Raw genomic sequence first — 288,358 nt, forward strand, 5'->3', positions numbered from 1 at the left:
ATTGCCTTTCGACCACTTCCTGCATAGAACCATCGAACGACATTGCAGAAACGTTCGTAGAAAATATGTAAATTTGTGCTCATAGCTCTTTGCTTGTTTACCCTTTTGCTCTCCCTTCTTCACAAAGAATCAATAAAAAGAAACGTGTTAAATCTTCCATTCATATGTTTTTTGTGCCAAGGGTACTGCCCCATGGCACCAAATGTGTTTGTAGGCAACCATAAGATTAAAATGTTGTGAATGGATCCTTTGGAGTGTGACTTGTTTATTTAATCAGCACAATTTGTGCTATGGTGAGGTGAATGATACCTAGCTAGATGTGGTAACCTGTGTGCATTGTTCGGCATAACAAATCTAACACGTTGTTGATGAATAATATATAGCACTTAGATGCGTTTGGCTCGTTTGCATAAGCATCGTTGGTGGTTTAAATAGGATTCTAGTAAGGTTCTTGTTTGTTATTTATTTCTCGTGTCATTGTAACCTCACTTGCCACCACTCATATGGCTGATTGTATTCAAGCAAATGTTGCAATGCATGTAACCCATAAAATTTGAAATTTGGTTACCTAAACCCTTTAATTATTGGTCGTAGATTTTTCATTATGGAAGACGTCATTTCTTTTTACTTTAATGAGATCAAACAAATTCATGGATAAATTTGTGTGCCTTGGTTTCTTTGTTATGCAATAGTAGGGAATGATCCTTATACAAGTACTTACTTACCCACCTATTCTTCATTCTTGGTGAAATTTGAATCCTAAATGAATGAACATAAAAAGTAAGCAAAATTTCATGAGAATTTCATATGAAAATTTTCCCTTGTCAATGTTATCGATTCATGTCAGTGGCAAGTCCTTGACTATCGTTATGAAGATCCAAATCCTCCTCTTGTTTAAACAAAAAGTTGTCCCATCTCTCGAGACGAGTTCTTCATAGTTGGAGTACAGAGTGAACAAACTGAACAGTAGATGGAGAAGTAGAAAGAAGACGTTTTACAAGATGGTCGTCATGACACGCCAAGAGTACTCTAATGGTTACAACTCCTCAACAGTCTGTTATCACCATCATCTACACACCTACTAAATTCTGTGTGGGGTAATAGGGTTATCGCCGAACAGAGGAGAATCTGTTTTACATAACCTCCTTCATGTGGTTTTTCAACATCAGATAGGTAAAATAATTGATGTCCAAATTATGGGACATGCTTTCAATCACATAGAATTGGATACAATTGAGTCCATAGATGTCATGTTGAATGCAAATATGGATCAACATTCGAAATGCTTGTTTTTTGTTGTGGAAACCAAACTTTGATCCAGTTGAAATTCTGAACTCAAGGCATTGTTTGACCCCTATTTCAATTGTTTTTCCAAGAATTCTGAGTAAGGAGTACGTGGTTGTACTTCCATCAATCGCAACAAGAATCGGCTCATGAGGAGGCCATTGATGCGAAGATTATAGGATTCCCATCTATTCATATCTTAGTTCCTTGCATGGAAAATTTACCGACTCATGTACTTTCACCATCAATCTCAAGGAATTCTATGTAGGTAATGCGTGGAAAATGTTTTTACCCTCCAAGGATTAGTGGTGGAGACCAATTGATAAAAGACATTCTTACCAAAGTGTTAAGAATTAGGTGATTAAGTTACAAGTATGGTGTTGAGCGGCAAGCTCAACTGGAGCCAAATCGGCTGAATAAGCCTGAGCCGGCAAGCGAGACAGATCGGTAAGCTGTGAGCAACCGAGCCGGCAAGCAACAAAGTCGGTGAGCTGGGGAGCCGGTTTGCCGGATCCAATCAGTAACCAGAAGCCCGACTACTAGGCAATTATAGTCTCGTAGTAAGTGTCAGATGCTCGTGGGAGCATTGAAGTACGCGGTACTTCTGTCAGTCCCACGAGGACTTGTATAAATAATGCTACTGAGCATAGTTGTAAGTACAGAGTGTTTTATATATATTTGAATATAGCTTTGAGGTTCTGCTCTCTCTGTCTCTCCCGGGTACTCTGTGTATTCCCTAATTTCTCGGTTTTTCTAACGCTTCCGCAAGTAATCTTTTACATGGTATCAAAGCGCGAGGGTTGAGAACCTCTGCAACCGACAAACGCTTGAAAGCAAATCCTAACAAGTTGTAAGAACAGCAAACAAAGAAGTGATGGATAGAGCTGGTTCGCTCCCTATGGAGAAACTCGACAGATCCAACTATGCATCTTGGTCGTATAAGATGCACCAGTACCTGCTTGGGAATGGCTACTGGAGTTTCGTCGAAGGAGCCAATGAAACAACACCTGATGCGGCACATAAGGACTTCCCAGTGTGGGAACAATTGGCAAGCAAAGTGATGTACTGCTTCGCGTCCAGTGTCGGAGACCAGTGTTGGAGACAAAGTCGTCTGTGCGGAAGATCAAGAAGCATTCGATTGCTGTTGAATACCTGCGTATGACAGTTTGGAGGTCGTTGCACAGAGAGAGAGAGAGAGAGAGAGAGAGAGGGAGAGAGAGAGAGGCACAAAAATACTTCTTATTCCATAAAGCAATAATACAACACCCAACCTTACAAAAAGGTTACAAGGTCACTATATATAGTGACCGACTTAGGGCAACTACCCTTTATGCTAATTACATAAATGGCCAAAACAGGATAGTGTGAATACGTCCATTATACACATGTATTCGACACTCCCCCGTAATGGGCGTATACATGGGTTATCTAGGATTACAGGTATAGACTTAGGTTCTCGGACATATCAGCTTTGTTCGAGTCGGCAGGGTCCGAAGGCAGAAGACCGAACTGGTCGGGTCGGAACAGTTGAAGCCGATCATTAAGGAACTGATGTCGGTTGTCGGAAACCATCCTGCGCTGTGTCCGGCTCTAACCGGACTGGTTTGTCGTTACGCCCATCTGATGCCGAAGAGACCGAAAACGGTCTGCCGAAAGACACTTGGTCATTCCATCTGCGACATTGTCGGTTGTGGATATTTTCTCTAGACCGATTTTCCCTGAGATGACGCAGTCCCGAACGAAGTGATATCGAACGTCGATATGTTTGGAGGCGTTGTGGTGAACCGGATTTTTTGACAAGGCAACAGCACCTTGACTGTCGCTGTAGACAACTGGGGCCGAGTCATGGTCGACTTGTCGAAACGTGTGAGCCAGCCGACCGAGCCACAAAGCTTCTTTTGCTGCGTCGGACGCAGCTACATATTCTGCTTCGGTCGTTGAGGTCGTTGTGCACTCCTGAAGTTTCGACTTCCACGAGATTGCTCCATTGCCGAATTTGAAGCAGTATCCGGTTGTTGATTTCCGACTGTCTATACAGCCGGCGAAATCCGAGTCGGTGTAACCGACTACGCCTGAGGTTCGGTTCGGACCGAAAAGAATGTCGTGGTCTTTTGTGCCAGCCAGATATCTGAACACATGCTTGACTGCGTTCCAATGCGATCGGCCAGGATTGTGCATAAATCTGCTAACGACTCCTACGGCGTGAGAAATATCAGGCCGTGTCGCGACCATCAGGTACATAAGGGAGCCGACTGCCGGTGCATACGGTACCGACTTCATATCTTCCCCCTCCGGACCGGATGTCGGGCAGTCTCGCTGAGAGAGCCGAAGATTCATGGGGAGCGGGGTTGAAGCAGATTTGGCTGATTGCATGTTGAAGCGTTCCAAGACACGTCCGATATAGTCGGTCTGAGACAAAAAAAGATGTCGTTTATCGCGATGCCGACTAATTTTCATGCCAAGGATGTGTCGTGCCGGACCGAGGTCCTTCATGGCAAACTTCAACCGCAGTTGCCGAATGAGATCGGCAAGTTCGCCCGCGTGGCGTCCAGAAATTAGCATGTCGTCCACGTAAATGATGAGGAAGATGGGTGATCCATCTTGAGCTGTGTTGGTAAAGAGACAATGGTCCTCATCGCTTTTTGAGAAGCCGAGCGATTGGATGAAGTCGTCGAACTTCTTGTACCATTGTCGCGGTGCCTGTTTGAGGCCGTATAGACTCTTCCTGAGTCGGCAGACTAGATGTTCTTGGCCAGTTGCCACGAAGCCTTTTGGCTGCTCCATATAAATTTCCTCCTCGAGATCACCATGGAGGAAGGCTGTTTTGACATCTAGCTGAATCAGCTCCAAGTTGTCGGCTGCCACTACGCCGAGTAGAAAACGAAGGGTTGTCATTTTCACCACTGGTGAAAAAAATCTCGTCGAAGTCGACGCCATATTCTTGTCGGAAGCCCTTCGCAACTAATCTGGCCTTGTACTTTGGGGTGGTCGAATCAGACGTCTCTTTTAGTCGATAAACCCACTTGCAAGGAAGAGCACGTCGGTTCCTAGGTAATTCGACCAGATCCCAAGTCTTGTTTGCCCGAATGGAGTGCATTTCCGACTCCATCGCCAGATGCCAGGTGGCGGAATCGACAGATGTCGATGCTTCTTCGTAAGACGTCGGTTCGCCGGCGTCGGTGAAGAAAATTCCAGGAGAATACCTCTCCGGAGGTTGCGACAGTCTCTCGGATCGTCGAGGTATGATTGGACTGGTCGCATCGGGTATCGTGGTCGGATGGTCCGAAAGCGGATTGTTCTGTTGTGCCGAGTCGGGGTTGTCCGAGCCGGTAGTGTAAGGTTCAGCTACCCGTGAAGCTGACCGTGTGTTGAGAGCGGGGCCTTCTTGAAGGGTCGGCACATCGGAAAATGTTACCCTTCGGACTTCGATCGGTTTTTCGACTGATGGATTCATAGCCGACTCGTTGAACACAACGTCCGAACTTCGAACGATTTGTCTGCGTTCGGGGTCCCAGAGTCGGTATCCCATTTCGCCGTCGGATCCATATCCGAGGAAAATGCATTTCCTGGACCGAGGTGCAAGTTTTCGGCGATCATCTTTCGGAATGAGGGCGTACGCCTCGCATCCGAAGATCCTCAGCTTGTCGTAATTCGGCTTACTGCCGATCCATAGTTCCTGAGGAATTTGAAGTCCTAGAGGTCTACTTGGCGACATATTGATTATGTGTACTGCCGTGAGTAGAGCCTCTGCCCAGAAGCCATCCGACAGTCCGGAGTGTTGGAGCATGGAAACTGTCCGTTCTTGGATTGTCCGATTCATTCGTTCTGCAATCCCGTTTTGCTCCGGACTGTGTGGTGCCGTAAGTTCACGTCGGATGCCGCGTTGTCGGCAGAATTTGACGAATTCTTCGGATTTAAACTCTCCCCCATTGTCTGTCCGAAAGCATTTCAGCTTTCGGTCGGTTTGATTTTCCACCATAGCGAGCCAATCGGTGAAGATCGAGAAGACACGATCTTTGGTGTGAATTGGATAAGCCCACACCTTTCGAGTCGAATCGTCAATAAAACTGACGAAGTAAGAGGCACCGCCAAGAGACTGATGCGGCATTGGGCCACAGACGTCCGAGTGGACCAAATCGAGAGGTCTCGTTTCTCTTGGTGCTGATGTCGGGTGTGATGCGGCTGCTTGTTTGCCATACTGGCAATGCTCGCAGAATTGATGGTCGGAGAAGGAGAGTTTAGGGATGTATCCGGCTCTAGATAGGTGCGTGATGCCGGCCTTGCTGAGGTGTCCTAATCTTCTGTGCCATAGTGATGACACAGGAATATCCACCAAAAACAGGTTACCCTCTCTGAGCGTAACATGTAACGGATACAGTGAGTGTATCTTGGGTCCTCTAGCAAGCAGGAGGTTCCCCCTGTGGAGTGTCCACCCTCCCGAAGAAAAACCGGCACGAATGCCGTCTTCATCTAGTTGTCCGACTGAGATCAATGGCCTTGAGAGCTCGGGTACATGTCGGACATTGTGGAGTACAAGTGTAGAGCCACCTGCAAGGTTGAGCTCTACTGTGCCGATTCCGATGATATCACAGTGTTGTGAGTTGCCGACCCGAACTGAGTCGGAGTGACGGATCGTATATTGCCGAAATTGGGATCGATGAGGAGTCACGTGAAATGACGCGCCCGAATCTAAGAGCCATGTGCTCGATTCTTCAGTCGTGAGCAGAACTTCTGATCCGACTGGATTTTCGATTGATAGTATATTCGGGTCGTCTGGTAGCACATCAGCTGAGAAGCTGACGTAATTGATCTCCTCATGCCGGCCACTCTTCTTGTTGTTCTTGTTCTTGAGTGCGCGGCAGTCGGCTTTGATGTGTCCGGGTTTCTTGCAATAGTTGCAGATTCGGTTATCCCGTGACTGGCTCCGTCTTCGCTGATTGTTCGGCGGCCGTGAGGAATCTCTTCCTCGTATGTTCGATCGGTCTGTCGAACCTTGTACTACATAAGCGTCGTCTGTTGAGTCTTTGGCGAAAGACTTTCTCCGAGCTGCTTCGGTCAGGATTGCGCTCGTGACTTCGGAGTATTTAACAGCCGTGGTTGACGCGTTGCACACGGTTGTGACGAAAGTTTCCCATGATGAGGGAAGGCTGCTCATGAGTATCATTGCTCTGAGTTCATCCTCGATTGCCGTCCCCTGTGACGAGATTTGGGAGCTTATGCTTTCGTACTCATTGAGGTGTGCTTGAACCGAATCGGATTCTTTCATCCGCAAGTTGTAGAGGCGCCGGATCAGAAACATCTTCGTTGCGGCGACCTTCTTTTCGTAAGTGTCCGACAGTGTTTTCCACAGTTCGAATGCTGTCGTACACGATTGCACCGTAAAGTATACCGATTCCGATAGGTGCATCCGAATCGTGGCGCGGACGATTCTGTCCAGCTTCTGCCACTCAATTGGTTTGTATCCTTCTGGAGGTTCTTCATTTTCGATGGGATCGATTTGCCCCTTGACTATGAGATAGTCCTGCATTTGCTCCTTCCAGAAGTTGAAGTTCGATCCATCGAACTTTCGTAGACTCATTTCTGACGAGCCGGATGTTGATGCCATCAAATTCGGTTTCGGTTGACGAAGCTCGGTTCGGAGTTGACTACGAACCTTGTTGGAGTGCAGCCGGTTGGCTCACCCGATATCGTTCTAGTCGGATTTGAACCCGAGTCGGTTCGGCTTCGGAACTTGCTCGAATTGACTCCGGTAACTTGAGGGACAGAACCGACTGGTCTTCCCGAATGTTGCCGAGTCGGAGTGAGCCCGGTTCGCTTCGGATATATATGCCGAATACCGATTATTGAAACCGATTATCTGGACCGATTCTGCTTCGGGTGGCTGCAGCGACGAGAGAGACAGATCCAACTGATCCTCCCGAATGTCGATCAGCCGGATGTTGTTGTCTTGAGACCGATCTGCACCGAGTGGTTACAACGAGCGGCGTTTGTTGACCTCTTCGGATGCCGTTTAACCGAGTGGAGCACGATCGTGTCAATGTTGCACAAGGGGATTTCACCTCGAGCGTTGCGATCACAGGGAACGGAGTACAACCGGCTGGCTTACCCCAAGCGAAGAGGATCTAACGCGAAGAGATGCAAGCCTCATTTTTCTTCTTCTTCTCTCTTCTTCGAATGACGCAGGAAACCGAATGCTGAGACGACGGCCGACAGCGGATTGAAGGACCGACTACTGTGCAGGCTCTGATACCAGATGTTGGAGACAAAGTCGTCTGTGCGGAAGATCAAGAAGCATTCGATTGCTGTTGAATACCTGCGTATGACAGTTTGGAGGTCGTTGCACAGAGAGAGAGAGAGAGAGAGAGAGAGAGGGAGAGAGAGAGAGAGGCACAAAAATACTTCTTATTCCATAAAGCAATAATACAACACCCAACCTTACAAAAAGGTTACAAGGTCACTATATATAGTGACCGACTTAGGGCAACTACCCTTTATGCTAATTACATAAATGGCCAAAACGGGATAGTGTGAATACGTCCATTATACACATGTATTCGACAACCAGCTGCTGAGCCACATCTGAGATGCCAAGACGCCGAAGGAGGCTTGGGGGAACCTGAAGAAGGTTTTCGCCGCGAGTACTAAAGCCCGGAAGCTGCAACTCCGACAGGTGTTGAGCAATGTCCGACAGAAGGACATGTCAGTGGCGGATTAGACAGCCCGGATCAAAGAGATCTGTGACTCGCTTGCCTCTATCAACGTTACCGTAGAGGAAGACGAGATGGTACAGGTCTGTCTTGGGGGCCTGGCGTCTAAGTTCATAGCGTTCCGAATGGCGGTGTGTACAAGGGAGAATATGCCGTCATTTTTCGACTTACAATCGATGCTCCTTGTAGAGGAGAACCACGCCGGTGCGTCAACTAGCACACCCACTGATAGCCGGATATTGTACACGGAGGCGGATCGGTCTCGTGGGCGTGGTGGACAAGGCGGGTCGGCACGCAATGGAGGCAGCCGGCAAGAGCAAGAACGAAGGCACAAAGAACGTGCCGACAGTAGTTCTGGGACTTCCACAAGTAGGGGGAGTCAAGGCGGTGCCGGAGGCCGGCAAGACAAATCTGCAACAGAATGCTAGTATTGTGGCAAAAAGGGACACAGAGAAAGCGAGTGCTGGAGAAAACGCGCTGATTGGGACAAATCTGGATACGGCAAGGCCGGCAAGGATGGCCGGCAAAGCTCGCACTACGCGATGGGATCGGGAGGATCCAAGAACGGTAACGGGCCAGCCTTGGTGATGAAGCACGAGGCGAACTCGATGAAGAAGACCACTTCCAAATCGAAGGAAGTGTGGTATGTTGATTCCGGTGCGTCAAACCACATGACGAACCACAAAGAGTGGTTCTCCTTTTTGGAGAAACCGGATCAACCATGAGTAGTCGAAACCAGAGACGACACTCCTCACCCAATTGTGCACGTCGGAGAAGTCCCTTTGAGCCACATCGGACAAAAGGGGAAGTTGATGAACGTATTACACGTTCCAACGATCACGAAGAACTTGGTGTCGGTTGGACAGATCGTTGACCAAGGGATGCAGGTGCGGTTTACGCACCTCGGGTGCTTCATCGAGGAAGAGGGCCAGATTATTGCGCAATGGCGTAGAGACAGGAGGATGTTTATCCTCAACACCAATGACGTCAGCACCGCTCTGTTTGATAAAGGACAAAAGGTCGAATCGGACATCGACCTGTGGCACAAGCGGATAGGCCACGTCAATTACCAGAGGCTTCAAGACCTACAAACGAAACAAGTTGTTTTCGGTTTGCCGAAGTTTAACGGCCAGAAGGCCCAAGTATGTGAAGTGACAGGAACTGGTCGTTCCTTATGCGCAACGCTCGGCCACAAACAAGCTTAGAATGATACACAGAAAACGGGAAATAAAACGCGACACAAAGGAGAGGAAGATACACACAGGAGGTTTACGTGGAAAACCCCAAACTAGGGGAAAAACCACGGCAGCCCACAGCTGCAAACTGTCACTATGCAAGAATGTACAAAACAGTGAGTTCACGGAAGCAACGACCTCGGACTCACGATCTTCGCCACAGGCGGCGGTTACAACAGAGGCAGTGACCTCTTTCTCTCTCTCTCTCTCTCTCTCTCTCTCTCTGTACAACGTTACGTACTCTCTCTTCTTCTTGCACCAACAAGAAAATGACAACAACTTAATATTAGTTTGCCCTAAGTCATATTTATACTAATATGACTTTTCGGCTGTTTACAAATATAGCCACGATGGGCTCTTAGAAACATATTTACGAATATCTCTCTTCCTCCGGTTCGTACCGGGTCTGCACCATCCGGCTCTCCGTAGCCGGGTACTCCTCATCTGGTTCGTACCGGGCCTGCACCATCCGGCTCTCCGTAGCCGGGTACTCCTCCTTCAGCTGCAGATACACACAGCAACAGAACGGTGTTGCCGAAAGGAAGAACCGGTCGCTTATTGATGCGGCAAGGGCAATGCTGGAGGAGAAGAGCATGCCCAAATTCTACTGGGCGGAGGCAGTCCGAACAGCTGTCTACATCCAGAACCGGATTGGTGACAAGGTGTCAACTCACGAGCTGTATTTCGGACGCAAGCCGAATTTGAGACACCTTAAGATCTTCGGTAGCATTGCATATGTGCATGTACCGGATTAGAAGCGGAGGAAGCTGGATGCAAAATCGGAAAAATGCATCCTAATCGGCTATGCTCAAGAGCAGAAGGGTTATAAGTGTTATCACCCCCGGACAAAGCAGGTCTGAGTTAGTCGAGATGTCGAGTTCAATGAATCGGCATCGTGGTACTCCTTACCGGCTCCGACTTCCGAATCCGACCCAGTGCCGGTGGATGAGGGTAGTCAGCCTGAACCGACCCAGGTAGAGGATGATGAAGCGTGGACTCAGGATGAGAGTCCGGAATCGTTCCGATTGAGCGGGCCAAACGAGAGACTGAGTCAATCTGACCAGTCCAATGAGGAACCGGCGAGTAGTGGAGACTCTGTCGTGCACTCCCCGCGCAAGGAACCGAGGTGACGATTCACGCGCAAAGAGAAGGGGAAGAAGAAGATGTCGGAATTCGAAACCGGCAACGATGAGTCGGATCAGTGTGCATCCGACTCCGGCAAGGAGAAAGGCGGATCTTCGGCAACGAAGACCGAACCAGCCAAGAAGGGCCTCAAACCGAGTAACAGTGAGTTACGTCGGTCCACCCGCCAGAAGGATCTCGTCCAGCGGTACGGGTACAATGAGTACATGGCGCATCACTATGCGTACATGACTAAGGTGGGGGAAGTGCGTGAGCTGGAGAGCTACGCAGAAGCGGCCAAGGACGCAAATTGGCGTGCCGCTATGGAAGAAGAAATGTGGGCACTTGATGTCAACAAGACATGGGACCTGGTTGACCCTCCTCGTCACTGTAAACCGATCAGATGGTTCTGTTAACCTGTATAAAGCCCGGTTAGTGGCGAAGGGATACGCGCAAACCCACGGAATCGACTACGACGAGACCTTCGCTCCAGTAGCGAAGATGACGACAGTTCGTGTGGTGCTCGCGGTTGCTGCAGCAAGGGGGTGGCATCTTCACCGGATGGATGTGAAGAATGCATTTCTTCAAGGTGATCTTGAAGAAGAAGTCTTCATGACTCAACCCCCCGGCTTTGAATCGAAGATGAACAAGTCGGCGGTATGCCGGCTGAAGAAGTCGTTGTACGGCCTGAAGCAAGCCTCTCGAGCTTGGAATGCGAAGATCACGCACCGGTTGCGTAAGATGGGGTTTGTGGCCTCCAAATCGGACTCTTCTTGTTCATCCGGCAAGGCTCAGCCAGTCCGGTATGTATACTGTTGTATGTTGATGATCTAGTCATCACCGGACCAGGAGTTCCAGAAATCAACCGCGTCAAGTCCCAGTTGTCGGACGCATTTGAGATGAAGGATCTAGGGGACCTTCATTATTTCCTAGGGATCGAGGTGATCCGAACCCCGGACGACATATTGCTCTCACAACGACCTTATGTCTTGAATATGTTGTACAAGTTCGGCATGACAGAAGGCCGACCTGTCTCCACACCCTTGGACCAGAACCAGAAGCTTCGTCCCAACTCCGGACCGGCCTGCAACGAGCAATGGTTCCGACAGATTGTCGGAAGCCTTATTTACTTGACTATCACACGACCCGACATCAGCTATCCGGTCGGAATGATAAGTCAGTTCATGCAGAAGCCGATCGTGGAGCACCTTCAGTGCGCGCAAAGGATATTGCGGTATGTCAGCAGCACGAAGGACCAGGGACTGTTATACCAACGCAATATACCCGAAGAGCTCATCGGTTACACGGATGCCGACTGGGCCGGTGATGCATCAGATCTCCAATCAACCCTCGGTTACATGTTTTCCCTAGGTAGCGCGGTTGTTGCATGGAGCAGCAAAAAGCAGCCAACAATTGCTCTGTCGAGCACTAAGGCTGAGTATCGGGGCGCTACCATTGCCACCTGTGAAGCCATCTGGCTTCGGCGACTACTGCAAGACTTACGGATCGAGGTACTGACCCCGATTCTGGTCTTCTGCGACAAAATAAGCAACATGCAACTCGCCAAGAACCCCGTATTCCATGCTCGCACAAAGCACATAGAAGTGCACTATCACTTTGTGCGTGAGCGTGTCCTAAGTGGTGAGGTTGAACTTCGGTATGTTCACACAGATCGTCAAGTTGTCGACATCTTCACCAAACCACTTGGATCGGACAAGTTGCAGCACTTCACCGAAATGCTTGGTGTTCAGCATCTCAACGTGCCACACTTGAGGGGGAGAACAAACAAAGACACTGGAACGGGCAAAGGCAAAGAGATTGTTGATTGCGCTAGTGAGGGAAGAACAGAAGGCGGCAGAGTCAAGAAGGACAGAGCCAACCGAAGGAAGAAGGCCAAGACCGGACATGGTCCGATGTGGTGAAGGGCTTGGAACCAGAAGACAAATCGGGAGCAACTGATTCGAACAAGAGCTGGAACGAATCGGAGACAGTCGATTCGGTTCAAAAGACAGATTCGGAAGAACCGGATCAATTCAAGGCCAAGCAGACACGGATGCAGCAGAAGTCGATGCCATCGTGGAGGAACCAACGGATCAGCAAACGGCGGAGTCATAGCAACGAAGGAGCTGAGAGGGGCCTATTGAGCAGACATACCGACCGAGAAGGTTGAGGTGCGCAGAACAAGAGGGGTCGCGGCAAACAAAACTAGACCGGACGAGGAGCGCGAGCAAGGCGAAGCGACACCAGGAGAAGTCGATTGGAAGAACCAACTGCCACAGAGACTGACACTAAGATCCAACCTCAAGTTGAGCTTGAGGGGGAGTGTTGAGCGGCAAGCTCAACTGGAGCCGGATCAGCTGAATAAGCCTGAGCCGGCAAGCGAGACGGATCGGTAAGCTGTGAGCAACCGAGCCGGCAAGCAACAAAGCCGGTGAGCTGGGGAGCCGGTTTACCGGATCCAATCAGTAACCAGAAGCCTAGTACTGTAGACTACTAGGCAATTATAGTCTCCAAGTAAGTGTCAGATGCTCGTGTGAGCATTGAAGTACGCGGTACTTCTGTCAGTCCCACGAGGACTTGTATAAATAATGCTACTAAGCATAGTTGTAAGTACAGAGTGTTTTATATATTTTTGAATATAGCTTTGAGGTTCTGCTCTCTCTGTCTCTCCCGGGTACTCTGTGTATTCCCTAATTTCTCTGTTTTTCTAACGCTTCCGCAAGTAATCGTTTACATATGGGTTAATAAGTACCTAATCATGTGATTAGTTTATCAACGGAAGATTAAGTGATATGTGTGTGTATGTGTGTGAGAGGAAGAGAGAGAGAGAGAGAGAGGAAGTTAACCCTTATGAACAACACAAGATGGGGGATGATTAACTCTATATTAAATTAGCATTATCATCATCAAGTTACAAAAATACCCACAATGAGGTATATATACATCTCATGTGCAAAGGTGCACATGTGTGAGTAGAATATAGGTACTAAGGTGTAAGTCCTAATTAAATGTACTTAGGAGAGGAGGATCTAGAATATCCCACTTAAGTACAAGGTCCTATTTAAGGCATTATAGTCAACACTCCTAACTAGATTCTATGTAGGTAACCACGAAGGTACATGGTTGACTAAATAACTAAACTAAGTTGAGCTTGATCTCTCAACACGCCCCCTCAAGCTCAAGTGTGAGGCGTCTGACATCCACTTTGGCTTTCATCGGCTTCGTGTGCTTCCGTCCGGCCTCCAGCTTTCTTCGTCGTGGCATTCTCAGTTCCTCCCCCTCAAGCCGATGACGAAGGCTTGTAGTGTGTGGGCGAATGTTGACTACTTCCACCCATCATGGGTTACGAGCCACTTCGATGGAGCTCTTGGGCTCTTTTTCGGCCGCTACCTCCATCACGAAGGCATAGTGACGGGCCATGTACTTGTTGTAGTCGAGTTGAGTGATGGGATTCTTCTCTCTAGAAGAGCGTCGAAGTTTTTCGCTTGCCAATGTGAGCGCCTTCTTTACTCCAGGTGTCCGCATGATGGGTACACCAAACTCACTGTCTAGTGAGGGAGCCGACACATCCAAATCACTATCGTTGGGGTGGTTGACTTCATATTCGGGCATCTTACCTTTGCCTTTGTCCAAGGTCGTACTTGGTCGTGACGTGCTTGGGTTGCGTGGGGGCTCTTGTGGCCCACTAAGCCTTGTTGTAATCAGACTTTCTTCGAACATGTGTTCGAAGCGATCTCCATCTTCTACCTCTCGTTCGGCAGATTCCGGGTCAAGCGGAATCGGAGTCGAAGTTGTCTTTGTGCATACCAAGATGCGAACTCGTCGAAGACTACGTCTTGACTTACCCGAACCGCTCAGGTAGAAGGGTTGTAGCACTTGTATGCCTTCTTCTCGGACGAGTATCCTATGAGGATACATTCCTCCGACTTCGCATCGAGCTTCTGTCGTTGTTCGTTCGGGATGCGTACATTCGCAATGCTTCCGAACACTTTGAGGTGCGACAAGATCGGCCTCCTTCTGACGAGGAGCTCATATGGAGTTAGGTCATGCATTCCATTAGTGGTGCACCGGTTCATAAGATAGACGGTTGTGGATTCCGCTTTGACCCAATAGAAGTTCGACATGTGCTTCTCATGCATCATGGCGCGTGCTACCTCAAGTATTTGCCGATTTTTCCTTTCGGCTACTCCATTTTGTTGGGGTGTGTTTCGGCATGAGAATTCTCTCCGAATGCCTTCACTTTGGAGGTTGGAGGTGAATTTATCAGAGAAGTACTCCTTTCCTCCGTTCGATTGTAGACATCGAATGTGCCGACCGGTTTGTGTTTCGACTTGGCCCTTAAGCTTTTGGAAGTGGGAGAACACTTCGCTCGCGTAGTGCGAGTAGTCGTCGATGAAGGTGACGTAGAATCCTCATCCGCCGATCATCGGCGTTTCAGCCGGTCCCCATACATCCGAATGTATGATGTCGGGGAGGCCTTTGCTCGCGTAGCTCTCCTTTAGGAATGGGAGTCGAGGTTGTTTGCCGAGTTGGCATGATTCGCATACTCGATCGACTCGAATACCGGAAGTCTGATGACGACTCCATTTGATTACATTGCTCGAAGCCGTTGAAGGTTTATGTGACCGATTCTTTTGTGCCACAACTTGATGTTTGTCTCGGTTTTGAAACGATTTCACCTCCTTCGAATCGAGGATGAACATTCGACCGTCTCTCCATCCCCTGGCTATGAGTCAGCCATCTTTCTCGATGAAACAACCTTCGTTGTTGAAGCGGACTTGCATGCCTTGCTCCACTATTTGGCCAACCGAGACCAAATTCTTCGTTATTGTGGGCACGTGCAAGACATTCTTGATGCAAGTTTGTTCGCCTTCTTTCTTGAATGGGACATTGCCGATGTGCCGAATGGGATGTGTAGTATCGTCTCCCGTCTCTATGAAGCCGGGTCAGTCCGCCGTTCGTAAGTCACGAAACCACTCTTGGTGTGACGTCCTATGATGTGAGGTGTCGGAATCGACGAACCACACATCTTCCGAATTGGAGGTGCTTGCAGAGTCGGAGGCCGACATAGAGTTCGCTCTATGCCTCATTACGAATAGTCCGTCGTAGTTGTCGTATTCGGAGTTGGTGGCGTAATTCGTGAGTTGTCGACTTGTCGAAGCCGATTCACTTCTTCTTTTTCGGCACTCCTCCTCGCGGTGGCCGATTTTTCTCAATAGTTGCAAGTCGCGGGCCTCATTTGCCAACCTTGTTCGGCATGGAAGCTCCCCCTTCTTCCGAAGGTTCTTGATGGCTACCGTCTTGTTGTCGAAGGTTTGAGTTCCCTTCGTGTGATGGGTCGAATTGGCCTCTTCTACCACCGTGACCTCCTCCGTCGTGACCTCGTCCTCGGCCACATTCCGAACTTGAGAAGAACATTTGTCCTTCCGACGTCTTCGTCTTGGTTCGGACGTGGTTCTCTTCGACCAATAACATTGATTGGAGGTCGAAGAACGAAGGAGGGTTTTCTCTCACCAAGATTATCGTCCGTAATGGATCGAATCGTTGTGTGAGGCCGCCCAAGCATACTTGAAGCATCTCGTCTTCATCGACATTTATGTTGATGGAGGCAAGCGAGTCGCAAATGCTCTTCATCTTGGTGGTGTAGTCTGACATAGACATATCTTTTTGCCGAATGTTGTTCAACTCTTGTCAAAGCTAAAGCTTTCGGGCAGTCGTGTTGGCGATGAAAATTTTCTTTAAGTTCACCCACGCTTCTTTAGGTGTCTTGGTGTCTCGAATGTGGCTAAGCATGTGGTAGTGGACACATGTTGCCAAGAAATACATGACGCGACTCGACGCTTGCTCACATGTTGCGTAGTCGGCGTTCTTTGAGTCGGGTCGATTTTCTTGTGCGCCATTGATGTAGCTCCAATACCCTTGGCTGACAAGCTATTGGGTCATCTTGTACTCCCAAGATGAATAATTGATCTGGTCTAGCTTTTCACTAGGGAGCGAGCTACCCATTTGTGTGTTCATTTTGATGTAGTGTCTTCCTTTTTCGATTTCCTTCGCCCAATCACTTACTCATGCTACGTAGCGGCACTACAGTAGCGGATAGCCGAAATTTGTCGTCGGCGTTTCGAACACACAATTATGAAGAGGCGGATGGGCTTAGTGGATGTGCTAAACCACACGCTCTGATACCATGTTAAGATTTAGGTGATTAAGTATGGGTTAATAAGTACCTAATTATGTGATTAGTTGATGAGCGGAAGATTTAGTGATATGTGTGTGTGTGAGAGAGAGAGAGAGGAAGTTAACACTTATGAACAACACAAGATGGGGGATGTTTAACTCTATATTAAATTAGCATTATCATCATCAAGATACAAAATTATCCACAATGAGGTATATATACATCTCATGTGCAAAGGTGCACATGTGTGAGTAGAATATAGGTACTAAGGTGTAAGTCCTATATTTAATGTACTTAGGAGTGGAGGATCTAAAATATCCCACTTAAGTACAAGGTCCTATTTAAGGCGTTATAGTCAACAATCCTAACTAGATTCTATCTAGGTAACTACAAAGTTACATGGTTGACCAAATAACTAAACTAAGTTGAGCTTGATCTCTCAACACAAAAAAAATACTAGAGCCTCTAAGCGCCCATGTAAGTGTAGGTCGATATGATTCCTTACAAGGATTAGATAACTCTTTATCATAGAATAATGCTCATGCATGCCAAACTAGTAATGTTCTTGTACAATCTCTTTCCAATGGAAAAGTGATTGGCTCAATAAGAGCCCTTTCATTGCCCATACAGAATAAGCAAGGTTTAAATGTGAACTTTATCCACACATTCCCGATAAGCTCTCGTGTAGAAAATAATTGTGACTTTTTAGTCATTAAATGGAATGCCAAAGATGGGTTTGAATTTTTGAATTTTTTTGGAGACATGGTAACTAATAACGATGTGGTATCGATATGAGTTCATGTTCTCTTCAAATCTATGTAATCTCTTGTAGGATTTTCGTTTCCATTTTGTGGTTATGATAAAGAATTTAAGAAATTGGGTTGCAACAGATGTATGGTTTGTTGTTACAAAACAAACACTACACTTTGTGAAACACTTTAACTGTGAGAACTTTGGGAAAGTGTTGTTAAAGGGTCTTGAGGCAACAATTGTGCATATTTTGCCATTGATCGATGTAATGGGGGCGAGACTAGTGGTTGTTTTCTTAGATTCTCGGACCCTTCCTCATTGTGGTTATACCTATATTCATGAGATGGGTTATCGGAAGGCCAAACGTTGGCTAGAGCTCATCATCAATTTAGAATTGTTCGTGAAACATTGGCCAAACATTTGCCTTGTTTGACAAGTGGAGTGAAAGATGGCATTGAATTGATGCCAGAGCCATTGACAAAAAGTAGGAAAATGGAATTGCAAGAACCTCTCTTACTTTTTTTCTCACACTTTCACTCCATCCCTTATCCCATTTGCACCCGTGTTTCCTGTTGTAAAATAAGGCCAACCACAACCGATTCACAAGTATAAATGAGAGAAGACAATAGCCAAAACAAAACAAAATTAACAGACAAGACACAGACAACGAGACAATATATTTTCATGGAAAAACCATAGGAGCTTACAGACTCCAACCAAAATCACTATATGAAGAGAGTACAAGAAACTCTAAGGCAACGACCTTGAGCTCGACTTCGTCTTACAGACCGCTACAACACTCATATACTCTCCATGCACTTTTTCAACTATTTACATACATATGATTACCCACTAATAATCCCCACTTCTTCTCAATTCTCACTTTTTGTCCTAGCTATATTTATACCCATATACATATATGACTATTTACAAATATAGCCTCGAGTCGGCTTCAATCGATTGTCGGTCGAGACCGTTATGGCAATCAATCGATTTTCAGTCTTAGCCTATCGGCCTCAACCGAGATTGCTCTTGACTGATTCGGCTTATCCATCCTTGGTCAATGCTTAGTTGGCTCCTGACGATCCAACTCTTGAATCCATCAAACTTCAAACTCTACATTATTTTCTTATCATATCCACGACATATTTGAAGGACATCAAAGGCCAAAGGACAAATAACCTTATACATCTTGATTTTTCATTATTCCACAAGAATAATGAATGTCCACCATACAAATAAATTTCATCATATATTAGAGCTAGACCATTGACGTATTTGTTATATGCCAATGAACATGATGTGATGTCCAAAAGTAGTGAAAAGCGTCCTGCATATTTAAAAAATAGATCAGACTCAACAAAAAAGAATTTGATATAACATGATTTAGAAACAATGCAAATCCCACATGTTTTTTTTTTAGATTAAGTATCCATTAACAAAAAAGATATGACTTGCTTTGGGTACGATGCATCTCCCACTAAAAGACAACTTATTTAGGTTGAGTTCACCAAAAGAGTATGTAGAAGTTGTAACTATTGACAAATATTTCCAAATTATTCTCTCATTGCCTTATCAATTCATGGTGGATCCCATAGTGCAAACGAGTAATGGTAGATATTGGAAACTATAATTACATTCTTAAAATTATGCTTAGAAGTACAAATTAACATGAGAAAATCCACCTTAACATCATTAATCGCTCAAATAAATGTCGAACACAAGTAATAAGTATCTAATATGTCAAGTAGCTATGAAATTCTCCAAACATGTAAGATATACCATTAGCGAAATTATTTAAAAAAATTTACAACTTTGAAGATATTACTCAAGACCTTTCATGTACATCTCAAAAAATTGTCACGACACAGTGACAGACATACAACCTCTCATCTACAAGATATCGTACTCAACAATCTAGATATGAGCATGTATTTATATATAATAAGGTATTGTATATTCTAGTATATTGTAAAATGCTCAAGATGTGAAATGCTCTCAAGAATAGCTCCCATTCCATTACGTTCTAAGTTACATTTTATAGACTACTCTTAGCGTGGAGGGTGTTCTCCCGCTCCAATTAGCTCTTCTAATTATGGGGCTTGGTAGGGGCCTAATTTGGGTGTGGTCCATGTGGCGGTAGGGGCCTAATTTCGGTGTGGTCCATGTGACCGCCACAGTTCCCCCTTGTAAAAAAAAGCAATTGTGTGGTCGGATTGCGACAGGGCGTGGACGACGGTTCTAGGTGGGGGGATGACACGGGCGTGGGCGTGGGCGTGGGCGTGGGCGTGGGCGTGGGCATGGGCGTGGGCAGGGGCAGGGGCAATGGTAGCTGATGGAAGGGCTTCATACGAGACTGGTGGGCAAAGGTAGAGCGGTTGTTGGAGGCGCGGCGGAGTAGATATGTAGTGTTGTGTATCTGCTTTTGAACTTCGAAGGGACCGATCCATCGGTGCATGAGCGACTCGTTGAGGCCATGACGACAGATGGGGAAATAGACGAAGACTTTGTCTCCGACGTGGTATTGATGGTCGGCGCGGCTTGCATCGTGTTGTCGTTTTTGGCGTAGCTGTGCTTGGTGCAGGTTGCTCGTGATGGCTTTGTGGAGGAGGGGTTGGAGTTATTGCAGGTGGGACCACCAGGACACTGCATCAGAGTGGAGTCGTGTGATTGGTTGCGGGACTGCCACTTCTGGGGGTAAGCGCAGGTCCCTTCCGTAAAGGGCCCGAAATGGGCTAATGCGAGTGGAGGCTTGCACAGTTGTGTTGTAGGCATGTGTAACGAAGGGCAAGATCTGGTCCCAGGTTGAGTGCAGCGGATCGATGTAGGCCGAGATTTGTTGTTTTAAGGTTCGATTGAGGCGCTCCGTCAATCCATTCGTCTGCGGATGGTAGGGTGACGTGAATAATTGTTGGATTCCTAATTGTGTAGAAACTAGGCGTAGGAGCTCGCTGTTGAACTGGGGTCCTCGATCGGACAAGATTTGGAGTGGGCAACCATGGGGGAAGATGATTTTCTCCAATAGTTTGGAGGCGATGGTCATAGCCTTGACATCTGGGATAGAGGCCGTCTCAGCCCAACACGTCAAGTACTCGGTTATGACGAGGATGAATTTGTTCCCTTCTTGTGACTCGGAAAAGGGGCCCATAATGTTCCATCCGACAATTTCAAATGGAGCTTGAACTTGTATCGGATGTAAGAGGCCTTGAGCCACTTGAGGTGATTTGATGGCCTGACATAAGTTGCATGCTTTGATGTAGGAGGCGACCTCGTGGCGTAGCCCCGGCCAATAGAATTTGCAACGGATTTTGTCTAGCACCTTAAGAAAACCCAAGTGGCCGGACAACAGGTGATCGTGGAAGAAACGAAGGTAAGATAGGCGCAGTTGCTCAAGCACGTAGACCCGGGGTTCCTTGACTACTTGGCAAAAAAGCAGGACATTATCCTAGATCATGAATTGCTTGGTGAGGGATGATGTGGGCTCAGCTCGTAGGCGGTGGCAGATGTCTTGGATTTTTTTGTCATGTTGTTGCATGTTGGCTATTTGGGACGAGGATATGGGGAAATTGATTGTGGCAGAGGCGATATGGTTCACTTGAAAGGATATGCAGGATAATCCATCGGCGACGATGTTCTGGGGACCACGGCAATAGCACAACGTGAATGTGTAATCCTGTAGCGCCAAAGCCCAACGGAGTAAGCGACCGGGTGGATGAGCCTTCTTTATGAGGGAGAGCAATGGCTTATGGTCGGTTTCGACTGATGTATTTGATCCGTGTAGGTATGGGTGGAAACGATGGAATGCCCAGACGATGGCGAGCAACTCTTTTTCGGTTGTCGAGTAATTTTGTTCGGCTTTGGTAAGTGACCGACTTATGTAGGCAATCGGGCGTAGTTGGTCGTTGTCGTCGGATTGGAGGAGGACCGCACCAAGGCCGACATTGGAGGCATCCGTCTGCAGATGGAAAGGCTTCGTGAAATCAGGGTGGGCGAGGAGGTCAAAGGCTTGGAGTGTTCGCTTGAGCTGCAGGAAACTAGATTCGGTCCATAGGAAGGGTGTGTCTTTTTGCAGGAGCGCGCGTAGTGGGGTTGACATGTCGGCTAGCCATGGGATGAAGCGAATAGAGAACGTGAGGAGGCCGAGGAAGCGTTGAAGCTGCTTGACCGTGGTGGGGCATGGGAATTTTTGGACTGCTTCTGTCTTCTCTGGGTCCATCTGTACTCCGTCGAAGGAGATGACATACCCGAGGAAGCGGAGGCACGTACTACCCCATCGACACTTCTTCCATTGCAGCTGCAATCGATAGCGTTGAACACAAGTGAGGACCTCCCGAAGGACTTGAAGGTGTTCCACCCAAGTGCTTGTATGCATCAGAATATCGTCTAGATAGACGATGACGACGCGGCGAGTGATGAGATCATCGAAGATGGCGTTAGCCATTCGCTGGAATGTGCTCCCAGCATTGGATAGGCCGAAGGGCATCCGTGTGAACTGGAAAATGCCTTTCCTAGTGCAAAATGCAGTTTTGTGGGCATCTTTAGGATTCATAGGGATCTGCCAATATCCCGAGGCCAAATCGAGGGAGGTGAAGTACTTTGATTTGCTGAGCTAGTCAAGGAGGTCATCGATACAAGGGAGAGGATATCAGTCATGGGTGGTGACATGGTTTAATTGTCGGAAGTCGACACAAAAACAGTAAGGGCCATCCCCTTTCTTTACCATGTGTGCCTCCGAGATCCACTCGCTCTTGGAAGGTGTGATAATCCCTTGTTGTAGCATAGTTTTTACAGCGTTGTCGATGCGCTCGTGGTCGAGAGGTGAGCGACGTCGAGGAGCTGTGTGGATGGGGCGGGCGTTGCTTGTAGGAATCGTGTGGTGGATCGGAAAACGGACCGAGGGAGGTTTTGCAGGTGGTGTAGACAACGAAGGAAAGGTGGCTAGGAGTTGTCAGATGTCGTGGATGCGCTCTGTCGGTGATACCATGTATTGTGTGTTGCTAATGTGGGTAGCATCTCGCGGAGTAGTGAAGAGCGCGATCGGAAGGTGATTGGGGAGGAGGAGCTGTTGTGAGGATAAAAAGAGAAAGGCTCGATTATGGAGGAACCAATCACAGCCCAGAGTGATTGGGAACAACTGGCGCGGGAGGACGTAGAAACGATGTTGGATTTGGGCGGAATTGATGGTGAGCATGCACATGACTTGCGTACATGTGAGAGGTACACCCGTTGTTGGTCGCCAAAGAGGATTTTAATGGGCGGTGCGTGGCTCGTGGGAAGTTGTAATTGGGTGACTAAATTTGCGTTGATGGAAGAGATGCTGCTACCGGAGTCGAGGAGAACTTCTTGGGTCGTGTGTTGGAGGCGGGCGATTGTGGTACAAACGGGCGAAGTTGATGACGTGGAGGCGTGGACATGCGGGGTCAGCTCGATCGTGGTATAAACAGGAGAAGTTGATGACGTGGAGGCGTGGACATACGGGGGCGGCTCGATCGTGGGAGAAACGGGAGAAGTTGATGACGTGGAGGCGTGGACTTGCGGGGGCGGCTCTCCCTGCGGCACCCCACGCATTAGTTTTCTGGGAGCTCAGAGAGGGAGGCAGCGTCGGCTAATTGGACGTTCTGCTTCTGTTGGTGATTTTGCCACTTTCGGCAGTGACGCCGAATGTGGCCATAGTTGTTGCAGTAGAAACATTTGGGGCGTCCCTGGCTATGTCATTCAGGAAATGCACGCTTAGCGCGTAATTGCGCGTTTTGGACGTTGATGTCCATGGGAGTGGCGGCTGGCATAGTGTTTGTATGATCATGACTGAGATTACCTGGTGTGTGCATGTCGTGCGCGTCTGCAGCTTCGATGCGTTGGGCGGTGAGGATGGCTTCGTGTAGTCTCGTCGGGCCTTGATCGCGTACACGGCGGCAGAGGTCATGTCGGATACGCGGCCAGAAGAAAAACAACTTCATGTCTTCCAACATGTTGGCGTCAGCTCGGCGTAGGATCTGCACAAACCGAACCACGAACTGGGTGATGGGTTTGCGTGGCTGTTGGGCAATTGACTCAAGTTGTTGTAGGGCCGTCTAGCGGGAGTCTTGATGAGCAAAATTCCGAATCATGGCTGCCCACAACAGATCCCAGTCGTTGCGTGTCTCTTCGGGTTGTTGTACGAGCCATGTTGCTGCGATATTCTCGAGGAGTGTCTTCATTTCCATTGCCTTCCGGGGGTGTGGCCACTGGTGGTAACTGGCCACCATTTCGAAATGATCCAGCCAAGAGAGGATGTCTTCCGATGGTAGGCCGGAGAATGGTTTTGGGCGAACTCAAGGGTCCAGGAGATTCTGTTGTGGCTCGGATCGTGCTGAAAGAAATGACAACATGGCTTGGTTAGTATGGTTAACTTGTAAAATAATGTTGGACAAGGCTTGAACCAGTTGGTCAATTGGCGATGTGAGTTGATGGTCTTGAATTTGTTGTTGGAGGAATTCCCGATTCATAGAGTTTGCGTTGCCGCCGTTGTTGTCGTGTTGCATCGTGGCGTGTGTTGTTGGGGTCGTGAGTTGGGGTTGCTTTGCCCGTCTTCTCCACCAAGATGTGAAATGCTCTCAAGAATAGCTCCCATTCCATTACATTCTAAGTTACATTTTATAGACTACTCTTAGCGTGGAGGGTGTTCTCCCGCTCCAATTAGCTCTTCTAATTATGGGGCTTGGTAGGGGCCTAATTTGGGTGGCCTAATTTGGGTGTGGTCCATGTGACCGCCACAATATATATAATCCAGAATATTCCGTGACAAAAACTGCATAATACAATACCTTCACACTCTGCTTTAGCATGAAACATGAACTTTTTCGAAGTTATGTTTTCTTCTTCTTCTTCTTTTTATGAAGATCCACCTTGGTATTAATGGAAAGATGCCCAAAGGCTACAACGGATTCATACAATATATTATAACCCTCATATCCACATCAACCGGCATGTCAAGTATCAAAAGCCCTCATGTAGGGTTGTTCCAAGACGAGGAGCGGAAAAAGGCATCTTGGTGGAGCATATCTCCACTTTATTCTCTCTCCAGAAGAGGTGAAGACCTCTGCCTTTTTCCAAATTTCTCGAAACTGTTGTTATTTACGAATCACAACCTCAGGCTCACCAGTTATTGCTTCATATTGACCTCTTAGAGTATGTAAGAGCATTAACCATATTTCCTTGACTAACTCAACCGCATTCTATTTTACTTTCTGAAATAAACATTTACATATAGCCTTCCACAATACCCAAACTATTAAAGAAGATATCATAGACCAAACCTTGTCCTCTTCCAAACAACGGACTATTGTAGTATAAGAGGCCTCCAATACATGTCTTCCATTGGAGAGGAGAAGAAAATCAACATCCTCCTTTTCATAGTTCTGAATTTCTTTAGCCAATCTTCCCCATATGTACACTTGCTTACCATAAATAGGATACAACATTCTCAACATTCTTTTCCAAACTACTCTAGCAATAGGACATATCCATAAAACATGGTAAACCAATTCAACGAGAAAACCACAACTATCACATTTTAAATCATGGCAATGCCCCCCATCTACGTCTTCACAAGAATGCCATAATGTGTCAACAACCATCTCGAAGTTATGTTTTCTTACATGAATGGAAATCAAACAAAGCATTGATTGTTAGCTTAAAAATCCTCGTCATGCTTTATTGTCTACCCATTATCTATTCAATGAATGAGTTCCTAATATATTCATCAATCGCGAGTTGTTGAGAGTCAATAGCATAACACTACAACAACGTTGCCAACCACACTAGGTTGTTAATAATAATTGACAATAGTTTGCTTATGTTCACGAGTCTTAAACTCAAACCATTTGAATTTTTTGAAACTGAAACTGAAACATGTAACATTTAAACCAACCTCCTTTGAGAGAGTTTCAAGTTGTTCATAATATCCACAACCCATTATGTCATTAAGCCACAATTTCACAATTTGATTGTGGCTCGAACCCTGGGCACTCTTAAGTCAAATTTCAATGTCTAAAAAGAACAAAAATCTAAAAGATACGGTTCATTGTTAAAAAATCATAATACATATTACATAATCTATGAAGTTCTAAAATCATTAATCTATTAAGTTATAGTTTGAAGCTATATAACTCAAACCTTTAAGTCTATAAAAGCTCAAAGTGAACACTTGAACACCCAAGCCAAACCGAATCATTTACAAATTTAAAACTTGAACCATGCTATTTAAATTGTAAACTATGGGTTTAGGATTCAATTACTAATTCCTAGTTCTTGGAGTTGGACTTAATGATGAATTGCTATTTTTTACACAAAGTGTATTAATTTTGAAAGTTTCTTGGAATGGTGAACATAAACCTATCTACATATAGAGACCCCACGACTATTGTTTTCACAATAGGTTCGTACAAGATAATGTTGCTTTTCAAGAGCGATTATTTGCTTGGTTTTAACTTATTGGCAACGATATTCTGAAAATCAATTGATTTGACACTATAGGTTGACGTACTCATTTCTTTCTATCCATTCAATTTTATTCTCGACGGAATAATTATTGCCAGTTGATTGACAAGATGTAGCAAACAAGAGACGTTTGCAAACTGGGATATAGGACATTATTATTGGTGAGGTAATGATAAGTTCAAAGTGCCAACGTGAGTGCAGAACTTGCAATGAACAATGATCTTTCCACATGATATACCCTTGGTTTTAATATTGTGGTGTGCATGTGTTCCTTTGTGCCACCCTTTTAGCACACCCTTTTTAGTAGGCATGTAGCTAACCCAACCCACACTTTTAGCACACCCGTTTTAGCATGCATGTAGCTAAGCCAACCCACACTTTTAGCACACCTGTTTTAGCATGCATGTAGCTAAGCCAACTCACACTTTTAGCACACCCGTTTTAGCATGCATGTAGTTAAGCCAACCCAAATGAGTACCTTTGTATGGACTATAAATTGAGCAAGAAATAAGGAGCTAAGGAGGCGAGTTTTTATCTCTTATGTGCATTTCACATCATTGGTGGAGAAGACGGGCAAAATTTTAGCCACTAACACCTCGTTCATGGCGTCCCAACTCCCTCCTATCACCTTCGAAGCCGATACCCCTATGCAGCCTGAGTTCTCGTAGCCTCATGGGCGGCCACCCCACTTCCAAATGGAGCAGCTCTTGCAAGTCCTCTCCAACGCTATGCTTCAAATCAACTCTTGAAATTGACCTCTGGGGTGTTGATGGAAGAGCCAAACCCCCACGTCCAAGTGTTTGCCTCTTTCGTTTCGTAATTATGCACCGCTCTCGCCACCATCAATCACTCCACCCACATCATCTTGTTAGACTCTGGTAGAGTATCTCTTCCATTAGCACCACCTTAGTTTGCCAGTTAGGCCACCCTCCATCCACCGCTCCCTCCATCCAAGTCCTTTTTTGGCAATCACACCACTTTTATATCTTGCACCACCAACTCTTCCCCCTCACCTTAGGTTGCGATTGGTTCCTCAAGCGTCGCACTATAATTGATCTCGTTGCCCTCCAAGTTCTAGTCCTACGAGCTCCCCCGATCCCCCTCCTATACAATAGCCCTCCTATCCCCCACCTCAGCTAAGTTTAGGTGGCCCTCAGTCCATAGGAGCGATTGATCCCTATCAGCCTATAGCCCTCATGTTCCCCACGTGTGCATATGTTCCTTTGTGCCACCCTTTTAGCACACCCTTTTTAATAAGCATGTAGCTAAGCCAACCCACACTTTTAGCACACCCGTTTTAGCACGCATGTAGTTAAGCCAACCCAAAAGGGTACCTTTGTATGGACTATAAATTGAGCAAGAAATAAGAAGCTAGGAAGGCTAGTTTTTATCTCTTATGTGCATTTCACAATATGCAAGCATTTGTTAGAGTTTGCTTTAGCCAACAACCTTGATTAACTCATTATGTGGGGTAAACAATGGCAATGGGCTTATCTAGATCCCTTGCCCTTTTGCTCGTGCACATTACCTATAGTTTCTTTTTTTATTATAAAAGATCCACCTTGGTATTAATGGAGAGATGCCCAACGGCTACAAAGAACTCATATAGGAAAACATAACCATCATACCCTCATCAACCAACATGTTAAGTAGCAAAAGCCCTCATCCATCTACCTGAACAACTGCATTTTCACCTCTAAATCGGGGTCCTTCCAAGACGGGGGGCGGAAAAAGCCATCTAGGTGAACACATTACCTATAGTTTCTCACGATTTCTCTTTTACATGAGACCAATTTGATACTTGCCTACTTCATCATCACGGAAGTTTCTTTGGTGTCTTAAATGTTAACAACCTTTCATTTAGCAAATAGAAATAAGCTTATATCTTAAGCTCTCCCAATGCACCCATGGGAATATCTCCCATTGTGTGAGATTGATATATTGCCCATAGATCATCTTTCATATTTGGTAGATTGAGTTCACACAAAAAATTTCAATAAGTTCTCATTGTCATCAAACATTCAGCAAATAGTTTCAATGCAATTGTTAACATTGCAAATGATCTTGGTGTAGATCATCTAAAAAAAGATAAGGATCGTCACACGATTGCATCAACACATTGCTAATTTGAGTTATTTATGGAAGGTGATTACATTCCATATTGCTAAATTGAGCTCTTTGCCTATATAGACAATCTTTCATATTGGAGCTAGATTTTATGCTTACATATGAATGTTACAAGTGCATTTTTATCTACCAATTGTTGACTAACCATAATGGTAATTCACAATTATGCAAATGATCGTGTGTACCCTCCCCAATCTTGTAATCAAATGTGCCAAGTTCATTGTTAATCATCTATACAAGTTGGAAACCTAAAGGGTCTCTTTCATATTACAAGCCCAGTAAACATTGACCGTTTCTACATAATAAAATAGTTCCCATACTTTACAATACCACCATTTTTCTTTTTATGCATTTGGCCTATGAAGGGTATTTTAGATTGAAACTATTAATCTTCATAAGTTTGTTAAAACCATAGTATGAAGCATACGTACCATTCGTGCATTCGCATTCGCGAACATTCTTATCATTCAAATATAAAAAACACTCTCGAAATATGGTAAATACCATACTTTTGCACTCATTATTTATTATAAGGTAAATATTTTTTTAGGGTAAGAAAGTTAAGGTAAAAGATGTAAAAAAAGGGTATTTTAGATTGAAACTATTAATCTTCATAAGTTTGTTAAAACCATAGTATGAAGCATACGTATCATTCATGCATTTGCATTCGTGAACATTCTTATCATTCGAGTATGAAAAACACTCTTGAAGTATGGTAAATGCCATACTTTTGCACTCATTATTTATTATAAGGTAAATATTTTTTTAGGGTAAGAAAGTTAAGGTAAAAAATGTAAAAAAAACACAAGAATGTTTTAATAACATACTACGGTTAAAACTGAATGGCATGAAATTATTTCTCACAATTAGTATTTAAACAATATAAATTTAATTCTCAAAATATTTGCAAATATTATAACACCTCTCATATCAAAACCAAGTACACCTCAAGTTCGAGAAATAGCATTGCATAACCATGTAATCTGAAAACGTAAAGTCATTTATCTTTTAAATGTGGTTATTAAATTTATTATTTGCATGTGAGCACATGACCATTAATGTTTGGATGCTCATCTAATATGAATTAAGGTACCACGTTGCAAATTTGATTATTACTTATCATGTTCATCGGCAAGGAGTTCAATAAATAGTATTGTGTACCTTTAGTTTGAAATGTAAAGTAGTTTTTATCATTTTTATTGTAGTTATTTAAATCATTATTGGTATATGATATTAAGTCCATTAATGCTTGGGTGCTTATCCAATACTAGTCAAGGTGTCACATTGCAATTCTGTTTGCTACTTATCTTGCACATATTGATCCTATCCGCAAGACTTGAATCATTCAATTTATAATTTATGTTGCTCATCATTTATCAATGTGTTCAAACATTCCGCAAATAGATAATGGAAGCAACTGGTGATGGTTCTAATTAACAATTGGCAACGGTTCGGTTCGGTTCAGTTCAGTTTGAGAGGGTCCAAAACGAACCGTTTAACTTTTTTGGAACCTGAACCGAACCGAACCACGAAACCGTTAAACATTTTTCAAACCGTTAAACCGTAAAAACCGTGGTTTCGTGGTTTGGTTTCGGTTTTCAACATAGGTCGAATTTTTAATTTTTAATTTTTAATTGTTTAAAATTTATAATATTTCATTTTTTAAAATGTTTAAAATTTTTAAGATGTTCCTAAAATGTGAGAATAAGGTCTAAAAATGAAAAGATTGTTTAAAAACATTTTAAAATTTTTTAAAATAATAAATAATAAACCGTTTAAAATGTGGTTTTTGACTATTGAAACCGAACCGAACCGTTGAAACCGTTAAGCTATTAAATCGTAGTTTCGCGGTTCGGTTCGGTTCAAACTGAACCGTTGCCGATTGTTAGTTCTAATTGCTAATGCCTTATTGTAGATTAGATTTCCTTCTAACCAATCATCACTTTAATTATTTTAAGAACTTTATTAAATTTACCTAACTTTTTATTTACAATGAAGGGTTAAGTAACGATATTTCAAAACTAAAACTCAAAGAAAATAAGGCATTTACGTCAAATTGTCTCCATAAGACGAGTCAGATATAAGTATACACTTAGAAGATAGATGCTTCAATGGAAAGTGTTCTCGTAAGCAACCATGGAGTAGTGTTGTGAGCAAAAAACTACTTAGTAATCCTACCATCTTATACAAGTTGAACTTTTATATGGAACATGTCTCTTGAATGTATCAATTGCAACCTAGAAGAATGTGAATAATCCTTGAAGAAATGGGGTTTTTGGTACACATAAAAAATATTATCGTATGAGGACTAATGTCAAAAGGCAAGGCAAAAATTTGTAATGTGATGGGTGTTACATTTGTACATGCACACTTAAACATATTTTATTAAGTGTAGCTTGAATACTTTGCGTAAACATGTGGGATACATGTCATGGTGCACGAAAAATACTAAATGCATGGTGGACCTCCCACTTCGGATTAAGTGTTGAAGATGTCATTTCATATTGACTAAGCAAAATAGTGTTAGTGCCTGTTCGGTTGTTGTTGTTGGTATTATGATGGAACACAAAACATGCTAAGAGATTGTGTTAGGGTGTGTTGGGTTGTTGGTGGTGATGTGGTGATGGAATACCAACCAAACCTTGCAAGCAAGTGTACCAAGAGATTTTCAACATCCATATTGATACAACATACACACCTAAGTATCCTAAAGTTCACAAACTTGCTTGTTTTTTTCATTACTTATCAATCCTAAATCCTAAGTGCATGAGTGGAGAATGCACTTATTAACTAGTTGATAGAAATGTTCTATTGAAATTTGCTATATCCTTCTTCTAAAAAAAATCTCAACTTTTGCAACGAGTAGCATTCATATTATTATTATTTATCTTAAAGATGAAATTTTGGATATACTATAAAACTGTGTTGTAATGATTTCTCCTTTCCAATAAAGGTTAGTCTTTTCAATTTCTATTATTTCATGTTTTATTATGTCTCATCTTTTGGTCTAGACTATGAATCATATTTATTCGATTCTTTGTTCATGACAATGCTCGGTTAACGCAAAAGGCATACCTTAAAGTTTTTCATTGAAGGAATTCTAGCTCAAGTGGATAACCATAATGCATGAGAATGCAGAACCAATATATTCATAAAAGCAATAATGGAGTAAATGCAGACCCGTGATGCATGTTAAATATATTAAACAAGCCATTGCTCTTTTAGATTGAGTGGTATATATTATATCATTGTATTGTGGTACACATGGACACTCCTATATTATCTTGAATGATGAAGAAATCTTTCCTATAGGTGAAAAGCCAACATATTTTTCACATGCTTTGAACTAGTTCCATTATTTTGCATGGTTGAGATCATTAATGCATTAACGAAATATTCTATGCCACCAATTCACAATCGCTTTCAATCAAAGTGATAGATGTAAATTATCATCTCCATTACTTAGATATTTATCAGAATGGTTCCATCATAAAGGGAAAAGATAGTTCACTAATCCATAATGAAATAAGTGAACCATTGAAAAGTTTTAACTCAATGCTTTTATGCGAGTTTGGAATAAAGCAATACTCCCTTAGCTTAGGCAGACAAGATGACTTATGTAGAATATCAATATTTGTTATTTTAATCATGTTATGTGCTATCCAATGTGGCCAAATCCTCGCGAGCATTTGTTTTCTTTTTTCATGAGGTATGTGCCAATAGAATTAAGGCTCATGTGCAATTCACAATATAAGCCACCTCTTACTTGCAAAATCATTGAGAAATTGTGGGTCAATTGAAGAGCTACAAACCATAAATATGACAAATTAGTAGTAAATCATCATAAAGCAAGTAATGTAAACAATTGACAAGAGAAATTTTCCATGATTATTAGATTTAAATAGAGAAATATCTAACTTGCTTAGAAAAAACAACATTTGTTAGCAAAAGGTGCATTATCTACTATCTTATCTTGAAATTCAATGCTTACGATGACTCAATCCTTAGAATGGAAATGGCATGAAACACGTCCAATATAACTAAGTCAATGGAGTATCGTTTTTCACACATATTTTAGTAGTTGAGCTCAAGAAAGTTACAAAAATATTCTCTAACTATAGTCTATTACCACCAAGTCCGTCTCCAAAAACTCAATATGCTCCTAGTGAAAGTTCCAATACAAATATTCTTTCTTCATTTCCTTATGAAGAGTTCCATTGACCTTTATTTGGGCAAATTGAGAGATTTTCTTACGAGTTTATTTTTTCTTTAAAAATAATTATTGTTCCTTTTTTCCATATCTTTCTATGCATTCGTTCATATTTATTTTGTGCTTCAGTGGATGATGTGGAATGGATGGCAACTTCAATAGAGTGATTATCCTATCATTGCTTAGAAGATGGAGCTTTGAAAGGATCCCATCACCTCTGCAAGGGTCCGATTTTGTCAAGCTATGGCTTGAGCCATGAATTGACACCCATTGCAAGAACTATAATATAGTTTAAGGGGATAAATTCTCTAATAAACTATAGCAATACAATTTCCAGAACTATACTTCTTATAGGCTTTGACATTACAATGGAAAACACTCACAAGGGGGCACAAAAGTCCACGAAAATGATTGATTATGAGTTAAGATCACCAAAGATTCTCAATCCCAATGCAAGAATCTTGGCCATGATGGCAACACTTGGTTATGAGTCATATCGTTTCTTTACAAGAAACCGTAAACATGCGAGGTGAAGACATTGGAGCACTCATTGGCCAATGCCTATGGTCTTGTAATCACCTCTTGATTCATCACATAAACCCTTGCCTCATGGGTATCAAACTACAATCCGATATCCAAGAGATGAAGCTCCTTGGGGGGGGATACTTCCAAGTTCCAATCATACACGTAAGCTAATAACAAGCATCAACTCCTTGGAGGGATGGAACTAAAAATTAGAAATTCTTAGGTTTTGCTCAAACCTAAACTGTTTAAAACGTTGAAACTTAAAACCAATGAAACCTTAACCAACCATAATAACCATTTAAGATTAGTTTTTATAAACTGGAGGTTACTGGACATTTAAAGGGATTATCAAACCTAAACCATTAAGAGCATAAAACTCTTAGCAAATAACAATGTATAGTGTCTCATGAATTCAATAATTTAAAATTCAAGAATTACAAAATAAATCTAAATTAAAGTTAAGAAAATATATGAATTTATAATGTCAAACAACCACATCAAACATTTATGTCTTTTAAACCACAAATTTAAACTTGATATTAAGTCGATATACTTTCAAACCAAAATAAACTGAACTATTAACAATGTCGGCCAAACCAATTCCGACAATTTCATTTTCTCATTTTGTAGCTTAAGCCAAATTGAAGGATCAAATCATTTTAACCATTAAGCAAGCATTTGATTTTGGCTCAAATCATGCCATCACCTATAACTAGATTGAGCACCTTTGAGGGTCTCTCTCTCTCTCTCACTCAATACATAATCAAACATATGGATTATTCATATCACAACACAAATATCATATTATGTGCATTATATATAACATACATTACATCCTCATCACAATGGAACCAAACCCATAGCACTTATCTACAAAGGGCAAGTCATGTGGTTATTCAACATGTATTTGGTCTCTCTCTCTCTCTCTCTCTCTCTCTCTCTCTCTTTCGTCTCCTTTTTCCCCTTATTGCCTAGTTTGCCTTCTTCAAGTGATGACATCCTCCTATTAATGGTGGTGGTCCAATGTGATTTCTTTTAGCCCCCATGCCTATTTATGTGCACTTCAAACTTGATGTTTAGAATTCTTTAGTCTCGGTCCAACAATCATAACATCGTCTTTCAAGTACCTTTCTCTCTTGGGGGTTACATGTGCTAATTCTCATGCTTCATTGTCTTTTACTTTGAATAGCTTTCAATGTGCTTTCACACATGCTTGCTGATTTTGGCCTTGAGATCAAAGAGTTTATGATTATCCTTGCATATGAGAACATAGAGAATAATGTTCATCCGGGAGTCACTTTCCTTTGCCTTTGCACTTCCACTCTCAACAACAAACTTGCTTATAACCATATGGTGCTCCTCTCTTCCTCCCCTCTTGTGCTTGATAATAATAGCTTCTAACAAGACTTTTATTATAAATTTATTGCTTACACCGTCAGTAGAATCTATAGAAGGAATTAGTCCTTAAACATGAATTTAGAATTTAGCCCTTCAAATTCGCGAATCTCACTCTTCTCTCTCAATATGTAATGAGCACACCTCAATCAATCAAGGTCATGCCCTTCTAATGTTGTTTCTTTAAAAAACTTGAACTTTTTTAAATCTCAAAAGTAATTGTTAAACAATAAGATATTGTAGAGTGGCAATACATGAAACAATAGATACTGTGCTTCCATTCATATGCAATTGTAGACTTTTGTTGTCAAATGAATTATTGGAGCATTCTTTTTGCGAGCAATACTTGAAGAGTTTAAGCAAGTGCCATCAACTCGTAATAGTTGGTTGAAATTGTAAATTTTGTTGACTACAAATATTTACGATGGGAACAAGGCAAAGTGGTGGTCAATAAACTATATGCGTGGTTTTCTCTCATTAATTCCTATTATTCCAGGTATGAAAAATTGAAACTTGGATAGTTAGTTAAAGAAGAGCATAACATTTGTGCGCATTGTCTAGCGAAGCATGCTCGTCCTCACCTACAAAAATCAATTTGAATGTAAGGTAGAAAAAACACAGATAAACCCTCCACATAAAAGGGAGTTTTTAGACGACGTACATTGTTGATCAATGATTCGTAATGTCCATGTTCCAAAATTTATATTATCACTATAGTAGATGAATGAAACATGTCATTAACTCAATCAACCAACGATACAATCAATCTTGTGTAAATCATTGAATCGGCTCATAGTGATTTATGGATAAAAGATGGGATCGAAAGAGGGCATTTTAATGCAATATCCCAGTAGTTATATATACCACAGATGCACGAGTGTAAAAGAGAAGCGGGGATCAAATGAAGGAATCTCATCGAACCAAGCAAGAGCCATACAAAAACCATCTATCTCACGACGCGGTGTACGAGTAGGTAGGGGCTCGAGGAAGAAGCGACTTTGGTCCGAATTGCAGCCCAGCAGTTGGACGCAGCGGACATCTCAACGAAAGCTCTCTCTCTAATAATGGCTTGGTTCTTTGGATCCTCTCTTTTTCCTTAGGTGGGAGGGGAACGGCTAGTTTTATATTTCATGTATGTATGTATGTATGTATGTATGTTACAGCATAAACTACATATAATGCCAATGGGAATCCTAAGAGAGAGTCTAGAGAGAGAGAATCGTCATTGATGAGTCAGCCAGCCAGCCAGAGGTGCGTGCCACGTCACCGGACAAAACGCAGAAAAGTGCTTTTTTGCTTTTTCTTAGCTCGTTTATTGCCCCCCCCCCCCCCCCCCCCCCCCAAATTAATTAAAAAGCCCTCCTCCTTCTCTCTCTCAGAGTCCTTATTTTCTCTGAGTAAATTTTAGGGTTTTCCTCCTTCTCCTGTCTGCTTCATCTTCTTTCCTCTTCATCTCCCTTCTTCATCTTCATCTTCATCTTCATCCTCATCTTCTTCTCCTGCCCGATTCGTCTTTCGTCTTTCGTCTTTCCACTTCAGTATCGTCTTCTTCTTCTGCCCGATTCATCTTCCATCTTTTCGCCATCGCCATCGCCATTTCCATCTTCTTCCTCATGTTTCCTACCTCCTTATCCTCCTCCTGCCGCTGATCTCCATGGCCGACCCCGTGCACTGCTCCTTCAACTCTGACGACAATAGCTTCGTGTCTCCTCCTTTCTCTGCAACTTCGCGAGCTTCTCCGTCCGTCGCTCACACGAACATGGGTCTCTGCAGGATGACTAACGAACGCAATCGTAATCTGCGAGAAAGAAATCACAAAGAGACGATTGAAACGGAACTTGACGAAGAAGAAGAAGGAACTGAAGATGATCAGAAGGAGCTTAGGTGCTTGAGATGGTGGAACCAATTCCATTGTTTCAATGTTCAAAGCTCTTCTTCTTCCTCCTCAAGCTGCTTCTACTGTAACGAACTCTCTGCAAACTTGAAGAAGCTTCTGCGTAGAATTAGGTTAAAGCTCAGGAAGCTCAAGAACATCAGAAGACCTAAAACAAACTTCCATTATGATTCTTTGAGCTATGCCATGAATTTCGACGATGGATCATATTATCATTCGAATGTCTTCTCGGCTCGCATTCCGACTCCTTCGTCTGATACAAATGCATCTTTATGTGCGAATAACATCTCTCTTTCGAAACCCGCTTCTGTGTGCCATAGTTCAGCTCTTGTCTCTGTCACTCCTTCCCTATGCCGATAAGGCAAGAAATATGTCTGTTTCTTGAAATGGCAGAGAGGAGCGTTTCATTATATCCCCCATTCGTATTGAAGGCACTTACACTAATTCCGGAAACGGCTATAGTCCCTAACAGATACAGAGGAAGTCTCTCTTTATACTGATAGGGAAAAGAGCTTGAAGAAGTTGTTTTGTCCTGGCACTGGCCACTGTCATTCTTCTTACTAGTTTTGTTATCTTTCTACTTTTGTTTTTCTTCAAGACAGGACATTGATATTTTGCTTACAATTATTTTTGTCGGAGTCTCAACTCCCATTTATCATCACAGTTTAAAGGCTATCTTGGGATCATTAACTTGAGAGTTCAATTTCATATCCGAAAAAGGGAAACATCCGAATAAACGGATTCAATCCATTTTTCTTCAATTCTTGTATGATTTATGTTATTATCACTCACATCTTTGGCAATGGAATAAAGGTTTACCAATGGACTCTGACTGGAGAATTCATCCAACATTCAAAAACTGGAGAATTCATGTAATAATTGATTATCCTTGACAAGGAATTATATTGACTGTTTGTGGATTTCATGGTGTCAGTGAAACCGGGTGTATTCATATTATCTTTATATTGATATGTTTTAGTACTACGTTCAAATTGAAGAAAAGTGTGTCGGTGTAGGAAGTAAAAGTGTGTCCGTGTATCTCCAATTCTTCATTTTCTTTGTCATTGTGAATTTCATGATGTAATGGAAGCTTGACTAGAATCATCACAATATCTTTTGTTCACAGGCTTCTCTTTGACTGCAGTGTAAGTTTCCGAAACTAACTTCACAGATCGTAACATGAGGGCTGTGTGACACTGTGAGCGATTGGAAAAACAAAAAGGGAACCGACCAAAAGATCTTAGGGCTGTCTATCGTCTGTAATATTAAAAAGAAGCCGTATAAAGGTGTTATGGTGATTTGTTTTAAAGCCAGGTGTATAGTTCTGGCATTTCTCGTGCGTATGGCAGATAGGCCATCGCATGGAAGTGCTGAACTGACCAGTCTTTCCTTCCGATTTTGGTTTCCCGCCATTGATAGAAGTCAAGCTTCTCACATTCACCTTGGACGAGATCCCCCATGTCTTCATACCCCAACGGCAACAGGAATGAAATGTAGTGTCTCCCGAATTTCTAAATGACCATATGACAGATCAAAGCTATGACATATAATCGTCACCTATGTCATACATACCTCAGAAGAAAGAAATGGTTCCGCCAGGGGTACAACACGTGTTGGTAGGGTAGAGCATCATAATTAATCATTAAGTAAGTGATTTTATATAATTAAAAGAAAGAAATGGATTAGCGTCTATCATTAACCATGAAGTAAAATATTCAATTAAAGAAGTGAAATGGATTAAGGGCATTTTTCCTCTCAATCACCCTAAGCAAAGGAATTGAGACGGAATTTAAGATCATAGGTTAGATGTAGAATTCACATAGTGCCTCGTTGCACCATATGATGTCCCTACATCGTTTTGTTTTGGTGGAGATATGTGTCTCCCCCCAATGAGGTGACTCAGTTTATGCTTGCAACCGAGGACCTCATGTCACAACATGTACTTGCCATGTGTCGTGAGAGTCATGACCTTATGTGAGTTGCCTCAATTTTCAAGTAACTTTGTTTATGAGGCTTTTCCTCAAGCATCTTTGTCTTCCAAGTTCCTGTTTTCAGATGCTTGTGTGTTAATGGCATTGCTTTTGTTTGTTTAGGTGGTCATGAAGGGCCATAATTGAACATTAACTCTAGGAACTTGAGATTCGATGAAATCTATCTTCGTCCCTAACCATATCTTCATGATATCTAGGTGGATATGCCCGATACTTGTTACATGGTAGAGTCGTGATCTTGATTCTCATTGTAAAGACGAAAAAGATGCCTCTAAAAAATGCAAGATTATTTGGTTGGAACCACCTATGGTTAGGATTATAATCTATCTTATTTGCGAACCTAATGATGAGATATTCAACAACGTATAAGATAGAGACCGAAAGAGAGAAAATAGTAGTAAGAAAGTGAATGGTGTTTGCTTTTTGTATGCACAAGCAATATATGCTTGATCCAACATATGATTTTCTTTCTATCATGATTGCCACTCTTCTTTATTGTTTACATCTAAATTGCAACAATGTAACCTTTTTACATATAAGTAGAACAACATTGATTAACTAATATGGACATAAAGAACATACCACATATGTGCATCACAGGAATGACAAGAAGAAGAAAATAAACCCTCCTTGATTTTTAAATGGGTCAGTACATTATTCAAACATTGGAATAATATATCACTCCTATTCGCAATAAATTGCATACCCATGTGTGAAATATAACCATAAGAACCAGAGATATCATGCACCTATGCCTTCACTCATTTGGGTATTGTTCAAAGCCTAATTGAAATATTGAGCGAATGAGGTTGTGGGAAATACATGTGTTCTATCAAAGGGTGATATTGTAACTCCCAAACTTGTTCAAGGAAAAATAGGCATAGTGTCAAGTTTCCTCATTTGTGCCTCAACATCCCACCTCACATTGAAGAGAATGTGAGGTAAGTCATATGGAAGCAATAATGTGGATGGCAGGCAAATAGTGGGTGTTGGCATGTAAGAAGATGATTTGTAGTTTTGGGCAATATACATGTAACCTAATATAATGTGTGAAATGTAAGCTTGCCATCTTTCCTGATTTGTGATTCATGAAAAAAAACCTCATTCATGAAAGAACATGTTAACATTTCATGAAGCAAATGTGATGCATCTCATTTTCTAAACCACTTCTTCATGTATTGCATTCATATAGAACTAACAATTTTGCTTGTATATGTCTTTTGAGTCTTTTTACTTGCTTTCTATGCGATCATTGGAATTCAACGTGAGGTTTTTTTTAACATTACGTCGTAGCATGTACTTAGTAACCATTTCCATGGCTATGATCTCAATGGGAAATGACCTGGTCTCAAGAAGAGAAAGGAAAAAGAAATATTAATGTCTTTATAGAGGCCAAAATGGCTTATAAGACCAAGGGCCAAAAAAGAGTTCACATCTTCAAATGTTGTCTTATCTTTGAGAACAAAAAACCGAATTAAGCGTAACAAAATAAAGAAGTAAATAGAAATAGAATTAAGATATAACTAAAGAATCTGATCACCTATACATGTAGATTTTCATGTTAGATATATTGTACTTTTTGTCTTGGAAAGATCTCAATCATTGGCCGATTCAGAAATGGAGAAGTTTCTAAAGCGAGGGAAGCACTTGTGATAGTGGGAGATAATGGCCTTTATTTGTCAATGCCAATGGTAGTGATATCATAGTCCACAAGACCGGGGTCTACGTGCACAACAAATTGTTATACTAATGGTGGACAAAATACAAAGCATGCATAAAAAGTGCATGTTTTTTTAGAAATCCTTTGCTTTAACAACAAGATCGAAAAAGATTTGGGTTGTCCGAGAGTATCTAACTGAGAATTGACAATTACAATAAATGAATCTTAAATCTATCTTGTTAAATAAAAATTTCAACGAAGAGGTATTCACAAGGCAACCATAAGTTTTATAGTGCCTAAATTGGAATATGATTATATGCGTATAGAAGCAAAAAGGTGGAGATAGTTTTGCAATTTAAGGCCTTGTTAATAATGAATGACCAACATGTGTCCTAATTGCGACCAACATAGGGTTCTCGAACCACTTCAAGCCATTTTGGTATCTATATATGCCTAATTACAATCAAATCAATCAGAAATTCCAACAATTAGGTTATGTTATGCATATTATCTAAGGATTAGTGTGTGCCACTTGAAGGAAATCAATGACCTCAAGCAGTATTATGAAGAGAAGTGAGAGTAAATGGAAGGGTTTGATCAATTGAACAAAATTAACTACACCCTAAACCAGTGACCCAACGTTTGCACTTTCAAGCCACACCCAATGAAGGGATTGGGTGTAGTTTGAAGGTGAAAAAGTGTGTATCCATGTAACAACTTCTAGATGATGAATCCATCATGTTACAAGCATAACCACAACTAATGAATGGTGTACTGGATTGTATTTCTCTAAACTTAAGGTTAATAGGTTTGGCTAAACTTGAAAGGAAAGAAAGGTAAGGATTTAGTCACTCCCAATCCTACATTAGGATGTAAGTTTTGAGTATTTCCTCACTTGACCACTTCTAATGAAATAGTCAAGTGTGAATAGACAAGGACCTTGGGTCGAAGCTGATAAAAGAAGGTTAGCTACCTTCAAGAAGGTTAGGAGAGTTATTATGTGGTGACTTTGTCCATGTGGCAAAGCTCTAGTTGTATATACTTGTTCTTCCTTCAAACCCAAGGTACGATCCATGTCCATACTCGGTGGCATAGGAAACATGGGACTCAAATTCCTCTCTCACCTTTACTAGGGGGTGGTCTAGCACCTTTCTTTGTTAATTCCTCCTCGAGTATATTGCTAAATGTTAATGAGTTAAATTAAATGGATGGATATTGTTTCTATAGAATATACTAATTGGGAGCAAGAAGATTCTCCTAAAACCAACTTCCCTACCTTTTCATAGCACGAGTGCATGTTTTTTAAGAGGGTTAGTATCTTACGAGCATAACAACACTTAACTCTATGGCATAATGTTCCATAATTCTCTAGACTTACGGTGTCGTGGAGAAAACTAGCCTTTGGTGGAATCACGGAATTCGACGCGTGAAACGACACTTACGCGGGTGCACTCAAACCAACACATTGTACATAACTAGGGATAGGCCGGCAGGCTGGCGAGATGTGCATATCCTAGGAAGAATATATTAATAGGCTAGTAAATCGAAGCGGATCTCTGTCCGAAGGGACAAAGAATAAAATTGATGTGACTAGGATGTAACGGTCCCTCCCTGACGGCCTATAAAAAGGAAAGGGGAGAGAAGACTGAAAAGGGGATCGCGTTTTGGCGAGGACGAGGTGTTGTTGGACTAGGAACCGAGTTCTCTCCTCTATCATTGTTTCTTGTAGGTTCTCTGAGTTGGTTGCCTCTGCTTCGAGGAAAGTCGTGTGCTTCTGGCAAAGGCTCTATTGCGTGTGTGCGTGGGTGTGTGATTGCCTGGGTTGGGTTTGTCGCCGGCTATCCGGTTGTAATCTTGTAAACACTGTAGCCTTTATTGTTATTGGAATCGAATCTCTTGTTTCCCTCTCTCTGTGTTTCTGCGAGTCTCTCTTTTACGCGAGTGTGCATCTTGTTCAGATACGCGTTAGTGGATCATTTAGCCGGCAAGCGCTGTTAGTTGCAAACGGGCCTAATCGGCCCTACGCTTGCGCTCTTCTCCCGCTCTGCCTTATTCTCTCTCTTGCACCTCGGTTCAGGGCCCCCTTGGTCCCGCCTTGTTTCTTACGCGAAAGCGGAACAACACGACATTATTTGGTGAACCCGACGTGAAACAAGGCAGTAGAGGAGTCGAAGATGATAGGATCAGAGCTTGCCGAAGCCATGGTGGCAGCAGTCAATCGGATAATAAGTGCTCCCAAGCGCACGAGCACCCTCGACACGGCCATTGAAGCAATTGTCGGCACAATAGGCCGATTCGGTGGGAAGGACGCCACGAGCTATTCCGGAGGATAGGCGTCTGGCCGGGTTCCCTCGGGTGGCGACACCGGGCATCTACGCAGAGGTGCTCGAGGTATGGGCTAGATGCCAGACCTGGGGGGAATTCGAAGCACGACTCCTCGAAAGGAACGAGCTTGACGACGCGCTTTGGTTATCGAAGCGGGACTTCATGGAGTGGGTGGAGACCCCCAGAAAGGGGAGGAACGCGTCGGCGCTCCTCTGGGAGTTCGAAGAACACTTCACACAACTCTTGGCATTGGACATGATCATGCTAGACACGAGCCATGTCCTGTTGTTTGTCAAAGCGGTGGACGTGCGGGATCGGGATCAAGTGGGTCTCCTGTTGGAGACAGATGATGGGCTGACGACCGACTGGGCCACACTCAAAAGAGTCTGTAGCCGTTTCGAAAAGCAACGTGAGTGGGGCGACGAGGGATTGTCGGCAGCGAGACCCGTCCCGGCAAGGAGGTTCGATGAGCCTTCGCTGGCACGAGAAGAGGAAACCAGGGATTGTCTTGAGACGGGCTCGACATCGACCGACACGGTCAAGGGCCCATCCGGAGGAGCGACTCTTGAAGAGCTAGTCCACAAATGGTGCGTGACCTACAGATCGCGTAGGCCCGGAGAGACAGTGGAGGGCAGCCACGCGACCGGAGGCCGTCGGTTGGACAACAGTGTATGTGGTGCGACGCGGTCGGACACAACCAGCGAGACTGCGTGGAGTTTGCCGAGGCCCTCAGAGGTAATGTGGTGTACCTGTGGAATGGACAGGTGCATGCGGGTGATACCCAGAGAGCCGTGGAGACAAATTTTGGGCGCGGCAGGATGAAGCGGTTAAAGGAAGAAGCGGAGCCGTACCATGCAGAGGCCGTCCATTATTCGGCATCAGTTGGAATACGGGTAGGAGGTAACGAAGAACGGAAAACGAAAGACTCTGGGTTCTGGCCCTTGGTGCTAGAAGGCCTCTCCGGCGCACGACTGAAGAGGGAAGAAGCAGACCGCGCGGAGTTGCCGGTCCGGGAGGTCACCGGGTGGGACGACTCGGTAGAGGAGAAGACCGGCTTCGTGTCAGGAATAGTACTAAAGCAGAGAGAGAATTAGTACTAAAGAAGAGAAGTACTATTAGTACTAAGAGGACGGGACTGCGTAAGATTCCCGAGAGAAAAGAGAGAAGAGGAGAGAGGAATAGCGAGGATGAGAGAGAGAGAGAGATGATGATAACTATTAACAACTAATATATTAAGTGAAGGATAAGTACAAAGTGGCTAAGAGGCTTAAGACTGGCGTTGAACCAATTTGGTTCAAAACAATGCCTTGTGCCTCCTTTTATAGTGCTCTCAGGAGTAGTCCTGAAGCTTCTAGAATGTTCCAGAGAAATCTGGAATATACATTAATTTCTTATAATAAAGCATAAATGAAAATAATATCCTACAAATTACAATAGATGGTGTGATGGTTAAGAGCTCGACCCATATACCATAAGGTCATGGGTTCGAATCTTGCCATATCATGACACTTTGTGGAAGTCGCGTGCTAGAACTACGAAATTCTGGTGGATGATAAGAGGGCAGGGAAGGCCAGTGGGACCACGACCCCAAATCGGTACAAGACCCGATTCGGGCCAAAGAGGAATGAAGACGGCAATCCTGGCATGGCAGACAAAGCAAGGACAAACGGACCTGCGGAAGGTCCTCGAGGAGCGGATTCTTGACAACAAGGTGGAGCTGTTGCTGAGGGAGGTGCTTGGGATCGTGGACTTGGTGAAGTGTAAACGGCTCTCGACTAGCAATGTGCCCGGTTTGGTTTTGGTTCGGTTCGGTTTTTTGGCCTTGAAACCAAACCAAACCAAACCACTTATTAAGAAAAAAAACCCAACCAAACTGTTTTAACATTTTGAAGCCATTTAAACCAAACCATTTTGAACCGAACCGTTTAAACCAAACCATTTAAGAAGTATGAGAAACCAAACCGTTTAGGAACAATTTAGACCAAACCAAAGCATTTACGAAAAAATCAAAACCAAACCGAAGCACTTACGAAAAAACCAAACCCAAATCAAACCAAACCACTTTAAGAAAATGTAAAAAAAGACATTGCAACATCTAAACCAGAACCAGAGATTCGTTAGACATAATAAACATAAGTAGAGGTTAGATAAACATAAAAACAAAACCAAAGACAAATAATAATAAACAAAACAAATTAGAGAAATAAAAAACAGAAATTTAGACATTTTAAATGTTTTTTGAAGAAGAATACCATAATAATAAGAAATTTTCTGATATTAAAGTTTTGTGGAGAATGTATAGATAATACACAAAATACTAAAAGTTTTTTGGAATGAAATCCTAGAGCTTATGACCAACAATCGATCATATAGAGTTCACATCAGCATTTAAGTGTCACGACCCAAGCTTCGAAGACAAGGTCGATTTCGAAGAAAAGAAGATAATAACAAACGAGAAGACGTTTACAAGACAAAAATACAAGAATTTCTATTACCGGAAACTGAGATTACAAGGTTGCTGAAGACTGGTGTTGAATTGGAATGGTTCAACACTAAGCAGATCTTCGACTTATATACTGTACATCAGAATGTGCATGATTGCCATTTGGCATACATGTTGTGCGCCACTTGGCGTACAGGGTGCATGCCATTTGGCGGTCATCTAATGTGTCTAGTGCTCTAGAGTTCTTGAATAATAACAATATGAAAATATATTTAATTATTAATGAAAATGAGTTGGTGCAATGGTTGAAGTGTAAGACCATTGTTTGAAGGTCACAAGTTCAAACCTTGATATTCACATTTTGTGACATCATCCCCTCCTTTGACGACGAGTTCCATGAGTCGCAATGCATGAACTAGGTTTTGGTTTATGGGGATAACGAAGATGAAACTCTTGTATAAGTTCAGAGGCATTAGTGACGTTCGTTGCAAGTTCCCATGTCTGATCCGTAGGCGTGTATCCCAGCCAATCTACTAGATAATATAACTTATTGCGGATGACCTTAGAGTCCAAAATAGCTTCTACTTCATATTCAGGTCCTTCAGCAAGTTGAACCGGAGGTGGTGGTGGGATAACCCGATTTGGAATAGAACTTGATGTCCATGGTTCTAATAATGAAACATGAAATACTGGATGAAGACGCATGTGTGAAGGTAGGTCTAGACGAAATGCAACATCGTTGACTTGATGAGAGATTACAAATGGACCTAGACGTTGGAAATCCAATTTGGCACTTGGTCGAGTAGTTTTCACATTACAACGCAATAACCAGACACGATCACCAACTTTAAACTTAGGGTCTTCAAGTGAAGAATCTAAGCGATGTTTATCCGCCACCTTCTTATACCTGGCTTGAGCATGAAGCAAATTGTGAGAAAGGTTGGTTTGAATTTCTTTGAGTTTTTCTAGACGATCTTTGATCGTGGGATTTTTTGAGACTTTTGGACATTCGAGCATCATCCATCGAGGATGATATCCTGTGTTTGCAAAGAACGGAGTGAATCCCGTAGAAGAATGGATTGAATTATTGTAAGCAAATTCTGCCATATGTAAGAAATCCATCCAATCATCTTGTTGATAGTTGATAAAGCAACGGAGATATTGTTCTAATGTTTGATTTGTGCGTTCCGTTTGCCCATCGGTTTGAGGATGGTAGCTTGAAGATAGTTTATGAGAAATTCCAAGGCTCTCAAGTAAGTGTGTCCAAAACTTTGCAATAAATTGTGGTCCACGATCACTAATGATTTCATCTGGAAGGCCATGGTGCTTGAAAACTTCTCGCATAACAAAACTTGTGAATTCTTGACTAGTAAAAGTTTTTCTACGTGGAAGAAAATGTGCCATTTTTGTAAAGCGATCCAGCATTGTAAGAATTGCATCATTGCCTTGGGAAGATGGGAGATTTGTGATGAAATCGATAGAAATGGATTTCCACAGACCATCTGGAATGGGCAATGGGTGCAACAATCCATATGGCCGATGTTGAGGCATCTTTGATTGACAACATACATCACAAGTAGAAACATAGTCTATGACAAACTGACGAACCTGAGGCCACCAATAGTTTCGGGTAACTAGCTCTAATGTTTTCAAAACTCCGAAATGTCCAGCTAGCAGTGAATCATGACAGTGATGCAAGATTTCAAGTCGAAAAGGTCCAGCGGGAATATAAGTACAATTGTTTCGAAAAAGCAACCCATCATGCCAACTGAAGTTCCCATAATCCATGCTAGAAAACTTGGAGCGTGAACAAGAAGCACGATCTGGAACAATGTGGTCTAAAATATCTTGTGCAAAATCATCTGAACCAATGCTCAAGCGAATAGAATCGAGAAATTTTGAATCCAAAGTTGTCTCAGCAACATTTGTCACCATTAATCATAGACGACTAGGGCTCAAAAGGACTTGTTCTTGATTGTTGTAAGTTGGGTCCCTCGATTTTGGTGCAAAATAAGAGCGTCTTGATAAGGCATCATCTTTACCTTGTTGTGTTCCTGGTCGATATGTTATCACAAAGTTGAACCGTGTTAGAAATTGTGCCCACCGAGCTTGTCGTCGATTTAGAACTTGAGCATTTTGAAAGTATGTGAGGTTTTTATGATTGTTAACAATAATTTGGTGGGGAGAACCTTCCAAGAAGTGATGCCATTGTTTGAAAGAATCAACAATTGCCAACAATTCTTTGTCATGGATTTCATAATTGATTTCTGCAGGTTCAAACTTTCTTGAATGAAATGCAACTGGATGTAATTTCTCATCATCCGCTACTTGCGATAGAACACTTCCTAGTGCAAAATCAGATGCATCTGCTTCTATGATAAACGGCTTTTTAAGGTCAACGTGGACCAAAATGGGAGCAGATGTAAATGCTTGCTTCAAGCTATCAAATGCATCAGCTGCGCTTGATGTCCATACAAATGGTCGGTTCTTCTGTGTTAGTTCCGTGAGGGGCAAAACAACTTTTGAGTAACTCTCGATGAACTTGTGGTAGAAATTCGCAAATCCCAAGAAACATTGCAGATCATGAATTGACACTGGTGTCTTCCAATCTAGAATTGTTTGTACTTTCTTTGGATCCATAAAAATACCTTCTGGAGAGACCATATACCCTAGAAACTCGACTTGATTGCGGTCAAAGCAACACTTCTCTAGTTTGGCATAAAGACCAAATTCCCGTAATCGTTGTAGAACTTGTCGAACATGATTATTATGCTCCTCTTGTGTCTTTGAGTAGATTAGTATGTCATCCAAGTAAATTATCGTGAAGATATCGAGGAAATCTCGAAAGATATCATTTGCCATATGTTGGAAAACTACTGGAGCATTTGTAAGCCCGAATGGCATTACTGTGTACTCAAAGTGACCATATCGTGTGCGAAAAGCAGTTTTCCATTCATCACCAGGTCGAATACGAACAAGGTTATAAGCTCCTTGTAAGTCTAGCCTTGTGAAGTATTTGGCCCCATTGAGACGTTCCAAGAGATTTGGAATCAATGGTAGAGCATATCGATTTCGAATCATAACCTTGTTCAAGCCTCGATAGTCTATGACCAAACGTAAAGAGCCATCTTTCTTCTTAACAAAAAAAATAGGAGCGCCAGCAGGAGATCGGGAATGTCGAATAAAGCCATTTGCAAGATTCTCATCAATATATTCTCGAAGAACTTTCAATTCTGACGGCGAAAGGTTGTAAATTGGTCCCCATGGTGGTTCCTTCTCAGCATGCAAATCAATGGGACAATCATATGGGCGATGATCAGGAAGTGTTGTGGCCTTTACCTTATCAAACACATCAGAAAATTCTTGATACTTTGATGGCAAATGGACCTCTGAATCTTGTGGGTTTGAGAATGGGGTTATGACCACTGCGAACACAAACATATCTTCTATTGTAGCTTCTTTATGTAATCTTTTGAGAGAGATAGTTGATATATGTCTTGGTGTTAGCTTTGAGGTTGATGTGGTGATCAGCTTTAAAGTGTTGTCTCGTGAGTCTATGATTTCCCGCTTCTTCCAATCAATCTTTGGATTATGAAGTTCAAACCATGGCAACCCAAGAACAATTGGATGTTCGGGATTGCTTATGATATTAAAAGATATTATAGTAGCTAAATTACCAAGAACTACACGAATAGGCTCTAATTCTTCAGTAGTATCTCCTGATGCAATAGAACGTCCATCAATTACTGCTACTGATGTTGGACAAGGAAACTTATAGAGTAGAATTTCTTGTGTTGTGGCAAAATCCCGATCCATGAAACATGAGTTGGCTCTTGAATCCAAGAGCGCAGATGCAAGAACTTGATGACATCTTGATGTGCTGAGTTGAACTTGTGCTGTGAAAACTTCACTGACTTGGTTCGATGAAATGGAACCTAAGCTCGGAACAAGTTCTATATGCTTTGGTTGGTCCAACCAAATGGCTCCGATTTTGCTGGACTTACTCATTTAACAACTCATCTAGTTGGCTTAGAACATCAAAACTATTGGATTGAGGGTTGTTGACAAGAGTTCTTGGTTTATTAGGTTTGATTGGAGAACATGAATCAAAATTCTCAATAGCACTTACTTGATTTAATTGTCTCTTTGGTCGATGTAGACAATGTATTGTTATATGTCCTGGACCACCACAATATAGGCAAAGTCGATTTGGTCGACGTCGTTGTTTCTCGGCTTCGGACAAAGGACCCCGACGACGTGCTGCATCAATCTCCATTGGAGTAGGTCCATTAAAAGAATTAGGATTAGGAACTTGCATTGGTCCTAAAGGTGGTGAGGCTAATGCTGAGGCATATGTTTGCTTAGATCTAAGGCGTGTCGACGTTTGTTGGCACTCAGAACGTCTTTCGAACAAACGATTGTCACATCGAACTGCACGGCTAATAGCTTCTGTCAGTGATTTGGGTTCATCATGAAATGTTAAGAGCAAGTCTTTAACATCATTACGCAAACCATGTCGAAACAAGTCCATCGTTGTTGCTTCATCCCAAGGGATATCACAAGCAAGAAGACGAAAATCAGCTGCGTAAGCTGAGGCTGGCCGATCTCCTTGGCGCAACCTACGTATCTTGTTTATTGCTGTTCTTAGATTCAGTATCACCAAAACTAGCTTGGAATTCGTTGATAAAGGTATCAAAGTTTTCTAGTATTGGGGATTTCTTCTCTAGCAATGGTGCAAACCATGCCAGTGCGGTTCCTGTCAATAATGTTCCAACTAACCCCACTCGAGTTGTGTCAGTTGGATATCGGTTGGGATGCATATGAATTATAAGGCGTACCTGATTTAAGAATCCTTGGAATTGAGACCTTGTACCATCAAATTTTGTTGGTAAACTAATTTTGGGTTCTTTCAACAAACTTTGAGAGGTTGAAACTTGTTGTCGAAGAGATAACACAATAGCTTCAAGTTGTTGGACACGTTTCGAGAGTTCCTCATGTTGTTGTGCCTTTTCAACGCTCACTTGTTGCAAGTCGCCAAGAAGTTTATGATTCTCTTGTTCCAATGCAACAAATTTTGTTGTTAGGAGGTCAAGTTCTGAGAGAATACGCATATACTCTTGCTTACTGATGGTCTCCATTGTGACGGAAAAACTTCACTAGATACTCGAGAAAAAAAAGAGTGGGATTTCGGTTCAAATTGTCACGACCCAAGCTTCGAAGACAAGGTCGATTTCGAAGAAAAGAAGATAATAACAAACGAGAAGACGTTTACAAGACAAAAATACAAGAATTTCTATTACCGGAAACCGAGATTACAAGGTTGCTGAAGACTAGTATTGAACCGGAATGGTTCAACACTAAGCAGATCTTCGACTTATATACTGTACATCAGAATGTGCATGATCGCCCTTTGGCATACATGTTGTGCGCCACTTGGCGTACAGGCCATTTGGCGGTCATCTAATGTGTCTAGTGCTCTAGAGTTCTTGAATAATAATAATATGAAAATTATTTATTAATGAAAATGAGTTGGTGTAATGGGTGGAGTGTAAGACCATTGTTTGAAGGTCATAAGTTCAAACCTTGGTATTCACATTTTGTGACATTAAGTTTGTATCCACCATTTACAACAAAGTAAAAAATATAAGAAAAATGTGAAAAACCTTTACATAAACTAATGCTCCTCTTTTAGTTTCCAAAGTTTACTTTCAGCTTGAATTACGGATTCCTGGAAGTATAAAATATGTAAAAGAAGTAATTAGTAATAAAAAATTAAAAAAATTAAAAAAATTAAAAAAAACAAATTCGTAAAAGTATGCACTAAGAAATTACAATGTCTTCGAGGATCTCCAATTGTAACTTGCATTTCATGGACTTGTGAAAAAGTATCATGATTCTTGTACCATGTACATATAAAAAACATCAAATAAGTAAAAAACTAGTAATGAAAAATAAACTTAAAGAAAGAATTAAAAGGTATGCACACCTTATCTCCCATGATTATCACGTAACATGTAATCTATTACCTCGTCTTCACCAACAAGATCATCTAGATTAAATTTTAGTTCTTCATAAGCCATGTGAAAGTTATCTGTTATTTGAACATCTGATTCTTGCAAAACTTGCATCCATGATCAAATACACATTTCGGCCTTGAATGTGCATGAATGTAGTTTGATCCTATCATCAAAGGTCATTTTTGCTGCTGAATTTGCCTCTTCAGCAAGTATTGATGATGCTGGTATAGCAAGGTAATCACATGCCATCCTATACAGTTGTGGCATTGCTGATTTATTATCATGCCACCATTGTAAAGGATCCTTGTCTATGCTAGCTAAAGGAAGTCTTATGAACTACTCAATTTTTGATCGTGAATCAGAAACAAGACTTTTATTGTGTACACCCATTAACCTCCAAATTTTAGAGTTATTATCAATAGGTTGTATTGTGGTTGAAGGTGGCTCAACACCACTCGAGAATGAGTGGTAATGGGACTCAATCATGCCTTCAACCAGCTTAATATCCAACTCTCTTTCGATATGGTCATTTGGCATAGGCAATCTATAAAGGAATGAAAAATATTATTAAACTCAAATAAAATATCAGAAAGCATGAAGACAATTGTAAAACTTAAAGGAAAGTATTACCTGGGATCAAGAAACATTGCAATGCACGATGGAATAGACTTTAACAATTCTTGATACTTAATTAAATATTGTAAGCAGTTCTCAGACGCTTTTTGAAGCACCTCTTGTGTGAATCTAGATGATCTCGGAAGTGAAGAATCTAAAAATTGATTACAATGATTAAGTAAACAATTATAAGCTAGTGATGCTAATGATAATGTAGGATATCTTGATCCTCCTAGAAAGTTAGAAACCTCTACAGGTGTTTCTAACCATTCCTCCATAGCATGTATGTGACTCCAATATTCTACGGTCAAGACATAACCATTGAAATCACTTGAAATTGTTAGATTTGAAATTGTAAAATTCAATATATCTCTCTATCCTTGATAGCTTGCCTAAACATCTCCAAAGTAGAATTCCATCTTGTAACAACATCAAGCCTTGGAGGTTCCTTTTCACGATGTTCAACCATCATAGCATACTTCCTATGAACTTCCCTTCGAACCTTGCTAGATCTAATAGTTTGGAGCATTGTTCTCAACTTTTCCGTTGAGGGTGAGATATTCTGTAATGCTCACTTGATGCCCAATTGAAAAGTGTGCACCATACACCTTTAACATGTGTGAGGGAGCTAAAATTTCCTTACCATGTTCATTTTGTAACAACATGCTCAATTCCTTTGCAGCCATTTGTGCATCACTAGCTCCATCAAAAATTGTAGCTAATAATCGACTTGAAATATTAAAAGATCCAAGTCGACAAAAGAGGGCATGTGCACAACATTTCCCTGATCCAACACCTGGAAATACAGGCACAAAATCCAATAACATGGACCTTGATCTTGTTGTCTCGTGACATGCCCAATGAAGTGTCACTGAGTAGAAGCCCTTTAGACAACTATTTGACCAACCATCAAAAGTAATAGAAAATCTTGATTGACTTTTTGATAACAAATCTATCGCTTGATGGTGCAACACCACATACATTTCTAAGATGGAACGTTTAATCGTGCGCCTTGTCTTCATCTGATATCCAGGTATAAGGTGGTGTACGAACTCTTTAAATGCATCTGATTCCACATGTGCATGGGGCAAAGTTCCCTTGACAATATACTTCGTGACGAAACAATCAATTTTCTTCTCTAAAACACGAGATACTTTAGTAGACTCTATAGAATATTGAATAATCTTCGAAATACTTGAATTTTGATTTGGTTCGTCTGATAGATGCTGCTTTTCCGTTAAATGCTTAGCTATAGTACCTGTGGATGCTCTTGAAGACCAACAAACATGACAATGATGGCATCGTCGTCGAGGTGTGCCATTATCCATATAAGATATGATGTGAGCATCTGTCCATGATGTACATTGCCTTTTTCTTGACATGCTTGTTTGCCCATGGCTAACATTAATTGATGATGAGTCCATCGTTGCAAGAGTTTGAGAAGATGATTCCATTTAATGTTCCTATAAAACATAAAAAAGAAAGCATAGTTATGTATATAATACACATATTTTGTCCATAAGATAGTAACTATCATGACTATGACTCATATATGCATGATTGCATCCTCTTATTAATTAAAATGGTCATATTGCATACACACATCTACCACATATTCTTTATCACACCCTATAAGCCATGTGCATGCATGTTCATATCAAATTGGGAAGTAGGAATAACTAACTGCCTCTTCATGAATTTGTTTAGTGCTGAAAATTGGCAACAGAACATAATAGGAATACATGGTTTAGATAATCAAAATAGACGATCTCCTTTTGCATAGGCAACCAGGACCATACTAACATAAGGCTATGCCATTAATAGCAATAGTAAACAACATTGTATGTACTGAGCAAATACAATGCAAACAAGTTAAAAAGCTCACAAAAACTATTAGATTCGAATGATCTCAAGCAAGAGAAAAGATGCACAAGTAGAGGCAACACCAATATATACAATCAAACTAGGGAATTATATACTGTATAAGCCATTTTTAAAACATTCCTAAAGAATCCATGATAAGCTTTTGGTTCTTTCAATCTTTGATTTTTGAGAAATGAAATACCACTAAAGAATATATTCCAAAAGGGCATGATAGAGTAATTCTCTTTGCTAAAGTTTTTGAGAACTATTTAATTCCAAATGTTGTATCCATCGCATGCAACTCTTCGTTGTCTTCAATGTGGTGAAAGAAATGAGATGAGAGACTTAACTGATGACTTGGGCTAAAAACTAAAATTAAAATGAAGAGAACAACCATTCTATTTTTTCTAATGCATTTGTTGGGAACCCTCAATCTGAGGAAAAAACCCACAAAACATGTTCTAATACCCGTGTAATGGTGACTATACTCGATCCTAATACCCAACACACACATTTACTAATATAATTGTATGTTTCACACGAGAGAGAGAAATCCATACAAAAGCTTGCTTTGGATTCTAGTATGAGTAGACGAGTGTGTGTTCAAATGTTAAAGTTAAGCCTATGAACTCACTTTTTTAAGTAAACCGACTCTATATCAATTCACTTAAAAGTTAGAAGTGTGGATAAATGACAGGACTGAGTATTTCTTTTTTTCAGAGGTGAAGCATGGGAATTTCCCCTTGCCTTATTCAAATATCGACCAAACAGTAAACTAAAAGAAGAATTAAGAGATTCTGTTAAAAATCAGATCCAAGTGGTTAGGTCAATCCGGCACTAATTTCTCAAAGTGAGATTACTGACAAACATAATAGTTCCCAATCAAACCCATCAAGACATTGTTGATGTGATCAAAGTCAACATTACCTTAACTATCAAGGCATTGATGGATCCATCAAGGAACCAAGCATTGGATTGATGAATTATTCAGGAACAAGCCACGAGTCCTCATTCTAGGGAACAATATAGCAAATTAAAGAAAAGGCAAAAAATCAATTCTATGTGTTCACCAAATCCATTTTTATGTCTTATAGGGTCCAAAAGCCATCCTTTTCCATTTAGTCTCCTAGATCTGGCTTTTCATTTGAAGCCTCGGGTAAGGCTTCATATTAAGATGCTTCAAATTGCATACGGACATTAAATTATTTGCAATTACTCTATAATATATATGTATATATATGTAATTAGTACTTTCTAAACATATTTTGCAACTCACTTGAAGGGCAGACTTGATTACAGATCAGAATCTCAAAGAATAGGCAATGGGGATGATAGCGAGAAAGTTTTCTTTTTTCTTTATATTGTTCAAGACAACATGGTCCAACCGTACATTGGGCTTCCATATGCTTAGACCAAGATGTTTTCTCCATTTCTTCTTGATGTAATTAAGCCTCTTATCCAACCAACAGCAAAAAGATTACCATTGTACATCAAAGAAAGACCCATGTTTGGGATGTAAATTTTAGAGGAGAATCTGTTCCTGTTATCTCAGCTTCTACTATTCCAAACATAATGAAAACTCATGTACCTACATATTTGGTTCTCGTTAAGGATGTTAATGCATATGAAATTGAAACAGAGTTCTCAGCATTTCACAAAGATAGGGCCTAACAAGCTTTCTTGAGCATTATTAGTTCTCAAAGTCTTCATCATATGAGTTATCTTCCTCTAAAAGGCACAAGGATCATGCAACTGATTTGATCTCAAGATTATGAATCTGGGAGGCAAGATAACATAGAACCTGACAATGTGAAACAATTGAGGGCCAATGGTCCTTGGTGCAAGGAGCCACAGCTTGTAGACCAATGGATCATCATATGATCAGCCCAGTTAGCATTGGATTCTATTGTGTGGAGGTGTGAATATCCAATCAAAAAAGTCGAGCCTTAGAAAGTCACTTTAGTTAGGCCCTACATAAAATTCAAGTAGAAGGTATAATTGAGTGGATAGGTTAGAAGCTAATGCATTTTTTTTAACAAGGTTACTCTTTGGTGGCATGAGAAAGACTGCCTTGTTCAAACAACATTCTCACATCTCTTTTGATGAAACTCGAAATTTGATTTTAGAGAGGAAGAGTTATGTTAAAAAGCAAAAACCCCAGGGAATCATAACTGATTTACTCTCTTTTCTGGTGTACTCATTGGAATAGTGTGGGAGCTATATGTGTATGACTTTTAGAGATGAATAAGCTTAAATTTCTCATGGGTTCAGGGCTTACTTTACATTAATTATCAATAAAAGAAATACTGAGAAGCACAAACCTTTGAAGGTCAACATGGTGTCAAATTCTTTGTGCAATAGAAATCTAGCTCTCTGGATGTGGAATTAAGTCATTAGTTAATATGAAATTGTAAGGAAATCTTTATTTAGAAAACTACACTAGTGGTGAGATAAGCACAATCAGTGTTTCATTTGTGATTTTACAGCTCTCTGAGGTTCCTTAGGCCAGGCTCAAATGAATCACATTAAACGAAATGGTTGGCATATATGTAACAAGTTAAAACCAAATCATCAATAAGTATCTAGAGAAGAATCAACTTTTGCTTAGACTAAACCATGCTCATCTCTCTATATATACCAGGAGAAAACCAAAATCTTCTTATTTGTATAATGAAAGTCTAGTATACATTCAAAACATAACCAAACCAAAATTCTCCCTCGACATATACCATGAGGAAATTCAAAGCTTCTCACTTATTAGATTGTTGAAGAGTGTCTCATACACATTCAAAACCTTAAACGAACCCAAAATAGTCGATCAATACATACATGTGTAACGTGTTATAGTAGATTGTAGACTGTAGTAGGAACTTTGAAGAGGACTAAGTAGTAAGGAGTCAGGAATCAGGAGTTAGGAGTTAGGATGAGGACTGAGGTAGCGCAGGAGAGAGTATGTATTGTAGTATGTGAAGGCGTGTAGAAGAGAGAGTCAGGAAGCAAGAGTCAATAGTTAGAATTTAGGATTGGATTATTATTTTTAAATCTAAAAACCTAAAAACCAAACCTTTAAACTGATAAGCCTTTAAACCGCTAACTCCAAAAACCGAACCGAATTGAAACCGAACGAAATCGTATACTATGAAACCAAACCAAACTAATTATTTAACTTTAAACCGATAAACCATTAAGCCACGGCTTAGCGGTTCGATTCGGTTCGAGCTGAAACTAGGCCCATTGCTACCCTCGACGGAGTCGGAGCCGGAGAAGCCAATGGAGGTGCGAACGACACACCTAGACGACGTGGACCTGGAAGACGAGTTGGCGGAGATCCACTATTCGAAGTTGCATTGGGCAAGGGCTACTACGGAAACCCCCATTCGGGTCGGCAACGTCCAAGAGCCGGTAATGGTGGTGATCAACCATAGGTCGAAGATCAACCTGATGTCTATGGACTTCTATAAGAAAGGGAAGTGGTTGATCAACACCAAGCACGGGTGGAAGATACGTGCGGCAACATGCGCCACGGAGGAGCTACACGGGGCCTGCCCGAATGTACGTGTGAAAATCGGCGATGCCGAGATTGATCAGAACTTCTTCGTGTAGGAGACATCCTCGCACCCGGTGATACTCAGCGAATCGTACATTACGACGGCACGCATGGAAACAAAGGTGTTGGATAACGGTTTAGCATACGCACGCGTGAAGAGCCAAGATGGGCGACACTCCGTCCAATTTCTGACAGTCTGACCGAACCATGAGCGTAATCATGAAACCCTCGGCGTCGACAGCCGAGGGGATTTTTAGAGAGGGCTATCAAGGTGTGGGGCCATGATAGTCTGGACACTCCGGTAGAACCCCACAAGTGTACTATAGCTAGGAAGTTTTGGGTCTCCGACAATGGAGGTTGTATGATAGCCGGCATCGGTGGCCGGGAGAAGAAGAGGGCCGAGGAACGTTGTCGTGAAGATTTATTACTGTAGTGTGAACCCGGGGTGGAATGGGCAAGTTGGTGGTGTGCAACATGTGCACATGTATAGTAGGAAACGATGTATAGAATAAGGGGGAGTATTTATCCTACATTGTAACGCCCTCCCCTCCTTGATCTATAAAACGAGGGAGGGGTCCCTTGTTAAAAGGGTTGCCTATTTTGATTGAGAGAGGTATACCACTTAGGTCGAGGGGTTCTATTCGGTTTTAGGGTTTCTTCTAGGGTTTTCTTATTGGGTTTCTTTAGGGTTTCTATGCTTCTTTGCTTACTTATCCGGTTAGGGTTTTCTTGTAGTCGTTTTGGGGTGTGGCCTATGCGGCCTTGGTTGTAATCTTTGTAAACTCTTAATATAGCATGTTGATGTTTCTTGTCTTGTGGGTGTAACTTGACTCCATCTATTCTACTCTATGTTTATGTGCTACTCTTCCTCTTCTCCTCTTGAGCTAAGCTTCCATTTTGTGTCTTATTCCTTCTCCTCTACTCCCTAGTCCAAGACCCCCGTGGTCCCGCCTGGGATCCTACACGTACTCGCAGAATATCGCGACAACGTTTCAGAGAGTGTGGAGTCCTCTGCCCCAACGAAGAAATTAGCAGCGTCGTGGAGGCGATTTCTTTCGACGACACCTTGGGGGAAACGGGAAAGGTGATCGATGAAGGTCGTAGTGAAGACCAAGTGATTCCGGTCAACTTGGTGGAGATGTACGAAGTCATAGCCGACTTCGGGGAAAGGCTCAGGTCGGATCGGACGACCTGCGTAGATACAAAATACAAGACTGTGGACCGCAAGGTGAGGCTAGTTGCGGCTCCCTTGTAGGAGGGCAGCGGGGAGCGGAGAAAAGGGGTCGTGTCGGGCCCAAGTTTACGGAATCCGTCCAGCATAGGACACCGGTTCAGCGACATAACGCTACGGGAGCTCAAGGTTGGTGGGGGTGGCTTCCTATTGCCGGTGGAGGAGGAGAGGTTTCGAAGAATGCTCGGAAGGCATGGGAAGGCCTTCGCATTCGCGCCGGGGAGATCGAGTGCGTAGACCCGACGATCGTGGAACCAATGGTGATCTTCACGGTACCGCATGTGCCGTGGAATCTCAAGTCGATTCTGGTACCCAGAGCTCACATCCCGAGGTTGATGGAGCTGTTGAAGCAGAAGGTGGAGATGGGCATCCTCAAGCTGTCGAGTGCCCCATATTCGAATTGGTGGTTTACCGTGCTGAAGAAGAACGGCATGCTGCGCTTCATTTAGGACCTGTAGCTGGTCAACAAAGTGACCATCTAGAACGCGGGTATCAGACCGACCATTCACGAATTTGCGGAGGCCTTTGCAGGAAGGTCGATCTATTCAGTCGGGGATCTGTACTCAGGGTACGATCAATTCCAACTAGCCGTGGAGAGCAGGGACATTACGACGATGCGAACTCCTCTCGGCTTAGTGCGGATGTGTACCCTGCCGCAGGGAGGGACCAACTCGGTGGCACACATGGTGAATGCAATGAATAAGGTGTTGAGGGAGTGCATCCCAGACATCACCATGCCATTCTTGGATGACATCCCGAGAAAAGGGTGCCCGGTGGAAGAGAAGGATGAGTTGGTCAGGCTAGACGGTTGCCGAAGATTCGTAGTGGACCACATCGGCGACTGCGAGAAGGTGCTTCAAACACTTGAGGACGCGTGACTCCCCTTCTCCGGAGAGAAGTCGGCTTTCGGGCAGTCGGAGATCCTAGTGGTCGGGCACTTGTGCGGGCCTTACGGCCGGAAGCCGTCTCCGGCAAAGGTAGAAGCCACCTCCGCAATGAAGGAAGAATGCAAGTCAATTATAGAGGTGTGGAGGTTCCTAAGCGTGTGCGCGTTCTACCATATCTGGATTCCACATTACGCACACGTCGCGGAGCTGCTCTACGGGTTGTTGAAGAAAGGGCGTAAATTCGAGTGGGGCGAGGAGCATGCGGAGTCGGTTCATAGACTGAAGGGGGTGCTAACCGCGGCACCAGCACTCCAGAATGTGGTTTACGACAAGGACGTCCCAGTTTACATTACGGTAGACACGAGCTTGACCAGGATAGCCTGGGTGGTCAACCAGGTGGACGAAACCGGCACAAGGTTTCCCATCCGGTTCAGAGCGAAGGTGTTGAGTGAGCGACAACGAGGATACGCCCAAGTTAAACGTGAACTCTGGGGTATTGTTTTGGCGGTCAAGGCCAATAAAGACTACTTGATCAGGACGGAGGTGATAATTGAAACGGACTACCTACCGATCCTTGGTATGGTTTCCAGATGCGCGACGCCGGACTTGGCAATGCTCAGGTGGATCACATACATTAAGTCTCTGAACCCGGAGATATGGCACATCTTCGGTAAAGACAACGCCATGGCCATTATGCTTTCTAGACCATGGTTTGACGACGAGGACGACATGGTTTCGGACGAAGAAGTCGGCGTAGACTTCTTCGAGTCGGCTTACATGACAACAAGGGCAGGAAGCACTCAGGCACTTACCGAGTTCAACGAAGGGGAGTACAACAGGGAGTGGCTCCAGATCGGCAAGTTCCTGAAAACAATGGCGCCGGACGCGGCATGGACAAGGGAAGAGGCTAGCCGGATGCGGAAGAATGCATACCATTTCTTCCTGCGGGATGGGAGCATATGGAGGCACCCGAAGAAGCGAGGCGGCGTCCCACTCCGCGTAGCGGCAGGAAAGGCAGAGCGAGAGGGGTTGCTAGCGGCGTACCACGAGAGTCCTTGGACCGGACATCGTGGGACATGGGGCACGTTCAAGAAGCTGAAGGAGAAGTATTGGTGGCTAGGGCTATACCAGGACGTGCACCGATTCGTAACAACATGTGAAAACTGTCAGATGCAGTCCGCGATCCAACATCGGGACGAGTTGCACCCAACCTACCCGCCGACCGTTCATTTCAAGTGGATGGTAGACTTAGTGACGATGCCGATGGGGGTAAGGCATATGCGGTACCTGGTGCTTGCGTGGGAGGACTTGACGAATTAGGTGGAGGGCCACACCCTACAGAACAAGACGACCACGGTCGTGTGCCGATTCCTGATCGAAGAGGTGGTATGCCGGTACGAGTGCATAGGAAAGATAGTAGCTAACCAGGGAGAGCTAGATGCACAGGAAGCCGAAGAGTTGTTCGACCGATTAGGGGTTAAGCTCTCCCTCACTACGGCGTACAACCCAGAGGCTAACGGGAAGGTAGAGCGCGGGCACAGGCTGATCGTGAAGGCATTAGTACGCGCGTGTGAAGGTCAAGCTAGGAGTTGGCCACGACTCCTACCTTACGCACTATGGGCGGACCGAACTACGCATAGTTCGATGACCGGGTTCATGCCGACGGAGGTGATGTACGAGCAGAAGCCGATCATGCCGATGGAGCGGACGATTTCCTCATGAGACGCGGTGGACTGGAGAGACGAGATGAGCCGGGAAGAGCTACTGGCAGCGTGGATTCGACAGCTCGAGCGAAGACTGGAGGACGTGGAGCAGCCAAAGGCGAAGTTGCATGCGGCAAGGGAAAGGAACAAAGGCCGGTTCGACCGAACGCACCAGCTACGACCGAAGAAGATCGAGGAAGGCGACTGGATGCTGGTTTACGACAACAACCTCGACAATCAGCACAAGGTGATGCGGAAGTTTGCGAGGAGGTGGTTCGGGCCCTACACCGTAACGAGCATAAATGACAATAGTACTTACCACCTTGTGGAGCTCGACGGGACGCGGATAGCGGTGCCGGTAGCCTAGAAGAGGATCAAGGCTTTCAAGAAGCGGCATGAAGATGAGCCAAACCCGGGAAGCGAGTACGACGATGACAACCGGTTCGGAGCGGGTGAAGTTTCGGAGAGCAACGGGTGAATACGAGCTAGGTTTCTCTAGCATTAGTCCCTCTCTAGTGCATGCCGGAGGATGCGCAGTTTGGTGGGGGTGGATGTCATGGAGAAAACCGACCTTAGGTGGAATCATGGAATTCGACACGTGAAACGGCACTTACGCGGGTGCACTCAAACCAACACACTGTACATAACTAGGGATAGGCCGGCAGGCCGGCGAGATGTGCATATCCTAGGAAGAATATATTAATAGGCTAGTAAATCGAAGCGAATCTCTGTCCGAAGGGACAAAGAATAAAAGTGATGTGACCAGGATGTAACGGTCCCTCCCCGGCGACCTATAAAAAGGAAAGGGGAGAATACTGAAAAGGGGATCGTGTTTTGACGAGGACGAGGTGCTATCGGACTAGGAACCAAGCTCTCTCCTCCTATATCGTTGTTTCCTGTAGGTTCTTTGAGTCGGTTGCCTACGCTTTGAGGAAAGTCGTGTGCTTCCGGCAAAGGCCCTACTACGTGTGTGCGTGGGTGTGTGATTGCTTGGGTTGGGTCTGTCGCCGGCTATTCGGTTGTAATCTTGCAAACACTGTATCCTTTACTGTTATTGGAATCGAATCTCTTGTTTCCCTCTCTTTGTGTTTTGTGAGTCTCTCTTTTACGCGAGTGTGCATCTTGTTCAAATACGCGTTAGTGGATCATTTAGCCGGCAAGCGTTGTTAGTTGCAAACGGGCCTAACCGGCCCTATGCCTGCGCTCTTCTCCCGCTCCGCCTTCTTCTCTCTCTTGCTCCTCGGTTCAAGGCCCCCGTGGTCCCGCCATATTTCTTACGCGAAAGTGGAACAACACGACAACGGTTTGTAGGTTTGCGCTTATTCATAAGGAATCAAGGGTCAAGATCAAGTTATTCTCAATCCTACAATGGGTGATAACTTCTAAGTATTTCATCATTGTACCACTCCTAGTAAGTGTGAATAGACAAAGACCTAGGTTTTGAGTCTATATAGGAAGGCTAACTACCTTAATGAAGCAATGGAAGTTACAACGTGAGAACTCTATCAATGTGGTAAAGCTCTAGTTGCATACATTTTTTCTTTTGTCAAAACCAAGGTATGATCCTTGTCTGCATATGGTGATATAGGACATTAGAGGGTACTCGAATATGTATCTCATTGTCTCTAAGGAGTGCTTGAGTTTTCATAGCAACATCTATAAGTACATAATTGGAATCTCACAATTTTCAAAACATATGAAATACCACTAAACATGAATACAAAAGATGGAATCATTTGATTTCACTGGTCGATATGAAAACACTTGGTACACTTGGGATTAGACCCTACAATAAAAACCAATATACCATTATTTAAATGCCAAATTCCAATGCTTCATAAGCAAATGGGGGGACCCATCTTCCCAACATCCATGAAATTTAGTGCAGTCAAGGATAGGATATTTATCGTCCATGGGCAGACTATAGGTAGTAAAGGCAATTAGAAGTTAGAACCAATTGTGTAATGATGGGGTTCAAGAGAGCGAATAAGATGTCTGAAAAAATCTTGTTCCTTTGATACAAAGCCATATACCCTTAGCTATGTCATTGATGGACTTTAATACACACACGTACAATGAATGTGTGTTCACAAATTAAAGTGTGTAATTGAGCTTGTTATCTCAAAAGATTATGCACATTGTGGCCCATCTAGTGTTTGGAACTTTGGGGATCATTGGCATCTAGTATATTTTTTGGTTTCACTGGACACTTGTCTCATTCAACCACCAACATTCAAATTTCAAGTTTTCTTCTGATAATTTTATAAGTCTTTACATGTGCACATATAGGTGAAAATATTTGAAAAATCCATCCTAATGCATCGTTCTCATTCAAAATGCAGAAGTATCAACAACCATGGAACATATCTATGAAGATCTAACACGTAGAAACACGTGTCTTCTTTCTTGAAATTGCAACCTTTCATTGCAAAATGCAAGCTTCTACATTTCTATGTCATGCTTATGTTGCCTAACAACTATAAAGACCATAAGAAATAATTTTGTTAAATTGAACGGGTGATGATTTCTTGACAATTTCGTTAATGAGTTGTAAAGGTAAGGCTCTAACAATGTGCTTTAGAATGATAAAAGGATGTTATTTTTGTTGTGGATCTCAATATCCATTGCAAATCCATTGTTGTCTATCATATTATGACACATTATCCTCTAGTTAGGTGCGATATCATCACCCGTCTCGCAGTACACAAACATGGAGACAAATTCCCGAAGAAGAAAATTGTCTTATTATTGCCAACCCAACAAAAGCAAAGTTTGGCCCTTGCTCTCAAGATGTATGTATGTATACATACATACATGCATATATATGCATGCACGAATACATACATACGTACATGCATATATACATATGCATGCACAAATACCTACCTACCTACATACATACATACATACATACATACATGCATACATACACACACAACATACATTCATATGCATGCATGAATACATACATACATACATAGTACATACATACATATGCATACATACATACATTCCTATGCATGCACGAATACCTTACCTCGTTCTAAAGGAGGATTAGGTATTATTGATCTAGTAGATCAATCAAGAGCATTGTTAAGTAAGTTGCTTGTTAGAGGATTTACGTCGGGGCAAGAGATATGTATTATTGCTTGACTGATGTTCAGATTGCTTTCCACACTTTGGTGCCCCCTGGTTGAAGGATGTAAATTGGATATTTATGGAATATTTTCGAGTACCTTCAGCCAATAGATGGGAAGATAAGTTTATTAGGAGATTATTTTCAGCATGGAAACAAGTATTACTTGGTTTGCTTCATAATAAACCTAACCCCAAACATTATGTTGAGTATCTCAGACAAAAGATAGTTTGGAACCCATTGTTTACAACATCAAATCGTTCAATGTTGGGTTCTAGACAATGGCTATCATGGGGGGAAATGACAGAAGGTCTTGCGAAAACAATTTTGACTTGGAAAGAATTTTTATCGCATTCATTGGAAGAGCAAAAAGAAATCCTATGCAATATGCATGGCGGCCAAATAATGTATCAACAAATTCAGGAAGCCATGAGTAGACTTCTCATACCACACAATAATGCTAACCATAGATGGGTTGGGGTTTTTTCAAGATTGGAAGTACTCTTGGCTGTGAAGGGGTAATCAAATGATAAGACATACCCGTTGGTTGAGGTGGAGGAAACAAACCAATTGTCTTAGTTGGGGGAAATGGTGATAGATTACCCCTATGCTATTGAGCACAAGATAAGGGTCATTGGATATGCCGAGCGTAAATGGTATATTGATCCAATGATAGAGGAAGTCTAGCTAGTATGGGAGATACTTAGTAGTACCATTGTATATCACATTTGGGAGGCTCGGTGCTCTCTCGTTTTCCATCAACTTAAAACACCACCAACTGAAGTGGTTTCGAACATTTGGTTAGACATAGTTCATACTTTGAAGGGTCAATGGGATGGTATAGTTGGAGATTCTGAGGCTAAAATTGCTCAACGGAGTGAGTTTCTTATTATCTGGACAGCTACTCCATTCATGACATCCAATTACATCACTCCTTATTGGCATTTTCAGCCGCTGAAATGGTTCTTTCCCCTGCTGATCACATAGAGGTTTAAAATCTTGTAAATTGTTTATACTAATGACAAGATATCTTTTTATAAATAAAATAAAATAAAATACCAACCTACACACACACAACAACAACATACGTACGTACATACATACATACATACATACATACACACATACATGCAAGCATACATACATACATACATACATACATACATACATACATACATACATACATATGCATACATACACACAACATACATTCATACAAATGTATACATACATACACACACATACATACATACATACATACATATGGATACATACGTACATTCATACACATCTTCTTTTCCGTGGGGTATGCATACATACACACACAACATACATTCATACATCTGCATACATACAAATGCATACACACACACATACGTACGTACGTACATTCATACACATCTTCTTTTCCGTGGGGTATGCATACATACACACACAACATACATTCATACATATGCATACATACAAATGCATACTTTCAAATGCATACATACATACATACACACATACACACACATACGTACATACGTACATACGTACATACATACATACATACATATGGAAACATACGTACATGCATACACATCATCTTCTTTTCCGTGGGGTCACGAGATGGGGATAGAAAGATCACGAGGTCCTGCGAGTGATGTACGTACATATATGTACATCTCTATTGATCTTATCATCACGTGCAGAGGAGAGAAGCACATGGTCTCGACTCTCTCCCATAAAATATCATCAATCTTCTTCATCTCACTACTGCAGAGGTAGGTAATTTAGAAGAAGATGAAAGGAAGCCCACATTAATCTTGTTACAAAGAAAACAAACCTCTCAGATGCATTTCCCTCTACTCTAACCCTACAATTGCTTCTGTGAAGCAGCAGAAGAAGAAAGAAAGAAGAAAGAAGGAAGAAGGAAGAAGGAAGAAGGAAGAAGGAAGAAGGAAGAAGAAAGAAGGAAGGAAGTTCATGGTGTATCTCTCTAACGGCAATAACAACAACAACAAACAAACACTGCATTGTTATCCCACACTTACAGTGACAAGCAAAATATGAAGCAAAGACATAACCACATGATGCTCCATGAAATGCACTCTCCTCGCCCTAATCTTCTTCCTCTCATCTCAGTACCTTCATTCCTACTCATTGTCTTCTTCATTCTCGTGACCCCACCTCAATCTGCAGTCCAAGCTTCGAGTCGACTGAACTGGGCTCTCATAACCACCGTCGTTAAAGCACCTCGTGACATCGAGAGCAGTAGAAGATGGCCTGCATTGTCGTCGGCAAGCGATGTTCAGTATGGCGTTGTCTTTGATGCCGGAAGCTCAGGTAGCAGAGTGCATGTCTATGCCTTTGATGATCAATTTGAACTTGTACCCATCGGAGATGATATGGAGCTCTTTCGCCGGGTAATACCAGAAAGACCAAAGATTAAACAAAATATAATGCACAAAGCACTGTGTGATGATGATGATGATGATGTGTTAAGAAAACAGAATTAAATAAGACAGTACATGCAAAAAGCACAGTCTAATGATGATGCGCATTGTCTCTTAAGTTTTATTTATTTCTGCTTCTATGCTCTTTTTCGAAAATGTTCTTGTTTTGTAATCAGGTTGCAAAAAGCTTGATAATTGAAATTCTGTGTTTCAGTCGATGAATAACGGGCACTTTATTGGACAGTTTCTCCTTCTGCTGCGCATTCATGTAGATAATTTCACTCTAATGGTTTATCCTTTGGGTAACATGATGTGCAGACGAGCCCAGGATTAAGTGCTTACGCTGAAAACCCAGAAGAAGCGGTGGATTCTTTGAAACCTTTGCTCAATGATGCGATAGATGCGGTACCCGAAGAAAAACGTTCAGAAACACCTCTTAGACTAGGGGTAATCTTTTTCTATGATTTCCTCACAATTCTTAATTATATTATACTTTCTCTTTTAATGTTGAAAATTTAAAGAATTGTGTAACAGTTTATTTATTTTGTTTGTTCAGGCTACTGCAGGTTTACGCTTACTTCCTGGGGATTCAGCCCAAAATATATTAGAAGCAGTACGTATAATTATCAATGTGCATCATCATGTAGATGAATATCTTCAATGCTAGATATATATATATATATATATATATATATATATATAAGGAAAGAAACGAAGGGCTAAACATGACAAATGCTCCTAACTTTTTGGGTATTCTGTTGATGTAAAAACAAAAGAAAAGGTAATCAATGTAAATGCTCAATTCTGGGTGTTTTTCGCATCAGAGATTTCTGATACTGAATGCAATATCAAGTTAGAAAGTTTGATTTCTGAGACTTCCTTTGATCATAGGTTCGCAATTTCTTCTCGGACAGTCCTTTCAAATTCCAATCAGATTGGGTCAGCATCTTGGATGGAAGTCAAGAAGGTGCATATGCATGGGTAGGTGATTATTGATATTATGTCGCATCTTCACTCAGATTCTCTTATATGCAATTGTGGAGAATATGCTTTTATTAAGTTTAAATTATCAAAATCTGTAAATAAATCAATTGCTTGTTCGGTTCTAATTAGCGTTGCTTGGTAATCTTCAAAAACCACTGAAAAATAGGAATCCATAAGGTAAGACACCGAAAATTAAGGAAAGATGATAGCTTATAATAGAGTAATCATATGAGAGATAGGTGCAAGGTATACACGAGTCTTTTCCATGGATCAGTCTTTCAACTGAGATACTAATCACTAGAATTTTTTTTTACTCACAACTTTAACAAATAGCTCTATGTACTTCTACATATAGATTTTTTTATAACCGCCAATGTTCACCTGACCTTCTCAATGTGCTGTTTTTCAGGTAGCAATCAATTATTTGCTTGGAAACATCGGAAATGACATTGGCAAAACAGGTGGTATTGTAGATCTTGGAGGGGGATCTGTCCAGATGGCATATGCTATTTCAGATGAAGCTGCCAAGAATGCTCCTGAGCCAGCCGAAGGGGAGGATGAGAATGTTAAGGAGTTAAATCTCTTTGGAAATGAGTACAATTTATATGTCCACAGGTATGTATATATATGCACTTGTTGGGAGTACATAATGCTACTACAGTATAAATGATCAAAATACCTAAACATACCTGTGTAACCAGCTATATGTCCACAGGTATGTATATATATGAACTTGTTTGGAGTACATAATGCTACTTACTATACAGTATAAATGATAAAAATACCTAAACATGTGCATTACTGGTTTTGTGGGTTTCTAACCACAAATGGAGACTTTTCTCCAGTAATTATATAATATATCACAATCAAAAACTGTCCCCACAAATGGAGACTTTTCTCCAGTAATTATATAATAAATAATATCACAATAAAAAAACTGTGTATATTGTTGTGCACACATATTGGATGAGTGAAAATGTTTTCAAGGATTCTCCATTTTTATCATGTTATGGTGACTTCTTGGTGTTAACCTCCCATTATTCTTTGCTTTTTTGCAGTTACTTGAACTATGGTTTATTAGCAGCTAGAGCTCAGGTCCTGAAACTAGTACAAGACAATGAGACGTGCCCTTGCTTAGCAAAGGGATTCAAGGGTATTAATGCAATACAGCTAGATCTAGCATTTGATATATCTAACCGACTACTAGTTACAATATTCTATATTTACATATATTAAACAGACTCTGGATTTAATCCCTTAAAATTCTTTAATTGTCACAGGGGAATATGTTTATAGCTCAGTGAACTACACAGCTGTAGGACAAGCATCAGGTGGTAATTTTGATGAATGCCAGAAGCTAATTGTGAAAGCTTTGGACAAAGACCATACATGTGATTATGCGGAATGCACATTTGGAGGAGTGTGGAATGGTGGGGGTGGTGATGGTCAGAAGAATCTTTATTTGGCATCTTTCTTCTTTGATAGGGCACTTCAGGTAGTATTTCTATCTTTATTGATGAAAGGTAAAAACACTCACAAAAATACCCATATACATACTTCTGCATACCCTAAACCCTAACAACCCTAAACCCTTAAACCCTTAAACCCTTAAACCCTAAACCCTAAACCCTTAAACCTTAAACCCTAAACCCTTAAACCTTAAACCCTAAACACAAAGGTTCAAGAATGCATGTCTCTGTACAAGTAAGATTTCGTACAACAGCATATATTCCATGAAACATTTTGAAAACTTGGATGTATTCTGCTAAATATCCAAGACTTTAGAGGTACCATGGATATATGTATTATCCTAAATTCTTCTCTTTTTTTTTTGGGGGGGGGGGGGGGGGTGGGGGGTGTATTCAAATGAATATGAGTATGCAGACAGGTATTATCAATGATACAGAGGCTGTGGAGGCCCAAGGGAAAGCAATAGATTTTGAGACATTTGGAAGGAAAATATGTCCATTGGGTGTAGATGAAATCGAAGAGCTCTATCCAAGAGTGGAAGAGGATGACCGCCCCTATCTTTGTCTCGACCTCGTGTATGAATATACACTCCTAGTAAACGGATTTGGTATACATATTTACATCCTTTCTCCTCTCTCTCTCTCTCTCTATACAATTCATTGCTTTTGCATTGATTCACTTTTCTTTTCTATTTATTGCTCATGAGACCCTTTAGTGACCCAAAAAAAATTTGGGATTTTTATTTTTTTTTCTTTTTCTTTTGCTGTGTTTGGAACAGGTGTTAACAAGACTCAAGAGGTTACATTGTTAAAGCAAGTAACATATAAGGGTTACAATGTCAATGCGGAATGGCCTCTAGGTAGTGCAATCGAACTCCTTTCGTCGTAGTGACACTGCCTTTTTCTTGAATCAATAATAAAGTTCATGGCCTTCACAAATTTGAATTTGTTAAGATCAACTGGGCCCCTTTATGTGAACCAACCAAGATGATGTATCATTAAGAAACAATGCCTTGCTTGAGTTTGTTATTAATGAACATGTTTTAAGGATTTCATAACAAGTTATGTCACAATGTTAATGATTGATGATAGCCAACAATTGTTCAATCTTCGACAATTTATCATCGATGCTAAAATAATTGGTGCAATGTCATTATTTTCATTTGCAAAGTAGTAACTCAATTTATGGTCAACCACTCAATTCACTAATATATTAGTAATTATCATAGAACTCACTTCGATTAAGTTGATTGAAATCCTATATAAAAAAGGCATTTAGTCTATTTAAAATTGAAAATCTTGGAATCTCATAAATAAGGCTGAATATGATAATTGGCTTGTAAATTTGTAATATGGGAAAAATCTAAGAATAATGATGGACTTCTAAGAAAATCCTAAAACTATTGCTATATGACACTCTGGAGCATTGTTTTTTTTAAAAAGATATCCATTCATTAATGTAAACAATTAACAAAGTTATGATTCCTAAGTGATTGACGAAGGGAACAACTACCTTGGTGGCTGAAAGTGCCAAAAATGAGTGCCATTGTTCAAGGGCATATGTGGAGTGGCTTTCCACAAAGTAAGAAGTTGATGGCATTGAGTACCAGAATCTCCAATAATACAATCTCATAGACCCTTCAAATTATGAACCAAATATTATTTACCAATTCAATTAGTGAGGCTCTAACTTGATGGAAAAAAAAAGAGCACCGAACCTTTCAAATGTAATATATAGTAGTACTACTAAATATCTCCCATAATGGTTGCACCTCCTTCCTTATCCCTAAAAACTACATAGACACTAATGGAAATACACGAAAATTTCCAAAGTTAGTGTGAAAACCATGGATCATTGTTATCAACAAGAGCACTAGAGTTGTAAATATTACAATGAATATAATCGAGGCTACTAGAGAAGTGTTGGTCGCAATACTAAACTTGAACTACCTTGGAAGCTTCAAATTGCCAATGCTAGTTTCGGATAATTGAATGTTGTTGCACATCAAAATATTTTACATTGGAGAAATCGTCCTAACACCACAAGTATTGGCTTGTGGGAGGAAGCCTAAAGAATCAATGTGGTTCAATTAGGAATTAAGGAGAACGGTAAAACTTGAACGAATTACATGCGACTAAGTTTTGCGCAGGAACCTGAACTAGCAGACAGAAGCACAAGTGCCACAAGCGCATTAATCTTTGTTGGCCATCCTACACATGGAAAGATGGAGGAAATAAATGATGAGAGAAGAGGTTGCAAGATTCTTCCTTTGATTTCTAGGGGGGCATTCCTTCGAGAGACAAGAGAAGGTGAAGATGCAATCATTTGTTTGCATGTATGAAAAACGTAGGTCTCTTCTTCACCTATCGAGCATCGATACATAATGGTTTTCATACTCACACTTCTTGCATTATGTACATTGGCTTCGAGAAGATCGATGGAAGCCGATAAACCTAGAAGGTTTCATGTCTTGGAAGAGCATAGAGAGGTGTCAGGTAGGGATGTGTGTGTGTGTGTGTGCATGTCTAAGAAAGAGTGCCCAGATGGATGTAGCTCAGTTTGGTAAGGTTGCCCAATGGAGATCAAGTGGTCATGGGTTCAACCCCTACATTCCACAGTGGCATCTAGTGAATTAAGAGATATATAAGAAGAGGAGGTGAGGAAGTTGGGTTCCGAACCCACAACGCAATGCTTGTAGTGCTAACAACTTACCACTAGGATAAGGTAATTACAATTAAAAGAGAGAGAGAGAGAGAGAGAGAGAGAGAGTGTGTGTGTGGAAAAATGGAAAATACACAAATCTCATCATGGATGGCGGAAAATCTTAAAAAGTAGTTGGTATTCTAAATTGCCACTTGTAGCAAAGGTCTTCGTTTGGAGAGTTTTGATTAGGGGATTGCCTTTGGGATTAGCTCTAAAGCATCGTGCAATTGTTTCTTTTGCAATGCTCAAATGGAAGATAGTACTCATCGTTTCATACAATGTCTGATTGCTTGTCAGATTTGGAGTTACATTTCTCAAATTTGGCAAGTTTTATTACGATGTTATTGGAGGCCTAAATAGTGGGTGTTTGCACAATTTACAAGGTTGACCCCCAAAAAAATCAGAGACGGAGATTGTTTTTTCTATTTCTGAGGTATTTTTGGGGGTTGCGTCATAATTGAGATAAATGCGCAATGCTTTTGTAATTGATGGTAAGCATGGAGTGATAGCATATCTACGAAAGTTGAAGGGAGCATGAATGTGGCAATTTTTTTTATTGGAGCAAGTGAAGTGTTTATGTTGTCTATTGGCAATTCAACATGTTCCACTACCACCCATGGAATGTAGTTAGCGGGTGACCATACTCAACTCCATTGTGACACCCATTGGAATTTGGAACTAGTGTTTTTCAGACACACATTTATTAATATAATTGTTGTGACGAAAAAATTTATTGGAGCAAGTGAAGTGTTTATGTTGTCTATTGGCAATTCAACATGTTCCACTACCCATGGAATGTAGTTAGCCGCTGACAATACTCAACTCCATTGTGACACCCATTGGAATTTGGAACTAGTGTTTTTCAGACACACATTTATTAATATAATTGTTTGTGTAGGAAAGATAAAAAAGAGAGAGCGCTTTGCCAATACTCCGTTCTGTCTGTCATTCCAGTGCTAATGGGCGATCACAGATAATGGAGTGGATGGCCGCCACAACCGTCATACTGGCGACTGGGACAATAACCGGAGATCTCCTGCATCAGGACAGGTATCCCTGAACAGAATCTTAGGAGAAAGAATCTCGGGAAAGACCTTCTGTGGGAGGGCTCTGCCAGTGGATGCATCTCGAAGAAGGGAGACAAAGAAGAATGAACCCTCATCTTTCTGCAACATGGAGAAGAAGAAGAAGAAGACGAAGTAGTAGTAGTAATGGCGGTTGTTGCTGTAGATCGACGGACCTTTGTGTCGGAGTGTTAAGGATCGTTTGTGTTTTCTTGGTTCTAATCGTCGCGGCTTCGTCCTCTGCATTATTTCTCTTCCCTCGTCTTCTCTCTGTCTTCGCATCTCATCAGCTTGACAAGGTAGCAATACATGGCTCAATGCTGGGGGTTTTCCCCCATGAAATTCTTCTAGCCTTTTCTTCATTAATCAAGGGCTCTACTTTCTTCGTATTGCATACTATAGGGAGGAATGAGCAGAGAAGAGATTTCCTCACAGCTGACCATGCTACCATCTCAAGAGGTAAACAAGGTACCGCAAACCTATATGTTGTCGTTTTCCTTCTCATGCATCTATTCAGAGAAATTTTTCGTGTGTATGTGAATAAGTATCTTGCTCGCTGTCGCTTGGTCTATGAATAAGGAACTTGCTCATATCAAGCATCCCCCCTAAATATAAGGAATATGTCTTACATTTGACATTTGATCTATATATATGTAAGGAATGTAGCCCAAATTTTGGCACTCCATATCTTGTATATACGACAATATTGCTCGCATTTGATGTTTTGTATCCTGTTTACATAACGATAATGCTCACATATGACATTTGATCGTCATATGTAGGGATCTTGCTCAAACTTGGCATTTGGTCTATTTATGAGGAAATTTACATATTTAACCTTTGATATGATCTGTATGTAAGAGTCTTTATCACATTTGACATTTCATATCTTGACATAAGGATATTCTCCTCTCATATGACATTTCATAAGGATTGCATGGACATTTGATCTTCGTATTGATTGATTGATATGATGATCTTGCTTAATTTTGACGTTTGATCTATAAATAATGATCTTGCTCACATTTGGCATTTCATATCTTGAGTATATAAGGATATTGTTCACATTTTCATTTCTTATCAGGAATATAGAAGGGTCTTGCTCACATTTGACATTTCATATCCTGTTTATTAAAGGATATTGCTCACCTTAAACATAAAGACCTGCTGTATTTCTTGTGTTGTGGACTGAATATTGCAAACATATCAATATTTTATTAAATATAATTCACTCACTAACAACACTAAGACGTAAAGGACTACACCTGCACACATTGAGATGTATTATTAAATATTAAATTCTTTTGGTCTAAATTCTGATAGCGACAACTACGAGATTATACATTCGTATATCTGTTTTCACCTAGATTAATTTGGAATTTTTGGTGAATGGTGGAGATTTAAGCTTTGGGAGCCTCCGCAAAATCAAGGATTTCAACCTTGTGTTTCTCCTGGTGAATCTTATCATGGTATCTCTCTCTGTCCCCCATTTTGACATGGACAGCAACATCCCCTTCCCAATTCACATTATCCCAGTGTTTTCTTATTCATTGTCCAATGTATTTTGATGCCCACATTCTCCAGATGTAATATGTTTTACCATTGAATGTGTAGGACTGAAAATCTCGAGGGGCTACCTGGTTGTACATGCAAATGGAGGATTGAATCAAATGAGGACAGGGGTAGGGGAGACAGTGCAAATCTAACATTACTTCACCAATGTATATGCTAAAAACATTCCATGTGTGCGCAGATTTACATTATCATATTCTAATGGTTAACAGAGAAAATTTGCAGATTTGTGACATGGTGGCTGTGGCATGGCTCATAAATGCAACTCTTGTCATTCCAGAGCTAGATAAACGATCCTACTGGCAAGATGCTAGGTGTGAAACATATTTCATATATATTAACACAGATTGATGCTAGAGTAGATTTGGTTGTAAATGTTTCCTTTGTTATAACTCTTTCATTACTTCTATTAATAAATGCAAGGGTAGGTTTTAGGGCAGGATTCTAGTTATGAAACATCTCATATGCATTAGCATAGATTGATGCAACAATAGTTTCTATCAAAAATCTTATTCTTCTTATAACTATTTCGTTACGTCCATTCAGTGTTTTCTCAGATGTGTTCGACGAAGATTATTTTATGAAGGCATTGCGAAATGATGTGAATATCATAAAGCAGCTTCCTATAGAGCTTCTATCCATCCAAAGAGCTAGGAAGCATTTTAGAAGTTGGTCAAGTGCAGAGTATTATGAACAGGAAATAACACAGCTCTGGAAAGACTACAAGGTCTTAGATGATTGATTATATAATGTTTACTTTCTTTGTTGATATCTTTTTTTAAGGGATTCCTAAGCCTATGTCCCCATCTTACCAGGTTATTCATGCAGTGAAGGCAGATTCTCGCCTCGCAAACAATAACTTACCTCCTGAAATACAGAAGTTACGATGTCGTGTACAATATGATGCTCTTCGCTTTGCCCCTTCCATTGAAAGTTTAGGAAAGGCAAGTATTGGATACGGTTTTTCACCTTACCTCATTTTTTTACCTGAAGTGGTTTAGTGAATACTTACATAGATGTTAGACTGTATACCAGATGCTCGTTGAGAGGATGAGATCAAATGGGCCCTTCATTGCTCTTCATCTGCGCTATGAAAAGGATATGCTGGCTTTTAGTGGATGTACATATGGTCTTTCTGATGCAGAGGTTCAGGAACTGACTATGATCAGGTGCAATTCATTTTTATCTTGTAGATCTGAATCTGAATCACATGTTCTTAGTTCTTTGATTTTTATGCAGGGTAAATACTCCACATTGGAGGGTAAAAGAGATCGACTCCAAAAGGCAGAGAGTTGAAGGACGCTGTCCACTTACACCAAAAGAGGTTGGAATATTTTTACAAGCTCTTGGGTACCCAACAACAACAAATATATATATTGCAGCAGGAGAGATATATAGTAACAATAGCTTAGTGGAGCTCCGAGCTCGCTATCCAAACTTGAAGTCCAAGGTACTTGCTTATCCTTAATTTTCTTTCTTTGTAAGTGGCATTGGATGTTCTGATAAATGTTTGAACAAGGAAACAATGGCGATGCCCGAGGAGCTTGAGCCATTCAACCATCACGCCTCACAAATGGCAGCACTTGATTACATTGTATCAGTTGAGAGTGATGTTTTTCTTCCATCATATTCTGGGAACATGGCACGTGCAGTGGAGGGACATCGGCGATTTTTGGGTCATCGCAAAACCATTAGTCCAGATAGGTACCATAAGCTTCAGATCTTTTAGTCCAAATTTGTTCCATCTTTCTTGAGTTTATTAATTTGTAGGAATTTGCTCGGTTCCAAATTTGTTCCATCCATCTTTCTTTTGCAACCATCGGTTCCACTCCCGTGTTTTATTTTCACTCATTTGCTCATTCACATGATCTCACTCTTTTATTCACTTAATTTTTATCCCAGGGTTGTGTTCTTATAAAGCCATGTATATCTTATTTTATCTTATGCATTGTTTGGAACATCGTGCCAATGTCAAAACGCATTTATTACATAGATCAGAATTTGAGCTGGGACATTGTTTGATTGAGACCACTATTGGCAGGAAGCAGCTGATTCAATTGTTTGACCAACTAGATGAGGGTATTCTACATGAGGGCAATGAATTCTCTTGGGTTGTGATGGAGATGCACCGCAATCGGTATTCCCGTGTTATAGTATTATGTTATGTCTCCATTTAATAGTATTATATTGTATTTCCTTGTATTCAGAATATGCTTTGTAATGTGACTTTGAATATGCTTATCCAGGCAGGGAGGACCGAGGGAAAGAAAAGGTCCAGAACCAGATAGCAGGGGTAGGGATCGTTTTAGAACAGAGGAGGCCTTCTACACAAATCCTCTTCCAGATTGCATGTGCCAGAAGCAGAAATTTGGAATGAATGGCTAAGATGCTCTTTACTAGAAAGAAACTACTCTGTTCTAGAAAGAAATTACTCTGTTCCTAGGGTCTGGCCATGTTGGAATAAGCAAGAAGGGCTTTTAATTCTTTTGATGAATACTTTTGAAATATCTACTTTTGGTCTGGGAGCATAATATGGACTGTAGTAGCCCTAGGTCATTTCCTTTCTCTTAATTGTACATGGCCAAAACATCCCTTGTCATTCATTTCCTTTCTCTTAATTAAATGTACATGGCCAGAACATCCCTTGTCATTCATTTCGTTTCTCTTAATTAAATGTACATGGCCAGAACATCCCTTGTTATAAACATAAAACCTCAGAAATCTTGTTGAATACTGTCGCCAGAGCCCAGCAATGAATCTCACTTTTGCAAATAGTAATCATATATTGTAGCTCAAATTTTTTACATTAATGTGCTATAATGGGTTCGAGAGGACATGCATCTTGTTCCATTGTCAAGGAGAAGCTTGGAGGATTGCCTTATTTTCTGCCTAATATATGGCTCATTGTTGGTTATTTGCTTATGTGCTTAGTATTTGGCAACACTTCAGTTTGAACCAAAACTTAACTATGAAACCATGGTCCACAGCTTAGATGATAACCAGTACACAAGAGAATAATGATTATGGAGATGAAGTGCATGGAGGGGTGGGAGTTTCATCCTTACCATTCCAAGTTTGAAGAATCTAGGTGTTTAATCTATGAAAGATGTTCAAACTGTAGTGAAAAAGTTGCCATAACAATTGGGGAACTTGAGTTGACAAAATAATTATAGATTGACCCATGCAAACAGAAATTAACCATCAGGGGATTAGTAATAGCCAACTTTGCTCAGTTAATCCACCAATTTTGGTCAGTTGACAAGGTGACCACCAATTTTGCTCGAGAGATTCTTATATGCAAGGCTATCCTTGTCATTTGTGATCCAATTAGATGCTACCAATCTGGATTCCAACAAGTTCCAGATTGGCCTATTGCTTTTGAAAGTAAGATTGCTTGTTACTTGTCATCCACTTAAAGGCTACCAATTTGGATCCTTACAAACGCCCTACTTTAAACTACCAATGCAAGCAAGTCCCAGATTGGCCTATTGCTTTTGAAAGTGAGATTGGGATTTATATTAGAGAGATTCTACCCATGTATGAAATAAATCAACAGTCAACATCACAAAGGGTGAAGTTATCATACTCCAAAATAAGAGAAATCCAAAACGTGCATTCCTGTATGTTTTTACCTTATATGTATTACGAGCAGAGAAAGATCTATAAGCCTTAAATGAATCCTTAAATGAATCTACCCTGAACATTCGCATCACCACAATGAATTATGACTTAGGATGGGCTATCCTGCTGATAAAGTTACAAATAAAAATTATCAAAAATTAACATGACCTCAAACAGACCAACAATCACCAATGAACTGTTCCAACAGTATCTTGCTGATGAAGTTAGACCAATAGAAATTATCAAAAGTTAACATAACCTCAAGCAGACCAACAATCTCAAATGAACTGTTCCAATGAATCTAAGAAAATAATATTTATAGACTTCCGTGCTCTTTGCCAAAGAAAGAATTTGGACAGTAGAGTCCATGAGAAATAAAAAGCCCAAAAAATAATATATTATTTCATACTGTTCCCTTCACATGGTTCCAGCACTTCCAACATTATATCAGGTACTAAAGTGTTTCATTAACCTATCAACAAGTTCAAGGTTTTACATTTATGGTCATTGCCAATAGGGCTATACCAACTTTATATTATTATCTTTAATGAAGTATATATAACGTAGCAACAAATCATGCAAATGAGCAATTGCTCCCGATAAAACCCATTAAGAAAATATTTAATACCATAATTGAATGCATTCAATGAGGTAGGGTTAGCATGTATTGTCCATATAAGCCAGCAATAGGTCCCTTACAGTTCCTCTGTCTGGCATTTTTGCTGCTGCTCCATATATTGGTGCCATGCCATCTTCAAAGCTCCGAGGATTCTCTTTTACCTGAAAATGCAATAAAGAGTTGACATTTTTTTTAAAAAGGTTAAAAATAGTATATAATGAGTCACGCAGTATTGCAACGAGCAGGGAAGACACCCTTACCAAATTCACAGCTTCTGCCAAGTCCTCAAGAAATTGTTCTATTACTGCAACGTGTTGTAGAGTTATGCACATATGTACACTGCACATAGACCAAAAAGACTCACATAAATGTGTACACAAATAAGATTTGCAATCTCTCCCTTGGACCTCAACTTCCCCGTCATACAAATTTATGTACATGAATGGACCTAACAACCTTCCTTAGCCACCTCATAAATCACCACACCAACCAAACCATTAACAAGAAGTCATCACCTACGAAAAAAAGATTAATAGTTTCCAGTATAGGCATGATAAGGTATATTATACCAAGGGTCAGCAAAGTGCTTCCTCTCATTGATCTACAAGTAACATGCCATTATCAAGTATTATACCAAGATCAGAGTGCAATCAGAAACCTCAAGGTGACAAGATTTGGATTACTAATGAACTCACTTCCTCGTTCATGTGGATAGGGAAGATGCAAAATAGACAGTCTATCACAAGTGAAGCGGTGATTAATCAGCATTGAACCGTGATTTAGTTTTTTTAAATCCTGTGGGTATTATTAGCGTGCAATTGATAAAGTACTAAATTGGTCATCCTCTTCATATCTCCTTCTCCCTCTCCTTACATGCTGTTGTAAACACTAAACATGTTGTCATTTTGTACCTGTTTGGTTTTTGCAAAGCATTGAGACTCCACCCTTTTGCGGTCATCGCATCATTGACCTTGAATATATCAACCACATTAGACCCAAATGCAACCAAGGTCATCTCAGGCTTTCCAATTATGTATAGATCTGGAATCTCTGAAATCCTGCAAGAAATAAATCAAGTGCTATGTTATGGATGGAAAGCAAGATTTTCATGTGTTCTTCACCTTTGAAATCGCACTCACCCCTTCTGGAGCTTCTCTGACGCTTCCATCAGTTCACGTACAGCATCCATATACCCTATTCAGGATAAATGTTGAGAATACTCACAAAATAGTTGCAGAGATAGAATTTTCTTTTGAAACAACTCTAGATCAAGTAGTAGCTGAGTAAGAATACTTACCATTCATTCCAAGAGACATTAAAGAAGCCCACGCCCCTGCAATTAGGGCACCAGATCGACTTCCTGCCATGCTTGGTGAAATATACAGCCCTCCTGACCATTCTGTCACTAAAAATAGCAAAATACAAAAGCAAAAGACCTATTTGTTTACATATAATCCATCATCAGCTACAATAAGATGAATCTAAATGCAGAAGATCTGTGCATAGTATAGATGAAAATCTATGCATAGAATATCATACAAAAGAGAGTATGAAGGTTTGTGACATACCAGCAACAAATTGGTGCTACAGCAACATAGATGTACAAATCATATCACAAGAGAGAATTAGTATAGGCGCAATCTAGAAGCAAAATGTAAGAAATCATAACTTGCGTAAATAAACAAACATACTTGACGAATTTCATGATTCCGATAGAGCACAACACTTGTGCCCTTCGGTCCTAGTCCATACTTATGTACATCAACAGATATAGATGTCACTCCTGGAACAGTAAAATCAAACTCTGGGATAGGGTACCTACAGTGAAAATACAGCGAGAGAAAATTGATGGTTATCAATTAAAAGTATGCTAAAACTCTGAGTGGCTTGGGTTTATCTTTAATTCCCCAAGTGACCCTAGGTATTAATTATTTTACCAAATGCCCTTCGTCAATCCTCGAAAGAAAGAAAATGCAAATAAATTTACATTATAATGCTCAAATTGTCCATATAATTCAGAGGAAGGGGATGAATTGGACAATAGAACATTAAATTATCCGTATAATTGCTCAAATAGAACATTTAATTCCTCTTTCCGTGTTTGATCGAGGAACTTTCTGTAAATATTAAAAAATCTAGGGCATTTCGAAAAATAAAGAACTTGGGTATTTAAGAATTTCTACCTAGAAAGTATGAAAAAAATAGTGAACCAAAAAGTTACCCTAGTTTTCGTGCAAATGGGAGCACAAAACCACCCAGGCAAAGATCAACATGGAAACAGATACCCTTTTTCTGTGCTAATGCGCCCAACTCCTGAACCATCAAAAAGTAGTTCAAAGTACAGCTAATAGTCTCCAATCTCATAAAACAGCCTTGTGAAGTATATAGATTTACTTACTTCTATAGGATCTATAACTCCATGGGGGAAGCCTGGTGCAGAGCCAACAATCTGCAAACGATCTTCCAATACCGTGTTACGGAAAAGTAAACCATGGTGAAGGGAGAGTTCCACAATATCCACAATATTAAGGACTTTTACCAGGATAGTGTTGGAATTGACCAAACGTCTCACACTCTTAACATCAGCTTTGTAGCCTTGATCTACAGATGCTCTCCACAACTTAATGTTGAAATATTGAGCAGCTTTGTCATATGCAGAATGTGCAGATACAGGTATGATCCTGTTACATGAAGCACTTTCTAAAACAATGATCTTAATTTAATCAATTTCATAAACTGAAATTTAACTTTTGCTCACATTTCAGGGTTTCTGATACCCTTGATTGCTCTCATATAATCTCGAGTTGATTTAACTGCCATCAAAATGCTTTCTGTTCCACCGGAGGTCATATTTCCACATATGTGCCTCCTCTGAGGTGTTTCATTAGCACCAAGCAAGGAAGCTGTCATTCCAACCACCTCTGATTCAAACTTTGATATACTTGGGAAAAGGTCTGAATGTAATGGATTTGTATGGGCAAACCTTTAAATGACATAATACACAAAACATCGAAAAAATCAGAACAAGCTTAAAATCATTTGACTTCTTATTAGCATATGATGTGATGTCCATTGAATAATGAACTGATATTTTGCTATTATGAAATAAGATGTACTTTTTATTGAATGATCAAAGAGAGTAAGGAGAGTAATGGTATTCAGATATTTGTTCATCTTAACATTCTACTGAGCACAATCCCCACTACTTCATTCAAATTAACTCACACACAAAAAGAAGCCACTTACATCATATAAGCTGCATTCAGAATGTTGAAATGTCCTTCAGTTTCACTACCCCCTATGTATCTGAAATCGAGAAAAACAATCAGCATTCGCCTCATCAGATTCTGGATTATTAAGATTTCTAGAATAGCAGTTCAACTTTTGCTGCATGCCAGTCACCAAATCAACTGTTCACCCTTTACTGTGGGCACACCATGTCATTGACATTAATTACATGGAATTTTGAGTTGTTAATCTCTAGTCTTGTTAGGAGAAGTTTTGATGACAATAGTATACCAAATACAAATTTATCTTGCATTAAATACTATGCATACTACATTACTAATACACAACATATTACAATGCATATGACCAAGTATTTCCGTTGTGTTTCATCTAACAATATTTTGGTGTTTTATTTTTTGAGCTGTGCTCAGGGGTCAAATCTTCTCTTTCTATAATTTTGACCTTAGGGATCATGGTTTGCACAATGCCCAGAAGTTCCCCCATATCATTATACACCATTAGATTGATTAAAACACACTCTCTCTCATCTCTGGCTAGTTTTAGGAGTCATACTGATGGTAGTAATGCTAGTGGTAGAGCTCTGATATAGCCATGTGACGGTACATAGAAAAATAGTGGATGATAAGTGATCACTGATGACCAGAGTGTAGTATTCCATTTGTCGCAGGTATCTACCAATGCATGAAGCGTCTATAACCAAAGCATGCCCATCAACACATCTCCACTTTTGAATATGAATCTGAAGTGTCAGGGTAATAGACTCTTAAGTAACTGGCATGTTAGCTCTACTTCAACCACATGTCCCATCTCTTCTGCACCAATGCATAACTTTGCTGCCAAAAGTGCAGCCGTAAAATTTGCCTGAGCTCCATGGTCAATAAAGGATATAGCCATATGATCCAGGCTTGTACCCTATCCTCAGCAACACCTCAGCGCTTTACTGCATGGTTCCTTAGCTACCAAATCAGGCGCTAGTGCTATTTCTCTTTACAAATGAATCATTTCCTTTATCCATAAAAGTTGTTCTTACTCGATATATTTTCCCATCAGAATTCCTTTTGGATCCTTTATGTTCACCAAAATCCTGCTGGGAGGACATTTATCGGCATAATGCTTTTTTCTTCATAATAAAACATTCCCTTTCTTTCTTCATATGTCTTCCCACTGGAATTCATATATGATCCTTTGCCTTTAGTGAAATCCTGTTTGGGGAACAATTAGAGGTATAATGCCCTGTCCCTTCACAAATATAGCATTTCTTCCCACTAGATTACTTTTAATCCTTTACCTTCACTGAAATCAATTAGAGGCATAAGGCAGTGTCCCTTAACGAATAAGATATTTCCTTCTTCCATCAAAGCTTTTTTTCTTGATGTCTTCCCATAGAATTTCTTTTTGATCCTTTACCTTCACTGAAATCCTGCTTGAATGGCTTCTTGGACATGAGTAACCTGAGAAATCTTTCTTTCCAGAAGATTGTGTGTTTAGGGACTTTGTTTGTGCCTTTAAATTTAGATGCATTTCCTTATAACAACATTGGCCATGTTCGAATTCTCTATCAAATACGTAATGTTTGTCTCATCAATCTGTACACAATAGCCCTCATTTCTTTCTATAAACAGCAACAATACATCTCGACCTGTTCAGATAGTGAAATTGTCCCAAAAGAGCTAATGCAATAAGACTTTCTGGAATCTCTTATTATATTCTTCTAGATTTAGAAGAATTTGAGTAATCAAATTGTGTCAACTTGTCATAAAATAATCTTACCCACTACTAAACAAGTTTCAAATTTCTGTGATGCACCTTCTTTCCTTATAATCCTTTAGCTTGTAAAAGTAGCACTAACACCATTTGTCATGCTAAGTTCCCCACAATATGGTCTTCTAGCAGCTAATTATTCCAGAATGATGTCCTGTAGGATTTCATAGTTTCCAAGAGGTTATATAATGCAAATGTTTACTGCCAATGTTTTTGTAATTATGATTGGCATTGACAGATAGCTATTGGTTCAAATTTTGGTCTACAACAATTGAAAAACGTAGGAAATATTTACTGTTATGCAGAAAATAAAGAATGCACAGACAAATATTCAACATTGAGAAACATTGGAGAAGACAGAGATTTATATTAGGCAGCAGAGTTAAAAAAGATAGATTGCTCTAGAGCAAGGAATTAGATACCCTGTCAATCCCAAAGGCAGATGACCCTTTCAATATTTTCTCAGGACCGAATTCTAGAAACACCTGCAGCAGTTTAAGCCTTTTTAAACTAAAACCCATATGGAAGGCTTCCAAGGTAGTTCCATTGAGGATAGTAAAAAAGAGTGCAAAACAGCCATGATTCCCACAGATTTCAGCACCCCAACTTAACTCTCCACTAGTTCTAGACAATTCGAGTTCTACGTCAAAAAGAGGTTTGTTGGATTATGGCAAGTCTCGCTCACATTGGCAAGTGTCAATTCCTCCAAAAACGTATTTTAGCCCATTCACTCACTGGTTGTAAGTGTTGTGGGGCCTAAGATAAAATGGCCTTAAAAGGCATAACTTCACAAATGAAAAAAACCAACGCTAACTGGACAAACTATAACCTGATCCCAGGGATGGCAGCTCTGGCTCCTTTTAGGAGCTATTGGCACCCTGTTCAGACTGAGCATGTGATGTGATCTTGCCTTTGAATTATTAAATAACATGATAAAAGGGCAAAAATAAAACATGATAACAAATAGGTGAAATATATGATGGTTAGCATTGATAGTATAAAACATCTACCATGCAGTGTATGGCTGAACTCATCCAAGGATATGTGTATAGCTAGATAATTAGATTAAATTTTCTCTATGTTTCCTTCATAGAAAAATGTTTGCACTATTACTTCTTTTAATGATGATAGTACCTACACTGCTCCAGAACTTTTTCCTTGCCATGCCGCATCTTTTGATTTCTCGGATTTCAAACTCTCAATAACTTTATCACCCAGCCCTTTAAGAGGCAATTCCAATAGTTTATTCCTGGACTTAATGCCACTCCTCATTTTACTTATAACCTGAAAAGCAACAATGAGTGTTCACATGTAAGTGTGAAACCAAAGTGGTATGTGATTTTAATATAGGAGGTGGGAATGGAAACAGTGATTATTGAAAGAAACCTCTTCCTTTTGCTTCTGAATTTTTTTTTTGATTCCTGGAACTTTTCTGTGGTAAACATCAGCTCAACCAATAAGGACATTTCCAAATCGTATGCTAGTCGAAAATGACCACTAAGAAGGCAGAAGAGAATAATCACAAGACTTACTGTAATATCATCATCAAAACAGATGACATATATGTCTTTAATCCTGCAAAACATATAAGTGAGACTTATCAAACGGGAAAGAAAGCTATATGTTCCGCTGATGAATTCACAGGAATCGAACAATCGATGTTTTAATACAACTAGATAACACCAAAACAAATAGACAAGAAAATGCCTTCAATCTCACAAAGTATATGAAAGAGACAACTATCAGTGGGAAAGAATTATGAACGTTGCATGGGTTTCTATGAGAAGTTTACATGACATTACCACTTTTTATGATACTACACAACGATCAATACCGAAACATGCCTTAATCCTGAAAACGATATGGAAGAAATAGTATGTACCACAAAGGAAAGACTTTATGAACAACACTATGTTCTTCCATGAGGAATTTTACAGCAATATAACCCTTTGATGCTTGGAATTTACAGTCGTACGGCACAATGATTATCAAAAATTGACTGAAAAGTTCTTCAATCATTCAAAAACAGACAAATAAGTGTGACTGTTCACCACAAAAGAAAGAGATTATGAACAGAACCGTGTGATTTTGTGAGGAGTTTAAACTAAAATAAAAATAAATTTGCCATAATCAGACGATTATGAAAAAACTGACAAAAATTGCCTTTATGAGAGGCAGAATAAAACTGTCTACCTTGAGACGAACTTACAATAATGTCACAATCCATTTGCAATACAAAATCACTAGATTTTAAATTCAAAGAAAAACCGAAATCGAGCAAATATTAAGGATTTGGACGGTGAAGAAACAGAAATAGAAATATATCAGACTGATTTGATATGTGAAAGGGAATCAAATATGCAGAAATAGAAGAAAAGCGAAGAGAACTGGAACCAACTGTGTAAACAGAGATATATATCAGAAAGTACCAACCAGATAAAAGTTCGAAGTGAAACCAAAATCGAACAGAGAAAACGGAAACCGACAACTGTATGAAAACAGTAACACCTATCAAAGGGAATACATTGATGTAATATCGAAAGAGAGAGAAACTGGAATAGAAAGAAATGAAAATACTGGAAAAAGGAAACGGGATCACACAGTGTAGGAGAACCAGAAACAGAAATAAAAAGAAATCGTGAACGAAACCAGAACAGGACTGAAACCGAAGGTGTAAAAGATCAGTCTTTGTCCATGGAATTGGAAACAGACTGTATCAGCAAAAAGTGAGGACAAATGAAAGCTTAACAGGCCAGAAACCAACTGGGTAAAAGATAATGATTTTCTACAGGGAAACTGGCAGTGCAAGAGAGGAAAAATACCAGAAGCAAAAAGGAAACAGTGACAGAGCAGAAACCAATAGTGTAAGACATATTCGTTTCTCCATAGAAACGGACCGTGTAAGAGAGATCGCACATGAGGAACAAACGGAAAACGGTAAAGGAGACGGTGACAGTACAGGGGGGGAGGAAACGGAGTGAGAAGTTCGGAGCGCACATACCTTGGTGCTGAAGCTCGTCGAGAAGCGAGATGAAGGAAGGGAGGAGGACGAAGATGAAGAGGGAAGCGAGGAAGGGGGTGAGGAGGAGGGACAGGGGCTCGTACTGAGAGAGGCGACGGTTGAGAGAGGATCGGACCTGCGAAAGGACTGCGGAAATCTCCATCGCCATCGCTGCTTCTCTGCAGAGAATCGATTGAAATTTGAGTTTACTCAATTCATGAGAGTCTCCAGATGAAGTGTGTTTGTTTTTCGTCTTTAGAGTGTTGTAGGAAACAAAATCGAAGTGAAGTAAGTAATTCGCGTTTGTTTACTATAATAGAAAAGAGGGCACCTAATTTTGGAAAATAACGAATCTGTCCTCTCGCTCTCGGTGTGGCTAAAAAAGGACTCATTTTCTTGAAAATTCCCAAAATCTTAGTATCCATTGTCCACCTACAATTCAAAGGCCATGTAATATTTGAAATATGAAAATCAAGAATGAGAGAGAGAGAGAGAGAGAGAGAGAGAGAGATTCCGAAGTTTGAAAGGAAATCTGATTTGACAGCCCTCGTGATCAAGTTCTAGAATCGCACCTTGTTCTCAAAGGAGTTGCCTTTAAATATCAACTCATCTTGAAGAAATTATGAGCTTTTTGTTTTGTCGTGTTGTTTAAAGGTAGAAACTACGAGAGAGAGAGAGAAAGAAAGAAAGAAATAGTAATGTCTTCTAAGGCCAAAGTTAGCCCATGAGATAATTGGTTTACAACAAAATAGGGTGTTTACACAATCATCATCTTTAGAGAGAGAGAGAGAGAGAGAGAGATCCTATTATCGTCTTTAGAGGTCAAATATGACACATGAGACATAAAATATTACATTTCACGTGATATATGTTCAAGAACTTAACCAATGAATGTTGCAATTGAGAGTGCACATTGTGGTTATGAGAGAAATTTGTGCAAGGATTGGGCTTGGTTTGTTTGTGTGTGTGTGTGTGTGTGAGAGAGAGAGAGATAGTTTCATTGCAAGTTAGTGTGAGTGATATTTTTCTTTCCTACTGAAAGCTACTTTTTTACGAAAAAGGGCATTGTGTGTGTGTGTGTGTGAGAGAGAGAGAGAGAGAGGATTGCTTCCTTTGTATGCTTGAAGAATGAATAGATAGATTGTTGAATAATAGTTTGTTTGACTCTAGAGGGACACCATGTAAAGCCCAACCTTGAGGAACAGATAATTGTTAAATGTGCATGATTTGTACCAAAATGAAAAAGAGTCAACGTGCAACATCGAACCCAGTTGATCCAAATATGTACCCATGAATTTATTCAATTTTAGAATTTCATTCAAGTAGCATCCTAAAACAATAGTTGATAATCTGAGTTCACATTTTCACTTCGTGCTTTAAATGTTCAAGCAATAGAAAGTGAATCACATCAACATGTTTTGCATTTGACATGCATTAACTCTAGAACTCAAAACAAATCGTCCCGATCCATTTGTTTGCCATTAACAAATGCATGAAGTATACATTTTCATTTTTACATTCAGTTTGTCTATTCATTGAAGGATGATCGAGTGTATTCAATGACAATATTGTCTTCACATTTTGAACATCTCTGACTAGCAAATGGTCAGTAAACTTTAGTGATATGATAAACTTGGTTTTCTTAGTGGTGGCTATTCAATGGGTTTTCGATGGTTGGATGTCCACGAGTGTAAACTAGAAAAATGCATACTTAATTAGGTATTAAGGTGATCTTTTAACATGAAAGGAATTAGTAGTAAAGCAACCCAAGAAATAATACATTAAAAGTTAAACAATAGCATTCACTGGGCAAATGTATTTAAGTGGTGCAATTGTGATGTGTGGCTGTTGATTGGTTAAATTTGGATCCCTCTATACTAGTATAAGAAATTGCTCTAACATTTACCTATTCTACGTCTAATTAATTTATACATAAATTTGTATCAAACTTTTATGTTAATTGTTGGTACCGTCAGACATTGTTGTTGACACATGCTTGTACTCTTCTCTGTCATTCTATGCTATACATGGAATGTGCATAAGAGTTATTAGGCAAGGGTTCAAAGTAAAAACATTTGAGCTAGAACTCTATCCAAAGTGTTATGTCCTCCTTCCGGAAAGGATATATTTACTTTAAAATGATGCCCTCAACTTGTATTTACTAATCTAACCCTCGAGTAGGATGGTGTGTTGTGCATGTTAATCGTATGCATATTACGAAGAACAAAATAACCACTAACTAGATAAATAAAATAACCAATAGACCACAACAATGATACATAATGGCCATCAACACTTGGTGGCCATGGTGAGGCTTAACCAATAGAAGTAGAAGGTTTGTGTATGCTTAAATATTGGAATGAGACAACATCTATCAACAGACTAGGTATCAACAGACTAGGTACACATGCTTCTCCACAAACAAACAACAATGTTGGGAGGGAATATTAGAGTATCTAGTTAGAGAAGAAGCATGTAATCTTAGGCAAACGTTTGAATCCCCACCTTTGGTGTGCTCAATGCTATGTTTAGCCAAATGTTCAATTGGAATTTATCTATGTAGGAGGCATACAACCCTTTTTACATAGCATGCCATCTCCTCCACAAGACATTGCCCCAACTCCTCCAATTTGAAAGAAGCAAACTTTTAAAAAAAATCTCGCATCAAGAAACCACCTTAGTACCCACTTGAACATGGCAAACTTCATCATCAAAATGCTTAATGCCATGATGAAAAGGCTTTTCTATTTGAACCACAACCAACTATTGAGCCACTTCAACATGCATGTATGGCCTCTCTCAAGGCCATCCCTCAATTGAAGCGCCAAGGTTCCACTAGGATGTGCGATTCATTATATGCCATGCAACAAAATGACATGTCACAATTTGCTGTCCAATTTGATCCCTTACAAACAAAAGGACAAGTCACATTGTATGTTTACGAACATGCACTTGAAAGCCTTAAGAACCATGCATGTCAAGCTTATGCCTTGATTAAACCTGATCAATTATACCAACTTAAGATTCTCATGCATATCATTTATGGCATTCATAATTAATTTTGTTTGACTAGATCGTGGATAACGTTTTGAAAATTTTCATCGTGATAGTTGGAGTTCTTGATCTTAATTAGATATAGGAACATCACATAGTTCATGAGGAATACAATTTCTATTCAAATCTATAGAGGTTCATAATTCAAATATGTTACAACCAAAGAATGGATATTCAAGTGTTCAAGAATGCTTTGAATGATTTGTTCTTTTATTGGATCTGGGCAAGGGGAAAAAGAAATTCCTCAGCCATTCGTTTGCTCCACTGGAACAAAAAGCCCACAAAGAAAGTAATAAGCAAAAAATATACATAACCTGAGCATTATAAAAAAACTGAGCTTGCAATTCGAAGTTAACGAATCGAAACTTGAGCGAAGAAAAATGATATCTCAATGACTCTAAAAGACCAGAATGACCTATGAGAGCATACTAAAAAAGAGGCATGATAAGTTACCTTCTCTCCGAAATACACTGAAAGGAACTTAATCGCCGGGTCACGATTGAAAGAATAAATATCATAGCCTGCTTGCTGCCTTTTCACATTCGCTTGAAAAGAAGGATCGTCTTGTGGATCTGATGACTCCAGTAAGTTCAAGTAGCTCATCACATAAGCTTTGTAGACTCTAAAGAATGATCCATCAGGAACCTATTTTGTGCAGAAAATTACCACTTCTTAATAGCTCATATATATCCTTTGATGTTCCAACAGGAAAAACATGAATACAAGTAATAAGCATAGATTTTATTATGATCCTCAATACAATACAATACAAAGGTTATGTGGATAACTTTATTATTTCCTAACAATATTCCTAACTTTCTGTTATTTCCCAAACGCCCTTAGTTAGCCTGCAAAAGAGAAATTAGACATGCTACTTTGGGGGTTAACTAAGGGCATCAGAGAAATATTGAAGTTTTGAGAGAATTTTTTGAATCATTTTCTCTTCCCCAAATATTGCAATTTTGTGCTCTTTTCTAAGACCCCCTCCAGGTTGCTATTTTGCAAGGGATGCACAGCTGTCTTGAAAACAAATACTTATATTTGTCTCGTTCTCTTTATATGTTTGTGTCTGTGTTTGCGTCAGCATCTATCTATCATTGAATATGCATCATTATGAGTGTTTGTATGTTGGTATCAAAATCAGTATTGGATTATTATGTGCATGCACATTTGCTGAAATCGATGATATGCTATGTTTTCTTCCAAAACCTATGTATATTCTCACAGAATAAATTTGTTTGTTACAAAGTGCACCTTTTTTTCATATCACAGAATCAATGAGGGTCTGGGATAAACTACATTACCTGCAATGCCGGATCGGCAGCTCCCTTATCCGAGCGGTAGAAGATCAACTCTTTTGAAAAGAACATGTCTTCATTGTAGATGTCTTTTGTCATTCTGCTGCAATATTCAGCAAACTCATTTCGAATCGGAGTCAGTTGAGATGTATACTTCTCGAGATAATCTGGGCTCTGAGAAAGTGGTTGAAAATCAACAACACACAATATTTTCTGTTTGCCAAAAGAGAGAAGATCGATCCCTAATAAAGGCAAGTCAAATCTGCACATGCAAATCACGAGCCATGTCAAGATGCTTCAAACAAATTCCTGAATGAACTCCTACAAGGGGAAACGCATACACACACTTCTATATATACATTGATAATTTTTTCCTACTAGACAAATTCAAAAGCATATAGTAACAAAATTCCTAGCATATCTGCATGTCAGTTTAGAGACATAAGCATGTCATCATGAACATAACAGACATTAAAGCCACACGTTTATGGCATGTTTCATGTCAATACAAAGTACTACACATCCCATAAAAAACAGAAACCAAGTCTATATATAACACAAGGAAATATTTGCAAAAAAGAGAGCAAATGATAGAGCCAGGTAATAAGGAAACATACCTATGATGTGGATAAAGAAGGCTGTTGAATGCTTGGGCACCATTTCCTGCGTCGAAATACGTAAACCTAATACGGTGTAACCGATCACTTGAAAGTAACCAATTATGTATCTCAGCACCATCTCGACCCTTCTGGCTCTTCTGTAACCTTAATTCTCTATCTAAAGGTTCACATTTTAATCCTGTAGCTGACGTTGATAATGCACTCCATAAGAAGTCCATATATGGTCTATAGAGAAGATGTGATTGTTTGTCTTGCGCTGCCTTCCCTAATTGCATTCCAGGTAGAAACTGCTAACGGTTTAGATCCATTTCTCTACTACAATGATCTTTTAGAGAAAATATAGTTGCTGATTTTTGTTGGATATATATATGAACACGAAATCATAGGCGAGAAAACAATTTTTTGGTAGAGTGTTAAAGTAATTATTTTCCAAAAACGATGCTTAGGAAAACCAGTGTTCAACAAAATGATAAAAACACAAATAGATTGATCACAGCTCTACTTCTGTTTCAGGATCAAGAAAAAAAAATACAGATTTAGACAATACAGATGGTGGAAGGATAACGGTGAAAAGAGAATGGAAAACACTTACTGAAGCATCCAGATGATCCAAGTGTGGGTATGCATCATTATGATGTGAAGAAGCACGAGGACGAAGGAAGTCTTTGGCGTTTTCTTTGCTATTGCGAAACACCCAGGGAGTATGAAAGGTTGCTTCCATGGCCACCATTCCTTGAAGACAAGACGAGACAGGAACGTACGCAGAAGGGATGAGCATGTGAGGAACAGAACAGACAGGAAAAGAAAGAAAGAAAATCTAATCACAAAGTTCCCGATCAAATTACAAATTTACAATTATAATTTATAATGCAAAGTTCCCCAATCACATTACAAACATGAGGGCATTTTTGTTATTTCTCAGAAATTAGGGCAAATTAATTGTCGTGGTGGCTCAACAATCTAATCTCAATTCAAGTTAGTGGTTCGAAGAACATCGATTTCCATTTCCCAAGGTTAATTATGAGGAGTGCAAGAATGGGCCACTTGCTATATGGTTTCGAGCATAAACTTTGACAAGAAAACCATCGTGAGGAAAACCATGATTGCAGTTGCATGGGCTTTACACATATGAATGAGATATATAATGTACTTTTAAAATGATTATAGACATGTATTTGTGTGTTGTTATAATGATGACTCTAAGCACGAAATATTATGCATGCCTACAAAGTACACTATGGGGTATCAAACTTAGCCTCGTGCTCTTGGATTCATGCTAGGTAGGTAGTTACCAATGTCTATCTTCAGATAAGATAGTCAATTACGGAGGGGAACACTTTCCAAGTTTTGACATATTAATGTCAACTTATGAGGCAATATGTAACCCGATTATTTAGAGGGTGGTAAACCTCTCTTCTTTTCTGGAAATTTGTTGCCTTTGCATTGCATTAAATGACCCGAGGATTATCTTTAAAGTAAAGATAATATTTTTCTCATATTTTGTCTCGAGTCAAAAGGGATTGAGCCGAGAGAAGTTGCAAACACAAAATCATTTAGTTTGTTCACTGGCTTCTATTTCAATCAAGAAAAGCTTAAAATAAATTTTTAAGTGAAAGAGGTTGGGATGGACTAACCACAGGTTCACCATAGAGACAAGCAACAAACAATTTCCTCCAAGATATAATGATTGATCTATTCTTACTATCAACAATGTCCATCTCATCAAAGTTGATATGAATGGCAATAAATTGTGATTCAATGGAGCAATAATAATACCTATCGAAATTTAATATTTGGTAGATGATACGTCGCACATAAATGTGGTATTGTCGCAACATAAGGTGAAAAAGTTCAAAGTTAGTGGGTTCATGTAGAGCTTGCTGCACATATAAATTAGGAAAAACAAATCGATACATGCTAACTATACAAAATGGCCTATGACAAAAGATGTGAACATCATTGAAGATTTTTTTGTCATAATTAACATGGCACTTATAACAAATAGCTTTATAAATTTGACATGTCACTTCTAACAGGTCTCTTAAAGCAACAAGGAAAATTATATACCCTAGATGCCTACAAAGGGTGCTCATGTTCAAGAGTAGTTTGAAATCATTTGCTACATTTAATTTTATTGTAGAGTTTGTTTGCCCTCTTTCAACATTCCCACATGGGCTTATTATTATTGCTGAAACTTAGATTAAAATTTGCACAAAAGAATAATGATTCTTATCTTAATTCCCAAGAAATAAACCAAATCTAAAATTTCTACTGCTTTGATGTGAAGACATAATGTTACACACAAGCTAACCTTAAGCAAGCATGATTAAGCCATGATTTTCAGATTCATACTTGTACCTAAATTGATGTATTATGTATCTCAAAGTAAATGTGTTGATAATTTTTTAACGATAAAACAAATGCCTTATCAAATTGTCATTGTTTGAAACAGCATATCCACATCACAAGGACACATATGTTGATAGAGCATTGTATTTAGCTTCATTTTATATTGTCATAATTGGAAAATATGTTAACCCTCATATTGATTGACTCAATGTGATGAAGAAATTCTATGCTTTCACACAAACTTCTATCAACAAAGAACACTTATACAACCTAACCTTATAAATACATTAATATGGAGGAGCTCACAATATTAGTGACGCATTGTGTACTTTAGTTACTTGATTCAATTAATGAGTTACATTTCATTAGGGTGATCAGTATCTAAATGGCAATTAAAAGAGTTGGAGTTAATCCCTCCCTAATCACAAAAAAATAAACAAAAGAATATATTATGGCCTCTTTCATTATGCCTTCCATTTTTGGGAGTACATTTGACAAGGGAGAGCATCTATTGTTCTTGATCTTCCATATGGTATCCAAATTATTTGGAAATATAAAATAGAAAAACAAAAGGATTCGCTATTCAAATTGCTATATGATACACTAATTTAGCTTTTTTTTATTCATCATACTACACAAACATAGTGTGCATGGCAATACGAAAGAGGGATGCAAGAAAGAAGTGTTTGTTTGAAGTGTAGCGGAGCGATTATTACTGAATAAGAACATTGAGAAACAAATAGAATGTGCTATTCAAACAAAACTTCCATCAATCAATGGTGTCCCATGATAAGCCATGGGTAGTCCTGAAAGTACAAGAGCTTACATGCTACGGAAAGATGCATGGAATAATGTGAGTTTTTGCAAAAATGCTTCACAAAAGAATTGTATCATTGCTCTATATGGTAACGAGAACCTTGATGTGGGCAGTGGGCGGCTGTGGGGGAAGTGGTCAGTGTTATTTACGGTATCCAACTATAGTCCTCTTTAACAAGACCAAGATCCTTCACTGTAACTAGTTAGGAAACCCAAGGTCTTGTTTGTTAATGAGATCAACGAGACAAATCACTCCCCACCCCATTTTTATTGTTTTAACTTGAGGTAGGCCATCTGAATGGCCTAACCCTTTATGATATGTGCATTTAATGTTGACAGACTATGAAGTTGCCTCTCCTGATGTTGTTCCTTTTTCAAGTTTTTGAGATAGCTGGAAGGGTAGCCAAGTTGAACTGCCTTGACCTTTCACAAAATTTTCAAAATTTTCCTCTAATGCATGCACCCTTGCTGCTATTTCCTGGCATGTTTAGCTCAAAACAAATCCCTTGACTATATGAGATATAAAGATCAAGACTCTAGCATAAAACAAAAAAGAATAAAGAAAATTCTAACCTCGAGCTCATTCTTTCTTGCCTCTTCTTTCCGAGCTTCTGATCTGGCACTTCTTTGAACTTCAAACAGTACAACAGCTGCTGCAACCTATAACATAAAAAGTGAAAAAAAACAGGCCTTTAATAAATGTTTAACATGGTCTAGCATAAAATAAAATTACTATTGACACGATAAAACTTTGTGTGTTGAGAAGCAAGTATGACTGAAGTGGAGAAAGCACCGAGAATATTAGGATCTCTCCGAGAAGATCAGAAGCTGCCTGCACTGCTTTCTCTGGGTCCAAAGGTCGGATCTCCACATTTGTCGCATGACCATATAGGCGTCTTTGTATAGTCACCGTAAACTTGTGATTTGCCTGTAAGACACATGAGTTCTTCCATCAATAAACAATCTATCTATTTATCCATCAATACATTTGTCTGATGAAATGGAAACACCTGAAACAGAATGGATGCTCCACAATTACTGTAAAGTATCTGACAAGCATCACATAGCTTGAAAAAGAAGCACACACAATTTCATATATGCAGAAACAAAGAAAGAAATATTAATTTATTTTAAACGACCATAATGGTTTGTGAGGCTAAATAAGATATTGCATCTTAAACTGTTGTGTCAATATTTGACAACAAACCAAAACAGAGATATAACTAAATTACCAACACTGCCTAGGGTATCAGATAATCTTGTTAGCTACGGACTTAACATTATAGATGAACTGAAACTTCTGCCTTCAAGAGATTGCCAACATGGGGGGATCCACAATGGAAAAGTCACCAAAGCAAGCAAATGGCTTTGGTTTGTCAATAACAGGAACTATAGGATCATGGTTAGATGTGCATGGCCTATGTGTGTGGCAGATTACTATTGCCCAATCTATTGTAGCCCCTTTCCAGTGTTGTGGTTGAGGCCCTACTTGTTACCCTTGATTGACTTGTAGCTTGAGAAGGATAGATGGAGCCAAAGAAAATTATGATGGTTCTTTGTTGACGAGGTTTTGTGGTAGTATATTGTTGTCCACCAACTTCTCTCTTGCTTTCTAACAAAAATTGACCCAATCATCATTGGTCTTCGTATTCCATTACCTTGCAACGTCGGCCAAAGCCTTGTTTAGAGAGGTAATTGTGTCTTTTTATTTCATAAAATAGGGTACAATGGAAAACAACCTAGTCCTCTTATCCCACATCCTGATTACAAGTAATGGGTTAATTCTTCAAATATTTGCATGCACATCTGCATGTCTCAACCTCAACTGACGTGAAGAGGTCTTGAGCTGCCCTATCGCACTATAGATCAGATAATATAGATGTGTGTCCAAACAGAGGGCTTGATGCTGAATACTTCCTACAATGTATGTCAAAAGAGGCCACATAATAGGCCAGTTTCCTACCAAAAATCACTACAGGTCTAATCTGGGTTTTTTCATTATCCAGTTTAATGATATTTGTTCAGATAACTCTATTATTTTCTACTTTGGTCATATCCCAGTGTGGGGAATCGAGACTAAATGGGCACAATTGAGCATGTGACTGGGCAACAATGGTTATATCCATGTTCAGCTAGCTTTTTTATGATGTATGTCAATCTTGAGTTCCTTTGCTTTGGGAGCTCTTACATTTGTTGCATGGTTATAATTGGAATACTGCCCAGTCACTAATGCGAATTTTTTGTGACAATGATCCGGACATTTATGATAGACCAAGGCATCAACATAAAAATGCCTATGTGGATGATAACGGTCCTAATTGATGACCATGGAATGGGTAGGTTTCCTGATAATTGCTTAAAAATGTTCAACATGTTTTTTCCCACTAACAATCTCCACAATGAGGCAACAAATCCTGGATGTGCCCTTACAACTTTGCTGAAGTGGAAATAATGTTTCATTTGGGCCATTTAATTTCCTTAAGATAACATTATACATATCGTAGTTTGCCACCAAAGAAGCTGCTTCTCTGGGGGTCTCTTCCTTCTCCTTGATGGCACTCATGTCAAAGACATTGATGGCTCTCACTGTTTCTTAAAAGTTCTCTGTACGGTCTCCACCATTCATCTTTCTCTTTTCCAGCAATTTCCTCTTGTTTTCGGGGTACAATGTGTTTGGTCATCATCTTCAACATTATCCAGTTTCAATAATTAGGCTTTGGCTATGTTTAGAATACCAATGTTTGAGTGGATAGGCTACACACTCAAACACCTAGGGAAGAACTTTATGTTCCTAAAATATACCTGAAGTTCAATAATAATAATAAGTTCCTAAACTCTACACCCCTCACACCCAACTTGAAAACTAAATTTACTATAACAAACACACATATCATTATACAACAACACACACAAGCACATATGCACATAGCGGCAAAATATTACTTAATACTAACTATACAAATATACATACTCACATTTACAAATCCACATTTGCACATTATCACACAGCTATAATCACCAAACAAACACAAACTTACACATGTAAGTGTGAACATACAACATCACATAGAAGGTAAGAGGAGAAAGGCATAAACCAAACCTACTATTTCATCTATAATCCTAGCTCTAATACCATACTTCAATATAACTTATGTAGAAGGTCTCTAAAGCATAGTCATGTCGAGAAAACTGTTCGAAGGTGGCAGCTCCAGACCTGCACTCTCTTTCATCTTTATTATCTTTGTTCTACATTCTCTCTTCCTAGATTAATCTCTCTCTAGAACCTGCAACCCTTTAAATGCCTTCTCTCTCTAGAATCTGCAACGCTTTAAATGCCTTTTCTCTCTTCCACTTTTTCCAAGATATTCCCTCTTATTCCTAATTTATTGTACCTGTTTGGTAGTACAAGAGTCATTTAGCTACCAAACAACCATTTCACCCACTTTCCCCAATTTTGTAATAAATAGGCTATACCAGCCTCTTTTGTAAAGACTTTTACTTTTGTTGCTACTTAAAAACAAGCTCTACTCTTTGCAACCATTTTTCCTACTGCTGTCTAAGAGCCTTCTCACAGCTTGGCTGTGTCTATTTTGTTCTAACTGTTCTGATGCTGCTATTAACAGCTTTTCTCACATGGTATCAGAGCAGTGAGGTCTCCATATCCTTAGCCTGATTTTTTTTGCCAAAGAGCACACAGACCTATCTTCTTTTATCCCTCCCTCCCAACCCTATAGAGGAGGTTCTCTTAGCAGCCACACTCCCAACCTACAGAGGAGGTTCTTCTTTTTTCTTTTCCCCTCATCTGAGCCTCGCCTAGCATCTAGGGGGGAGTAGAAAGACCATGAGCATCTACTTACAGCTGCTGCTAATAACAGCTTTTCTCAACAAGCACAGGGCTTAGGATGGCCACTGGTGTTATTGAACTTGTTGAGTATAGTTCGCAATGAACTATGATGTCAAACATTGTGAAACCTTATATTTAATAATCTCTCAACTGTTATCATTTGATGATTCTATTTTTGTCTGTTCTTTCATCCTCATATTTGCTTACTTTATATATTTTAAGGTGATAATTCATACCTAAGACATCCATGCCATTGGCTTGGGAGAGCTGCTAACCTAGGTCCTAAGGTACAAATCTTCTGGTAGATAATTCATCCAAGAAAGGGGAGATGGGTGCCCCTTTCGAAACAAAAGCCTATTTTTGAGGTAGGCCTAATGCTACAACCGAGTTATATTAGACACAACACATGCAAGAATCAGGCACCTCGTGTTAAGTACATATTGTACGCTTCACTTCCCATGCCTTTCCAACAGCATCACAATATCATTGGTACCAAAGGAACAAGTCTACGGACAAGAAAAAGGGGGATGAGACATAAAAGGACGAAAGACAAAGACATATTGGCCAATATAGTATGAATGGGCCCACATAATGTAAAAGACCATAAAGACATTTGGTGGCTTTGGAATTTCTTCTTCATTTTTTCACTTTAGTCTAGAGCTTAAATCCTCTTAATCTCTCTCCCCCTCGTTTATATCAAAGAGCTTAAGTTGTAAGTATTCTATCGTAAGTACTTAATGTATTTTGTATTAATATGGAATAATTTGATTCATCTAAGTGTGGTGTATTCTCCTATCATATTTTCTTGTTTCTTCTTTTGTTAAGTTTTTAGGATTGGGTATAATCATCTCTTAATTAAGTCAAGTATAGTTGAGAGATTAATGAGTAATTTCCAAAGTGGTTAGCACTTCTTTAGCACCATTAAGAACAATTGACGGCCATTCTTAGCTGGTTTGCCCCCAAAAGGGTAGACATCGGCTTGAAACCCCTGCACAACCTCGATGTGAGAGAACTTTGCTGAGTAAGAAGTGCACTCCAGGCAACAACACCTCATGAACAACATAGATAGATTACAGATAGAGGCAGTTTTCACACCTTCAGCTTTTCTTTTACATTTCACCCTAATAACATTAACCCCAATAGATAGATTACCTTCCTCAAAAGTGATTAAACCCCTTTAATAGACCCCAATCCCCTTCTTATACATGACCCAGGGAAGGTGGATCCCCTTTCAAGCACCTTGGCTAGATCAACTGGGCATTGAGGCGCCACAATCACCACTCATGGCTCAAGTTTGCAATCTTCATTGATGATATGAACTACATTTTTCACCTATTTGGTCATGGTATTAGTTTTCTGACGGAAGTTCACATGGTAAATGAACATTCAATGCTATGTTGATGCTTGACAATAACCATTTTAGATATAAATGTCTTGTAACCCCTTCCTCATATCCACATGAGCCCTGTTGTTTATCCTATAATCTCTTTCATGGTATCAAAATTCTCCAAAGTTTATCTCTTGGTGTGAGTGCTCCTTTGTTAATGTCAATGACGTTTCTTAATTTTGAAGAAAACAATTGTACGACATACATTTTATTTTCTTACAGTTGCACCATTGTTTTGAATGAATGGAGAGACCTTTAGAAATTCCAACTTCTTAATGTCTGGGTTTCGAAGTTGTAAAATGGCCACATATTCAGATGCTATTAATATTTCAAGGTATGTACATATTCAGATGCACCATCATTCCAAATGTGTTTGGAAAGATGTTCAAAAATGCCATCTATTTAATGTTTCAAGGCATGATACATTGACCTAAGATGACATTATCTTCAAGTGCTGCAATGAGGCCATTTACGTGTTAACAACAAATAATGGCCCAAATGGGACAAACAATTCTTTGATGGAAGAGGTTGTGGATGTTTCCTACATATATTCCCTCCGTTTGCAAAAGATTATATTTGTGGTATGGATAAACTGATTAGCATGGATGGTTGTGGCCCACTTATGAATGAACAATGGATCTCATGGAAAACATTGCCTCTCTTCGAGTTGTGACTATAGTCGAAACATTCATGATTGCATGGCATTGAGTTGAAAAGTGCACATCTTGAGACTTCTCTGGAGTACAGTCCAAAAATGAATCATGGAAATGATAATGAAGGCATATTCATTGTGTGCCTTCCAACTTGCATCCATCACAAATAAGTGATGCCAAATTTCATGAATGGCCACATGAACTCTTTGTTGATTACAATGCAATATAAGAGTGCTATAACTTGCTCACAGATCTAGGCCGACAAAAAAATGTTCTAAATATATGAGGAAATTATCGCTCGTCTACTGATACAAACTGTTACCTCTAAGTTCCCACTTTTCGATACTTAATGTCTTTCAGCTATCATTTTCCCATTCCATATATTATAGACATAGATGTCAAGTTAGACTATATATACATATACAAACGTATAAGTAGACCTACATATATATAGAGTTGTATCTACTCATAAGTATACATTAATGAATAAGCAAAGCTTCAAACTTGGCCATTATACAGAAAATAAATATACATAAATATAAGTATCCTTAAATTTCTAAATGTAAATTAGATCCATTGCAGAACAAGTGCACGTGCACGAGCTGACTGATGAAGAAATAAATACCTGAGCAAATCTTTCAATGATCTTCCGGAAGCGTTCATGGCGAGCTGCCTGTGATTTGACTCTGGAGGCGAGAGGTTTACTAAGACTGCGAAGAGCTAAGGCACCGAGCTTCGCAAAGGGAAGGATCATGGTGCTCTGATCTGTTCTGTTCTGCTCCGCGTCTAGGTTTTTGCAAAGGGAAGGAACATGGTCGCTGTCGCGTTCTATAATTAGGGTTTCGCAAAGGGCAGGATCATGGTGCTCTGCTTCTATTATCAGAGTTTGTTTCCTTTTACTCTGAGGAACTCCACTGTCTGTGCCTTTGACCTTCTTAATATTTTCTTGCAGTAAATAGGCTGTCTGAAAATACACCAGAAATATGACCAGCTCAAATTTGGGCATAGGCCAAATTTGGTCTTAGAAGACGTTAATATCTTTGGGTTCGGTGTGTCCGACCATGTCTCAAACGGTGATCACGGGGAATTTCGATTACAACAGTGGATAATCCGATGTTAAACTGGTATGAATTAATGGAGTATGCCTTAGGCTCAACCTTGCCTCACATTCTCTCCGACCAATTGGAAAAAGCAGTAATTGTTTTGCAATATATGCACTTGTTTCATTTGACACAACACTCGTCCTCTCGAGTTCGATCCCAACGTGGCCAACATGTGTGTTGTTTGGTTGTTTATTCCCAAACACCAAGTTGCTTCCGATGACTTACTATCTATCACGTTGACCCACTTTTTTCAAGCAATACGTTTGGAACAAACCTCAAATTTTGCATTCTCAAGAAACACCTTGAGAAAGTTGCAATAACTCTTCAATGAAGGTTCCAATTACGTATCTAAGTATGTTTCGTGATGTTTGCCACGGCCCACCACCATCAATTGTTGAATAATGTGGATGTAAGAAATTAGCATTCAATCAAAGCAATACAATCCTTGAAATACTGACCATGTGAATGAATGGAGGGAGCATGGATCATTCTTTGTTGAACAATAATTACGGGGAATGTAGTAGTTGGCCAATAAGTTGATTCTAATTGTTTAATACATTGCGCCTAGATTTTCCAAAAATGCATACTTGCCATTAAAATATGTTGTTCCCATCAACACATGCATAATCATATGAAGTATCACGTGGACATTTGGTCAATCAACACCTATGAAGTTCAAACATTACAATGTATAGTGTTTGAGTGTCGTATGTGGGGACATGGAGAGTGCTTGATAATCTAGCACTATGAACCTTGTTAATCAACATTCTACTACGGTTTATGGTTAGGAGTTGGAAATTGAATTATACCATCATGGTTTCTTGACAAATTATGACCTTGAGCATCATTTTGATATCCCTTAAACATTGCAAATTAGCATGTGCCACATGCAACATGGTTTGCCACTATTAGGATTGCATGTGTAGTGGTGTTATCATTGAAAGGATGAGACCATTGAATAAATATTACTTACTGTCAAAGTATGTTGCATATACATATACACGTTCAATCTTATTTACGAAAGCTTCAATAAGAATAATACATTGCAATACATTCACACCATAATGAGAGAGATATTTTGATGACAACAAATTTCTATTGCTCAATAAAAGAGAAATGTATTTTTCAAAGCTTTGACCATGGAGTAATATATATGTACTTTCAATATGGTAAATTGTTAAATGGATATAATGTCATCCATGCTAATATCATTTGTGTGCTAGAGCGGCTAACTACAAGGACATCTAAATTGGTATAGTGATATAGATCCTAGTACATACCTTTGTGTTGTTTGTGAGCTTTGGTATAAACAACTCAAATCAATAACCTCACAACTTGGCGTTGTCTTGGAGCCAATTATGTCTTCGTGCACATTATGAATGTGTATGCATGTTTCAAAGGTTGGAAAATCCTTGATTGGCTCGAAGACATATGTATTGTTGACTCAATTTTCCTATTCAAACGGTGTCCCATCCATTGTCCAAGTGATGAACAACCATAAGCTTGACGAGGGACATTGGCACAACCATCAACAAATAACTATTTTGTCGTTGGGAACAAACTCCTTGAAGATGTCACTTTGCAGCACAATATATATTTGCATGCATAACATTGGCTTTGTGTGCTTAACTAGAAGGCCCTCCAATCTAAATGGTTTAGCCATTTGATCCCTGAAACATCAAGTGGTTTGTTAGGAACCATCCTCGCAACTTGGCACCACCTTACACTTTTTCGTTTTAGTTTAAGGTGTTGATTGTTTACACATGGATTACATCAAATTGTTTTGCAGAACGATTTTTCATCGTGTTAAAGAAAGATATAATCCAATGCCAACATTGAGTTGAATCATCCATGATAACTAGAATGCTGACGAGTTCAATCATGATCTTGCATATCCATGTATCTCGGAAGAGGATCATGCAATTGTCGTAATTAAGCCTAATTAGCTTGATATGCAAGCAATTGTCGTAATTTAAGTCTAGTTAGCTCGATACGCAAGACGTGGTGGGCGGAAAGGAGGTTGTGGAGAGACACACACATAGAGTCGGATGGATTCCATTAGTGTTTTTTCTTTAACCCCTTCCTTCCCCGTAAAAGGGCAAGTAAAACTCATGTACATTTTTTTTGCGTTGTTTCTCTCTTTTCTGTCTCTCTCTTATTTTCCTTCAGATCGTTTCCAGGGAACGAAAGAAAATCGAAGAGAAAGGAGAGAGCAGGCGAGAGAGAGAGAGAGAGAGAGAGAGAGAGAGAGAGAGAGAGAGAATAATCAGTGAATGAAAGAAGAAGAAACCATCGCGATCTTCTGAACACAAATTAGGGTTGCCTTTCTCTCTCCCGAACAGAAATTAGGTTTCCCTTTCTTTATTTGTTTCTTCCCCTCTGCCTATCTGTACTCCGAACACGCAAATACGTGCACAGGCTGAGCAGGGCGATAGAATGGGAAGTAATCATTTCAAACCATCTCCCTGAGCTATTTTCTCGTGAAGAAAAGACCTGATAATTCTATCATCTGTACCAAAACTGTAATGATTTTGGTAGCACGAGGATTTAAGAATGTTTTTCTCTGGCGATCCTTCATCTAAAAGGAAGGTGGACCTTGGTGGGAGAAGCTCCAAAGAGAGGGACAGAGGTAAGCTTCTCGAAATAGCCAAAGTCGAGAGGAAGAAAAGACAGAGGTTTCGGCTCGAGACACAAAGCGCCATTATCATCCAGGTTATTCTTTTTTTTCTTCATAATGTTCTTTATCACATTTCTGAATTTCTTGTAGAATAGGAGTTTTTTAACTTCTTCAAAAGTTTTGCTAAATTCTCAACCATACACGTACATGTAAATGTTATGCTCATCGGGTGATGATGAATATCTAAGGTGTCGTGATGCAACTCGTGTGTGAAAATTCTTGTTTTCTTAGAATAGGAGAAAAAATTGTGTTTTATTGATATTTGACTAATGGACTGATAGTATTATATTGCCAAATTGGATTTCGTGCCAAATTGGATTTCGTGAAGGCTCTAGCTAGGAATAAATAGCAGAATATTTCACAATTATGTAGCAAACAGCCTCAAACTTTTCCCATGTTATTTACTCCGTATCACACTGCTCATTAGCTTGTGATTTTACCTTGCAATGGGAGCATTGAAAACGCAAATTAAAAAACTTTGAGTGTTAACCAAGGGAATTCAAAACATAGTTATACAATTGTGCTCATCATTGTATCATGCATGCACTACAGTCGTAAATCCTGTCCACAGCCTCATTTAGAATCAACTTGATGGTTTAAATAACTTTGGTTTGTTTTTTGTTGATTTACTTTCTGGCAATATTTGCTCAGGTAACAAAGCAATAGCCATAGTAAGTAAAAGTCAAAACTTGATGAAGCCATTGGAAATGCCAACGTGTACCAGAAGCATTGCTACTTAATGCATATGTGGTTTCATTTGAAAAGTTCAGTCTTTCCCGTATTGTGAGAGTGTTTGGAACTTGGGATCAACAAGTCAGTAGTAAAATCAAGTTTTTTTGAGAAACACAGCTATAGGCAAAGAAATAAAATTCCTGAAAGAAATTAACTCATCATTTATACAGAAGGATGGTGGTAGTTTGTGATGTGGCCTCTTAATACTCATTTTCCAACATCAGTGCTGATGTTCAAAATGATTGTGCAGGATATCCTTTGCAATGTTTGGGGCATCACAATTGTTGCATTTCCTTATGGTCCAAATTAGAATAAAAAGAACTTCTCAATGTAAAAAAGAAAAATCAATGATGTTGGATGCCTTTGAACACAAAAGACATGGATGTGTCTGAATGACCAATCCAAGGTTAAGAAACAACACATTCATGGGATCTTTCTGATGATGATGCACATTCAATGCTAGAATAGGACACAACTCATGAATTGAATGATGCACCCAACATGACTGTGAGATTCAATTCACATCCCAACTTTATTAAGCACAAGTTTAGGATATTGCTGGGAAACTTATGGTGTGTCCTTTTACAAGAATATAGTTGGCGCTGATGATTATACCATAGTGCCAATGGAGATGATAGTCCATATGATCCCCACTGATGGAATGTAGGAGCAGGTTTTGGATTAAGAATTTTACATCACACCTCTATATATTCTATCAATAATACCTACGCCATGAACATGAAATTTTGTAGACAAAATATACTATATCTGAGCCATTATTACTCATACTCATATACTTTCTGTTTCTCTGTTAATGCGAATGTTGCAGAGGTATCATAGCTCTTTTGTGTTGTTCCATGGCTTGAAAGTAACTTAAGCTGATTTACAAGATATACATTTCTATGTAAGATCCTTTTAGATGTGGTTCCATAACCTTGTTTTACTTTTGCAACAGAAAGTTTTTCGGGGAAGAAGAGCTGTTGCTGCAGAACGTCAAACTGTCCGAAAGCAATTTTGTGCAATATATGGGGAGCATGGTGAAAAAATAGACAAGTAATGCATATATTTTTTATTATCTTGTTGAATTTGAGGACATGTTGTAAAATACTTGATCATTCGGTAGTAGGCCGCAATGGAAAGAAATAATCATAGTATGCGCCTATTAGAGTAGTTTTTCCTCATGGCTGCCTATGATGAACATTGAAGTTGATGATCAAACTCTTTGCGTGTAAACTATGTATGCTTCCTTCCAAATATAAGACATTTGTATCTTCTCTCTAGGAAATTTGCTATATGTTTATCTTCAAACTTATTATTTCCTTAAAGGTACTTTTGATTGTAATATTGCAAGTATATGCGTAGCTCCTACTTGCTTATCAAAGGATTAATTGCTGCACATGTTTCAAAAGATTTTATTTTGTTTGCTTCTTTAACCTTATAATTTTATGTAAATTTTCTTGACAGGAATGCTTTCAAGGTGGAATCAAAATGCTTGCCTGAACTTATTTTCTTCTACCAGTCTCATGAAAAGGATGATTTTCTACGATTAACTGCTGTCTGTCGTGCATTACATCAATCGTTGATTGAAGCAGGTATATGTGTTAAGATCATGGGAACCATGCAATTAATTTGGAAGAAATGGTTGATCCCTATCGTTTCATGTTTATCCAGGTGACTTGGACACATTACTCAGCGTTGACAACCCTAGCTTAGAGAAGTCTTTATATAATTCCATTGTAGAACACCGTGTGAAGAACCTTTCTTACTTATGTATAGTAGCCATTCATCATTATCGGTAAGTTCAATTATGTACTCATATTTGCAATTAAAACCATGCTGAGAAAAATAATCAAGTCATCTTCAAGACAGAAATTTCTGATAACAGAATGTAAGAAAACATTGATATTCTATGAACCAAAAGGTATCCCATGAATTAAATTAGGGTCTTGTAGCTTTGTTGTTTAAATGTCAAAACCACAGAAAACAACGTTAGGTGTGAGGATGCTTCACTATTGTCTATGGGAACTAAAGTAAATCTTGTAGTCTTAAATAAAATATAAACTTAGTTTAACATTGCTTGTTGATGTTCTATATATTTCCTATATAAAATTTGTAAATAGTATTTAAATGTATGAACGTTGAAGGGGGAATGATGTGGCTTAAACATTGAAGTACTTGTCAAGAGAGTGTATTCACGCCTCTTAAATAATTCGTAAACAATTTATAAACGACTCCTAATGTGTTATTTGTGTCCAGTGACTCAGGAGTCTCTTTAAGTGTGACAACCATGCCCCTGAGTCACTCAGAGGACACCATGTGTAACTATGTGGTCAATAGATTATAGCTACTAACACATAGACAAATTTAGTTTTGTGGGAGGTTTCAACAACTCCAAGCCACCGAGCCATGAAAATAGCAAATAAGTTGGTTTCTTTGTAAATAATGAAATTGCCGTATCTTTACATCTTACATTGTTTGGAACTACTTTTTTCATATTCACAACCTCAACATTAAGAATAGCTTGTTTAATGTTCTTATAGTACACGGCCTTGTGATTATAGAGACAACAACAAAGGCATGCAACAATGTCCTGGCTAATTACACTTCTATATTAGTTCTAAATTACACTTCTATAATTTACTTTCTTTCTGAGCTCCATAATCTTAATTTGGATTGTGGTAACTTTACTACGAACTGATGCAAAGGTTGTCCTCTATGGAGGTGTCCTAGCAATATTAAAAGATAAACTACATTGAATGAAATTCTTCATAATAACTTGCATGGACTCACACATTTTAAAACCAAATTCCATGTGAATTCTAATTGCCTATGAGATGAAAGCAGTGGCATTGAGTCTGTGTATGGCGCATGGTTTTGTGATTGCAACATAAGCCTGGATTGCTTTAGCATCTGAAAGCACTCAACGAATGTCATATTTTGTAGATGTTTTCTCAAAGAATGGCATCCCATATCTGATCTAGGAATGAAAAACATATAATTGCAAGGAAAAGCTACATTATGTCATAAACATCCAAGAATAAGAAATTCTTTTCTGGACTCAGTTTCTACTGCATTTCATAACTAAGTTGACTCAATAATGACGAGATTGAAAGTGAAACAAAATTTGTGGAATAAAGAAGACTTAATTTTGGGTGTATCATAATAATTGATGCTAAGGTTAAAGTGATGCTGGCTTGTTTTTGACTAAATAACCTGTGCACATGTTTAAGATTTTTAAGGTGACCAATGAAAGTTTGTCAAAACTGCTCTTGAAATTTTTTACAGGGCTTCTTTCAGACAGGAATTATTATCACCAATTGTTGCTTGGGACAGAGAATTCAGTCCAGCCCTTTTACTTTTACACACTGTACTTACACTTACAGATACGGGAGTCTCCTGGTCTGGAGTGATTCTGGACTTTCTCTACAAAAACAAGTTATTTGTCTTACTTCGGGAGTTACTTCAAACCGTGGTATGCAACTCTGTATGCGCAATGCTCACTTTAACATTGATTTAAATGCAATTGTATCCTCAATGTTCACTTTATCAGTGATTTGAATACAACATTTTGGGCTCTTGTTTGTGCTTCTTTAACAATTTTTTATTTTGTTTTTAATGTCAGTCTGAAGAAAGCTGCTGTCATAATGAAGTGTCTTGCTTAGAGCATGCTGTGATATTACTAGCACATAGGCATGCTGGAAAAGGGCAGAATGTAAAGAGATTGGACTCATGGAGCTTTACAGTACAGATCTTGTCTATCCCACTCGTGTTTCAGAAATTTCCTTCCTTTAAGCAGGTGCAGTCATGTCATGAAGTTATGCATATCCTATTCTTCGTCATCTCAGCATATTCATGTTTATTCGGAATGCATATATATCTTAACGTTGCGTTAGGTTATCGTGAGCAAGGGTCTGTGGGCATCTTCAGTTTGGCAGCTTTCCTCATCATTACCAGAATTGATTGAACAGTTGCCGCAAAGTATGTCAACACAGTTCCCATCATCTGTATGTTTGCTTGGGAACCTTTTGGAGGTTTCAGGACCAGCCCTGTCATTAAGAGATTGCCCTTTGCAGCTGGTAAAATTGGACCACCACATCATAATGAGGTTCACAAATGGTATTGTAACATTTGATAACATCTTCTTGTTATTGTACCAGGCTGTTAGTTTTGCCACCGTGTCAAGATGCCTCATGGAAGTGTTTTCTTCTCAGTACATAAAGTCATCTGATCCCCTACCTGATGAAGGTATTAATTTTGAGTTATGGGATGGTTTATATGGCAGCCTGTAGAATATATTTTTAAGAGTTTTTCTCTTTGAAGACTCTGAAGAGAGCATGGAAGTAGACGCACGAGAATCAGCAGTGCCAATTGATAAAGCATTGGAAGATCAGCTTTTATATGCGAGTAAACCAGATGTTATTAAGAATCTGGTGGGCAAAGTTGATTTATTACTTCGTTTATGGAATTCATTAATGTTTTGACGTCCAATTTCAAGCAGGCACATAATTATAATGTTCTCTTTATCCTAAAGGTCAGGATAGTCTTTCCAGACATTTCCTTTGCATCACAAGAAAAGGGGATTGTTCCTTCTAGCAGCGAGGCAGCAGCTATGGCTGAAATTTGTGGTTTTTTCTTCACTTCTTTCTCATTGTTTCCAAATTCGGGAGCAATAACAACCTTAGCTTACAGCACACAGCTTGTTTCTTACCTTTGGCACTATATGGAGAGGTGCAACTCAGCTCATGAGTGGCCCATTATTAGTCTCCAGCATAAAAGTGATAAAGAGAATTATCCAGGCATGGAAATGGATGGTTTGCTGCTTCCATTATCAGTTTTCTGTCCTGTGTACAGGTAGGCCTTAGTAAGGATGTCATGTTGAAAACATTATTGTATGTATCTTCAAATTGTATATCTTATTCATACTTGCCTCAACTTTGTGCATTAGTCACATGCTTCTTAGTCTCGACAATGAGGAGTTCTATGAGCAGCAGAAGCCCCTTCAATTAGGAGATTTGCGAATACTAATCATCATATTGAAAGAGGTATGCATTTCACATTTTCTTTGAAATGTCAAAATGATGTATGCTTGTGTTGTTCATATGGAATCCAACTGAAGAATTCAAAGGAAACTGAAACGCGTGCAATGAGAAACAGGAAATAGATTGGTTCTCTTTGCTGATTATCTTTTCTGCAATACAAAAGGACTGGAATATTGGGAGGAAGAGAAAATACGAGAAGATAGAGGAGGGTAGGACTGCAGGTGCAATCCTTGAATGTGAAAGACCCTTCACATTTGGATTCCAGAACTTTTGCAAGGAGTTGTGTATGTTACAGTAATCAAGATGGTTGAATCTAACTAAGAGAACCCAATTCACTACCAAAGATCTCGTTGTTATTGAGAGATGGGAAACTATCAATTTGACTACAGCATAGGGGCAAATGGCATCCCAGCACGGATGTCAGTATCAACTAGCAAGTTGCAACCCAAGATACCTGAAGACCTAGGGTAGAGCAATTCATAGCACCCTATGGGGATGGGTTCAAATCTAAAAATTCCAGTTCATGTTAACACAACTGGCTTTGCTGAATACTTGTAATGCTGAATCCTTATTGCATGTGCCATGTGATTGTATGCCTCCTCAGTCCTAGACTACTGCAGGATATCAGTCATTAATTTTTCATTCAAAACCAGAGCATTTGCTTTCTCAAACGTGATATCTGCAGAACTTTTGCCTCTGCAAAATTCAAAATGCACGACGTGACAATGATCCATCTGAAATTATCATTAAAACCATTTTTACCCGTTATTATCCTTTTCACTTCCTCTAGATTTTCTCTATTGCTTCCAAATGCTTATCTTCTAGTTTTTCTCTATTTCTTTCCACAAGGGTTTGTTTTGTGGTTGATTTTTAGCTTAGATGTTCTCTGTTGCTGTCAAATTCCATTCTCTTGTTTTGCTGCCCACATATCCACCTTAAGTTTATGCTTCTGTTTGTTTAAGAAAACTGTAAGGTTTTTATTTTGTGGCTGATTTTGTTTTCTCGTGAGGGAGTGAAGAGGGGGAACAATCTTTTAATTTAAACTAGTCACATCCATTACCTGTGTGATATTCCCTTGTTCTTGTTTATTTGGTGCTCCATGGACAATTTCATTGTTCACATGGCTAAGTAACTTTCTGTGTATCTGTTTGTTTTGTGATACACTTCACGAAAGAAAGAGAGTGAGAGAGAGTTGTTTGTTTTTTTGAAAGGCTTTATGGCAGCTGCTATGGGTATTGCCTTCAAAACTGGCACCGACCACTTCAGCCTCCCTAAAAAAAGTGTCAAATTCTCAGAAAGGCCAGAGGGTTTTCTCATCAAGTTTTTTCAGACAAAGGGTTAGCCATCTTTCCTCCACACTGCTTGCACAGGTGAGAGGGGATTAATCATATCATCATTTAATAAACTCTATAGCTAAATTTGATGTATTTGTGTTGACATCAAAATTCCATTTTGTTCAGTTACAGGATTGGAATAACAGACGCCAATACACACCACCTCAAGATTTTTATGCAAGAGAAGCCATGGATGAACTATTCTTTTCACAGGTTTGTTTCTCATCTAGAGCATGATGTTTTACATACATTTTCTTTTCTCTATTTTCTGTAGGGTATATTGAAGTCTTCATCTGCTTTTTCTTGTCCACTGATGTTGCAGTTGTGTTCTAATGTCATGCCAAAGATCTCTAATATCTGTTTGACATGAACAATCAAAAACTGATTTTGAGAATATGAAAAAACATTTAGATTTGGTGTTTAAGGTGTTAGAATGGAGCAAATACATAGGAGACCTATCAATGAACAACTGTATTTCGGCGACTAATCCAATTATACAAGTTACCAAAGTGGTTCCTGATGTGTTGGCAATGCGCTTCTTAAAGACATTACTAACTTTAGGGAAAACATTGGAAATGTGATTCAAACAACGCATCTTTTACATGCGCTTTTTAAGAAATATAGGAATGTTGTAAGATGTATACAAACATATATGTTTTTTATAAAGCCGTAGACTCTATCAAGCTCTTATATTTCAAGATTCGCTATATTTACAATGATTCAAGAAGATTTGTACAATTTATGAAGAAGTCATAGATATGATCAGTGATCCAGAAAAAACAATAGATGAGGGCAAATAGTTCTATTTTTACTTTCAAAGATGTAATATAACTCTATTTCCTCCTTTTGGCACCATTTATAACATCCTTATTGAGCAAAATAAGCTTGCCTTGTTTTCCCATTGTCAATAAACTACTTATCATCCTCAGATAAATTTCAGTCATAATCTTTATTGATTATGTAAAGTGATCAGTAAGATGTAGATTTATTTGAAGTAGGAAAATCAATCACAAGTTTTGAATTAATGGCTTCTATTAAGTGGTTCTATAATATGCAGGTAGAACATGAGAATTCCAGGGCACGCGAACTGCTTTACCAGGCTCCGTTTTTGATCCCATTTAATCACAGAGTCCGTATTTATACTGTGAGTGTATCCCATCCAAAGTATATGGCAAGTTACAAATTTAATGAGAAAATTTGATTAATGGATCACATGGCCTATGGTTATTTAACTGAATAAGTATGGGGGAGATTTTATCTTATACTATATAGTTACTAGTATAATATGTTTGTATTATATTCATTATAATGATGGAAGTCTAGAATGAGTGCACCAAACAAATGTGAAGATATTTCAGGACATTTGATGTCGATTTACTTGACCACAATACGCCAAGAAACTTTGGTCATAAGTAACTTGTACTAATTCTTCTGGCAGAGATAGAGGAAAAAATCATGTGCATGGGAAATATTTAGAAGTAAAAACGTTAGGAGAAAGAAAGAAAGATATATTAACATCTTTTAAGAGTCCAAAGCCTATAAGACCAAACAAGAGATCGCATTTCAAGTGTTGTCTCGTCTTTCAGAACAAAACAAATAAATAATGATACCATAGTACGTAAAATTCGTGTTCGTCTAGCATAGCATTCATTTTCCAACGTTGGAAAACGAATGCGAATGTTATTCAAACATTCTTGTGTTTTTTTTTGTTTTTTTTCCCATTTTTTAATGTTTTTTTTTCATTTTTTAGGCTTATTTACCTCATAATAAATAGTTAATCCAAAAGTATGGTATTTATCATTCTTTGAGGGTGTTTTTCTTGTGCGAATGATTGAAACATTTGCAAATGCGAATGCACGTATGGTACGTATGGTTCATACTATGAATGATACTAAGCAAATCAGCACATGTAAGATTCCCAAGTCAGATATATTGTAATTTTTGTCTTCAAACCATCTCTAGCATAGGTCGATCCAGAATGGAGAGGTCTCCAAAGTGAGGGAAGCACCAGCAATGGCGGGAGATAATGGCCTTTATCTGTCGATGAAAAGGGTCCATGGGGCTGGGTTCTACATGCATGACAAATTGCTGTTGTTTCTTAGATTGTAACCCCTTTGTTATGTCCTGGTTGGGCGCCCATTTGTGTAGCCCTTGATTGACTTGTAGCATAAGTAGGAGTGATGGAGCTCAAGAAAGCTATGATTGTTCTGTGGATGAGCTTGTGTAGCTGTACGGTGGTCCTTCAACAATTTTTCCCTGCATCATTCTAGCAAGAAAAGTCCCATGAACCGTTGGTCCTCATAGTCCGTTACCTTGCGTAGTGGGCCAAAGTCTTGCTTAAAGAGGCAAGAAAAGTCCCAAGCACAGTTTTTCCTTATATTCCGTTATCTTGCATAGTGGGCTGAAGCCCTTGATTGACTGTAGCATAAGTAGGAGCGATGGGGCTAAAGAAAGTTGTGATTGTTCTTTGTGGATGAGCTTGTGTAGTTGTAATGTGGTCCAACAACTTTTCCCTGTGTCTCTTGAGTTCTAGCTCCCAAGCACCGCTGGTCCTCATATTCTGTTACCTTGCATAGTGGGTCCAAAGCCTCGCTTAAAGAGGCAATGGTATCTGCCTCTTATTTCATAGTGACGAACATAGTGTTCTTCTGATTCCACACCCTGATGACACAATTGGCAAATTCTTTCTTCTAAAGGTATTCATGCATATTTGCCTACCTCAATCTCTAATTGATGTAATGAAGTTCACAGCTGTCTTATCACACTGCGCAACACATAGAATAGATGTATGTTCATATAAGATGGCCTGACGATTAATCCATCCTCTGATGTGTGTAAAAAGTGAGTTTTATTGCGGGTCATCTTTGTACCAAGTGATATTTTGAGGGTGATCCATGTTATCTTTTCCACTTTGGTCATGTTTAGATGGGGACAATCCAATCTATATGGGAACAGGTATAGTGCATTTATGCTTATGTCATGTGACTCGAACGATTGTTGTATTTCAGAATACTAACAATGAATGTCCTCATGTTCAGCAAGTTGTCTTGATGACATAAGTGCCAACCTTGAGTACCTTCCTTTAGGGAGCTCCCAAAGTCGTTGGATATAGGTCACTGATTAGAATAATGCCTCAATGATTATAGCAGCTGCTTGCATCTCTGCCCAGATTATATCATGGGGCACAATGCTTTGCTCCTTATCGTGCAGGAAATCATTGACACTAAAAGCCTCTCTAAATCTTTCCTGTTATTTGCCTTGTTAAGCCTCAGTCCCCAAGAGTTAGTGTCACAAGTGTATCAAAAGGCCACAGTTTAGTTCGTGGCTCTTGGAACCGCAATTGTACACATTGTCTTTCAAGAGCACTAAGGGCTGGAAAGAAAGAAATATATAATAATGTTTTTAAGAAAGAAAGTAAGCTATATATTAATGTCTTTTAAGATGTCAAAATGGGTGCCAAAATGGCCTATAAGACCAAATAAGAGATAACATCTTACAATGTTTTCTCGTCTTTGAGAACAGCAAACGAAAATAAATATAACTAAATAGAGTACTAAAGAATCTAGATATCGGAGTACTTAAGATTGTAATCTTACATAGAGTGAAGCTTTTGTCTTCAAAAAGTTGCTGACATAGGGTACTCCTAGCTGGGGAGGTCATCGAAGTGAGGCAGGGTGCCTGGTAATAATGGCCTTTATGTCAGTGACAAGGGTGATGAGGTCATGCTCCAGATGGTGGTGGCCTACATGCACATCATATTGCTATTGCTTGATATATTTTAAGCCCTTTCCAATGTCTTGGTTGAGACTCCACTTGTGTAGTTGATGATTGACTTATAGCACGAGGTGTGATATGGGTAAAGTAAGCTACAAATTTTCTCTGTTGATGAGCTGCTCTGGTTGTTTTGTTGTCCTCCAACAACTTCTCTCTATGCCTCTTGAGTTTTAGCAAGAACGGTCTAACATTGTTTGTCTTAGCCTTTTTTGAAGAGGCAGTTGTGTCTCCTTTTTATTACGAACTCCTATTTGGATGGGGAAGTGCTTTGATATAGTATCATATTTCCTGCCCATTCCATTTGCTAAGGTTCCATAATCCACCAGTTCCTTGGCTGTTGAATTAGCCAGGCCCAAATCACAAGCAGCTTACTCCAGTTGTGTCATATGGGATTGCATTGTTGGCAGATCCATTCATCAGTTTGCATATCTTCCTATCTCAAAATTTAGCTGATGTGAAGAGGTCCTGAGCTGCCCTACACACTATCGAATGCAAGAGGTAGTTGTGCATCCATATAAGCAGCTCAGCAATAAATCCATCCTGCAGCACTTTTAAAAGAGTGCCTTGTAGTGGGTCATCTTCCTAAGAGACATACAATTAATGATATAAGCTCTGAGTGCTGTATTGTTTCCCACTTTTATCATGTTCTGTTGCGGACAATCCAAGCTATGTTGGTATGGGGGTAGTGCACTTATATTCATGTTGTACAATTGTAACTGTTCTTGTAGTCTACCAAGAATGATTATCTCCATTTTCAGCCAGTTGTTTTGATGACCTATGTGCCAGTGTTGAATACCTTTGCTTAAGGAACTTCTAAAACTGTTGGATATTGTTCACTGTTCGAAATTATCCCTAAGTCACCACTGGGGCTGCCCCTTCCTGCTGGGGGCCAGCCATTATTTTTTGTTCCTTATTGTGCATGCAAGCACAAGACTAAAGGGCTACCTAAACCTGCCCAGTTATGATCCCTACACCATGAAGAGGAGTTGTGGTACAAGTGGTTCTTGGAATTAGAAATGTGCACATTATCTTTCAAGGTACCAAGGGCTGTATATCCACGAGAAAGTCAAGCACATGCACTTGTCATTGTGGTGAGTATAAATTGACAGATTGCAAAACTGATCATCATGGCGAGTTTAACTCAGTATGGGCCTTGGTAATGAGTTTTAGCTCACCATTGGATCTATCTCTACCATTGTGGTGATGTAAGCTTGCTATGTGGCATCCTGATGAGTAAAACTCACCACAATGCATGGTGAGGATAATGCACCACAGTCATAGTGGTGAGTTAAACTCACCATGTCGCATCTTGGTAAGTTTCAACCCATCACAGGCCCTAACTCTACCATCGTGGTGAGGGAGATCTGAGGCCCTGTGAAATTTACTCCTAGATATCTGTAGGATCGTGTTTATGCCATATTTTCCTCTCCCAAGAAGAATTGTAGTTCTGATATTGTTATTGAAGCTTAAGTGCTGTTAAACACTGTCACATTAGCTTTCTGAAAGTTGACTGACAAATCCTTCTTGATATGAAATGACTTTAAAGCATTTGGATGTCCTTGTAGGCCATCTAGAAAGTGGGAGATCAACACAATGTCGTTGGCATACAGTAATATTGGTATTGCTACCCCTGCTAGTCATGCTCCTGAACCAGTTGATCTCTCTATTGAAGATGTCTCATCTTAGTCGTGTATAACTATTCATTACTTTTTCAAGTTCCATTTAGTGACTGTCAACCAGCTTTTAACGAAGTTAATTGTATTCTAAGTTTAGGTCTTGTTTTTATGCATTTATTTTTGGCTGTTGTTTATGCAACTTGGGATGGTGCCACAAAACAAATTTTTTTATGCCTACAGGCACAATTAAATTCCGCAAAACAGCACGATTCTCGCAGTGCCTTTTCTTCAAGGTTGCGTATTCAAATAAGGAGAGATCGAATTGTGGAAGATGCATTCGCGAGTCTGAGTTCGTTATCTGAAGAAGCTCTTCAGGGCACAGTAAGTTTTAATCTTATTATGAATATGCACCCTGTATCTTGGATAATTATGGTGATGAACAAAATGGCTCAAAATTTTATATAGGCTGTTTGGATGGTGCACATCCCGCTAGCTATTTTCGTATGTAGTTTTGCTTCCATGTATGTCTCACTTTCTTGTGTGATCATTGTTTACAGATAGTATTCATCATGTTTGTGTTTGCACATCACTCCCAGATAAAGTGATGTAGACTCAGTAGATTAGTTCGCCTTATAGGTCTTCATAATGCTAAATGTACAATTGACGGTATATAGTTTTTGCCATGCTCTGATTGCGAAGATTTGCAGTTTGTCATGTGTTAACTAGAGAGACCGGAGAAACTTGAGAAGGAAAGGGAACTTGAGGCTGAGGTGTAGAAATGTTTAAAAAATGGGGGAAAATGCCTGCCAGCCTATATACAGAAAGATCTAGAGAAATTTTAATTTTGCTGTTTATTCCTTTGCCCTATTTTTAGTTCAAATTACTTTCATGCCCTCTTTTTATAAAATTGCGATTTCAAGCTATAAATTTGATCATATATATACACACCTGAAAATGTTCGATATCTTAAACTTAAAAAGTTAAATAATGGCATTACCAGGAAAACAACGTAACTTATAAATAGTTCCAACCTACTGAAACTTTTCAATTTTCTTCTCATGAAATACTGATAGCAAGGAGGAGTTGCCTCTGAGGACCATCCCATGTTTTTTTAAATCAATAGGAATTAGGGCACGAAGGGTTTTTTTTATTGTTGGAAATAAAATTTTCCACAAGCCCTGATTGTTAATCTCTTTTTGCACTTTCAAGCTAAACATTGCATGTTGACCTTTTTTCAGATCCGGGTTTCATTCGTGAATGAATTTGGGGTGGAGGAAGCGGGAGTAGATGGTGGTGGAATATTTAAGGATTTTATGGAAAACATCACAAAAGCTGCTTTTGATATACAATATGGTTTATTTAAGGTGGGTTAATTCACATTGAAAAGATTTAATTAGGATTCTTGAACATGTTTATGATTTTGTTTAATTTTGTTTATGCAGGAAACCCCTGATCATCTTCTGTACCCAAATCCAGCATCACATATGGTGCATGATGAGCATCTCCAATACTTTGAATTTATGGGGAAGATTCTTGGAAAGGTCAGTTTCTTGATGATTTTAAGAACTTCTATTTATGGGTTTACCAATTCAGGAAGAATCTACAACTATTTCATTTTGTGAATCCTGATTATAACTGCATCTATAGGCTATGTTTGAAGGCATCTTGGTGGACATACCCTTTGCAACTTTCTTTCTGAGCAAATTGAAAAAGAAGTGAGCGTTGTGATGGATATTACATATACCATAATATAGTTTATTTGCAGTTTTGTCTTGTTTCTAACAAAATTTCAATCATTTGAATCAGACATAACTACTTGCATGACCTGCAATCCTTGGATCCTGAGCTTTACCGGAGCCTGCTTTTTCTCAAGGTTAGGATTTAGACTGAGCAGTTGTAATAAATAGTAAAAGGATATTCATTTCCATAAAATTCCTTCCACAAAACCAATTTCAAGATCGAAGAGAGGATCTGGTGACAAAATCTGAATAGCTCAAAATTTGAGCCATACATTTCTTAATACCACTTCTTTGATTAGTGATTGATGCTCTCGTCTTTCTGTACTTTATTATAGGGATTTCCTCAATGTTTTTTAAGTTTCGCATTATAAATGTTTGGAAATGTTTCTATGTGCAGATATACCGAGAGTATAAGAAAGAGATTGTGTATAATTTTCATTTAATTTTTCCGTCAATTGTTTTTCAAATGCAGTAGATTATTGGGATGTTAAGTATTGCGGCATTGTGTCTGGCTTTGGAAAGTGGTAATCTGACCTGAGGATGATGAGCAGAAAATAATGATAAGTTCTGCATACTGAATTCTTTGTTCAGAGCCAAAGTGATATACATATTTACAAATGCATTATGATGTTCGAGTGCTTGAATGACGAGGATTACACAAACAAAAGCCATATCTTTCATGATTTAATGTGAAATAATATAGTCACGTGCTTTGCAAAATTGTTATGAAGGGCATGATAACGATTTGCACTGACAATTTCACATGCATGCAAAAATCCAAGTCATCTGTGCCTGTAATGTACCCATTGTATCTTATTTATGAAAGCAAGACTGCCCTAGGTATTTGGTATGTGTAATTCACTGCCTTAAATATCATGAAGACGAGTTTTCTGTGTTTGTCCAAGCCATGTGGTATTTCTTTGTTTCCTATCTGATTTGTACTTCTTTGCAGTAAATTTTGAATCAGCTTCCTTATCCTGTTTAACTTTCCAAGTGCAGAGATATGAAGGAGATTTGGCTCAGCTGGGTTTATATTTTGTGATTGAGAACAATGAATATGGGGAGCAAGTCCAGGTTGAGCTACTCCCAGGTGGGAAGGATATCCAAGTGGACAATGATAATGTGATCAGATATATTCATCTGGTTGCAAATTATCGTCTTAACACTCAGGTTTGTTCAATGACATATTTCCTCTCTTCGAAATAGCATAAGTTCTGAAGGTTTCAGTTGGAGAAACCATCTATTTGCAGATTCGTCAACAAAGCTATTTCTTTTTACGTGGATTTCAACAATTAATACAGTCAAAATGGATCGACATGTTCAATGAGCATGAATTACAGGTGAAGGTTTATAACCTGTGCTTGAGGGTTTCTATCCTATCTCTTTGCGAAGCCTTATAAGTTTGCTGCATTCTTTCTTTCTGCATTGCAGCTGTTAATCTCTGGATCAGTAGAGGGACTAAATGTTGATGATCTTCGGTCAAATGCCAATTATTCTGGTGGCTACAGTGAGGTTATATGCTTGTTCCTGTAATTGTTTCTTTTGCACTCAGGTTCTATTCTTTATTTATACTAAATTGTCATGTTGCTCATATCACATGAATAACGAACCTTATCAGGATCATCCTGTGATTGAGGTATTTTGGGAGATTGTGAAGACATTCGATTCACATCAGCAACAAATGTTTCTCAAGTAACATTTTCAAGACTGTCATCTGTTTGGCCCAATTGGCATTAGAGAATATCAAATATAAAAAACTATTCTATTTTCTGGAAACAGGCTTCAAGAAAGAGGAAAGAAAACTGATTCATGTTAGAATATTGATGCAGATTTGTTACTGGGTGTTCCCGTGGACCCTTGTTAGGTTTCAAGTACCTTGATCCACAATTTTGTATTCAAAGGTATGCATACATGTTTATAATCACTTTAGAAGTAGGTGGCAATAGTTTCCCGATGCATAATCATTGTAATCTAATACAGAGCTGGATCAGAGAATGTGTCTGATGAGATGTTGGACCGTCTTCCTACTTCAGCCACATGTATAAATCTACTCAAGCTTCCTCCTTACACAAGGTACAAGCAAATATAGCATGCTTTATGATTTTGAGACGGTATGATGTTAATGTTGCTAAAAGTTGCATGTGTGTATGTGTGCATATCAGGAAAGAGGTCCTTAAGGCAAAGCTTCTCTATGCTATAAATGCAGATGCTGGGTTTGATTTAAGTTGAATTCTTGGAACACCAGTACTCATATGCTGGCATTGCGAAGCTTGGGATTTGTGTTACTGCCCATACATATGCAGTTCCAATTCGAGCTTTCATGGGTGTAAAGGTCTTTGGACAATGTCCTTATATTAATGTGTATTCAGCTTTCTCTATTGAAAGCAAGAGAATTGGCAGGGCAAGAGATTTGCTTCCTGCTTGTAGATAGGAGGAAAGTACATAATTTTGTGCTTATGAAAGGTTGAATTGTCAATAAAATTCCCTTCAGCAATTCATATAGTATTTTTATTTAGTGCATCTCTGAAAATCTTCTGCATCTGGTTAACAAAATAATGATTGAAAATTAAGTGTTCAATGTCTGAAGAATTTCTGAAGTTTTACTTTCAAAAACGGAATCCATTTTTGGTATCTGTGAGTTCAATATCCTAAGAATTCTCATCCTTGAGACTATGAGGTTTTAAATAAAGCTTTGAATTGAAGGAAATTAGAGATACGCGTTTGCCCTCCTGCAAGAGGATGAAATCAGTCTATGCATGTGTCCCTGAGGCTGTGCAACTGTCACCAATAACTCTTGCACAATGAGATAACAATGATTGCAACTAATGCCAGTAATTCTAGCAAGGTGGGATCATAACTGCAAATAAAGAAAGAAAGAAAAGTGATGGTGTAGTTCACGTGGAATGTGGCTTACTTCTCTTTTAATGTGTTGGTGAGTCAAGCACCTATGAAGAAAATATTTCTCAATCTCAACCCCTCCTAAGCGTAATTTGCAAAATCTATCAGATCTTGGTATGTAAAATGTTTTTCCTATGTGAATATACAGTTGGCAACATTTCTATGTGAGGACTATGGGCATGTGGATGTTTGTGTGCCTCTTATTCTATATGAATTTGAGAAGTTCATGAAATGACCTTTGTAGTAGGTTATTGTTGTAGGAGGCTCCCTTCATGTGATCTAAGTTTTTTGGGATTATATTTGCTACAGGACTTGTCACCATTGGAGAGATTTATGGTCTCAAAGAATGGCAAGACAAAATACCTTGTTTCACTTATCAATTACGAGAGAGAGTTGATCATGTCAATATTCTAACACCCATGGGATGTACAAATGCTATATGTCACTCCCCTCAACTAAGCAAGTGGGGTGTTTTACATGGTGGTGAAGGTTCTATCCTTGTAATGAGTTCATGAAAATCACTATAGAAAATATTGGAAATTATGCTTGACATCCTTGAATTCGAGGCACTCAAAATGAATATGTTCTTTTGTCTTTGGTACATTGTCTTGTAGGCCACATGATTCCTTTTCTGCTAAATTTTGCATATAATTCAGAGAAAGTCTCATATCTTGTACAAGGTTTGATTTACAAAGTTTGGGATGCAATTGGCTAGTGATTAAGAGGTTCAATCTTTCAATATTTGGAGTATCCATGAGGAATTACTGTTGGGAATACCCAACTAATTGAACGAATAGGTAGTAAATCGACGAGTGGGTTCATGTATTGGGAATTTTGATCATGACAATTCTATGTGGGACTTAAGTCATTTGATGTATATGTATATATTTTTACCATTACTTTGGTGGATTAAAATGGTATTGTGATCAATTTTGCAACCTCTTTTATCTATGTTTCAGTAGAAGAAGGATAAGATGGGGTTTACATGGTTTTGGTGGTCATTTGGCAACTCCCAAGAGATTAGTTGGATTGCTTTGTACATGCATTTGATGTCTCACCAATTCTCTTTACTTGGAGATATGTGTTCGCAAACTCAACGATGAGTATATATATGTGTTGTAGTATTTCATAGAGAAGGAAGGATTAATGTATGGGGGAACTAATGGTTAAGGCATTGTGGAAATATTCCTCTTTAACATTTGGTGCTCTGTATGCGTACACCAATTCATCAAATACTTCACAAGAAGCTCTATCATATTTTGAATGGGATCCACCAATTATTGGAGATCAATGTTGGTGTTTTCTTGAAGGAAATACTCCTTTCTTCTTTTGCATAAAAAACTATCCTCCATTGGTATTAAAATTAAAGTGGACAATATACACTATAATCCAATATTACAACGAATATTGTATAGCCATGTCGAATGATTGTAGTCTATCTTTCTAGGTAAAGATAAATAATCTTTCTAGCCAATCTTATTCTTGTTCGGCATATCCAAGAAAAATGTTTAATCCAGTAGTCCCGTTCTTTCAATCTTAGCATGTATCTCACGTTCCTTCATAATCTCCTTGCATTGTTAGTGTCTTTGCACTTGCAATACATGTCTATAAGAGCATTGCTCACAAAGACATTCAAGTCATAACCACTTGCAACTGTATGGTTGTCATGTCTATCATCTAATTTGCAATAGTGATGTCTGCTAACAAACCATTTTTATAATAAGGTTATGTAATTGCTTAGCACAAGCTAGATTTAATACTCCTTTCTTCTTGCTTTATATTCGTAGGGAAAAGGGAAATTTTGATCTTAGTTTAATTAGTTGTATTGGTTAGGGGTTGCAGAGGTGGGTGATGTTGATTCTCAAAGTTTGGATTCATTTGGCAAAAGTTGCAGAGCATATAATTATCACTACACGCATCTTTACCTATGCCAAAAGATGAGCAACCTTGGTTTTATTGGTGCAAGAATGGTAAGACACAATTAAGTGGCATGCCTTGTTTGACTCTCAAATAAAGAAGAGAATAAATGGAAAATATGTAGTTGTAACATAGGGTAGTGGAATACTTTGGAGCGTAGTTGGCATTCCATATTGCAATTTCAATCAAGGGTTTTTATTTGGAGATTGATAGTTGTGTGGCAGTTATCATGTATTGCACTTATGGTTTCACACACACATTAAGTTGGTGTGGTTGCCCAACATACTATAGGGTCATAGGATCAACCTATACATTCCAAAGTGGTCTCAAGTAAATTGTGAGAAATATATATAGTGTAATAAAGATGAGTGGAAGTTGTGATTTAAACCCAAGGCCTTGTGTTGATACTCTAACAATGTAAAGGATTATGAGAATAAAAAGAAAGAGAGAGTCAGGTTTTAGTATTGGCTTGAAGTCAAAGTATGCCTTACAAAACCAAACCAAAACATTTCCCTATAACACATGTACATAGAGATGGATAGGTTTTATGACCTATGGGACCACAAAAATATGTACCATTTCTCGATTTGTGCATTTTAGAGGCAGGGATATATTTTTAGTGTCAATGGAAGACCAATTGGCAATCTATGAGAGAGGGGCTGGCCCATGGCAAGGATCGAACTTCAGATCTCACAAATTTATGACCTTGGTCATAGGATGTAAACATCCAAGCCAATAGCCAAATAACATTGTCCGATGGGGACCAGGAAGATCTTGCGTTCAGCCCCCTACACATCTCAGAATGGCATCTAGTGAATTAAGAAAAAAAAAGAACGTCTGGTGTAATAGAGAGGCAGGCGTGCATGAAACTCGGGCTTTAAACCCAAGGGGCGGTCCTCGTGACCGACGGAACGGAGCGTTCCAGGTGTGTTCGTTGGGGCGGGTGGGCGGGCGGGCATCATTACGTGGTGGCCGCGGTGGGCCGGCTTTTCCTAGATGAATGATTTTTACTGGCACTACCCAAAACGTGGGAGGCGTGTCTCTGTACCCACACCTCCCCCTGTATGTATATATATGTATATATATGTATGTGTATTTTTACTCTATTTCTCTTTTGTCAAATTGTGTTTTATTTCCTTTACATCAGTAGAGCCAGGAAGAAGAAGGAAAGAAGAAAAGGAGGAAGGTAGAGAAGCCTCGTCGTGATCCCTCCGCCATGTCTCTCTGAAGCCCTTCCTTCATTCCTTCGTCCCCTTCTTTGCCCCATCCATTCCTGCTCGGGCAGACAGCAAAGGAAAAGGAAAAGGAGGAACCTTTCACAACCAAGTTAAAAAGAATTGAAGGAAGAAACCTGAAGAAAGGAAGCGTGTTCCTTCTTCCGAATTCAAAACTTCGTTTTCATCATCCCGTAGTTTTTGTTGGGAATAATCATGCAGAATCTTAGCGCTGATGGAATCCCCAGTGCTGAGGATCAAGAGAAATGGCTTGCAGATGCAATGGCCCTTGTGCAGCGCCACGCTTTTTACTTGCATCGAGCTCTGGTATATGCTGCATTTTCTCTCTTCATCGTTTCATCTTCTTTCTAGTGCATTATTTTTTGTAGATCCAAAGAACGAAATGATTTAGTCATAGTGCTCATACTTTTAGAGATGATGGAGATATTTCCATTACTTGGTAATTTAATTCATGACAAATATAAGTGTACCATCTTATTGCTATCAGGTAGATTCTGATTTGTCTAGATCTAAGGAAGAAAGAATTTAAACATTAAGATTGAGACTTTTGGAGATGAGAGCATATGTTTTGTTCCGTTGCTTGCTGATGCAAGCCATATCAGAATAAGAATTACCATTTCTTTTTCCTTTATTAGAAGCCATAAAAAAGATAATTTCTCCTGCTATTTTGGTCATGCTGGCCAGTCATGGTTATGTCTAAGTTGTAAAATTGTAGAATTTGATTTGTATTCGATCCAAGATTGGAAAGAGTTAAGCTTGGCAATCAAGACTTTGAAGATGAAGAAAATGGTATTGATGTTGTGGCTTGCAATCAAGTGCAAATATTTCAATGTCACCAACTAGCCTCTGATGTTTATATATCCAAAGAAGGAAAGGATGTTAATCTTAAAACTCAGCGTTTAGTGTTGAATATAGAGACCTAGATGGATGTTGTCTTTCCTTTTTAATTGAGACTGAACACGAACATTTTCTCAATTATTTAGCAGTGTAACACTTTTCATAGTGAAGTGTAACACATCATGCTAATAAATAGCTTCAGATTAGTAGAAGTCCAAGGAATGAAATGTTCAAATCTCAAGATTGAGAGTTTGGTTGTGAAAGTATATGATTCCTGCATTTAATCGACAATGGAAGTCATGTCACAGTTGAGTGTGAACATATTGATTCTAGCAAGTATCTTCTGATTTGTAAAGATAAAACAAAAGAGATTATTTAGAATAAATAAGTCTCAGACTGTGGAAATGATGATGGAGACCTAAAAGGATTTAATTGCGTATGGCGGACACTTTGCATTGGGAACTAAATATTAGAAGTTTAATCACTAAATACGATGCTTGCTGAAGAATTTTTTTGAAACACCCCAACCTGATCACACGCAACCTGAATACAAAATAACTTGTATATTTTATAGAGAGTCAAAAGATGTCATTCATCAAAATTCTATACAACACACCATTAAGTATATTTCTGTTCTATTTGGCGAGAAATAATATATGCTGAACTCTGGCTAGATAAAAAGGTTTTGAGTAGCATTATGCAATTTAAACATTAATCTGAAAGTGTTGCGCTCAACTACGAATTTACTGACCAGGCTATGATGATGAGTCTGCAGATTTTTCTTGAACTTCTTGAGTGGACAGCTCAAGGGGTGAAGTTTGCACGTCTAGGTTTTCTCTACATGTGCATGCTATAGGTGTCTCTTGCAGCGTTTTCATGACCCTTTGTATCCTGTATCCATAAATTCAAACTCTTGGTATATGAAAATAGAGCTGGCAGCACACTTCTTATTTCATAGTAGCACTGGAAAGATCAGTGTCATAGCTTTTGGTCCTTGGCACTAATGTGTGTCGCTAACATTGATCACTTAGGTTCGAAGAATGAGAGTGTGATATGTTTGAATTAGATCTAGTTTTTGCAATGGTTCTAAATGTTTCGTCATGATCAATTTTGTATCATGTGTTCTTACTATCTTTCTGATATGATTCTCCAGCATTATGTTTACTAAAAAGGGATTATTCCAGAATATTTGTGATTCTGCTGCTTCATTTCATCAAAATGCCAAAGAAAACAATAAATATTATTAGTGACAAACTGTCTCAAGCTCAAATATTTTACCATACAATATGAGTGTGTCTTTGCTCATAAATGTTACTCATGATGTTGTGACAGAGAATAGATAAAAGTGGGAAAACAACAGATGCTGCCTGTTAGTAACAGTAATATTGTCTGGATTCTGTTATGTTGATGTGTGCATTTTTCTAGTGAAGGACCATGCCTAACTATTCAATAGTGTTTCTACAATTTCTTCAATCATGAAGGAAAGGGTATTAGAAACCTCATAAGGATGAGAGTCAAATCAAATCCAACATTCTAATGTGATGAAGTAAACTACTTCAACCATGAAGGAAACAATATTAAAAATGTCATTGAGAAACAAATAAAATCTAGCATTCCAATGAATGCAGCTAGCCCGATATGTTTTCCTAAGAACAGAATCCTTTATCATGCCTCAAAGAGAGTTTTTCTATAAAGTGCCACCAGCTCATTTCTATGCACTTGTGCATGATACATATCACAGTACGTGAATACAATCTTTCCACAATGTCCAGGGCCATACAACAGACGATTGCATGTTTAAATGTAAACCCATTATTGAAAATGGTGGCCTTATGATGTTTTTTCTCTCTGCTACTTTTGTTGACACTGAAAATGTTAAATGAATGTGGTCTTATTTCTTTCTATTGCAGGATAGCAACAATTTACGAGATGCACTGAAGTTTTCAGCTCAAATGCTTTCAGAGCTGAGAACGTCAAAGCTCTCACCTCAGAAGTACTATGAGCTCTGTATCCTATTTCCAATGTGGCAAGGAGTACCTTTCTGTATATGATAGGGTTTATCTATGTCTATAAATAATTGTGTCTGTTCGATGGATAATTGAGGATATATGCACTGTATACATATAGATATGATTCAGTCTGGAGGAATTTGAGTTTCTTCTTTTACTTAAATGTTCTTTATCTCAGTTTTATGCTGTCTATCTTTTTGGGAAATAACTTGACATACTCAGATATGAGAACATTTGATGAGTTGCGTATGCTGGAAGTGTTCTTCCAAGAAGAAACAAAAAGGGGCTGCACTAATGCTTATCTTTATGAACTTGTTCAACATTCAGCCAACATACTACCCAGACTGTGAGTCTTCTGGTCAATAATGGACTTCAAGAACAATCTAGTACCACCCTTGCTTTCACAATTGCATTGTCATGTACACTAGTTCTCTCTATGTGCAGATACCTTTTGTGTACGGTAGGTTGTGTGTACATAAAGTCAAAAGAAGCGCCTGCAAAGGAGATCCTTAAAGATCTGGTGGAAATGTGCCGTGGAATACAGCATCCGGTACGCGGACTTTTTCTTAGAAGCTATTTATCTCAGATTAGCAAAGACAAGCTACCAGATTCATCTTCAGAATTTGAAGGGTAAAAACGCATTCCTTTGATTACCCATTTTTGCATGCATATGTATAGACCAACTTAGCCATAACAATTTTTTCTGAACAGGGAGGGGGGAACTGTTGTTGATGCTGTGGAGTTTGTACTTCAAAACTTCACTGAAATGAACAAGTTATGGGTGCGAATGCAACATCAGGTGAGTATTGGGACGCAAAGTATTGAGCTGATGACCTTATTTCAAAGCTAAGCTGTAGGTGTAGTACACCGGTACTGGTGCTGATCACTGCCAGGTTGGGCAGGTTAGGTCTGGGTTAGCTTGCAGGGTTCTGCTAAGGGTAGGGAAGAACAGAACACATAATGTCTCCAAAAGAGAATAATGGCTTATGAGACCTAACAAAGTTTACAAGTGTTGATGTTCGCTTGTCAATGCGAATAACACAAGAAACACAAGATTAACTAAAAGGCTTGAGCATGTGTGACCACCACCAATCGGGTTTGGCCTGATCACACATGTTTTGTGCTCATGCTGCAGTGTTATACTGTAGTGATCCTATTGTGGCAACTCCCATATTGGAAGTTTTCTGTTCTGCAGGGTCCTGCACGGGAGAGAGAGAAGCGGGAGAAAGAGAGGAGCGAGCTTCGTGATTTGGTAACATTATTATTTGTCATGTATAAAAATTATGATTCACTAATAGATGACTAACTATATCCTCTGCATGAACTTGATCTTTATAAACCTTACCCTTGCATGTATGCTAGACAATAATACTGAGATGCACCACATTCAAAATCCAAGATTGCCGCCAAACATAATTAATGCTATGTGTTCAGATTTTGTAGCCTTTTGAGTTTTCAGGTGGGGAAAAATTTGCACGTATTGAGTCAGCTGGAAGGAGTTGACCTAGAAATGTATAGAGATGTCGTTCTTCCACGAATTCTGGAGCAGGTACTATAAACTTTTATTTTATTAACAATATAGTTAGGAGGAAGTTGCAAGGCGAAAGCTAATGAGTGGGAATCTGGGTTTCAGGTAGTCAATTGTAAGGATGAACTTGCCCAGTATTACCTTATGGATTGCATTATTCAAGCCTTCCCTGATGAATACCATCTGCACACGCTGGAGACTCTTCTTGGAGCTTGCTCTCAGCTTCAGGTAAGGTATATTCATGGCTGCATAATTATTCGTTCCAGTTTATTCATTCAGATAATTGGGTTGTTATGCAGCCAACAGTGGATGTTAAAACAATTATGTCACAGTTGATGGATAGACTTTCGAACTATGCAAATTCTTCACCTGAGGTACATGATTGGTCTCAATATCAATGGTTAAAGCTTAATATTTACGAGAAATTTAACAACTCAATGGTTGCAGGTCCTCTCAGATTTTTTGCAAGTTGAAGCTTTCTCAAAACTTAGTGATGCTGTAGTAAAGGTATTTTAGGAATGGGTGAGCATTTGGTGAGATAAGTGGCGATTTAAAATCTTCTAATGTATGGAATGGTAGGTAAAAAGGCTCTTTCATGTGTGCCAGGTGATAGAGGCCCAACCAGATATGCCATTGGTTGGTGCCATTGGTCTACATGTTGCACTTTTAAAATTCACACTCCATGTTCATGTTGACCGCCTTGATTATGTCAACCAATTATTGGTATGAATTCCTTCAATGCTTCATGCCTTTGAGGATATAAGTGACTTGCATTTGTACATTATATAGATGAGAGATTGTTTTTGTTCATGTTATTCCAGGGTGCATGTGTCAAGAAGTTGGAAGGGTTTGGCAGAGTCAAGGACAGTAACGCTACCAAACAGATTGTTGCACTGTTGAGTGCTCCTCTTGAGAAATACAATGATGTCGTTACTGTGCTTAAATTGACAAATTATCCAAAGGTGATGGAGCATCTTGATTATAGGACAAATAAAGTGATGTCAGGTTTAATAATCCAGAGTATCATGAAGAATGGCACGTTGATTACAGAAGCTGATAAGGTGACAGATATAAATAACCTTTTGAATATTTCCATGATCAATCAATGTGCTAATCGTCACATTCTGCAGGTTGAAGCACTCTTTGAACTGCTCAAAGAGGTTATCAAGGATAGTGAAGGTGTTCCTGCACTCGATGAGGTTAGTGGGTGCAAGATGTGAGTATGACATAGATGTCAGATACATATTTCTAAAGTTTCCTAATACCATTTGTCTCTGTAGCTTGATGAGGAAGACTTCATGGAAGAGCAAAATCTAGTTGCTCGACTCCTTCAAATGCTAGTGAACAATGATAATGATGAAATGTTCAAGGTAAAGACTGTAAATGGCAAGCAATCCTAAATTTTTAAGGGTTAGTAACCATGGCAGGCAACACAGAACCATGGAAAATTTTCCTTGGTCTGTTTATTTGTTAGTTGTGGAGTTTGTTGTACTGTACGTATGCATGGTGAAGGAAAAAGAATGTAAAACTTCCGTTGAAATCCTGTTTGCCATCTGTTTACTTCCATCCACTATTTTGACTCTGTATTTCTCTTTATTCCAGATACTAGTGACTGTAAGAAAACACTTTCTGAAAGGTGGTCCAAAAAGGCTTGGCTACACTCTCCCTCCTCTAATTTTCTCTGCTCTTAAGGTTGTAAAAATTTGTATGAATAACATTACCTTCCACGTATCTCAGCAACTAATATCTCTTAATGATATGCAGCTTGTGAGATTGTTGCAGCACCATGGGGAGAATGATGAAGTGGACGAGTCTGCACTTTCATCTCAGAAAGTTTTCCAATTTCTACATCAGGTAGGTGTTTTTTGTGTAGTCAGTATTAATGTGTTTATTATGGTTCCTTTGTATATTCTGTTATGGATTTGTAGACACTGGATGCACTTTCATCCGTACCTGCCCCAGAGCTTGCATTACGTCTCTACCTACAATGTGCAGAGGTGATAATGCAACCTAACTTCATTGCTGTACTTGAATCTTTATATTTTGACATTCATGAGTTTAGACTGGGTAATTATTGTGAACATTTTTAAAAATTGCTTTCATTTAAGAGATGTTAATACATCTTCTTTCTTCACTTTTCTGCTAAAGCAGGCTGCAAATGACTGTGATTTGGAGCCCATTGCATATGAGTTTTTTACACAGGCATTTGTGCTTTATGAAGAAGAAATTGCCGTAAGTTGAATTTGTAGTATGGTGGGAGTCAATCAATGTCATCGGTAGTTCTGATCTTGCATATTATTTCCTAACAGGACTCAAAAGCACAGATTACTGCTATACATTTGATAATCGGCACTCTTCAGAGGATGCATGTATTTGGGGTTGAAAATAGGGATACACTAACTCATAAAGCAACTGGCGTGAGTGATTTTTATATCCATATTTATTACTCTTAGAAAGTAGACGTTTTCCAACTTTTTTTTGAATGTTTTTATCGAATTGCAGTACTCCGCTAAGCTTTTAAAAAAACCAGACCAATGCAGAGCAGTGTATGCATGCTCACATTTGTTTTGGGTTGAAGCAGAAGAGGGTGTAAAGGATGGCGAGAGGTACCATCATTTCATGGGTTAAGTTATTGTGCTTTGATCTGTGTTTAGCTCTAACATATAAATTTTTGTTAGGGTCTTGCTTTGCCTCAAACGAGCCTTGAGAATTGCAAATGCTGCTCAACAGATGGCAACTGCAGCAAAAGGAAGCAGTGGCCCAGTCACACTATTTGTGGAGATTCTGAACAAGTATAAATAATATTCCCTTTCATTAGTATAAGTATTTGGCAAGATTCCACACATATTTCTTTGCATGGATGCATGTGGATTTAGATAAGTATGTATTAGAAAGAAAGTAAAGAGAGCCAAAATAGTTATGAAATTCATGATTAAGCATAGAGGTCAAATGGGAGAAGGGTGAAGAAATGAGAAAAACCGGGAAATTGGACATCATCACTATGGATTCATCTAATGTAGTCTATCAGGAGAACCTTCAAATATGCAAGAGCATTGTTGGCAACTGCATGAGGTTTGGGTGTACAATCTTCTTTCTGAAATGAGGATGGATATAGGGAGTTGCTAAACAGGATTCCGACATAAATGAGTATATGGACTTTATATTGATTTTCTGTTCTTAGAATATAATAATTTCATCGTCCACAAGGATTCCCAATGTGACCTATGGAACCAAATTAACATATCACCTTGTATGTGTCTCCTTCCTAAGAAGGGGGGTTATTACTCAATAGTAGAAACTCTTGATGTGGAAATGATGCCCTTACATTTGTGCTCACGCTTCTTGTAGGGATTTGAGTATGATAGTTAAATTATCATGTCTAATAAGTCATCATACTTCTCGTGATTTGAGTTATATGGTGAGCATGCGAGAAGTGATATTCATCCTCCACAAGGTTTTTCGTTGCGTGCATTGTGTACCGTTGGTCTATGGTGATGATGCCATGAAGCTACCTCAACACCTAACTTGTGTTAGAGAGTTCGGAGAAGTGTTCAGGCTCTCTATGAACCAAGGCTCATGCAGGCAGTAAGATGTGGTTGTATGCATTCTGGCATTTTTACTTTGTATTGGGGCCAACAATGGGTGCTGACATTTGCTATGTAATTTTCCAATTTTGACATTTTAGCATCTTGCGACTGCATCCGTAGTGCCTTGATTGATCTGTCCTCAATGGCTAAATACATCAGAGCATCACCTGAGAGCTCCGATAGATCCTTTACTCTACATCTTTTAAACCATTTCATTTTGTCAAGCACAGAACCAGATGAGAGGATTTTGCTCTTATCGGTTTTTGTACCTCACATCCTATGTTGCAAGATTGTTTTGACAATCTGTGATCAGGTATATTCTTGAATTTTGTGATATACTTGCATACTCTTTGCATGGCTAGTGTCTCTATGGGCACCTATTTCTAATACCATGACAAGATAGGATGTTGAGGATTTCACCCCCAATTGTCTACATAAGAACAATTTGGATTTTCTCTATTTCATTCCATGCACTAAGTGAGATAGTGCCATCCCACACTTCCACTCCATAAAACAACACTTGGACCACCATAGAATTGAATAACAACACTCTCACTTCCCATCTTTGAGTATCGTGTTGGTTGTACCACTTGTATTGATTCTCTCTTGTATGTAAAAGTGGGCTAGTATCTCAGTTTAAATTGCCTTTATTGCCATAATTTTTGTTTTGTGCAAATTAACAATTAGCCCTCTAATTTGACAAAATGTTTCCATTACATCAAGTGTTGCATATAATCCAAAGTATTTGACAATAAAACAACATCGTTGGCATGTCTCACATAAGTTTTGGGCCAATTAATCCTTCTTTTTTTGCAAACTTGTTTACGATTTCTTCAACTTTATCAACACATAGACCAAAGAGTGTGGGTGAAAGTGGACACCCTCACTTGGCCCCCATGTTTCTCAAGAAACTCTTCCATTTCCAATTGGCACCTAACTTGCTTATGTAATTGTGCTACAACTGCTCTATACTCTAATGAGATACCAATATTTATCAATTTGCTCCAAAGTTCGCTCAGTACAGTTTGAAAGGCTTTCTTGAAGTCACATAACGACAACAGAGTGTTTTCCCTTGAAATTGACTTTCTTCCATGATTTCTCTTAGGGTAACCAAATGATTAGTAGTGGAATGACTATGTCTAAAGCCAGCTTGACCAAGTGCTTATTTGTGATGGTGTTAAGCCCATAAGCTAATCTTTTGTTCCATGATAGTGCTATATAAGTTGGCCATAATCAAGCTAACCATGACAGTTCAATATCTGGATACCAAATTTTTATACCGTCCTTTATGGATTGGTTTAATCCAATTCATGAGCCAATCTTTCAGAAAAGCCTTGCTCGATAACTGCTATCCATTGACGAGTTTGTCGTCTTGTCCATTTCAAGATCTCGATTGGTATTAAAGTTGCATCCACTGCTTTGCTATTAGCCATCCTTTTGCTCTTTTATCACCAACTTCAATAGACACACATGCATTATATGGTGTTTCCATACTCAATGTCATAGGCATATCCCAACATGCATATAAAGCATATGTACATATTGTTATTGTTCCATCTCTTCTTTGTGAATCTGCCCATTGTATTTTCTTTATTTCACTTGAGTTGTCTCCATGTTAGGTTGGATTGGAGTTTAACAGTTTTGTTTCCTCCTTTTTTTTATTTGATAATATTGCCTCTTTCTCATCGCCAATATTCAATATGGATACAATGATAGGGATTTTTCATTTTTATATTTTGTGAACTTCAACATTTTGAGATGAGCCTTGAACTCTTGATCAAAACAAGATTTACATGGGAAACTAAGCGTTTGATATCCACCCACATGTGCACCAAAATATCAATGCCGTATCTTGAGAATGACATCCTTCAATTTCTTCCAATTGTTTTCACATCTTTCATAGGAGAGAAGTTTGGGACATAACTCTCAATCTCATTTGCAAATAAACTAACTTTATGATAGCAAGGTGTATTAATGTACCACTTTTCCTTTTGTACTTTAATGTATTGGTCAATGGCAGACATAAAATTGAGGGTGAAAAGCCCACTGCACCGAAGGATCTAACCTACAGATCCTGTAACTCAGTAGATTGTTTTTACATAATTGAGGTAAGTATGGGAGAACATCATATCTTTCTTTTGGGGATAGCTCATCATTTATCCAACTTGACCATTGTTGGTAGGATAAAATAATTTCCCAAACCTCAGAATTCCAAACGATTCAATTAGGATCCATTATGCAAAGATTTGAGTTCATTGCTTTTACAAACCATCCACTGCTGAAATTGCAGTCCTTGTGGTAGCCTCATCAATGTTACCGACTGAGTAAGATGCTTGTTCAGGAAGATTTTCTGTTTCTCCAAAAACAATCACCTGAAATCATTTGATTGTTTCTTGTAGACTAACATATATATATGGAGAACCAGTAAAGATTTCTGCTACAAAGAAGGGTTACAATAAGAAACATTCTATCTTTCAAGTTCTAGCTATATATTGTAATTTGTTTCTTCAAAAGATCTCAAACATTGATATATCAAGAATGGAGAGGCCTCTGAAGAAGAAAGAAAGAAAGAAAGAAAGAAATATTAACGTCCTTTAAGAGGCCAAAATGGCCTATAAGACCAAATAAGAGATTACATCTTAAGTGTTGTCTCGTCTTTGAGAACAAATCAAAATAAAATAAATATCACACAATAAATATAAAAGTAAATAGCATGAAAAGAAAAGAAAAGAGGAAATCTGGTTTTTGGCACATATGAGATCCTCAAGTTAGGTATATTGTAGCTTTTGTCTTCGAAAGATCTCTAGCATAGGTCGATCCAGAATGGAAATGTCTCCGAAGCGAGGGAAGCACCTACGATGGCGGGAGATACTGGCTTTTATCTGTCGATGACAAGGGTTGTGGTCCATGGGGCCGGGGCCTACGTGCATGGCAAATTGCCATTGCCCGATCAATTGTAACCCCTTTGTTATATCCTGGTCTGGATCCCATTTCTGTATCATGGGGTTGACTTCTAGCATTAGGAGTGATGGGGCTAAAGAAAGTTGTGATTGTTCTTTGTGGATGAGCTTGTGTGGCTGTATTCTTCAACAACTTTTCCCGATGTCTCTTGAGCTCTAGCAAGAAAAGTCCTAGGCATCGTTGGTCCTCATATTCCATTACCTTGCGTAGTGGGCCAAAGCCTTGTTTAAAGAGGCAATGGTATCTCCCTCTGATTTCATAAAAGACACTACAATGACAAACATAGTGTTCTTCAGATTCCACTCCTTGATGACACAATTGGCAAATTCTCTCTTCTAGAGGTAGTCGTGTATATCTGCCTACCTCAATTTGTAGCTGATGTGATGAAGTTCGTAGCTGCCCTATCACACTACGCAACGCATAGGATAGATGTATGTCCATATAAGGTGGTCTGATGACAAATCCATCCTCCGATGTATGTAAGAAGTGTGTCTTATAGTGGGCCATCTTTGTACCAAGTGGTATTTTGGGGCTGATCCATGTTATCTTGTTTTCCAAGTTAATAATATCAGTTCGGATCACTCTATTCTTTTCCACATTGGTCATATTGAGATGGGGACAGTCCAAGCTATATTGGAACAGGGGCAGTGCATTTATACTCATGCCATGTGACTCAAACCCTTGCTGCATTTCAGCATACCAACAATGAGTGTCTCCATTTTCAGCCAGTTGTCTTGATGACATAAGTGCCAACCTTGGGTACCTTCGTTTAGGGAGCTCCCAAAGATGTTGGATAAATGTCACTAATCAGAACAATGCCTCAGTTATTATAGGTGCTGCTCCCATCTTTGCCCGGATTATATCGTGGGGCACTGATGCTTTGCTCCTTATCATGCGAGCAATCATTGACACTAAAGGTCTCTCTAAATCTTTCCAATGATTTGCCTTGTTAAGACTCGGTCCCCATGTCTCTACTCCATAGAGAAGAGTTGGTGTGACAAGCGTATCAAATAACCATAGCTTAGTCCGTGGGTCTTGGAATTGCAAATGTGCACATTGTCTCTTGAGAGCACCAAAGGCTGCATATCCACGAGAAAGTCAGGCACAAGCGGCCTCCTGTAAGGAGAACCTACGTCCTGTAAATGTTACTCCTAGGTATGTGTAGGAGCGTGTGTATTCCACCTTTTCCTCTCCCAAGAAGAATTCTGGTTCTGATCTTGTTACCCATGCTTGAGTGGTGTTAAACACCATCACTTTAGTTTTATTCATGTTGATTGACAAACCTTTGTCCGTACAAAATAGTTTTAAGGCATTTAGATGTCTTTGTAGTTCCTCTGGAGAGTCAGAAATCAGCACAATATTATCAGCATATAGTAATATCTGTATAGCTATACCTGCTAGGTGTGCTCCAGAACCACCAAATCTTGCTATGTATTGTGATACTTCATCTATATAGAGACCGAAGAGTGTAGGGGATAGTGGGCATCCTTGCTTCGCGCCAATTGTGCTAGCCACCACCTCTGACAAGCCCTTAGGAGACCGAACTTTTCCTGACACCAAAGGCTTCTAGCCGCTGCATAAGCCAAGCACGTGGCACAGTGTCAAAGGCTTTTCGGAAATCCACAAAGCAGCAATAAATCCTCTTATTGTGGGCTCTGCCCTCCTCAATAAGGGCCCGGAGGGTGAATATGTGATCCAAGGTTGCGAACCCCTTCCGAAATCCTGCCTGTCCAATTGAATGACAGCCATTTTGCTCTGCCCATATACTCAATTCTGATTCTAGAATCGAGCCATATAGTTTAGCCAAGTAATGGCCAATCATGATTGTCCTATAGTTGCTTGGCATCATGGGGTCTCCACTCTTGAGGATTGGCACAATGGTATGCTGAGTCCATCTAGTAGGAAAACCTTCACACATGGCTCTATTGAAGCTGTGTGCTAGCAATGGGAGGATGGTGTCACGGGCATAGATTGGCACAATGGTATGCTGAGTCCATCTAGTAGGAAAACCTTCACACATGGCTCTATTGAAGATGTGTGCTAGCAATGGGAGGATGGTGTCACGGGCATAGATAAAGTGTTCACCCACCAATCTATCATGATCTTGGGCCTTCCCAAATTGTAGCCGATCAATGGCATTTCTTACATTTTGTGGTGTAAAGAAGGTTGATTCATGTGGGCGTGAGGCATTCGGGTGGGGAAGAGGAGGTTGCCCCGGGATATCATATAGGACCTTTGCATATTCATGCCACACCTGAGGTCAGGTCAGTTGTGTGGTGGGTGGCCTCTCATTAAACATTTTCCATGCTCTTTTACTCTCTCGTCCTAGAAACAAGCGATACAAATGATCTTCAAATTTAGCCAAACACAATCTCTTCTTCTTCCTTACGAGGCGTTGGAAGGTTGCTCTCGCTTGGTTGTGTGTATAAATGCTCCGAGTTACATCACGCTGCAAGCATCTCCTTGTATCACGACATTCCTTATCATACCAACTATTTTGTATTACTCTACCGAGTTTGGGGGGATTGGCCGTTGTGTGAGGGAAGGCATTTGTGGCTGCTTTATGCAATGATTTGGATAAACCTTGGGTAAGTTCTTCAAGGGGTGAGAAAGGATCCAAATCTAGCATGCCATTGTATACACCACAACTATAGACATCAATTGTCTCGCGAGTGAATAGATACTTAGTCAGCCCACTCTCCTTAGCATATACATCCTTTGTGCATCCATCCTTTACCTCAAAGTGTAGATATGCATGATCAGCTGCCAAGGCAATAGGTCTTCCCGATATAGTGAACACTTTTATTTCAGGTATAAGAGATGGAGGTCCCATTAGATAATCGACTGTGCTTGCACCCCCTTTTGGGTGCCAACATGTCAAAGCATCTGATCCAGGCCATTGAGTCAAGCCATTATATATCACAAATCCATGCGCACTTCCCAAGGCTAGAAAGTGTTTTCCATATTCAGTTATAGCACTCATATCTTGAGCTTTTCTCTTTAGACCAACCTCTTCCGCCATAACTTCTCCATAAACAGCCTCGTTGGTGTTAAATATAGTTGTTTGTTCATCCTTGGTTCGTGCATTAAAATCTCCTAATAGTATTATGTCCCCCATAACTTATGATATCATCATATAGTGGTAGATATGGTGATTCACCTAGAGGTGAAAACCTTGAGTAGGCAAGTGGAAAGTAGCAATTTGCAATATATAGCTCCCTAAGATCCCCTCTTTTTATGCGTATCCACATGTAGCGTGCATCCACATCCTTATGGACAACATGCACTCTACCATGGAGCTCCTCTTTGTATAGCATAACCACTCCTCCCGAACCTCTAGTGCTTCCTCGTATCCGAGGTCGGGGGCGACATATTGACTCCCATCTATATCCTTGTACCTCGGGGAGTTTGCTAGCCATGCATTGGTGAGTCTCTGTATACATAGCAATATCTGTGTTTTTCAATGTATCTTCAAAATATCCGACATCTGTCCGTAGAGAGCCGTTGCAATTCCATATGGTCATGCGTAGCGTCTCATAGGCCATATATCGTCATGCGGTTCTCTTCTCTGTAATAATAACCTTGCCGTCTCTATATACGGCCCATTTACCTTCCTTTCTTGCATCAAGCACTCGTGGCATGTTTTATTTGCGGTTTGCCACTTGGGCTGGAGTGAGATTGTCGTCTAAGTATATCTTTTCACCCTTGAGTGCCTTTCTTTTAGAGAGGAAAGCTTTTTTCTTGTCAATATCCATGATGCGGATGATAAGGGCTTTAGCTTTAGACTCATCTCTTCCCACCCTCCACGTTGAAGCAAATGGAATATCTGATGCTCCAATCTTTGTTCCGAGATTCTTGGCATCTTCTTGTGGACTTTGCAACGCACGAGCTTTCCTCTTGGCTGCTTCTTCTAAAGTAGCATTCATCATTGCCATCCTATCCATGGATGTTCCTTTTTGCTTTTCTTACTACCTCTATCCAAGGAGCATTTGCTTTAATTTCATTTTGGGCATGCTCAGCTTGAGCTTTGGCATCTTTGGCCATGTTTGCATTTCCTTCGTGACATTGGCTTTCACTGTAGAGATGCATCTTTTCACTGCTTCTTGTCCTTTTTCGAAATCCACTTTTATAGCTCCTAACTCAACCTTACTTGAGGATATTTCATCCTTAAGGTATTGTGTCATGTCATCCTTGAGCTCTAAGCGTGATTTTTCCACATGGCTTATTATGTCTTTCCGCATCTCTTCTAATAACTCAGCCTTGAGAGAGGCATACAATTTTGATTTTTGTTTCTCTATCTCTTTTTTCATTTCTTCTTTTAGTGCTATTTCGATATCTTCTCTAATAAGATTGATCTCTTGCGCAATCAAATGGCGTAAAAAATTATGTTTCCCATTTTCGACATCAAATGGAATGTCAGATGGGGCCTGCGTTCATGGTGCCTTGTGCGCCCTTCTGACGCTATTCAGGGTGCTTCCATCCCGTCCTTTTCGTCTATGATATCTTCTTGTGGTCTTCAATGGGTCTGGACCCTCGTCATGCGTGTTAAGATCCATCTTTTCAGTGTCTGTCCCTTCAGACTCCATGGTGTCTTAGGACAGCAGGTATAGGAGATGTTGAGGGCAGAAAGAACAATATAGACTCTAGAAATTTTTACTGGGCAGAAAGCATAGAGGAACAAATTTGGCAGAAGATACAAGAAATCAGATTTGGAAGAAAACGCACAGGATCAGGCATTGCAGAAAACACAGAGGACAGACATTTCAGAAAAGACAGACAGAGCCAAAACCCTAAACGCACACCAGAGAAAGGAAAAGGTTGAGATAGCGTTAGAGACAAGGGGTGAAACAGTGAAGAGAAGTTCTGAGTTAGCCCGTGTAAGTAAGACAGAGAGAAGACGTGAAGACAACAAGGGTAGGCACAGTTTTCTGGAACTTGCCCAAACCCTAGAAGTGATTTCAGACACCAATCTGTTGCATATACAACAAAACAGGTTTAGTCGTTTCATATATTGTTGTGAGATTCATACTGCTGTGATACTCTCTGAGACTAGAGCCTTTCATCCAAAAAGGTGAAAGCTCTGTAATCTGTTTGTTTTGTAATTACGTGGTTGGGATCCCATTTATGTGGCCCTTGATTGAGTTGTACCATGAGTAAGAGTGATGGGGCTAAAGAAAGTTGTGATTGTTCTTTGTTGAGGAGTTTGTATGGCTGTATTGTTGTGCTTCTGTGTCTCTCAAGCTCTAGCAAGAAAAGCCCCAATCATTATTGGGCCAAAGCCTTATTTCATAAAAAACAGTACAATGACAAACTTTATGTTCTTCAGAGAAAGAAAAAAAGAAAGAAGGATATATTAACATCTTTTAGGAGGCCAACATGGCCTATAAGACCAAACAAGAGTCTGCATCTTAAAATGTTATATTGTCATTCAACAACAGACCAAAGTAAATGAACTAAACGAAAAAGTAAATAGAAAGAAACTAAGACGTGATTAAGAATTACTTCATGTATACCATGTAAAATTCGGAATGTTGAGATTTGACTAAATATCTCTAGCATAGATCAGTCCAGAATAAAGAGGGCTCCAAAGCGATGAAGCACCTGCGATGGTGGAATATAATGGCCTATCTGTCAATGACAAGGGTGATAAAGTCTTGGTCCACAAGGCCAAGGCCTACGTGCACGACAAATTGCCATTGCCTGATCTATTGTAACCCCTTTGCAATGTCCTGGCCAGGAGGCCATTTGTGTAGCACTTGATTGACTCGTAGCATAAGGATGATGGGGCTAAAGAGAATTGTGATTGTTGATTAGCTTGTGTGGTGGTATTGTTGTCCTTCAACAACTTCTCAATGTGTCTCTTGAGTTCTACCAAGAAGAGCCCCAAGCACCGTTGGTTCAAAGCTTTTCTTCAAGAGACAATGCTATCTCCAAAACAGTACAATCGCAAACATAGTGTTTATCAGATTCCACTCCCTGATGACACAATTGGCAAATTCTTTCTTCTAGAGGTATTCGTGCATATCTGCCTACCTTAATCTCTTACTGATGTGAAGAAGTTTGCAGCTGTCCTATCATACTGCACAGTGCACAGGATAGTAGATGTATGTTGATATATAAGGGCCCAATGATCAATCCATCCTCCTATGTGTGTAAAAAGTTTGTCTTATAGCAAACCATCTTCCTACCTAGAGATGTAGGGCTGATGCATGCTATTTCAGAGGAAAGAAAGAGATATATATTTACGTCTTTTTATTGTTTCTCTGCAGGTATTTGTACTATTTTGAACATGGCAATCAACATATAACAAGCGGTGTCATCCAGGGTCTTATTGAACTAATTATGACTGAAATACAAAGTGAACATGTTACCCAGGATTCACTAGTGGATACTTTCTTGGCTAATACGTTAAGATATGTTAGGTTTCAGAAACAGAAAGGGGATGATATGGCAGAGCGATATGCTGCTATCGAAGTGTAAATGATTCATTCGTGTATATTAGGTTAGTTTTTTCTTGCTGGAATTTTTATTTGCTCAGCAGTGAGGCAATCTTATCTCAACTCAGGCTTTATGTGGAAAGAGTAGTATTTGAACTTCTGTAGTCTACTACATGATCTATTGTTTGGAATTTTAACAGTAACATTTTTTTTGTAATCATTTACTCTCGAATTAAATGTGCTGGTGTCATTTGACTTCTAGCTGTCGGGTAACAGTTCAAATTCTGTATGGATATTCTTTGTATAGTTGAGAATTATGACTCTACAGCTTTTCTTTATGCAGTGACCTTTGGATTTTTCTTTGAAAGATGAGAAGTGGTTTGATAACTCATAAATGTAAATTATTATTGTTGTTATCAGTGTTATGGCACTTCTACAATCCAGGATTCTATTTCAAGTCATTCAGTCATGAAACATAATCATTGTTTCAAGATTGAACCTAGTCATTAATCGAAAATGAATTCTTCTTTTACAGAATACAGAATATGTTGAACCTTCTATTATCAATTGTTTATGTGGTGACAGTTTTTGCATATGTGCAATCTCTCATGACTACTGAGCCCCATCCATGTTGACCAAGTGTTATTAACAGCTATTCATGACAAATTGGATTGCAAACGTGTTTCTTTCACATGCATTTTTTTGTGCTGGCACAAAATGTACCAGCACTAATTGGTTTTTCTTCCAATTAGTTTACTAAAGGTTGGACAGTTTAGGGAATACTTGCAATGTTTTCTTACTGACTGTAATGTATATTACCCCAGGAGAGTAGGTCAATTAGTTTCACATCCATTGAACGAATTCCATCCTCACTAAGCTCTGCATGGCAATGTTCTATCTACACGAGGGGTCTCAATTGATAGGTATATCAGTATCTATACTCATGTCATGAATGTTAAAAATCACATTGGAGGCCTAAAACCACGATTGTTGATAATGCAATTCCTACTGAAGAGTAAATGTAGCCACTGTTTTGAGGATATCTTGAATGTATTGTAAACCCAACTCCATTATAATAGCAAAGGTCGAGACAATAATATCTTGCAAAAGTTCCCTTTGTGCTTCACGATCTACAGTTTCTATTATTGTTTACTTTTATGAGATTATATCCAATTGAATGCTATAGAGAAATTGTACAAACATTGTAGTTACTATTAATACATACATGCCAAATTGATTGGAACCTACATGTAGGCTACATGATTGAGGCATCAAGAGAACCAAATCCTAAAAATATAGTAAGCTTATTTTTTATGATAATGTGACCATTGTTTCTTAATTAGACCTTGATCACTTGTACTATTGAGGGTATTCAAACCAATGTTTCTATCGTCACTAGCAGTTGTTCTTTATTAGTGACATACATGTTTATAAACATGAGTATCTATTGGGAAAAGAGTCAATTAAAGTGTGGCTCTACAAAAACGTCTATGCTCAATATTTTACAAAAGGATTTCCATATTTTTGGTCAAATGTTGTTGTATTCACCATTTGAATGGGGATTTAGTGAATAGTGACTTGATTCTTCTTTAATTTTAAGAGTTTATAATCCTAGGTTAATTATCAAGGTTAGGTTGTTATACCCATGGGTTGATTAGATATAATATTGTGAGGGATTGCTTTGGAAACACAATTGGTGTTTCAATGTCAATAACAAGCCATTTATTTGAGCTAATGAGTTCCAAAATGGTATAATCTCAATTATTCAATCCATATATTTTATGTCAGAATTTTGCTTCACTATGAGTAATGAGTGGATATACATTTTACAACAGTAGACATACTCTTAAAGTTAAGGTTAGTAAATGGACAAAGATAGATATACATACACTTATACAGACAACACTTAATAAGAATATGCTTAGTTTCTGTTCCACAAAAACCTGGGGTACACATAATTTGCCTTTGATCACTTTTTGCAAATTAACGTTTTGGCATGCTATATATATGCATAGTTTACCTACACTTGTTTCTTTTCTGAATCTATCCATATGCCGAACCCCCAGAGTGCTTTATAAAATAGCATAAATACAGGTCAATATATTATCATCCAACTAGCACCAATTATAGAGGTCGCCGCCTTTCTAGGGCTCAGATATAAAGGAAAAAGTAAAATGTAAATTGCTGCTCTTGCTAAAAGTAAAGTCCCTGTGGGACTGGTTAAAGTTGGAAAGATGATTGTATTCATAGCTAAAAACAATTTCTCATAAATTGGAGCTACAAAATAACATGCATCAAATAGCTATATTGCAAAATCCACAGGAAAACGTTGTGCTGCAATTTTGCTTCAGCTTCAAGTGGAGGCATCCATTAAAGTTATTTGCTAACATTACCAAAAAGGGTCTTCGACCCTGGTGCCTTCGGAATACCCTTGCACAAGATATCATGAAGCTCAATACATGATCCTGGGCCATCCACACATGCACAAAATTGGAACTGAATTGCCAATGTTGCAATACCATTGATTACTGACGTTGAAGTATTGAGGCAAGAAATATCATATTATTGAAATCGACCTTGATTGCACTTACAAAGTTGATTATATGAAAAATACCACAAAAATTTGTGACTGGATCCGTCATTTCATGGTATGGAAGGAGATCATACAAGCCATGCGACAGCTTGTAATTATTGACATGAGTATAAACTCCCTGTCCATGTACATGGAGAAACTACTTTCTAGTGCACTATGACAACATTTGTACGCACTTTTTTGGGCTCTTTGAAACGTGCAAGTTCACTGAGCTCTACCACCGCGTCAACAAGATAATCAAGCCTTATAGCCACCTCTACTAATAATGTTGCAAATGTTCCCAATGAGAGGGCACTTGCACTCTCTATCACTCTCACTCTCACTGCATCTTTCAATACTTTGCGACCATCATCTGGCCACGAGTACAACCTTTTAAGATACCTCTGAGAAGCGTCATTTGAACCAACAATATGTGGTTGAACAAATGTGCCCAAGTGGTTTCCACTTCCATTCCTTCTCTCTGGTATCACACTAATGGGGAGCTCTTCCAACTTGTCTTCTTCTAACATCCCGGAGTCTTGATGGACTAGCAAGTACGAATACAGGTATAAGCTATGTTGCAAATGTTCGACCGCATCATGAACACCCTCCAAAATTGTAGCAGAGTCACCTTTTTCCATGTAGCGGACTTGATTACCTAACTTCCGCAAAACTTCAGCACATTCTTTACTGACTCTACAGAGCTCGGTGGCAAATATCATGCGGGTGGGCATTGGGGCCTGTTGAGAATATCCAGGTGATAAGGTTAGAAAAGAAATTAAATAGATTATGTATCATTCCAACAAAAACAAAAAGGATTATGCACCGTTTCAACAACAAAAGGTGTTTATCATTATCAAAAAAGATTTGCATCATTTCCAAGGATTAGTTTAGGACAGGAAGACTTATCCCAGTGGTTTGGACCCTTGTCCTTGTGAAGCACACTAATACAACAAAAAAAGGTATCATCCGACAAAGCTTTTAAAAAGGATATGTATCTAATGTTCCAAAAAAAGGAAAAGGGGTATCATTCTCAAAAGAAGCTTTCACCATCATTTTAATTAATTTTTGAGTCGTAATATTTAAGATTAAGATCAAATCTACGGACTCAAAGCTTAAAGGTTAAAATCAATCTAGGGATCAACTATTTAAGGTCAAGATCAATATACGGAACAACTATTCCAGGTCAAGATCCATCTAGACAACTAGTAGTTAATATGAAGATCAATGTCGGGATCTTATATTTAAGATTAGGGTAAAGAGAAAAAATATTTGTTTCAGTACAAACTTACTTGTATAGCTGATCTAAGGCATCCATGGAGAGCGACAACAGAGTATGTGCAATGTCGTAGGATGGACCCAACTTTCACATACTGGTGCCACGGATATCTCAACAAACGGAATCTACCATGTGGAGGTTCCCAGCTGGCAAAACCTGCCTGGTAAAAGTATATATATGTATTTACGTATTTATGTATATGCATATGCATATGTAGTATATGTACAGACATATGTGTGTGTCTGTGCATTTGTATATACATAAGTATATAAGTAGACAATATATTGAGATTTTGTACTTTGAAAAAAAAATTATTCTAACCACAGATTCCTCCTTGCTTGCTGAGACTAAAGCCAACCTATAGCCTTTGTATACAGGATCATCATCAGCTAATCCCATCATGATTTTCGAAGGAACTCTTTCAAGTATAGTACCTCGTAGATATTCATTCACACACACTGCATATATTTGTTGTTGAATTATTTTAAAATATATAATATACACTCGTGAAAAATTAATCCAAGATTTTGCCCCAGTTTATATATATATATATATATATATATATATATATATATATATATATATATATATACCTTCTAGCCAGTTTGAAAAATGAATATTCATTCTTTCAATAAATCAAAAAGAAACAAGATTAAACATACAAACAAGATTAAACATACCTTCTAGAGACTCGGCTAAACTGTCGAAATTGTTTGAGATGAAGTCATGCAACTCTTCACCAGCCCATGACGGAAAAACAAAGATATTGACACTCACACCAATGGCTGCCCCTAACAGAATAATGAGGAACCTATTGATGGCAATGTTCACAGGGTCACCTTGTCGATACTCGGCGACAATGATAATGCTAAAAGTGATGAGGAAAGTCCTCAACCCAAACTCATATGACTTCATGCTTTCGGAAAGTTTTGCAAACGTAACCACGCCACCTGTATGTGAATTCAGTTCAGCACATCTTCCTATATGTGTGTTTGTGCGCATGTGAATAAAGAGAAATATATATATATATATAAACATCTTTTAAGACCAAACAAGAGATTACATCTTAGGATGTTGTCTCGTCTTTGAGAACAATAAACCAAAATATATGTAACCAACTAAAAATGTAAATAGAAATAGAATGAGACGTGACTAAAGAATCTCCTCATCTAGAGAGAGAGAGAGATTTGGAAAGAGACTCATAATAAGCCTGCTCATAATACACCTTCTGATGGCCAATATATATATTTATATGATTGTTGTGATGTGTTATATATGTGTATGTATGTAAGCCATGAAAAACAAGCATACGTTTCACATTATAACACATTATTACTAATATCGATATAATGCATTCACACATATATGCATTAAGCTATACAGATATGAAAATAGCATAAGAAAATGTGGAAAAGATCTTGCATCATGTATAGCTACATATGAGAATTGTATGTGATTGTACGTATATAGTTCGCAATACATGCATATACGACACTTATCTGCATCATATATGCATGTCATACAGTTTCCAATGACATGATTGATAGATGTGTAAATGCGTGAATCATTATGCATAATGTATATATATGTAGGTTGTGATGCATACACATTATATCCACCACATGTGATATTATATTGAACATATGCCTCACTGGATAAATTGAATATATGTATCCCCCACGTTTTATTAGGCTGACACACTACGTATCTAAAACATACGTATGTGTCCAATGCCTAAAACACATTATATATCAATCCACCATCAGGGAAAATAATATAATGTGTAAAAGTACATAGATTACGTTGTGCAAACATCTTAATGCATAGATATGTAATTATAAGCCATGATGCATGCAGTATAATTAAATCTTTGCATATGCAATATAATGTATTATCCGCAACACATGATTGAATAGGCTTATATTGCATATGTAAAGATATATATAAATTTTAGTTGTATGGCCATTTACGATGGGATTGATGCAAAACTTGGAAGAATATTGTTAATTTCCATACCTATGACAAATGTGCTCACACCAACAATGATCGGATGAAAGATACCCCCAGACATGTGAGCCAGTTGGGCGATCACTACTGCAAGAAGCCCAGCCAACAGAGTTCCAGTGCCTCTATTGCAACCCTTGCTCAATGTAGCACCTAGTTGTTTTGTATTTTGGTTTTGGTTTTTATTGAAACACAATATTACTAAAAGCTTATTACCGTCTTTCATAAAATAGAAGATATGCATATGTATATACATGTACACATACACATATAGATTGAAAGAATTTATTCAAAATGAAGACATACCAATAGTGAATTCAAAGACGACAATGACAGTCATGATGGCCCAGATGACATGGGTGCCGAAAATCAAGTATGGTGCATCGAGAAGAACCAACAAGAGAACTAAAGTGAGTGCGAGGGCCATCTTCAAAGCGTGTATAGACTTTGAGAGATCCTGTCTAAAACTACTGGCAAAGGAAGAAAAGCATGCTGTCAAAGCATAGATACCAAATTTCTGTCCACATGTGGTCCTTTTAGAAGGACCCATTAAAGGAGAAGAGTTTTGATCATCCATATGTATATGTATATGTATATGTGTATGTATATGTATATGTATATGTATATGTATATGTATATGTATATGTATATGTATATCTTATATGTATATGCAAGTATCAATGTATGTACATGGTATAACTCCTATATGTACGTGGAATCAGGATTTCTGTTGCATCTAACTAGGTTCTGTGAATCTGTTCCTCTGATTCTTCATTCTGAAAGCATGAATCATACAGGGAGCAGTCTGTTTGCCTGTCTCTGCTACGTTGAGTTCCATATTGGGTGTATGCGTGCGTGCGTAAATGATAATGTTTTTTGTCTTCTCGTTAAATCTCTCTCTGTCTCTCTGCTTCTTTTTTTAAAGTTTCAATTCCTAGAAACGCTGCTGCTGCTTTTTTGCTTTTTGCGTTTTTGTGGGTTTAGTAGGTGTTAGGAAGAGGAGGAAGAAGTAGTAAAGTAGGACAGATTGAGAGAAAGAAAGAAAGAAAGAAATTAACGTCTTTTAAGAGAGAGAGAGAGAGAGAGTACTTTTGTGCCGGGCCCGCGGACTCTATGGCTCACTACCCTTGTGTCGTGGAAGATGTGGCCGCATTGTGGCCTTTGACTCTGGACAAACACCACACTAAATGTCCGGGCAAATGTGAGCCTTGCATGACACACACAAGCAGCATTGGGGCTAACAATCGACAACGGCTCGGTTTCAACCGAACCAAACCGTGAATCCATGGCTTAACGGGTTAAACGGTTCGGTTCAATTCAAGCTCAAGTTCAAGTTTTTTAAGAGTTCAGTTTAGTTTGGGGGGTGAATGGTTCGGTCTCAACTGTTAGAAACCACGGTTTAATGGTTTTTCTATTTTTTAAAATTTTTAAAAAATATTTAAACAATCTTTTCATTTTTAAGCCTAAATCTCACTTTTAAGGAAAATCTTTAAATTTTGAATTTTGACCTAAGTTAAAAACCGAAACCAAACCACAAAACCATGGTTTTTACGGTTTGGATTTTATTAAATGGTTTGGTTCAAATGGTCTCATGGTTCAATTCAAGTTCTACAAATTTTAAGGGTTTAGTTTTGACACTCTGAAACTGAACTGTTGTCAATTGTTAATCGGGGCAGTCTTTCTCTCCCCTCACCCCCCCCCCCATATAGAAGGCCAAGAGAGGTGGTCCTCAAGATACATGAGTAGCTATAGAGTTTTAACCATTATCTATGGTCCTATGTATGTGGCATAACCTTTTTTATAAATATTTCCAATTTTTGAACAAGTAAACTACTATGTCCAATCTATATGTAAAGCATTAACTTCTTGCAAGACCATCTTAAGTCTCCTATGTAATGTATCGAATATGTATATATAAATGTGTGTGTGTGTGTGTGTGTGCGCGCGCGCACTTCCTTTGCATAACATTAGTGTTCTAACTCTTTACAAAATCGACATAGGCACTTTCCCAAAATAGGAGTGAAAACAATAACCTCTACCTTTTAAAGTGTTCTTTAGAAAATCTCTTCATCTTTAGCTTTAAAGACTAAATAGTTGACATTATTAATATTGACAATTGTTTTTGAAACTAAGGAATTGTAGTTAATGCTAATAATAGACACGAAATACAATAGTTGAATCGCAACTATGGGATGAAATTACCGCCAATCAAGATTTCACAATAGTTGAGATTTTCACATTACAACTGAGAGACAGAGAGAATCTTCATACATGATGATATCTAGAGGTGGAGATACCATTAATTGAGATCCAAATGTCATTTTGTAATTTAACTTTCGAAGGGAGTCAAATTCCAATATTGTCGTGATTTAACTTACAAAAGGATTCACACAAAAAACAGACTAGTGAACTAGGCACTCCAATTAGCTAGCTTTACTACAAAAATAGTGCGGAAATGTACTTTTCATAAGGTAATAGTAGTAAATACAACATCAAATGGCAAGACGATCATGAATATTTAATATTCTCATTCACATTCAGACTCTTACTTCCATGCAAAAAGTTTATCCTTTCATGTGATGATATACATCTCGCTAAAGTGCCTCCTCCATACTACATGTTGCACATATCCTTCGAGGGGCATATATCTAAATAGAGATACCCATAGATTCCCATGAATTATCGTACGACTAGTAGATTAACATGGATATATCTATCTAGACACAAGCACATAGCCATCATACCTCTTACAAAGTCCATGCATGAGTACATAGCCACACACAAAAACGTATACACATTCTTAAGATACCACTTGATTATCAAGGAAAAACACATTCAAATCAATAAGTTGAAAAGTTAGTATAATCTCACCATATAACACACAAAACATATGCATGCATCGTTGATCATGTGCATTCACATAGCAATGTGGTGTCCCATTCTCTAGATTCTTGGCAATTGTTGAAGTATTTACTATTTCAATATGCTTTCATGACATCTGCAATGCCATTACCAAGTATCAGAAATTACTCCACTAGAGTGTTCCAAATATGGGACAAAGAATCAAATTAGTTATTCTTGAGTAAATCCATCAATAGAGTCTAGGAGTTGTTAAGGTTGTTAAATTTATTTGCTCACCGAGATGGCAATAACTGGTGAGCCTGATGTTGTGATTCGTAATCAACAACAATTTCGAGAAATTTTGGAAAAGAGAGAGGTCTTCACCTCTTTTGGAGAGAGAATAAAGTTATGCTCCACCAAGATAGTTTTTTCTACCCTCGTCTTGGAACAACCCTACGTGAAGGCTTTTGATACTCGACTTGTTGGTTGATGTGGGTATGAGGGTTATAATCTATTGTAAGAATTCGTTGTAGCCTTTGGGCATCTTTCCATTAATACCAAGGTGAATCTTTATTTATTTAATTTAAAAAAAAAACATTTGCTAATAAGTTGCGACCAAGTGGCAAATAGAAACCTCACAAAGTTAAATTTGGTTAAAATATTTAAACAACTTTGAATTGTGCATGTGAAGTATTGCACCTCTATCTCTCTTTTTTTCATTGCCTTGTATGCCTCTGTCTAGGGTAAGTTGGGATAGACAACAACTCTATCGTGTGACTAAGGTTGGTAGTGCTTAATGTTGTTTGCGTTAAAACAAATGTCATGTTGATAGATGAAAGGTTTGGATAAAGATGCGAAGTTTATGAGTATCTAAGAAGTGATACATGGCTCTTGTGACCAAAACATCCCAATACTAAAGTAGAATCAACCTCTTTCAACCATAGTCACGAGAGACAGTTCATGGAAGGCAAGATAGGGCAGATGCTAGATATACAAAGCATCAACAAACCAAGAGCCTAAGACAACTAGAGTTCATTTGGGGAATACAACATTTTTATGGTAAATGAGGAATTTATTCAGATATGGTTGCACAATAAGATACCCCTATTGACCAACATAGCCTCAACAATTATTATTCTACCAATATCAATCGTATCTTCGAACGTGAATAGTGTACTATTTATTTACACAAAAGGTGCACACATGTATAAAGGATTGCTTACATATTGGACAACTTTGGTACTTGAAATGTTGGAACTCTCAATCTCCATTCTTTCCATCACGTCAATAAAGGAATTGTAACTTTTAAGGAGACTTTAGTAAAGTTGCATATATCAATGTCATTGGGATAAAATGAACTACATAGAGATAAATACATTAACTTATACATCAAGTCAACCTCTTGCTTCTTCTACAAGTACATCAAGATAGGCATCATCACTATGTCAAACATTAACACACACAACCTAGGTGGGGGTTATCTTTCAATCCTTCATGTGATATGTATACCGTATGAAACTAGGAAGAATTACCCACATAACATGATGATACTTGATTTGTATCTTAAATCTACTTCTCCAAAGCTAGTTATCACCCACACACAACCTAGGTAGGGGTTATCTTTCAATCATTCATGTGATATGTATTCCTTATGAAAGTAGGAAGAATTACCCACATAACATTAATGATGCTTGATTAGTATCTTAAATCTGCTTCCCCAAATATAGTTATGATTATGCTCTTGGGCCTTTGGTGACAACAATAGTATCGAGTTTTGCAATAAGAGCACATAATTATCCTAAATTTGTTTACGAAAATCATGAAGTAAAAGCAAACTTTTTTCACTCTATAAGACAAATATGAACATTGAGGATGTAAAGAAGATCAAGCTTCCCAATGGAAGTGGATTAGAAGATCGAGTCACCAACCTTGTTAAGTTATTTTACTTCATTATTTTGACTTTGTTTAAAGTTACATCTTCCATATGTCTTATGGTTATCACACACACGCATGATTTCATTTAATCTCCAAAACACATATCTCAGCATGGGAGCACAACGATGTCAAAGTACATTATGGGTCCTAATACTTAGCAAGAGTAAACTAATATGAAAATATGTGCCAAAGAGTCAATATATTATGCATACCCAATGTTATTAGTTACCCCCGTGTAAATGCTTGAAAAGCCCATGTGAATATAATAGACAAACGCATAAACAATTCGATTTTAAATCTTTATTCAGGTGGTCACCAAAAGGTATAAGGAAAAGAGAACGCAAAATTATCTTTATAACCGTTTCTAGAAGCTCCAAATTTCCATGAGATAGTCCATTAAGTTTATTAGTTTCCCCCAAATAACCTTTAGCTATTCTCACTCCTTATTAAAGTTAAAAGCTTGACAATATGTTAATCTAAAGTATATTCACATAGAGAAAACAAAACCTAGTTTTTCAAGCTTCTTAAATTCAAATGCATGAAGCAACAAGTAAACTAAACCCACTGATTTTGGGGATGATTTCTTGATTTACTATGCCAAATATGATTCACTTGTAAAATGAAACATCCATTTGAATATTGTGTAAGCTTTCCTTCACAACACATGAGTTTTATAAGAGGGTTCAACAAAGGGATTTTTAAGACATCATGATGTAATATTTACATGTTAAAAGATACTATTAAAAAGGCACCATGTGGACATCATGAGTTGGAAAATGATGTTTTATTCATCAAACAATTTCACAAGATAAGGTCCATTTATGTACCTTGAGTACACACAATATAGGGAGAAACAGTTTACATGAAGATACAAGTGTGCACTTCCTAGAGATCTATAGTCACCTCAACCTCTTGTACTACAATGGTTCCATGTGTGAGTATATCTAAGTGAAGTATCTCTCTACTCATATGAATGACTTTTGTTGAAAAGGATCTCCAATCATATCAATAACTTTGATCAAATCGTTTTGGTATCTCGAATCCAGCTGTGTATGCAATAGGAGGCCCATTGTCAAAATAAGCACTAGTGTTGTAGTTAGGATTGAAACAACACATTGGCACTATATTATTATTATTGTGTTGAGTCCCATGGACATCCAATGAAGTGGCCATAACATAGTACACCATACTCAACCCACATGTGAACATGGATAATGCCGCCCCACCTCCAAGTACTCCTGATTTGATTATGTAACAACTCTTAGCCATATTATTGTTATCGTTCTTATTATTCCCTTCAACGTGGCCATAATAATATTGCTCGCCAAATTTTAATGCAACCCCTTCTAAAAGCAAGAAGCAAGCATTCACAAATGTTATCCTACACGTGATAAGAATATGAAAGTTAGCACTAAAACCATGTTATACAATAATTCATTAACCACTCAAATAGAAAAACTATCTGAAATGCCATGAAGCTTTTCTTTATTGCCTAATTCTTTTTCCAAAGTACCTATTGTCAAACACATCTCACATTCTCCCATCTTTGGGGGCACTAAGGACATTAGGGCAAATAACGGAAATTTAGGGGCATTTGGGAAAATAGGGGAAACCTAGGCTCATATAAGGAAATAATGGGAAAATGATAGCGTTTTGAAAATTCATGGAAACTTGGGGCATTTGGAGAGTTTTTCCCATGGAGTCTACCATTTGAACATGGCAATTTGAGTACAAGCATGAATCATATCCATTATAAGCTAATGAGATTAAGATCAATGTAAACTCATTATACCATGATAGTACCAAACAAAGGATGGCCACTCTTCTTGTTGGAGTGGAATGATGAGTATGAATGGTTTTGTTCTTGTTAATGGAACAACAAATGCAACCACCACATATATTAGAGATGAACTGGGAGAGAAGAAGAGATGATGCGGCGAGTAACCCTATCACCCATGAAGGATTGTTTTTAGGGTAGAGACAATTGTCCCCTATCACCAACACTTGATCCACCTGAAAATAGTGGTAAAAAATCATGTCATAACTTGTGTTATTAGGTAACCAAGCATATTATGTTACACACTAAATTAATTCGTGCTAATTAGTGCATCTAACCAAGTTACCTAACTCAAGGATATTGATTGTGCACTATGAATGACACATTACATCTCATCACTTATAATGCATCTAATGTCGTAATACAATAAATTAATATATAGATTATGAAAGTAGTCACACATTAAGCGAAATACATAATTCCTCGAATGATGCATTTATTACTTTATGTTACAAGGCATTTAATGTGCAGTGGAGGGCATCCAAGCTATAAGTTTTCAATGTGAGATGTTACCTTAATGTGCTTAATCTCTGCAACAATGCCTAATATGGTGGCTAGCACCCCGAAGAATCCAATAGAAACGCAAATGAACAAGCGAAGCATGTGGGATCTATCTATTAGGAACCATCAATCTAGAGGTCAGAATGTATTGAGAATTAATGCTTGTTAAGTAGGGTAGAACTCATGAGAGACGAAGAGCGAGTTTAGTAAGTGAACCCTTTCAAGTTTAACTAAGGTAACTTCTATTGAATTTATCATTTTCAATCTCACGTTCTAGAATAAGTTTCACTTATTTTTACCAAAACTATTTACAAGGAAAACCCTCTCTCTCTCTCTCTCTCTCTCTCTCAACAATCTATGTGACCTCAAAATCTTACATGTATAAATAATGAGATTCTTTAGTCACTTTTTTATTTACTTTTTATATAGTTATATTTATTTACGTTTGTTGTTTTCAAAGAGTAGACAAACACTTGAGGATGTACCTTTGGGCATCATAAAAGACGTTAATATCTATTTATTTATTTTCTCTTTTGAGGCAATGTTGAAATTAACCCATACGTCTTCATCCAAATCTCATTAAATTCAACTACGTAATTGTTGGATGATAAACGAGATGCCCTCATCTCTAGCTACCAACAGATTTCAAGTTCACTATAATGTTCTTTCCTAGGGAACCCAATTTTGAACCGTTGTGAATCCATGACAATGACACATGCAGTGTTGGCCATTACAATTATTAGAGAGAAGGGTTCATTGCTACACAATAATTGGTAGAATTCCATGATTGTTTTGTCTTAATAGCTTCTCATGAAGCTACAAAAGAAGTCCAAAGTCATCGCTCAATATTCTAATCAAGTAACCTTTTTTGCTGTTCACGATATATCTTTGAGATTTGTACATGGATAGCATAAGACAAATGTAAAGATAATAACAAATTTTTTCCATGCCCATAAGCATGGTCAAAGTTCTATGGTAATTTTGTTGTAGGTTGGGTAGAATTGAGGTTACAAAAACCTTAAGCTTTCAAGGTTTTGATCGGTAGACCAATTTGGGTAATCGCAATTAACTTATGTAAGTGTATAGAGAGTACTATGATGAGTGGCATCTTAGAAAATTTGTTTCCCAACAAACTTCGTTCTCTCTATTTCTTGGTTGTCACGGGGACAAAGTATAGTAGCTACTAGGCATTCTCTAACTAAAAAACAAATGTTTTATTTTCTTTGTTCGAATATTGTTTATAAATATCCATGTAATGATTTCAATGTATGATATGTGTTCTTGCATTAACGAGGCCTAATAAACATTTTTCAATATAGTGTATATTTTACACATCCACAATCGTAACTTGAACATGTGTCATATCAAATCCAAGTTTTGGTAGGGTACTTGTAATTCAAGGATATGATCATTAAGGAAGTTTTAAATAATTTGCTAGAAAAGTTGCATTCTAGCTTTAAAGATTTTAGAAACAAATGGCCTACATAGCTTTAGCATACAAGATCCAAATATTTAGTAAGACCATCTTTGGAAACCATCCATCAAGAGTTGTCCAATTATATCGGTGACATGATGGGGTTTTGAAAATCTTTCGGACGGGCTAATCGTGCCACTCATTTTAATTTGGATATCCCCAAAATGACACTTTCCCAAATGATCTAAACCAATCTTTATTGGAAAAATTAAACGTGTGCATAATATCTATACAATTTTTTTAAACCATTAATAAGTAAGATGATACTTGGAATTTACTTGTCAAGCATCATTGACTTGTGAGATGTTACATGAAGGGTTTTGGTGAATTCTTCATTGAGCCCCATTTCGAATTGGAGTTTCAAAGAATGTGAAACTTTTTTGGATTTCATATTCCTAATCCGTAGTTTTAACCTCCACCATATCATGAATTGCTAGTATAATGCTTTCATATAGGTTTATGGAGGTGAGGCAAGGTTAAATTGTCATAGTCGAATTATTTATTTTGCTTAGATATGTTAATGGCCTTATAACCACTATGACTAACTTCAATAAATCATACATATAGAATCATGGATAAAGTATAGGAATTTATAAAAGCTCCCTCTACCTTTTCATCATCAAAATATTGACTCTATGTTGATAAGTACATAGTTAAATAGTTATAAGTTGTCCCTACAGGGATTTGTACATAATTGTCTCATTTGTAAAATTTTATAACTAATGGAAGGAGTTTTTTTTTGGGAAAAGAAGAAGAAGAAGTTATAAGTTACGACTCACGAGAATGTATACCTCGTTTTAGAAAAAAGTAGAAAAATATGTTTGTTAACTGATGTAAATTTCAAGTTTACCTTGCACACAACCTATATAACATTTGATCAGATAGAACAAAATGAAGACTACATTTCCAGTGAGAGAACAAAAAAACAACGAAGATGTTCCACGAAGAGCCTTGCATGTAGTCGATCACCTTGTTAAACTATGCCATAAAATATATATGCTCTTATAAAGAAGAAATAACATGGGTAAATTGTACAAGTTTGTTAATTGTAAGTATCGATAATGTATCTCATTGTCTATAGCATTGCAATGATGTTGAGTAAAGTGTTAGTTTATAAAACAACTAACTATTTCCTCCCTTAAATCGAGATGCTTACATATTCTCCGAATCCAATGTGAAGTAGCAAGTCAATGAGATTGGTTTGTTGTTACACAAGTGGAAGACCAAATATTAATATACCTATACTTATCATTATATATGTGATTAATTTAGAAGTTTACGGTAAAGTTTATCACCAAATATTTGCTTCTTTGTTGACATTCTTGAGGCTCCTTGTCTTTGTATCATAAACTTTCAAACTAAAGAGGTTGTGCCTGATAACTAGCATTTGGAGAAATAGAAGTAGCCTAACCAATTGCACAAATATCATTTCTATTTTACAATGAACTCTAATTGATTGACAATTGGAAAGGTTTTATATGATTAATTATACATTTTTACATATTCTTCCATGAACAACAAGTGAGCATTTAATGCTAATTACTATGCATGTCGACAATTAGTACATATGAAAATATCTAAAGTTCCCTAAGCTATCTAAACTTGCTTAAAATATTACTTCAATTTGGTTCCATCTACCAAGAAAAAATATTGTTTTCTAAATGACTACTATGAAATCCAATCAAATATGCTACTTTTATGATCAAGCTAGATTTCTTAGCATCTCACATGTGCATAATACATATTGAACAAACAAACTTGTGTCTTAAGTCTACCAAATTGGAACAATATTGGAATTAATTAGCACTAATCTTGGATTTCTACTATAATGGGATATAAAATCAGCTTGCTTTAAGGTCCAAATAAAGATAATGTTGACAAGGATTGAAAGCTTGAAAGGTTCTATGGAAAAAAATTATATTTTTTCTTGGATGTGGATGGATTTGATTTCTCGCTCCAAAAATTCTAAACAATGTGTTTACATACAAGCTCTATGGCTAAGCCCTTACTACCTCAGAAGTTGAAGCTACAATTCCTTTTCTTTTGTTCCTCCATTAAAAGTTTTGCTGATATCAACATGAACATGTTTCCTTCCATCCTTTATATTTCATTTAAGGTATGTATCAATGGTGTCAACAGAAATCCTATATGAAAATAATTTCATATGTTATTGGAACGTGAACTATGTATGTGATAAGACTTGCCAATAAGCGAGCGATCACTAAGGAGTGTCGGGCGGTTTTCTTAGGTCGATCCTTTCATGGTAATTGGTCTCATCCTTACGAGCTTTTCATTGTAAGGTACTTGTCTCGAGACTTTTCCTTGTCTTCTCAAGTTACAATGTGGAAAATACTAAAAACTAAAAACCATGTACGTTTTTCACAAAATATTTGATAGAAGCACCAATGCACCTGTATTATACGGATCTAACTCAAGCAGCCCAGCAATAGCTGAGGTTGTTAGCACAAGGTTATCATTTATCTTGCAAGTACCAAGCAAAGAAGCCCAACTTGTCACATTGGGTTGGCAAGGCATCTTTTGAACAAGTTCCATGGCTTCCTCAAGGAGTCCAGCACGCCCTAGTAAGTCCACCAAACATACATAATGCTCAGACACGATACAAGTGCAATGATACAACCTCATGAACTTGAAAAAATGGATTCCTTCATTCACAAGGCCTGAATGGGTACAAGCTGATAGAACCCCGACAAAAGTTATATGGTTCAGGTTTATTCCATCCTGCTGCATTTGATGACAACTATGAAAAGCATTGGCCGAAAATCCATACTGACCATAAGCAATTATCATCGTATTACAGAGAGCGGTATCGAGGCAAGTCATCTCATCGAACACGTGGCATGCATCATCCAGACTACCACACCTTGTGTACATATCCACAAGTGTGCTCCCTAGGAAAAAACTTGATTTATACCCCATCTTGAGTGCATACCTGTGGATGCATTTTCCTTGTTCTAGCATACCCCATTTAAGGCATGCTTTCAATATGGCAACAAAGATTACCTCATCTGGCTTTACAGAATCACTTTCCATTTGCCAAAAAAGTTGTATGGCCTCGTCTGGAGTAGCGTGCTCAACATAACCAGCTATGAGTGAGCTCCATGACACAATGTTCCTTTTTGGCATTGTATTAAAAACATGCCGACCATCTTTTACATTACCACATTTCGAGTACATGTCGACAATCGCACTTCCAACAAGCAGCTCCAAGTCCAGCCCATTTTCGCAAACTTGGAAATGGATTTTCTGTCCTATCTCTAAACTTCTTGAGTCTGCACATGCCTTGAGAGCACTTACAAATGTCGTTGAATTAGGGCTTGTTCCGTCTTTGACTCGCATCATCATGTGAAACAATGCCAAGGCATCGGTTTGGAAGCCATGATGGGTGTGACCCGCGATCAATGCACTCCAAGACACAACATTTCGAGTTGAAAGCAATTTGAATACATGGCATGCATCTATAAGGCTCCCACATTTGGCATAAACATCAATAAGTGTGTTTTCTAGAAAGCAACCCCCCAATGTTAGCGCTCTCTTTGTAATATGCCCATGTATCACTCTTGCCTTATCTAGATATTCACTACTTATGCAAGATTTTAAAAGATTCAGAAATGTAACTTCATTCATGTATACACATCTTGTTTCCATCACCAAAAAGAGCTTAAAAGACTCGTCGGCGCACTTGTGCTCTCCATACCCGGCAATCATAGCACTCCAAGTGACGATGTCAGGCTGAGTAATGTTATCGAATACACAGCGAGCATCCTTTACACACCCACATTTAGAATACATATTGATCAGCGTGTTTCCAACACTTAGACTCTCTAATTTGTTCCTTATAACGCAATCATGGATTTCTTTTCCCTCTCTAAATACCCTCCCCTTGGCACACGCCTTGAGAGCACTAACACATATGGCTTCATTAGGGATTACATGATTATGATCATCTTGCATCTTCCAGAAAAGTTGGATGGCTTCATGTGGATTCCCATGAAGAGTACATCCAACAAGCATCATATTCCACATCGCAATCTTACGGCATGGAATCTGGAAGAATATAAACAATGCATCATCCATGGACCCACACTTTGCATACATGCTGATAAGCGAACTCATCAAGTTCATATCCATTATATGACCATGTTTTATGACACATGCATGCATGGCCATGCCACTTCTGAGACTTGAAACTTGAGCACATGCTCCTAGGAACATAATACATATATGCTGATTTGGGGTCAAACCTTCACTTTCCATGTCCCCAAACAAGGTCATTAATTCTTTCCATTGCCCATGTTCTTTACATCCTTCAAGCATGCACTCCCACGTACAGGTATTCTTCTCCACCAAACCATTGAAGAAATCATGGGCTTGGGTCATGCATCCACGTTTCACATACAAATCAAGCATAAGGTTGTTCAATGAGAGATCTGCCTTGAACCCATTACTCGTTATATGGAAAAAAGCTCTCTTTCCCTCGTCCAATGCATTCATATTGATACATTTCTGAAGGAAAGAACCATAGCTCTGGATTTGGGCAGGGCTCAATATCTTACTCATAGCTTATACAATCAGAGGTACGATGGTAGCTTCTCATCATCTTCGTCATCATCTTCAGCAGCAGCATCTTCTTTTTGGTCGCCACTGGACGGTTTTGTAAAAGACATTGTCAGTAATAGTCTGTTGTGCATCTTGATGAAATCAAATCTTGTTCACCATGCCAAAAGTAAAGACAAATCCTGTCTTCTATTTTTGTTTCCTGGTCAAGGTTCTCCAAGACCTTTATGAGAACTTGTAACTTGTAAGTTGTAACAAATTTGTCATATAATATGTTGTGTGTGTGACCTTTCCGAGGTTTTGTCACCGAATTCTCCGGTGGGAATCGGGGTGTTGGGATGCCAAATTATCATCGGGTTTTCATTATTTCTTGTTGAATGCCCTTCCTCAACCCGACAATACCCTCAAGTTTTTGTCCCCGAAATGCCCTTCAATCTCAAGCACTTAACTACAAGGGCAATCATGTCTTGATTAATTCACTCTTTCGCGAAAGTGACACTTGTTTATACATGTAATGATAGGGTGGAGTTCAATTTCAAACCTTATCTTGATCATTGTGAAATGAGTAAATTTGTTCAAAATTATTGAAAATTCATGAAAGGATTTCAATGTTTTCTTTATCGCAATACTTCTCACTCCCATCCAATCGTGCAGCAATGGCAAAAAATTCCCACATCTCCATTGCCTTGGGGATGCTATCACGTGCAACTCCCATAAACATGATACAATCATTTACTAAAGCTTGTGCAATGTACTGCTTTTCTTGATGGCATCCTCAATCCCATAAATTCTTTATCCAATGTCATATTATGCAACTTAACAAGAATAGGATGTGTGACTATAGCAAATACCATCTGACTAACTAGACATCCTTGTTTATTTGATAGTAATATTGGAATAGGTTGGGTTACTCCTCCATTAAGCATTAGATGTGAAGCCAAAACCTCCCCTCTTGTACATATTAACTCGTGCTCTCCAAAACTCATATGACCCATCAACTGACTTGGAGAAGACCAACCCATGGTAGCATATGCCTTTTCAATATCCAATTGCAATATGATTAATTCACTCCATATAATGTTCAATTGTCATTTGTACATTCAAAAAATTATACAAAACATATATCTTATTTCCAAGAAAGCATATTGAGCATCGTGGATATAGATTGCGCATTGACAATCTCGTGCACGCTCCCACATAAGGCAAACTCATGTTTGCACACAAACAAAATTGTGTTTTTTTTTTGCAATGTGACTTGTTGTATTGTTGCTTATTTTTCTTGACCTTTTATACTAATGTGTTGTTTGGGAGTACAATAAGTTTTTTATTATTATCTTCATCACTAAATGAAGCTATTGCATCCTTGTTGCAACTATGATACCGATTGCTAGAGTTAGTACATCTTACATAAATGTATTATACAAACTAATGGCACTAGGAATACCAAGAATCACAAATGAGAGAAAGAAATATATATTAATGTCTTCTAAGGTCAAATTTGGTCCAGGAGACAATTGGTTTACAACAAAAATGGGGTGTTTTTCCAATAATCAATTTGATATTTGATATTGTCTTTTCCATTGTCGGGAGTTGAACCCGAGTCTCTTGGGTGAGAGCCCAGTATCCTAACCAACAATACTACAATGGAAAACACCAATGTCGGGGATCAAACCCAGGTCACCCGCATGACAAGCGGGAATACTCACCACTATACTACAACAACTTCGAGAGAGAGAGAGAGAGATTGTTAAATCATCATTTGTAGCAATGACATTCATTTGGAGAGTATTGATTGGAGGTTTATCTGTGGGATTGTTTCTAAAGAGACACAAACTAGTAGCATGCAAATGTTTATTTATTTTTGTCTTGTTCAAGTGGAACATGATACTCATCGTGTTCATCAAGTGTTTGATTAGCGATCAACTTTGGGTTACATTTTCCAAATTTGGCAAGTGTTTTTTTGCATTGTTATTTTCCACAAAAGCAACACATGTTTGCACAATTCACACAGCTCGATTTGAGTAAAAGATGGAGATAATTTTCTTTTATATGAGATATTGGGGATTGCATGATAATTGGAATATGCGGGCAGTGGAATGCATTTGTATTTGATGGTAGACACGGAGTTGCAAAACACCTAAATAAGTTGAAGGGACTATTATTGTGATAAATTTGTTTATTGGAGTAAGTGAAAATTCTTTCCTCGGATGTTGCGCTTGTCTTGCCTATTAGTGATTCGACATGTCCCACTACCATTGTGGCGGTGACACCACTCAGGTATGGTACCAACGTGTGTTTCTCACACACATCACTTAGTATAATCATGCGTTTGCACTAGAGAGAGAGAGAGAGAGAGAGAGAGAGAGAGAGAGAGTCTAATACATGTTTTGACACAATTATGCAAAAAAGCATTTCAAGGATTCCTCCAACAAAGGCTAACTAGTCACCACGCACATCTTAGACCTAACTTCTATCCTTCTACAAGTATGACATAAGGGCTCAAAATTGAGCAAGTCAAATGGCCTTTTCACCTATTCGATCGATGTGCATGAGGGGGGGGGATACATGAATGTCAAGAATAAAGAAAAAATATTGCTTGAAAACGGACGAAGCAAAAAGGATAACACACATGAAAAAGCTCAATGTGCAAGAAAGGTCGAGAACAAAGGTACTAGATCGATTGGAAATGGAAGGGACGGAAAGGAGAAGTAAAGCAAATGAGACGGCATATGTATATGCATGAATGATGGAGAGGTTAGAACTTAGGTAGGAATTGGCAACGGTTTGGTTTCGGCTTAACCCGTTTGGCCTTGTCCAAACCAAACCGGTTAAGCCTAAACTGGTATGGGAGTTTCCAAACCTGAACCAAGCCGGTTCCTAAATTGGGGGGGGGGGCTAATTCTGTAATTTTGGAAAAAATGGGAGTTACGTTTACTTCCGGAAATAATTACTCTCTAAACTTTCCCGCCATTTCTCTGCGTGTGTAGAGAGAGAGAGAGAGAGAGAGTGACATTTTTTTTTCGCCTTCTTCTTCCGCCCTTCAAGCTTCACCATCTCCAGCCTTCCCTCACCGAAGAAGAAGAAGAAGAAGAAGAAGAAGACGAAGACTTGGAGGAGAAGACAATTCATTTGCCTGCTGCATTTCTTCGTCCCTTCAAGCTTCCATTGTTTCATTCTCTCTCTCTTTCTCTCTCTCTCTCTGTGCTCTGGTTTGGACAAAATGCCGAGGAAACGAAAAGCTTCTGAAATGGCAATTGCATCTTCTCCTTCGGAACTCGTAGATGGAGAACAAGCTGCTGCGTCTACCATGCCCTCAGAAACGCAAAATGTACCCTCAGAATTAGCGAATCAAACTGAAGCAAAGACATCAGTATCTGTGGAAGCAGCAAATATAATTGAAGAGAAGGCATCAATGCCCGCAGAAACGAAAAATCTAGGCCGAGAAAAGGAAATTGCAATTGCACCCGTAGATACCCAGTATCTGCCCATTTCTCATTCCATGCCTCAACGTCGGAGTGCTAGGATCCAGAACATATCTTCAAAGCAAGAGTTAGCAATTCCAGAACAGCGTCACCACAGTGAAAAAATCACTGGCGATATGATGCTGTCCAAGCTACAGAAGGAAATTGGAAAAGAAGAAAGTATTGATCTTTGTAAGAAAGCCATGGAATGTGAACCAACAGAAGAAAAAGAAGATGATGAAGAAGAAGAAGAAGAAGAAGGTGTTTCAGTTGAGATCAGGAAAGCAGAGAAGACGAAGAGAACTCTTTCAAAAATTAAAGAACTCGCAGCTTCACATGTTGTACTTTCTGACGATTTCTCTGTGGTTCACACAGACGATCATGAAGCAGGAAAGAAAGTGAAGGATACTCTCAGGCTTTTCAACACATATTACCTTAGATTTGTTCAGGTTAGTGGCATTCGTTCCCCATAGAAAAAGTTTAATTTAAAATCGTAAGAAGCGTAGAATGAAACATATATTAACGACTGCTGATAAATGTTTTCATCAAAGGATAATATGGTAGTATTATGGCACAATGAAATACATATTAACTAAACTATTGCTGACGAATGTTTTCATCAAAGGATAATATGGTAGTATTATGGTACAATGAAATACATGTTAACGATTGCTGATAAATGTTTTCATCAAAGGATAATATGGTAGTATTATGGTACAATGAAATGCATATTAATGATTGTTGATAATTGTTTTTGTCAAAGGATAATATTATGCTGGAATATCATACCCGTAAAGCATTCTCATATGTGGGATTATATTATGACTCAATTGATGCTTGCGCTAATGAATACCTCTTGCTTTGTAAAGGTAATTGCTGTCATTCAACAACTTTTCTCTATGTATCTTTAGTTCTAACAAGAAGAGTCTTAAGCACTTCAGTGAACAACTAATGTGAGGGAAACAACTTCAGTGTAAGGGGATTATCTTCTTGATTTGTTGATCGAAAGGATGATGGGACCATGGTCCAAATACATGTGCTCTGCTGTGCTACAAAATGTTACTGTCTCCTATTTTGTGGCCCCTTTTGAATGTTGTGGGTGAAACCCAACATGTGTAGCCCTTGATTGACTTGTAGCATGCGAGTGATGGGGCTAAAGAAATTTGTTACAATCCTTTATTATGAGCATTTTGTTGTATTTTTGTCCTTGGACAATCCCTCTTTGTCACGTAATTTTTTGCAAGAACCATTCTAAGCATCATTGATATTCATATTTCATTGCCTTGCAATGTCGGCCAAGACATAATGGTATCTCTCAGCTATTTTGTATAAAAGAATGCAATGCAAACGCCATGTCTCTCCCATTCCAGATCCTGATGGCACAATTGGTAAAATCCATCCTTCTGTAGTTTTTCATTCATATGTGCCTGTATCAATTTAAATAATGTGAAGAGGTCCTTAGCTGCTCTATCACACTATGGAGCACAAGATATAGATGTGTATCCATTTAAGAGGGCTTGATCATAAATCCAACTTGTGATATGTGTAGAAAGACGGTCTTATACTGGGCCATCTCCCCATCAAGAGTTCTTATGGGGTTGGTAGTTCTCCAATTTAATCATGAGCTCAATTCATTGTATATTCTTTTCTACTTGGGTCATGTCCAAAGTGTAGACAATGCAAGCTATATTGGAACACAACTTGGATGGCAAAACCTGAATTCTTGCATCATGGTGGCATGTCATCCATTTTCACTCCATATGCATTAAATCATCCATGATGTGGAAACCTAGTTGTTCTTCCTAATGACACAAGTGGCAAAATTTCCCTCTTGGAGTTAATCATGCTTATCTGCCTAGCTCAATCTCTAACTGATGTGATGAAGTTTGCAGTCGCTCTATCACATTGCACAATGCATAGGGTAGATGTATGTCCATATAAAATGGCCCGATGATGAATCCATCCTTTGATGTGTGTAAAAAGTGTCTTATACTGGGCTGTCTTCGTACCAAGTGATATTTTGGGACTGATCCATGGTATCTTGTTTTCCAAGTTAATAATATTGGCTCGGATCACTCTATTCTTTTCCACTTTGGTATGTGTAGATGGGGACAACCCAGTCTATATTGGAACAGGGCATTGCATTTATGTTATGACACATGACTCAAACCATTGTTGCATTTGAGCATACCAACACCAACAATAAAAGTCTCCATGTTCAGCAAGTTGTTTTGATGACATAAGGGCCCAGCTTGAGTGCCTTTCTTTAGGTAGCTCCCAAAGCCGTCGAACGCATGCCACTGTTTGGAATAATGCCTCAATGATTATAGGGGCTGCTCCCATCTCTGCCTGAATTATATCACGGGGCACCAATGCTTCACTTCTTATCATGCAGGCAATCATTGAGACTGAATGTCTCTCTAAATCTTTCTGGTTATTTGCCTTGTTAAAACTCGGTCCCCACATTTCTACTCCATAGAGAAGAGTTAGTGTGACAAGTGTATCAAATAGCCATGATTTCGTTCGTGGCTCTTGGAACTGCAAATGTGCACAATGTCTTTCAAGAAGCACCATGGGCGGCATATCCATGAGAAAGTCAAGCACACAACTTCCCATAAGGAGAACATAATAGGTGTGTCTATGTGCCACCTTTTCCAATCCCAAGAAGACTTCTGGTTCTGATCCTGTTACACATGCTTGAATGGTGTTAAAAACCATCACTAATGTTTTATTCATGTTTATTGACAAACCTTTGACTGTACAAAATAATTTTAAGGCATTTAGATGTCTTTGTAGTCCCTCTGGAGAGTCAGAGATCAGCACAATATCATCAGCATATAGTAATATTTGTATGCCTATACCCATTAGACATGCTTTGAAACCCCCAAATTACATTTGTAGTGTGATACCTCATCTATATAGCGACCGAAGTAAGTGGGTGATAGTGGGCGTCCTTGTTCTACTCAAAAATAAATAAAAATAAAGATATATTGAATCTTTTAAGAGGCCAAAATGGCCTATAAGACCACAAGGATACAAAGAGAGATGATCCACAACAGGAAGAGGAAGTACGTTGTCGGAAAGAAGATGCCAAGGAGAACACCGCTGTCAAGAAAAAGAGTAAAAAGAAAGAAGAGAGTGACGAGCCTAGGAAATCAAGGAGACCAGATCTGAAAGCTATATCACAGGTTCATCTATAGAACTAGAGTTTATGTTTCGGTTTACATTTTTATAAAGTTGAAGTTGTCTTTTGCTGAGTTCTTATTTGTCGTAAGTAGATGAAAGCTGATGGGAAGTTGCTTTGTAACTTGAAAACCCTAGGGCATGTTCCAGGTGAGATTCTATATTAACTGAATGCTTAAATTTAAGATAAATAGCATGCTTGTTATTTTATATGCCATGGCGTAAAGCAACCTCTACTTTGTAGGTATTCATGTTGGAGATCATTTCTTTTCAAGATGTGAAATGATAGCCGTTGGACTCCATTATCATTGGCTTGCTGGGATTGATTTTATAGGGGCTGCGTATAAAAAGAAAATGGTAAGTTAATGAATCCGTTTTTATGTCATTTCTTTTTGTCTCTATGTTGTCAATCCTTGAAAGAAACTTTGTTACAGATGAAATGGAAACTTCCTGTTGCAAGTTCTATTATTCTCTCTGGCTTGTATGAGGATGATATAGATAATGCAAATGAGGTTGTTTATACGGGTCAAGGAGGCCAGGATCTCTTAGGAAGCAAACGACAAATTGCCGACCAAATCATGGATAAGGGAAATTTAGCTTTGAAGGTAAGAAAATGCTAATGGTGAATGAAACGTTCCTTTGTAGGAGACAAGCCTGGTAATTGCAATGATCTAGTTTTTTCCACTAAAATATGACGGGTTGATATAATAATGAACTCTTCGTCACACTTGCCGCTTGTGTCTTGAAACTTGCAACACTATACCACTATGTTTATCAATTTGAATTTCAGAATTTTGATAAGTTGACCCTGCTAATTATATAAGTAATACTTAACCAGAAGTCTACTAACGCAATGCATTTATCCTGTTTAGAATACATTAAGCTCTGTGATTGATTAATTTCATCTTTCACAGAATAACATGGAACAAGATCTTCCTGTCAGATTAATTAGAGGTCATAAGACGAAGAAGAGTTATACGGGAAAAGTCTATACGTATGATGGGCTATACAAGGTATGCCTATCTTCTTTTTATTGGTTTATTTGATTATATAAGGTATTTCTCACTTTTTATGGTTATAAGAAGAATTTTAGCATTATTTTATGCAAACAATTTCCCAATGTTAGTGTTTTATCATTGACAGTTCCAATTATTTTTATAAACGTTCACTTTTTGAAGGGCAATGCTAATTTTTTCATTGTCTTCTAGAAAACAATCTCAGTATCAACATTGGAAATGCATATTTTTGGTGCAAATTAATAGTTTGCCTGACCTCAAACTAAAATTAGGATAGTTTTTTATTATCATTGTCAGTTTCAGTATTTATCATTAGCATCATCTGTTTTGCTTGAAAAGATATCAGTATCAACAAGGTAAATCCATCTTTTAGGAGCAAATTAATATCGTGCAAATCTTAAACTCAAGTTCACAGAAGTTTCTATAATGACTGCAATATCAAACCCACTGTTTTGAGATGTAAACCCACTACTTCAATGCTGCAAGGCACAAGCTTTATCACTGCTCCATCATTTTTTTGTATATATTTCAATTTATAAGCAATAATTTTGATGGCATCTAATGTCCCTTATATGATGCACGGCAATGCTCTCACATTTTTCGTATGACAAATTGTCTTGTTTCTTTATGATAATCGCAGTTGTGTTTTCAAGAAATAATCATACATGCTACACTTGGAATATAACAAACAATGGGGTTTTGAAGGGCGAATAATGCAGTAAAGGTTTCTGTTATCTGCTATCTGTTAAGGATGTAAAAGGTTTCACAAAACATTATGGGAGATCTGGCTTAAGGAATAGGCATTGTAAGAAAGGCAAAGGAATATCCAGTTAAGGAGTGCTTAACTCTCTCCTGAATATGAAACCCTTGGAACCTTTGAGGGACAAGGTGCTTCTACACAGATCCGAGAAACCCTGAACAGAATTTTGTTTGTTTGATACACTTGTAGCCTCGTCTCTTCTACCATATGGATACACTTGAGGAGCAAAGCTTCTGTGCTCCATTTTATATTCTGGGCTGGACTAGAAGCAGCCCCAATAATGATTGGGGCGATATTCTGATCAGTGACGTCTACCATTTGGATTTGGGAACTCTCAAAGCAAAGATTGCAATATTGGCGCTTGTGTCATCAAAATGACCAACATAACTCGGAAGTAATCATTGTTGGTATACTGAAATTTGGAAGTTTCATTTCGATCACATGGCATAAATATAAATGGACTACCCCCATTCCAATACACTTTGGATTGTCCACTCTTATATGGATACATATCTGTTTCACCTGCTCTACAGTGTTATAGGACAATTCGGGAGCTGGCCACATTAGTTAGAGATTGAGAATGACACATTCATGCAAAACTATGGACGAACAGATTTACCAATCATGCCATTGGGATGTGGAATCAGAGGAATAATATATTTGCTATTGGGACGATGACATTGTCTCTAGGAGTTGGCAATGGTTTTTAAACAGTTCCGTGGTTAGGTTTGGGCTTGAGCTTGCTTAATCAGTTTGAATGCTTGGTCGGTTTGGCTTGAGGCATGCTTAACCAGCTCAAACCAGTCAAGCCATTTATATACTATTCAATAGCACGCGCCTGAGAGAGAGAGAGACTAAATGGATGTAGCTCAGTTGGTAAGTTTGCCCAATGGAGACCAGGAGGTAATGAATCAACCCCCTACATTCCAGTGGCATCTAGTAAATTAAGAGATATGTCTGGAGTAATAGAGAAGTGAGAAATTGGGCGTCGAACCCAAGACATAAGTGCTAATAGTGTAACAACTTACCACTAGGGTAAGCTAATTACGAGGGAGAGAAAGAGAGAGGTTGTCCATTGGAGACCAGAGGTCATGGGTTCGACCCCCTATATTCCACCAGCTAAGTACAATAAGAGGAAAATAAATAATAAAGATAATCACCACTAGGGTAAGCTAATCACAATAAGAAAGAAATAAAGATAATGACATTTTTTGACAGAGAGAAAAGAGAGAAAAATAAAGATGTCACATCACTAGTCTTAAGCTGGTTAAGCTGAAACTGAACCATTGCTGATTCCTAATTGTCTCTTTGAAATAAAGCTTTGATGCACTCCAGAAGGTTATGGAATACAAATACTATCTATGCTTGGGACTATCCTTAATTGAAATTAAGAGTCATACAGGGACCTCATTAGTAATGAACCATCACACCCTTCTTCAACACTATCATACCTCCTTGTCATGCTACAAGTTAATTAACGGTTACACATGTAGGCTCTTGACCATACCATTTGAAAGGGGTCACGTCATATCAAGTAATAACAATATTTCATGCACATAGAGAACCTTGGCCCTACCACCCTTGGAATGTATTTACAGCAATCCTTTGAGTAATGAAGAAGATCATTTCATTGTTTTGTGGATTAATAACTGCATCAATCTGAAGTAGCAAGAGCCACATGTGTAAGGATCTTTTGTAATATCTTTCAAAAAGAGACTTAAGTTTGAACTTTAAACCATCTCCCACTAAATGACTGTGAGGAGTAGGTCATGGTGCCAGCTAACTTATTGCTACTTGGAAGTGAGAGATCTATCATATAGTCCATATAGCATCAAGACTCAATAGGCAAATTTCTCTCCATAAGAACTTTCACACAAGGATGCAGAAAATTCCATAAACCTTGCTTGAGGGATTCTCTGACCTCAGGCCACGTCACACCCAACTACATTTGGGATAATGACAAACGCAGTACTTGATTCACAAGCTGAGTATGACAAGTGTGCATAAGCTTGGCAGTGAAGTCCAAACGCACACACATGTCAGTCTAGATGATTTTGTGGCAAGCCTTGTCCTGTCTTGTTCACAACCCTAATATTCGTCTAGTCTTCTCAATCGATCTTTAATTGCGTGAATGGTAGGTATGCTGATATTGATGCGATGCATTTGATTGGGTATTTATCAGAACAAACACTTTTGTCAGCTTCTCCCTTTGGACGAGGGACCTACCTACCACATTTTCTGGTCTAATTATTCTTCATGCTCATGGGCAATACCTAGGAATTCTAACATTAACATGCTTTTACCCCATGTTGATAACGAATAACGTAATAAGAGGATGTTCATTTTTGTAGGAGTAAATGATGTTTGGAAAATCAACTTTTTATAATAAGGTGTAATGGTAAATCATGCTGCTAGTTTTTATTCAATTTTCTTATGAATGACAATCATCTTGTTGAACTGTTCTGAAATCTGTTTGCGGGATCGAAGTGCCAGGTTTTATTACATGTCTCAGTTAAATGAAACTCAATACTGACGTAATATTCCAGGTTAAGAAGTTTTGGGCTGAAAAGGGCATATCAGGATTTACAGTGTTCAAATTTAGTCTACATCGGATGGAAGGGCAGCCTATGCTCACAACAGAGCAAGTTAGTACACTCTGCAGCCATCACAGACCTCACTGTATTTATGCAGTGTTTATATTCTATAAAAGTTACATTTCTTTTTGTTATGCAGGTTCACTTTATTTCTGGTCAAGTTCCATCAAACCCTTCTGAATTAAAAGGGTACGAATGCATAGCCACTTTAGCTGATTCTGTTGATGTATTTTGTTTGACTAGCTAATAACCATTCCTTGCTCTAATTGATCCAGTTTTTTGTGTACGTGATTTCATTTGTATGTTACAACTGAAATTGCTGTCTCATCTATGAGAAAAATGGAAGATATTGTACACGAAAGTGCTTAAAATAAAAGCCCTTAAAGTGAGTTGCTCTATGATACTGAAACTTGCATCTTGTAAAGAAATAGATCATGGTCCGGTCCAGGATGGAGAAATAATGAAAGTGAAGGAAGTTCCTCTATATGCGATGATGCTGAAATATTGTTACTTAGGTCATCATATTTATCCTCTTTAAATCAAGCCACTAGTTGTAACCGTTGTTTCCTGGATAGAAATGATCCCTTAATTTGGAGGTTGATATTAAGTTTAAAGACACATTCTAACTCAAAGTTTGAATGTACTGCCCTTTTTATTTTTAATGTGTTTTCCTTGAGTTGCAGGCTTGTATGTGCTGATATAAGCAATGGTTTAGAGGAGATTCCAGTGCCAGCTTCTAATGTTGTTGATCCTATACCTTCTAGACCTGGTAAAGTTCACTTTTCCATGTTGTGTTCTTTAATGAAATGTTATATAAAGCATGTGGAAGATACAGGCTAGCAATGAGTGCCATTTTTTGTTTTCTCTTTGGAGATGAACATCCTATGCTGGAACAAAATGATGGAGAGAAATTATTTTTTATTGTTTGAATCCTCCTTTTTTATTACATGCTCTGAATATTTATGCAATGGAGACTTCTGTTTTTCAGAGTTAAGATACTTAGCTGTAAATGAAGTATCAAAGGAGGTACCAGCACCAGTCCCTTCAAAAGGATGCAGCTGCAAGGGAGAGTGCTATGATGTAACAAAGTGTTCTTGTGCCAAACTGAATGGGAAAAAGTTCCCATATGTCTCACGGAATGGTGGAAGGTATGCCTATAGTGAAGCATCACTCGTAACTGTATGTTTTAATTGTAAATCATAATGAAATATTTATCTTCAATTTATAAGATCATATGCTTCCGATTCATTATATACGTGCAATGTATATAATAATAATAGTATTTCTTTACCTCTATATGGTCTAATAGGACACACTGGCAAGAAAATATCCCCGAGAATATGTGTAACAATGTTAAGACCCTTTCTTGGATCACTATCCGCTATCTCAATCAACATCTGATAGAGTTATGGTCATGTAAATACTTTTTGTTATCCTACCATTGCCTGCTAGGTCAGCCTATTAAGATCACCCAAACTTTGAAACACAGACTTGTGGAGCCTATGGATGTCGTCTATGAATGTGGTCCACATTGTGGATGTGGACCTACTTGCTCGAATCGGGTTACTCAACGTGGCATGTATTATCGCCTTGAGGTAAGACAACCCATGCTGTTCTATACAGTTTTCTTCTACCATTCATGCACTGCTAGTTTGCATGTTTAATGATCACATATATATTATGTACACATATTCAAACATGATCTCTATTAGATTTTCAAAACTGCAAATAAAGGCTGGGCTGTAAGGTCTTGGGATACCATCCCAGCAGGTGCACCAGTATGTGAATATACTGGTGTGCTGATGAGAACTGCTGATGCTGACAATATTGGTGACAATGAATACCTTTTTGAGCTGGATTGTCTACAAACAATTAAAGGTGTTGGTGGGAGGCAGGTACATGATTTCAAAATATTGAAATTTTTTTACTATTCGTTTGACTCTTTATATATTTTACCACAATGAATTGTTTTTTTTACATTGGATTTTCTTCATCAGAGGAGAGATTTGTCAAAGAGTAACGAGGGTGATGCCTTGAATGACGAGTATAGGGATGTCCCTGAGCAGCCTGAATATTGCATTGATGCTGGTTCATGTGGTAGTGTAGCCCGGTACATCAACCATAGTTGTGAACCTAACTTATTTGTGCAATGTGTGTTGAATGATCATCATGATCTAAGCAGACCTCATATATGGTTCTGTGCTGCAGATACAATACATCCATTAGAGGTATGCCTTTTGCTTATAATTGTATTCATGATTGATCTCAAGGTGACAATGAAATAGATTTATAGTTCATGCATTTTTATTTTGTGCAAATGAAATGGCTTCAAATAGCAACTCCATGGTTTATGCCAACAGAATGCTTAATATTTCAGATATTGTTTTCATGCACAAAGCACCTGGATGGTTTAATTTTACTTCATTCAAAATGTTTTCCCTTGGATCATGATTATGTCCTCTATGATGCAAATGTGTGTACATGGTGTACTTACAGAGTGGCATGATATGCCTAATGCTAATATGAAGTTCCAGGAATGAATCAAAGATCATGCATGAATATGTTTTCTTCTTTACCTGTAGTGTCTGGAGTTCTTGGAGACTTTTTCTCATTTATAGCATGTATTCTGTTTTTTCCTGTTAGAGAATTATTTGACGATACTGATTTGAGTTTTGGTTTTTTTTGAATATGCGATTATTACAAAATCATTATACTAGTTGCTCTTCATTTTGTTTTTTTGCCAGGAGTTGAGTTATGATTACGGATATGAACTTGATAGTGTTGTTAAGGATGGAAAAGTCAAGGTTTTGCCTTGCTATTGTGGTGCTCCTGCATGCAGAAAGAGGCTACATTAATTCGAACTTGGCATTTTGTTCACATTTGAAACACTTTAGAAGTCTCTGCATGGCCTCTTCATGAATAATGGAATTCAAGGGTAAATCTATTTTCCCTCTCATTTTTTCTATTATTATATATTTGTTCGAGGGCATGATGGTTGTTCTGACCGAAGTTCAATAAAAAAACTTCAATCTTCACAATCATGCCACTCAAGAAGGTTCTCCGATCTGCGGGTTAGTTGAGAACAACACTTGTATCATTTCTATTTAATACAAAGATCAATGTCTTGGTCTTGTAATTTATGCATTATTGGTGGTTAATTGGGACTAATTGCTGTAATTGCACAAGTTTATTATATATCTATGAAGGATGTTCTTATCTAGCTCACTGGACTGTTGTCTGAGAAATAGAATGGCTTGTAGCTAATTATTTATCTTAATCCTGGGCATTCTGAAAGACCTAGGGCTTGAATGTTTTGTGGATATTTGGTTGACTTCCTGAACATTATGTGTTGTGTTTGCAAAGGTTGATGAGGGCTTCAATCGTCATCAACCTTCTCTGACCTCATATGCAGACAGGGTGCATCGTCTATGGCCACAAATATGTTCTAACCTGATTGATTGCTACTGATAAATCTATCTCCCACACAACAATGGTAATAGTAATGGTTTGTGTGTGTGTCGTGTGTCTATATCTATATCTGACAGGCCACATTTGGACAGTATTTCAAGTAATTCCAACGAAAGGCCACTTTTCTAAGGTAACCTAGTTCAAATTCACGAATTCACACTTGCACCTTTATAGAGAGCATTACTCCATCAATGTCTCAAAACACCATTATATGGCCTGACGCAATATGCAACATCACCTTGAATTGATCTTACAATAGTGACAAATCAATAAAGTTCTTCAAAGCTAATGCAATTTGGAAATCTGCTAGTGCTTTCTCGAAATTTTGTTTTAGAGCATAAAACCTTTAACAATGAATATAACCAACTCAATTTTATATCAAAATGTTCTTCTATCAGTAAAAAGAAGAGATATAGATCTTCCCCTTACTGATTCTACTATTGACTACTCTTGCATTGCTAGAGACCTAGACTGAATAAAGAGTATCTAAGGTTTTTTATATGATATTGACTTTCATTATAAGATTGTTTCATTGTTCTATTCAATGATGTCTCCCAAAATTGGAACTGTTTAATAGATGTTGATAAGTTTCAAGCCACAATTGACATAATCCCAGTCCATTGAATTGCTTCTTGTGAGTGATTTTTTCAATATCTATAGGGTGTCATATTTTTCCTACCAAGAAGGGCAATTCAACATTAAAACTATGTTGACATAATTTAAAAGATGAGCAAACTAGAGATATACTTAAAAGACATTCTTTTACACCTCTTTGCTTCCATAAATATTTTAATTCATATAATCATGCATGGAAGCTAGGGAGGAATCTTCATGTAAAATCATAGCAACACTGTGAACTCATTGGGGTGATCACTGCTATAAAATTCCCATCCATGGCCATAAACAGATACTATATAATCAGTAACCGAACTCTGCCAAGCCATTGATAAACTCATCACAATCAAACTAAGCCTCTCCATCATCAGGCTGAATATATAATGATCTCATTTGAGAATCAATAACAACATACAGTTGGCAGAATCACTTTGTCAATTTAAGTGTTCATAATTACTTGCACCATAAATGCAAACTCTAGATGCCTCTGGCTACTTTAGTTCTTGACATAAACTTATTACTATCATACGTCTCAGCAATATTTTTATTTTCAGTGCTCTCATATTTACATTTCTCTAAAATTCCACCAAGCTCAAGCAAGTATTCATAACTATTCTCTTCATGAATTGTCATCACTATTACTTGCATAGGTGATGTCTTGGAAGTAATTTTCAACTTCATCATTAACATGTATGCTTTGGAAGAATCATTCTTATGATCTTCAGCATACTAGTTCATGACCTGCTACCTTGTATCTGCAACATGCTTGTTGCTGCCTTTGTTTCAAAACAACTTGAAAATACAAGTCTTATTGTTTTGTCAATCAGCTATCTTGTCTCTGCAAATCATTCAGGAGGGAAACACAAAGTCCTCCTTTGATACATTAATATTTTTGCACTCTCTTTCTATTTCCATCGATGAGTATCGTCACCTTCTTTATAATTTGGAGTGAATGTCAGATATAGATGGTTCATGAAGAAATAACACCAATCAACAGATATAGACTGTCTTCTCTTTAAACTAGGAATACATCAGTTTGAAACATCACTAATATCATCACTGATTGATGCAGTCGTCTTTAGTTTCATTGATTTGCTTCAGGTAATTCAAGGAACGGTGGTTCTCTAAATACCTTGGATGTTATAAATGATGTGTCTCACTGGGTGTTCTGATATGAGAGACAGTAGAACCAAATAATAGCTGCTACCACAAAGTAGGATGAAACAAAAATAACAATGGAAAACCACAACCAAGGTCTAGAGTTTCGATTTCTGAGAAAAATGATCCGGCCCCATTTTCATTTAACCACACCATATAGATTAGTCAGCATTGTGTATGGTCCTGTATTATTTGGATCTAACACAATTACATGCTTTGCAGCCCGTTCACCCCTTTCGAGATCACTCCGATATCTGCATGCACTCAGTAATGCTCTTATAGATACTGTGCCATAAGGAATCGGCATGCTATTTAAAACGTTTTCTGCTTCATCAAGCTTTCCAGTTCTTCCAAGAAGGTCAATGACACAATTAAAATGTTCACAAGTTGGCATCAAACCATAGTCTTGATACATTGACCTTAGAAAATCACATGCCTCATTGACCATTGCTAACCTACTACACATGGTTAAGATGCTTGTGAAAGTAATAAGATCTGGTAATGCTCGGTTGGATTGCATCCTTTTATAAAGTTCCTCAACATTTTTGGCCTCCCCATGTAGTGCATATACATCAAAAATGGCATTCCATGAGACCGTATTGCGCTCATGCATTCCGTCAAAGACCTCTTGTGCCTTTACAAGCTCACCACATTTACCATACATGCTGATGAGAGCATTGCAAACTAGAATATCTGTGTGCTGGCCGCTGATGATAATCAAGGCATGCATTTGTATTCCTTTTAACAAAGCTGTTCTAGAAGCACATGTTGACAGAATGCTAGAAAAAGTGGTCTTATTTGGTACCACTATCCCTTGAGATTGCATGTCCGAAAATAACTGGAAAACGTCATCTACCTTGTGGTAGTAGGAACAGCTAGAAATCATAGCATTCCATGAAACCAAATCATGCATCGGCATTGTATCAAATACATGATGTGCCTCTGTTAGGTTTCCAAATCGTCGATACATTCCAATAAGAGCATTTCCTAAGCTTATATTCGAATTCAAGGTTAGGCTCTTCACGATGCGAGCATGCATCTGTTTCCCTCTACATAAGCTTTCTTCTTGACTTGATGAAGAGAATGCTGAGATAACATTGAGAAAAGTCACATCAGTGGGCATTATACTTTCCTTTAACATGTGAGAGAACAAGCAACTGGCATGAGAAGCTTTGCCAGAACGAGCATAAGCTGAAATCATGGTGTTCCAAGAGATGACATTTCGTTCTGGCATGACCCGAAACATCAATTCAGCATCTATTATACACCCACACTTACCATACATATCTATCAAGGCTGTATTCACCATGACATCTATGTCAGCGGCATCCAATCCAGTGAGGTAAGCATGGACATGAAGTCCTACTCGTAAAATTGTATGATTTGCACACATATGGAGGATGACAACAAAAGTGATGGTGTTTGCCATGGCACCCTCTTGCTTCATTTGTTCGAACATTTGAAAAGCTTCTTGTGAATACTTGCTATGCTGTATAAGCACAGAAATGAATGCATTCCAGGAGGCCACATTCTTCACATTCAAACCATGGAAAGCAATCCTTGAACAACAAGTCGTAGGATCGCATCTACCGTACATGCTAATGATGGCATTTCCTAGAATTACATGTGAATTCAGGTCTCCTTCCATGGCAAGGGAATGTAAGAACTTGCCATAAACCATGTCCGTGCTTCGAGAAAAGGAGGAGAGAAGGGACAGAAGAGTTGACTCATTAGGAAGGTAACACTCCTGCAACATCCTGTTGTAGGCTTGGAAGGAGACTTGTTTGCTCTGCTTGCTGGTTTTGGAATGTGAAGAATTGAGATGGTTAACAGGGAAAGATCCATGGCTGCTGTCTAGAAGGAGGTGGGTTTGTGTGAAGGATCCATGGCTTCTTCTTATAACTAGTCGATATCCATGTCTTCTCATTATAATGAAGGATTTATTTTGGTTTGTTGGCTTTTTCAGTCGACATGAAAGAGTTTCATGAGTGATCTCGTTGGCGGTAGGACATTATAACAAATAAATATATCTCAATCGGCAAAAGCAAGACGTACATTGGTAAAACAAGAGGGCGCCTGCCTCAATGTGTGATGACCATTGGCATGTGGGTGACCATGTTCGTATGCTAGAGAGAGAGAGAGAGAGAGAGAGAGAGAGAGAGAGAGCCCATATGGATGTAGCTCAGTTGGTAAGGTTGCCCAATGGAGATCAGGTGGTTGTGGGTTCAACCCCTACATTCCACAGTGGCATCTAGTGAATTAAGAGATATATAAGAAGTATATAATAGAGAGGTGAGGAAGTTGGGTTTTGCACCCAGAACACAATGCTTGTAGTGCTAACAACTTACCACTAGGGTAAGGTAATTACGATAAAAGAGAGAGATTCTACTTCTGGTTGTGGGTTCAACCGCTACATTCCACAGTGGCATCTAGTGAATTAAGAGATATATAAGTAGTATATAATAGAGAGGTGAGGAAGTTGGATTTTGAACCCAGAACGCAATGCTTGTAGTGCTAACAACTTACCACTAGGGTAAGGTAATTACGATAAAAGAGAGAGATTCTACTTCATCTTCAGAGGTCAAACATGACTTGTGAGACCAAAAATATTACATTTCACGTGATACCTTTGAAAGTGAGTAGTGAATCTTGATGTTCAAGAACTTTACCGATGAATGTTGTAATTGAGAATACACATTATGGTTGTGAGAGAAATTCGTGGAAGGATTGGGCTTGGTTAGAGAGAGAGAGAGTTCCTTCGGGGACATTTGATAAAATTGGAACGATACAAAGAAGATTAGCATAGCCCCTACGCAAGGATGACACACACAAATCGAGAAATTGTCCAATTTTTTTACTTGGGCCAGAACAATATTGGGATGGTTGACCTCCCGGGAAGTCTTGGTGTTGCACCCTTTAAGAGAGAGAGAGAGAGAGAGAGAGAGAGAGAGAGAGAGAGAGAGAGAGAGAGAGAGTCACTTGATGGTTGGGGAAAGGGGGGGAGAGAGATTTTCTCTCTTTGTAGGCTAAAAGGGAAGTTGACTTGGCAATTTTTGCAACTATATTGTAAGGGGATGTTGTTCCAAAATGAGGTAGATTTATATCATCTAGTATTACAATACTAACCTTGCCATATCGCTACTAATGAATTAGTGGAGATAGCAAGGGTTGTATCATCATCTTGTTTTAATAACAAATATAGATTTACGAGAAAAAAAAGAGATGTTATTATTGTCGACGGATGTTAAATATGACCTATGAAACAAAAACTATAACATTTTTCACAAAATACATGTGAATAGCAGTTGGAAATGGCTCGTTTGAAGCCTAAATGAAGCTGCTAAATAGTTTCTAAATAGTTTGGTGACTCGGTTCAACTCTGTTCAAGCTTGAGCTTCATTAACTAGTTTAGGCATGAACTGAACAAGTTTGGGCCACATAGGTTGACACTTAACTAGTTTGGTTCAAGTTTGAAAACTAGTTAAGGCTTAACAGAGTTGGTTTAGTCAATGCCACATCGGTTAAGTTGAAACCGAACTGCTGTCGATCCCTAAATGTGAAGGTGTGTAGCAACTCTTGATGTTCAAGAACTTTACTAATAAACGTTGCAATTGGGGGTGCATGTAATGAATGTGAGAGAAATTTGTGCAAGGATGTGGGGAAAGCATAGTCAAATATGATCAAAGGCAAAGAACACTATCAAATTCTGATACTCAGAATCCTAGACTTGTTTACAATGAAGTGTGTACAATTGACTACTCTCATTGCTTGTGCCCCAATGTCTTGTCTCACATAGCATAGCGGGAGAGATGTAAATTTATGAACTAAATCATGATTACAAATATGGTTTACATGAAGGCATGTGTGCTAAAATAAAATGAAAAGCTTCATGAAAATGACCAATTAGTAATTAGAATGATTATTAAATTCGTTTTATAAGCATGAAATGCAAGCTATGATGTATAGAATGAGTGATGGTGATGGAACATGATATCAGATGTTGACTTGTGAAAGTGGGGTGAGGTTATGATGAAGGTCATATCAAGTGCATCAAGGTGGCATCTATGGGATGGGCATGGCCAACAATGGTATTCAAGAATTGGTGTTGGTATGGTTCATGTGCCTCATATATTCTTGATAGTCACATCCTGCATTGTCCATTGTCATCAACATTCCTTTGTTCATTCAACAATGGAGGTCTGGGCCTTTGGAGGAAGTCCATGATGAGTGTTTGCCTCTATAGTAAGGTGTTAATTTAAGGGTTTATTCTTCAACGCATGAGTTGAACTAGTGTAGGAGATAATTGGATTACAAGAGCAAGAGATGCATCTTCCTTAGATACAACCTAGAGTTAATTAGATAAGATAAGATTTGACTTTTTATTTAACATCCACAAGGAGGCCAAATTTGATTATGGAATTGAATAAACATATCATCTTATGTGTGACTCCTTAGGAACAGGGGTTTATGATATTTAAATTATCATCCTCATCTAAAAAGTCATCATACTTCTCATGAATGACATTAGATGTTAAGCACGAGAGAAGTGATATTCATTGTATACCATGCATACCTTCATTCTTAGGTGATGATGTCATGATACTACCTCAACACTTAACTTGGGTGAATGAGTTTGAAAAAGTGTAAGGGCTCTTCAAGAGCCAAGGATAATGGGGTGGTAAAATGCAGCTCATTGGTTGTAGAATTTATTATCTAGCTAAGGAAGATGATATCTTGACTTGATGATACTTAGTCAAGATGTGGAATTTGATGAAGGCCTTTATACCTTGGATGGGAGATTCAAAAGATTTAAAGGAAGATACCAAGAATTATCAAAAGGTGGAACATGTGCAAGAGTTGAAATAAGGAAAAGCTGATAAGAATGAGGATCTTGTGAACCCTAAGTAACTTGATTCAACTCAAGCTCATGGAATGCTACTTCTAAGTGTTGGGATTAACTCCATATTGTTGAACTGAGTCCATAGGCAAAAACATTATGTTTGACTTTTTGTGATTTCTTTACATTCAGTTTCAGTATAGTTAAGTCTATTCGGCAACTTCATTTCATTCTAGTTAGTTAAGTTCTTTGTGAGAGGTTTAGAGTTAGCTGGTAGTAATTAACATCTTGTCAGTGGCTAGGAAGCACTTGACACTTATCCCTTCCCACATCGTTGGCAATAGGGTAAATGTCAACCTAAGCTCCCAATATGATGATCTTGATGTGAGAGGAAGAACTCAACCGAATGAGAAGTGTAGGAAGAATCTTACACACATTTCTGTCATTATTGGGGAGTTTGGGACGACATCTCCCTGCTGTTGAAAACAAAGATGATAAACGAATAATGACAAATAAGAAAAGAAAATGAATGAAGATACTTGTTCAATGTTCTTACGCAATTATAAATATGAATAAAAATGCAATGTACTATAAGGTATAATTGGTATATACTGAATATTATATATAGAATAAATATTATAATTTATAACTATAGCTAAGTATAAGTTATGGTTGTTATATATAACAATAACTATATAGCAAATATACTAATAAATTGCATGGAAAGGCTTCGATGGTGGTGTAGTTAGGAGTGTCATTAAAGTGGTGTGATAAATGATGAACATGTTGAGGTGTATTACATATTGTATTAGAGATGTTAAGTTGAAAAATGTTGTGTTGGCACTTATGTCACCTCAAATCATATCATGTGGCAATTGGGTACCCCTTATCTTGTTTATGTTGATGGCAAGCGTGCTTGTCGCATGCCATACCTAAGAAATATAACTTCGTTCATACATGCTATGTAAGCTTAAATGAGATTTTTGAGGCGCCATGATTATGTGAGATAGTGGTAATACTTGTGACGGTGAAGGAAAATAGAACACAGTAGGAAAAATCAATTTGTTTATATTCAAACTAACTATAATTATAGATAAAGTATAACTATAACATAAATACTGCTACATACGCAATCTAATTATTATTATTGTATGTAAACTATAACTATGTATTACTATATAGCAATACTATATCTAGTATGATGATAATTATATATGTTCTTTAAGAAGGAAATAATTTCAATATATTGATATTTGATGAATTTAATATAGAGTTCAATCTCTAAATGGCCCTCAATCCAGGTTTAGTACAAAATATGCCCTTCTTGACTTAAGTTTTTAAATTTGAAACATTAATGACAAATATTCAATTATAAAGATATTAAAAAAAGAAAAAGTAATCCTTTTTATAAAGTTAAAAAAAGCATAAGATAGTTTCAAAGAAATTTTCCATTAGATTTTGGTCTTTGTGAACAAACAAAGCCAAAATCTAATGTGTAAGATCTAACTTTTGCGTTTTAGGTGCTCAATCTAAGACAATACTGAAAAGTTTCTCATAGACAATATTTAATAGTATTTTCTCTAGTATTCATGGGGGAAAAAATAGAACAATTAAGCATATTAATACATATGTGATCAAGTATTTTATTGATAGTGATAGCAAAAAATATATAAAAACAACAAAAATGAACATTGATTACACGCGTAATTAGGGAGTGATGTTAAAAGCTTGAAGGGGTTAAATAACCTCAATCTCTCTCTACACACTTAAACTTTAAATTAATGCAAAGTTTAACTATGCTGAGAATGTTAATACAAATATCTTAATCATACATCAAGATGAAATATATGAGGAAAAAATTGATAGAAACATGTCACATTTAATTATCAATAACCAAACCTTCTTTACTCTTTACTATGCAAAACACCCCCTTTACACTTGAGATAAAATTAAGCATTAGAAATTCTTAAATGTGAATGAGGTTCAAGTTAGCGAACAAGAACAAGAACAAAAGATGCAACTTTCGTATAAGGTTAATAAAACCAACAAACGCAAGGAAATATGCAAAAGGTTCTCAATTGTTTTTAAGAATGCCACTATTTTTTTCCATTAGTTAATAAAACCAACAAACTCAAGGAAATATGCAGAAGGTTCTCAATTGAGTGTACAGTAGACATTCGGTTAAGTGCGTGCCCACTTAAATGTGCCATTTTATTAAGTGCTCTTTTTATAGAGGTAAAAAAAGAGATCATAAAAATTTCATTATTTCATGATGAAATTACATAAAACCAAATTGAAACTATATTCTAAACATTCAAAAAACAACAAAATGATCAACATTTAATAAAATTGATGTTGTGAACCACAAAATGAATTGAACTTAGATCTTGCATTCCTATCATTGCATAGGTTGGGTGAGGGTCAATGAAGTGAAAACTATCGATTGGTTAATCAATTAATAGCTCATTATGTGGACTCATATTAGGGGAAAGCTATTAATTGATTAATCGCTCATTATGTGAGCTTACATAAAGGAAAAACTATTAATCGATTAATAGCTCATTATGTGGACTCATATTAGGGAAAGCCATTAATCGATTAATAGTTCATTATGTGAGCTCACATAAAAGAAAAACTATTAATCGATTAATAGCTCATTATGTGGACTTACATTAGGGGAAAGCTATTAATTGATTAATAGCTCATTATGTGGATTCACATTAGGGGAAAGCTATTAATCGATTAATAGCTCATTATGTGAACTCACATAAAGGAAAAACTATCAATCGATTAATAGCTCATTATGTGGACTCACATTAGGGGAAAGTTATTAATTGATTAATAGCTCGTTATGTGGACTCACATTAGGGGAAAACTATTAATCGATTAATAGCTCGTTATGTGGACTTACATAAAAGAAAAACTATTAATCAATTAAAAGCTCATTATGTGGACTCACATTACGGGAAAGCTATTAATTGATTAATAGTTTTTCTTTTATGTGAGTTCACATAAAACAAAAACTATTAATCGATTAATAGCTCATTATGTGGACTCACATGAAGGGAAAGCTATTAATCGATTAATAGCTCGTTATGTGGACTCACATAAAAGAAAAACTATTAATCGATTGATAGCTCGCTACTCTTAGGTATTTTTGTAGCACTATCTCAACCAAGTACGTGGATCGTTTCTCTTAAACCACATGCCACAATTCAAACTAACGACATCACGCACAATCTCTAAACGATTACAATCTAAAATATATAGAGAATCAGGCCATCTAAACTATCCACAAGACCTCCCTTCTCTTCAGAATCTTTCTCTCGTATTCATAGCATAGACACCAAAAAATAGACATAAGAAAGAAAGGTGGTGAGTGACATGGATTGCAGCAGCGTGGGAGCGATTATAGCAGCAAGGAGGGCCTCAACGATGGCTGTTGGGGTTGGGCTTTCTCAAAATTAGAACAGGAAAGAAAAAATTGGGATTTTTTTTATTATTACTAAAAAAGCCCTAAATGCGCAGCTCGGTTAAGTGCGCACTTTTCCCTTGCGTTCAAAGTGCGCACTTAACCGAATGTCTACTGTATATTAAATAACTATTTCCATTAGTTAAGTCAATGTACATAGGATAATATACACTTATATCTTACAGGCCAACTTGCATGGAGAAAAGAAAACAACATGTATAAAGGAATCAACAAAAACTCCTAATCACCACATCATCCACTGAGCACAGAATTACTCGGCCGCATACCCTCAACGTGACCCTCACACAACCCGAATTTAGCATAGATATCCTCCAATCTCTTCACATGGCAACACCCATCTATAGTTAGCTACACTCGGAGGGAACAACCACTGTGGTGGTTGATAAATCCATTTTACTTTGTCATCCACCATCTGCAGTATCGAAGAACCTCTCCATTTCAGAAGGAAACGAGCTCTAGCTTCTTCACTCGCGTTCGAGGGCCATGGGTGCCACTTATCTCTTATTAGCATGCACCACTACCTTTTCCTTCAAGCATGCACTTGTTCTTTATTTTGCAATGGGTGCCATGTTTCCAACAAAAAGTATGTAGACTTGTTCACATTTATCGCACGCTTCTTTATCAGCACTTATGTATTGTAGCTCATATTTCCCCCTGTATTGCCTTTCGTGGGCATTAGATGCTCGACCCTTTTGTTTCAATGGTCAACTCTTACAATTTGAGATAATATTCTTCATCTTTTTTTCTTCTTTCTAGTGGTCACCTTGACTAGAATCTCGACCTATTGTAAAACTTGAGTTTTTGGTACTTTTCTCCTTTTGAGCATGCCACTTCACAACAATTTGAAGGGATGGGTGTTCGGCATTCCTTAGTCACAACGATGTAATGTTTATTACCATTGAAAAACTCTTCATTAATCTAACTCTAAATCTCTCATGAAGAACTAAGATTGAAAATAAGTTACCCAATAGAATTAACTACATTTAGAAACTAAATGTAAAGAAATGACCCTAAAGGGTCAAATTGCATCGTTCTTCAATTAATAGTAATCCCTTCTAACAAAAGTGCTTACGACCTTAAGATAGATGACATAACCTTTAAGCGAAGTTCATTATTGTAAGTTAACATTAGAAATTAATTAGAGAAAGAGAAAAAAGATATCTAGATTAAGTGATGAGAAAGTGAATAAGAAGTTGTACCAAAATTATTTTGTGTCTGTCATAACCAACAAGGTACGAGGCATGAACATCAAATAGTGTATGTGTGTTAGTATTAAGAATTAGGTAAGTAATTAAGGGTTAATTAGTACCTAATTATGTGAGTAGTTGATATGCGGAAGATTAAGTGATATGTGTGTGTGTATGCGTGTGAGAGGAAGAGAGAGAGAGAGGAAGTTAACACTTATAAACAACACAAGATGGGGGATGAGTAACTATATTAAATTAGCATTATCATCATGAAATACAAAAATACCTACAATGAGGTATATATAAATCTCATGTGCAAGGGTGCACATGTGTGAGGATAATATAGGTACAAAAGTGTAAGTCCTATATTAAATGTACTTAGGAGTGGAGGATCTAGAATATCCCACTTAAGTACAAGGTCCTATTTAAGGCATTATAGTCAACACTTCTAACTAGATTCTATCTAAGTAACTACGAAGTTACATGGTTGACTAACTAACTAAACTAAGTTGAGCTTGATCTCTCAACACGCCCCCTCAAGCTCAAGTGTGAGGCGTCCGACATCTGCTTTGGCTTTTGTTGGCTTTGTGTGCTTTCGTCCGGGCTTCGGCTTTCTTCGCCGTGGCAATCTCGATTCATCACCCTCAAGCCGGTGACGAAGGAGCAGGGACTTTTATACCGACACGGTATAATTGGGAAGCTAGTCAGATATATCGATGCCGACTAGGCTGGTGATTGTTAACCGTTCTGCCGGAAACACCTTCGATATGCCTACAAGCTATCGGTATCAAGGGAAGTGTAATCGTGAAGACTTGTGCACGGAGGTGTCGTTAGGGGAAGAACACGGAGAGCCTACCCGGAATAGAGCCCGGGTCGTATACGTAGTTGAGACCTTAGAAACGACGACACATAGTTGCAAACAACAAGAGCTAATAGATATGTATTACTGCAATAGTTAGCGAGGATTACAAAAACATGGCCCACAGTCGGTAGCCTTACAAAGCTCTTATAACTATGAAACGACCTCGCCTAGGCTCCCGATATCTCTCTCCTGCCGAGGTACGCAGACCTCGGTTTATATACTTCTCTTCCTTCATACAGTGCCGAGCGGTCGGCTGACTGTGAGGCTCAAAACTCGGCGTTTTACCTAACTCTCCCTTACCTACTCGCCTTACTTCTGGCGTATTACATTTAACTAATTTCTATTTTTGGCCTATGAACAACACCTGGCATGTCGTCGGACCCACAGTTCACCATGGATTTAATAAAACCACATGAATTACAAAAAAATCGCCCATTCCTACGGGGCTTAGAGGTTGGTTTTATTCTTCTTCCAATATGCTGAGGATATCCTTGGGGGCGTGGGGTTGGGATGGCTTCCCGGCAGGTGGGGTTGGTGATGGAGGTGGTGTTGCCGAGTTGGGGATGGTGGTGTCGGCGTGTGTGCCCTCCTTTATTGGGACCGATTTAGGCAGGGTCGGGGTTATAGTCTGTGGCTCCGGTGGGATGTGGCCGTCGGTAGGAGCAGGTTCCTCCGGTCTAACTGCCGTGGGGAGTGACTCGGTTCCTTGCTCGGTGTTTGTGGGAGCTATGTGACTCCCGGTAGCGAGTCGTTCCTCCTCATATGCTTCGGCTTCTAAACGAAACATCATTAGATCGTCGTTGAATTCCTCAAAGAGTTGCTCGATGGCTGCGGTGTGGGATGTTGCCAAGGTATGATATTCTTCCGTTAAGTCCTCACGGAGGGTCTAGATGCTGGTGTCATCCACTTGTAAAACCCTCGGCCCTCCTTCCGTCGGTTCTCGGCATCCGTGCATAGTATGTGTAGGTCCGCGGCTTGGGCTAACCACTGTTGCCAAACATGGTCAAGCGTTTCTTTGATCTCCGTGGTGAATTGTTGGCGATACTTGTGGATTAGGGTCTTGATTTTGGTATCGTCCATGCCGATGCTCGCGCGGTGAACTTCTAGTGCCTCCCTTGCGCTTTGGCTTCTGCTTGGCTTTTGCGGGCGAAGAGGGCTAACGTAGCTTGATTATCTTTTGCTTTTTCCGTGATGAGCGCGATGGTCTACTCATAACGGTTGGTGAGCTGAGCTATAGTTTCGTCCCTTTCCAGTCGCCAGGTGTCCCGATGTTGTTCTTTGATGGCGATGTGCTCGGATTGCAACTGGTGATATGCATCAGAAATTTTCACTTGTTGCTCCTCCGAGATCCTCCACTTCTGCATATGTTCGTTGGCCATGTCCTGGAAGGCTCGTTTATGACGACGTAATTCCTGGTTGTCGGCGAAGAGCTCTTTTTCCCGTTGGCTATTCCGCTCGGTTTCTTTGATGAACCGTTCCTTAGCCTTAGTGATCGAGACTTGGAGGGTCATCACCTCTCGTTCTCGTGCTTCAAACGCGGCCGACCTTTCAACAAGCAATCGCTTGAGGTTTGCTTTGCGGCTCGCGGCTTGTTCTCGTTGCTGGCCAAGAATGTTGTTGTGATTCTGTTTGGCCATCTCGGCCAGCGCGATTTAGCCTGAAGCTCCCCCTAGTAGTCCCTATGGGGAGGCCTTGTCAGGGTTGCTGCTTGTTGGAGTTGGGCTGAGGACTCCTTGTCTATTTGTGTCGCTCGTTCCATGACTTCCGGAGGTGGTGGCGTTTGCGTTGAGGCTTGGCTGGTTTGGGGGTGCGGGCTGATATCTGCCCGTGACGATGGCTCACTTGTCTGTACTGAGTCTGTCATTGTGTTGGCCTCGGCCGTGGCTACCGTGGGGTGGGCGGTGTCGTCTTTGTGTGCTATGGTACATTCAGCACTCGGGCTCGGGTTCGGAAGAATGGCTGGTGAGACAGCTTCACTCGGCGCAGGGAGGGTTAAGAGCGGTTGTTGGTGCGTGAGTGTCGCCAATTTCTCCTCGGCGGCTTGCCATAGGTCGGTAGCCCGTTTGTCTTGCTGATGCGCCGTTTTGATACGTTGAGCCATATCCTTGGCTGCCCGAGTAGTGTGGTGTAGATTGCGATATGCCTCGACTAAGGCCATGTTCAGATCCGGTAGTTCCATGAGAAGCGAAACATTCTGTACTTGCTTCTTCTGTCCTATCTTTTGTAAGGCTTGATCCTCGTGTGGTTCGATTTCACCCATTAGTGTGCGTTTAATCATCTTTGTTTCAGCGTGCTCCTCAGCCATACGAGCGGCGACAACTACTTGGGCGCACGCGAGGAAATCCATTAACTCGTAAGTTGTGCCCAGTCAAAGTAGGGCACTGAACTCGTATGCCTCCGCGGGGAGATCTTTGTACCCGAGGACTTCCTCCTCTAAAATCTGCGTGGTTTGGCCATGCTCAATTGTTCCGACTTGGAGCCATGACTCCGCTGGTACTATTGTTGAGAGACAAGCTCAACATCGGCCGGATCGGCTGAAGAAGCCAAGGACCGGATCGGTTGGGACCGATCGGTTAGGCCGAGTGCGTAAACCAGGAGGTCGTTAGGAAAGATATTCCGTGAGGAATATATTTGGGAGTTAGTGTAGGAGCTCTTGATGAGCATTGAAGTACTGTCAGTACTTTAGTCAATCCTTCTAGGACTTGTATAAAAGTGTTCACTGAGCACGTCTTATGTACAAACTGAGTTTTATTATTGAATATAGTTTTCTGGTTTCCTCTCTCTGTCTCTCCCGCGTATACTGCGTAAGCTCAAGCTCTCCATTAAACCTGAGTTTCCTTCCTTCTGTTCGGTCTTCATACTTGCTTCCGCACGCTACATTTTACATGGTATCAGAGCGCGGGGGTTGAGAACCTCTCTGCAGCCGACATAGCTTGATGAAGAAGAACGAGAAGAACGATGGATAGAGGCATGGCGAGCTCGCTTCCAACAGAGAAGCTCGATAGAACCAACTACGCGTCTTGGTCTTACAAGATGCACCAGTACTTGCTCGGGCACGACTACTGGAGTTATGTCGAAGGAGCTAATGACGCGGCACCCGAATCGACACACAGAGACTTCCCGTCGTGGGAGCAATCGGCGAGCAGGGTATTGTACTGCTTCGCGTCGTGTGTGGGCGAACAACTATTGAGCTATGTTCGGGATGCAAAGACACCGAAGGGTGCGTGGGAAAATCTGAAGAAGTTTTTCGCTGCGAGCACCACAGCCAGGAAGCTTCAGCTCCGACAGGAGTTGAGCAACCTACGACAACGCGACTTGTCGGTGGCAGACTATACCTCGAAGATCAAGGATATCTGTGACTCCCTCGCCTCCATAGAGGTGAACATCGAGGAGAGCGAGATGGTCCAGATCTGTCTCGGAGGTTTGGCGTCGAAGTTTGGAGCGTTCCGAACGGCTGTGTGTACCCGGGAGAATACGCCGTCCTTTGACTTACAGTCAATGCTCCTGGTAGAGGAGAACCACGCGGGTGCGTCTACAAGCACGCACACCGACAACAAAATGTTGTACACGGAGGGAGATAGGCCCCGTGGACGTGGAGGACGAGGCGAGTCGGCACGCAATGGAGGCGTCCGACGAGATCAAGGAAGAAGGCATCGAAATGATGCCGACAGCAACTCCGGACCCTTCGGAAACAGGGGGAGTCAAAGCGATGAGAACCGGCAAGGGAAGTCCATCGCGGAGTGCTGGTACTGTGGCAAGAAAGGCCACAAGGAAAGTGAGCGCTGGAAGAAGCGCGCCGATTCGGAGAGAACTGGTTCCGGGAGCGGCTCCAGACATACCGACAAGGGAAATCGGCAGCGATCGCACTACGCCGAAGACTCCGGGAAAGTCGGAGAAGGGACTGCCTTCGTGACGAGACACGAAGCAAACTCAATGAAACAGACCACCCCGAGATCGGACGAGGTGTGGTACGTAGACTCCGGCGCGTCAAACCACATGACGAGCCATAAGGAGTGGTTCTCGTACCTTGAAAAACCGATACGACCTGGAGTAGTCGCAACTGGAGACGACACTCCGCATCCGATCGCGAATGTCAGAGAAGTTCCCCTTAGCCATGTCGGGCAGAAAGGGAAACTCATGAACGTGCTGCACGTCCCGACAATCACGAAAAACTTGGTCTCGGTCGGACAGATCGTCGACCAAGGGATGGAGGTTCGGTTTACACACCTCGGGTGCTTCATTGAGGAAGAAGGCCGTGTGATTGCGCAAGGGCGCAGAGACGGGAGGATGTTCATCCTCGACTCCACTAACGGCGGCACCGCAATGTTCGGGAAGGGACAAAAGACCAAGTCGGACATCGACTTGTGGCACAAGCGGATAGGCCACGTCAACCACCAACGGCTTCAAGATCTGCAATCGAAATAGGTAGTATTCGGATTGCCCAAATTTAGTGGCCGAAAGGCACAAATTTGTGAAGCCTGCCAGCTTGGGAAGCAACACCGACTTCCTTTCCCAAACGAGCGAAATCGGAGCCGGAACAAGCTCGACCTAATACACTCCGATGTATGGGGGCCGGCACAAAACGTTAGTCTTGGCGGGAGCCGATATTTCGTCTCCTTCATCGACAACCACACGCGGCACACGTGGATCTACCTCATTGAGAGGAAGAGCGAAGTCTTCGACTGTTTCCGGGACCTCAAAGGGTTCGTGGAAACGGAAACGGGACGAAAGATCAAGTGCCTGCGGTCGGATGGCGGGAAAGAGTACTTTTCCGGTCAATTCAACGGTTATCTACAACAAATGGGAATTCGGCGCGAATTCAGTTGTAGATACACGCCAGAGCAGAACGGCGTGGCCGAGAGGAAAAATCGGTCAGTTGTGGAAGCGGCACGGGCAATGTTGGAGGAGAAGAGCTTGCCCAAGTTCTATTGGGCCGAGGCGGTAAGGACCGCTGTATACATCCAGAACCGGATCGGAGACAAAGTGTCGGCGCAAGAGCTATATTTCGGAACGAAGCCGAACTTGCGACACTTGAGGGTGTTCGGTAGCATTGCGTATGTGCATGTACCGAAGGGGAAAAGGAGGAAGCTGGACGCAAAGGCTGAGAAGTGCATCTTGGTCGGTTACTCGGACGAGCAGAAGGGTTATAAGTGCTATAATCCTCGCACCAAACAAGCGCGTGTCAGCTGCGACGTTGTGTTTGACGAGTCCGCGTCCTGGTACCTGCCCCCGACTCGGAACCCCGACTCCAATACGAGTTCTGAGGATGAGGTCAGCGAGGCCGAGATGCCTCCGGATGAGCCCGAAATCGAGACCCGCGAAGAGAGTCCGATTTCACTCCGGTTAAGTGGACCGATTGGACGACTGAGTCGGTACGACCAGTCCGATGAAGAGCCGGCGAGTAGTGGAGACTTGGCCGTGCATTCCTCGCGCAGGAAGCCGAGGAGACGGCTTACGCGCAAAGAGAAAGGGAAGAAGAAGGTGTCGGATTCCGGCACGGAAAGGAACGGGTCAGACCGACGCGAGTCCGACTCCGAGGGGACCGGTGACAAGTCTTTAAAGATGAAGACCGTGTCGACCGAGAAGGCCTCGACATTGGCTAATGTGAGATTACGCCAATCTACCCGCCAAAAGAACCCAGTCATGCGGTTCGGATACAACGAGTACATGGCGCATCATTATGCGTACATGACCCGTGTAGCGGAAGTGCGTGAGCTGGAGAGCTACGCAAAAGCGGTTAAAGACGCGAATTGGCGTGCCGTGATGGAGGAAGAGATGCACGCATTGGCGGAGAACGAGACCTGGGACCTGGTTGACGCACCAAAAGGGGTAAAACCGATCGGGTGTAGGTGGGTGTACAAGGTCAAGTACAACATCGATGGCTCGGTCAACCGGTACAAGGCTCGGCTGGTGGCAAAGGGCTACATGCAGAAACATGGCATTGACTACGATGAGACGTTTGCACTGGTCGCGAAAATGACAACCGTCTGAGTTTTGCTCGCAGTAGCTGCGGCCAAGGGGTGGCACTTACATCAGATGGATGTAAAGAATGCGTTCCTGCAAGGTGACCTTGAGGAAAAGGTGTACATGGTACAACCCCCCGGATTTCACTCCGGAATGAACTCCTCGGCAGTATGCCAACTAAAGAAGTCCCTTTACGGACTGAAGCAAGCTCCGCGTGCCTGGAACGCAAAGATCACGCAACAACTGCGTCGGATGGGCTTCGTCACGTCAAAATCAGACTCTTCCCTGTTCATCCGGAAAGGTAGATTCGGACCGGTTAGTATTTTACTATATGTTGATGACTTGGTCATCACCGGCGCCGACCTACGAGAAATCGACCGCGTGAAGCTCCAACTTGCGGCATCGTTTGACATGAAGGATCTGGGGGACCTTCATTACTTCCTCGGGATCGAAGTGATCCGTACCCTCGAAGGCATATTGATCAGCCAACGTCATTACGTGCTGAGTATGCTCTTCAAACTCGGGATGGCCGACTGTAAGTCCGTCTTGACTCCTCTGGACAGAACCATCAAGCTTCGTCCCAATCCGGGAAAGGTATGCGACCCAACGAGGTTCCGACAAATTTTCGGAAGCCTCATATACTTGACCATCACCCGACCCGATCTCAGTTATCCGGTCGGGGTGATCAGTCAGTTCATGGCGCGACCTACCGAGGAACACCTTCAGTGTGCGCAATGCGTACTGCGATACGTAAGTGGCACTAAGGACCGAGGACTGCTATATCGGACCGGTGCAACCACGCAATTAGTCGGCTACACCGATGCTGATTGGGCTGGCAACACCGCCGATCGCCGATCCATGTCCGGGTACGCGTTCTCCCTCGGGAGTGCCGCGATCGCGTGGAGCAGTAAGAAGCAGCCGACAGTTGCACTGTCGAGCACCGAGGCTGAGTACCGAGGAGTGGCTGTCGCGACATGCGAAGCCATATGGTTGAAGCAGCTACTTAAGGACCTGCAAGTGGAGGTGTCAGATCCGACGACGATCTACTGCGACAACCTCAGCAACATCCAGCTCGCGGAAAACCCCGTTTTCCACGCACGGACCAAGCACATTGAGGTGCACTACCATTTCGTCCGTGAGCGTGTCCTTTCCGGTGAAGTCGAACTTCAGTATGTTCTGACGGATCGGCAGACTACCGACATCTTCACCAAGCCTCTTGGTCTGGACAAGTTGTAGCAATTCTCAGGTGCGCTCGGGTTGCGTCACCTTGACGTGCCGAACTTGAGGGGGAGAAAAGTCCCGAACGACCAAGCAAGGCAGCAGGAAAGGAGCGGACACTGCGACACCGAGTCGGTTGACAAGTTTGACATCGGATCGGCTGAAGAAGCCGAGGGCGGACCCGCGGAAAAGTTCGGAAGCAAACAAAAGGGGAGCAACCGAAGGAGAGAGCCGAAGCCAACCACGCATGGGGAAGATGACGCCATCGAAGGCGAGAAGACCGAAGACGAGTTGGAGACAGCCAACTCGGACGAGAGCGAAAACTGATCGGAGGTAGTCGAGTCGGTTCGAATGTTTGATTCAGACACGCTGAATCAACCGAGGCCCAAGCGGAAGAAAAGGCAGTAGGAGAAGCGTCAACACCACAACAACAGAAGAGCTGATAAGGGCCACATGAGCAGACAAGCCGACCGGAAGGGTCGAAGCGCACGGAGTCGAACAGGTCGAGGAGCGCGAGCGAGGCGAGAAGCTAGGAGGAACCGGTGCTGTGAAGATCCCGAAGAGCCTCAAGTTGAGCTTGAGGGGGAGTGTTGAGAGACAAGCTCAACATCGGCCGGATCGGCTGAAGAAGCCGAGGACCGGATCGGTTGGGACCGATTGGTTAGGCCGAGTGCGTAAACCGGGAGGTCGTTAGGAAAGATATTCCGTGAGGAATATATTTGGGAGTTAGTGTAGGAGCTCTTGATGAGCATTGAAGTACTGTCAGTACTTCGGTCAGTCCTTCTAGGACTTGTATAAAAGTGTTCACTAAGCACGTCTTATGTACAGACTGAGTTTTATTATTGAATATAGTTTTCTGGTTTCCTCTCTCTGTCTCTTCCCCGTATACTGCGTAAGCTCAAGCTCTCCATTAAACCTGAGTTTCCTTCCTTCTGTTCGGTCTTCATACTTGCTTCCGCACGCTACTTTTTACAACTATGTCCATGGAGGGGGGGCTAGCCTCTTTTGATTTCTGCCGCTGGTCGCCTTCGGTTTCTGTGGTTGCCTCTCGAATGATACAACGTCTTTTTGGCGGCTGGTCCTGCGCGTCCGGGGCCGATGGTGTTGGCTCCTCAGCCTGTTTCCTCTTCTGCTGCCAGGTGGGGTGAGGCCAGAGGTGGAAGCGGGGTTCCAAACGCCTGAGGGAGGTGGAGAAGACGAGGAGGAGTCTTCCCATTCTTCCTGAGTTATCTCCAAAATCTGCCCACGTTGTTTCCGTGGTGATGGTGGAGAGATCAGGATGCAACGAGGGGAAACTGAAGGAGGTGGGTAGAGGACTGCAAGGAAGTGGTTGATCACAAGCAACAAATGCTTACCGGTTTGGAAGGATTCGAGCGCCGCACGGATTCCTTTGCCTGTGATGATTCCCCAGTCGATTTTGTTTCCCTCGTAAGCACTGATAATGATCGCCGCTTTGCTCTGTGGCATACTGGTAGGGTTGGTATGCACGAACGCGTACTCCATCAGGATGCGAGCGAGTTCCCTGAATGCCTTGTTGGATCCACCGTAGGTGCGGTAGGCTTTACCAGATATGGAATATGCACCAAAGTATTCCTTCAAGGTCGTGGAAGGGGGGATCTCGACCTCATGATCACCTCCTCGTTTCAGGTCCAAGGCAACACGAATCATATTGTTGGTGACTGTGTCCGAGTGGATTTGTCGTGCGACCGCTTGGGCATCAGGGTGCGCAGGGGCATTGATCACCTTTAAATAACCACCCAATCCACGTTCCTGAAGCTAGGAGCGGGTTTCCTGTGAAGCTGCAAGAGGGATACTGGACTCGGGGTTCTATTGTGTGGAAGATTGGGGAAGGAGGATTCGACCAGGCCGAGACAGAGTGAGGGAAGGAGATGGTTGTGGTGCGGCAGCGGGGTTACGAGGGCAAGAGAGGGCTTGTGAGCAAGAGCGGTGGGAGCAATGAATGCGCTGAGAGCGAGAGGAAGCTTGAGAGTGTGGGAGCAATGAATGCTGGGTGTGCAAGAAAACGTCTATGTGTGAAGTGGGCTTGGGGTAATTGTTTTTTAGCGAACGCCTAGGGTTTTGTGCATGAAGAGGAGCCTAGAGATTCTTGGGCGTGGATGCCATAATAGGATACTATGGCCACGTGTCCTAGGGAGTTAGTGCTTCGCCTTGGATGTTGTGCATGTGCCTTTAAATACTTAAGTGAATGTGAAAGTGACTAATGTGTGCCTCTAACCTGACGTGATTTGGGTGAGATGGTAGGTGGTGTAGGTGGAACTAACTAATTGCTAAAACTAAGCCTAATCGTACCTAATGTCTCCTTCGTGTCCGTGTCTGTGCTGTGAGACTCGGCGAAAGGGTTGGCTGGGGTATTTCCCTGGTACGGTCGTAGTCGGAATCCATTCACCCAGCTTTTGACAATTTCCCCGGCGAGGGTGCCGAGCTGGAACGTGCCGTTAAACTCGTCAATAATACAGAAGGGGCTGGTCCATCAAAATCATAACTTTCCTGGCATAACACCGAGTCGCGTCTGGAAAACGAGGACCGGTTTGCCTATGGTCAGTTCTTGTTCTAATCCCTTCCGATGTCGGTCCACAAAGGCTTTCCGTTAGCGTTGGCGCTGTTCAAGTTGGGCCATGCTCGCTACTCGGTCCTCGCCAAGTTCGAGGAGTTGTTCTAGCCTCAATTGTTCGGATTGGGCCTCGGGAAGTCATGCTTTAACTTGCACTCGGAGACTCGAGACTTGGAACTCGATGGGCATAACGGCTTCTAGAACAAAAGCCATCCGAAAAGGGGTGGATTGAATGCTCGTTTTGAATGTCGTGCGATAAGCCCACAATACACTTTGGAGCTTGTCGTCCCAATCGGTGCAGTTCTCGTTGACGATCTTCTTCAGGATTGTTTGGAGAATTTTGTTAGTTAATTCTGCCAATCCGTTTGCTTGCGGGTAGTATGGTGTGCTTTTCTTATGTACCACTGCATAGTGAGTTGTAAGCTCGCATATTATATGGTTTATAAAGTGCCCACCTTGGTCAATAACGAGCTCAATTGGACATCCATAACGGCACCAGAGATGTTCGTACACGAATTTGGTCGTGGATGCTGCCGTGTTGTCTCGTAAAGCCTTTGCCTCGACCCATTTTGTGTAGTAGTCCGTGGCAACGATGATATACTGATTACCGGTTCGGGCCGCGGCTGGTTTGAAGGGTCCCACAAAATCTAACCCCCATTTTTGAAATGGTTCCAATGGAAGAATGGGTTGGTGTGGCATTCGAGCTTGTTCCATCGGCTGTCCCAACCGTTGACACAACTCGCACTGTTGGCAGAACTCGTGGGCATCCTTTTTCGTTGTAGGCCACCATAACCCACTCTACCATACTTTCCTTGCCGTGGAGTCTCCGGCGCAGTGTTCGCCGACGATTTCGAGGTGGGCCTCTTGGAGGATGGCCTTCTTCTCGAATTGTCGAATGGCCCGACGCCATATTCCATCCGAGCCTTTGTGATAGAGGATGTCGGAAACTAGACAAAAGTTGCGGCTACATACTGCGAGTCATTTCCGTACATCGAGGGCCATGTGGTCGGGAGGCAAGCCAGTACTAAGGAAATGGGTCATCTCCGTGATCCATTCATCTTCTTTGTCGTCGGGTAGCGTTGTGAGATGAAATAAGCCGGCTCAGGTAGATCGTCATACGTGGGCTCGGCAGGGTCTCCTAACTCGAGGCGGCTTAGGTAGTCAGCGACGGCATGTTGAACTCCGAGTCGATGCTGTATATGAAAATCAAACTCTTGTAATCGGAGCATCCATCGAGCCAGTCGACCTGTCAGGGCTTGTTTATTAACCTGGTAAAGGAGGGCCGAATGATCGACGTGAAAGGTGAATTTTTGGCCTAAGAGGTAATGCCGAAATTTATTGATGTTGTAGATCATATCGAGGGCCTCCCGTTCGGTGGTTGAATAGTTCTTTTCCGCGGCCGAGAGACATCGGCTAGCATAATACACTGGCCGATACCAATTTGGGGCCGTGCATTGCATAAGTGCGCTCCTGATGGCAATATCTGATGCGTCCACGAAGACGTGAAAAGGTTCCGACCATCTCGGGGGCTGTACAACTAGGGCATGCGAGAGCATTCATTTCAATCCTTGGTAAGCATCGTCCTCGATTGAAGTCCATTGAAAGGGGAGTCGATGCACCGTTGCGTGTAGTGTTGTCGCGAAATCGGCCAAGTGGCGTATCATCCAGTTGTGTTATCTGATTTGTCCCAGAAATCGGCTGAGGCCTTTTATGTTCGATTGTGCCAGGGCTTTTAGGATGGCTGATACTTTATCTGGGTTCTTGACTGACGATGTGTCCGAGTAGGTTGCCGCTTGTGACCAAGAACGCGCATTTTTCCGGGTTTAAACTTAACCGAGCCTGGCGACATTGATCAAGATAGAGTAATTGGGTCATGTGTTCCAGTCGCTGACCATATACGGCGAAGTCGTCGAGAAAGACTTCCATGAACGCCGGGATATACTTGTTAAAAATTTCGGTGATGATGCACTGGAACGTGGTCGGTGCTGTTTTTAAACTGAACATCATGACTTCTGCTACGAAAACACCCGATTCCGTGACAAATGCTGTTTTCTCTTGATCATCTGGGTGCATTCTGATTTGGTTGTACCCATTGAACCCGTCTAGAAAGCTGTAGCATTCTTGACCTGCCACCGTGTCGAGAACACTATCCATAAATGGGAGAGGGAATCCATCCGTGACCGTTGCAACATTAAGCTTGCGGTAGTCCACACAGACTCGGATTTTCTCGTTTTTCTTGGGGACGACTACGATTGGGCTTAACCATGTGGCGCGTTTTACCGATCGTATGAACCCGACTCGGAGGAGCTTGTCTATTTCTTCCTTGACCTTAGCCGCATAATTGGGGTTCATCCGGTATCATCTTTGCTAAACCGGCCGAGCGTCTGGGAGAAGGTGGATCTGGTGTTGGTAGTATTATGGGTCCAAACCCTTCATATCCGTGTAAGACCATGCGAATACATCCTGGTAATCGGTGAGTAAGTGGATGAGGGCTACTCGTTCGCCGGTTGGTAAGTTATTAACAATCTGTAGGGTCCGAGGGGTCTCGTCCGAACTGAGGTTCAGTGTTTCGAGCGTTGATGCCTTCACTCGTCGGGAGATGGTGAGTTCACATTCAAAAGTGTCCCGAGTGTGTCGTAATTCGGCAATGGTGGTGGGATCAGGCTCATGCTGAGGAGGTGTATTCACCGTGACCTCCTTGTCTAGAGGTGTGCCGACGGCCGCATGGCGTCGATTTCGAAGAGAGGTATGATAGTGGGATGGTCTTCTAGGAAGTCGTCCACCTTGTCCTCGTCTAATTCGTCGAGCATGTGCACCCCTTCCGCGTATAACGGCGAGGTGTTGTGGGGCGTGGTTACGCGTTCTTCGGTTATGATTTGGACCTTGGTCCTTCCTCGGCGAAACGAGATCATGTTGCGCTGCCAATGTTGTTTGATATTTGCTGTGTGCAACCATGGTCTGCCCAGTAACATTGGGTAAGCCCCCTGTGCTTCGAGTCGTAAGACAATGGCCAAGATAGTGAACATGTGGCCTCCTAGAGTAAAGTCGAGGTGGCGGATTAATCCGATGGGGCGAACCGATCGTCTGTTGGCCATCCGAAGCCAAAAGGGACAAGGTTCCCATTGATTCAGGACGAGTTTATGACAGGTAGCCTCGCTGATGACATTCACACCAGAGCCGTCGTCGATTATGCACCCATGCAGGTCCTTCCCTTTAATCATAATTTTTATGGCTGGATTCTGCACATCCATGAGGGGTGGACCTGTTCCTGGCTCGGTCAGGTGCACAGGTGGTGCGGTGGAATGGTTGTTGGCCGTGAGTGAAGCCAAGGTGTCCCGAAAACGCGGAATGAGTGGTAAGAGTTTATGCAGAGGCAAGCAGATCCTGGAACTGGTAAGGGCGTCCCATAGCTAGTCATCTTTTGCCGCCGTGGATGGTGCCGAGGACTATGTTGCTCCGATGGTCGCGTCTCCCATTTCCCTGTGCATCCGCACCACATTGTTTTTGTTGGCCATATCCATCCATTCTTTGGCTGCTTGCCGGACTTCATCCTGAACTTGCCATGGGGTAGCCTGGGTTTTGCACGTCGGCCATAATACTATTACGGCAGGAGCCTTTCCGCGGTCTGTTGTTGGGCATTGCATAGTGTAGTGATAGGGTTGGTTGCACTTGAAGCAGGTAACGTCGGCCGAGTTGCTGGTGCTAGCCCGATCTGTGTGTGGGGGGGGTAGCAGTTGATTTCCGGCCTCGTGTGTTTGTGGGTTGGTCCAGGGCACGTTTGAGCTGCGTGGTTCATTGTGCGGTGGGTCCCGATGACGGTTGTCGTTATTCCTTTGGTTATTGCGCGATCCTCTATGAGAGTTGCGCTGATCATTACGGAAATTTCTCTGATCGTAACGGTCATCCCGATCCTCTTCATTCCGATCATAATCGTCGTTTGCTTGATACTGGTCATCGTGATAGCGATCACGACGGTCGTCCGATCTCCGTTGGTTGTCGTTTCGGTAACGGTTGTTGTCCCGACGGTAATCATCGTTACGACGCCGTCTATCCGGCGATCGCGGTCGTTGGGTATCCTGGTTCCGGTAGGATTGGGGCTCGTCCTGACGAGAGTATGTATCCCGAGGCTCGATCTGGCGAACCGGAGCCGTCGTTGTGCGGTTGAGCATATTGTATTCGCAGTGTTCGACAATGTGGGATCGGGACTGGCAGATCAGACATTGTGGTCGGTGAGGACATTCGAGGGCTAGATGGCCCGATCCCGAGCAAACTGTGCATTGGAGGGCGTGGCGGAAGCGATTGTCCTCCTGGGGAAGGGCGCTTTGCAGTGAACTCATAGAGAAAGTTGTGCTCTGCTGAGTCCGATCGAGGGCGAGGACGCGGGTTATGACTTGCTCGATCGTTTGGTTGTCAAAATTAGTAAGTGCAAGAGTCGTCCATAGAGGCTCCCGTAGGCTGGGCAGGAATGCATCCGGAATGTGCTGTGCAGAGACATCGTCGGCCACTTGTCTGTAGAGATCCCATAACTGGATCGTGAACTGTGCGACCGTCTCGTGCGGTTCTTGTCGCATGGAAAAGAATTGTCGGAGCAATTCTCGTTTGGGCACCTCACGATGGAACAGTTCTAGGAATTGCGTGCGAACGTCGTGGAAGGTGACAAACTCCCCTGTGTCGAGGCCAGAATACCATCGCGCAACTGGTCCATCGAGGGATAATGTAAACTCGACAATTTTTGAGGCGTCGATTTCGGCAGGCGAGAGTCGCTGGGTTGAGTGGTTGGCTTGCCAGGTGGACACGAAGGCATGGACGTGCGACTCTACGGCGGTGTTGTTGGTGTATCGTGGGTAAGGATACGGCATGGTATCAAATTCGGAGTCTTCCGGTAAAACCGGAAAAGGGTTAGGGTTAGGGTGGGTGACCTTTGGAGGGCTTGGTAGAGGTGTGGACTCGACTTGCCACCGAGTAGCAGGTGGCAAGGATTGCAACCAGTGAGCCTCCGATGTTTCTGGGAAGGACTAGTCCGTAACCGCCGAGTCAGAAGTGCCTTCGACTGGCTTAGGGCGTCGGCCAGATGGCCGAGACCGCTTGGTGCGATTGGGCGCCGTAATGGCGGCTAAAGGTTGTCTTCAACATAGTTCGCTGTGATCTCACAGCTGTAACCGGGCGTGCCAAATTGTGTTAACCGTTCTGCAGGAAACACCTTCGATATGCCTACAAGCTATCGGTATCAAGGGAAGTGTAATCGTGAAGACTTGTGCACGGAGGTGTCGTTAGGGGAAGAACACAGAGAGCCTACCCGGAATAGAGCCCGGGTCGTATACGTAGTTGAGACCTTAGAAACGACGACACATAGATGCAAACAACAAGAGCTAATAGATATGTATTACTGCAATAGTTAGCGAAGATTACAAAAACACGGCCCACAATCGGCAGCCTTACAAAGCTCTTATAACTATGAAACAACCTTGCCTAGGCTCCCGATATCTCTCTCATGCCGAGGTACGTAGACCTCGGTTTATATACTTCTCTTCCTTCATACAGCGCCGAGTGGTCGGTTGACTGTGAGGCTCGAAACTTGGCATTTTAACTAACTCTCCCTTACCTACTCGCTTTACTTCCGGAGTATTACATTTAACTAATTTCTATTTTTTGCCTATGGACAACAGTGATGCATCGGATCGCCGATCCACCTCCGGTTACATGTTTTCCCTTGGTAGCGTAGTTGTTGCGTGGAGCAACAAAAAGCATCAAACAGTGGCTCTGTTGAGCACTGAGGCCGAATACCGGGGCGCTACCAATGCCACTTGTGAACCCATGTAGCTTTGGCGACTGCTGCGAGATCTTCAGATCGAGGTGCCGACCCCGATCCTAATCTACTGCAACAACATAAGGAGCATACAGCTCGCCAAGAACCCCATCTTCCATGCTCACACAAAGCACATAGAAGTGCATTATCACTTCGTGTGCGAGCGGGTCCTGAGCGGTGAAATCGAACTTCAGTATGTTCAGACGGATCAAGAGGTTGCCGACATCTTCACCAAACCGCTCGGATCGGACAAGTTGCAACACTTCACTGAAATGCTTGGTGTTAAGCATCTCGACGTATCACACTTGAGGGGGAGAATGAGCAAAGGCCAAGAAACCGGTGCCACAATAGGCAAAGGCAAAGAAACTGCTGACGCCAAAGGGGGAGACAAGAGGAAAAAGGAAGCTGAGTCGACAAAGGAAGTCGGCACATCCGAACAAGTCGGAACGAGCGGTAGCGGCGGCAGAGTCAAGAAGGACAGAGCCGACCGGAAGGAGAAGGCCAAGACCCGGACATGGTCTGATGTGGTGAAGGACCTGAAACCGGAAGACAACTTGGAGAACACCAACTTGGACAAGAGCAGGAACGAATCGGAGATAGCCGATTCTCTTCAATAGTTGGATTTGGAAGAGTTGGACACGGACGCAGTGGAAGTCGACGCCAACACGAAGGAATCAAGACGCGCAGAACTAGAAGGGTCGCGGCAAACAGGACCAGACCAGACAAGGAGCGCGAGCAAGGCGGAGCAACGACCAAAACGGGCCGGATTAAAGAACAGGCTGCCATGGACACTAACACCACGATCCCACCTCAAGTTGAGCTTGAGGGGGAGTGTTGAGCGAGCAAGCTCAACTGGATCTGGAACGACTGAATAAGCTTGAGCTGGATCGGTATCCGGATACAACCGACCATATTGGGGAGACGGATCGGAGAGCCAGATTCGAGCGTGAATTGGAAGCCTAGTAGTAGCCTAGACTACTAGGTAATCATTGTCTCGTAGTTAGTGTTAGTCGCTTGTATGAGCATTGAAGTACCTGTCAATCCTTTATGGACTTTGTATAAATAGTGTTGTTATAGCACATTGTATGTACATAGTTTTCGAGTGATTTTTGAATTGAGTTTATGTTCTGCTCTACTCTCTCTCTCTCTCCTGCGTATACTCTTTGTGTATTAAGCTTCTCCATTAAACCTCTTATTCTCTGTTGCTATCCGCTTGAGCCGCTTTTGTCTAACGCTTCCGCACGTTTACTTTGATAAAAACAAATTGTAAGCAATTGAAGGAAGTGATTCTCAAGGTAGGTATCTGCAAAAGTTAATATGTGGAAGCTTATGACAAACCGGTTCACATGTGGGTCCAGCTCTCAACTCCGGCTCCCCGATCCCAATCTGGCTCCTGGTTCCGGATACTATCCGAACACCGATCCAGATACGATCCGGCTCTGGCTTATCCAGCCGATCCGGATCCAGTTGAGCTTGCATGCTCAACACTCCCCCTCAAGTTCAACTTGAGGTCAGATCGTGGTGTTAGTGTTTGGGGCAACTAGTTCTTTCGTCTGGCTCCTTTTGGCGTCCTCCTGCCTCGCATGTGCTCCACTGCCTTCTTGTCCGTTTGGTCTCCAATTGATTCGCATGTCCTTCTTGTTTGATCGGGTTCTGCACTCCTCGGTCGGCTTATCTGCTGAACATGCCCATCTCAACTCCTTCGCTATTGCGACTTCAGCGCTTCTTGACCTGCCAGTTCCTCTGTGTCGGTGTTGACTTCCACTGCCTTCTTGTCCGTTTGGTCTCCAATTGATTCGACTCCTCCAAATCAAACTGCTCTCGCGAATCGGCAGCCTCCGATTCGTTCCAGCTCTTGTCCAAATTGGCTGTCTCCAATTCGTCCTCCTGTAGTTCCTTGACCACATCTGCCCATGTCTTGGTCTTGGCCTTTCCGGCTTTGCCTCCCCCTTTTTTGGTTGGCTTCGGCTTAGGCTCTCCGTTCCAGTGGATCCCCCTTCGTCCGGTCTCGACTTATTCCTCCGTCTTGTGCATTCCGGCTTCTTCAGTTGAGCCAAAGTCGAAATCGGTTTCTGACTTAGCTTTTCGGTCATCTTTCTTATCCCTCCTTTCGTTCCTCCCCTTCAGGTTCAACATATCAAGGTATTGCACACCCAGTGCACCAAAAAAATGCCGTAACTTGTCTAAGCCTAAGGGTTTGGTGAAGATATCGGCCACCTACTGATCCGTCGGAACATACAGAAGTTTCACTTCACTAGAGAGAATGTGCTCTTAGACAAAATGATAGTGCACCTCGATGTGGTTAGTCTGGGCGTGAAAGACAAGGTTCTTAGCCAACTGGATGTTGTTGAGGTTATCGTAATAGATCACCGTCAGATCGGATACCTCCACCTGCAGATCATCTAGGAACCTCTTGCGCCATATGGCTTTGCATGTCGTGACATCCGCTCCTCGGTACTTGGTCTCAATGCTCGACAATGCAACTATTGGCTGCTTCTTACTACTCCAGGCGACCGCGATGCTTCCAAGTGAAAACACATATCCAGATGTAGACCTACGGTTGCCGACATTTCCGGCCCAATCGGCATCCGTGGAGCCGTCAAGCTATCCGGCTACACCGGTTAGATACAACAACCTCCTGTCCTTAGTGCCACTAACATATCGCAGGATTCGGTGCGCGCACTGAAGGTGCTCTACGGTTGGATGTGCCATAAATTGACCGATCAATCTGTCTGGATAACTGAGGTTTGGTCGGGTGATGGTCAAATAGATAAGGCTTCTGACTATTTGTCGGAACCTTTTCGGGTCGCATGCCGTTCCGGAGTCAGGATGAAGCTTCACATTCCAGTCCAGAGGGTTCGAGACGGATTTGCATTCCGTCATACCGAATTTGAAGAGCATACTTGTTGAGAGACAAGCTCAACATTCGGGGCGTAATCGGGTGTATAAAATAGTTACGCACAACATGGTCATAACGGTGCGGACACCAAGAGGCGGTAAGAATGATATTCCTCGTAGGGAATAGTTTTGGGAGTAAGTGTAGGATGCTCATTTATGAGTAGTCAAGTACTGTCAGTACTTGTGTCAGCCCGATAGTTAGGGCGTTTATAAAAGGTGCTCACTGAGCACGAAGTATGTACAGAGACTCATTATTTTGAATCTGAGATTTCGGTGTTCTGCTCTCTCACTCTCTCTCTCCCTCCCATCTCTATCTTTGCATTTTCTGTGTTTTACCTAATTGTCTTACTTCCGAACTATACTATGTGTTGTACGCACACGCTTCCGCACACGTTCATATTCTTTGACGTGGTATCAGAGCGCGAGGGTTGAGACTCCTCTACATCCAACAAAAAAGCTTGCGACAAATACAGGTTTGAGTTTGTTCTTCTTGATTTCGGAAAAGACAAGACAATGACATGGATAGAGGAATGGGAAGCTCGTTACCGACTGAGAAACTCGACAGGAGCAACTATGCATCTTGGTCGTACAAGATGCACCAGTACTTGCTTGGTCATGGCTACTGGAGTTATGTCAAATGAGCTAATGATACAACACCCGAATCGACACACATGGATTTTTTGGCTTGGGAACAAGCGGCAAGCAGAGTTCTCTATTGCTTTGCATCTTGTGTGAGTGACTAGCTATTGAGCTATATTTGGGATGCCAAGACGCCGAAGGACGCGTGGGCGAATCTCAGAAGGATTTTCGCCGCAAGCACAATGGGCAGGGAGTTGTAGCTCAGATAGGAGCTCAGCAATGTCCGGCAGAAAGATATGTTTGTGGCCGATTATACCGCCCGAATCAAGGAAATCTGGGACTCACTTGCTTCTGTCAATGTGAACGTCGAGGAGTATGAGATGGTGCAAGTGTTCCTTGGTGGGATAGCGTCCAAGTTCGGAGCGTTCCGAATGGAGAATACACCTTCGTTCTTCGAGCTTCAGTCAATGTTGCTCGTGGAGGAAAACCACGCGGGTGCATCGATGAGTACGCATGCCGATGGCAAAATGCTATACACGGAGGAAGATAGGCCCCGTGGTCGTGGTGGACGAGGCGGATCGGCGCATAATGGAGGCGGCCGAAAAGAGCAGAACGTATGACATAATCGAACCCTCTGGAAGCAATTCCGAACCCTTTGGAAGCAGGGGGATTCATAGCGGCGCCGGAAGCCGGCAAGATTAGGCCGCAACGGAATGCTAGTACTGTGGGAAGAAAGGCCACAGGGAGAGTTAGTGCTGGAAGAAACAAGCCGATTCGGACAAAACTAAACCGAGCGGGAGAGACGCCGGAAGGCGTCAAAAGTCTCACTATGCTAAGGGCTCCGAACGAGCCGAAAATGGATCGGGCCCCGCCTTCGTAATGAAGCACAAGGCCAATTCGATGGTAGTGAACACCTCGAAATCGAGCGAGGTGTGGTATGTTGATTCCAGAGCATCAAAACATATGACGAGTCACGAGGAATGGTTCACGACGAAAAGCAAGGAGTGGTCGAAACCGGAGACGACACTCCGCATACCATCGAACATGTCGGTGAAGTTCCCCTCAGTCACGTCGGGTAGAAAGGGAAGCTCATGAACGTGTTACACATCCCGACAATAACCAAGAACCTTGTGTTGGTTGGACAGATTGTCGACCAAGGTATGCAAGTTCGATTCACGCATCTCGACTGTTTCATAGAAGAGGAAGGCAAGATAATCGCGCAAGGGCGTCGTGAAGGGAGGATGTTTATCCTCGACACTAATCAAGCCGGAAGCATGCTGTTCGCAAAAGGGCAGAAGGTTTAGTCGGACATCGACCTATGGCATAAGTGGTTCGGTCATATTAACTTCCCGCGGCTTCGTGAAATGCAGACGAAGAACATTGTTTTCAGCTTGCTGAAATTTCCGGTCCAGAATGACCAAGTCTGCGAAGCTTGCCAGATGGGAAAACAACACCGACTTCCATTCCCCAACGAGCGTAATTGTAGTTGAAATCCGCTGGATTTGATCCATTCGGATGTGTGGGGACCGGCACAGAATGTGAATCTCAATGGAAGCTGTTACTTCGTAACCTTCATTGACGACTTCACTTGGCACACATGGGCATGCACCATCGCGAAGAAGAGCGAAGTCTTCGCGTGTTTCCTGAAGGTGAAGAGCCTTGCGGAAAGGGAAATAGGGCGTAAGATCAAATGCCTACGGTCTGATGGCGGGAAGGAGTACTTCTCCGACCAATTCACATGTTATCTACAGAAGGAGGGAATTCGACGCGAATTCTCGTGTAGATATACGACAAAGTAGAACGGCGTAGCCGAGCGGAAGAATCAGACAATTGAAGAAGCGGGCTGGGCAATGCTTGAAGAGAAGCATATGCCGAAGCCGTGAGGACGACTGTCTACTTGTAGAATCAGACTTCTGTTAATGGAGGAGTGTCGCCACATGAGCTGTATTTCGGAAAGAAGTCGAACTTGGCACACTTGAGGATTTTCAACAACAACGCGTATGTACACATGCCGAAGGAGAAGAGGAGGAAACTGGATGCCAAAGCCGAGAAGTGTACCTTGGTTAGACAACCAGAAGGGGTATAAGTGTTATAACCCCCAAACAAAGGAAGTCCGCGTAAGTCAAGAGGTCGTGTTCGACGAGTTCGCTTCGTGGTACTTGCCCTCACCTCCAACACCTCTCGACTCCATTCCGAATTCTGAAGAAGAGGTTAGTGAGGCCGAGATGCCTCCGCGTGATGAAGAAATTGGAGCTCTAGAGGAGAGTCCGATCTCATTTCGGCTAAATGGTCCGAATGAGGGGTTGGGTCGAGATGGCCAACCTATTGAAGAGACGGTGAGTAGTGGAGACTCGGCCATATTATCCCCGCATAAGGAACCAAGGAGACAGTTTACGCGCAAGGAGAAGGGGAAGAAAAAGATGTCGGAGTACGACTTCGATAGTGTTGAATCAAATCGGAGCGTATCTAACTTCGAGCCAATTGAGAAGCAACCTCCATGGAACAAGTCGAAATCGGCTGCAAAGGTCGTGAAATCGGGTAATCATGAATTACTCCAATCTACCTGCCAGAAGAACCCCGTAAAGAGGTACGGGTATAATGAGTACATGGCGCATCATTACGCATCCATGACGTTGTCGTAGTGTATTTCGTACACTACGTGAAAAACGTATAAAATAACCGATTCAATAAATATGAAGAAATAGAAGAAAATGTTAAAATACGTTGTCGTGCCTTTCGGCTTCGGATCGTTTGCGTGAGTCGGATGGGAACCACCGGGGTTTTGGACTAGGAAGAGGAGAGTTTTAAGGCTAATAAGAATATAAATATGTTGTAAGAAAGAGTTATAGCAAACTCGTGAATCCCACGAGTGTATTGTATTAGATTAATCAATATGAATATAAGAATATAAACTTCGGTTGAAAGAGAATGATATAGAATTCTCGTGAATCCCACGAGTATAGTTTATTAATTTGTGTTTTTTAGAAACATATCCAGTTTCCAAATATTTTTCACACACAATTACATTGTGCTCCCCATCCTTATGTAGTGATGAGGAAGTCTTAGTAATCCATGCTTTTTCTCTAACTATAGACCCCATGCTTTTCCTATAGATAGACTATATGCTTTATCTAAAGTGATCATGCTTTTTTCTAACTTGTGCGTTTTTTATCATGCACGCTAGATGTGTATGTGTAGCTTTTTCTTTTGTTATGCGTTTTTCTAATGTTTATCCTAGCGTGAATTTACCTTTCTATGTGGGACATCTATGCTTTAACACTAATGAAATGCTAGTGTAATGGTAAGACATTACATTATTAACATGGAGGTGCAAGGTTCGAATCTTGCCCTATGCATGTTACATTTATTTTGCTATTTTCTTCTATTTCTTCATTTTTTATTGAATCTAATACTATATACGTTTTTCACGTAGTGTACAAAATACACTACGACAACGTCATACATGCATAGGGCAAGATTCAAACCTTGTACCTCCATGTATATAATGTGAAGCTTTATCATTACACTAACATATCACTAGTGTTAAAAAAGTAGACGTCCCGCATAGAAAGGTAAGTGCACACTAGGATAAACTTTAGTTAGAAGAAAACGCATGATAAAAGAAAAAGCTACACATGCACATATAGCGTGCATGAACATTTTAGTCGATAAAAACACATCAAGTTAGAAAAAGCATGATTACTTTAGAAAAGGCATGTTAGATAAAGCATATAGTCTATTGATAGAAAAAACATGGATTGTGAGGACTCTCTCATCATTATATAAGGATGGGGAGCACAATGTAATAGGGTGTGTGAAATATTTGGAAATTGGATATATTTCTAAAAGACACCAATTAATAAAATATATTTGTGGGATTCTCTAATTTTGATCTCTTTTCTCAATCTACTCTATAGTAATCTATTCTAAACTATTTCAATTTATTACTACGATTAAGATTAAGCGAAAGATTTCAAAACAATCAACTTTTTTATTTCATTCGATAAAATATTGTCTACATTTCTTACATATCGTTGCACAAAAAATACATTTAAGAGTTATTTGCATCACTATCATCATTCCTTTCCTAAGAATCACTACTATAGCTAATATACAATTGTGACTCTTCCTCCTCATTTTCAAATGTACTAATCAAATCATTGTTTTCACTAAATGGTGTCTCCAAATTGTGTGCACTAAATCTTGTTAACCTTCAATTTGAGATATCTTCTAGTCTTGGTAATATCTTTTTTATTATGTATATCGTTCTCGTCCTTAAACATCCAACTTTTGTCAGTGTAAAGTCATACACAATGATATCCACCTCACTAATGTCAATGATAGATGTATTACAGAAGTTTAATCCATCGCCACGTCCAAAACTTTACCAATGCAGAATTGGTGCCCTAGTTGATGGCCATCTACATGTGTAGCTATTAATATCCCCACCTTGAGTTCTTGCCAGTTTAATTGTCACCTGAGTTATGCTCGTGTTGTCATCCTTAGTTCCAGATAAATGTTTCTCTGTTTTAGATGAACCAAACTATGAAGATCAACATTAAGTGCTTGACGTGGTGATTTAGAACTGACAGAATATTTTATACACGACGTAAATGGCATTTGCAAAATTCAATTACCATCAACACAATTCTGAATGGTTTTTTGTTAATCAATGAAGCACATGTTCACCATAAGGTGTCTTGTTGTGCAACATACTTCTTTGCAATATCGATATGCATCTTTTTCTCTTGTGAAAATAGAGATTTTAGTACAATTCAAATACATGTAAACCCTAAACCTCTTTTATTTGAATAAAAAGATGATTTCTAAACATGAACTCCATACATTATATCGAGTTGATGTAAAAAACAAAGTTTTGATCACAATTACATACAATGTATCAAATTCATGTTCAAAGTTTTTCTCTCGGATTTCAAAAACTAAAAAAATAAAACAATTGAGCTTGACTTGATGAAAAAACCAGTTTTTTTGACCACAATTCAATACAATGTATAGAGTTCATGTTTAAAGTAATTTTTTCAAATTCTTTTCAAATTGTTTTGAATTTTTATTTATTTATTTATAATTTCTATTTTGGGAAAAAAAACTTTAAACATGAATTTGATACATTGTATCGACTTGTGATGAAAACTCTAGTTTTTTCATCACTTCAAAAACAATTTAAAAAAATGAAATAAAAGACCCAAATTAGATAGAAAAAATAAAAAAATAAAAAAACTTTAAACATGAACTCGATACATTGTATCAAGTTTGCATTGAAAACTTTATTTTTAAACACGAACTCGATACGCCGTATCAAATTCATGTTGAAAAGTCAACTTTTCAACACCGTGTTGAAAAACAAATTTTTCAAGACCAACTGGATACATTGTATCGAGTTTGTGTTGAAAAACTGACTTTTTAACATGAATTCGATACAATGTATCGAGTTCATGTTCAAAGGTTTTTTGGGGGGGTTTTAAAATAAACAATTTTGGTTTTTTTCTATTTATTTTGGGTCCTTTTGGTTATTTAAAAAAAGAAAACATTGAAATGATGAGAAAACCAGAGTTTTCATCACAAGTCGATACAATGTATCAAATTCATGTTTAAAGTTTTCTTTTCCCAAAAAATAAATAAAATTAAAAAATTAAAAAAAAATTGAAACAAATTACTTTAAACATAAACTAGGTACATTGTACTGAATTGTGGTGAAAAATCTGATTTTTTCATTAAGTCAAGTTCGATTTTTTTATTTTTTTAATTCGGGAAAAAAACTTTGAATATAAATTTGATACATTGTATGGAATTGTGATGAAAACTTTGTTTTTTTACATCAACTCAATACAATGTATGGAGTTCACGTTTAGAAATCCTTTTTTTTTCAAATAAAAGAGGTTTAGGGTTTACATGAACTCGAATTGTACTAAAATATCTGTTTTGACAAGAGTAAAAGATGCATATCGATGTTGTAAAGAATTAGGTTGCACAACAAGATACCTTACGGTGAATGTGTGCTTCCTTGATTAACAAAAAACCATTAATAATTGTGTTGATGGTAATTGAACCTTGCAAATGTCATTTATTTCACAAATTTTGTAGGGGAGCTCTCAAAATGAAGAAGAGGAGAGCATTGTGGATACCTTAATAAGTATGTGATATGTTCAAATTCATATATTAATGTTTACATCTAAGTTTGGTAGTTTTAACAGTTTATGAATATCATCTACACTTTAGGAGTTATGGATTTATCAAAATTGTTTATCAATATTCTATACATTTCTTGAGTTGTGAATTTATGGATGTTAATGAGCACTAAATTTATAGATGATGGCATTAAGGATTACAATGTTACTTCTTATACTTAAAACATTTTCAAGTCTAACAATAGATGTAACTTCCATTTCTAGAACCTACATCTTCTCAAGATGGTGAAACCATTCATCTTAACTTGTGTGTTAAGTTAACCATTGTGATTTTCATATTTTGAAACAATAGATGTAACTTCCATTTCTAGAACCTACATCTTCTCAAGATGGTGAAACCATTCATCTTAACTTGTGTGTTAAGTTAACCATTGTGATTTTCATATTTTGAAACCATCAACGTTTAAGCATTTATTGAAAAACTATTCAATTTTAAAAATTATCATTTTGAAACTTGTTAAATCTCAAAAAATTAACAAATTTTACGTGTTATTTAAAACATGTGATACTGGTGTATCAAGTTTCTGAAAATCACCTAAAATTGCAAGATTATAAAAGGAACGTATAAGTGGAATGCGCGATCCTTCCACTTGTGAACGCAAACGTGTTTGGCATAAGATGGGGTTTACGACGTCGAAATCGGACTCTTCACTGTTTGTTTGGCAAGGTCAACATTGATCAGTTAGCCTTCTACTGTATGTTGATGATTTAGTCATCGCCGATGCCGACCTGGACGAAATCCGCCATGCAAAGTCTCAGCTTGCGGCATCATTCGAAATGAAGGATCTTGGAGACCTTCATTACTTCCTCAGGATCGAAGTGATCCGCACCCCCGAAGGCATATTGATCAGCTAGCGTCATTACACACTGAATATGTTCTTCAAGTTCGGGATGGCAAACTGTAAGCCCATTTCGACCCCTCTAGATAAAAACGTAAAACTTCGCCGAGATTCAGGAAAGGCGTGTGACCTGACATGGTTCCGACAGATTGTCGGAAGCCTCATTTATTTGACAATTACTCGGCCGGATCTCAATTACCCGGTCGGACGGATCAGTCAATTCATGTCACAACCTACAGTCAAACACCTTCAGTGCGCGCAAAGGATATTGCGATATGTCAGCGGCACGAAAGACATGGCGTTGTTGTATCTAGCAGGCGTAACCAAACAGTTAGTTGGCTACACGGATGCTAATTTGGCTGGAAATGCCAATGATCGTAGATCCACATCCGGATATCATTAGGAAGTGTGGCAATCACATGGAGCAGTAAGAAGCAGCCGACAGTAGCATTGTCGAGCATGGAGGCCGAATATCGAGGGGCGACTGTCGTTATGTGCGAAGTCATTTGGCTGAAACGACTGTTACGGGATCTGCATGTGGAGGTGTCTAATTCGACGACGATCTATTGCGACAACTTTAGCAGTATCCACCTTGCAAAAAACTCTGTACTCCACGCCCGGACCAAGCACATTGAGGTGCACTACCATTTTGTCTGTGAGCGGGGCCTTTCCGGTGAAGTTGAATTAGCATATGTTCCGACGGATCGACAGGTTGCCGACATCTTCACCAAACCTCTTGGTCTCGACAAGTTACGGCCTTTCTCAGGTGAGCTGGGTTTGCGTCACCTCGACACGCCGAACTTGAGGTGGAGACAGGAACAAGAGAGTGAAAGGAGCGGAGGTGATCATTGCGGCAGAAGTGACCGTGATGCAGAGTCGGATGAAGAATTCGGTGGGACCTCAAGTTGAGCTTGAGGGGGAGTGTTGAGAGACAAGCTCAACATTCGGTGTGTAATCGGGTGTGTAAAATAGTTACGCACAACATGGTTGTAACGGTGCGGACACTGAGAGGCCGTATGAATGATATTCCTCGTAAGGAATAGTTTTGGGAGTAAGTGTAGGATGCTCATTTATGAGCAGTCAAGTACTGTCAGTACTTGTGTCAACCCGGTAGTCGGGGCTTGTATAAAAGGTGCTCACTGAGCACGAAGTATGTACAAAGAGTCATTATTTTGAATATGAGATTTCGGTGTTCTGCTCTCTTGCTCTCTGTCTCTCCCTCCCATCTCCATCTCCATCTCTGCGTTTTCTGTGTTTTACCGAACTGTCTTACTTCCAAACTATACTATGTGTTGTACGCACACGCTTCCACACACATTCATATTCTTTAAAATACTCAATACATAATGTCGTTGACTTATCAGTATGCCCTCTAGGGTGCGGATCACTTTAATCCCAAGGAAGTAATGAAGGTTCCCAAGATCCTTCATGTCAAATGATGTCGCAAATTGGGACTTTATGCGGCTGATTTCTTCGAGGTCGGCACTGGCGATGACTACATCATCAAAATAAAGTAAAATACTAACCAACAATTCCGACCTTGCTGGATGAAAAGTGAAGAGTCTGACTTCAACAGAGCAAACCCCATCCGACGCAGTCTTTGCGTGATCTTCGTGTTCCAGGCGCGCGGGTCTTGGTTGAGTATGTAGAGGGACTTCTTCAATCGGCACACTGTTGATGTATTCATGCCGAACTGAAATCCGGGGGGCTGAACCATATAGACATGTTCCTAAAGATTGCCTTGCAAGAACACATTCTTTACATCCATCTGATGTAGATGCCACCCCTTTGCCGCTACCGCCGCAAGCAAGACATGGACAATCGTCATCTTTGCGACCGACGTGAACGTCTTATCGTAGTCAATGTCGTGTTGCTGCACGTAGCCCTTTTCCACTAACCGGGCCTTGTACATGTTGACAAAGCCGTTAGTGTTGTATTTAACTTTGTATACCCACCGGCAACCGATTGGCGTCACTCATTTCGATACGTCCAGTAAATCCCACGTCTCATTTTCCGTGAGTGCGGGCATCTCTTCCTCCATAGCGGCACACCAATTTGCACCCTTTGCCACTTCTCCTTAGCCCTCCGACTCACGCACGGCTACCACCTTCACCATGTACGCATAATGATGCGCCATATACTCACTGTACCGGTACCTTGGCGGGTTGATTGGTGCAGTTTCTAGTCTACCGATTTGTTGTCCTTCTTGCTCGACTCAAACTTCTCTTCCGAAGGTCCATCTTTGATCTATCCATAGTCGGATCTCCTCCGATCCGACACGGGGTTCTTCTAGCGGGTTGATTGGCTTAGCTTCTGCTCTACCAATTTCTTGTCCTTCTTGCCCGACTCGGACTTCTCTTCCGAAGGACGATCTTCGATCTATCCGTAGTCAAATTTGCTCCGATCCGACTCATCTCTGCTTGTGTCATACCCCAACATCTTCTTCTTCCCTTTTTCTTTGCGCGTGAACCGTCTCCTCAGTTCCTTGCGCAGGGAGAGTACAACCGAGTTGTCACTACTCATTGGCTCTTCATCTAACTGGTCATTCCGATTCAGTCGTTCATTTGGCCCACTCAGCTGGAACGAGATCAGACTCTCATCTAGAGTGTCAAACCCTTCTTCATCTTCTGCAGGGATCGTTTCGTGCTCACTGGCCTCATCCTCCGGAATAGGGTCGAAGTCAGTAGAGAGTACGATGATGTTGACTCATCAAATTTGACATCTTGGCTTACTCAAACTTGTTTTGTTCGAGGGTTATAGCACTTATAACCCTTTGTTCATGTGAGTAGCCGACTAGGATGCACTTCTCCGACTTTGGGTCCACCTTTCTCTGCTTCTCATCCAGTACATGTGTAATGCTACCAAATATCTTAAGGTGCCTTAAATTCGGCTTTCGCCCGAAGTATAGCTCATGGCCTGACACCTTCTCCTCGATCCGGTTTTGGATGTAGACGGTTGTCTTGACCGCTGTCATGAAGATTTTCGTCCACGAGCGGAAACCCGAGCAACGAGAGCCAAAGAGCGATGTGCAACGTTGCACACGTACATAATGTATTTGTAATAATAATAGGGGAAAAGGGTATGGTGCTAGAAATGCCCATAAGATCCCTAAGGTATAAAGGCGATGTGGTCTTGTGCGCACATCCACGCGAGATAGAGAGAGAGGTACTATGCGATACATAGGTACCTAGTTGTTTGTGAGGAGGTGGGAGTTAAGGGGCCATCAATCTCACCCTCCCCAAATCAAGGCAAATATCCTCTTTGAATGAAAGGGAATATTTTAGTCTCGTTTTTGTAAACGGTCTTCCCTCCTTGTGCTATAAAAGGAGAGGGAAGGCACCATTGTGAGGGTTGCCTATTTTGAGTGTGCGAGGTATACCACATAGGTCGAGCGTTAGGGTTAGGGTTAGGGTTTCTTGATCTTTATCTTCATCTTCGTCGGTTAGGGTTTCGAGTAGTCGTTGGGTGCGGCCTATGCGGCCACCATTTTGTAATCGTTCATTTCGTTTTAATACATCTTGTTGATCATCTTGTCTCCATCTTCCTCTTGTTCGATCTAATCTCTTGTTCATTCTTCTTCTTCTTGAGCAAAGCTTCCATTCCATGTCCGATTCCTTCTCCTCTACTCCTTAGTCCAAGACCCCCGTGGTCCCGCCCTTCTCCACGCACGCGCATAGCAACGCGATATATTTGGTGAACCCGACGTGAAGATGCGGCAAGGGAGGAAGGAGATGGAAGCCGGAGACATCGCGGAAGTGATTACGAGAATGGCAAGGGATTTCGCAAGAAGGAGAGAAAGACAAGAAGAGGCGTACAAGTATGATCGACGCGAGTTCGATCTATGGGTGTCGTTGGCAAAGGCTCCTCGAAGCGCAATGAAGGCATTCCGGGAGTTCGATCTCCGGTTTTCCCAACTTTCGGTCCGGGATCAAGAATCGGTGGGGGTAGACAAGGTCCCACTATTCTTGAAGTCGGTCAACGAAAGGGGAAGAATGGCCATTTTTCCCTACCTCGAAGACAATGAAGGGGCGTACGGCCTCACCGAAGATTGGAACGAGGTGGAATGGGCATGCATGCATTGTGATGAGAGGCGGTCGGCCATAACGCGGCCCGCGAGCGGCGGAGAAGAGAGAGCAGCGACCGACTACGCACTAGCGCCAGAAGAGAGCTCAACGCAAATCGGTTCAGAGGAGCTCGACATCGAAGCCTTAGTGCGGGAAGCGTACGAGATCGTAGAGGCACAAGTAAAAGCCGAAGAAGGGCTTATTGCGGAGTCGGGCCCGAGCGGATCGGAGGATGAGGAGGCTGAAAGAGAATGGTACATCGGTACCATGGGAGAGGGTGCGGAGCGAGCCACCCTCTCGACATGCGGAGAAAGATCGACTGAGGACGAGGTCGGGGACAGTGAGGCGGTGATCGCCGATTCGAGCGGACATGAGGGAGTTCGGGCATGGAGGCCCGAAACATCGAGCGGGGAGAAGACGGGTGGTGGTGCCGGGACCTTACGCACACCGGGCCTAGAGACTCCGGCAACCGGCCCGAGAGCCGGTGTGAGACCTAGAGTGACGGGCGGTGGCGGCGGCAAGGCGGGCGACCAAGATGGTGACATGGGAGAGGGTGCGGAAAGAGCGACCCTCTCGTCTTGCGGCGAATGGACGACCATGGAGGCCGGTAACTACGGATTCAGGACATGGCGGCCCGAAACATCGATGGAGGAGGAGACAAGCGGCGGTGCCGCGACCTTACACACACTGGCCCTAGAGGCACCGGCGGTCGGCCCGATTGCTGGCGTAAGACCTAGAGCGACGGGCCGTGGCGGCGGCAAGGCGGGCAACCGAGACAACGGTAAGGAGACCGTGGAAGAGGAGGCGGCAAGCATAATTGATGCTTGCATATACGGAGGCGGGGTAGCCACGGACAACGATGTCCGAATGGAGGTGGCTACAGGCATAGCATCAACGAGCGACGGCGTTGCTACCTTACACGCACCGGTTCAAGAGACCCCTGCGGCCGGCCCGAGTGCCCGCGTCAGACCTAGGGTAACGAACGGTGGCGGCGGCAAGGCGGGCGACCATGGCGATGATGTGGGAGAGGGTGCTGAGCGAGCGACCCTCTCGACTTGTGGAGAGAGGACGGCCATGGATGAGGCCGATATCTATGGAGCAGTGGACACCACTTCGAGAGTGGGCAAAAGTTTCGGGACGCGATTGCCCAAAACGTTCTACGAGGATTTCGCGAGCACCGGAGAGACGGCGGGTGGCGGCGAGGAGTCGGAGGCCGAAGTGGACAAAGTTATCAGAGCAGGTATCCGGTATAAGATGATGGACGAGCGGGTCCAAGATGGCGAGCCCGGGTCGGAACGGGCTACGGTGACAAAGGAAGAAGTGGCCGACGCGGAGGTCGGGTCTACGGCGAATGAAGGGCGTAACACGAAGCATGCATTACGGTCGGTGAAGGGCCCAAGAACGAGCATGCATCCGAGAGAGCGTCAACGAGTGACCGGGAACGGTGGACCGATTGAGCCTTTGAGAGGCGAGGACTCGGTGGTGGACCGAGAGTGGGAGGAACCCTCCACACCTACCCGCGAGGCATCGGCGGTCGCGGATCGAAAGGAGAACGAAGAAACGGTGGGTGGCGGCGAGGAGTTGGAGACCGACGCGGAGGTCGGGTCTACGGTGGAAGCGCGACATGAGACGCATGCAATACGGCTGGTGGAGGGCCAAGACACAAGCATGCATACGGCGGATGGGCAACAACGATTGACCGACGGCGACGGTCGCGTCATGCCTTCAAGAGGCAAGCGCGGGACGAAGGACGGCGCGGCGAAACACCAAGACCGACGACATGGGCCGAGCACGATCGGCATGAGCGGAGAGTCGTGTCTTGATAACCGAAGGAGATGCACGGAGAACAACAGGGTACACACCGGGAAGAGAAAGCGCGGCGGCTTCCCAGAGGGCATACAAGGCCAAGCGGGCCAAGAGGGCGCAAGTCGAGGCGAGGCGATAACAAGAGCCTTGAGGGACACCGACACGGAGGTCAGGATGACGGTACGCTCTACGGCGAGAGAGCACGACGGGCAAAGGAGAGGCAAGGAATGCGGAATGGGGCCGCCTAAGGGCCAAACGATGAGCGCATATTCGGGGGACAACATCGTCGCATGGGAAGAGCCTACGGAAGGCAAGCGCGAAGCGGAGAGAGTCGGCACGCTGAGGTGCACGGCACGCAAAGGGCGGAATCCGGCATGTGACCGGGAGCGCATCCGGAGGATATACGAGGCGGACAAAGGAAGAGCAACTGGGTCGGCAACAGCGTTCGGGAGGACCGAACGGGGAGGAAAGCATGGGCATCGGCTACGGCGGGTCGGATGTAGTCGGTGGTTCAAGGACCCACGGTGGACGTCGCAGATTGGGTGGAGGCAACGACTCGGCGAACATCGTCGAGTGTGGCGGATTGGATGGCACCGACGGTTCGAGACCATTCGGCGAGGATGGTGGACCGGAAGGCGGCAGTGGTTCATGTGGACGGGGTGGTCTTGCTCGAAGTGGAAGACAAAATCGGGCAAGCCTACGAGGACGCTAAGGACTCGGTCGGTCATCGTGGCCGAAAATCTCGTGTTCTCTCCCCTATGTTTTGGCACATACCGGTGGATGTGCAGTTAGGTGGGGGTGGATGTCGTGAAGATTTTCGTCCACGATGTCGTGAAGATCCGTCACTACGCGCGGATCGTGAGGCGGAACCGCCGGGGTTCTGGACCAGAAGGATTTAGAGTCGATACAAGCTTTGGCGAGAAAGTACTTAAGATAGATTGGGAAAGAGAGAAGATGAGATTACACGATCAATTTGATAACGAATTTCTTCCTCTTAATTTTCATAAAAAAAACCGTGTCTTTTCTCCTCCCCCTTCCCTCTTTTATAGATGCTCTCATGCATATGATGCATGTGAGGGTACAAGACATGCATAAATTGCATGTTTGCCATTTGGCGCTTATGTATTACATGTGGTGCATGATAACCATGTAACTCATTTTAGCTCTCATGTATGAGAATTTACATGTAAAAGTACAATGATAGAAATATAATTTCAACTAAATAGCATGGCTTAATGGTAAGCCAATTGACTCCTAACTTGGAGGTGCAAGGTTCGAATCCTTTCTTGCCCTCCTTGTATGTGTAAATATATATATATATTTATATATTTATTTATCTAGTTGCCGGACGCCGGTTCGCCGGATACCGTCGCCGGATGTCGTTGGTTACTGGTGCCTCACCGGATACCGGTGCCGCCGCTGGATGCCGTCGACGGATACCGGTGCTGCCGCCGGATCACCGTCGCCGGATTGCCGGCTCCATCGCCGGTCCGGTTTTGGTTGGCCAAAACCCTTTACGAGTAGCTAGCCCACCTCCACTCTTAGTTCAAGTTACCTTGAACGCTCTATGCTCCACACATAGACACAAAGATAACATCTTTTGCTCCACCTTATATATGATGAGAGTTGTATTTGTCGTGCCTATGTGGGATATCTCACAATTTTTTCCTTTCCTTTTACAAACTTTATACCCTCATATCTTGACATTTAGTTGTCCATTTCTCGTGTAATAAAGTGCATTCGAAACCTCCATCATTTTGTACTTAGATATTAAATCTATTTAAAATGTTATCTTCACAATTATTGTACTACGTGATTCATACTCGATTTCGTACGTTTTATGGGATTTTCACACTATTGCCGAAAATCTTCACGACATCCACCCCCACCAAACCGCACGTCCTCCGGTACGTGCCAAGAAGAGAAGAAGTGAGATTTCGGCTACGATGATCAATTAGATTCCTCCATGTCTTCATTATCATCCGGCCTATTATGTTCATCATCGAGGTAATCGAGGTCAGGATCCTTGTCTGGTCTTTTCTTGAAAATCTTTACTCTTTTTCCCACAATGGGTACGACCAACCTTGATCCGTCTAGTTCCGCAAGGTGGTATGTGGCATTATCGTTGGCACTTGTCACCACATACGGCCCGAACCATCTTCTTGCGAACTTCCTTGTTGTACTGTGATGATTGTCAAGGGTGTTGTCGTAAACCAAAACCCAATCCCCTTCTTCAATCTTCTTGGGACGAAGTCTATGCGTGTTGTCGAACCAAACTTTGTTCTTTACTCGGGTTGCCTTCATCATCTTTCGCGCTTTTTCTAAATCTTCAGGTCTTCTTTCAAGTTGCCTTATCCGCGCCGCTAATAACTCTTCTCGGCTCATCTTGTTCTCCCACGGTATCGCTACCCATGAGGCGATCGTCCTTTCGATGGGCATAATCGGCTTTTGTCCATACATAAGCTCCGTCGGCATATACCCAGTCACCGAGCTATGTGTCGTTCTATCAGCCCACAAGGCATAGGGTAATAGTCGTGGCCAATTCCCGACTCGACCGTTGCATGCCCGTACGATGGCTTTAACGATAGGTCCATGCCCTCGCTCGATCTTCCCATTTGCTTCCGGATTGTAGGCAGTCGTGAGGGAGAGCTTCACGCCTAGTCTTTCGAAGAGCTCCGTCGCTTCGTGCGCATCCAACTCCCCTCGGTCGGCCACTATCTTCCCTACACATCCATATCGGCAAACAACATCTTCAAGTAAAAATTTACAAACAGCTGAAGTCGTCTTATTTGTCAAGGCTCGTCGTTCCACTTGATTTGTCAAGTCTTCCCTTGCCAGCGCTAAGTACTTCATTTGTCCCACTCCCATTGGCATCGAGACCAGATCCACCATCCATTTGAAGTGAATGGTGAGTGGGTATGTCGGCTTTAACTCATCACGATGATGTATATTTGAATATATTTGGCAAGTTTCACATGTGGACACGAAATGGAGTACATCTTTGTACATGTTTGGCCACCAGTACTTCTCCTTCAATTTTTCGAACGTCGCCCATGTTCCTCTATGACCTGCCCAAGCACTCTCGTGGAATTCGGTCATTAGCGTCTCTTGCTCTTCTTTCTTTACCACCACTCGACGTGGTATTCCTGTCCTTCTTTTTGGATGTCGCCAAAGGAATCCTCCCTTCAAGAAGTATCGGTAAGATTTCTTTCAGATTCGTAGGGCCTCCTCCTTTGTCAACGAAGCATCTGTCGTCAATGTTCTTAGGAATCTACCGATGAGTAACCATTCTCCTTCATACTCGTACTCGTTGAAGGCGTGGAGGGTTTGCGTGTCCTCGTCTTCCGCCGACAATCGAGCCATCTTGAAGAAGTCGAGAGCGACATCTTCATCTTCCGAAACCATGTTACTTCCATTTGAAAATCTTGCCCTCGACAGCATGTCAGCCATGGCGTTCTTCTTCCCTGCGATGTGACGGATCTCTGGGTTTAAAGACTTGATGTAGGCGATCCACCTTAGCATAGCAAGATCTGGGGTTGCACATCCCGAGACCATTCCGAGAATTGGGAGACAATCTGTCTCTATTATCACTTCTGACCCGATCAGGTAATCTTTGTCCGTCTTCACTGCCGACACAATACCCCAAAGTTCCCGCTTGACTTGGGCATATCTTTGTTGCCGTTCGCTGAGAACCTTTGCTCCGAACCGGACGGCATATCGCGCATTATCTTCACCTTCTTGATTGATGACCCACCCGATTCCGATTGGGCTCGTATCTACGGTCACGTAAATTGGTTTCCCTTCGGCATAGTCGGCCTTCCTTAGTGCCGAAGCTTCAAGAAGCAGTTTCTTTAATCTTCGCATCGCCTCTGTGTGCTCGTCTCGCCATTCGAACTTTATTCTTTTCTTTAGTAGTCCATATAACGGTTCGGCGACATGAGCATAGTGAGGAATCCATATATGATAAAACGTGCACGCTCCAAGGAACCTTCGAACCTCCGTTTGGTTTTCGCATTCTTCTTTCATGTCTTGGATTGCGTTCACTTTGGATGGCGAGGGCTTCCGGCCGTATGCTCCACACAAGTGACCTACCACCAAGTCTTGTCCTCTTCAAGCAACACTTGGTCCGTATTGGGGAGACGACTAAACATCTGGTCGAATTCGTCGTACACCCTCAAGACGCTCATCTTCTTATTCTTCTTCTCTATCCACTTCATCAGGGCATGTCGAGTCATCCTCGTTGAGTCTTCAGTCACGAACTCCGCTAGTATCGTTTTCTCGAACTCGGACCATGTTGTCTTACCTTCTTGAAGCTCGATGACGCGTCTTTGGATGTTGTTGGCGACAACTCTCTTGAAGCTTGCAATTTGACGTGCCTCGGACACGTCCCTCTGATTCATCTCCCTTCTATATGCATCAAGGAACTTCGTAACGTTCCTTCCATCAAATTTGGCCCTCGAGCTCTACGACACGATCGACAGCCTTCTCCACGCTCGCGTCGTTGTCCCGAGATCTCATCATTTGCTCGACGATTAGCATCATCCTTTCGAGCTCTCCTGCTTGGTTGCTTGAGGACGCCATCTCCAAGTATTAATCTCGACTTGATCCTTCCTACCACCTCTTTCACGTCGGGTTCACCACTTAATTATGTCGTGAAGATCCGTCACTACGCGCAGATCGTGAGGCGGAACCGCCGGGGTTCTGGACCAGAAGGATTTAGAGTCGATACAAGCTTTGGTGAGAAAGTACTTAAGATAGATTGGGAAAGAGAGAAGATGATATTACACGATCAATTTGATAACGAATTTCTTCCTCTTAATTTTCATAAAAAAAACTGTGTCTTTTCTCCTCCCCCTTCCCTCTTTTATAGATGCTCTCATGCATATGATGCATGTGAGGGTACAAGACATGCATAAATTGCATGTTTGCCATTTGGCGCTTATGTATTACATGTGGTGCATGATAACCATGTCACTCATTTTAGCTCTCATGTATGAGAATTTACATGTAAAAGTACAATGATAGAAATATAATTTCAACTAAATAGCATGGCTTAATGGTAAGCCAATTGTTTGCCATTTGGCGCTTATGTATTACATGTGGTGCATGATAACCATGTCGCTCATTTTAGCTCTCATGTATGAGAATTTACATGTAAAAGTACAATGATAGAAATATAATTTCAACTAAATAGCATGGCTTAATGGTAAGCCAATTGACTCTTAACTTGGAGGTGCAAGGTTCGAATCCTTTTTTGCCCTCCTTGTATATGTAAATATGTATATATATTTATATATTTATTTATCTAGTCGTCGGACGCCGGTTCGCCGGATACCATCGCTGGATGCCATTAGTTACCGGTGCCGCCGCCGGATGCCATCGACGGATACCGGTGCTGCCGTCGGTTACCGGTGCCATCGCCGGATGCCGGATGCCGTCGGTTACCGGTGCCTCGCCGGATGCCGTCGGTTACCGGTGCCTCGCCGGATACCGGTCCCGGATGCCGTCGGATCACCGTCGCCGGATTGCCGTCGGATGCCGCCGGATCACCGGCTCCATCGTCGGTCCGGTTTTGGTTAGCCAAAACCCTTTACGAGTAGCTAGCCCACCTCCACTCTTAGTTCAAGTTACCTTGAACTCTCTATGTTCCACACATAGACACAAAGATAACATCTTTTGCTCCACGTTATATATGATGAGAGTTGTATTTGTCATGCCTATGTGGGATATCTCACAATTTTCTCATTTCCTTTTACAAACTTTATACCCTCATATCTTGACATTTAGTTGTCTGTTTCTCGTGTAATAAAGTGCATTCGAAACCTCCATCATTTTGTACTCAGATATTAAATCTATTTAAAATGTTATCTTCACAATTATTGTACTACGTGATTCATACTCGATTTCGTACGTTGTCGTAGTGTAGGTTGCACACTATGTGGAAATTATATTTTTGTCCCTCCGAATAGAGAATGGAGTGCTCGGTGAGAACCGGAAGAAAACGGCATACCGGCAAGGAGGAAAACGGCATACCGGTAAGGAAGAAAATGGCATACCGGCAAGGAGGAAAACGGCATACCGGCAAGGAAGAAAACGGCATACCGGCAAGGAAGAGCCGGATAAAGAGACATAAATGTAAAAAGAAAAGGAAATACTCACTACTGCGCAGGGCGTGATTCAAACTCTGCACCTCCACGTTGACAAACCCCAACCTTACCATTACATTAACTTATCTTAAGTGTTTTAAATATAGATTTAATACGTATAAGACCTTTATTTATGCATACCTTTATTAAAAGGTAAATCGTGTATTTTTTTAATATATGAAAAAGAAAAAAAAAAAAAAAAACACGAGACACTAAAAATAACTCATGCACATCTAGCGTGCATGAGCCCTATACTTAGGAAATAAAAAAGCATCACATGCACATTTAGTGGACATGAAAAAAAGCATGAAGCCATGCTTAGCTCTTCCTTCCTTATATAAGGAGGAGAGAAATATATAAAGGGTTGTTGATTATTTGGATTAAGTATTAATCAATACAAAAATTATTCGTGGGATTCACGATTTATACATCTACTTCTCTCTTAACACCCTAAGTACCAATTAATATAGTATACTCGTGTGATTCACGAGTTTCTTATCTTTCTCTTTGCTATTTACTCATAATTAATCTCTATCTCACGAACTTCTTTCTCCTAGTCCAAGACCTCTGTGGTTCCCACCCGACTCACGCAACGATCCGGAGCCGAAAGGCACGACACAGTTGGTGAACCCGACGTGAAGGCGGGTGGCAAGGAGATGGAGAATCAACAAGAGGCAATGAGCATAACGATGATGATGATGTTCGAGCGGATGCTACAAGAACAACGAGTGATGTCGGAGATCACGGGGGCAGTAAAGCGGCTCGTACAACGAAACAGACAATTCAACGGAAACGATGTGTCACGCTATCTACGTGACTACAAGGCGGAGATGATACGATGTGGGATACCGGAAGGATTGCAAGTGACATCCTTCAATCGGGTGGCCACGGATGAGCTACAAGAGAGAATCCACAAGATACGGCAACAAAACTCGACATGGGGGTCATTCGAAGAAGCTTTACGAGAGGCATATGATTACAAGAGATCAAAGGGACAAGATCGGCGAAAATTCGACGAATGGGTGGCATCGGAGAAGACCCACCGAAGTGCAACACAAGCATTCCTAGAGTTCAAGCATCGTCTTGCTCAACTCTCGGAGCGGGAACAACGGTTGGTGGGGGAGGATAAAGTCCTAATGTTCGTAAAATCGATCGATCGAAAAGAAAGGATGGACATCGGGATCGAACTCGAAGACGATGACGGTACGAATGGTCTTACCGAAAATTGGGCCGAAGTCCAAAGGGTATGCCGGAGACATGATGAGAGGAAGATGAGAATCTTGTCAACAACATGGCCGATGAAGGATGGTCGATTGAAGATAAATGATGGAGCCGATATGAAGGCCGAAATACAACATGATGGTCCGACGGAAGAGGGTGTAAAACAAGCTACCCTCTTGTCTTGCGAAAGAACAACGACGAAGGATAAGGCCGATAACCCAAGTGTAGAAGAAGATTTCAGAATACAAGTGTCCGAAACATCGGGTGAAAAAGGGGTAATCATAATTGACGCAGTGAAAGAGAGCAAAGAGGACTTGATTGAGGAGGTCGCCACGAAAGATGACATCGAATCGAAGGTGGCTATGGACGAATCAACGACGGATGGCCATATCGAGACTTCCCCACCACTGATTCTAGAGACTCCGGCGGTTGCGTTCGAAAGGCAACGTGAGACCGAAGAGACGGAAGGTGGCGGAGAGAAATCAAAGGTTGAAGCTGATGCGTATGACGGAGAGATAGCCGAGAATATGGCTATGGGTGAAACAACGGAGGATGATAATACCGAGGATTCCTGCCCACTAATCCTAGAGACTTCGGCGGTTGTGTCCGAGAACCAACGTGAGACCGGAGAGACGGGAGGTGGCAGCAAGAAAGGTAAAGTCGGAAGCCGGTTCGGATGGAAGGTGATCCGGACGGGATTCCGATCCGAAAGAAAGCCGAACCGGGTAAAAGAGGATTCGACCGAAAGACGATACAAACGAAAGCCGAACCTGGCAAATGAGGATTCAGCCGAAAGACGACCCGAAAGAAAGCCGACCCGAAAAGGGGTCGACTCGGTCAAAACCGATCGACTGAGTCTGACTTGGCCGAACGCGAATATGGATGGAGGCCGACCTAGCCGAAAGCCGATCGGACGAGACCGATCCGGAAAGAAGCTAATCCGACTCAACCGGAGGTTGGACCGGTCGAGGCTGGTGAAAACGAGGAAAAGAAAGCCAACCGAAACCGAAACCGATAGATCGAAACCGGGCCGGAAGGAGACCGACTCAATCGAAACCGAACAACCGATTCCGATTCGGCCGAATACGAATCCGATCGGAAGCCGATCAAACCGAAAGTCGATCGGACGAGAGCGATCCGGAAAAAAGTCAAGGTTGATGAAGACAAGAAAGAGGCCAGTAAAAGACACTACCACGAATGACAAGGGCCAAGAATATGATGAGAGAGAACAAAGAATATGGTGGATCGGATGGCGACAATGGTTCGCGTGGAAAGAATGGGTCTACTCAAAATGGAGAGACAAAGTTGACATAGCGGGACAAACGGAGGATGAAGGGGAGACAACGAGCATCGGCAACTTCGGCACATACCGGAGGATGTGCGGGTTTGGAGGGGGCGAGTGTCGTAGTGTAGGTTGCACACTATGTGGAAATTATATTTTTGTCCCTCCGGATAGAGAATGGAGTGCTCGGTGAGAACCGGAAGAAAACGGCATACCGGCAAGGAGGAAAACGGCATACCGGCAAGGAGGAAAACGGCATACCGGCAAGGAAGAAAACGGCATACCGGCAAGGAAGAGCCGGATAAAGAGACATAAATGTAAAAAAAAGGAAATACTCACTACTACGCAAGGCATGATTCAAACTCTGCACCTCCACGTAGCCAAACCTCAACTTTACCATTATGCTACCTTATCTTTAGTGTTCCATAAATAGATTTAATAACTATAAGTGCTTTATTTGCGCCTACCTTTATTAAAAGGTAAATCATGTATTTTTAGAGTGCGTGAATATTTTATAGAAAAACACAAGCAACTAAAAAGTGACTCATGCACATCTAGCGTGCATGAGCACTATATTTAGCAAATAAAAGCAAGGATTAGAAAAGCATCACATGCACATTTAGTGTGCATGAACATATTAGAAAAAAGCATGTAGCTATGCTTAGTCTCTCCCATTACTATATAAGGATGGGGAGCACATTGTAGTTTTTGTTGATTATTTTTCTATAATGATCAATCAATCTAAAATATTCGTGGGATTCACGAATTTGCTAAAATAATTCTCTCTTACTACCTAAATATTGACTAAATATACTAAACTCGTGGGATTCACGAGATTCTTATCTTATAACTCTTTATACCTATTCTTTACTAGCCTTATTTGTATTTTTCTTTCTCCTAGTCCAAGACCTCGGTGGTTCCCACCCGACTCACGCAAACGATCCGGAGCCGAAAGGCACGACAACGTTTTATGGGATTTTCACACTATTGCCGAAAATCTTCATGACAACGAGCGGAAACCCGAGCAACGAGAGCCAAAGAGCGATGTGCAACGTTGCACACGTACATAATGTATTTGTAATAATAATAGGGGAAAAGGGTATGGTGCTAGAAATGCCCATAAGATCCCTAAGGTATAAAGGCGATGTGGTCTTGTGCGCACATCCACGCGAGATAGAGAGAGAGGTACTATGCGGTACATAGGTACCTAGTTGTTTGTGAGGATGTGGGAGTTAAGGGGCCATCAATCTCACCCTCCCCAAATCAAGGCAAATACCCCCTTTGAATGAAAGGGGATATTTTAGTCTCGTTTTTGTAAACGGTCTTCCCTCCTTGTGCTATAAAAGGAGAGGGAAGGCACCATTGTGAGGGTTGCCTATTTTGAGTGTGCGAGGTATATCACATAAGTCGAGCGTTAGGGTTAGGGTTAGGGTTTCTTGATCTTTATCTTCATCTTCGTCGGTTAGGGTTTCGAGTAGTCGTTGGGTGCGGCCTATGCGGCCACCATTTTGTAATCGTTCATTTCGTTTTAATACATCTTGTTGATCATCTTGTCTCCATCTTCCTCTTGTTCGATCTAATCTCTTGTTCATTCTTCTTCTTCTTGAGCAAAGCTTCCATTTCATGTCCAATTCCTTCTCCTCTACTCCTTAGTCCAAGACCCCCGTGGTCCCGCCCTTCTCCACGCACGCGCGTAGCAACGTGATACCGCTTCGGCCCAATAGAACTTGGGCATGCTCTTCTCCTCAAGCATTGCCCATGTCACATCGATGATTGACTGGTTCTTCCTTTCGGCCACACCATTTTGTTCCGGTGTGTATTGACAGTTGAATTCTCTCCGAATTCCTTTCTACTGCAGATAACTGTAGAATTGCCCGGGAAATATTTTTTCCCGACATCCAACCGCATGCACTTGATCTTCCTCTCCGTTTCCCATTCGACAAGACTTTGCAGGTTCCGAAAATAGTTGAAGACTTCACTTTTCTTCTCGATGAGGTAGATTCATGTGTGTCGGCTATAGTTGTCGATGAAGGAGATGAAGTATCAGCTCCCGCCAAGACTAATGTTCTGTGTCGGTCCCCGTACATCCGAATGTATTAGATCGAGCTTGTTACGGATCCAGTTTCTTTCAATGGGGAAGGGAAGTCGGTGTTGCTTCCTAAGTTGGCAGGCTTCACAAATGTGGGCCTTCCGGCCACTAAATTTCGGGAATCCGAAAACAACTTGTTTCGATTGCAGGTCCTGAAGCCTCCGGTAGTTGATGTACCCAATCCGCTTGTGCCACAGTTCGATGTCCGATTTGACCTTATGTCCTTTCGCGAACATGGTGGTGCCGACGTCATTGGTGTCGAGGATAAACATCCTCCCGTCCCGGCGCCTTTGCGCAATTATCCGGCCTTCGTCCTCGATGAAGCACCCAAGGTGCGTAATACACACCTGCATCCCTTGGTCAACAATGTGCCTGACCGACACCAGATTCTTTGTGATTGTCAGAACATGTAGTATGTTCAATAGCTTTCCCTTTTGTTCAACATGGCTTAAAGGGACTTCTTTGATATGCACAATTGGGTGAGGAGTGTTGTCTCCAGTTTCGACAACTCCATGTTGCTCCCGCTTTTCCAGAAACGAGAACTAGTATTTGTGGCTCGTCATGTTGTTTGATGCTCCGGAGTCAACATACCACACTTCCTCCGTTCCAGAAGTGGTTCTCTTCATCGAGTTCTCCGTGTGCTTCATCACGAAGGTTGGCCCTTTTTTGGTCTTACCAGATCCGGATTTATCCGAACCAACACGCTTCTTCCAACACTCGCTCTCTCGGTGGCCTTTCTTGCCACATTACCAACATTCCATATTGGCTTTTGATTTCCGGTTTCCGGCATCGTTTTGACTCCCCCTGCTAGTGGAGGGTCCGGGACTGTTGTCGGCACTATCTTTGTGCCTCCAGTTCTGCTCTTGTCGGTTGCATGCATTGCGTGCCGATTGACCTCGTCCTCCACGCCCACGGGGCCGATCTGCCCCCGTGTACAACATATGGTTGTTAGATTGAGTGGTCCTTGACCCACTCATGTGGTTTTCTTCGACCATCTGCATAGATTGTAGGTTGAAGAAGGACAGTGGTTTCTCCCGAGTGAGGATAGCGGTCTAAATGGGCCCGTACCTTTGAGCCAGACCACCGAGGCCGATTTGCACCATTTCATCCTCATTTATTGTGACATCAATGGACCTTAATGCGTCGCAAATCTCCTTTATCTTCACGGTGTAGTCTGAAATTGACATCCTTTTGTCGTATATTGTTCAGTTCCTGCCGAAGCTATAGCTTTCGGGTTGAGGTACTTGTGGCGAAAATCATTTTCAGATTTCCCAAGCCTGTTTCGACGTCTTAACATCTCTAATGTAGTCAATCATCTGCTCGTACATGGAGAACACAAGGCAATATAAAACTCTACTTGTTCCTTGTTCCCATGCCGGGAACTCCTTTTGTGACGACTCCGGTGCTATTTCATTTGCACCCTCAACATAACTCCAGTATCCATGCCCGAGCAAATACTGGTGCATCTTGTACGACCAAGATGCATAGTTGTGTTTGTCAAGCTTCTCTGTCGGAAGCGAACTTGCCATACCTCTATCCATCTTTCGCTCTTTACCGGGTGTTAGGGTTTGTCTTCAGTAATTGCTTGTCGACTGCGGAGGTTCTCAACCTTCGCGCTCTAATACCATGTAAAAGTTAATATGCGGAAGCTTATGACAAACCGGTTTAGCCGAATAGCAACAGAGAGAGTATAGGTTTAATGGAGACCTTACAAGACATAAATAGAGAATGGGAGAGACGGAGAGGGTAGAATAGCAAAAACTATATTCAAAATAACACTCTGTACATAGAATGTGCTCAGAGAGCACTTTTATACAAGTCCTTATATGGACTGACAGAAGTACTGACAAGTACTTCAATGCTCATATGAGCAGTTGACACTAACTACGAGGACCATGACTACCTAGTAGTCTAGAAATGTGGACCTCTAAACGACCTACCGGTACACACATGGGTTCGGCTCTCCGATCCGGCTCTTGCTTTGGGACATCAATCCGGATACGATCTAGCTCTGGCTTATCTAGCCAAGTACTTCAATGCTCATATGAGCAGTTGACACTAACTACGAGGACCATGACTACCTAGTAGTCTAGAAATGTGGACCTCTAAACGACCTACCGGTACACACATGGGTTCGGCTCTCCGATCTGGCTCTTGCTTTGGGACATCAATCCGGATACGATCTAGCTCTGGCTTATCTAGCCAATCCACATCCGGTTGAGCTTGCTCACTCAACAATATCAAATGTTTAGTGTGCATGTAGAGGGACAACAAATGCTTAATTTTCCATGTAATGCTCAATTTGATGAAGAATGCAAGGCTCGTCTCAAAATGGTTAAGCTTACAAAAGATAGAAATGAAAAAGCACTAACATTGTATCAATATTGAAGAATGGTAAGGAGAAAGAAGAGACAATTTATCAAATGCAAGTAAGAAAGAAAACACAAATGTTTAAACTCCAAACAAAGCATAGAGACAACTCAAGAGATAAAGAATAAGATATAATGGGTGAATCAACAATGACGAGGTATGTGCATAAGCTTTATATGCACGACGGGATAATGTCTATGGAATTGAGTATGGAAACACCATATAATGTGTGTATGTCTATTGAATATCTGAATAGAGGAGCTAACACAATGTCTAATTGCAAAGTAGAAGATGAAACTTTAACCACAAGTGAGATCGTGAAATGGGCAAGACCACAAACTTGCTAATGGATAGCAACTATCATTGGATCAAGCTAGCAAGCAAGATTTTTGAAGACGTTGGCTCATGAATTGGATTAAACCAACACATAGAAGAGAAGATAAAATTTTGATATCCAACTATTGAGCTATCATGGCTAGCTCAATTACGACCAAGTTATATAGCGCTATCATACAAAAGATTTGTTATTGGATTGAACATCATCACATCGAGAACTTGGTTGAGTAGGTTTTAGACCAAAACATTCCATTGTTGATCATTTGGTTATGTTGAGAGTAATTATGGAAGAAAGTCGATTTCAAGGGAAAGACTAGTATATTGTTTTTTTGATAACAAAACAATATGCCCTGGTATTATAGATTCATAAGAAATACAAAAGATGTGTTGGATATACCAACCGATTCCCTTGTACTCTCATCATGGCCAATTTGATGTGTATATACAATAACCACACATACTTTTTTATACATTGATGTTCAATATTCCTTGTTTTCTCCAAGCCTTGAGCTTGGGTTCATGACCCTTGTTTTGTGAACTCAACTTCCCCTAGAACTCCAAGAAAGTCTTTCACACGGTGCCAAGGAGTGAACTTTGGAAAATAATGACATCATTGGAATGTCATTATAGTATAAAGAAATTATAACATGATTGTATGAGACAGTTAGTGAAAATTCATGGTGGTTTCTCGAAGTACATCTTGAGCAACATGGGATTCAAGCAAGGTGTCCATTCTCTTCCACACTCTTTGGTCTATGCATCGATAAACTTGAAGCAATAGCAAACAAGGCTACAAAAGAAGAAAGAGTAGATGGCCCAAAACGAATGCAACTTATTTTTACACTCCTATATGTGGACAATGTTGTTTTATTCTCCTATATTGTAGATGATATGCAATCTTTGATTGAGTGGAAACGCTTGGTTGTTAGCCGGTCGGCTACCCGAAGGATAAAGGTCGACAAGTCGGAGTCAAAATGTATGAAAAGACAGATTTTAAAATGTAATTTTTGCCGAATATAAAAAATATAGGAATTTAGGAAATAAGACAGCTTTGTATAGTTGTAGGTTCTTGCCGACAACCTGACAAATTAGAATATCAATATCTTGGTCCATTCTTGACATTTCCTTAAATAAATGACATTGCAAGGGTATCATCTTGGAAAAGACTCTCAAGTCGCCTATAAAGAGGGACCGAGAGCATTGTAACATTATTGTTCTGTTTGGTTTTAATATAGTTATTGTAGTTAGAGTATTTCTGTGTCGACTGTTCTGTCATTCTTTATTTGCTTATTTACTGTGTCGACTGTACGAATTATTCTCTACTACACCGATTATGTTATACTAACATTTGGCAAGATCATATGTCTAATTCTAAGTAATTAGGTTCCAAGTGACCATTGTTTTCATCAAATTCTGAGTGAGTGTCGACACATCCCATTTCTCCAACCACAATCATCTTGATAAAACGTTTTCGGCAGGAAGACGTTTGACCTATTGTGTTTGTCGATTGTCGGTAGAACAACATTGGTCAAATCAACGGGCTTAGTGTTAATGTGGACAAAACAAAAATGATGGAAATAAAGGCAATACAACCAAGACACTACACTATCCCACTTTAACATACAAGGGAGAACCAATACAAGTGGTCCAAATGTCTTGATATTAATGTCCCATTGACAATTAGGTAGAGTGTATGTATGAGTCTAGACTTCCAGTGCGTTAGAACAATTATTATATGTTTCATGTGAGTCAATGCAAGCAAATTGATACTCAAGGATGGGAATTGAGATGATGTTATTTAATGCCATGGTGGTCCAAGTGTTGCTTTATGGAGGGAAGTATGGGATGACAGAATGTCATGTAGTGCACTGAATTAAATAGAAGAAAACGTTATCATCCTCAAGATCCTACCTTACCATGCTATTAGAAACAAATGTTCAGCCCATAGATGTACTAGTCATGTAAAGAGTTTACAAGTATATCATAAAGTGAACAATATGCATGACCATAGGTTGCAAAATTAGGCTTGGAACATATTATGCATAGTATGAAGGTATTCAATAAAAAACTAGTGAAGGATCAATATGACTTACTTCACGCATGCTCAAGGTATAAGGTAATTCATGAGAAGTGTGATGACGTATTAGATGGACATGTTAAATTAAGTGTCATACTAAAATCCCCACCAAGAAGGGTGAGCACAAATGTATGCGCATGATTTTCACATGGAGATAAATAGTAGTAACCCCCCTTCTTAGGTATGTTTATTTGGTCCCATAGGTCAAAGTTGGCCTCTACTAGATTGTATGCTTTGTATACGCATATTCGATTGGTAATGGAAACTAAGATGTAGTTTAAATAAATAAATAAATAAAAAGGTAATTCGTGAGAAGGGTGATGATGTGCAAGATGATTTGTTAAAGTAAGTGCCATATTGAAATACCCACCAAGAAGGGTACACAGAGACAAAGAGTAGTAACCCCCCCTCGTAGTAACCCCCCCTCCTTAGGTATGTTTATTTGGTCCCATTGGTCAAATTTTGCCTCAAAGTGGACGATAAAGAATCTATTCTCTCTTTTTATCGTAATTACCTTACCCTAGTGGTAAATTGTTAGCAGTACAAACACTGCGTTTTGGGTTCAAAACGCAACTTCCTCACATCTCTATTCTATACTTCTTATATATCTCTTAATTCACTAGATGCCACTGTGGAATGTAGGGGTTGAACCCATTACCACCTGGTCTCCATTGGGCAACCTTACCAACTAAGCTACATCCATCTGGGCACTCTCTCTCTCTCTCTGTGCTTTTTTTTACTATGATTGTTAACTCATTTGGTTCTTTACCATGTACACATGTTTATTCTTTCAAAGAACTTGGAGGTACTTTTGTAATATGTACTTGATAAAAGGGGTATTTATAGTATTATTTATATCCTTTTAGACCATCTACTAAGCTATTTTTACCTTTGTTTAGCATAAACAACAACTTATATTACATTTGTGCATTGTAAGTGTGAAGCATCATGGTTACTCTCTTTGTAACCAACGGTGCCCTCTCTAACAACCATCAATGGAGGTGCTTTCCATAATATCTAACACAAGGGGTATTTTTTTATTTTTTTTATTTTAAAGATCCTTCCATTAGTTTTAAAAAACATATCAGCTACAAAATACAAAATGATGGAAAGGAAGTGATTATCTTCCCCAAACCCGTCTTGTGTAAGACAATAGCTAGCCATGAAACCTTCGTTTGATAGACTTGATTGAGCACTTCCTCAATAGTTGAAACATACCATGAATTTGCATATGTTCAAACCAAATCAATCTTCCTCATCATGTTCATATTCAACATATCCAGATACCACATTTGGGTCATCACATGCATCCAATATACCACCACATTTACAATGACGAAGCATCCTCTTTTCCATATTCAACGTAAAACTCAAGCAAAGCATTATGGTATAGAGGTCATTTTGTATGCCTCGATCCATGATTCCAGCATGTATGAACATGCCTTCATGTAAAGCCATGTGATCAACATCCACCTTAACGGATCTCAATCCATCAAACGATTTATATGCATCTGATAAACTTCCACATGTTGCATACAAATCAACAGTGTTTCTAATGAGCATATTCAAGTTGAAACCTACCTGAGCGATGGCAATATGGATTTCTTTTCCTTTCTCTTTAACTCAAATGTATTCGAACATGAAAATCACATCTTGAATGCAAGATTTGAAGAAAAATTACACCATTCATCACATATGAAGAAACAAACTTCTTCCGAATGCATACATAAAAGCATCCCCCTCCCCCCCCCACCTGTTTCAATGACTCCATCCATCTCATAAGAAGAAATGGGATTCTACATACATATCATTTAGCATATTAGTGATTACAAGATCATGTTCCAAACCCTTTTCCTTTCTTTTAACTCAAATGTGTTTGAACATGAAAATCACATCTTGAATGCAAGATTTGAAGAACAATGACACCATTCATCACATAAGAAGAAACGGACTTCTTACAAACGCATACATAAGAGCATCACCCCCCACCCCACCTGTTTCAATGACTCCATCCATCTGATAAGAAGAAATGGGATTCTACATACATATCATTTAGCATATTCGTGATTACAAGATCATGTTCTAAACCCTTTTCCTTTCTTTTAACTCAGATGTGTTCGAACATGAAAATTACATCTTGAATGCAAGTTTTGAAGAACAATGACACCATCCATCACATAAGAAAAAATGGACTTCTTCCAAATGCATACATAAGAGCATCCCCCCCCCCCCCACCCCGAACACACACACACACACTTGTTTCAATGACTCCATCCATCTCATAAGAAGAAATGGGATTTTGCATACATATCACTTAGCATATTAGTGTTTACAAGATCATGTTCCAAACCCTGTTTTCAGATTTCACTTCTTATCCTTTTTCTACTACTCGAAGGGCAAAATTCCTAATAAGCCATGTTGCCATAATTTCTTTTGATATAATCAACAAACCAGAAAATAAGTCTAGAAGGTCTTTCTTCTTGGCCCGAGCCTTGAGATTGCACAAAATCTCAATTATTTCTTTCTTTTAAACTACTCATAGGCTGCCATTGACATACATAACTCCCAAGACAATACCAATAACAATTAGGATATCCACATGTCTCATATCGGTGGAGGAAATACCTAGAGAGGTGGCTGATACCTCCAATGTATACAACAATTAACCATACAAAATACATTCATCCTTTCCCATCTCTTCTTAAAAACCTCTTTCTTTCGAAAGACTACATCGGAATCACCCTTGATAGCGTCATACTCTTCTTTTAGTGTATGCACCAAGGTCAAGCAAATCTCCTTGACTACATCCACAACATTTATTGAATTTGCTGAAATATTCTTCGACATCTAGTAGTCCACAAAACCCACAACATTATGGAACTAATAATCTCCCAAACCACCCGATTTTGTACTGAATTACTAGGCATACACAACGACACTTCCTCAACATATCGACCTCTTGTATGTAATGCAAAGGTAACCTTTTCATGTTCATAATCTTGTAATTACCCTTAATAGCAGCCCACATCATTGCTCCCCATTTTTAGTATTTTTTTAGTATTTTTAGTACTAACACAAGGGGTATTTTTAGTATTCTTTATTGTTTTAGACAATCTATTTGGCTATTTTCTACTTTTTTTTAGCATAAAGAACAACTTATATTTGAAAATAAATGATACACATATGTGGTTGGTAAGTGTGATGCATCATGCTTACTCAATTTTTCAAACAAAGAGTACCCTCTCTATCGACCATCAATTAATGACTCCATATTACGCTAAAGGTTAGTAACAAATAACATGTAGAGGTAACCAAATGCATCTTCCTCAATGGCAAACATCTCTAGTCAAATCTCCTCAATCTTTGTACATGTTCTTTCCATATTATACTTACCATATCAAGTTTTGCACCATCATTTTCTTCCCTATGACGCAATTTAGCTTCTCCATTTTCTTTTTTTTCGTAATTTCAAACCTCATGCAACTATTTTAATTCTACAAACTTAGTCGTGTAGTAAAACATATTAATTCATGGGTTAGATCTTCATTTCCGTTGTTATTCCTTTTGGGGCGATCAAATGTTAATTGATGTCAGTCAATAAAAAAGAGGAATCAAACGTGCAGTAATAGGAAAGGGGATGCTTGCCCATTCACCAAATGAATACATGTACTAGGACAATGTTGTAACAAAATTGATAATCAGTGTAGTGTGGGTTAGGAATGCTTCAATCATAGTAGTTGTTCACGAGTCACGAGTTATATGTCTTTAACTAATGGTTGTGCTTCTAGGTTAGAGGGGTTATTTAATAGCGAGCAAATTATAAACGATTTATGATTCTAAGACATGTGCTAATATTATCTACATTTGAAATGTAGCACGTGTGAAACATGACAATTTGCACATCCATCCTGAGAGGATGTACACTTCACATGATGCAAGACACCATAAAAGCCACATTGGAATAAAATATGCTAGCAATGGTATTTTTACTCTAAGTCATTGTATTAATATTGATGTTCCTTTTCTTATTGATTGCTTTTTTTCATTAATTCGTATTTATTTCGAAAGACAACACTTATTGTTTTCTTTTGTAGGGGACTACTTAAGGATTGATTAGTCTTTGCTTGTGTTGATTACACTATGCCTTACATTGTTTTCTTGCTCACCTTAAGTGATTTGTTTTTCATAATGCAATTGAATACACCTCCATTCACATCTAGATCAAATTTAGATATGAGTAGCCCTTCCTATACCATGCATTTTGCACATGATCATAGAAGACATTGTACTACCTTTAATTCATCTTTACCTTTTACACTTTATTTCTTGTCTGATCCCAATAATCACAAAATGCCGTTTGTTACACATTGGTACCACTAAACACGAAATGGTGGGCCTTCTAGTGTGAACGAGTCTTCTAAAATTGGAGCGACATGCCTCACATATTTCTCTATCATATCTGAAAGGAGCATAGGTGATATTTTGACTTCGTCTTTACTCATATATGAACGATGTTGAGTATTGACAAAAACAATAAGTTGTTTCTCAGTAATCTCTCCTGAGTCCTTATAATTGTCACATGTAGTTTTTTTTTAGTTTATTACGGTGTATTAAATTATAAAGCAGGACACATACAAGATAACTTCCACAAGGAAAACATGTTTAACATTATAGCGAATAATTTCGAATCTAGTGTTTTGTTTGACAAGTTACGACACGGCCTATTCTTTAAGGGAATTTGGCACATGTGAGCATTGGAGTGCGGTCAAACCAAAGCATAAGATATGTTTGGCCCCATTTTTTTGGGTTAATGACTTCACGTACTTTGTCTTAGTTGTTTGACGCTATTAAAAATTATCCCATTTTCTTTTGGAAATATGCATGTGCTCATATCTTAATGTTTTCCTTTTTTTCAATAGAACTAGTATTTGCTCGAGGTGGAAGATTAGACGCGTGACGAAAAAAGAATTAAAATAGCACAATCGAAATTGACTACATTGTGTTTATGTGTTTAACAATGACGAATGGTTGGTAACGCGTACAACATGTTGGCGAGAGCAACGCAAAAAGTGTGTGCTTGTGCGTGTGTGGTGTATGAGAGAGAGAGAGAGAGAGAGAGAGAGAAAGAGAAAGAGTCATATTGACAACATCAAAATGCCCAATTGTATTGTGACACCAAGTAACTTACATTTTGTAATATTTGATATCGAGAAAAATAAGAAAAGGCATTGTATAAGCTACATTTTTGTGAGATCAAAGAAACCTACAAGACTAAATAAGGTATTGCTCATTACGAAAACTACCTCAATAAGTTTATGTATGGTCTCTCTATGACATCATTATCCTTTGTAATAAGCGCCTCGCCCAACATGCTCTCTATCAAGTGATGTGATTGCCATTTTACATAGAGAGAGAGAGAGAGAGCATCTTTAAGGTAATACATGTTTGAGGTATTGTATTGGTCATGGTGACTCATGACCCATTGAAGCCTAGATTTCTGAACAATTCATTTAGATGAAACTCTCGGAAGTTTAACCACGTGCCAATCCAAGGAAGCATAGGTATGAGATAATTAAATAACGACTTTTAAACCGTAATTGATTAAAAGAAGGTTGTGAGTCATATGGGGGCAACAACACTTACCCTAACCACACATCAATACACCGAATGGAGGCTCTAATGACTAGTAGTGATCAATGACCATTGCCTTTAGCAAAGCATCAACACAAATCATCAAAAAGGTAGCATGCTGACACATCGACTTAGTTGAAAGGAGTGATACACACCACGGGAATGTGATATTTCAACATGTGAGTAGGGCGAGATAGTGAAACATGGAGGATTGACCAACATAGATAGATAGATAGATAGATGGGTATCTTTTGTAACAACTATAGGAGATTGATTGCAATCTATGAGATGGGGGCCTAGCCCATGGCGAGGGTCCACGAGAGAGATAAACCCACAAGAACATGGGGATGTGTGGATGTGTTCATTCGTTATCATTCCAAAGCGAAGTCGTGAATGAGCAGAAAAGGTGGACGGGAGAAGTGTAGCGAGCCTCTAGGATTGAGGAAGATCATTCGGAGAGGCGCTCTGTCAGATGTGTCCAGCCAGGGCCACCCCGGCCTCGGCCCCGGCCCCAGATCCAGCCCCAACCCCACCCTTATGAAAACACATGCTCTCCACGCTTACACACAAATGCGTGAGACAAGCTAGAGGATGGAGACAAGACACGGCAAGACACAAGACGAGACGAGAGAGAGAGAGAGAGAGAGAGAGAGAGAGAGAGAAGAGTCACGTGATGGTTGGGGAGGGGTCTCATATGACCACCCAACTCCCACAATTCCAACACGTTTTTTGTACCACCCCACACCTTTATTTTTTCTCTACAATATTAGTTCTTGACTTTCATACCATACCATAACATAACATAACACAACACACACACACACACACACATTCCTTCTTTCAATTCCAATCTCATCATATTATAAAGCTTCTCTCTCTCTCTCTCTTCCTTTCTCCTTCTGCTTCTTCTTCTTCTTCTACTACTACTACTACTACTACTAATTACTCTGCTTCTCCCATCAAATCCTTCCATTTGCTCCCCCCCCCCCCCCCCCCAAGCTTTTCCATTACAAGAATAAAAAGCTTCAAATCACAGACACAGAAACACATAGAAGAAGATCCCACACAGTCTCAGCCCACCCTTCTCTTGTTCTCCTCTGCAAGTTCAAAATCAAAGCATATAGCAGTAATCCTTTGGTGTTTTGTTCCTAGATCTTCTCCCCTCACACACACCATAAAGGATCGATCCATGGCGCCTCAGCTCACCATCTTCTACTCTGGCACCGTCAATGTCTACAATAACATCCCAGCTGAGAAGGTACAGATTCAGCACCTGCCCTCTCTTCTTCTTCCCTCACACATGATCTTCATCATATATTATGGCTCCATTTTCCGTTTCCTCCCATGGGATCTTCAGTCCCAATATATCAATTTTGGTGTATTCCGTTTGCTGCTATTTCTCTTTTCTGTCTGTGGCCGGGGCGGATTTTTGAAGCATTTTGATTCCTGATGGCTTTCCTGATCTTCATATGTCTGTTTGTTTATTGTATATAGGCCCATGCTATCATGCTTCTTCTTGGCAGTTGCAAAGGGAAGAAGAATTCGAATAATGATGGAGCAACTGGGATCGAACCCCTCACCTCTACCACAAAGATTACAGTGGCAAGCCCACAAGCAGAAAAGAAACCTCAGCTTTTATGCCGGAGATCTCAAGCAGGTGCTTTCTCGCTCTCTGCATTCTGATTCATGTGATCGTCTATATGGCACATGTATGTGTGCCTAAAGTATGTACGAAGAAAGAAAGAATAGGCCGAAGCATCAGAAATGGAAATGCTTAGATCCATTTCTGCACAGGAAATTGGAACTCACACAATACATGCATACATATATTACACACATGATCAAAGGATATGTGAAAAGAAAAACATTATGGATTGGCAAGTGGATAGATTCATGTACTTTTTTTTTTTACCAATTGTTAGAATTGGGTACATGGGAATTGGTTTATATGCTTTTGATTCTTCACAACCCTAACCATTTTGTGCTTGTGTTTTTCTTTTTTTGGGTATGCAGAGCTCCCATATGCAAGAAAGGCATCGCTCGCTCGCTTCTTGGAGAAGCGGAAAGACAGGTGATTCTTGGAAACCCAGTACATTATTAGCTTTCTTTGACCATTATTGCTTAAGCTTCTCATAACAAAGTATTCTTCGGATTTCGTTCAGGATTCAAGAAACTGCAGCGGCATCGGCATCGGCATCGGCATCGGCAGAGAATGGTTGTGAAGGGCCATCGAAGAAGATGAAGCTTTCAATGGAGATCCCAACACCTCAATAGAATTGATGAACTTTTAGACATTACTTCGGATCGAGCCCATCAGTATTGTCTGTCTGGATCGACCGATTTGGCAGGATCAAAATCTGAAGTGTAATAATATCATATACCAACATTTAGAGGTTGGCATAACCATCAACAACCTATACTAAATCACCTCATATTAGGCATTGCCGAAACACAGTTTCTCGGCATATAACCAACCATACACAATAGTCTTTGGTACAAAAAAACACTAAACAGCAGGAAGAACCCCCCATAGTAAAACTTTGTGAAGCAAAAGTATATGTAACATTTTTTCTTTCAACATGAAATTAACTTAATAATACCCAACAAAGCTTATTCATCTAAGGCAAAACAAATGGCCACTGATGTTTAAGCAATTGACATGATTTTATCCTATAGTTAATTGTTTTTAATTTATTCTAAAGGAAGTGGATTGTATATATAAGCTTTGACTTATGTGTTTTTCATTGGAAGATTAAGAGGCATGGTTCGTGTTTTTTAAGTAGTCTTGACGAAATGATCACCATGTCTTCTATAAAATAGTATCTGTGAGATTAGTCTTTCTTTGTGTGTGGGTGGTGGGGAGGGTTCCATTTTTGTGGCACTAATTATTCAACATTCTGGCCCATCTTGGCTTAGGATCTAACTTTTAATGTAGTTTTGGTGGGATTCCCCTTGTGATTATATGTTGACTTCAAAATGTTTTGTGTTTTTTCTTAATGATTTATGTTATATGTCCATCTTATCCAACTTGGATGGATAATAAAGAACTAAATCTAGTGTTTACCAAAAACTATTAGATCAAGGGGACATTGACTTTGTATACATTTGCTACCTCTTACATTGGTTCTATGTTGTGAGAGATAAAGTGTCTAGCCTAGTTCTCCTCATTCGTCCCCGTCATAGGGTCATTTGGCAAGCTGATTGTTCATTCTTTTTAAATTTTTTCAACCCTAGGATTATTATGAGAAGATATGCAAAAATTATACACAATTGGGAAATACTCTAGTTCAATAATCCACAACATAACTCATGGCTTGCGATCAATCGGAGTCTTGACCTTGGGAGATCAACATGTGCATCCATGTTAACTTGGCTTGTTGGAGAAATGGTTGACATTCTATTGGCCAGAAGCATGACCAATTGGATCTTAAAAAGAGCGTCACAAAATTGTCTCGTTTGTTTGTACTAGGGGAGGAACCAAAATGAGGCTCATGGCTTTTCGTAAAGGTCACTCACACTATTGCTTAAGTAACGAGCAACCAAATGTGGTAGATGGTTTATATGTTTAGCACAATATAGGAGAAATCACGGATGAGTTTTGCTTCTCATATTTGTGAGTAAGTCATGTATTGTACCAAATAGGTGAGTGCCCATTGGATCGCAAGTAGGTCATCACAACTTAGCGCATTCCATTAATCAGAGAATTGGCCTCCTTTTCGATCATACTTTTATAATAAATGAAAGATAGTATTTCCAACACGAGGTAGTGGAAGCTTGAGTAAAATACGAAACATGTGAATCACCCAATTGTGCATATTTCCAACCTGTCTTTCTGTAACAACTGTTTGGGATTGCAGAAATAAAATGTATAGTGTAACTTTTTGTTTTTTATCGATATAAAAAAATGGAAGATTAGCATTACAAAACCATTTTTGGCTCTGAATACAAAATGAACACTTCGACAAGAAAATAAAAAGAACGCCATGCTTCTTAAATCAACGTGGATTTGAATGGCACTCATTTTCTATGAACTTTAATGTGCATATCAACAGACGAGAATTGTAAATCTTTTGTTGACCAGCCTAAAACAGTTGTAGACAAGCATTGCAGGGTCTTTTCAGCCAGTATCCGAATCGACACAATGACATTTGTGCATACTTAAGACTTCGCGAGTCATGCATGACATTAGTTATATATAAGTGGGAAAACAATTCAAGAAAGGAATGTTCCTCATATATTTTTTTCTCGGCTTAGAAAACGTGGAACAGTTACATTGGAATTTAAATATATGAAACAAGAGACTAGCAATTTTGCTTCTCTATTATGTAAGTGGAAGAGATGAAGATGAGAGTCCAAAATGGTTATAATTCAAAAACGCCGCTGCCGGGGATCGAACCCGGGTCACCCGCGTGACAGGCGGGAATACTCACCACTATACTACAACGACTTGGATGTACAAGGATAATTCATAAGTCTATATGTATTTTAAAATTTTTAGACAACCAAAACGTTCACCGCATTATGGCTTCCATTAAATTTGCTAGACTTCGTCACGAGTCTTTTTCCAAATGTTGCTAGTACTCATCGCTAACTAAGCTTGGGGTAACTCTGGTGGGCTCTCTTGCCCAACTTCTTCAAGTAGCTCCCGTCTTTTACTCCTGGACCCACAAAAAAACTAGTCCCTCTTTGCCCGCACATAGATTGCCTAAATTTCTACATTATGCTCTATTCTATTCCATTCATGAGGTTAACACTAGTCGTTTGAACGTTTTTGTCTAAAGCATGAACAACAAATCCATACCTGAATTGGGCATCTCGTGCACTATACATGATCTTGGTTAGTGTAAGTTGTTATTAAGATCACCAACTTTGGTCTCTATGTCTTTGAACCTTTCAATCCTTTCCAAGTGACTCCAAAAGCACCTTTTTTTTTTTTAGGACGTATTATGGAGGGGCATGGACATGGCTTTCTTTTCCTCTATCACTTCAATTTACCAAGTTTGGTTCTAAATATTCACGCAAGCCTTGGGTTTCACTTTTTCCTGGATGGGGAGAGGAGGGAGGTGTTGTAACCACCAAACATAGCACACGGTACACAAATATAACCTTTTCCTCTTATCTTTCTAGTCATTCTCATGTTTTTCCCATCTTATGGTAGCAATGGGCACAGTTTCGGCTCAAACCGAACCGAACTGCATGGCTTAACAGTTTATTGGTTCAAAGATAAATAAACCATTTGGTTTGGTTTCAAATATTATGATGTGGTTTGGTTTCAATTCGGTTCGGTTTTGAATTTCATGGTTTTGCAATTTTGCGGCTTATCAGTTTATCGGTTTGGTTTGGTTTTCAATTTCACGGTTTAGCGTTTAGCGGTTTCGGCTTATGTGGTTTGGTTTAAAGGTTTAAAAGTTTAAAAGTTTTGAAGGTTTATAGGTTTATTGGTTTATAAATTTGGTTTGGTTTTGATTTATGATAAACCGATTTGGTTTGGTTCTAAATTTTTCATAAACGGTTTGGTTTAAATGGCTTCATAAAATTAAACAGTTTGGTTTAGTTTTTAATATAAATAAATGGTTTGGTTTGGTTTCAAGGCCAGGAAACCAAACTGAACCGCGCCCATCGCTATCTTATGGTACATGATTTCATTATTTTGCGGTGCTTTCAACAATTATGCTATCAAAGATATTTACATGTATCCCAAGTTCCATGAGTTGGCGTGAATCAATTTTCTTCGTTAGAGGATCCGTCATAAACTTTTAACACCCTATATTAGTGCCGATGGTTTTTCTTATTGCGAATGTTCCACACATTTGCTGTGGTGATGTTCTTTTGTTTTCAATGGAAATAAATCACAGTTAAAGTTGTAAACACAAACAAAAAACAAATCGACAACAAAGTGCCGAATGGATAAGTGCACATACATGTATATATGTTATGGGTTATAGTTGAATAAGAAAAACTATAGATGAATCATGTATACTCAATGGAATTGCAATCAGTGGTTACAAAGTGGACAAGCACCTTCAAGTGCTTATATGATGAGATCTTGATTGGCTCATCATCCCCCGTTCCAAAAACAATAAGTTCAAAATGTAATGACATTGGGAAAGTAAGATTCCACAAGGTAAGATTCCTCAATGCATACGTCTTTCATTTTAAAACTTCTCAAGAATAGATCTTTCACCTTCTTTATGGTGTCCAATTGTTCTCCTCTTATAAATGAGTCATCAATGTACACGAGGATGAATGTTCTACAATTGGAATCATTTTGCATGTAGAGTGAGTTATCAATTCTGGAAATATAAAATCCAATGTTGCATAAGTATTATGTGATTGTCGAGTTCCAAGACCTTAATGATTATTTTAGGCCCAATAATGGCTTCCATAACTGGCATATTATTAATTGGATTTCTACATGGACTCATTCTCTCCCCTTTGCATCCATGACAAGCGACTTTCTTCTATCTAGCTTTTTGACCATAATTATTTGAGATATACATGTTTTTACTTTGGTATTTCTCTATTTAATTGAGATACCTTGTATGTTTCTCAGTTAGTAATTATTTATTTAATTAAGACATACATATCTCTTAATTGGTGCAGTGATTAGTTGTGTGTTAATTTTTGTTCAACCTAAGACACCTTCAAGACTTCTACAATTGCATGGAATGGAGAGGCAAGTGCTTTTATGTGTTGAAGTATGACATGACCTTCGTCATTGGAGAGTGATATTCCTCAATACTTTTTTATTAGCCAACTGTGAGGAAGGTAACTCCTCAGGACTTGGTAGTTACCCTTCGAAGTTCAACACTCGACGATATGAATTGTGTTTCATCTTCTTCTAATAGCAATGTATGTTACTAACTTGTCTTGGTTGATAACATTACCTACATAGGCTCAAGTTGACTTGAAAATCCTTGATGAATCAATCCACTTCAATCCCTCGATTAGCTAACCATGAGGAAGGCAACCCCTCCAATGTATGAATTGTGTTTGCATCTTCTTCTAATAGTAATGTATGTTACCAACTTGTCTTGGTTAATAAAATTACCTACATAGGCTCAAGTTGATCCAAAATCCTCAATTTATTCATCCATTCCAAGCTAAAGTGTGATTTTTTATTCCTATTGAGATGCAATGACCTTATGTCTTGGCTCAAAATCTAGAATTAACCCCATGACCCATATCTGGTTAATCATGTTTTTTATTAGTGCCACTTTTGAAACTTTATTTAAAATGTGATAGATCTTTCAACCTCCGTTTGAATTGGCTTTGCACAAACCTCAAGTCAAATGCATTCATATTTCTAGAGTTTTCTCATCTTTAAGAACAATTCATTTACATCGAGTTGTAAGTGTGAATGGACTTGGTTACTTTGGTGGTGCATTGGAATTGACCTCCTTCTAGTAAATAAGTCAATACCTAAAGTTTTGAAGACTTGGTTCATTTGCATATCAATCTAATCTCAACACTGCTAACACTAGATAAAAATATATGCTCATTCTAACTTTGACATCACCCCCACTCATTTTTGTGACCTTTTTCTTGACAAGAGAAATAGTAAAAAAAACTATCATCACATGCATTATCCCCTAAACCTTACAAAAGCTTTCTATTTGAGTTGGGTTCATCTCAACCTAGATCTTTGGGTGATCCTTCGCCCTCATCTAACTAGGTCATCATCTTCCCTTTAGACCATGGCCAACATGGATTTTAGACAATGCAATTTTCAACATCTAGAGTACATTGAGATTTTCCTTTTTAGTGTATTCTAATCGCCTTCACCTCCTCCCTCCCATCTTCGTACTTTGTTTGGTTAGAGACCAAATTGATCACATCGAAGAAATATTTGATGCTAACACTTTATCATCTTAAGGACCCCCAGTTTTACTTGGTTGTTAGTACTTTTATCAAGGTAATTCTCCTATAAACCTTGTTGTTGCTAAACCTCATGAACTAAGTTAGACAACATTATCTTTCTTGTGCCCAATCTAGGCCGTTTCTTTGATGTGATCAATTTGGTCTCTAACACTTTATCATCTTAAGGACCCCCATTTTTACTTGGTTGTTAGTACTTTTATCAAGGTAATTCTCCTATAAACCTTGTTGTTGCTGGGGGGGGGGTATGGGTGCCCAGCCCATCATTATCATTGGCTTCATAGTGATGATGGGGGGGGGTATGGGTGACCCTAATACATACAAAGGAGGGGTATTTTTGGGAATTTCCCAAAAGTATAGAGAGAGCTGAAAGACTTCCATCATCTGTGCAGAGAGAGGCTGTTGTATGAGAGAGATTCCTCTGCATTTCTCCATTGATTGTGTGTGTGTGTGTGTGTGTGTGTGTCTGAGAAGTCCCAGAAGACCCAGGAGGAGGAGGAGGAGGAGAAGTTATGGGATCCTTAGGTAAGGCTGTCTATTACATGGGACATTGGATCAGAGGAGCAGGGCAAGCTCTCGATCGAGTTGGATCTGCTCTGCAGGGTCGCCATGCATTTCAAGAACACAGTAAGTTTCTTTTATCTATCTCTATGTTAATGTATACTTGTGGATTTCTTCTCCTTCTGAGAAACAAATGCTAGAACTTTCTCATAAACCTTCAAACTGAGTTTAGTTTTAACCAATTATCCATCTCTATGTGTACGTATCAGTCTGGATTTTTTCTTCTCGTGAGAAACAAATTCTAGAACTTTCTCGTAAACCTTCAAACAGAGTTTAGTTTTAACATAAGGACTATTTTTTTTGTTAGAATAAATTTTGTTACCTGCGCTTTCCGCAAAAAAAGGCTAACGTTTTTAAGAGACCCTTGAAATATGCTTTTAGAAACGCCAGAAACAACACACAATTTTTTTATCTTTACAAAAGGACTAGTGTTTTTTAAAGGAACCCTAGACAAGGAATAACCATATTGTGATAATAGCGAGTTTTATTCAAATATTTTTGCTGAAAGAAAGAGAAATGTGAAGGATTTGAGATTTGAATGGTTCAAGAACTGAAGCCAAATTATGTTAAATTATTGGTGTTTTTTGTATTTTTACCATACTTCTTGAGCTGTTGGTTCTCTATGTATACATACACACACACACACGTCTATAGGTTACCTACATTGATAATGTATGGTCAAATAAGGCTAATTACCAATATTCATGCAAATTAAACTGCAAATTGTTGTCATAGCGAAGTCACATCATACGTGTATGCTCATTTATTCACCGCCAGTGGTATAGATTTATACTGTATTCTCATGGTTCTTATTAATGGAGCATTGAGAATAACATCACAATATGCTTAGGTTATGTTAAAACACCATTTTGCAAAGATGTGCATGTTGTCCTATTTATGGGTACTCAATAAATATGTGGTGAATTTGGTACATGAATCTAACTACTTGATTGAGGGTTTTTAAAAGAATTATCATTGGTTTTAACTTTTGATGGTATTTAATGCATTTTTTCTTGATTCCCATTGTTTTAGCTTCAAAGCATCGCACCCTTATGAACCTAAATGGCAAAGCTCCAAGTGTCGCTCAAAATGCTTTTGTTGCCCCTGGTGCATCAGTTATTGGAGATGTAAAAGTGGGTGCTAACTCGTCGATATGGTATGGATGTGTTCTCAGAGGTAAGCCTGAAAATACTGAAAATAATTCATTCCATATACTGGTTGAATGCTCATCATTATCTGTTTCTCACAAAACATGAAAACTTGCTTTTTATACAGGAGATGTCAATAGCATTAGTGTTGGCTCAGAAACCAACATTCAAGATAATACCCTTGTCCATGTTGCCCAAACCAATATCAGTGGTAATGTGAGGCCAACCGTTATTGGTAGCAGAGTGACGATAGGTAAATCCTTTTAGTTTGTGCTTAATGTCAATTACAACTTGTTTTGTAGTTCCCATCTCGTTAGTGGATTTTTACATATAGTTCTATCACATTGTTTTGATTTGGTTATTAGTTCCATTGCTTTAATTCGATTTTCAATCCATATTGGCAATCAAAACTCCATTAATACTCCTTAAAATATTTGGTATGTATCAGAATACCTAGAAGATTTTTCAGAATTTATTATAATATCCCTGTATATCAGAATAGTGTTCAACTAGATGGGCACAACATTTTTTGTTTTTGTGAAAACTTATTGTTTACTCTGGTAGAAGTACCCAACAAGGTGAGATTTTTTTGGAGTGTTTTTGTTGCGCATAATGTATTTTAGAGATAGCTCTATTTGGTTGTATGCTCATCGCAATGGTGTATTTATAGTGTATACTTGGATGTAGAACAGGGCATAATGCTGTGATACATGGATGCACAATAGAAGATGATGCATTTGTTGGTATGGGAGCAACTCTTCTTGATGGTGTTCATGTTGAGAAGAATGCCATGGTTGCTGCCGGGGCTGTGGTGAAACAACATACTCGGGTTCCAACAGGAGAGGTAAGAATTTACTAGCCCTTTTTGCAAGAGATACACTTGCATATATACCATACTATTTAGGAGATCAAAGCAGAGAAAGCAGATTAAAATCACAAAATTTCACTTCTGTTTTAACCTGAGAAAATCTATTGTTAGGTTGTTGCAAAGCATCTTGTGCTACGAATGCCTTGTGTTAGGATCACTCACTTCTGCATACATCCTTAACTTAATAAGTATATGATTAACTGATAAAACAATATGAAAATTTAAAATTTTAAGTTCACACAAACCACGTACATTCATCTCTGATTGATATGATATAGCCTTTATTAAAATCTTAACAGATTTGAGTTGATAACATAGTTATTCTTCTAAATGTTGATTGTTTTGCATTTTTGTAATGTTATTTTTTCTTCCATTTATCATAAAAGGTGTGGGCAGGAACGCCAGCTAAGTTGCTCCGGAAATTGTCTACTGAAGAGATGGAGTTCTTCGGCAAAGCAGCCGAAAATTATGTGAAACTTGCAGCCACACACAGAGATGAAAATCGAAAAACCTATCAAGAAATCGAGGCAGACAAAGTCATCAGGAAGAAATGGGAAGTTCAAAGTGACGATTACGATTCACATATCGGTGTATTCCGGGACAAACAACCTGCCCATGTCGCCTCAAGAGATCCCACTTTGGTTTAAATGCTCTCTTTATTTTTACAAGGTTTTTAATTCTCTTATCTACTAATGGTACGGAAATGTTCCTTCAAAATTTTCATGATTTTTGGATTTGAATTGAAAAGTTTCTTGGTCGTTCTGGAATGGAAAATGGAGGCTCCTTTAGAGAGTTCCCAACCTAGTTGTTTAGCCTCGAATTTGATTGTTATGGTTAAATAAGGGCACTTGACAACTAACAAAATCTCCGATTGGAGGTTTATAAATAAAGAAGTTCTTCCTGATTAAATTTTGTTTCCTTTATTCCTTGGTGTTCTTTTAATGCTCATACGTCAAAAATCAAATTTCGGTTTTTAGTTTTATGATATTCCCCATGAAATGACAGAAGATAATGCATTTGGCAACGAATGAATATCTTATGAGAGGTTTAAGATGAATTGATTCCTTTTTGTCACCTATGTATTTTCCTGTCAATGTAATATTAATTACTGGCATTTTTCTTGTAACTTGTCGGTCAAGTAGAATGTAGTTATGACTTGGGAGAGAAGCCTATTAAAATGTGTGCATCTAGAAACGAATGTATGAGTTGTCTGACAATATGTCAAGTATTTGTCCATAGACATAGAAATTAAAAATACGTTGCATTCATTTTCGATGGACAGAAGTCTTCACACCAGATGTATTGGGGCTTGGCATACTTTCTATTCAATATCACATTATTGATCTCATCAATACCCTTTTAAGGTATAAACCTGAGTAGCAACTAATCTTGACAAATCTAGAGCAACTTTTAAGCACTGCAAATGCTCTAATATGCAGTGGTGAGTCCTTAGTAGTATGGAGTTACTAAAATGAGGACATAATTTGTGGGATGCCAATAATGGAACACAGAAATCAGCTATGAAAACTAGTTGTACATTTAAATTGAAGAAAATAGTCCCGAGTAGAAGACAGTAAAGTAATAATCTCTTTGCAACTTTGTCTGACTATTCCTAGAGCTACCAGTGTACTGAATTGGGCAGCCCATTTCAATACAACCTATTGTATGGTAAAGCACAATATGAAGGAGTTGCCTTTATACAAATTGTAAATTCACATGTTGGAGTTTTAAAACGCTCTTCTTCATAGTTCCAAATCTCAACAATTGGGGGTTAATGTTGCATTTATTATAATCCTCGCTATGAGATCATGCACATTAACAATTGGCTCCTGCAAAAGTGTACCTTCAAGAATATAAGGGTTTTTTAGAATTCCAATATCTTGAAAATGATGGATGGCACACTACCCTCTAAAATCCAAATTTACAGATGACAAAAAGAAAGTGCAAGCAAATACATATAAGTTGAGTTCTTCTCCCGGGCATCAAATTCATGTCTAAAGCTAAGCTTGCATGCATAATGGAATCTAGAGAGAGGACTAGGGTTCGTTCTCATGCAATATTAAAGGAATGAGTGCATGGAATATAAGGGATTGGGATTTTTACTGAGAGAATCGTTATATATTTGAAGTATGATTTTTGAATAGACCTACAAATGCTAATATTTCGAAGGACAAAAGAGGAAGAGATTGTTTTGGCAGAACAGAAGTGTACTAGAAGAAGAAGAAGAAGAAGAAGTTAGTAGTAATAAGTAGTAGTGTAGGGGGGAAGTAAAGATGGGCGGAGAGGAGAGAAGGATTGTGGTGGGCATGGATGAGAGCGAGCATAGCTTTCATGCTCTCCAGTGGGCTCTCCAGACTCTTATCCTTCCATCCACACAGCCTTCATCAAATGACCACATCATCCTTGTCCATGCCAAGACCTCCCAAACAGCTGGTCTTGGTGGCCCAGGTACTGCTTTTTTTCTGATAAATATATACTTTAACAAGATCAATTAGCTCTTCTTTTTTGAACTTGTTTGCTTCTTTTTTTTAATGACTTTCAGGATACATCATAAGTGCAGAGTTGCTATACTCCATGGAGAAATCTCGAGAGCGCGAAATTGAGAATTTCATGACAAAAGCCCTCTCCTTGTGTGAAGAGAACAAGGTATATAATATAGCCAGCCCATTATTACCAACACGTCGTGTTTGTTTTCTGTCTGTTGCTTCAATGTCTTCATGCATCAATTTTGAGATTGCCATGCAATTCACTAATCCATAAAATGTGTGTGTATGTATTGAATTTGCAGAGTAATTTTAACCTATTGAAATTACTTCCTTTTTTAATCATGAATCAGATATCTTGTATTAAACTTTTGTAGGTAAAAGCAGAGTCCAAAGTTATACCAGGGGATCCTAGAGAGGTGATTTGCGACGTGGTCCAAAATGTTAACGCAAATTACCTGGTGATAGGTAGCCATGGCTATGGAGCAATCAAGAGGTAATGACATGAATGCAGATCATTATTAGCTAGTTAGTTTATGTTGAATTCTCACATGTTAGGGTTACATATATTCCAATTCTCATTAGATATGTGTACATATATATAATGGTAGTTCATGCCAGATTTTTTCTATATTTATAACTGTTTATTTATGTTTGGGTTCAATGTGTGCAGAGCAGTGCTCGGAAGTGTGAGTGACTATTGCGCTCGTCATGCGAAATGCCCTGTGGTGATTGTAAGGAAATGATTTACAGATGTAGGTCTAGGGTTTTGGCCCATTAATCAAGGGGTTTTACCATTGGCTACTTTCTTTCTTGTAAAAGATGATCATATCTTTTCTAGGATATATGTACATATGATTTTGTCACTAGTCAAAATAAAAGGTTAATTGTTTTGTTAAAATAGAGTTACCAAATGTACTTGAAGCGCTTAATCACTTGCTTGGAAATAGTATTATTTGTCACTAAAGAGTGCGTTAATAGTTCTCTCTTACATTAAGGATATCGGAGTTTTCCCTACTAAGTATCCACAAATATAGTTCATTTTTGACAGAAGGAGAAAAAGAATATATTATTTATGTAATTCCATAATCTCTTCAAATAATAGTTAGTACATCTCTCATTTGCATTTGCTATTGATATTTGACCTTGGCCTTTCTTAATGTAGAGTTACCATGGCGGGAGAGATTGTGCTAGATGTAGTTCTTGTGCATTACCACATGCAATATTTTAATACCTTCTTTTTCATGGTTACAAAAAGTAATTTGAGTTGATGTTGCCAATTTATCATTGTCTTGGGTGTTGGATCTCTTTTACCATTGTCAAACAAAGCTTCATAATTATAGTCAATCCTTACACATTTGCTTTGATAGGTTTGATTCCATGATACTAATATGCATAGATAACAAAATTTTGTGGAGGTGATTAACAAATTGCATAGATAAGCAAATTCATTCATATTGTAATGGGCACTTAACAAGTTGCAAGGATAAGCATATATTATTTCAAACTCAGGTGCGGCTTCACCTCTTTAAGAATATGGAGGGGAGAACACTGAAGGAGTCTGTCTAACTTTAGGCTAATGGCAATTGAGCATGAGGCAACATGGACACATATGGATAGAGCAATCTCTGAGTTATGTCTCCCATGCATTACATTTTTTAACTGGCAACATGGACAACAGTGATTATACACATGATTTTGAACATGTGATAGATGTGATTATATTTTTGATTGCTTGCAAGTAGATATACATTTAAGTATATGTACCGATAATGGCATTCATTCATGTATATGACCAACATGTTTCTTCTCATTTCTCATTTATGATAACCATTGTTTACTACAGCTGCACCAACACAATGGACCCAAGTATATAGTTATGGTTTATACTGGAAAACTTAACCTTAATCCTGAAAACAGTTTGGAGCCAATATGACGTGATTAATCATCTATCAGATCAATGTGTGATGAAAATGATGTTAAGGAAGCCCCTATTGAATAATTACAATTTAATAGCATGTGCTTTGGTTTAGCATTACCTGCTAGAATTGTTCAATCTTCAATGAAATTAGAAAATAGTGCACAATGGTAACAGTTGAGCTCAATATTAGACCAGAACGCATGTGTCAACTCCAATACACTTGGATCTCTGAAACAAGCCATCTGTAAAATGTGTATCACATTGCATTCTCAGAAAATGGTTAGCTTAAATGGATTTCAATTTCATAAGTATAAATATGCAGAAAGCAATAACCATGAAACATATCTATAGGTTCATAAAACAAGTTGCATAAACATACAATACTAACACCTTTGAACATGCTAGCATACCTTTACTCTTCTTTTGTATGGCAACAACTGGACATCATTAACCTTAACGTGACAGACTTCTTGAAAAATGGCTAGTTTTCATTCAGAACTAAAACTTTATATATAATGGATAGAAAGGCAATGCTACTTCCATTTAGTATTATTTTCTCATATATAACTCAATCTAACACGAAATAAGATTCACATGACCTCCAAACCCCATATATGTTCAATTTTATATATACTGTGATAGCCACATGAACCCTTCACCATACCCAGCTTTTCTTACAGTACTACACATAAAAACCTCAATAGCTCTCACATTTGTATCTCCAAGATTCACTTTCCTTTGCCAGTAGTGTAGTTTGAAAGCCCTAGATAATACCTTAGCTCTTCCTCTGATGCTGCAATGGGTATATCTATCTTGTTTCCAAGAATAAGAAATGGCACACCAGCCAATGAATCATCGGAAAGCAGCCCATCAAGCTCTTTCTTAGATTCAGGAAAACGCTCTCGATCAGCTGCATCAACTAGGTATACAATTCCATCTACCTACAATTGGCACACAAAATACTTTAATTTAATGCTCTCTAGAGATCTACTCATACTAGGAAAAACTTAGAAATACCACTAGGTCTTTCTTAATTCCCACCAAAGTCTCCAGATTTTTTGTTATTTCCCCAAATGCCCTTGGTAAAGATCCTCTCAAGCAAATATGTGGTCTGTTCATCCCTATTTTTATGTGCTATACGAGCCATCATATAGTGAATTCACCCACCCTTTTTTCCTCTCCATCTTTTTGGGATTGACAGGGGAATCTAGGGAAACTGTGATTTCCAGGTTTTCCCTTATTATTATTCTACCTTCACATAGTAATCTTTCCAAACTCTTCTTGCAATCAGATGGCCACCCAAATCAAATGCTTTGAAGTTGATCTTGCCGATGGTTAATTCTTCCGAAGTAGGATGTTGTGTTGGCTGATGTTGAACTAATCTCTGCATGACACAACAAGATTTATTTTAGTTTTCAACTTCCAAAGATAGAATGCAAACATATTAAGCAATGCTTTGAAGATCAAAACACTTCCTAGCAAACAAAGCATCAATGCGCAGGAAAACACATGGATATGAAATCATGCAAATTTTGGTTCATCAAACGCATTCATGAGCAACATTCATTATTGCATTTTTTATCCTCCACTTTCTCAATCATGAGAATGAGATTTTCAACATACATTATTACCTCCTTATATGGTACTCTCATAGTTGTGAAAAGAAAATAAGCATGAACATTAAAATTTAAAAACAATATTAATAGAAGCTGCAAAGAGCAATCATTGACCTATATCAAAACATATCCTTGCAATCTTTTAATATACCAGGGAGTATCCAGATAATTCAATAATTTTCTCTCTACATGACAAACCAATATATTGCCAATTTCTTGCATTATATTTTATGTTATCTAATATACAGAAAATATGGAACTTAAAAGTAATCAATCAAAAACCTTCATGAAAGGCATTAAATGCTCTGGAGTCAACCAATTTCTCATTCTTATTGTGCATCTGAATTCCTGGCCAAACTCTCATATCAAAACTTAATCCATTCATTGAATATCAGAAACTGTCGAAACAGGAACCAAACTTATATATAGATTTGATTATCCAGAAATTTTAACCGTGAAACGCATACGAAAATGCAGATCAATAAAAGTTTGTCATCCAAATTTAAAAACTTTGAATGTCTTCCACGAGCGCAAATTCCAGTACACCTGTAAAGCATGATTAAACAGAGCCTGAATTCCTTCAGAAATCTTTTGAAACCCATAGGAAAGGATTTGGTTCTTTCTTTCGACAATGCAAAATTTATCTTTCAATCGTCCGAAGTCCTTAACAAAACACAAATTGGTTCTTTCTTTCAAAAACTGAAATTCCTTCAAAACTCCTCATGAAATTTTAACGAAAGGAATCAACAAACGAACGAACAGGAAGAAGGGAATTACCTCTCCCACGAGCATACGAAGCAAGGTAGTTTTTGCCTGCGTTGTCGAGACCGAGGAAGAGAACCTTGGCCTCCTTATTCCAGAGACCGAGCGAGGCGAGAAGGCCATAGAACCAGTCCACCAGGAACATCTCTGTCTACAAAGTCTCTCTCTCTCTCTAAGCCGTTCACTGTCTATATGTGCGTCTCTGTGTCCCTGTATCTGAGACGCAGAGCAAGGGTTTAGGGTTTAGGGTTTAGGGTTCAGGGCACAGGGATTCCCCACGCTTCTTCTTAGAGTAGACATAAGCCTGAGGTTGTTAAAGTTTCTTAATCTCTTTAATCACATCTTAATTGCGATTAACAATCTGGGTTATGATGGTTAATGATGATGATTAGTGTTAGCGCTAGTGTTATAGGGATGGAATTTGGTCATGAATTCCAATGTTAAATTTGGGCATGATGTCGGTCACCCATCTCCCTCCTCTCTAGAGAGAGTTCTTTGGTGACCACGATAGCAACACTCATGTATTACATTGAAACGAGAGCCAGGATCACACGATACATACATTTTGGTAACAAATGTGTGTCGTATAATGCATTATTCGGGTTTGATTTAGAACGATCATGTAGGCAAAGGGTTTGGAAATCAGGCATTCATATCCAATTGCATCCTCTTAGAGGAGACTTGCCTCTCTATTGGGTGACTTCTGCTTTGGGATCTCGAGTGTTATGGTGTGGTGTGGTGTAACAAAATAATTTGAATGTTGCCATTATCACCCAGTTATCACCTCAAGAGATGTGAAACCTTGTTTCATCTACTCCACATTTGTCCCATGTATGATACTTTTTCTTGTCACAAATTACCCATAGCATATATTCAAAGGTTCCTCCTCATCAACTATTAAACTTGTTTTGGGTTATCAGGGTTTTTACCATGAGAACTTGAGCCATTTTGCCATTCTTTTTGCATAGGTTAATAGTAACTCTTGCATTGTTTGTCATGATCAAAATTTTGGGTGATTAGCTTCCGGTTGATATTGGTTAGCTTAGGTTCCCGTCAAATAACCCTATTATGTTTGTTGCATCTCTCATAACAACATTGGGCATTTTCATGCTCTATTTTTGTAATGTTTGTCAACTATGTTGTAAATATTCTTTGTGGATTTTTACTTTACTTTGAGGCCCCATTAGTAATAGTCATGCAATGCATGCCTGGAAAAAAAACTTGTAACATTGGATGTCCATATGCGTATCAGTATGTATGTTTTAGTTCATGTTAATTGTGTACATAATTTGTGAAGGCAATTAATTTCACATTGTGCTTTAGGATGGAATGTTTAGTTGACTTTTTGTTTTGGCATAAATACTCACCAAAAGAAAGACTCGCTTGGCCAAGTGAGTCAAATAAGCTAAACAAAAGTTTTGATTCTTGTATTTTGATTGTACGGATACATCTCACCACAAGGTTTGTGTAGTTGTATTTCATTTTTTCTTACGTATGTCTTGATCAAGTGAACATGTTCGCTTGTAAGTGTGCCAATTGTCTCCAATTTTCTGATAGATTGAGCTTTACAATTTTAGGTAGAAACAATAGCGACAAGATAATGCACCCCATCACATTTACCAATCATGATTCATTACCTCTCTTTGGAAAAATTTGTGTTTATTTAAGCCCATGTATGATAGCATTTGACAAATCTATGATTCGTACACCATCAATTGTATCATGTTATTGATATGATTCTCAATAGATTGTATACCCATTGAGGGTGCAAAGAATCTCAATATATTAGATATTGATCAATAATCATTAGATTCTTCAATATTTTTCAAAGTCTTATCCAAGAAGAAAGTAACTTACATGTATTCATTGGTGTATATATTTCTTGCTTTACAAAACCTTGTATATGCATTAGTAAACATACAATGTGATGTCACAAATACTCCTATAATTCATACACATAAAGGATGAGCCGAAAAGTTTAGAATTAAGTAGTTAAAGAGTGTAGTCATGTATATCTTCATGTATAACTTATAAGCATGAGGACATACACATACACACATTACTCTTATGTATGCTCAAATTTTCCACTGTACAAAATACAATATATAAGTGAGAGAAAAAAACTACAAAAATGAACTTGATCATGTTCTAATTTGCATAGCCCTTTCTACGTTCTTCCATATAATAAGAAGTATTTGGTTCCATTGTTCTTGATGATAGCGATGTTGTTCTATGAGTCAAATACTTCATTTGAGGATCGTATTGGTATCTTTTGAAGAACTTTGTTTTAACAAAATAGTCATACATGTAGGCTGCACCATTAAATTGTGGTAATACCAGCCAACATGCAACCAATACCTTCACCTTTCCCCATAATGGTATCCTTGCAAAAGACAAAGATACAAGTAATGTATTAGCTTTGTAGTGTTACACGGATTGTTAGTTTTGAAATCAAATTAACGAGCCTCTTTATGTTGTGGTGGCTAATGATCCTAACAAATATCACAAAAACTAGGTTATACTATCACATACAAGCTTATCTTGAAATTATTTAACAAGACTTATATTCCAATTGTGCTTCATTTAATAAATGCTTATGTGTGTTGTACTTAATGTGAAAGGATTCAATACATATTACATACCACACGTGCACAATAGCAAACTTCATCTATTCAATGATTAATCTTGTAATGGTTCACAGTCATCATATAATACATTTTATCATGTGCATCCCCAATGATCCATGATAGGCATGTCTTTTCTAAGTTATCATCAATATGTATGAATGTCCAATGATTGGTAGCATCATTGACTCCATAACTTGGTAACGTTATGATACTAAAGACTCTAGGAAGCATTGGGTTAGACGTTAGGGATGGACAAGACTAGTTTGTGTATTACATATTTAGAGTGTACACAAATCCACATCCACATGTAGGAACCCACAAATGGAACCTTATTTTGTTAGTGTAAATTACACTTCCTAAAATAACAATAAGATTTCCTAGAATACTTCATGTAATTACTTCAAGTAAGAGAGATGGGAGGGAATAAGAAATACCAATAGAATATCCCTGCAAAAGATAACTCAATGAGGGTGACAAACGAATATATCACCCAATATGTCAACCATTGTTTATCATATGCTTTATCACGACTCTCAATTGCTTTAATAGACATTATCCTGCACAATGACCCATTAGAGAGGAATTTGATTAATCGAGGCAAGATTATCATTAAACGCCCAATGTTGCATATTCTCATTCACTATGGTTTGTGAGGTTCATGTGCTCACGTGTTTATAAACCCCCATGAAAAGGGGTTCTTGAAAGTTATATTGCATGATCTAAGAATGTTGGTTTGTGAAACCCTTAACAATGAGTCATAGATGTACTAAGTAATGTTAACAACATGGACTAGTAATCAACTGTGGACAAAATTTAAATGTGGCATTTTGGTAATTAGCTTACCTAGTGGTGAGTTGTTAAATTACTAGTTATAGGTCATGGGTTCGAGACCTAACTTTCTCACCTCTCTATTACTTCTTCATATATATTTTCTTAATTTACTACATGCCATTCTGGAATCTGGGGTTTGAACATATAATATAAACTTCAAGTGACCTCGGGCTCGATACACAACTTTCGCACCTCTCTATTGCTTCTTACATATTTTCTTAATTTATTAAATGCCATTGTGGAATGTAGAGGTTAAACATCTCTTTCTCTCTCTCTCTCTCTCGTAGTTAGCTTACCCTATTGGGCACTACATCTTGGGCACGAAACTCAATTTTCTCACCTCTCTATTACTCCATAGATATCTCTTATTTCACTAGATGCCAGTGTGGAATGTAGGGGTTGAACCCATGACCACTTGGTCTCCCTTCCCCCCCCCCCCCCCTTATCTCTCTCGTGAAAACACACAATTATATTAATAAATGTGTGTGAAAAAACACTACTTAAAATGGGTATCGCAATGAAGTATGGTCACCCATTAACTACAATAGAAACACACAATTATATTAATAAATGTGTGTGAAAACCACTACTTACAAAGGGTATCGCAATGGAGTATGGTCACCCATTAACTACAATAGAGAGAGCAATCCATTTGATTGATAACTTATAGAAGAAATATAAAAAGGAATAAAAATTTAGGGGTGTGGGTGTAGACCTCTAAACATATTTAAAACATATTTGTTCATTGATGCAATTTTTCTTGCATTCAAAACTATTGATATCATTTTTGTATAATGTATTTTCATGGAATTATAAAAGCATAAAAGGGAAGATATACACTATACTTACAAAGGATAGAGAAGCATGAATGAAGTCCTGTTCAAATAAATAAACATTTGTATGATGAATAGTTTATATGAGGTTTGTATGCTTATCTTTAAGTTATTTATCTTCAATTTTAGATTTTGTTTCACACTTGTATGATGAATAGTTGTTCAAGCAATATGAAAAATATCGTATATACAACCTGTCATGAAAATATCCCTTCATGTACTCAATACTTTAATCTTCTTCGAGTTAAAGTTTGCACATTAACAATGTTGATTCTCAAAACCCAAAATGATGGACCTTTACTTATGTGAAGCTAGTGTCTACTTCTTTTAAGGAAACAATACTATTTTGAAGTATAAAATAAAGGTTTTGTTTCTTAAATTAAGAAAATTTGCTCTATATTTGATTGCTACTAAATCTGAGAAGAGAACCCACAAAGAATTCAAAGTTGTAGGCAAGGACTACGCGATAAAGGGACTAAAGTTGTGTTGAATGACATTTTAACTGATGGAGTATATTCTTTTGTGAAAAAATCAAATAAAATTCAAAGTTGTAACACCCAAAGAAAAGTTTAATTATGCTCCCCACCAACTTTGTGGGAGACATTTCACTCACATTGTTTTTAGGAATGCATTATGTTATGCAAGAGAAACATGGCAAAAATAAATGGATTGTCTTAGGGAAAACCTAATAAGTTATCTTAATCAAACATTGATGGCCCTAATTTATAATATCTCAAATGGTTGAACCTCCCATTGGAAAATGCCAAAAGAACTTTTGAAAATGATGAGTAGGAATCCATTATTGGAGATTGCTTCATCTGTTTGTGCACACCTCTTATACTTGTGGCCAAAGGAAATTGGTATTGATTATAGAAACACACCATCATGCAAGATTCAACGAAACATTGCTAAGAGGCATTCCTAAGAGGCAATGAATTCTTTCAAACTCCTTTGACTACTTGTTTCCTATAAACCAATTGCTTTTTCATATGCCACACACATTATTATAAAATGTATCAAGCCATAGTTTGGGTTGCAATACCATACAAACATTTGTGGCTAATTAAAATCTATAGAAGCCGAGGTGATCTGGAAATTATCAAATGTCAATCCTTAAGTAATGTGTCCTCCCATATGGAGGCACAAGGTATGGGTTTAAATAAGTTGACAAATCTCATACCACATGGGCTTGTGTGCATAGGAAGTTTGTGGCTTGTGATCCATTATTTATGACTCATATGTCCTTTTCTGAAACAAAATATGCCAGGTAACACCAACGATAAGATACATGCATAAGATATTGATATTGATTGCACCAACTCCTATTATAAATGCATCCCCCAATTCTCTACTTTCTAATATTGTAGTTGACCTTTGATTTTTTCTAAGTACATAATCCATTTGCCAATTCCCTACTTTCTAATATTGTAGTTGTCCTTTAATCTCTTTAAATGCTCAACCTATATTATATGGGGATTGATATATTTCACGCTAGTAGATATACAAGATTGGAAATTTGAAGAGCATTTTTACTATGCTAATGGAGGGAATCCCATTGATTAACTCTTAAGAGAGTAAAATAAATATATCAAAATTCATCATCAACCTCATGGCTAAAGCAAAAAGAACGCACACTCATATCATAGCTTAAGGATATGTTAATAATATCGTAGTTTAACTTAATCATATTTTTTTGTGTGAACAAATAGTCATTAGGAACCTGCAACATTATCTATGATCTGTATTCAGGAATGAAAGCCACAATATTAGGACATCTTTTAGACGATTTGCAATCCACTAGAGTTTCATGTAACGCCTTTTAGAAAGAATCATCAAAAGCCTCTCCTACCATGACTTTGGTACATTTGCCAATCAATGTTGACATTAGATAAAAATTAGCATGGGGGCTTTTAACTCCTCCCAAAATTGCTTGAAGAATTCAATTGACCCGTCCTAGTGTTTTCTAGTGATCCCATCCATTCAAAGATTCTTAAAACTCATATTGTAAAAATTGATCCTAACTCCACAACTCCCCCCCGTTCGAAAAGTGGGTCCCCCCCCAGTTCGACAAGTGAGAACCCACCAACCACAATTCGAGTAGTTGGCCCCCACTCCCATACACCCCCCCCCCCCCCCCCCCCCCCCAAAAAAAAGATGCATTCCAACTCCGTCACTCATGGCACCTTCGAACATCGCGACTGTCAAACACATAGCACAAACAAGACCCTCGATCGATGACGGAAAAAAGCAAGATAAAAACATCTCTGATAGCGGGGGTCTTGTTGAGATTATTTTCAATAACGAAGAGATGCTTCTACTTGAGCAAGAGATAGAGCGCCTTGAGCGAATAGTGGTCATATGCTACATGATGGGATCATGACCAAATAGAGGGTTGTTGCGAGATATGTTTCAAGCTAAATTTCATTCACAACTGCGTGGTATAAAAGAAGTCCAAATCATACTAGAAGACAAGGATTCTGCAACGAACCTCATAGCACTATCTCCCTTCCAGGTCCGAAACACATGGTTGTTCATGCGTAAATGGACACATGGTTTTAACCTAGAGAAAGCCACGCAATAGGATGATTCCATGAAAAAGGTAACAATGTTGTTTCCTGGATTATCCTTAGAATACAACATGTTACTTCCTACTATTGGGAACTCCTTTGGTATGATGCTGGATGAGGAACGAACGCTAGCGGACAGGCTAAAGAAGCACCTAGGCCCTCCCTCTATCCGCCTCTTGGTACAGGACATCAATAAACTTACCTCCAAGATCCTCATTCCCGGGAAAAATGGAATGCGGAAATTGAACAACGCATAGAAGTGATTGGCGCACCGAGGCAATGTTTTGCCTGCAAAAAACTTGGTCATATAAAAAAGAACTGCCCCACAAGACGTATTGAAGATCCTACAAAGGAGACTCTGGAAGGTCAGGACACCATAAGACATTAGAAGCCTCCCCCACCACGACCCGACAAGACTGTGATGGAATGGCGAGTGGTGGAAAAAACCCATGTCCTTCGAAAAACTTCACTGGCACAAAATCCTCCATCGCCTACGAGCCCCAATCGATTTGATCTACTACAAGAGCTCCCCCCCACGGATGAACATTCCCCTAGTTCTTTCTTAAGCCCCAAGGAACGGCCTAAGGTGACACTAAGCACACAAGAGAAAGTTCTCATTAAAGCTTACAAAATAGGGAAGCAAAGAAGAATAAGTCACGTTAAGACCTTAATATGGAGCTTGAGTGGAACGACACCCAATGCAGAAGCAACAAACCAAGGCAGAATATCATAGTCTTCTTGGACACAAATGAGTGTGCTTCCTCTAGCCAAGACCTTGAACCACACCTGCAAAACGCCTTGAAATGGCTAGGTATAGGGCTCAAGACAGTGGAAAAAATAAGGGTACATGTATCAGCGGTACACAATAACGGAGTTTCGATGACCTCAATCTCCTTTCCACTCTTGCTTCCAACACAGGAAGATTGGTCGAAATCTAAGATTAAAGATACATTATGTAGCCAAGCAGCATGCTTTGTAGCAAAAATAAGAGATGAAGAGCTCATGAACGAACTAAAGTAGCATTGGTATAACACTGAATTCTGGTGCACCATGAATGAAGAGGAACCTCATCTTTGCCACATCCACCTACGGACTATCATAGACGCCCAACTAACTCCAAGCTTTTTCTATTTCTATGAGAAGTATGAAGGGGCGATTGAAGCTCACAGGATAGCCCACAAACTCCACTCATGGATGTGGACCACTATTCCATCCTTGGAAATGACTGGATATCTAAATGGTGAGTGCTCCCCACTCACGACCTGTTGTGCAAAGCACCAGGAACAATTGGAAATCTCCCACCCCACTCCATGAGTATGAAGATTATAACATGGAACGTGCAAGGGCTCAGACGTAGACTAGACAAGCAAAACAAATGGAAACTGAGAAGGGATCTTGAAGAATATTTACTAGGGAGTGGTGCTGACATCGTCATGTTGTAGGAACACCACCTCGATAGCATGCAATCAAAGGAAGTCGGAGACCTTCTACCAGGATCATGGCGAATGATTTGGGAGCCAGCAATTGGGGAGGATGGAAATCATGGTGGTATTTGCACTTGGATTCGGGAACATCTAGCCCAAGGCTTAATACACCAGGAATCACTTATACCTGGTAACGTTGGCCATCCAAGGGCAACGATGGAACTTCATGAATGTTTATGCTCCAAATAGCAGAACAGAAAGGGCAACATTCTGGGACCGCATCCGCCTACAAGTAGCAGATGCGGAAGAGTGGTGCATTGGAGGGGATTTTAATATGATCGAATCCATTCACGATAGCTCCAACAACAACCCCATAGTTCTACGAGGAAGGGAACGTAAACAATGGGAGAAGTTATGTGTCCACCTTAACTTGCGAGACATCTGGCATTCTGACAACTTCCAACGAAAAAGGGATTCTCTCCTATTCTCCCGATCATACGGGTGGAATAGTGGGCCCACCCTATCTCGCATTGACCACATTTATGTGGGGGAGGCTCTAGAAGCGAAGGGAGGGTGGTGTCACATAACGCCAGGGACGACTTTCTCTGACCATTACCCGATAGCTAGTCATTTTCAATTGCACCGAAAATGGGGCCCATTCCAAACTCACATCCCACACACTATTTACACACTTACATATGTGAAGGACCAACTATCCAACCAATGGTCATTACCCGTCAATGACTCATCAGCATCTGACAAACTTCTAGCTAAACCAACAAGAGCTTCTACTCTCCTACATGAGATTGTCCAGACCAAAAGCAAGGATGCTCAAGAGAAGCGACAGATGACAAAACGGGGACTAATAGCCATAGAACGACTCCAACAGAGATACCCATCTTGTATTTGGATCGCAGGACAAGTCGCCACGGCCAAACATGAACTTAGCATGGGGGAAAAGGAAATATATGACATGGAGTTTCATGGAAGCATGGCGCAATGGATTCGAGTAGGGGACAAAACCACAAAGGAATTCTTCTGCTCCAAAGGCCCGAGGCACGCTAGAACTGTGATGCGTAGCCTCAACCGAGAGGATGGAACGACCATTGAGGATGGCGACGAAATGAGGAATATTGCCACAAGTTATTATCGCCGCCCACTTACCGAAGACATTATAGCTACAGGGGAAGACATAAAAGAAGATATTATCCTCCCAAGCATACCCGAGAAAGTCACGCCGGAAATGAATACATGGCTCGTGCGTCCCCTATCAATCATCGAGATATGGGAGACCCTCACTGATTTAGATGTCGATAGTTGCCCCAGAATCGACGGCCTCACCCCACACTTTTTCACAAGCCTTTGGGACACTATTAGAGAAGACCTCCTCCAGGCATATGAGGATATCATCACCTCTGGAAGCATGCTGGAGGAATTTGGACAAGGGATGATACATCTCATTCCTAAAAGTGGTGGGAATGCCAATGACATTAGCAAGTGGCGGCCCATAACTCTTCTCAATATTGTCTATAAATTGCTCGCAAAAATCGTGGCATGCCGTTTAACACCACTTCTCCCTCAACTCATTCATCCGTCCCAGACAGGTTTCGTTAGAAATCGGAGGATCCTAGACAACCTCTTCTCATTCTGGGAAGTAGTAGCCCTTGCCAAGCGAACCAACAACAAGGTAGCGGTGGTGTTACTAGATTTTGAGAAAGCATATGACAGGGTATGCTAGAACTTTCTAGAAAGTGTGATGGGGAAACTCGGCTTTCAAGAGACATGGATCAAAGGCATTGCAGGACTTTATAGGAATGGCAGCTGAAAGGAGCCCCTTTTTCCGAATATCCCGATCTGTACGACAGGGGATGCCCACTAGCTCCATCCTTATTTCTATTATACACCGAAGCACTCTCTTGCTTTCTCAACTCGTGGCATCTCAACCTACGTGGTCTTCCCGTACCTCATTCTCACCAAAGCATCCTGGATATAGAATTTGCAAATGACACAACAGTCTACCTGCAAGGGGACTTGGAAAACCTCCAAAAGCTAGAAAGTGGGCTAGCTATATTTTGCGAGAGATCCAACACCATGATCAATTAGCACAAATCCTGCGCAATATGGCTCTCTCAAGAAACACATCCGGTGTGGCACCCACATCCCGCTTTCAAATGGATCAATCAAGGAGCGAGCACCAAATATTTGGGTTTCCAAATTGGTTTCAACATACCTCTGGAGACTATGATTGCACCTGTTATCCATTCCATTCGACAAAAGTTGATACATTGGAGTTCGAAAAAACTGTCGTTAGCGGATCGCATCATAGTGGCAAATCAAGTAGTACTCGCAACAACATGGTACAGTCTATCATGCTGGACAATCTCCAAGGAATGTATACATCATATTCAATGACTGGTTCACAACTACATTTGGTCTGGTAAGGAAGACCACGTAGCTCGCGCCAAGGTGGCGTGGCCTATACTCACATCACCTAAGTCGGGAGGAGGATTGGGTCTTATCGATCCCCTTTCACAATCGAAAGCCTTACTTGCCAAATTTGTGGTGCGAGGACTCCAACCAGGAAATGATTGTTGGAAAATGCTATTGAGGTTACGTTTCGCTTACTTTAGGCCACGAAAAGGGGTCAATTGGGCCCCCCAAACGGGATGGATTCTAAACATGGATCCCAAACCTAGTTTCTCCCGCCAATTGGAGGATAGATTCAGTGCATCCATGTGGAAGGCATGGTGTGACATTCGTCGAGGGCTCAAGTGTGATCAACCGAGATTCGAACCTGCCTAGCTTAGTCAACGTATCCTATGGAACCCATGTATCAAGGATGAATCTAATCAACTACTGGGATCACGTAAGGGGTTGGCATGGGGATACATTGTAGAAGGTCCAGGAAAAAGTATAAAATGTTGGTGACGGTTTATGTCACTGCCACTACAAGATCAGGCAAACATACTCCATGGAATCAATGGCGGATGGACTATGAGATCGGAAATCATTAACGCTCTACTAATTAGGGAATCTGCTACTCAAAGGACGACAATGGAGAAATGGATAGGCCACGGGGAGGAGGGATCTCTATTCCCAAGAGGTAGGGGACCACCAAACAAACTTGAAGGCTCTAAATTGCGACACACTGAGACACCAACACAGAATAACGCAATTGGAGTACTCACGTATACTGGTCATAAATGGATTATAGATCCGGATCCAATCAAAGTACAACCCAATTGACACATATGTATTCATGAAAACACATGGCTACGTAAGGTCAGTTGGGACCCTTTGCAATGCACATGGCGTGATCCCTATGCGGCGCAAGGAAGCAAACACATCCCTTTCTTCCAATTCACAACTAGATTGGGTCGCCACATTCTAGCCGCTCAAACCGCCCGAGAGCTGGCTGCTGCGAAGGTCTGGCACACATTTCAAGTTCCTCCCATAATAATCACCTAGTTTTGGTAGAAAATCTGGAAACAACAACACACGAGGCGAATTACCACGTTCCAATGGCTATTAATACATAAGTCCCTACAGGTGGGAGCATGGCAACGTGGGAACCTTAGCTCTCCTAATTGTGTAGAGTGCCCACATGCAGTAGAATCAATACGACACACTCTATGGGACTGCCCAACATCCCATCGAATATGGCGGGGGGTTGGCCGCTTGTTGCAATTATGCCAGGTGCAAGGCTCAATCAAGGTGGGAAATATATGTTGGCTATCATGGCAGGGCGCAATTGGTAGATACGAGCATTAGGAGGAGGGGATGACTTTGGTGATAAAAGCACAAGAGGTCTTTTTCTCCTCTAGCGGCAATGTCCACTCCACTCCTCTTAATGACAAATCTCAAGAGCTGTTGGAATTGGTCAGCCCAATAACTCTTTGGATTCTATGGAAACAACGATGTAGGCGAGTCTTCTCCAACCAAACCGCACATCCAACAAGGTTACTACAAGAGATATGGAGTGAAATTGTAGCCACTTTGAAGAGCCAATACGATGGCCTTAAGGGCGGCTACGAGGGAGTTGAAAGACAACGAATAGCCTTCATCCAACAATGGTCGTCCTCCCCTTTCTTGAGTCAGTGGGCATCCACATAAGATGGAACTATCGCATCCCTTCAGGGATTTGTACATAATCGTCTCATTTGTAAAATTTTATAACTAATGGGAGGAGTTTTTTTTTGGAAAAAAAGAGAGAGAATATATGTGTGATTGTATTTAGGATTGACCTTGATGAGGCTCTAGATGGTGATTCACTATTAGATGGGCAAGAGAAAATAGAATTAAAATGGATCACACATTCCATTGCCAAATCCAATTTATTTTAGTCTAGTTCATGTTTGCTTTGAGCCCATCATGATGTATAAATTCAAGAATGTTGTAGAATAGCAACATGTATCTATTACAAGCATTATCTTAGCTATATTTGCCATTTACAAGTGTTATCAAAGCATAAAAGAATGAGACAAAGCCGAAATATAGGATGTCGTGTACACAATCATCATGTGTAGAATGGATTTGATATTGAAATTGATTTTTACAGGTAAAAGGTGGCAAATGCGTTGAGAATTTTACCTCAAGAATTAGTTAGTTATTGAGTTAATAATGCCAAGGGAGAAGGTAGTTTATCATTAGGAAAACCATATTTGGGACTAGATGGCCACTGTCTAGTTTGTGAAATTTCGTAACCAATCAGCATGGAGATGTATCCCTACATTGCCCTTCGAAATTTGATGGCATGGTCACTACTTTGTCACTCTTAAGTAAATAGTCCCTCACTTTCCTTTGAGGATTTTTTCCATTACTTTAAGAGAAAGAACTGAGGATGGATATTCTTCATTAATCAAGTAAATATCCTACCTTGCTCCTAAAATAAAAGGTGTTATATTGGAAGTGGTTTAGGTAATGTAAGCAAATTGACCTCACCAAGGTATGGTTAGATGCAAGGAATATAAAGTTGCCACAATAGCAAGAAAGTGAATTCTAATCCTTTAGAAGTTGATATACACATCTTCTCACATGGATCAAGGGAAATTGGACAATGAAAATTTTCCGCTAGAAACTAGATAATGTAAGTCTCATTTGTATGTGTAGGCTTGCACATTCTTCCTCCATCATTGAGGACATATACTTATTTCATTTCACTTGATAATGCTGATCTATACCTATAGAATTACCTTGCAACGATTTGGTATAAAAAAACAAATGATGTCAAGAAACTAATAGCAACAAATGATGTCATTGTATATTGAAAAACGTTGCATGCACTATTGTTTATATTCAAATGGTTATGAATTTACATGAGCATGTAAGAATTTCCTTATTTTCATATACATATGTATATATTTTGAATACAATCCCAAGGCCAATTTCTACCCTGTGAGAGGGAAAATGTTGAATATACACATAAGCGGGAAGACACTCATCATTGGCATAAGGTTATATATACATTAATATGTCATTATAATCCAAGATGAGAACATTTCAAAATTTCCACATTTTCTTATTTACATGAGTATCTTACCGATCTATAGAGTTCAAATAAAAGTCTTTACCATGGAACTCTACTTTCATCTATTATTTAATCAAACTTTCACACCATGAAACCCCATTTTAAAATTATTTACTCTATAACTAAATGAAGTGTGAACTTTGAAGGCATCTAGAAACAACATTAAATTGTGAACTAAGGCAAATAATATTAAATGTGAGAGAGGATGTACCCGGCAATTGTGTCGAAATTTCTTAAGAATGCAAAGAGGAGTGAGAAAAGGAATGAACATAAGGACACCTCTTGAGCCATCTCTCAAGTTAGCTCACTCACTCACAAAGCTTCTCATCCTTTATAACATTGAGGAAAGCATCAAATCTCACCCCACGCAAAGACAATTCCATGACTACCTTTTCTTAACTTAAAAGCAAGGGATAAATATTGGGTATATTTTCATTGCCATATCAAATTGTTTGGCCTAATGTGAAATGTGTGTGCATAAGATCTTGCCAACTAGTTTCTTTGGCGTAATATGAAAGAACCATAATAAGAAACTTCACCATGACTGTTATGTCTTATGTGAAGGTAGTACAAGGTCGACCCTCTAGTATGTTGAATGAAACATTGCGGTGGTGTTATTGTCATATAAGTAAACAAAAACTTTGCTAAAATAAGCTTGATTGTTCATTAAATTGCAAGAATACCCCTTCATCATTTGAGATTGTCAAAATGTATCACCTACTCTCTCTCTCTCTCTCTCTCTCTCTCTCATGAGTCATGTTTGACTTCTAAGGAGAATTATAAAATGTATGTATGTACATATCTCTACCATAAATATGTAGAAAATGAGGGATATTTTTTAAATATTGTAAAACGGTGAGGATATTATCATAAATAAAGAGGGTAGGCTCCTTTTATCCTCAAATTCATTAATATGAAGTGAAGACACTCCCATTTGAATATGCTTACATTCACTTTTACCCATCCACTACGGTAGCAATCTTTAAAAACAATAATCAATACATACCTACATGTTCATGATTCATAAGGAAACATTTAAACACACTAAGAGGCTTCAACGGAAGTATCTACAACATACTTTAAAAGTATACAATATTTACATACTGGAATTTCCATGAAAATCTGAACATCGTGACGTTATCGTACGGGATAGATTAGCTCATGCAAATGGGGGCTTTGATTTCGGTTAGGACTCTTGCATAGGAGATTGATCCTAGGTAAGTATTATATACATACATTCCTTACATATTCCACATCTTGATGTATGTGAGCTTTACATATTCCACATCTTGATGTCAATGTGAGTGTGGCTATTGTTATGAGGTCATCTTTATCTTTGTTCCAAAATGTATGCCCTAGAAGTAGGACGATTGTTCTTGTAAGATGTTCAAATGAGCTAAAATCCTTGCCGCATAATGCCGAGCTTTGTTTGTCCCATCTTGTGTCAACGATATTAGAGCCATTTGAGCCATGTTCCCATACTTCTCCCTAAACGTATTCCTCCTGAAGAACCTCTCAAGAATCCATAATGCACTTTCTTGAACTCTTGGAGTTCCGGTTGTAAGTAACCGAACAATGGGACCCACACCTCGCTCTTCAGCAATGGCATCTGCACCTTTCTCCCAAAACTCATCATAAAGGAGTGTGGCAAGGGCACCAAGTGCAGCCTCCACGACAGCAGGCTCTTTCTCTTCCAAAGTTTTTATCAACAAAGGTAGCGCTTGTGCTTCCAAGAGGCAAAAAGACTTCTCAATAGAGCACGTGCCACCATGGACCTTACATAAATCTTCTAGCAGCTGCGGCGAACTGTGTCTGAAACACCAAAACCTACCACGTTCCTTCTTCTGCGAAGAATGGCATGTTGTATTCAGTGTGCTCTCGGAGAGTTGCCCAAGTGAAATTGCGGCTCGACACTTTGTCACATGTGAACCTGACCGAAGCAACCGAAGCAACACTGGGATGATTCCTTTCTCAGCAACATAACGTTGAAGCGACACATTGGAAGGAGACGTGAATCTCACGAACACCCCTATAGTGTTTTCCAAAAGCTCTCGCTTTATACAATCCTTGGAGGTCGCTTTCTGAAGTATTTCTAAAACCACTTGAAGCAACCCACCTTCGACCATCAGTTCCGTAATGGAGTTGTTATCAACAGGAATGTGTTGAAGTATACCCATGACACTTGATTTGACATCATCCCGAGATGACTCGAGCATAAGGAGGTCAACTAGAGATTTTAAAGGCTTCACACCCATCTCATTTGCCAATGTCTGTCCACCTCCATCTTGTGTCACAACATATAGAAGCTTCAGTGCAAAGAGACGTACCTCAGCATCAGCAGTTACCATATAAAGACTAACAAGAACCTCGATATATCCAGCCTCTCTCATAGTTTCCCTCAGGACTCCTGCACACAGTGGTGATGAGAGACCAACAAGAGCTTGAAGGAGGCGAGCTTGAAGCAAAGAACCACTAAGATGCAAAAGTGAAAGTAATTGGTATATTGTTTCATTCAGTTCCGGACCATTCCCCAGCAAGTCATAATAAGAATCACCAGATGAAGTATTTTTAGTAGTCGCAAGGTTTGCAAACACATCAGCTGCCTGTTCTTTCATAGTCATTAGGATTGACTTTGATGTGAAAAGAATCTCCAGCAAAAGCCTAACTACCCCAGCGTTAACAATATCATCTCTATTTCTAGAGAGTTTTGATAGATTCTGGAGAGCTCCAAGGGAGGCTGATTTTAACTCAAAGTTACCCTCTGACAGCATCTTTACAAGAGGATCTAAAACTCCCAATTGGACCAGTGTTCTTCTACTGTAGTCCGTTAATTGCATCTCCGTTATAGTGTTTGCCATAAGGATTTGGGTCATATCCAACCCTGCACTAAAACCAGAAGTTTCGAAATCACAACCTAAAACTCCGAAAACATCCTTTCAAAAACTATGATTTTTTTTATATACAACAAGATATGTCAGAAAATAAATATGATATAAACCAAGACAAGTCGAACTAAAATATATACCAAGACATGTCACAAATATGACATACAACAAACCTGTCAAAATATGATGTGCAACAGCTCACATTGGCACATAAATTAATGTGCCAATTCACCATTTCTATGCATTATTCACCAAAAATGATTAATAAAAAAGAGGGAATTGTTTACACTCTCAAACCTTAACTAACTAGCCTTTTAAAGAAAATGATGTTGAATTGACAATGTCAACATGGAGTAGGATCATGTAATATGATTACAAATCAATCTTAGACATAGTTTTAAGAAGATTACCTTCATGCATACGTTGCACTAGGGGCTTGAAGTAGTTAGCTTCCGCCATGAGAATCACATTATGGTCTTTATTTTTAGCGAGGTTTTCCAAGACCATCTGAGCATCTTCAGCAGCCTGTCGGACTTCACTAGTTGTCATGGTTACTAAGAGTAATACACAACCTTGGGTTTTGGTTAACTGCTTGCACAGTTTTTGTTCTTTTGAGAGCTCAAGGAGAAGGGATACAGCTTGTCTTGATTCAAGCATTTCCCGAGCAAGAGAACGAACCGCAAATGTTATCACACCAGCTTCACATGCTCGAACCTTCATACAAAACCAACAGAATATCATTCATCACCTATATCAAGCTAAGGTTCAAATTATTATTAAGTTTTTTCTGAGCCAATTTACTTATTGGTGACATTGATTTCTCACCTTATTATCAAGGTTTCCTTTAATTAGCATGGTTAAAGTTGTGAACGTTTTCTTCCTTATGGTGCTTTTACTTGACTTCAAAAGATTCACCAATACAGGTACTAAACCTTCAGCCGCAATCCAGTGTCCATCCACTGACTTCGCTTCACAGAGCTCATAAAGCTCCTCCAAGGTACCAAACACTATAGCTTCATCCTCACTATTAAGTTTAGACCCCATAGATGTGAGCCGAAATTGTAAATTCCTAGTTTTCCATTCCTCAATTGATCTCTTGAGGATCGTATTGGGCTTGAGATCTAAATGTTGCAATTCTACAAGGCTAAGTGGGCACATCGTATGACCTTCGGCAAACCACTTCTGAATAGCCTTTCTCTCGAATGCATGTCCAGACGCCACTTCTACAGGATCTTCCATCACCTCTTGTGTTATAGGACAATAGAATGAATGCAAAGGTGGGAAAGGATGTGAACCTAGAACCCCTCTTTTATCCATGAATTGTTTCTCCCGTTCTCTTCGGGAATATGCAATGTCTGCCCAACTAAGTAATGCCAATATTCGTTGTAATTGAAGAGCCTCGGCCTCGTTTTTCTCAAGCTCAGCGATTTCCTTCTCTTTCTTAAGCTTTTCAAGCTCTTTCTTAAGGGAGAGAGGATTCAAATCGACTCCAACGACTTCGGCGATCTCTACCAAGAACCTCTCATTGGAGAAGTTAGTGCTTTCTCGGTAATCCTGAAGACCCGTTTTGATCTTGTTAGCAACCTCTTCAACTGCATGTGATGTCTTGAACTCTACATATTGCATTTGTTTGACGAGAAGCATAGCTTTATCTTGAACCTCAATGGAAAGGTCAATATGAGAATGCAGAATAAGGCTAATCGCCTGCCCAATTTCACCCATCATTTTTTTCACCGTTTTCAGCAGAAAACAGCTATTGATAAGAAGATAAAACCGGCTTTTAATTTTGTATGTTTCCATGAGAACTTTTGCATTCTTTACCTCATTATCCAGGCATTCCATTGCACTTCTAAAAGTATCTGGCTCTTCAATTCCATCGGCCTGGATTTCCTGAAGGATAAGGTGGATATTTCCAAGGCAAGCAGAAAGGCACCCAAAATTCTCTTTCTCGATCAACACATGCCGAGCTGCCTCGAGGATCTCCATAATGTGCAGTGATGTCCGGGACAAAAGCTCGGATGTGGGCACAAAGGCCATTTATACATAGGAGGAGGTGTATAACAACCTTCTTGTGAGATGAAACAAAACCCTTTTTTATGCAATGATTTCTCTCTCACATACTAAAACAAACATAACTTCCTTCTTGATTAATTTGGATGAGGGAGAGGAGGAGGAGGAAGAAGAAGAAGATACATCCAGACCTCCCCTGTTCTGTTCTGTTCTGTTCTGTTCTGTGCTCTTCACCAACAACAACTGTAAGAGTGTTCTATGCTCCACACCAAAAACAAAAAAAACTTCCTTCTTGATTGATTTGGATGAGGGAGAGGGGCAGGAAGAAGCAGAGGATAAATCCAGACCTCCTCTGTTCTGTTCTGTTCTGTTCTGTTCTGTGCTCCAAACCAACAACCATGTAAGAGTGTCTTCAAGAGGAAAAGGGTAAAAGGTGTTGAAGATAATGAGTACGTAGGGTAAAAGGAGAGAGAGTGAGAGAGTGAGAAGGGTGTGTGTGTGTGTACAGTACAGTGTGTGTGTTGTGTACAAGTCTCTACACACTTTTCTCTGTAGATTCTCTTTTCTCCTGTGCAGAGTTAGGAGGGGAGGGAGGAGCCTAGTCCCTTTCACTTTCTTTGTAGATATTGATCCATCCATAGCACCTAGGGGGCATCTAACATGTTCCCGTTGGGTTTTTCGTCCGCACCGATCGTTGGGATGATCGACCCCTACAAGGACTATCCATTTACATGGCACATAGATCCATTATTCGCAAGAGTGAATGAAAATTTGTCCATCTTGAGGGGAGGGATGGGGCCAATTCATAACGATCATTAGTAGGCGCCAATCCATAATGATCATTAGCCCTTTTGTAAGCATCAAAGTATATAAGGTTGCTTCCCGAACCCTAGGCCATCTGAAGTGTGCTTCGAATTCATTCGCCAATCGATCTCTCCATTACTAGTCTTCGTTTTGCCTCCCCATTACTTTCTTTGTAGTTGTGCCTTTTATTTTACACTTTAAAGAGTTAACATTTAAAATGTTTACAAAATCATACTCTCCTCTTCTTAATTTTGTATTTGTTGTCAAAATATTATTAGGGTTTGAATTTAAAAGTTTAAGTTTGTGCTTTTTCTAACCTACCACTCAAGTAGTATAAATCCTATATCCTAACTAGTGCACTAACTTTTTCCGCTAAGGTATGAAACCTATACAAAAATTTCATATTATAGCAAAGAGATTCCTTAATTGAAAACACAGTTTTTCATCGCGTAATTAATGCTTGAATCATTTCCTCTTCATTGATATTTTATACTCTAAAGGAGAGTTTGTCAACTTGCGACTATGATCTTTGCCCTTTAATTAGCTAGTTGGATGACCTCAACTTATCCTTTTCATGGTTGTAAGAGACATATGATTGTCATAAACTAGCTGATTAATTGAGAATGCTTAAAAGCACGCATGGTTAGACGAAAAGCAACCATAATATATTTTTATATCTCCAAATGTGATCAATTTCTTTCAAACTTGCTTGTCTCTTTTTTAATCATTCATCACACATCAATAAATATTGTTGAGATGTCCCACTTTTAATTATTTGTGCAATGTAGTTATCTTCTATCTATTTATCATAAGGGTTAGGGTATTCTAATGTAGAACCAATTATATTTTTGAGTGTCACGATCAAATCGTGATGTGTCTTGCCCTCATGGCCTACAAAATGTTGACAAGAAAAGATGTTAGTAATGACCCACATTTGTCACCTTTTCTAGTTGGATTTTTTGTATTCATTTTGAATGGATACAATTTGAATGATTACACTTTGACTCGTCTTTTGAAGCCAATTCTCTTGTTACGACTTAAAGAACATGATATTTGTAATATAAGCTAATTATTTTAATCTTACAAAACAAATAATGGTCTGTGGTTGTTAGGTTTGATGGATATAGCCTATAGGTTGATCGCTCTTGAAAGACAAATATGAATATCACTTTATTTGTAAAAAATGTAACCTACCTTAATTGTATATGTCTCTCTAGATATTGTGAAATGCACATAAGAGATCAAAACCAGCCTACTTAAGTTCTTACTTCATACTCAATTTATAGTTGATACAAAGGTACCCATTTGGGTTGGCTTAGATAAAAAGGGTGTGCTAAAAGGGTGGCACAAAGGAACACATGCACACCACATTTCCCCCCTGAGAGAAACAAGAGACTGAGGAGTAGGAACAGGAACATGAACATGAACAGTGGCTCGTCGAAGGAGGGGGAGCATCTATTGGAGATAGAGCTCCCAAGTAGCATAATCCATGTTGGCAGGTTTCGAATGGACATCAATGGACGATTCTGGTGGGAGGTGAAGGTTACACCCATAGAGTGCTCGAAAAGGGTTAATCCGTGTCAATGCATGTACATATGTATTGTAAGCATGGGTGACGAAAGACAATATTTGATCCCAAGTTTTGTGGCATGGATCGATGTAAGTGACAATCTCCTTCTTGAGGGTCTTGTTGAGGCATCTGGTGAGACCATTTGTTTGAGGATGGTATGGGGACTTAAACACATGTTGGACATCTAGTTGAGCTGTAGCGACGTTGAGGACATCCCCATTGTTACGGGCATGACCATATAATATCCTGTGGTCAGAATTTACCGTAGTATTCTATACACGTGGATAAGTGTGAGGGTTAAACGAGAGTGTAAAGAAGGGGAGTATTACTTTTAATCCTCGGTATTGAGACAACCCATTAGGCCAAGTGTGAACTTACTTGGGGGCCTTGGGTATCGCTATAAATAAGAGACCTAGCTACCCTCATTTGATCATCTAGTTGACTACGTCAAGACTCTATCTTGTGGTGGGTCAACTCTTGTAGTGAGCACGCCAGCACTAGGTACTGTCAAGATTCGAACTCTTGACACGACCATGTTATAATCTAGTATTATGAGTTAACCAAGATATCTAGTACATAGTTATGTATGTAATTGGTCCTTATTATTTTGCTAGCATCATGTGCATAGTTGCTCCCTTGTAGTATTTACACTTGGCACATGCATGCATACCTACATGCTCTATTGTAGATTCACATGCGTGCAACAAGTATGCATGCCATGTAGTATAAATAGAGGAGTTCACCTTGAAGGAATTCAAGGTGAACAACACTAGTTATGGAGTCTTTCCTTTAATACTATCTTCTTTCTTGTCCATTTGGTTATCTTCTTGCTTGTCTCTTGAGCTTATGATCCGTGACAGTTTGTTCACCTTCCCATCCTCATAGCTCTCCCTCTCATAAGCCATAGCTATGTCTGACTCAACTAGTGAGTTAGGCCAAATAATGGTAGCCTTACGACAACTACAACTTGAAAATGAAGCTCTTCGAAATTCTTTACAAGAACTTCAAGTCAGTACCTCCCTATCCTCACAACCCCCGAACCCTAGTCTCCCACAACAACCTAGCCTAGAGCCCGATCTTCTACCAACATCTAGCCTAGCTTCGTCATGGTTTCTTGAGCCTAAGGTTAGACTCCCAGAAAAATTTGATGGAACGAGGTCGCGTTTCCGAGGATTCATCAACCAAGTTCGACTTATCATTCGGCTACAACTTCAACGTTATGGAGATGGTCTTCAACAAGTCGGCCTTGTGGGCACCCTTCTCTCCGGTCCGGCCCAAGCTTGGTTTGCACCATTGGTAGAAACCTCGTCACCTCTATTGGAGGACTTTCCCGCCTTCCTCGCCGAGTTAGAGGCCACATTTGGAGAGACGGACCGACGACGTACAACTCTTAACAAGATTTATGCATCGAACAAGGTTCGCGTGCAGCTTCGGCCTATGCTTCAGAATTTTGACAACTAGCATGCGACGTCAATTGGGATGATCAAGCTTTAGCTGATCACTTTCGGCGCGGCCTTTGAAGTAATGTCAAGAATCTTCTCTTAAACTTTCCGGAGCCCACCTCGTTATCCCAAGCGATTTCACAAGCAGTCCATTGTGACAATCGTCTTTTCGAATTTCGCCAAGAAGAGCGCCGGACTTGGGTTCCACATCATTCACTTCCACGCCACGCCCCGGTCATACAACCCCAGGCATCCTCACACTCGTCTACTTTGGCAGATGCTCCTATCCCCATGGAAATTGATCAAGCCCGATTTCGGTCATTGACTAATGCTGAACGCCAATTTCGGCGGGCTAATGGCTTGTGCATGTATTGTGGTGCCTCCGGTCATGTCGTTCACCATTGTCCTAGGAGTACTTGCCCACAATTCCATCGAGCTAACAGACCCCAACATCCGGAAAACGACATCGTTCGGTTGCAGTAGGAGCCATGCAACTGGACATCTCCCATCGCCCACATTCTCTTGGTTCCATTGTCAGACCATCAGGCAATTTCACATTAGAGGTATGGCTTTCGTTTAACTCTAGTTCCATTCAATCTGTTGCTTTACTTGATTCTAGGGCATCTTCTTGCTTCATCGACGTCGCGTTTGCCCAACCACATGGCGTACCTGTCGTTGGCCTCTCAAAACCCATTCCAGTTGAAGCCATCGACGGGTGCATCCTCTCGTCAGGTGCAATTACTCAAGCTACAATCCCATTAGGGCTTCGGGTGGGCTCACACCAGGAGGAGCTCGCCTTTTACCTCATCGCATCTCCTCGACATCCGATCGTTTTAGGACTAACGTGGTTGGAGGCGCACAATCCAATAGTGGATTGGTGCAACCACTCGATCACATTTAGCAAGCCAAGATGCTCGTGCAAAAGTATGAAGGTAAATTCAGTTTCCTATCCTTCGGTCCATCATCGAATTGACTACCCCATCATCGGTCCAGGATGGGTTTGTTTGTGGCGCCATTTCTAACACACTCCATGTTATTCCCGAAAAATAACAACACTTCTCCGACGTATTTGAAAAATGTAATGTTGATCGTTTGCCTGAACACCGGCTCTACAACTGTCCGATTGATCTTCAAGAAGGTGCGTGTCCAGCCTTTGGTCCTCTATATGCGTTGTCTGCACTAGAGTTGAAGGCCCTTCGTGTGTATCTCGATGAGAACCTCGAGAAAGGATTTATTCAACCTTCTAAGTCACCAGCCGGGGCCCCCATTTTATTTGTGAAGAAGAAGGACGGCTCTCTACGCTTATGCGTCGACAACCGAGGTCTCAACAAACTCATTGTGCGCAACCGCTATGCGCTACCTTTGATCCCCGAACTCCTTGATTGGCTCCGAGTTGCGCGTGTCTTCTCCAAAGTTGATCTGCGTGGAGCGTACAATCTAGTACGCATCAAGCCGGGGGATGAATGGAAAACCGCATTTCGAACACGGTATGGGCATTTCGAATACAAGGTAATGCCTTTTGGTCTTACTAACGCTCCCGCAGTTTTTCAACATATGATGAACGATATATTCCGGGAATATCTTGATCTTTTTGTTGTCATTTACCTCGATGATATTCTCATTTTCTCGCCAAACATAGAGGAGCACACTCGCCAAGTTCGATTAGTTCTTGCCAAACTTCGCGAGCATGGCCTTTATGCCAAAGGTGAGAAATGCGAGTTTGACCGTACCTCGATCGAATTTCTAGGCTACATCATCTCGCCCACTGGCATCACCATGGATATGAAGAAGGTCTCTGTCATTCAGGCGTGGGTGACTCCAAGGCGACTTAAAGATGTGCAATCCTTCCTCGGCTTCGCGAATTTTTACCGTCGCTTCATCAAGGGGTTTTCCACCCTAACACAACCTCTTATCGCTCTCACCCATAAAGGCACTCCATTTTTATGGACCTCGGAGGCGCAAAATGCGTTCGACTCACTCAAACACGCATTCATCACTGCCCCGGTGCTGCTACATGCCAACCCCACAAAACCCTTCCAAGTCGAAACCGATGCCTCTGACTTTGCCATTGGCGCCATCTTATCCCAGGCAAACGATAACAACCTAATGCACCCAGTGGCTTACTATTCCCGAAAATTTACGGCATTCGAAATCAATTATCCTATTTACGACAAGGAGCTTGCTGCTATCATTGCTGCCTTTGAAGAATGGCGACCCTACTTGGCCGGCGCACAACATCGTGTCCAGGTAGTGACTGATCATAAAAATTTAGTTTATTTTTCCACCACTCGTACTTTGAATCGAAGGTAGGCCCGTTGTTCGACATTTCTCGCTGACTACGATTTTGAGATCGTATTTCGACTTGGTGGCCAACATGGGAAGGCTGATGCCCTTTCTCGCCGAGCTGACCTTGCACTCCGCCCTGGGGATGTTGCTTATGCTCAACAATCTAGACGTTTGTTGAAACCCGACCAATTGCATCTTTTTGCCACTTGTATGTTGCAGGATGATTCTTTACTCCAACAAATCACTGATGCATCCAAGACCGATGCGTTCGCCAACGAGATTCGAGATAATCTGCAAAACCCCTCCAAGGCGACCAAAAGGAAGGATCTTGACACCTTCACCATACAAGAGGGTTTGTTGTTCCGAGATCATCTCTTATATGTCCCAAAGGGCCCATGTTGCACCCGAGTGTTGCGGGAATGCCACGATGACCCACTTGCAGGTCATTTCGGGGTCGCGAAAACCCTCGAGCTAATCTCTCGGGGTAATTGGTGGCCACAACCATGGAAGTTGGTCAAAGAATACATAAAGAGTTGTGAGGTTTGTGCTCGCTCCAAAGCCATTCATCATCGGCCATATGGCTTACTACAGCTGCTTCCATGTCCTCGTCGTCCTTGGGCCTCTATCTCTATGGACCTGATAACTAATCTACCCTTGGTCAATAGCTATGACTCAGTGTTGGTCGTTGTCAATCAGTTTACGAAGATGGCTCACTTCACTCCATGCTCCAAAACCATTTCCGGAGAAGGAATGGTGCATCTACTACTCAACAATGTGGTACGCTTGCATGGACTCCCTAATGATGTCATCTCGGATCGCGGACCCTAGTTTGTCTCTCACTTCTGGCAGCCTGCTACAAACTTTAGGCATCTCTGTCAAGTTGTCCTCCGCTTATAACCCCCAAACTGATGGGCAAACGGAGCGTGTCAACCAAATCCTTGAGCAGTATCTTCGGTGCTCGGTTAGTTACCAACAAGATGATTGGGTCAACTTACTTTCGCTCGCGGAATTCGCCTACAATAATTCTCTCCATGCATCGACTGGCGTCACTCCCTTCTTTGCCAACTATGGTTTACATCCTCGCTTCAACATTTCCCTTCCTACCACTTCCGTGAACCCTTCGGCGCAGGATCGCGCCCGCATTTTGGAAGAACTACATCATGATTTATCCTTGGAGCTTAGTCTTGCTAGTGAACGATACAAGAAGCAGGCTGATCGCCATCGATCTTCCACTCCACACTTTGTCGTTGGAGACATGGTCTGGTTGTTATGTTGACACATCTCTACTACTCGTCCATGTGCGAAACTTGATTACAAGAAGTTGGGACCATTCTGTATCATCGAGTGCATCAATCCCGTCGCCTTCCGGCTCGCCCTTCCATCCCACTTCCGGATTCACGATGTTTTTCATGTCTCCCTCCTCGAACTCCATTATGCTTCACAACTCCCAGGACGTCAGGCCCCACCACCACCACCTGTGCAATTGACGATAGGGGAGGAATACGAGGTTGACCAAATCCTTGACTCGCGTTGGCACCGTCGACACTTGCAATACCTCGTCCTATGGAGGGGTTACCCCATGTCTGAGGCCATGTGGGAACCATCGGGAAATTTACAAAATGCCCAGAGGTCGTCCAAGATTTTCATCACCGATATCCCCACAAACCAGCGGCCGATTTGGGAAGGCAGCGTAGGAGGGGGGATAATGTCAAGATTCGAACTCTTGACACGACCATGTTATAATCTAGTATTATGAGTTAACCAAGATATCTAGTACATAGTTATGTATGTAATTGGTCCTTATTATTTTGCTAGCATCATGTGCATAGTTGCTCCCTTGTAGTATTTACACTTGGCACATGCATGCATACCTACATGCTCTATTGTAGATTCACATGCGTGCAACAAGTATGCATGCCATGTAGTATAAATAGAGGAGTTCACCTTGAAGGAATTCAAGGTGAACAACACTAGTTATGGAGTCTTTCCTTTAATACTATCTTCTTTCTTGTCCATTTGGTTATCTTCTTGCTTGTCTCTTGAGCTTATAATCCGTGACAGGTACGACTCGACGCCACGGTAGTGGGATGGGACGCCGATTGAGGCTCGAGTCCATCTCGATCCCTTCGCTCGGGGGTGGTGGTTGGATCGGCACCCTTCTTTCTCTCTCTCTTCTCTATTTAGATCTATCTATTCATCTATATTCCATCCTTATCTAATGCTTACATTAGTTCATGTCTCTAACAGTTGGTATCAGAGCTCATTTTCTAATGTTTCTTTTGTTGTCTTTTGTTTTCTTGATTGATGGCGATCGATTTACGTGCGGTCGGCCTTCATGCAGACAAGGATCAACAAAGGAACTTCGGTAATCTTTCTTGTTTTTTTTTGTCTATTTTTTTCTTCTCCCATCTAATCATGTGTATGGTTAATATGTAATTTTTTTCATTAATTCAATGATGTTGTAGTGGTAATTCATTGGTTGTATAAAACGTTTACATATGTGTATGAGGTCAATACCTCATTTGACGTATATTGATTATGTGATGAGTGTCGTATGCGCACAAGGTTAATACCTCAATTGCGTATTACATTCACAAACATATGTTACGTTTGCGTATGAGGTCAATACCTCGATTCGTTGTAAATGATATGTGTTTGGTCTCGTATGCGTAAGAGGTCAATACCTCAATTGCGTATTACGATTAACCTTTATTTTTGGTATATGCCTCGATTGCGTATCTCAATTACGTCATTTTTGGCTATTAAATATAACGATTTGTTTAATATAGGTATATGTGGTCACGTGTATACGTAGTTGATCGTATATATGTGATAATATACATATGTGTATATAAGTTATTACGTGATTTTAAATCGAATGTTTTCCTTTTTGGGGAAAGGATCTTGGTGGTCATCCTCACATTTTTGTGAGAATAGCGTTGTCACCATCCCTTTTTTCAACAATTTTTTATTGTTGAAATCCCCATTGGTGACTTTGATATTTCGTTACGTAAAGAAATGCCTATAGCCATAATGATGTTGAGAACGTAGGGCTTGACCCATTTCATGTGAGGTCGCTCCTATGACACACGTATCCAACATCCCTCCCTCATTACATGGATACGATGCCACCATGAAATCATTCTTATGAGAGATATTCATAATGATGTGACCATGTGATGGGTTTTTGTCCGCCGGAATAGTAACCGACGGCCAAAAGCGTAGGAATAAGAAACTATATAAAGCGTAACATATGTAACGGTTCACGATGTCGTGAAGAAAACCGTCCCCGGGCGCAAACCGTGTATAGCGTGTGTCAACCGACCCTTACACGTGGGCACGCCCCTTGTTGTATAATAGATAGGTAGGCACAAAAGTCAAATCCTAGGTAGCAATATTCTATAGGGAGAATCGAGGAGTATCTCTGTCCGAAAGGACAGAGAATTAATGTGATGTAAACAGGTGAAAACGGTCTCCCTCCTTGAGATATAAAAGAGAGGTAGACGGGGAGAGAGGGGTATCGCGCGCGAGAGGGGACGAAGTGTTGTCGGACTGGGACCGAGCTCCTCTTCTCTGTCATTCTCCATTGCTTTCTTTTGCGCAGGTTCTCGAGAGGCTGATTCTGCTCCGTGGAACGCCCGTGTGCTTCCGGCAGAATCTCCATCTTGCTCCCCTGCGCGCGTGGGTTATCAGGCGTCGGTATCCATCTAGCCGACCTGATCGGTTGTAACCGTTCGCGTCGTCTGCATACATATATTTATATACGTACACTAGTGTTCATATACTCTATTCCCCTTTCAACTCGTGTCTCCTGTGTTGTTGGGCCACGTTCCCGTGCGCTTCTTTGTCTATACATGTGAGAGCGTGTCTCTCTCTCTCTCTCTCCCCTTTTCTCACCTATTCCTCGGTCCAAGACCCCAATGGTCCCGCCTTGTTCTCCACGCACGCGCGTAACAATGCGACAACGCGGGGAAGCGTGAACGACTAATTAGACCATGCATATATAAAGGGCAGAAAACCTCTTAAGGAGGTGCGTGTAAATTTTGGGAAATGTAAAAGAACGCTTGATAATAGAATACTATCTTCTCTGAGTTTCTGTGTATAGGTACGACTAATTCAGTGTCTGTGTCTCGGATACGTAATCGTAGTAGTACGTAAGCGCAACCTGTGATAAGGAGTCGGTTGTAGCCGTCTCCCCTTACACACGGAGGAATCACAGAGGTTCTCTCCTTACGTAGTACGATTAAAGCTCTGTTCGTTGTTCCACACCCACCTTGGGGTCTAGGTCGAAGGACTGACCATGGACCGTGTTCCTAAGAGGCAACACTTTTGGCACGCTTGGTGATCTGTGTTTCCTCACAGACGAACAACAACGAATGGATGTTTAGCTGCAGACGACCCAGAGAACCAACAAGACAAGACCGGCCAATAACAAGGTCGGTCACACGCCAGGCAGAAGAATGCGCCCGGCAAAAGCCACGCATCGGCGACCCCAGTAATACCTGCCAGGAGTGCAAAGGGGATTCCTTGCTCCCCAAATACCTCGACGAGGCGAGGGGACCACACTTACCGCAACCACCCGGTGACCTTTTCCGATCCGCCGTAGCTCCCACGATGGCCTTTGCCTACCCCCGCTTTAATGGCGAAACCGACACCGCAACTCATATTCGCATGTTCTTAAACGTTTGGAATGCAAACCACATGGCACAGAACCTTTCCGAGACGGTGTCGCGTTGTTACGCGCGTGCGTGTGGAAGGGGCGGGACCACGGGGGTCTTTGGCTAGGGAGAAGAGGAGAAAGGTTAAGACAACGAATGGAAGATTAGCTCATAGCTCAAGAGGAGAAGAGAACGAATATGACATTATGATAGAAGAAGATGAAGAAGATGAAGAAGATGGAGTCAAGATACTCAACAAGAAGTTCGATTAAGAAAACATAAACGCTTTACAATGGTGGCCGCCATGGCCGCACCAAACGACTATAAGAAAACCCTAAAGGAAAACCCAAGAAGAAAACCCTAACCGAACCCTAACGCTCGACCTATGTGGTATACCTCGCACACTCAAAATAGGCAACCCCCACAATGGTGCCTTCTCTCTCCTTTTATAGCACAAGGAGGGAAGACCGTTTACAAAAGTGAGACTAAAATATCCCCTTTCATTCAAAGGGGATATTTGCCTTGATTTGGGGGAGGGTGAGATTGATGGCCCCTTAACTCCCACCTCCTCACAAACGACTAGGTACCTATGTACCGCATAGTACCTCTCTCTCTCTCTCCCGCGTGGATGTGCGTACAACCACATCACCTTTATACCTTTATTACTATTACAAATACATTATGTACGTGTGCAACGTTGCACATCGCTCTTTGGCTCTCGTTGCTCGGGTTTCCGCTTGTGGACGAAAATCTTCACGACAACGGTGGCACACCAGTCGAAAATGACGGAGTTCGGATTAACATTAGATGGGTGTGCGGTGTTCTGGCATTCACAGATGGATTTACCAGCCATAACAACCTTCGATCAACTGCAGTCCGTCTTCTTGCGTTTTTTCCACCGGAGGGTTCCACAACGCGAGATTCTCGGGCAGTTTTATAGAATTAAGCAACTACCGACTGAGACGATAGCAGACTTCAGCTTACAGTTCCAAAATTTACGACGGAAACTAGATCGAAGCCCTGCGGAGGAGGAGGCTCGGGAGACATTTCTAGCAGCGTTACGTCGGCCCATCCGAGCAACACTCAACAGCAATAGCGTGAAAGGGGAAACGGCGGATATGGTGATTGAACGAGCGTTACAACTCGAATTGGATGACGAGGAGGAGAGGTTTTCGATGTCATCCTTACGACAAGCGTTACCTCAGGATGAGGAACGCCAATTTCGTCAGGCAATCCAGTGCACGATTTGCTTGAACTCGGGGCATTCCGCGATGGAGTGCAATATGCGAATCCACTGCCCAATCTGCCACTCGAAGGTTCACATAGTCGACCAATGCGAGTACAATATGTTAAACAGGGCCACGCCCGCGGTCCGCAGCATGGACACACAGTGGCAACCACATCGAGCGGAACAAAGGAGGCAAGAAGACCGACCCTGGTATAAGGATCGCAACCCACGGGAGGACAGGTACAACCGAAATCGCCAGAATCACAACGAGTCCGAGGAGGAGGACCCGGAAGACGAGGATTATCGTGGACATTCGAGTTACGCCAAAGGGGGTCGGCGATACGAACATCAACGCCCGATAAACAAACGGGGCGGCTTCAATGGCTATCGAGGTAAGCCTCGACAATATAGCGATCACCGGCGT

At 40.3% G+C, this 288,358-nt stretch overlaps 18 protein-coding genes, 1 long non-coding RNA gene, 1 other non-coding gene and 1 pseudogene across 27 annotated transcripts; 9 read left to right on the plus strand and 12 right to left on the minus strand.

Annotated features, from left to right (window-relative positions):
• The first annotated feature begins 65,084 nt into the window (after positions 1-65,084).
• LOC147856498 (putative apyrase 2) lies at positions 65,085-69,321 on the plus strand. Its single transcript, XM_087329545.1, has 9 exons — positions 65,085-65,731; positions 66,080-66,208; positions 66,318-66,374; positions 66,653-66,742; positions 67,155-67,360; positions 67,804-67,898; positions 68,026-68,240; positions 68,630-68,822; positions 68,994-69,321. The coding sequence occupies exons 1-9, from the start codon at positions 65,375-65,377 to the stop codon at positions 69,101-69,103; spliced, it is 1,452 nt and encodes a 483-aa protein (XP_087185671.1). The 5' UTR covers positions 65,085-65,374; the 3' UTR covers positions 69,104-69,321.
• On the minus strand, positions 68,013-68,553 carry LOC147856499 (uncharacterized). Its single transcript, XR_015530703.1, has 2 exons — positions 68,396-68,553; positions 68,013-68,329 (listed from the first exon to the last, which is right to left on the minus strand). It is a non-coding gene; the product is annotated as an uncharacterized LOC147856499 (long non-coding RNA).
• A 2,695-nt stretch (positions 69,322-72,016) lies between the features above and the next one.
• LOC147856500 (O-fucosyltransferase 38-like) lies at positions 72,017-76,328 on the plus strand. Of its 4 annotated transcripts, none has more exons than XM_087329511.1 (12): positions 72,017-72,281; positions 72,385-72,441; positions 73,388-73,451; positions 73,597-73,703; positions 73,780-73,868; positions 74,101-74,281; positions 74,370-74,498; positions 74,590-74,723; positions 74,794-75,004; positions 75,074-75,258; positions 75,596-75,691; positions 75,801-76,328. In XM_087329511.1, the coding sequence occupies exons 5-12, from the start codon at positions 73,789-73,791 to the stop codon at positions 75,937-75,939; spliced, it is 1,155 nt and encodes a 384-aa protein (XP_087185637.1). In that variant the 5' UTR covers positions 72,017-72,281; positions 72,385-72,441; positions 73,388-73,451; positions 73,597-73,703; positions 73,780-73,788; the 3' UTR covers positions 75,940-76,328. The 4 variants fall into 4 exon arrangements, with proteins under 4 accessions (XP_087185637.1, XP_087185636.1, XP_087185634.1 ...); XM_087329510.1 differs by having other exon boundaries at positions 73,597-73,664; positions 73,767-73,868; XM_087329508.1 differs by having other exon boundaries at positions 72,018-72,281; positions 72,385-72,450; positions 73,597-73,664.
• A 1,222-nt stretch (positions 76,329-77,550) lies between these two features.
• On the minus strand, positions 77,551-86,030 carry DPL1 (dihydrosphingosine phosphate lyase). Of its 3 annotated transcripts, XR_015530698.1 has the most exons (17): positions 85,806-86,030; positions 84,337-84,379; positions 84,191-84,236; positions 83,943-84,088; positions 81,041-81,100; positions 80,553-80,777; positions 80,334-80,475; positions 80,193-80,243; positions 80,016-80,107; positions 79,486-79,612; positions 79,363-79,378; positions 79,092-79,199; positions 78,934-78,988; positions 78,706-78,852; positions 78,251-78,309; positions 78,055-78,133; positions 77,843-77,955 (listed from the first exon to the last, which is right to left on the minus strand). XR_015530698.1 is itself a non-coding variant. In XM_087329454.1 (16 exons), the coding sequence occupies exons 1-16, from the start codon at positions 85,972-85,974 to the stop codon at positions 77,833-77,835; spliced, it is 1,629 nt and encodes a 542-aa protein (XP_087185580.1). In that variant the 5' UTR covers positions 85,975-86,026; the 3' UTR covers positions 77,551-77,832. The 3 variants fall into 3 exon arrangements, 2 of the variants coding, with proteins under 2 accessions (XP_087185580.1, XP_087185581.1); XM_087329454.1 differs by lacking the exon at positions 78,251-78,309 and having other exon boundaries at positions 77,551-77,955; positions 85,806-86,026; XM_087329455.1 differs by lacking the exons at positions 78,251-78,309; positions 79,363-79,378 and having other exon boundaries at positions 77,551-77,955; positions 79,092-79,193; positions 79,464-79,612; positions 85,806-86,027.
• Positions 86,031-88,956: 2,926 nt separating this feature from the next.
• LOC147856502 (uncharacterized) lies at positions 88,957-91,612 on the minus strand. Of its 2 annotated transcripts, none has more exons than XM_087328990.1 (5): positions 91,370-91,612; positions 90,775-91,042; positions 90,164-90,419; positions 89,313-89,504; positions 88,957-89,123 (listed from the first exon to the last, which is right to left on the minus strand). In XM_087328990.1, the coding sequence occupies exons 2-5, from the start codon at positions 90,993-90,995 to the stop codon at positions 89,070-89,072; spliced, it is 723 nt and encodes a 240-aa protein (XP_087185116.1). In that variant the 5' UTR covers positions 90,996-91,042; positions 91,370-91,612; the 3' UTR covers positions 88,957-89,069. The 2 variants fall into 2 exon arrangements, with proteins under 2 accessions (XP_087185116.1, XP_087185114.1); XM_087328988.1 differs by having other exon boundaries at positions 90,775-91,064.
• Positions 91,613-93,722: 2,110 nt separating this feature from the next.
• LOC147856503 (Optic atrophy 3 protein (OPA3)) lies at positions 93,723-100,768 on the minus strand. The gene is made up of 4 exons (XM_087329861.1): positions 100,452-100,768; positions 94,736-94,870; positions 94,516-94,602; positions 93,723-94,420 (listed from the first exon to the last, which is right to left on the minus strand). The coding sequence occupies exons 1-4, from the start codon at positions 100,578-100,580 to the stop codon at positions 94,283-94,285; spliced, it is 489 nt and encodes a 162-aa protein (XP_087185987.1). The 5' UTR covers positions 100,581-100,768; the 3' UTR covers positions 93,723-94,282.
• A 2,372-nt stretch (positions 100,769-103,140) lies between these two features.
• On the plus strand, positions 103,141-120,355 carry UPL6 (ubiquitin protein ligase 6). Its single transcript, XM_087329911.1, has 26 exons — positions 103,141-103,641; positions 105,294-105,391; positions 105,803-105,930; positions 106,010-106,133; positions 107,624-107,810; positions 107,961-108,134; positions 108,232-108,414; positions 108,496-108,583; positions 108,659-108,768; positions 108,870-109,189; positions 109,284-109,380; positions 110,589-110,747; positions 110,838-110,924; positions 111,769-111,855; positions 116,342-116,482; positions 117,340-117,465; positions 117,544-117,642; positions 117,749-117,816; positions 117,908-117,974; positions 118,840-119,010; positions 119,091-119,180; positions 119,272-119,352; positions 119,459-119,532; positions 119,670-119,741; positions 119,821-119,913; positions 120,003-120,355. Exons 1-26 carry the CDS (start codon positions 103,483-103,485, stop codon positions 120,067-120,069), a joined length of 3,150 nt encoding a protein of 1,049 aa, XP_087186037.1. The 5' UTR covers positions 103,141-103,482; the 3' UTR covers positions 120,070-120,355.
• Positions 120,356-123,826: 3,471 nt separating this feature from the next.
• LOC147856505 (vacuolar protein sorting-associated protein 35B-like) lies at positions 123,827-141,522 on the plus strand. The gene is made up of 22 exons (XM_087329459.1): positions 123,827-124,196; positions 126,638-126,734; positions 126,959-127,082; positions 127,181-127,366; positions 127,448-127,535; positions 127,932-127,988; positions 128,196-128,285; positions 128,370-128,492; positions 128,564-128,638; positions 128,712-128,771; positions 128,871-128,987; positions 129,086-129,325; positions 129,395-129,463; positions 129,545-129,634; positions 129,867-129,956; positions 130,029-130,118; positions 130,193-130,261; positions 130,416-130,496; positions 130,574-130,681; positions 130,767-130,870; positions 130,943-131,056; positions 141,082-141,522. The coding sequence occupies exons 1-22, from the start codon at positions 124,086-124,088 to the stop codon at positions 141,290-141,292; spliced, it is 2,394 nt and encodes a 797-aa protein (XP_087185585.1). The 5' UTR covers positions 123,827-124,085; the 3' UTR covers positions 141,293-141,522.
• LOC147856506 (uncharacterized) lies at positions 134,705-137,930 on the minus strand (annotated as a pseudogene).
• Positions 141,523-143,469: 1,947 nt separating the features above from the next.
• Positions 143,470-147,907, minus strand: LOC147856507 (aluminum-activated malate transporter 9-like). Its single transcript, XM_087329461.1, has 6 exons — positions 147,411-147,907; positions 147,117-147,257; positions 145,781-146,050; positions 145,422-145,558; positions 145,114-145,260; positions 143,470-144,561 (listed from the first exon to the last, which is right to left on the minus strand). Exons 1-6 carry the CDS (start codon positions 147,679-147,681, stop codon positions 143,989-143,991), a joined length of 1,539 nt encoding a protein of 512 aa, XP_087185587.1. The 5' UTR covers positions 147,682-147,907; the 3' UTR covers positions 143,470-143,988.
• Positions 147,908-152,651: 4,744 nt separating this feature from the next.
• On the minus strand, positions 152,652-154,515 carry LOC147856508 (protein VASCULATURE COMPLEXITY AND CONNECTIVITY-like). Its single transcript, XM_087329052.1, has 3 exons — positions 154,231-154,515; positions 153,673-153,893; positions 152,652-153,261 (listed from the first exon to the last, which is right to left on the minus strand). Exons 1-3 carry the CDS (start codon positions 154,318-154,320, stop codon positions 152,886-152,888), a joined length of 687 nt encoding a protein of 228 aa, XP_087185178.1. The 5' UTR covers positions 154,321-154,515; the 3' UTR covers positions 152,652-152,885.
• Positions 154,516-157,909: 3,394 nt separating this feature from the next.
• Positions 157,910-160,483, minus strand: LOC147856509 (putative pentatricopeptide repeat-containing protein At3g01580). Its single transcript, XM_087329800.1, has one exon. The coding sequence runs from the start codon at positions 160,268-160,270 to the stop codon at positions 158,072-158,074; it is 2,199 nt and encodes a 732-aa protein (XP_087185926.1). The 5' UTR covers positions 160,271-160,483; the 3' UTR covers positions 157,910-158,071.
• Positions 160,484-163,287: 2,804 nt separating this feature from the next.
• SUVH4 (histone-lysine N-methyltransferase, H3 lysine-9 specific SUVH4-like protein) lies at positions 163,288-174,501 on the plus strand. The gene is made up of 14 exons (XM_087329447.1): positions 163,288-164,177; positions 166,788-166,916; positions 167,007-167,061; positions 167,156-167,268; positions 167,346-167,516; positions 167,826-167,924; positions 171,234-171,332; positions 171,421-171,470; positions 171,965-172,050; positions 172,270-172,429; positions 172,771-172,876; positions 172,994-173,176; positions 173,279-173,509; positions 174,026-174,501. Exons 1-14 carry the CDS (start codon positions 163,488-163,490, stop codon positions 174,134-174,136), a joined length of 2,283 nt encoding a protein of 760 aa, XP_087185573.1. The 5' UTR covers positions 163,288-163,487; the 3' UTR covers positions 174,137-174,501.
• Positions 174,502-176,632: 2,131 nt separating this feature from the next.
• LOC147856511 (pentatricopeptide repeat-containing protein At2g13600-like) lies at positions 176,633-178,464 on the minus strand. Its single transcript, XM_087329030.1, has one exon. It carries the CDS (start codon positions 178,447-178,449, stop codon positions 176,662-176,664), a length of 1,788 nt encoding a protein of 595 aa, XP_087185156.1. The 5' UTR covers positions 178,450-178,464; the 3' UTR covers positions 176,633-176,661.
• An 810-nt stretch (positions 178,465-179,274) lies between these two features.
• Positions 179,275-179,377, plus strand: LOC147856512 (U6 spliceosomal RNA). The gene has a single exon (XR_015530756.1). It is a non-coding gene; the product is annotated as a U6 spliceosomal RNA (small nuclear RNA).
• A 61,652-nt stretch (positions 179,378-241,029) lies between these two features.
• LOC147856513 (protein TIFY 3-like) lies at positions 241,030-242,695 on the plus strand. The gene is made up of 4 exons (XM_087329064.1): positions 241,030-241,263; positions 241,500-241,662; positions 242,019-242,076; positions 242,168-242,695. The coding sequence occupies exons 1-4, from the start codon at positions 241,195-241,197 to the stop codon at positions 242,277-242,279; spliced, it is 402 nt and encodes a 133-aa protein (XP_087185190.1). The 5' UTR covers positions 241,030-241,194; the 3' UTR covers positions 242,280-242,695.
• Positions 242,696-248,350: 5,655 nt separating this feature from the next.
• LOC147856514 (gamma carbonic anhydrase 2, mitochondrial-like) lies at positions 248,351-251,165 on the plus strand. The gene is made up of 5 exons (XM_087329764.1): positions 248,351-248,510; positions 249,477-249,620; positions 249,720-249,845; positions 250,285-250,436; positions 250,847-251,165. The coding sequence occupies exons 1-5, from the start codon at positions 248,396-248,398 to the stop codon at positions 251,105-251,107; spliced, it is 798 nt and encodes a 265-aa protein (XP_087185890.1). The 5' UTR covers positions 248,351-248,395; the 3' UTR covers positions 251,108-251,165.
• Positions 251,166-252,675: 1,510 nt separating this feature from the next.
• Positions 252,676-253,818, plus strand: LOC147856515 (universal stress protein A-like protein). Its single transcript, XM_087329576.1, has 4 exons — positions 252,676-252,908; positions 253,003-253,106; positions 253,321-253,439; positions 253,617-253,818. The coding sequence occupies exons 1-4, from the start codon at positions 252,734-252,736 to the stop codon at positions 253,687-253,689; spliced, it is 471 nt and encodes a 156-aa protein (XP_087185702.1). The 5' UTR covers positions 252,676-252,733; the 3' UTR covers positions 253,690-253,818.
• A 959-nt stretch (positions 253,819-254,777) lies between these two features.
• LOC147856516 (small COPII coat GTPase SAR1A-like) lies at positions 254,778-257,409 on the minus strand. Its single transcript, XM_087329767.1, has 5 exons — positions 257,258-257,409; positions 256,117-256,248; positions 255,639-255,805; positions 254,983-255,106; positions 254,778-254,853 (listed from the first exon to the last, which is right to left on the minus strand). Exons 1-4 carry the CDS (start codon positions 257,363-257,365, stop codon positions 255,070-255,072), a joined length of 444 nt encoding a protein of 147 aa, XP_087185893.1. The 5' UTR covers positions 257,366-257,409; the 3' UTR covers positions 254,778-254,853; positions 254,983-255,069.
• Positions 257,410-258,999: 1,590 nt separating this feature from the next.
• Positions 259,000-271,401, minus strand: LOC147856517 (HVA22-like protein e). 2 transcript variants are annotated; one of them, XM_087329765.1, is made up of 4 exons: positions 271,263-271,401; positions 261,550-261,576; positions 260,304-260,426; positions 259,000-259,625 (listed from the first exon to the last, which is right to left on the minus strand). In XM_087329765.1, exons 1-4 carry the CDS (start codon positions 271,340-271,342, stop codon positions 259,391-259,393), a joined length of 465 nt encoding a protein of 154 aa, XP_087185891.1. In that variant the 5' UTR covers positions 271,343-271,401; the 3' UTR covers positions 259,000-259,390. The 2 variants fall into 2 exon arrangements, with proteins under 2 accessions (XP_087185891.1, XP_087185892.1); XM_087329766.1 differs by lacking the exon at positions 261,550-261,576 and having other exon boundaries at positions 271,263-271,348.
• Positions 271,402-271,923: 522 nt separating this feature from the next.
• LOC147856518 (U-box domain-containing protein 44-like) lies at positions 271,924-276,247 on the minus strand. The gene is made up of 3 exons (XM_087329313.1): positions 274,762-276,247; positions 274,347-274,650; positions 271,924-273,932 (listed from the first exon to the last, which is right to left on the minus strand). The coding sequence occupies exons 1-3, from the start codon at positions 275,971-275,973 to the stop codon at positions 272,407-272,409; spliced, it is 3,042 nt and encodes a 1,013-aa protein (XP_087185439.1). The 5' UTR covers positions 275,974-276,247; the 3' UTR covers positions 271,924-272,406.
• Positions 276,248-288,358: the final 12,111 nt, after the last annotated feature.

The sequence above is a fragment of the Azolla caroliniana genome, unplaced genomic scaffold (genome assembly GCF_043228905.1).
Source record: "Azolla caroliniana isolate FFs.n. ecotype wild unplaced genomic scaffold, voAzoCaro1.0.p SCAF_13, whole genome shotgun sequence".
In the NCBI taxonomy this organism is placed as follows: Eukaryota; Viridiplantae; Streptophyta; class Polypodiopsida; order Salviniales; family Salviniaceae; genus Azolla; species Azolla caroliniana.

What these genes read in the sequence shown, in the direction of transcription:
- LOC147856498 (XM_087329545.1), top strand. Translation starts at nt 65,375, where the DNA reads ATGAAGCAAAGACATAACCACATGATGCTCCATGAAATGCACTCTCCT. An exon ending in ATATGGAGCTCTTTCGCCGG is followed by an intron (nt 65,732 to 66,079) that starts GTAATACCAGAA and finishes CATGATGTGCAG; the next exon opens with ACGAGCCCAGGATTAAGTGC. An exon ending in AAGAAGGTGCATATGCATGG is followed by an intron (nt 66,743 to 67,154) that starts GTAGGTGATTAT and finishes GCTGTTTTTCAG; the next exon opens with GTAGCAATCAATTATTTGCT.
- LOC147856500 (XM_087329508.1), top strand. Translation starts at nt 72,039, where the DNA reads ATGCATCTCGAAGAAGGGAGACAAAGAAGAATGAACCCTCATCTTTCT. An exon ending in TGAATCAAATGAGGACAGGG is followed by an intron (nt 73,665 to 73,779) that starts GTAGGGGAGACA and finishes GAAAATTTGCAG; the next exon opens with ATTTGTGACATGGTGGCTGT. An exon ending in CAGGAACTGACTATGATCAG is followed by an intron (nt 74,724 to 74,793) that starts GTGCAATTCATT and finishes ATTTTTATGCAG; the next exon opens with GGTAAATACTCCACATTGGA.
- DPL1 (XM_087329455.1), bottom strand. Translation starts at nt 85,974, where the DNA reads ATGGCGATGGAGATTTCCGCAGTCCTTTCGCAGGTCCGATCCTCTCTC. An exon ending in TCAATTCCAACACTATCCTG is followed by an intron (nt 80,244 to 80,333) that starts GTAAAAGTCCTT and finishes GATCGTTTGCAG; the next exon opens with ATTGTTGGCTCTGCACCAGG. An exon ending in CCATTTGCACGAAAACTAGG is followed by an intron (nt 79,613 to 80,015) that starts GTAACTTTTTGG and finishes TTTTCACTGTAG; the next exon opens with GTACCCTATCCCAGAGTTTG.
- LOC147856502 (XM_087328988.1), bottom strand. Translation starts at nt 91,555, where the DNA reads ATGCTCATCCCTTCTGCGTACGTTCCTGTCTCGTCTTGTCTTCAAGGA. An exon ending in CTTCTTTATCCACATCATAG is followed by an intron (nt 90,420 to 90,774) that starts GTATGTTTCCTT and finishes TTGCATGTGCAG; the next exon opens with ATTTGACTTGCCTTTATTAG. An exon ending in CTGCCGATCCGGCATTGCAG is followed by an intron (nt 89,505 to 90,163) that starts GTAATGTAGTTT and finishes TGCACAAAATAG; the next exon opens with GTTCCTGATGGATCATTCTT.
- LOC147856503 (XM_087329861.1), bottom strand. Translation starts at nt 100,580, where the DNA reads ATGATCCTTCCCTTTGCGAAGCTCGGTGCCTTAGCTCTTCGCAGTCTT. An exon ending in GAGAGATCCTAATATTCTCG is followed by an intron (nt 94,603 to 94,735) that starts GTGCTTTCTCCA and finishes TTTATGTTATAG; the next exon opens with GTTGCAGCAGCTGTTGTACT. An exon ending in CAAGAAAGAATGAGCTCGAG is followed by an intron (nt 94,421 to 94,515) that starts GTTAGAATTTTC and finishes TAAACATGCCAG; the next exon opens with GAAATAGCAGCAAGGGTGCA.
- UPL6 (XM_087329911.1), top strand. Translation starts at nt 103,483, where the DNA reads ATGTTTTTCTCTGGCGATCCTTCATCTAAAAGGAAGGTGGACCTTGGT. An exon ending in TGATCCCCTACCTGATGAAG is followed by an intron (nt 108,584 to 108,658) that starts GTATTAATTTTG and finishes TTCTCTTTGAAG; the next exon opens with ACTCTGAAGAGAGCATGGAA. An exon ending in CAGATGTTATTAAGAATCTG is followed by an intron (nt 108,769 to 108,869) that starts GTGGGCAAAGTT and finishes TTTATCCTAAAG; the next exon opens with GTCAGGATAGTCTTTCCAGA.
- LOC147856505 (XM_087329459.1), top strand. Translation starts at nt 124,086, where the DNA reads ATGCAGAATCTTAGCGCTGATGGAATCCCCAGTGCTGAGGATCAAGAG. An exon ending in TTTACTTGCATCGAGCTCTG is followed by an intron (nt 124,197 to 126,637) that starts GTATATGCTGCA and finishes TTTCTATTGCAG; the next exon opens with GATAGCAACAATTTACGAGA. An exon ending in TTTGTGGAGATTCTGAACAA is followed by an intron (nt 131,057 to 141,081) that starts GTATAAATAATA and finishes GTTTCTCTGCAG; the next exon opens with GTATTTGTACTATTTTGAAC.
- LOC147856507 (XM_087329461.1), bottom strand. Translation starts at nt 147,681, where the DNA reads ATGGATGATCAAAACTCTTCTCCTTTAATGGGTCCTTCTAAAAGGACC. An exon ending in CAAGCAAGGAGGAATCTGTG is followed by an intron (nt 145,261 to 145,421) that starts GTTAGAATAATT and finishes TACTTTTACCAG; the next exon opens with GCAGGTTTTGCCAGCTGGGA. An exon ending in GCCTTAGATCAGCTATACAA is followed by an intron (nt 144,562 to 145,113) that starts GTAAGTTTGTAC and finishes TATTCTCAACAG; the next exon opens with GCCCCAATGCCCACCCGCAT.
- LOC147856508 (XM_087329052.1), bottom strand. Translation starts at nt 154,320, where the DNA reads ATGCTTCGCTTGTTCATTTGCGTTTCTATTGGATTCTTCGGGGTGCTA. An exon ending in CAGAGATTAAGCACATTAAG is followed by an intron (nt 153,894 to 154,230) that starts GTAACATCTCAC and finishes CACTATTTTCAG; the next exon opens with GTGGATCAAGTGTTGGTGAT. An exon ending in CTTTGTTTGGTACTATCATG is followed by an intron (nt 153,262 to 153,672) that starts GTATAATGAGTT and finishes TATCACGTGTAG; the next exon opens with GATAACATTTGTGAATGCTT.
- LOC147856509 (XM_087329800.1), bottom strand. Translation starts at nt 160,270, where the DNA reads ATGAGTAAGATATTGAGCCCTGCCCAAATCCAGAGCTATGGTTCTTTC.
- SUVH4 (XM_087329447.1), top strand. Translation starts at nt 163,488, where the DNA reads ATGCCGAGGAAACGAAAAGCTTCTGAAATGGCAATTGCATCTTCTCCT. An exon ending in AACCCTTCTGAATTAAAAGG is followed by an intron (nt 171,471 to 171,964) that starts GTACGAATGCAT and finishes CTTGAGTTGCAG; the next exon opens with GCTTGTATGTGCTGATATAA. An exon ending in TCCTATACCTTCTAGACCTG is followed by an intron (nt 172,051 to 172,269) that starts GTAAAGTTCACT and finishes TCTGTTTTTCAG; the next exon opens with AGTTAAGATACTTAGCTGTA.
- LOC147856511 (XM_087329030.1), bottom strand. Translation starts at nt 178,449, where the DNA reads ATGAGAAGACATGGATATCGACTAGTTATAAGAAGAAGCCATGGATCC.
- LOC147856513 (XM_087329064.1), top strand. Translation starts at nt 241,195, where the DNA reads ATGGCGCCTCAGCTCACCATCTTCTACTCTGGCACCGTCAATGTCTAC. An exon ending in ATAACATCCCAGCTGAGAAG is followed by an intron (nt 241,264 to 241,499) that starts GTACAGATTCAG and finishes TATTGTATATAG; the next exon opens with GCCCATGCTATCATGCTTCT. An exon ending in TTGGAGAAGCGGAAAGACAG is followed by an intron (nt 242,077 to 242,167) that starts GTGATTCTTGGA and finishes GATTTCGTTCAG; the next exon opens with GATTCAAGAAACTGCAGCGG.
- LOC147856514 (XM_087329764.1), top strand. Translation starts at nt 248,396, where the DNA reads ATGGGATCCTTAGGTAAGGCTGTCTATTACATGGGACATTGGATCAGA. An exon ending in CCATGCATTTCAAGAACACA is followed by an intron (nt 248,511 to 249,476) that starts GTAAGTTTCTTT and finishes CCATTGTTTTAG; the next exon opens with CTTCAAAGCATCGCACCCTT. An exon ending in GTATGGATGTGTTCTCAGAG is followed by an intron (nt 249,621 to 249,719) that starts GTAAGCCTGAAA and finishes CTTTTTATACAG; the next exon opens with GAGATGTCAATAGCATTAGT.
- LOC147856515 (XM_087329576.1), top strand. Translation starts at nt 252,734, where the DNA reads ATGGGCGGAGAGGAGAGAAGGATTGTGGTGGGCATGGATGAGAGCGAG. An exon ending in AGCTGGTCTTGGTGGCCCAG is followed by an intron (nt 252,909 to 253,002) that starts GTACTGCTTTTT and finishes AATGACTTTCAG; the next exon opens with GATACATCATAAGTGCAGAG. An exon ending in CCTTGTGTGAAGAGAACAAG is followed by an intron (nt 253,107 to 253,320) that starts GTATATAATATA and finishes AAACTTTTGTAG; the next exon opens with GTAAAAGCAGAGTCCAAAGT.
- LOC147856516 (XM_087329767.1), bottom strand. Translation starts at nt 257,365, where the DNA reads ATGGCCTTCTCGCCTCGCTCGGTCTCTGGAATAAGGAGGCCAAGGTTC. An exon ending in TTCGTATGCTCGTGGGAGAG is followed by an intron (nt 256,249 to 257,257) that starts GTAATTCCCTTC and finishes TGTGTCATGCAG; the next exon opens with AGATTAGTTCAACATCAGCC. An exon ending in GGAAAGATTACTATGTGAAG is followed by an intron (nt 255,806 to 256,116) that starts GTAGAATAATAA and finishes TGCCAATTGTAG; the next exon opens with GTAGATGGAATTGTATACCT.
- LOC147856517 (XM_087329765.1), bottom strand. Translation starts at nt 271,342, where the DNA reads ATGGCTCAAGAGGTGTCCTTATGTTCATTCCTTTTCTCACTCCTCTTT. An exon ending in AATTTCGACACAATTGCCGG is followed by an intron (nt 261,577 to 271,262) that starts GTACATCCTCTC and finishes TTATTTGAACAG; the next exon opens with GACTTCATTCATGCTTCTCT. An exon ending in TTCATGCTTCTCTATCCTTT is followed by an intron (nt 260,427 to 261,549) that starts GTAAGTATAGTG and finishes GTCATTGTGCAG; the next exon opens with GATAATGTCTATTAAAGCAA.
- LOC147856518 (XM_087329313.1), bottom strand. Translation starts at nt 275,973, where the DNA reads ATGGCCTTTGTGCCCACATCCGAGCTTTTGTCCCGGACATCACTGCAC. An exon ending in AAGGAAACCTTGATAATAAG is followed by an intron (nt 274,651 to 274,761) that starts GTGAGAAATCAA and finishes TTTTGTATGAAG; the next exon opens with GTTCGAGCATGTGAAGCTGG. An exon ending in AGTGCAACGTATGCATGAAG is followed by an intron (nt 273,933 to 274,346) that starts GTAATCTTCTTA and finishes GTTTTAGTGCAG; the next exon opens with GGTTGGATATGACCCAAATC.